This window comes from Mesoplodon densirostris, chromosome 7 (genome assembly GCF_025265405.1).
Source record: "Mesoplodon densirostris isolate mMesDen1 chromosome 7, mMesDen1 primary haplotype, whole genome shotgun sequence".
Taxonomy (NCBI): domain Eukaryota; kingdom Metazoa; phylum Chordata; class Mammalia; order Artiodactyla; family Ziphiidae; genus Mesoplodon; species Mesoplodon densirostris.
This window is the reverse complement of record NC_082667.1, coordinates 1028006-1298187: the sequence shown is the minus strand read 5'-3', so window position 1 is coordinate 1298187 and position 270182 is coordinate 1028006. Positions and strand designations below refer to the sequence as shown.

The 270182-nt window shown below is 60.4% G+C and overlaps 16 protein-coding genes, 1 long non-coding RNA gene and 2 other non-coding genes across 39 annotated transcripts in view; 8 read left to right on the top strand and 11 right to left on the bottom strand.

Annotated features, from left to right (window-relative positions):
• Window positions 1-23751, bottom strand: part of MUC2 (mucin 2, oligomeric mucus/gel-forming) — a 34994-nt gene extending 11243 nt beyond the window's left edge. Inside the window, 39 exon segments of the mRNA XM_060103702.1 lie at window positions 1-122; window positions 407-733; window positions 1124-1264; window positions 1440-1549; window positions 1643-3115; window positions 6188-6606; window positions 6685-7436; window positions 8322-8698; window positions 10517-10997; window positions 11529-11555; window positions 11924-12109; window positions 12488-12531; window positions 12884-13031; window positions 13518-13649; window positions 13799-13955; window positions 14380-14619; window positions 14750-14929; window positions 15015-15125; window positions 15443-15581; window positions 15874-16005; window positions 16402-16513; window positions 16632-16684; window positions 16811-17066; window positions 17454-17580; window positions 17841-17935; window positions 18404-18568; window positions 18663-18800; window positions 18944-19013; window positions 19102-19212; window positions 19301-19439; window positions 19580-19697; window positions 20185-20310; window positions 20499-20709; window positions 20866-20975; window positions 21061-21151; window positions 21482-21596; window positions 22404-22766; window positions 22876-22931; window positions 23668-23751. The exon segment at window positions 1-122 is cut by the window's left edge and continues 90 nt beyond it. Of these exon segments, the coding sequence (XP_059959685.1) occupies window positions 1-122; window positions 407-733; window positions 1124-1264; window positions 1440-1549; window positions 1643-3115; window positions 6188-6606; window positions 6685-7436; window positions 8322-8698; window positions 10517-10997; window positions 11529-11555; window positions 11924-12109; window positions 12488-12531; window positions 12884-13031; window positions 13518-13649; window positions 13799-13955; window positions 14380-14619; window positions 14750-14929; window positions 15015-15125; window positions 15443-15581; window positions 15874-16005; window positions 16402-16513; window positions 16632-16684; window positions 16811-17066; window positions 17454-17580; window positions 17841-17935; window positions 18404-18568; window positions 18663-18800; window positions 18944-19013; window positions 19102-19212; window positions 19301-19439; window positions 19580-19697; window positions 20185-20310; window positions 20499-20709; window positions 20866-20975; window positions 21061-21151; window positions 21482-21596; window positions 22404-22766; window positions 22876-22931; window positions 23668-23751 (8238 nt within the window).
• A 21353-nt stretch (window positions 23752-45104) lies between these two features.
• Window positions 45105-76620, top strand: MUC6 (mucin 6, oligomeric mucus/gel-forming). Its single transcript, XM_060103697.1, has 48 exons — window positions 45105-45156; window positions 46376-46466; window positions 47007-47073; window positions 47230-47310; window positions 47354-47559; window positions 47949-48144; window positions 48438-48541; window positions 50225-50353; window positions 51098-51222; window positions 51725-51821; window positions 52078-52157; window positions 55316-55378; window positions 55787-56027; window positions 56097-56223; window positions 56525-56615; window positions 56696-56805; window positions 56982-57189; window positions 57363-57485; window positions 57873-57993; window positions 58101-58239; window positions 58328-58432; window positions 58577-58649; window positions 58736-58873; window positions 59156-59317; window positions 59396-59490; window positions 59586-59718; window positions 59801-60050; window positions 60129-60181; window positions 60273-60382; window positions 60848-60999; window positions 61146-61287; window positions 61384-61494; window positions 61823-62008; window positions 62090-62329; window positions 62455-62611; window positions 62796-62939; window positions 63153-63215; window positions 63446-63567; window positions 63751-63810; window positions 63893-63976; window positions 64336-64406; window positions 64502-64729; window positions 67088-67761; window positions 69196-69408; window positions 70243-70842; window positions 73520-73924; window positions 76014-76116; window positions 76443-76620. The coding sequence occupies exons 1-48, from the start codon at window positions 45105-45107 to the stop codon at window positions 76618-76620; spliced, it is 7503 nt and encodes a 2500-aa protein (XP_059959680.1).
• Window positions 76621-79097: 2477 nt separating this feature from the next.
• On the bottom strand, window positions 79098-144354 carry AP2A2 (adaptor related protein complex 2 subunit alpha 2). Of its 2 annotated transcripts, none has more exons than XM_060103218.1 (22): window positions 144141-144354; window positions 117673-117741; window positions 108424-108566; window positions 106844-107037; window positions 103312-103441; window positions 100178-100279; window positions 96477-96585; window positions 95016-95166; window positions 93973-94141; window positions 92692-92829; window positions 91603-91785; window positions 90926-91023; window positions 90304-90535; window positions 90020-90193; window positions 87098-87258; window positions 84167-84249; window positions 82579-82668; window positions 81785-81908; window positions 80718-80834; window positions 80560-80629; window positions 80282-80416; window positions 79098-79520 (listed from the first exon to the last, which is right to left on the bottom strand). In XM_060103218.1, exons 1-22 carry the CDS (start codon window positions 144205-144207, stop codon window positions 79443-79445), a joined length of 2817 nt encoding a protein of 938 aa, XP_059959201.1. In that variant the 5' UTR covers window positions 144208-144354; the 3' UTR covers window positions 79098-79442. The 2 variants fall into 2 exon arrangements, with proteins under 2 accessions (XP_059959201.1, XP_059959202.1); XM_060103219.1 differs by having other exon boundaries at window positions 95016-95163.
• TRNAK-CUU (transfer RNA lysine (anticodon CUU)) lies at window positions 134039-134111 on the top strand. Its single transcript has one exon. It is a non-coding gene; the product is annotated as a tRNA-Lys (tRNA).
• Window positions 144355-152853: 8499 nt separating the features above from the next.
• CHID1 (chitinase domain containing 1) lies at window positions 152854-171714 on the top strand. Its single transcript, XM_060103537.1, has 13 exons — window positions 152854-152948; window positions 155533-155686; window positions 156204-156353; window positions 156613-156745; window positions 157301-157345; window positions 158135-158241; window positions 158652-158713; window positions 161596-161688; window positions 166592-166693; window positions 167224-167379; window positions 171090-171170; window positions 171341-171383; window positions 171540-171714. Exons 2-13 carry the CDS (start codon window positions 155576-155578, stop codon window positions 171636-171638), a joined length of 1182 nt encoding a protein of 393 aa, XP_059959520.1. The 5' UTR covers window positions 152854-152948; window positions 155533-155575; the 3' UTR covers window positions 171639-171714.
• Window positions 171715-174253: 2539 nt separating this feature from the next.
• Window positions 174254-197032, bottom strand: TSPAN4 (tetraspanin 4). 8 transcript variants are annotated; one of them, XM_060104519.1, is made up of 10 exons: window positions 193911-194235; window positions 189992-190057; window positions 189443-189538; window positions 186027-186106; window positions 178240-178431; window positions 176891-176965; window positions 175914-176015; window positions 175685-175816; window positions 175530-175613; window positions 174254-174738 (listed from the first exon to the last, which is right to left on the bottom strand). In XM_060104519.1, the coding sequence occupies exons 4-10, from the start codon at window positions 186087-186089 to the stop codon at window positions 174670-174672; spliced, it is 717 nt and encodes a 238-aa protein (XP_059960502.1). In that variant the 5' UTR covers window positions 186090-186106; window positions 189443-189538; window positions 189992-190057; window positions 193911-194235; the 3' UTR covers window positions 174254-174669. The 8 variants fall into 8 exon arrangements, 5 of the variants coding, with proteins under 5 accessions (XP_059960502.1, XP_059960500.1, XP_059960501.1 ...); XM_060104517.1 differs by lacking the exon at window positions 189992-190057; XM_060104518.1 differs by lacking the exons at window positions 189992-190057; window positions 193911-194235 and adding an exon at window positions 191858-192186.
• Window positions 194501-195895, top strand: POLR2L (RNA polymerase II, I and III subunit L). Its single transcript, XM_060104529.1, has 2 exons — window positions 194501-194659; window positions 195699-195895. Exons 1-2 carry the CDS (start codon window positions 194565-194567, stop codon window positions 195805-195807), a joined length of 204 nt encoding a protein of 67 aa, XP_059960512.1. The 5' UTR covers window positions 194501-194564; the 3' UTR covers window positions 195808-195895.
• Window positions 197033-197123: 91 nt separating the features above from the next.
• CD151 (CD151 molecule (Raph blood group)) lies at window positions 197124-201930 on the bottom strand. 6 transcript variants are annotated; one of them, XM_060104527.1, is made up of 9 exons: window positions 201807-201930; window positions 200774-200842; window positions 199832-199945; window positions 199549-199740; window positions 199048-199122; window positions 198448-198552; window positions 198187-198345; window positions 197967-198053; window positions 197124-197882 (listed from the first exon to the last, which is right to left on the bottom strand). In XM_060104527.1, exons 3-9 carry the CDS (start codon window positions 199913-199915, stop codon window positions 197823-197825), a joined length of 762 nt encoding a protein of 253 aa, XP_059960510.1. In that variant the 5' UTR covers window positions 199916-199945; window positions 200774-200842; window positions 201807-201930; the 3' UTR covers window positions 197124-197822. The 6 variants fall into 6 exon arrangements, with proteins under 6 accessions (XP_059960510.1, XP_059960511.1, XP_059960509.1 ...); XM_060104528.1 differs by having other exon boundaries at window positions 199832-199941; window positions 201807-201903; XM_060104526.1 differs by lacking the exon at window positions 201807-201930 and adding an exon at window positions 201456-201631 and having other exon boundaries at window positions 199832-199941.
• Window positions 201931-202810: 880 nt separating this feature from the next.
• Window positions 202811-206140, bottom strand: CRACR2B (calcium release activated channel regulator 2B). The gene is made up of 9 exons (XM_060104530.1): window positions 205976-206140; window positions 205786-205897; window positions 205184-205358; window positions 204569-204715; window positions 204350-204440; window positions 204117-204209; window positions 203741-203907; window positions 203478-203549; window positions 202811-203250 (listed from the first exon to the last, which is right to left on the bottom strand). The coding sequence occupies exons 1-9, from the start codon at window positions 206138-206140 to the stop codon at window positions 203058-203060; spliced, it is 1215 nt and encodes a 404-aa protein (XP_059960513.1). The 3' UTR covers window positions 202811-203057.
• A 2957-nt stretch (window positions 206141-209097) lies between these two features.
• Window positions 209098-214158, bottom strand: PNPLA2 (patatin like phospholipase domain containing 2). Its single transcript, XM_060104505.1, has 9 exons — window positions 213838-214158; window positions 211817-212049; window positions 211669-211734; window positions 211100-211309; window positions 210793-210853; window positions 210505-210681; window positions 210259-210391; window positions 209936-210058; window positions 209098-209840 (listed from the first exon to the last, which is right to left on the bottom strand). The coding sequence occupies exons 1-9, from the start codon at window positions 214022-214024 to the stop codon at window positions 209573-209575; spliced, it is 1458 nt and encodes a 485-aa protein (XP_059960488.1). The 5' UTR covers window positions 214025-214158; the 3' UTR covers window positions 209098-209572.
• A 3238-nt stretch (window positions 214159-217396) lies between these two features.
• RPLP2 (ribosomal protein lateral stalk subunit P2) lies at window positions 217397-219325 on the bottom strand. The gene is made up of 5 exons (XM_060103987.1): window positions 219215-219325; window positions 218902-219025; window positions 218348-218396; window positions 217614-217712; window positions 217397-217509 (listed from the first exon to the last, which is right to left on the bottom strand). Exons 2-5 carry the CDS (start codon window positions 219022-219024, stop codon window positions 217433-217435), a joined length of 348 nt encoding a protein of 115 aa, XP_059959970.1. The 5' UTR covers window position 219025; window positions 219215-219325; the 3' UTR covers window positions 217397-217432.
• On the bottom strand, window positions 218183-218317 carry LOC132494514 (small nucleolar RNA SNORA52). The gene has a single exon (XR_009533092.1). It is a non-coding gene; the product is annotated as a small nucleolar RNA SNORA52 (small nucleolar RNA).
• A 2337-nt stretch (window positions 219326-221662) lies between the features above and the next one.
• Window positions 221663-227751, top strand: PIDD1 (p53-induced death domain protein 1). Of its 6 annotated transcripts, none has more exons than XM_060103330.1 (16): window positions 221663-221761; window positions 222422-222801; window positions 223238-223651; window positions 223997-224206; window positions 224292-224346; window positions 224519-224720; window positions 224798-224923; window positions 225350-225529; window positions 225608-225755; window positions 225871-226006; window positions 226088-226238; window positions 226331-226406; window positions 226532-226650; window positions 226729-226842; window positions 226952-227151; window positions 227365-227751. In XM_060103330.1, the coding sequence occupies exons 1-16, from the start codon at window positions 221724-221726 to the stop codon at window positions 227621-227623; spliced, it is 2808 nt and encodes a 935-aa protein (XP_059959313.1). In that variant the 5' UTR covers window positions 221663-221723; the 3' UTR covers window positions 227624-227751. The 6 variants fall into 6 exon arrangements, with proteins under 6 accessions (XP_059959313.1, XP_059959310.1, XP_059959309.1 ...); XM_060103327.1 differs by having other exon boundaries at window positions 226331-226454; XM_060103326.1 differs by having other exon boundaries at window positions 225353-225529; window positions 225871-226238; window positions 226331-226454.
• A 317-nt stretch (window positions 227752-228068) lies between these two features.
• On the bottom strand, window positions 228069-228951 carry PANO1 (proapoptotic nucleolar protein 1). Its single transcript, XM_060103680.1, has 2 exons — window positions 228879-228951; window positions 228069-228730 (listed from the first exon to the last, which is right to left on the bottom strand). The coding sequence occupies exons 1-2, from the start codon at window positions 228949-228951 to the stop codon at window positions 228069-228071; spliced, it is 735 nt and encodes a 244-aa protein (XP_059959663.1).
• On the top strand, window positions 228291-236552 carry SLC25A22 (solute carrier family 25 member 22). 2 transcript variants are annotated; one of them, XM_060103332.1, is made up of 11 exons: window positions 228295-228389; window positions 230211-230381; window positions 231413-231558; window positions 231655-231780; window positions 231988-232043; window positions 232778-232868; window positions 234049-234167; window positions 234285-234459; window positions 234542-234696; window positions 234789-234864; window positions 234942-236552. In XM_060103332.1, the coding sequence occupies exons 3-11, from the start codon at window positions 231539-231541 to the stop codon at window positions 235090-235092; spliced, it is 969 nt and encodes a 322-aa protein (XP_059959315.1). In that variant the 5' UTR covers window positions 228295-228389; window positions 230211-230381; window positions 231413-231538; the 3' UTR covers window positions 235093-236552. The 2 variants fall into 2 exon arrangements, with proteins under 2 accessions (XP_059959314.1, XP_059959315.1); XM_060103331.1 differs by lacking the exon at window positions 230211-230381 and having other exon boundaries at window positions 228291-228389.
• Window positions 236553-236926: 374 nt separating this feature from the next.
• CEND1 (cell cycle exit and neuronal differentiation 1) lies at window positions 236927-240021 on the top strand. Of its 2 annotated transcripts, none has more exons than XM_060105320.1 (2): window positions 236927-237004; window positions 238404-240021. In XM_060105320.1, exon 2 carries the CDS (start codon window positions 238501-238503, stop codon window positions 238939-238941), a length of 441 nt encoding a protein of 146 aa, XP_059961303.1. In that variant the 5' UTR covers window positions 236927-237004; window positions 238404-238500; the 3' UTR covers window positions 238942-240021. The 2 variants fall into 2 exon arrangements, with proteins under 2 accessions (XP_059961303.1, XP_059961302.1); XM_060105319.1 differs by having other exon boundaries at window positions 236927-237027.
• Window positions 240022-243180: 3159 nt separating this feature from the next.
• On the bottom strand, window positions 243181-245174 carry LOC132494379 (uncharacterized). The gene is made up of 3 exons (XR_009533060.1): window positions 245093-245174; window positions 243445-243563; window positions 243181-243306 (listed from the first exon to the last, which is right to left on the bottom strand). It is a non-coding gene; the product is annotated as an uncharacterized LOC132494379 (long non-coding RNA).
• A 1120-nt stretch (window positions 245175-246294) lies between these two features.
• GATD1 (glutamine amidotransferase class 1 domain containing 1) lies at window positions 246295-253048 on the top strand. Its single transcript, XM_060105032.1, has 8 exons — window positions 246295-246404; window positions 247943-248019; window positions 248474-248579; window positions 248947-249054; window positions 250182-250276; window positions 250988-251081; window positions 251249-251360; window positions 251443-253048. The coding sequence occupies exons 1-8, from the start codon at window positions 246341-246343 to the stop codon at window positions 251447-251449; spliced, it is 663 nt and encodes a 220-aa protein (XP_059961015.1). The 5' UTR covers window positions 246295-246340; the 3' UTR covers window positions 251450-253048.
• A 1403-nt stretch (window positions 253049-254451) lies between these two features.
• Window positions 254452-263670, bottom strand: TALDO1 (transaldolase 1). The gene is made up of 8 exons (XM_060104800.1): window positions 263528-263670; window positions 259448-259571; window positions 257657-257764; window positions 257297-257428; window positions 255381-255556; window positions 255097-255294; window positions 254745-254890; window positions 254452-254654 (listed from the first exon to the last, which is right to left on the bottom strand). Exons 1-8 carry the CDS (start codon window positions 263622-263624, stop codon window positions 254622-254624), a joined length of 1014 nt encoding a protein of 337 aa, XP_059960783.1. The 5' UTR covers window positions 263625-263670; the 3' UTR covers window positions 254452-254621.
• Window positions 263671-270182: the final 6512 nt, after the last annotated feature.

The following is a 270182-nucleotide window of genomic DNA, read 5'->3' as shown; positions in this document are numbered from 1 at the left end:
TGGGCTGGGAGTTGGGGAGGGTATGGATGGGCAGGACCAGTTGAAGATCTCTAGGGTGCACTCCAGCGAGCAGTTCACGTAATAGCAGGTGTCTCCATGTGTGCTGTTGTACACCAGCTCACCTGCAAGGGGAAAGACCCAGTCCTTACCCTGTCCACACAGGGCTGGCCACCAGAGTACCCAGGCAGGTCCCCACAGAGGCCACGAGAGAGAAATCCACACCACCCTCACTTACCCCTGATTTGTGGTGGCAGCACATGGGGCTGGCCATGGAGACATCCACCCGTGCTGGCATCCAGCTTCCCAAGCAAGCCCCCAGTTTAGACCTTCAACTGACCCCTAGGCACTGGGAAAGCAAAGTCCCGCCAGCCTGCATTGCCTGAATCAGAATGAAAAGCTTGGGTACCTGGGGCATAGTACGTGTCATTGAAATAGCAGCATGTCCTGTGGGTGGAGGTGATAACTGAGACGATGCTCGTGGTGATGTTGGGTGAGGTTAATTGGATCACCGTGGGGGTGGTCACACTGGAGGTCAAGGTGCTGGTGGTCTGTGGCGTGGGTGGCATGGTCGACGAGTGTCCTATTGGTGTGGAAGTTCCCTTGGAAGTCATTGACACAGTCGCAGGAGTGGGTGTGGGTGTGGAAGGGGGGCCTGTGGTGGATGAAGGGGGCCCAGTCGTGGTTCCATGGGTGGGAGTGGTCTTCGAGGAGGTGGGACCCGAGGTTGGCGAGCCTGTAAGAATGGAGGGTGCAGTGAGGGCTGAGGGCGTCCACCCATCATAGATGCACAGGCGGCCTGGCGGCAAGCACGTGTGGGCAGCTCACTCGAGGTACGTGGTACCTGGCGTGGGAGGCCCCACATCCATTTCCCCAGCCCTCAGTCTCAGGGTTGGGCTGAGTGTCAGGGCCCACAGTCTATGGTGTATGTAACAGGGAGGCCACGGGGGTGAGGCACCAGCTCCAGGCAGCACCAGAGCCACAGGACACTGGTCCATCAAGAGAGGCTGACCAGCTGTCCTCCAAAGCCCCAGAGGGGAAGTGCAGCTGGAAGAGGGGGGACAGAGGGAGGGTCTCCCAGGGCACCTGACTGGCAGCCTCTACTCCCCCATGAGGCCACACATGCCTCGGTGGTCTCCCAGCAGGATGGCTTTGCCCATGTAGCCCATCTTACAGCCATGGGCTGAGGGATGCGGGACACAGGCAGCCATGCCCAAGGAGAGACGTACTGTGGGGTCAGCAGCTCCCTGAACGCTCAGCAGTGGGACTTGGGGGGCAGGAGAGGTAGGCGAGCCCTCCTGGAGCCTTCTTGGGGACCGGTCTCACTGGGTAGGGCGGGGGGCACCTGTCTCAAGTCCCAAGAGCTGTAAAGCTCCCCTGGAGTGAGAAGGAACCATAAGCGCATCACCAATAACCACGCAAGTTCCATGGTCTCTGTGTACCTGGAGGGGTGGTGCCAGGTGTAGGTGGAGAGGGCGTGGTTCCTCCTGTTGTAGTGATGGCTGGTTCTGTCAACGCTGGGGTCTGTGGTGTGCTGTATGTCTCCACAATTGTTGGGGCGGTGGTCACAAGCGTGGTAGATTCCGTGGAAGAGGGATAGGTGGACTGGGAGGTTGGAGGGGAGGACGTAGGAAGAGATTCTGATGTGCTGCTGGTAGTGCTAATATTGGGAGGTGGGGTTGGAGTCTCTGTGGATGTGGCAGTGGTCGGGGAGGGGGTTTCTGTGGTGGTGGATGCTGGAGTTGGGGTCTCTGTTATGGTGGGTGTAGGTGTTGGAGTCTCTGTGGAGGCGGTGCTAATGGTGAGGGTCGGAGTTGGAGTCACTGTGGAGCTGGTGGTCAGTGGTGGTGTTGGGGTCACTGTGGTGGTGGTTATTGGTGTTGGAGTCTCTGTGGTTGTGATAGTGGTGGGGATTGTCTCTGTGGTGGTGGGTGTTGTGGTTGGGGTCTCTGTAGTGGTCGGAGTGGGAGTCTCTGTTGTGGTTGTGGTGGGGGTCGGAGTTGGAGTTCCAGTTGAAGTGGTGGTGGGTGTTGTGCCTGGGGTCTCTGTAGTGGTTGGAGTTGGAGTCTCTGTTGAGGTGGTGCCAGGGGTCAGAGGTGGAGTCCCAGTTGAAGTGGTGGTGAGTGTTGTGCCTGGGGTCTCTGTAGTGGTCGGAGTTGGAATCTCTCTTGTGGTTGTGCTGGCGGTCGGAGTTGGAGTCCCAGTTGGAGTGGTGGTGGGTGTTGTGGTTGGGGTCTCTGGAGTGGTCGGAGTTGGAGTCTCTGTTGTAGTTGAGGTGGGGGTCGGAGTTGGAGTTCCAGTTGAAATGGTGGTAGTTGTTGTGGTTGGGGTCTCTGTAGTGGTCGGAGTTGGAGTCTCTGTTGTGGTTGTGGTGGGTGTTGGAGTTGGAGTGCCAGTTGAAGTGGAGGTGGGTGTTGGGGTTTGGAACTCTGCTGAAGTGGTGGCAGGGGTCGTGGTTGGAGTCTCTGTTGAGGTCGTGGTCGGTGGTGGAGTTGGGGTCACTGTGGTGGTGTGTGTTGGTATTGGGGTCTCTGTGGTTGTCGGTGTGGTAGTGGTGCGGGTTGTGGTCTCTGTGGTGGTGGGGGTTGTGGTTGGAGTCTCTGTTGAAGTAGCAGTATGGGTCGTTGTTGGGATCTCTGTGGTGGTGGTCGAAGTTCTGGGGACACAATTAAATGGAATCGCACAGCAGTAGACTTTGATCTCATAGTTGAGACAGTAACTTTGGGGGATGGCTCCCCCTGGCTTCTGGTCTTGGTTTTTACACATGAGCCCAACAGAGGTGTTACACACCACATTTTGTCCAAGCTCTTGGAGGGGAACGTCGGGATACATGGTGGCTCTGCAGGAGATGTTGCTTACCCTGCCCAAATTACAGAAGTTCTCAAGGGATTCAACGTCTCCACCTTCTCTGGAAAAGTTTGGTATTCCAGAATCCGCCCAACCAGTCCATTGGCACTCTGGCAAACACTCAGTGGATGTTGGCACTGTGGAGGTTGTCAGTGGGGTGGTGGGAAGAGTGGTGGTGGGTGGGGTGGTGGGTGGGATGGTGGTGGCTGTTGTCGTTGGGGTCTCTGTAGTGGTTGGAGTTGGAGTCCTTGTTGTGGTTGTGGTGGGGGTCAGAGTTGCAGTTCCAGTTGAAGCGGTGGTGGGTGTTGTGGTTGGGGTCTCTGTAGTGGTCAGAGCCGGAGTCTCTGTTGTAGTTGTGGTGGGGGTTGGAGTTGCAGTCCCAGTTGAAGTGGTGGTGGGTGTTGTGGTTGGAGTCTCTGTAGTGGTCAGAGTAGGAGTCTCTGTTAAGGTGGTGCTGGGGGTCAGAGTTGGAGTCCCAGTTGAAGTGGTGGTGAGTGTTGTGCCTGGGGTCTCTGTAGTGGTTGGAGTAGGAGTCCCTGTTGTGGTGGTGGTGGGTGTTGTGGTTGGGGTCTCTGTAGTGGTTGGAGTCTCTGTTGTGGTTGTGCTAGCGGTTGGAGTTGGAGTCCCAGTTGAAGTGGTGGTGGGTGTTGTGCTTGGGGTCTCTGTCATGGTCAGAGTTGGAGTCTCTGTTGCGGTGGTGGTGGGGGTCGGAGTTGGAGTTCCACTTGAAGTGGTAGTGGGGGTTGTGGTTGGGGTCTCTGTAGTGGTTGCAGTCTCTGTTGTGGTTGTGCTGGCGGTCCAAGGTGGAGTCCCAGTTGAAGTGGTGGTGGGTGTTGTGGTTGGGGTCTCTGTAGTGGTTGGAGTCTCTGTTGTGGTTGTGCTGGTGGTCGGAGTTGGAGTCCCAGTTGAAGTGGTGGTGGGTGTTGTGGTTGGGGTCTCTGGAGTGGTCGGAGTTGGAGTCCCTGTTGTGGTGGTGGTGGGTGTCGGAGTTGGAGTCCCAGTTGAAATGGTGGTGGGTGTTGTAGTTAGGGTCTCTGTAGTGGCTGGAGTTGGAGTCCCTGTTGTGGTGGTGGTGGGTGTCGGAGTTGGAGTCCCAGTTGAAATGGTGGTGGGTGTTGTAGTTAGGGTCTCTGTAGTGGCTGGAGTTGGAGTCCCTGTTGTGGTGGTGGTGGCTGTTGTTGTTGGGGTCTCTGTAGTGGTCGGAGTTGGAGTCTCTGTTGCGGTTGTGGTGGGGGTCAGAGTTGGAGTCCCCCTTGAAGTGGTGGTAGGGGTTGTGGTTGGGGTCTCTGTAGTGGTTGGAGTCTCTGTTGTGGTTGTGCTGGCGGTCCAAGGTGGAGTTCCAGTTGAAGCGGTGGTGGGCATTGTGTTTGCGGTCTCTGGGGTGGTTGGAGTTGGAGTCTCTGTTGTAGTTGAGGTGGGGGTCGGAGTTGGACTCCCAGTTGAAGTGGTGGTGGGTGTTGTGCCTGGGGTCTCTGTAGTGGTTGGAGTAGGAGTCCCTGTTGTGGTGGTGGTGGGTGTTGTGGTTGGGGTTTCTGTAGTGGTTGCAGTCTCTGTTGTGGTTGTGCTGGCGGTCCAAGGTGGTGTCCCAGTTGAAATGGTGGTGGGTGTTGTGGTTGGGGTCTCTGTAGTGGTTGGAGTCTCTGTTGTGGTTGTGCTGGTGGTCGGAGGTGGCGTCCCAGTTGAAATGGTGGTGGGTGCTGTGGTTGGGGTCTCTGTAGTGGTTGGAGTCTCTGTTGTGGTTGTGCTGGTGGTCGGAGGTGGAGTTCCAGTTGAAGGGGTGGTGGGTGTTGTGCTTGGGGTCTCTGCAGTGGTCGGAGTAGGAGTCTCTGTTGAGGTGGTGCTGGGAGTCAGAGTTGGAGTCCCAGTTGAAGGGCTGGTGGGTGTTGTGGTTGGGGTCTCTGTAGTGCTTGGAGTCTCTGTTGTGGTTGCGCTGGCGGTTGGAGTTGGAGTCCCAGTTGAAGTGGTGGTGGGTGTTGTGCTTGGGGTCTCTGCAGTGCTTGGAGTCTCTGTTGTGGTTGTGCTAGCGGTTGGAGTTGGAGTCCCAGTTGAAGTGGTGGTGGGTGTTGTGCTTGGGGTCTCTGTCGTGGTCAGAGTTGGAGTCTCTGTTGCGGTGGTGGTGGCTGTTGTCGTTGGGGTCTCTGTAGTGGTCGGAGTTGGAGTCTCTGTTGCGGTTGTGGTGGGGGTCAGAGTTGGAGTCCCCCTTGAAGTGGTGGTAGGGGTTGTGGTTGGGGTCTCTGTAGTGGTTGGAGTCTCTGTTGTGGTTGTGCTGGCAGTCCAAGGTGGAGTTCCAGTTGAAGCGGTGGTGGGTGTTGTGGTTGCGGTCTCTGGGGTGGTGGGAGTAGGAGTCTCTGTTGTAGTTGTGCTGGCAGTCCAAGGTGGAGTCCCAGTTGAAGTGGTGGTGGGCGTTGTGGTTGCAGTCTCTGGGGTGGTGGGAGTTGGAGTCTCTGTTGTAGTTGTGGTGGGGGTCGGAGTTGGAGTCCCAGTTGAAATGGTGGTGAGTGTTGTGGTTGGGGTCTCTGTAGTGGTCGGAGTAGGAGTCTCTGTTGAGGTGGTGCTGGGGGTCAGAGGTGGAGTCCCAGTTGAAGTGGTGGTGGGTGTTGTGGTTGGGGTCTCTGTAGTGGTTGGAGTCTCTGTTGTGGTTGTGCTGGTGGTCGGAGGTGGAGTTCCAGCTGAAGTGGTGGTGGGTGTTGTGGTTGGGGTCTCTGCAGTGGTCCGAGTAGGAGTCTCTGTTGTAGTTGTGGTGGGGGTCGGAGTTGGAGTCCCACTTGAAATGGTGGTGAGTGTTGTGGTTGGGGTCTCTGCAGTGGTCGGAGTAGGAGTCTCTGTTGAGGTGGTGCTGGGAGTCAGAGCTGGAGTCCCAGTTGAAGTGGTGGTGGGTGTTGTGGTTGGGGTCTCTGTAGTGGTTGGAGTCTCTGTTGTGGTTGTGCTGGTGGTCGGAGGTGGAGTCCCAGTTGAAGTGGTGGTGGGTGTTGTGGTTGGGGTCTCTGGGGTGGTGGGAGTTGGAGTCTCTGTTGTAGTTGTGGTGGGTGTCGGAGGTGGAGTCCCAGTTGAAGTGGTGGTGGGTGTTGTGGTTGGGGTCTCTGGGGTGGTGGGAGTTGGAGTCTCTGTTGTAGTTGTGGTGGGGGTCGGAGTTGGAGTCCCAGTTGAAGGGGTGGTGGGTGCTGTTGTTGGGGTCTCTGGGGTGGTTGGAGTTGGAGTCTCTGTTGTAGTTGTGGTGGGTGTCGGAGTTGGAGTCCCAGTTGAAGGGGTGGTGGGTGCTGTGGTTGGGGTCTCTGCAGTGGTCGGAGTAGGAGTCTCTGTTGAGGTGGTGCTGGGAGTCAGAGTTGGAGTCCCAGTTGAAGTGGTGGTGGGTGTTGTGGTTGGGGTCTCTGTAGTGGTTGGAGTCTCTGTTGTGGTTGTGCTGGTGGTTGGAGGTGGAGTCCCAGTTGAAGTGGTGGTGGGTGTTGTGGTTGGGGTCTCTGGGGTGGTGGGAGTTGGAGTCTCTGTTGTAGTTGTGGTGGGTGTCGGAGGTGGAGTCCCAGTTGAAGTGGTGGTGGGTGTTGTGGTTGGGGTCTCTGGGGTGGTGGGAGTTGGAGTCTCTGTTGTAGTTGTGGTGGGGGTCGGAGTTGGAGTCCCAGTTGAAGGGGTGGTGGGTGCTGTGGTTGGGGTCTCTGCAGTGGTCGGAGTAGGAGTCTCTGTTGAGGTGGTGCTGGGAGTCAGAGTTGGAGTCCCAGTTGAAGTGGTGGTGGGTGTTGTGGTTGGGGTCTCTGTAGTGGTTGGAGTCTCTGTTGAGGTGGTGCTGGGAGTCAGAGTTGGAGTCCCAGTTGAAGTGGTGGTGGGTGTTGTGGTTGGGGTCTCTGCAGTGGTCGGAGTAGGAGTCTCTGTTGTAGTTGTGGTGGGGGTCGGAGTTGGAGTCCCAGTTGAAATGGTGGTGGGTGTTGTGGTTGGGGTCTCTGCAGTGGTCGGAGTAGGAGTCTCTGTTGAGGTGGTGCTGGGAGTCAGAGCTGGAGTCCCAGTTGAAGTGGTGGTGGGTGTTGTGGTTTGGGTCTCTGTAGTGGTTGGAGTCTCTGTTGTGGTTGTGCTGGTGGTTGGAGGTGGAGTTCCAGCTGAAGTGGTGGTGGGTGTTGTGGTTGGGGTCTCTGCAGTGGTCCGAGTAGGAGTCTCTGTTGTAGTTGTGGTGGGGGTCGGAGTTGGAGTCCCAGTTGAAATGGTGGTGGGTGCTGTGGTTGGGGTCCCTGGGGTGGTTGGAGTTGGAGTCTCTGTTGTAGTTGTGGTGGGTGTCGGAGTTGGAGTCCCAGTTGAAGGGGTGGTGGGTGCTGTGGTTGGGGTCTCTGCAGTGGTCGGAGTAGGAGTCTCTGTTGAGGTGGTGCTGGGAGTCAGAGTTGGAGTCCCAGTTGAAGTGGTGGTGGGTGTTGTGGTTGGGGTCTCTGTAGTGGTTGGAGTCTCTGTTGTGGTTGTGCTGGTGGTTGGAGGTGGAGTCCCAGTTGAAGTGGTGGTGGGTGTTGTGGTTGGGGTCTCTGGGGTGGTGGGAGTTGGAGTCTCTGTTGTAGTTGTGGTGGGTGTCGGAGGTGGAGTCCCAGTTGAAGTGGTGGTGGGTGTTGTGGTTGGGGTCTCTGGGGTGGTGGGAGTTGGAGTCTCTGTTGTAGTTGTGGTGGGGGTCGGAGTTGGAGTCCCAGTTGAAGGGGTGGTGGGTGCTGTGGTTGGGGTCTCTGCAGTGGTCGGAGTAGGAGTCTCTGTTGAGGTGGTGCTGGGAGTCAGAGTTGGAGTCCCAGTTGAAGTGGTGGTGGGTGTTGTGGTTGGGGTCTCTGTAGTGGTTGGAGTCTCTGTTGAGGTGGTGCTGGGAGTCAGAGTTGGAGTCCCAGTTGAAGTGGTGGTGGGTGTTGTGGTTGGGGTCTCTGCAGTGGTCGGAGTAGGAGTCTCTGTTGTAGTTGTGGTGGGGGTCGGAGTTGGAGTCCCAGTTGAAATGGTGGTGGGTGTTGTGGTTGGGGTCTCTGCAGTGGTCGGAGTAGGAGTCTCTGTTGAGGTGGTGCTGGGAGTCAGAGCTGGAGTCCCAGTTGAAGTGGTGGTGGGTGTTGTGGTTGGGGTCTCTGTAGTGGTTGGAGTCTCTGTTGTGGTTGTGCTGGTGGTTGGAGGTGGAGTTCCAGCTGAAGTGGTGGTGGGTGTTGTGGTTGGGGTCTCTGCAGTGGTCCGAGTAGGAGTCTCTGTTGTAGTTGTGGTGGGGGTCGGAGTTGGAGTCCCAGTTGAAATGGTGGTGGGTGCTGTGGTTGGGGTCCCTGGGGTGGTTGGAGTTGGAGTCTCTGTTGTAGTTGTGGTGGGTGTCGGAGTTGGAGTCCCAGTTGAAGGGGTGGTGGGTGCTGTGGTTGGGGTCTCTGCAGTGGTCGGAGTAGGAGTCTCTGTTGAGGTGGTGCTGGGAGTCAGAGTTGGAGTCCCAGTTGAAGTGGTGGTGGGTGTTGTGGTTGGGGTCTCTGTAGTGGTTGGAGTCTCTGTTGTGGTTGTGCTGGTGGTTGGAGGTGGAGTCCCAGTTGAAGTGGTGGTGGGTGTTGTGGTTGGGGTCTCTGGGGTGGTGGGAGTTGGAGTCTCTGTTGTAGTTGTGGTGGGTGTCGGAGGTGGAGTCCCAGTTGAAGTGGTGGTGGGTGTTGTGGTTGGGGTCTCTGGGGTGGTGGGAGTTGGAGTCTCTGTTGTAGTTGTGGTGGGGGTCGGAGTTGGAGTCCCAGTTGAAGGGGTGGTGGGTGCTGTGGTTGGGGTCTCTGCAGTGGTCGGAGTAGGAGTCTCTGTTGAGGTGGTGCTGGGAGTCAGAGTTGGAGTCCCAGTTGAAGTGGTGGTGGGTGTTGTGGTTGGGGTCTCTGTAGTGGTTGGAGTCTCTGTTGAGGTGGTGCTGGGAGTCAGAGTTGGAGTCCCAGTTGAAGTGGTGGTGGGTGTTGTGGTTGGGGTCTCTGCAGTGGTCGGAGTAGGAGTCTCTGTTGTAGTTGTGGTGGGGGTCGGAGTTGGAGTCCCAGTTGAAATGGTGGTGGGTGTTGTGGTTGGGGTCTCTGCAGTGGTCGGAGTAGGAGTCTCTGTTGAGGTGGTGCTGGGAGTCAGAGCTGGAGTCCCAGTTGAAGTGGTGGTGGGTGTTGTGGTTGGGGTCTCTGTAGTGGTTGGAGTCTCTGTTGTGGTTGTGCTGGTGGTTGGAGGTGGAGTTCCAGCTGAAGTGGTGGTGGGTGTTGTGGTTGGGGTCTCTGCAGTGGTCCGAGTAGGAGTCTCTGTTGTAGTTGTGGTGGGGGTCGGAGTTGGAGTCCCAGTTGAAATGGTGGTGGGTGTTGTGGTTGGGGTCTCTGGGGTGGTTGGAGTTGGAGTCTCTGTTGTAGTTGTGGTGGGTGTCGGAGTTGGAGTCCCAGTTGAAGGGGTGGTGGGTGCTGTGGTTGGGGTCTCTGCAGTGGTCGGAGTAGGAGTCTCTGTTGAGGTGGTGCTGGGAGTCAGAGTTGGAGTCCCAGTTGAAGTGGTGGTGGGTGTTGTGGTTGGGGTCTCTGTAGTGGTTGGAGTCTCTGTTGAGGTGGTGCTGGGAGTCAGAGCTGGAGTCCCAGTTGAAGTGGTGGTGGGTGTTGTGGTTGGGGTCTCTGCAGTGGTCGGAGTAGGAGTCTCTGTTGTAGTTGTGGTGGGGGTCGGAGTTGGAGTCCCAGTTGAAATGGTGGTGGGTGTTGTGGTTGGGGTCTCTGGGGTGGTGGGAGTTGGAGTCTCTGTTGTAGTTGTGGTGGGGGTCGGAGGTGGAGTCCCAGTTGAAGTGGTGGCGGGTGCTGTGGTTGGGGTCTCTGGGGTGGTTGGAGTTGGAGTCTCTGTTGTAGTTGTGGTGGGTGTCGGAGTTGGAGTCCCAGCTGAAGGGGTGGTGGGTGTTGTGCTTGGGGTCTCTGCAGTGGTCGGAGTAGGAGTCTCTGTTGAGGTGGTGCTGGGAGTCAGAGTTGGAGTCCCAGTTGAAGTGGTGGTGGGTGTTGTGGTTGGGGTCTCTGCAGTGGTTGGAGTCTCTGTTGTGGTTGTGCTGGTGGTCGGAGGTGGAGTCCCAGTTGAAGTGGTGGTGGGTGTTGTGGTTGGGGTCTCTGGGGTGGTGGGAGTTGGAGTCTCTGTTGTGGTTGTGCTGGTGGTCGGAGGTGGAGTCCCAGTTGAAGGGGTGGTGGGTGTTGTGGTTGGGGTCTCTGCAGTGGTCGGAGTAGGAGTCTCTGTTGTAGTTGTGGTGGGGGTCGGAGTTGGAGTCCCAGTTGAAATGGTGGTGGGTGTTGTGGTTGGGGTCTCTGCAGTGGTCGGAGTAGGAGTCTCTGTTGAGGTGGTGCTGGGAGTCAGAGCTGGAGTCCCAGTTGAAGTGGTGGTGGGTGCTGTGGTTGGGGTCTCTGTAGTGGTTGGAGTCTCTGTTGTGGTTGTGCTGGTGGTTGGAGGTGGAGTTCCAGCTGAAGTGGTGGTGGGTGTTGTGGTTGGGGTCTCTGTAGTGGTTGGAGTCTCTGTTGTGGTTGTGCTGGTGGTCGGAGGTGGAGTTCCAGCTGAAGTGGTGGTGGGTGTTGTGGTTGGGGTCTCTGTAGTGGGTGGAGTCTCTGTTGTGGTTGTGCTGGTGGTCGGAGGTGGAGTTCCAGTTGAAGTGGTGGTGGGTGTTGTGGTTGGGGTCTCTGGGGTGGTGGGAGTTGGAGTCTCTGTTGTGGTTGTCCTGGTGGTCGGAGTTGGAGTCACAGTTGACGTGGTGGTGGGAGGCGTGGTGGTGGGGGTGGGGGTGGTGGGGGTGGGTGGGGTGGGGGTTGACGGGGTGGTAGTGGGGGGAGTTGGGGGTGGCGGGGTGGGAGTGGTGGTTGATGGGGTGGTGGTGGGGATCGTTATCGGGGTCGTGGGACACTCATCCATCAGCAGGCAACAATAGACTCGTATCTCATAATCATAGCAGAGTCCAAAAGGTCCGTTTCGAAACTGGTCTTCGTTCTTGCAGATGAACCCGAAGGAGACATTGCACTGAGCCTCCTGGCCCAGCTTTTCCCAGCTGAGGTGGGGCTCTATGGCCACCCTGCACTCGATATCCTTGGGGGCCCTGCAGACACGGTTGAATGTCTCTCGGTCTCCACCATCACTGCCGATTCTGGGATGGTCATCGTTGATCCACTCGGACCAGAAGCAGCATAGCCCTAGGCGAGCAAGACCCAGCGCTGGTCAGCCAGGCTGGGGCGCGCCTTTCGGGAGATCAGTGGGACTCAGAGAACTGAGATCCCTGTGAGCTGCTGTCCCCATCATCACCAAAGGGCCCAGTGTTGGCTCTGAGACTCTAAGCTGAGCCCTAACTTCCACCCTCCGCTTCTCCCCTCCTTCTGCAGCTAAACACCCAAGACCCCCATATGCCATGCCAGTGACAGACCCAGGCCTCAGAGCGCCAGCCTAGCACCCTTTCCTCATATACTTTCAAATCCTTATGCCCAACAAATAAATAAGGAAAGGGCCACCCAGGCCAGTGAAGAAGCACGCCGGCAGGGACTTGGTCTGGACTCTTGACCAATGTTTTCACCCTAAACTGGTCAAGTCCCCTGCACGAGTCCCTGGGCTCAGCAAATCGGGAATCAAGTCACCAAAATACACCATCTTCAGTCCCTGAGCCAGTGGTCCCGCCCACCCAGCCCAGCCCCGTGTCTGGGTCTCGAGGGAGGCGCCCAGCAGCGTTCTGCAGCTCCCCGCCCTGTATCACTGGGAACGCCATCAATGTGACTTACTCGGAGTTTTTGAAGAGGAAGATGGCACTGCGGTAAAATGGGGGAAAAAAGAGAATGTCATTCTATAGCTTTCACGTTTTTCAAACCTTTTAATTTTACCAGTTTCTTTTCCCGGTTGCTGTCATACGCCTGGAGGCTCGTTCAGCAGTAGCTGCAATTTCAGCCTGAGCAGACGCACAGGGACTTGAGGGTGTCTCTCTGCCTCCTCTAACCCTTAGGGGTAGTTTCCTGCGGGTCTGGGGAGATGGCCCCGAGTCACCATCACTGCAATCTGGGCTCAGGGATGTGGTCAAGATGCTGGGAGGCAGGGGACACTCCCTGAGTTGAGAGGCATGTCAGCATCACCCCCATCTACCTAGAAAGGCCGCCCTGCTGGGATCAGGGGAAGACCTTACCTGTACTGGTGCTCGTGGTGGTGGAGGGGGTGATGGGGGTGACAGAGGTGGTGGTGGCGGGTGTTGAGGGGGACGATGGTAGTGGGGTGTGCGGGCAGATGTCGAAGCGCTTCTCCACCATCCCGTTGGGGCCACAGATCTCCCAGTAGCAGAAGGAGCTGTCCTGCTTAGAGGTGACAATCTTCCCTGGGGGGAGGCCGACGTCAACAGGTCAGGAACGAGACAGAGACTCACAAGGCCCTCCTCAGCCTGTCCCAATAAGGGGAAGACTGGTTTCCCCCACCTCCAACCAATGGCAAACCAGCGCCCGTCAGGACCCCATTCCCAGAATCCTAAGGGGTGCCCATCAGAACACAGAAGCTACATCACAGACGGGGCGCCTGCTCCCCATCAGGAGAAATACAAAGATTTCAGGTGAGCCCTAGGGGCTGCTGCAAATCAGAGGCTCATCTGAGCTGGGAGGGCCCCAGGGAAGCCACACAGAAGAAAAGGGGGAGGGGGCGGGGGGAGGGGGAGAAGGAGCTCACCACAGCCCAGGAGGACAGTCAGGGGCGGGCAGCTTACCTTCTTCTGGCTGGCAGACAACTTGCGAGGAGTTGTTACACACACTGAAAAGCAAGGGCAAGGCTGCAGGCCCAAGGAAACGCTGGCCTCTCCCAGCCGGCCTCTGCCCTCCAGCCCGCGCCTCTGCTACCCGCCCAAAGCCTCTGGGCGCTACCCCGAAGGCTGGGCCCAGGAGCCCCCGCCTGGGTTCCCACTGTGGGCAGAGAGGGGACGAGGCGAGGGCAGCAGAAGGAAGGAGGTCCCACTTCTCCCCTTGCCCTGGGTCCTGTGTGCGTGCGGCCATGTGTCCACATGTGTGTACGTGAACACCGTGTGCCAGTGTGTGTGCGTGGATGTGGGTGCGTGTGTACGTGTGTGCTGATCTCCCCCGGGCCCCTGCGATGTGAGCTTAGATACCAAGAGTGGCAAATCTGGTCCGTGGGCACAGACTGTCCAGGTCGGTAGTGAGTGTCCTTGACGTAGCAACCACATTTGTCCTGTGTGACACACGTCTTCAGGTCCTCGTTGTAGATGGGACTTTCCTTAGGGCACCGTGGGTAGCAGCCTGGTGGGCACAGGGTGCTGGGCTTGGACCGGCACGGAGGACCCCACATCCACCAGACCCTACCCATCCTCCCCACCCTGGCAGGTCCTCTTCTCCGGATGTCCTCTGGGAAGGCGGGGGCCTGGACACCCCTCCTTCCTTTGGCCCTGTGGCCAAAGGGACAGCCAGACCCCGCCCAGCCTCCTGGGGGCCCCGCCCACTGCCCCCTCCTCGGGTCTCGTGCGTGTCCTCGGCTCACAGACACTGCAGAGGACGCCCTAGCGCCCACCTCGCCCTCTTCTGATCCTTCCCCACAGCCGCTTCGCTCCTGACCGCACATGGTCTCCTGACCTGACGTGGCGTGTTAAGCTGCCCCTTTCCTGCCTCTCTCCTCTAGGGCGGGGTCTCGGCTCAGGCTCCAAGCCCCCTGTCTGGTGAACAAGCTGCAGCGCAGCGAGCCTGGCCCACCCTGGAGCGCAGGGTCCCGGGCCCCACGGGGCGCCTCACCCTCCAGGTAGGACACGGAGATGTTGGAGTGAAGGCCGCTGATGGTCCTGCACGTCTCGAAGCTGCGGTTCCCGCAGGGTTCGTAATGCCACTGGCACTCGTTCGGGGGGTTGTAGTAGTCACAGAATATGGCTGGGGGAGGGGGCATGGGGGTCAGGCTCGGGGAGGGCCGGGGCCGGGCGGGGGAGGCAGGGAGGGGGCCACAAGCACCCCAGACCCCGGTGCAGCAGCCTCCAGCCCGCCACACTGGCACCCCAGGTCCAGGACAGGCGGGCACTCACGGCACAGCTCAGGCGTCCTCCAGAACACGCAGGCCCCCTCTTTGGTGCACTCCTGGGCGTAGGAGGCCACGGCAGAGCAGAAACACTCACAGTCCCCGCCCGTGTCGCAGGAGCACGAGTCGTGGACACAGGCATCGTAGAAGGGCTTGGGGTCCACCTAGGGGAGGAGCCTCCATGAGCCCACCGTCCACACCGCCCTCATGCGGACAGGCCTTCCCCTGTGGCCCAGGAAGCTCAGGACCCCAAGGACGACTCTGCGCCCGGGACAGGGTGTGGTCACCCAGCCCTCGGCCCCCAGGGCTCCAGTGGGGCTGGCAGGGGAGGTCCCGCGACGGCTGCCCCCCACCACCGCTGCCGGGAGCTAAGGGCCACCTGGGCCTTAGGGGGTGTGTCCTCTCTCCTCCCTGGAAGGTACAGAGGCGGGGGGTCCACCCAGTGGTCTCATAGGGAAGGCTGGACCTCTGGTCACGTGTCCAAAGGACACAGAAGATGCAGCTGAAGCTGGAGAACAGATGGCACAAGGGGATGCAGCCGGGAGACTGCCCCGCCCTCGGCCCTGCCTGCGCCCACTCCCCGCCCACCTTGCTGTGGCAGACCGCGAAGACCCGGCTCTTGATGATGCTGCACTGCTTCTCGGCCCAGGAGCGGCGGTGCGGCCTCTCGGTGCACGGCTCGGGGGTGGTGCTCACGTCCGGACAGCTGGGGGCCTCCTTCCAGCTGTTCCCGAAGTCCAGCTCGCTGTCCACCACCATGTGGTCCCGAGTGGTGAAGTCGTTGCTGGATCGCTGGTCAAAGTTCCCACACAGGCCACACACAGTGCCCTACAGAGACAAGCCGGCCAGGGGCTTTGCAGGAGGGCTCGCAGGAGGGAGGGGCTGGCCGCTCATGAGCCTGGGGGACCCAGGTGGGTCCACGGGCATGGACCGGCTGACAGGCAAGGCAGCTGCGCACCTTGTAGGAGGGGGCAAGCTTGACGAAGATGGTGGTCCTCTTGTCCCAGATGACGATGATGCCGATGCTGGCCTCCACCACCAGGTACTGGCCCACTTCCCTCGTGGTGTAGTCCACAGCGTGGCCCACGTCGCGCTGTATCACCAGGCGGTGCTTGTCCTCCAGCTTTAGCTCCGTCCTCTGTACCCAGGGGAGAGGCTCCGTCACTGGCCGGGTCTGAGGGTCCCCAAGGGACCTTGTGTGCCCAGGGGCAGGCAGCACTCACCCCCATGAAGATCTTGATGGCCTTGGAGCAGGTGACGCCCGTGGTGCCACAGGGGACCTTCTCGGTGACGATGCTGAAGGAGCCCAGTGAGGAGTTCTGGCCACAGTAGTCCTGGGGGCCCACGGGCACGTGAGCCAGGCCGGCCCGGCCGTGAGGATCCTGGGCACCCCACCCCAGCTGGGCCTGGTCAAGCCTCAGCCCCTCATCTGTTGAGAGGGGCCTTAACCCCCCAAACACACATGCCCCTGTGCACCCCACACCCCCGAAACCCACGGGAGGGTCATGGAATGGGAGGGCCAAGGAAGGGCTCCCCTCCCACCCCAGACCCCCTCCACTCAGAGCCTCCTAACTGGTCTGGGAGCAGCCCTGGGCCGGCAGGGCAGGGACCACGAAGCAGAGGCAGACTCTGGCCGTGCCCTCGGCCTCACCTGAACGGCCACGTAGGAGCAGTGTCCATCGAAGTCATAGTACTTCCCATCGAAGGTGATGTAGTGGCTGTTCCCGTAGATGGCACAGGTACCGTAGCACACGGACTGGGTGCATGCCCAGCGCCCTTTCTGGCAGATGCTGAGGAGAGCGAGATGGGGGGCCTGGAGGGGCTGCAGGGGCCCAGGTCCCCCACCCCTGCTCAGCGTGTACCCTGGCGCTGTGCGGAAAGGCCCACAGCAACTCACAGAGCACACCTCCAGGCCGTCCTATCCCAGCGCCCACCCAGGCCAGGGCCCTGCCAGCCAGGTGGGAGGCCACGTGGCCCTGCAGACCCCGGCCGGCCCCGTGGAGGAGACCCCCATGGAGGAGGCCTGTGGTCCAGGGCCGGCTCCCCACGGAGCGCTTGGGGGTCGGAGGCCAGGGTGCTTACCAGGTGTTGCAGTCCACCCTGATCTTTTCCCCGGGGGAGTACAGGTCCTTGTTGTGCACACATGGGCACGCCTCCTCCACCACGCAGCCACCCCGGCCATCGTCAATCAGCCCCTCGGGGCACACGCAGCCACTGGGGCACTCCGTCTGGTACTGACGGGCGGTTGGAGAGCGGGGTTCGGGGATCAGGTGCCGGGCCCAGGGCAGCTGGCCCCTCTTCTGATGTTGCAGACACCCCTCATGCCCCGCCCCCCCACCCTCTGACGCTTGACGTCTCTCCCTGGTCCAGCCTCCGGAGCCCTGCCCTCGGGCTCACCACTGGGCTGGGAGATGGGGGAGAGCAGCCTGCCAGGGGCCCCTACACTGGTCCCTGTGCCCTCAGCGGGCTGGGTGGGGACCCACAGGCGGCCACCTCGCCCGAGGAACGGGGAGGGCCAGCGAAGCGCATGTGTCCAGAGGACCTAGGGCCCAGAGCCACAGAACCGACAGAACGGGAGCCTGCCTGCACTCCCGTCCACAGCGCCCCAACCCAGCACGCACGTAGCCGGCAGCCAGCGTCTGGCAGCTGACAGGCCTGGGGTTCCAGATGGCCAGCGCCGTCAAGTTGTTGCAGTCGACGTGGATCTTCGGGGCCGTACAGCCTGCGGGACGGAAGGGGCCGCCTCAGCTCCGGTGAAGTTGGGTGGGGGGCTCGTGCAGGCAGCGGAGGGGGAGCAGGTTGGGGGGCGGCAGGCCGTGCACAGGGCAGCAGCCACTTACGCTGGCCGAGCAGCTTGATGTGCCAGCAGTGCAGCCTTCCGTTCTGGCAAACGCTGTGAGGGAGAGGTGGGGGGTGAATGGGGCCCTCCGGGGGGCGGCCCCAGTGGCCCTGTGGGCCTGGGCGCGGCGTGGGCCCCCCAGCAGAGCTGGCCCCCCCTCCCCGGCCCCAGGTCACACACCATCGCTCCTCCTGCTTCAGGATGACCTGCCCCGCCTCCAGGTAGAGGCCCTGGTGGTAGCAGGAGCACTTGGCCAGGGGCACGCAGTGGCCCTTCTCGTCCAGGAAGGTGTGGTCGGGGCAGCCGCAGCCGTCCACGGGCGCGAAGCCCTTGATACAGTGGGTGTCAGACTCGGACAGCGAGCGGCAGGTCGGCTGGCAGGTGGTCAGGTTGTACAGGAAGACCTGCGACCTGGGGCAGGAGCCCACGTCCTTGTCTGCAGAGGGGAGGGGCCGGCCTGAGGGGCGGGAGGACGGCCCCCAACTCCCTTCCCCGAAAGCCAGCCCCGAGCCCCACCTCTGGCCAGGACACCCACCCAGCCAAGGGACCAACGAGGGCAGTCACCCCGGGACCACCCTGGCCACACAGGTGCCCCAGCCCCACGCACCTCCCCTTCTGAGCTAAGGCATCGTGGCCACAGTTCCAGGCCCCCCGCCCCTGCGAGCAGAGTGGCCCAGGGCTGGTTTCCTGCTGCTTCCTGGCCAAGGAAGCTGGGAGTGATGTCGCCCCCCTGCACCCTCAACCCTCGACGGCCAGGGCAAGCTGCCACCTGGGACAGCAGCGACCTGAAGGCCGGCCCAGGCCCAGGACACCTGGCACTCACTGCAGACGCGCTCCCGCCAGCCCCACAGCATGACGCCCTTGATGGCGCAGGCGCGGGCGTAGGAGGACAGGGCCGCGCACATGCAGTCCTCCGTGCTCTGGCAGTTGCATGTGTCGTACTTGCACCTCTGTGGGCGCAAACAGGGTAGTGAACGGGGAGAGCTGGCTGGGGGACATCACGCCCGTGTGAGCACTCAGACACGCGGCACTTACGCACGTGAACACACACACCCGGCTATACACGTGCTGTGCACACACACCCAGCTATACACATGTGCTGTGCTCACACACACCCAGCTATACACATGTGCTGTGCACACACACGCAGCGGTTTCCCACAGGAGCCTCGCAGGCAGCAGGGAGGGAGTGCCTGGGTGGGCCCACCCACCTTGTAATAGTCGGCTGGGTCCACGGCAGAGTGGCACCTGCTGAACGGGGTCTCTGTCTTCTTCAGCAGGGAGCACCAGTGCTCAGCGTAGTTGGCTGGAGAGCGTTTAGCCCCTCAGTGGGGATGGCCCCTCCAACAAGTCCCCCAGGTCAGGCTGCCCAGCCGCCCAGGCTGGAGCAGACACTGTCCCCTCGGTGGACCGAACCCAGGCCCCTCCCTTCAGGGCAGGTCAGCACAGGACTGTGCCCCTTTGTAAGGCAAGGGTTCCCACCCCTCTCCTCTCTCCACCTCGTGGACATGGCAGGTGACCTGGCAGGTGTTAGGGTGTCCTGTCAAGGCACCAGGCCAGCCCCCGGACGAGGGTCACCAGCCTGCGATTAGTAGCCCTGGCCCCTCTGCCACGTCACTGGGCAGGCTGCCACCGTGGGCCACCATAAACCAGCCGCAAGGCAGACAGCAGCAGGTGGACGGCTGGCTCTGTTGTCTCCGCGCTACACCCGCCCGCCACGTCCCACCAGGAGCCCTGTCCGCGCAGGGCCACCTCCCCAGCGGCCGAGCCTCACCGCTCTCGATGTTGAGGGAGCAGGGGTCATCCAGCCAGTCCAGCTTGTCGTGGCAGCTCAACTGGGCCTTCCAGGTGTTGGCGAAGCCGGCGCCTGTGGCCTCCACCAGCCCACCAGCCGTCTTGAAGTCGTCACCTTCAAGGCCGTTGAAGTTCCCGCAGAGGCCTGAGGGGCCAGGACAGGGTGGGGAAGGGTCGGGGGTCAGAGTGCGCAGGCCCGAGGGTGGCCTGCGTGGGGAGAGCTGGGCGGGGCCGCTCACCCTGCACCTGCCCCTGGGCAGCATGTTCCAGCGTCAGGAAGAGCTGCATGACTGGCACCAGCTGGACCTGCAGCCTGAGGCCGAAGGCGGTGGTCACGACGAGGTGGTGGGAGGACAGTTGAAAGATGGAGAAGCTCGCTGCAAGGCAGAGGAGGGGGAGGGCCGTGGAGGGCTCGTGGGGAGGGCCGCCCTCCTTCCCCGTCCCCCTCCCCCGTCCCCCTCCCCCCTCCTCCCCCCGCCCTGCCCCCTCCCCGGCATGGGCGCCCTGGAACTGGACTCACCCGTCACGTGGGGCAGCTTCACCTGCAGCTCATTCAGCAGGACGCTGCCGTCCAACCTGAAGGCCACCACCTGTGGGCAAGGCCAAGTGTACACGGGGGCTGAGAAGGGCCTTGGGGCCCCCGGGGTTGCTGGGAGGGCAGGGGGCAGGGGCACCCACGTTCTTCTTGTTGTCAACCAGCAGCACCACTGTCTTCAGGCAGGTCTGCTTGCCGGTGGAGCCGCAGGGGGTCAGCTCGCCCAGGATGGCATAGGAGTCGTTGTGGGTGACCTGCAGGGAGGGCAGAGGGCGTTGCAGCCACACAGCGTGTGGGGCGGGGGTCCAGCTCCACCCACATGCCCAGCCGGGTGCCGGCCACCTTGGTCAGCATGTAGTAGCAGTCCCCGTGGAACGTGTACTTCCTCCCGTCGAAGGTGGTGATATGGGCACCGCCCTCCAGGGCACAGGTCTTGGGGCACTGCAGGTCCTGGCACACCCAGCGGCTGGCGTTGCAAACACTGTTGGGCAACAGGGCCAGGGTCAGGTTCGACTGCCACCCCAACCCGCTGGGACCCTCAGCCCACCTGGACCCCCCTCCCGCTGGGACCCTCAGCCCACCTGGACCCCAGCCCATTGGGACCCCAGCCCCGGGACCCACCACTGCTCGCAGTTGTTGGTGATCTGTTGGCCAGGTGCATACAGGTGTCCGTGCAGCTTGCAGTGACACTGGTTCACAGGAATGCAGCCGCCACCCTTGATGTCATCGTACACAGTGCCTGGGACAGCGTGGGACATGTTCCGTTCAGCCGGCCCGAACAGTGCCAGAGTGCCTCCGGCGGGGCTGCCGTTCCCAGGGCCACAGCCAGGGGCTGGCCTCCCTGAAGGGGCGCTGCCAGCCAGGCCTCCCAGCCACAGACACCTATGGTCCTTTGGGGGACAACTGTGGTCCCCACACTGTATCTGAGGGACCTGCTTCCAGGCTCAGAGCCACGGGCCAGGCAGGAGGACGTCTATCCACGGGGTGATGAGCAGGAAGGTGACACTGCTGTGTGTATGTTGGGGGGTCTTCAGCCCTTGTATTCCTTCTACCTGGATCTTGTCCCCTGATGTCCCTGCAGGGCCCCGAGCTGTCACTCTCCCTCAGCCCGGCTGAGAGCCGAGGCCCAGGCAGCGAGGCGGCCGTCCCACCACGCACAGGCAGCGGGTGGTGCTTCAGGGCAGCGCACTCCACCCTGGCTGCCTGCCTGCGTCCTCAGCACTCACCTTCTGGGCAGAAACAGCCGTCCATGCGATGTTCCTCACACAGGCTGCTGACCTCCAGGTGTGAGCAGGTGTCCATGCAGGGCGAGCCGCTCTCCAGGTAAACCATGGTCCCAGGGCAGCTCTTAGCTAGACAGGCAAAGGCAGGCCCCTGAGCCGAGGGGCAGAGCGCAGCGGGCGCCACGAAGGGTCTGTGCCGACCTCGCGCCCCGGCTGAGGTGGGCACAGCGTGGCTCCCAGTCCAGGGCACAAAGGGCACCGCGCTCCCCGTAGATAATGCCCCACGCGCCCCCGGCTCCTGGCAGCACGGTGCTTACGGCAGAGCGAGGCGGTCCTCCAGTTCCGAGGCCTGCCACCTGCGTGGGAGCATTGGCGGGAGAACTCGGCGATGGTGCTGCAGACGCAGGAGGTGCCATGCGGGCACTGGCAACGGTCCTGCATGCAGGCCTGCACGTGCAGCTCCAGAGGCACCAGGTCCCGGCAGTCCTCGAAGGCCGCGTCTGTCAGCAGCCTCTCGCACTCGGCGCGCTGGCGGGCAGTGGGTGGGGCTGCTCACCGTCTCCTCCCCTCCGCGCCACCAGGGTGGGGTCGGGGTCCCCAACAGAGACCAGCGGGCACAGCTCTGGGGGGAGGTGCAGGCTCTGCTCCCACAGCCCCCTCCCCACCGAATGGCCAGCGACTCACATGCTCAGAGCAGGACTCGGGGGTCGGCACCTCCTGGGGGCCATCGCACACCTCCTCAGGCTTGTTGATCTTCTGCATGTTCCCAAACTCGATGGGACTGAAGAGCACGCCTGGGGTGGGGGGCACAGCCGTTCAGCGGGACCAGGCGGGGAGCCTGCCCACAGCCCAGCCACCAAGGCCCGAGGAGGCCCTCACCATCGGAGAGGAACTCAGAGTAGGTCTGCAGACCATTGTAGTCACCGCAGAGGCCACACGTGTGGTTCCGGAACTTACTGTCCAGCTCCAGCTATCCGGGGAAGGGGGACAAGCGAGCAGGCCGTGGGGCGGCCAGGTCAGCCTTAGAACCCTGTCTGAACGGGTCTCAGCCGTGGTGGGAGAGCTGGGGTTAGCTGGGGGGAGGGGGGGGGGGAGCCCTGGCCGCGCTGAGGACCAGGAGGGCTTTGGGAAAGGGGCAGGGCCAGCCCACCACCCTGGACCAGAGGGTCCCCTCACGGGGTGGACCGCCTGATCCCCCGCTCCACCTCCAACCTCTCTGCCCGCCCAAAGGCCACACAGCGCCCCAGCCCGCCCGGACCCCCTCTTGGCCCCCCCGGGGTCCCCGAGGCCCGTGACACACCATGACCGAGTCTTCCCGGTTCCACATGAGCGTGAGGCCCGCACGGGAATAGACCTTGGTGTAGGCGTCAGTCTTCTCGATGAGCAGCCCCGGGCTGTAGTGCGGGCTGCTGACCCTGCGGGATGGGCACCAGGGTCACGCCGGCCCACGCAGCACCCACGTGGCAGAGGGGCTGAGGCTGTGGGCGTGGGTGGGGTGGCCAGCTCCCTTCCGGGAGCCACAAACAGCGTGGCCACCCTCTGGGGGCACTCGAGCCGTGGCCGAGCCCCTGTCCACCTGCCTGGCTAGGTCCTCCGGGCCAAGCCACACCCGCCTGCCCAACGCCCTCTCCACACCCCCTCCCTGGGCTCTGCTCTGGGCAGGACCCCCAGGGAGCCCGTAAAAGCCCTGGGAGGAGGGAGGACCAGGCTGGAGAAGCCCCACCCACCCCATCGCCCAGGGCAGGCGCTGTGCCCACCCCACACTGCCCCTGTGGGCCCTGTTCCCACCCCCTACTCTGAACCTGGGCTTCGGGGAATCAAAATCCCTTGCAGCAGGGGAAGGGCAAACCCTGCAGGTGGGGACCCGCCTGCACCCCACCCCCTGCCCGCCCGGGGCAGGAATGAGCTCAGAGCCCCACCGTTCCTGAGACAACGCGGGACAGCGTGAGGGGGAGGAGGAACGGGCCTCCCGTGGGCTCCTGTAACCCTGGCCTGGGCTGCCAGGCCACCCTGACCAGCACGGTCCAGCCCAGAGCCTGGTGGGCTGCCAGCAGCGGGGCTGGAGGAGACTCGCTGGTTTAATAAAGCTCCCTCCCCAACACTCTCCTTCTTAGCCGGCGGGGCAGTGGGGGGAGGTGGGGGGGAAAGGAGGGCAAATGGGGGCACCAGCCGGGTCGCACTTGCTCACGGGACGTGGGAAGGGACACTGCCTGACCACTCACACGGCGCCATTCACCACAACAAGCTGGCTGGTGAGGTAGATGGCATCACCCTTGATGGTCAGCAGGATGTACTCGACCTGGGGGTGGCCCCCACTGCGGCCGGGGCCTCGTTTCAGGTGCACAGCAAACTCCTGGTAGGTGTCCCGGCAGTCAGAGGCGAAGTTGTAGTCGCACAGCCCGGGGAAGCGGAAGATGTCTCCGTCGAAGGTCTTGTAGTGGGAGTCACCCCATGTGCTGCAGACACTGTGGCCGTGGTTCCGGGTCCTGCCTTCTGGGGAGCAGCGGGTGGGCGCGTGAGCAGCCCACGTCGCCAGGAAGCCTGTCCGTCCGAGGCTCCGGCCTGGCAGCGGCCCTCTGAGGACCCTCCAGAGGCGCCCCGCAGCAGCTCAGAGCCCGTCGGGGTCTCGGCCCAGGCCCCACGGAGGGTCGCCCTGCGGGGGGGGCTCTGCTGGACACTGGCCACCCCACCCACGCGGTCTCAGCCCCCTGAAAGGGCGTCTCCAGCTGCCGCGCCCTCCCACCCTGACCCTGCAGGGGATGCGGCCGTGTGCTGAGCGGGGAGCAGGGCCAGAGGGGCTGTCGGGATCCCTGGAGCCCTGTCAGCCTGGCCCACTCCCCACCCCGGTCTCCACCACACTCCGTCCATCGACACCCCAGCCAGCACCCCAGCCCCGCCCCAGCCGCCCCTCACCCCGCAGAAGGTCTGTGCCAGACCCCTCAGAGGGAGCCTGCGGCATGTTCATTCATATGGGGCCAGCTCCCCCGTCCCCCAGCCCCGCCACCGCCCTGTCCCCAGATGCCCTGCTGGGACAGAGATGTCCCCACCCTACGTCTGCATGGTCTTCTCTGGCTGAAGCCACCCCTTGAGCAGAGACCCAAACAGCTGGCTCTGCTGAAGGGCCCAGCTTGGTCTTGACCCCCAGTCCTGGTATCAGGATCCCTGATACCGGGACTGGGGGCCTCCCCTGGCCTGGCCCCTCCTGGCAGGCCCCTGCCTCCCCCAGGCCCAGACAGCCACCCAGACCGGTGCTTCCCCCTGGGACTGTCCTCTGGATACACACTCTGGCCAGGCGATCACCTTCAGAAGCATGTGGGAACCCAAGACCCCCTCCCTCCCTCCCTCCCTCCCTTCCTTCCTTCCTTCCATCCCTCCACCCAGAGTCAGCAGGCGTGGGGGTGCAGGAGGCCTGGCCCAGGCTGAGGGAGACACCTCTACCCCAGGCAGGACCATGTACCCTGGGCCGCCCAGCCTTCCTGCCCGCACCCTCTCACCTCTCTGGAGCTCTGAGCCCCTGACCCAGGTCAGAGTCAGGCAGAGGGCCACCAGGAGGGCTAGTGGCAGCCCCATGGTGGCCAGAAGCGTGGTGTGGGAGAGCGACCGGGGCAGGGGTCTAGGCCTTATATGGCCCCGCGGAGCCGTCAGAGGGTGGGGAGGGCAAGGGAGGGTTGAGGGGTGGGTGGGGCACCTGCCAGATTGTCAGGAAAGCAGCTGCGGGGGCTCCGAGGGCCCTGGTGGGGAAATATTGATTCAGGTTATCTGAGGTTTATTTTTTATTGCTCCCGGGGTAGAGCTGGCTCTGCCCAGGATGCGGCAGCCCCAATTACCCGATTCCAACACACACCCAAGGCGGACCTCTGTCCGTCCCAGCCACTAGCAGTACCAGGCCCGGGGCAGGGATGACCTGGTCCCCCATTTTTTTTATGTGGGATCTAATTTTGTTTGTTTGTTTGTTTGTTTGGCTGCGTTGGGTCTTTGTTGCTACATGCGGGCTTTCTCTAATTGCGGCGAGCGGGGTCTACTCTTGGTTGCAGCGTGGGGTTTCTCATTGTGGTGGCCTCTCTTGTTGCGGAGCACGGGCTGTAGGCACGCGGGCTTCAGTAGTTGTGGCATGCAGGCTCAGTAGTTGTGGCGTGCGAGCTTCAGTAGTTGTGGCTCACGGGCTCTAGAGCACAGGCTCAGTAGTTGTGGCACGCGGGTTTAGTTGCTCCGCGGCATGTGGGATCTTCCTGGACCAGGGCTCGAACCTGTGTCCCCTGTATTGGCAGGCGGATTCTCAAACACTGCGCCACCAGGGCCGTCCGGAAGCACGTCCTGGTAGCCAGCAGGCTCCCCGAGGCCCCCACCCCACCCATCCAGCATCTCTGGTACGGCGAATGTCAAACGGGGTGCCTCCCAAGGGGCCCCAGTGGACCACTGCCAGGTGTGGGCTCCCACTCTGGGGGCCTGTCAGAGACCTCCTGGACCTCAGCCTCCCCAGCCAGGGGCCTGAGCTCCGGGTCAGGGTAAGGGGGCCCCTGCCCTCCCTGAGCCCCGCTGCCGAGACAGAGAGAGCATGGGCTCCTGTGGTGTCCAGGGCGTGCCCCATTTTGGCACCAATTCCTTTCTGTAGCTCGTTGAGCTCGGTCGGGGCCCCCGGCTCCGGTCCCCCCTCTCATCCCCTCCCTTCCCAGGCCAAGCCAGCCTCTGGACTTACATGTAATTGGAACTTGGGGAGCCCAGCCAGGGGATGCTTTAACAGCATCACATCCTCTGGGACACAGGGCACCTGGCTCGAGGCTGAGAGTGGCCGTCCCCAAGGGGAGTGGGGCCGGGGCTAGACACGGACACGGCCTGGCAGGCACAGGCCCAGCCCTGAAGCCTCTCCAGGATTGGGGGGAGAACCAGGGAGGAGGGTGGGGCAGCCACACAGGTGCTCCTGGGCCTCTGGTGGGAAGAGGGTCCTGCCCCAGAGAGGAGCTATGGCCTCCAGGGCACCTCAGACCCTCCAAGTGAGCCCGAGCATGTCTGGAAACGCCTTGAGGACGTGGCATCTGAGCTGCGCTGGCCCCAAACATTAGCAACCTCTGGGTGGGCACCCACGTCGCTGGTGGGTAAACCGAGGTCGGGCCTCCCCTCCCTGCGTTCCTCCGTTCTGAAAACAAACGTGCATCTTGAATTCAGCTTTTGACTTTCGCCAGCACAATTGTGGACAACAGCTCTGATGGTCGGGGGGGCCTCGGTCTCCAACCTCGGGGTCCCTGAGTTTCAGGGGCGAGTGGGAGAGGTTCATCCCAACTGTTACCCTGGACAAGGGGGCTGCCCAGTGGTGGGGGCCATGGGACCCTGAGCCCTGCTTCCCTGAGTCCATCGCCCCTGCAGAGGCAGTGACCAGAACCGGGGCCTTGGCCTGGCACCTCACGGGGACCCTTCCTCTGCAAACAGGCCCTCCACACCACAGCAAGAGCATCCAGGGCCACGAGCTCTGCCCACAGCACCTGACGATTCCCAGGGTCCCCGCGGAGCCAAGACATCAAAGGACAGGGACCCCCAGTGTCAGAGAGAGCGTATGGGAGCCATGGTCCCCAGACCTGACCCTCCTGGAGCCTGAGGTAAAGCCCCTCGTCCTGTCCTGCTGTGCTGCCAGCCCCAGGCCCAGGGGCCCAGGGACCCACGCACGTGGGGGACAGCGTTTGGCTCAAGCCAGGAGGATCAGGGATCAGGAAGCCAGAGCAGCTGAACCAGCAGGCCCATTGTGCCACTTCCCCGTGGGGCTTGCATGGGCTGGCACCACACCCTGGGGAAACCCAAAGACAGGGCCCCCTCGGCGGCCCCCAGGGGCAGTGATTTTCCATGCCAGGCTCCCTCTGCCCTGGTGGGAATCAGAGATTCCTGGCCAGAGACAGGATGCGCAGCACAGCCCCGAGTCTGAGAAAGTGGGGTCCCCCTTGGTCTGAGAAGGTGGGGTTGGGTCCCCCCTGGGTCTGAGAAGGTGGGGTCGGGTCCTCCCTGGGTCTGAGAAGGTCAGCCCCATGGACCCTCTGGGTGGGGAAGCAGGTGTCCCAAGGCCCACACCCCTCTTGGCACAGACGCAGGTTCTCGGGTGGGACCCCTGAGCAGTGCCATCAGGCATGCAGACTGGGGTGGACGCAGAGAGGGCAGGATGGACGGGGCTGGTGGGAGGAGGTGGGGAGGGCTTGGGGCCCCCATGGGACCTCTGGTCAGTCTCCTGACCACTGGGCAAACTCAGTCATGGCGGGTCCCTAACGGGTAAGTCCCTGGAAAGTACCTGAACAGGACACCTGGGTGCTTAGACATGTCCATCCACCCATCACTTTAACTCCTGTGGATGCAGGAAGAGGCCCCTCGGCCTGTGACGCTCCACTCAGTGCGCTGGAGCTCCGTTCCCGCCCTACTGGGACCCCCACCCTTCGCTGAGGCAGAGTTGAGGAAACTGCCCAGTGTCCCTCTGTGACGAGGCTGTGATGCCCAAAGGCCCTCAGGACACCACTCTGGCCAGCCACAGGCAGGGGCTGCTGAGGGAGCTGACTGCCTGCCCACCAGTCAGGTGGACACCCCCAGGGCACAGACCCCCCACACACACACGCACACCGGTCTGGGCAGCCCCGGGCCTCCTCCCGCCAGGCCCCACACCCAGCAGTGTTTACCCCAACAGGACACTGTTCCCAGGACTACAGTCTCAGGAATCACAGTCTTGACCCCAGGGAGGAGGCCACAGAGACGTCACGAAACGCAGCCTAAAACAACTGTCCACTGCGGTCTGTCCACAAACCCTGCCTCATCAGGAAGTGGGAGGGTGGGGAACGGGGGCAGGGGGAGAGGGCGACTCATCAGGGAGTGGGAGGGAGGAAGGATGGAGGGGGTCTATAAAAGAACAAGGATCTATATGTGTAGACCCTCCTCAGACCCTGGGCCCAACCCCGGGCCCTCGGCTCCGGTGGTCCGGCCTTGGTGGGCAGATGGAGGGTGTGCCCAGGGAAGCCGTGGGTTCCTAGCCCTCTGGACACCCAAGGGAGCCCACAGCCCCAGCCAGCCACCAGAGTTCCCGGTAGGTAAGTGTCTGAGGACTCGGAGGCAGGCAAACAAAACCCCAGCCATGCCCACCCCCTCCCCATGTGCTCCCTGACACATTGGAAAGGGTAACTCAGACCTGGCCAGAGGATCCGAAAGAGCTGGGGGTGTGCAGAGCCGGGCCTCACACCACCTCCCCTGGCCTGCAAGCGTTTACCATAGGACATTACCTATTTGCCCCTGCCATGCTTGAAGAGTAGGCGGGTTAACACACAAAGGTGTTTGTTCCCCTGCAAGTGGGGCAGGGCCAGGCCAGCAGGCTCTGTTCCTCATCCCAGGCTCCACTGAGCAGGCAGGCACGGGCCCGGCCTCCTTGGGGGTAAAGGGCCACTGCACCTCAGGAGACCAGTCACCTTCCAGCAGCCATCCCCTCCTCAAGACCTGGTCCTTACACTGACCATTGTCCTCACCAACCTGGCTGCACTGTGTGACCACTGCTGGCCTTCAGGCTGTGAGCACATTGAGGGCAGCAGCCTATGTGGGCTCCTCTGTGGGCTAGCGTCACAGTAGACACTCAATAACTTTGCTTCTGGGTGGGTAGGTAGGTGGCTAGATGGATGGGTGGCTAGATGGGTGAATGAGTGGACGCATAGGTGGGTAAATGGATGGATGGATAGATGGATGGATGGATGAGTGGATGGGTGCATGGCTGGATGGACTGCTAGATGGATGGGTGAATGAGTGGACAAACAAACGAAATCTCTAGGAGGGGTGGGGTTCACCTTTTGTAGTAGCTCCACAGGGCTCCCACCTCCTGAGGGCTCATTGTGTTTGGGCAATGGCCAGGTACTCAATCACCTCCCCTTATCATTAAAGTCCTCCACAACCTTGGGAGGCAGGTGCTCACACTACTTCATTCTAGAGACAAGGAAACCAATGATCGGAGAAGGTGAAAGAGCCCCCTGAGCTCGCCCAGCCAGAGGCCACTCACAGTGGTCCTCTCTGCCCCCAGCCGACACTGTCCACCACTTGGCAATTGTGTGACCATTTTTCAAGAAGGTTGACTGTTGCTCTTTGCAGAAACCAGTATGAGTAACAGAAAATCAGGTTCCTGGGTGGTGTCATAGCCCCAGGGGAGGAATCAGCTTCTCCTGCCTTCCTGGAGTGGTGCCCCAAGGATAGAGCACCTCCCCCCTCCTTTTCCTGCATCCCCCCCCACCCCCCACCCCACCCCCGGCCAGTGAAGCTGATTCATCCATTTGCAATACAGTTAGATTGCTTTGTCACATTTCTGCATGCCATCCTGGGATCCCCCAACCTCCTAATTAGCTCTTGTATTTTGCATGCATTAAGGTTCACTATTTGTGCTGCAACGTTCTATGGGTTTTGACAAATACATAGTGTCATGCACCCCCATTATGTATCAAATCTCCCTTCACCTCCTCAACCCTCCCCACCAAAACCCCTGCAAGCACTGATCTTTTTCACCATCGCTATAGTTTTGGCGTGAATATATTTTTAGGATTAATTTTAGATCTCTAACGGCTAAAATAATTCTAGAACGTCATGCAGCCATGATAAGTTATGGCTATGATATTCTGTTGCAAGAAGGAAAACACTTAGGATTCACTGGTCTGGAAAACTCAGGACAAAGTTTTGTCTAACAGAACCAATCTGAAATATTTTTTCCAAGTTTTACAGAGGTGAAATTGATATACAATAAAGTGTTGATTTGATCAGTTTTGACATAAATACACACCTGAAGCCATCGCCACCATCAGGACGGTCAATGTATGTACAGCAGTCACCCAGGAAATCTCATACCCCTTCCGCACAAACTGCTTCCTGGCCCCAGGGGTTAGCTTGCATTTTCTAGACTTTTATGTAAATAGATCCACACACAGGCACTGTTTTTTGGTTCGGCTTCTTTCACTCAGCATAATTTTTTTTTTTCCAAAAAAAGGTGACTTTTATTTTGGAGAGATTATAGAAGCAGACAACCCTTAGGGAAGCACCACTTCCAAATCAGTGGAGCAAAAGCCTTTGAAACCCTGGCCTATTTTCCAGATATATCCATATCTTTTGACTGTTATAAATTCTGAGGTCTCTTCTGTACTTTTGTCTAAACTTTGAATTATTTTCCCTCTTATTTCCACTCATTGGGTCAGCCCGTATTCCTCACACACGTTGGTGGGGAAGAGAAAGCTTACTTTGTGGGGATCTGCTTTCTGGACATGGGTGGTCAGTTTCTCAGGGGATCATCGACTGTTGGGTTTTTTTTCCTATTTTTTGGCCGCGCTGCACGGCTTGCTGGATTTTAGTTGCCCGACCAGGAATCAAACCCGGGCCCCCTGCAGTTGAAGCCCGGAGTCCTAACCACTGGCCCCCCAGGGAAGTCCCCATCAACTGGTCTTTATTCTGATTTTCCAGCTTCTGGTCTCTGGCTACTTCCTCTGTTTGCTAGCTCTTCACAGAATCAGCATAATTATTTTGAGATGCATCCACAGTGTTGCTTGCATGAATGGTTCATTCCTTTTTATCACTGAGTGGCTTTCTTTTGGGTGGAAATAACAGTGTTCATTTCTTCAGCTGCTGATGGCCTTTGGGCTGTTTCCAGTTTGGGACCATCACAGATCACACTGCCATGAGCGTGTGCACAGGTGTCTTTGCACTGACCTGGGAGCGGAGGGTCTGGACCACACAGCATGTGCATGTTCCAATTTCTCTGAAACGGCCAGGCTGTTTCCAGAGGGGTTGTGCATCACATTCCCTCATCGGTGGATGAGACCTCCCCGACCCCGTCCCAGCCATGCCTTTGGCCTTTTCCATTTGGGCTGTTCTAATAGGTGCATGGTGGTATCTCATCCTGGTTCGAATTTGCATTTCTATTCACTAATGAAGTTGAGAACATTTCCGTGTGCTTATCTGCCACCTACCTATCTTCTTTGGTAAAGTGTCTGCTCAAATCTTTTGCCAATTATTTATTGGGTTATTTGGGTGGATTTTTTTAACTGAGTTCTAAGAGTGGTTTATCTATTCGAGATACCAGTTCGGTATTAGAGAAACTCTTTGCAAATATTCTTCCTCTCTGTGGCTTGTTTTGTTCAGTCTCTTAACAGTGTCTTTGGAAGAGTAGAAGGTTTTCATTTTGATGAGGCCCAGTTCATCCATTTACTCTTTTATGGATGGTGCCTTCGGGATGATACGGTATAGGTAAGAAAGCTTTGCCCAGCCCAAGGTCACAAATATTTTCTCCTGCCTTTTCCTCTAGAAGTATTATACCTTTAGGTTTTACACAATGCATTTTGAGATTATTTTTGCATATGGTGTGAGGCATGGCCTGAAGTTTCCTTTCCTTTCCCAATTGTTCCATCTCCTTCTGGACAAGGCTATCCTTGCTTCCCTGTGTTGCTCCTGTGTAAAAATTTAGTTTTTTATACGTGTGAATTTATTTCTGGACTCTCTCTTCTGTCACATTGATCTATTTGTCTATCTTTGTGCTAATACCACACTGTTCTGATCACTGTGGCTTTGCAATAATTCTAATATCACCTAATGCTCACCCTCCAATTTTGTTTTTCTTTTCCAGAATTGTGGGTTTTGTTTTGTTTTGTTTTGTTTGGCTATTCTCTGTCCTCCACATTTCCATCTGGATTTTGAAATCAGTTTGTCAGTTTCTACCAAGAAAAAGCCTGCTAGTAGTTTGACTGAGATTGCATTGAATATATAGACCAGTTTGGGAAGAATTAAATCTTAGCAATACTGGGTCCTCCAACCCATGAACAGGGTATATGTCTCCATTTATTTAGATCTTTAATTTCTCTCAGCAATGTTTTATAGTTTTCGATGTACGGGTCTTTCATTTCTTTTGTCATATTTTTGTCTAAGTATTTCATGTTTTTTATCGTATGGTAAATGGTCTTTTTATGTCAATCTCTGATTGTTCCTAATATATAAAAATACAGTTGATTTTTGTGGTACCTACAACCTTGATAAACTCACCCACTAATTATAGTAGCTTTTTTGTATATTTCAGGTTTTCTACATAGAAGATCATGTTACCTGTAACTAAACTTCTTCCTTTCCAGTCTAGTTCTTTTTTTTTTCTTTCTTTCTCTTCCTGGTGGTACTGGCAATGATTCCCAGCACGATGTTGATTAGAAGTGATAAGAGCAGATATCCTGATCTTGTCCCTGATTCCAGGGAAAAGCATTCAGTCTGTAAGTATGACTCCAGCTGTAGGCTTTTTGTAGATGCTCTTTATCAGGTTGAGGAAGTTCTCTTCTGTTTTTAGTTTGCTGACGGATTTTATCTGGAAGTGGTGTTGAAATCTGTTAAATGCCTTTTTCTGCATCTATTGAGATGATCCTATAATTTTTCTTCTTTAGTCGGCTAATATTGTGAATTATAGTGATTCATGAATGTTAAACCCACCCTGTATTCCTTGAAAAAAAAAATTTTGTCATGATTTTCATATGTTGCTGGATTTGATTTGCTAAAATTTTGTTTAGACTTTTTGCATCTATGTTCATGGGGGAGATGCTCTACAGTTTTTTTCCCCCTTGGGGTGTTTTTGTGTGGTTTTGGCATCAGGGTAATACTGGCCTCACAGAAAGAGTTGAAAATATTCCTTCTGGGGCTTCCCTGGTGGTGCAGTGATTAAGAATCCACCTGCCAATGCAGGGGACACGGGTTTGATCCCTGGTTCAGGGAGATTCCACATGCTGCGGAGCAACTAAGCCCGTGTGCCACAACTACTGAGCCTGTGCTCTAGAGCCCGTGAGCCACAACTACTGAAGTCTGTGCGCCTAGAGCCCGTGCTCCACAAGAGAGGCCACCGCAATGAGAAGCCCGCGCACCGCAAGGAAGAGTAGCCCCCACTCACCACAACTAGAGAAAGCCCACATGCAGCAGTGAAGACCCAACACAGCCATAAATAAATAAATAAATAAATAAATAAATTTTTTAAGAAAGAAAATATTTCTTCTTTTTCAGTCTTTCTGGAAGAGTCTGTGCCGAGTTGGTATTATTTCTTCCTTAAATGCTTGTTGGAATTCACCACTGAAGCAGTCTGGGCCTGGAGCTTTCTCTGTGGGGAGGCTTTTCGTTTTGTTTTGTTTTCTATTTCTTGACTATATAAGACTATTCAGTTATTTCTTCTTTTTGAGTGAATTATGTCTTTCAAGGAATTTGTCCATTTCACCCAAGTTGCTAAATTTATTGGCAGAAAATTGTTCATAATATTTCCTTATTATCCTTTTAATATCTATAGAACCTGTGGTGATGTCACCACTCTGATTCCTAATACTGGTAATTTGTGTCTTCTTTCTTTTTTTTCCATCAGTCCAACTAGAAGTTTATCTATTTTATTGACCTTCTCAAAGACCAAACTTTTGGGTTCCTTGCTTTTTTTTTTTTTTGCGGTACGCGGGCCTCTCACTGTTGTGGCCTCTCCCGTTGCGGAGCACAGGCTCCGGACGCGCAGGCTCAGTGGCCATGGCTCACGGGCCCAGCCACTCTTCGGCATGTGGGATCCTCCCGGACCGGGGCACGAACCCGTGTCCCCTGCATCGTCAGGCGGACTCTCAACCACTGCGCCACCAGGGAAGCCCAGTTCCTTGCTTTTTTCTCTAGTACTTTGTTTTCTGCTTCATCTTACTAATGATACTCCTTTCTTCCACTTACTTTGGATTTACTTTGCTCTTTTTCTTTTCTCATTTCTGAAGCTGGACTCTGAGGCACTGATGTGCCACCTTTCTTTCCTCTTTTCCATTGCAGCTGCTTCATGCCTGACAGGTCCCCCGAACACTGCCTTCACGGTATCCCCTCCTCCCTGGGGCTCTGTCTCTAGGGTGCCCATCTGCCCTCCAGTCTCCTTCCTGACTTTGGACCCTGGACTGACCTCGGAAATCCAGCCGGTACCAATTACTGTCCCATCAGAAAAGGAAACCACAGAAGGTATTTCAAACAGACAGGATTCAGCACAGAGCCAGTTACGTTGGCAAGTGCTGGAGGTTGTGAGGACAAAAGGAGGCCCTGAGGGAGTGGCAGGAAGTGGCTTCCACCCCCAGGGCTGGGGGGAGCAGAGAGGAGGAACCTCCTGGGGCTAGGACGCAGCTGGTGGTGGGACCACCCAAAAGCTACCCTCTGGGTTGGCAGGGGCTCCAAAAGAAGCCAGAAAGGGGACTGGAATGCTTCCTGCCTCTCCCCTCCCCACCCGCCAACAGTGCCTTCCAGGGAGCCAGCCAGCCAGGGAGTCTGGAAACACAACTTGCAAAGTCCCAGCCACAGGTATAAATCAGCCTTCACTCACAGCACAGCACCTCAAATCCAGCGTGTTCAAACCATAAACACAGGATAGATGATAGATACATAGATATATAGATGATAGATAGATAGGTGATAAATAATAATAATAGCTAGATAGGTGACAGACGATAGATAGATGATAGATAGATATAGGTAGATAGAAAGGTGATAGATAATAGATAATTATAGTAATAATAATAGAGAGGTGATAGATAACAGACGATAGACACATGGGTGATAGATGAGGGCCTGCAAACAGGACACCTCACGAGCAATGACCACACCCAAAGCCCAGATCTTGGTTCTCAACACCATCCTCCAATAAAAGGAACCTGGGTTCCTTGGAGAAGTAGCTGAGCTTCTGGGCAAGAACACTGAGATGACCTGGAGCAGCATTTTGTGACGTCAGAAAATAAGCGTCCCCCCTAGGCGCCCACCATCAGGAACCAAGGCCTGCTGTCCCGCCACCGGGCCTGGACGGATGAAGGGCCGTGAGGCTGGACCCCAGGACAGCCCACAGCCATTACAAATCAAGTTCTCAGCGAATATCTAATGTTTGATTTCATTTCCCCGATATACTGTTGGGAGAACGAGGCCATAAAACAATCTAAGGTGACAGCCAGGGCAAGAGGGGAGCGCGCAGCGGGCCAGGGCATGAGGAGACCCACCAACACCCTTGAAGGCTCACCACACCCAGCGAGGGTGTGGCCAGCTCCGCAGACCCGCCATGTTCCTCAAGGACGAAGGTCCCCGTCAGCCCGCACACCAGCTGCCCCTGGGCCAGGTGGTGGGTGCCCCTTGCTGAGGAGCCCTGTGGCCTCCAGCTTGTGGGGGTGTCCGTGGGCGGCTAGCATTCCCTCTTCATCCACCGCTCACCGCAAGGGAAACACAGGCAGGCGCGGGAACCCTTGTCTCCGGGGACAGGGGGCTCAGGGCTCTGAGGCAGGGGTGGGGGAGCCGGGGTGTGGCCCCTCTGTAGGGGCCACATTGGGACCCCCAGGCCGCTGACCGTTCAGAGAAGTTAATGTTATTTAGTAAAGAGAACTGGGTACAAATTGTCCCCAAGATGTTCAGACATAGAAACGTCTCCAGGAGCTGCACGGAAGAGCTGGGAGGGAGGCCATCGGGGCCAGGACGGCGGTCTGCGTGGCCAGCTCCTGGGCTGATGGAGCAGGGCCGGCACTCAGAAAGGAGCAGTGTGTCTGGCGTCTCTCCAAACCCCTGCCACGTGGGTGTGGACAGGGTGACGTCACACCACTCATAGAGACGCCAAGGCCAGGCTCGCCCAAGGCCATAAACGCCTGCTTCCTGGCCCTCGGGGACCTCCTGATGCAATCACACAGAACAATAAAGATAGGACACCGGAAAGACAGGAGAACGGTCATTCCCCGGGGCCCACATCCAGCATCCCGCCCCCCGGCGCTGGGGGCTGGGGCCCTCCCTGACAGGACAGGGAGGCCTGGGCCTGAATCCCAGCTGCTCTCTAGGCCTCGGTTCTGAGACTCAAGACACCTGGGCCCCGGGGGAAGGTCTGGGGACCCTTCTAGGGGCAGGAGACCCCGGGACACCCCATCCTGGCAGGACCCCTGGGCCTCTGAGCAGACAGGCACCAAGGACAGGGCTCCCCAGGGAAGGGGAGGCAGCAGGGAGGGTGCGGAGCATCTGGCAGGTGGCAAAGGGGCCTGGTCTGAACCCTGGGGCCCGCCAAGAAGGGACCTCAAGCTAGAGGCCAGGGCAGCACACCCACCAGGCTGCCCATTGTCCAGAAAACAGACAAGAACAAGTGCAGACGAGAATGTGGAGAAACCAGAACCCCGTGGGCTGTTGGTGGGAATGTAAACCGGTGCAGCTGCTGTGGGAATGGTATGGAGGGTCCTCAAAAAATTTCAAACAGATCTACCATTTGATCCGGCAATCCCACGTCTGGGTATGTCCCCAGAAGAAGTGAAAGCAGGGACTCAGATACTTGCACACCCGTGTTCACAGCAGCTAAAACATGGAAGCAACCCAAGTGTCCACTGACGGATGAATGGGTACACGAAAGAAGGAAATTCTGACACGTACTATAAATGTGGATGAATCTTGGGGACATTACACTCCGTGAAATAAGCCAGAAACAAAAGGACAAATCCTGTTTGATTCCACCCACATGAGGTCCCTGGAGGAGTCACATCCATAGAGACAGAAAGTAGACGGTGGGGCCGGGGCTGGGCGAGGGGAGAGGGTGAGTGTTTCACGGGGACGGAGCATCAGTTTGGGAGGATGAAGACGTTCTGGAGGTGGATGGGGGTGATGGTCACACAACAATGCGAATGTGCTTCATGCCCCTGAGCTGTGCACTTAGACGTGGCTAAAACTGTAAAGTTTATGTTACGTGTACTTTACCAAAATAAAAAAATAGTTTTTTCAAAAGAGAGAGAAAATGTATTTGAAGTAATAAATAAATAAATGCAGGTCAGGGAAGCAGCCCCCAGCTGGGACCCCTCAGGGAGGGGCGGGTCTATCGTGGGGTGCTCTGGGTGGGTCAGCAGCTCTGCATGGGGGCAACATTGCCACCCCCCAAGGTCAGAGACCCCCCTAAGAAGGAGCACGCATTGTGGTTGGCAAGAAGGGGTCCCCAGCAGGACAGGACGAACTCCTGCACCTGAGGATCCCTTTACACCTTAAAAAGCCTTGAGAGCCCCCAAAGAGCTTTGGTTTATGAGGGTGATATCTCTTGATGTTTGCCATGTTAGGCAATAAAACTGAGAAAATGTTTAAATGTTTATTCCAGTTAAAAATAAAGACAGGGCTTTATATAAATACACTACATGCTAACATAAATAACATTTTTACCCCCCAAAACTATATTTTCAAAAAAAAAAACTCAGTAAGAAGAGTGGCATGAAGACACGTTTCTGCAAATCTCCCTGACGTCAGGCTTCTCAGCGGCAGCTGGATGTCGTCACCACATCTGTCTCCCGTCAGGTGGGAAATGTCGTCTTGGTCGAAGCATCCGGAGAAAGTCCGGCCTCGCCCAGACTTGCAGCTGGAAAGGCAGGAGCACATGAACAGCCTTTTGGGATCCTCGCGGACTTTCTCCTCCGCTCCAACACCAAACCCCAGCACGTGGCGTCTCTCGGGGCGACTGCAGTCTGGACCGGGAGCCCACCCCGTGCACGGCTCACTGGGGCACCTGGGACCCTCGGTCCATCTCGCTCCGTGGACGGGTCTCTGGCCGCCGTGATGCTGTAACATGGCGCATCGGTCGTTTGGAAAACGCTGGTTCAGAGTCTCCCATTCCGTGTCCACGTGGAACTCACACCAACATCACATGCTCGGAGAAAAGCCTTCAGGTCGGGAAGCTGTCTCGCTGATGCTGGCAGGTTCCAAAATTCTCATTCCCACTAGAGAGCTCGAGTTTACCGTAGCAACGAAGACTGTCCACTGTTTTTCTCATTTTGGAGAAAACATCTGCCAAGAACCCCGGTGTGAACGACGGCCCGTCGGTCAGTGGTTCTCACCCCTCGCGCGTCGCCCGAGCCCAGCACAGCGGGACGCTCGCGCCACCCGACTCCTCACGCGCCAGGGCCCAGACTGAGGTCAGTTAAATTTGGAGCGTTTGCTGAAAGCGCTCTTTCCCCGGGAGAGTGTGTGGGGAAGATGGGGGGGGGGCCCTGCCCCGTGGCCACCCCGGGATCCTTGCTGAGCCAACAGCTTCACCCACTGGGGCTTTTGCACCATCTGTGCCACGGGAGCCCAGTGAAAACGGCAGCTCACCTGGTCTTGTTATGAAAATAGTTTAGAGCTCTCAGCCTCCCCCCAAAAAATGTCTCGGGGACCGTGCTGGGGAGTGGCTGAGATGATGCATCACCTGATAATATTATTAGAATCCCCCAGATGAACACTGATGCCTGGGTGGGGACCCTGTCCAGGGGCGGTCAGCAAGGAGCTGGAAGAAACACTATAACCTCCCCCAAGGTGGCCCCTTTCCAAACTAAAATATGAAAGTGATCATTTTTGCCTCAACTGACCCCACCTTCCTCAATCCAAGACGAGGCCAGGCCGTGGAAGGGATGGACCCCAGGCCCTGATCCCAGCTCAGGGCTGGCCGAGTGGACGCACGCAGGCCCTGCCTCTTCTGGGCCTGTTTGCCTGCCTGGTCACTGGTGGCCTCTCCAGGCCTGTGCCCCACTGTTGGGTGGGGGGGGCCTGTGCCTGCAGCCCCAGGGCCCCCAGGGGAGCCCCAGCCACCTGCCGGCCCCCTCCCCAGGCCCACAGAGGAGTCTGCCAGGGCTTGGGCAGGCAGGCAATGCCACCCACACTCTCAAGGAACAAACAAAGGTGGCTGTTCCTGGGAAGGGCTGACAGCTGGGGGCCAGGCTGGGGGCAAAGTCCGCCAGGGAGGGTCAGCAGTCCACGCCGAAGCCCCCGCCCCGCCTGTTTATGGTCAGGTCCTGTTGGGGCACAGGTCCAGCGCCAGCACCCTCCCTCCTCCCAGCATCTTCCGGAAGCCAGCCGGGGATCCCGGGGACCAGGAGGCCCCGGCCAGGAGGACACCCACTTCTCACTTCCCAGAGATGGAGGAAACAGCCAGCTGTCCCCCCAGTCCAGCTCACAGAATCGGGGGCAGTGTCACGGAGAGCAGAGGACAGGCGCTCCCACGGTCCAGGCTGCCCTCCACCCCGGGTGGATGCACGTGGTCACATACTTGGGGTGCAGCCGCAGTGGGGACCCACCTGCCTCCCCTGAGCCTCCATGTGTTAAATCAGCTGAGGCTAGGGAAGAGGTGGATGGGGGAGGGTCCAGAGAATTGTGGGATCAGCCCAGAGGGCCGGTGGGGGGGGGGATTTAGGGAGGGAGGTTAGGGTGGGGCTGGGGGTTAAGGGGTACAGCTTTGGGCACAGGGCTGGGTCTGAGGGCTACAGTGTTAGAGCCAAGGGGACCTGGGGTGGGAATTTAGGGCAGGTGTAGCAGGGGTGACACCTGAAGGGGGTGGAATTAGGAACAGGAACCCGGGACCACCGTCACCCACTAAACGACGGGACGCACTGCTCTGGGAAGCAGTGAGGGCAGCAGGGTGGGACCCAGGCGCCCACCCCTGCGGCAGGGCCTCCACTGGTCAGCTGGGGGGACCTCCTTGTCCCTGCGTCCTGCGCGAGGGCAGGGGAACACCAGCCACATCCCGCTGACCCCTCCCTTCAGCCAGGGCCCAGGCGGCCACCAGGAGACCAGAGCTGCCCTCAGGCCCACAGCCACCAGGTGGGGGCCACCAGGCATCTCCTTAACAGCTGGGTGGGTCCTTGGTGCCTAGGCAGCCCCTCTTGGCTCTGCCCCAGGGTGGGCCTGAGATGCAGAGCCTGGTGGCCCCACTTCTCCAGCCACAGGTAAGATCACCGGGGAAATCATTTCCTCCAGGCCCATCTATGGGCTGGGTCGGGGGGACGATGACCACACCCACTCCCAAACCACCCCCCCCAAGCCCCTGCAAGAGGCTCAACCAGGCAGCCTGCAGGGGCACCAAACAGCTGGGGTAAGGTGGGAGGGGGAGGGGGAGAGAGGAGCTCCGCCCAGGCGCCCCGGGTTGGGAGTGAATGTCCGGGGGGATTCTGGAACCACAGGTCCTCGCTGGCCCTCAGGGCCAGCCCACTGTTGGCTCCCGGGCCTCCCACCCTCAGCATGCTCTGCATCTAGCTGGCACTCAATAAAAGCCTGAGGTTTTGGACGGCGGAGAGCGGTTCCATTGCACACTGTGGCACTTCCGGGCCCCCGTGTGGGCCGCCACTTCGTGCCCCCACCTGTGCCCTCTGGCCAGCGAGTGGCCCTGGCGGGGGGCAGGCAAGCTGCAGGGAGGGAACAGGGTCCTGGGGGGGAATCCCTGCAGACTCAGGCGGAAACTTAGTCTGGGGTGCAGCGGCGGGGGCTGCTGCCAGCCTGGGGGTCTGCAGGGACCTGGCGGTGGATGGGGGTCAGCTCTGAAACCACACACCACCCTGGGGGGCCATGAGCAGCAGGGGCGGGGAACCGGCTTCCTGTGTCTGCGGTCTGGTCGGCAGCTGCCCCTTCTGCACGTTCAGAAGCAAGGGGGGCTCGGCACAGCCATGGGGAACTTGGGACCCCCCTGGAGCCCGACACAGGGCCCGCCAGGCCCGGAGGTCCCAGGAGCCGGGCGGGCCCTTGCCCCCCACCCCCGGTGCCACCTCGTCTGCCCATCTCAGTGCTTCATCTGGGCACTGGGCGCTCTGCGGCCACACGTGCAGGGAGCTCGCTCCCCTCCCAGTCCCGGGTGTGCAGGAAGGGTCTCAGCATCCGGGAAGGCACACACCTCGGCCAGCGCGACCGGCCCACGGAAGGTTCCGGAGGCAGGAGGCACGCGGGACGCCGATGTGCACTAGCGCCCCGCACATCTTCCGGGAGGAGAGCTGCGCGTGCGCCCTCGTGTGCCGGAGCGTGGGCGGGCCCGAGCGTGTGGGGGTGTGGCTGTGAGTGAGCGGGCCACGCCCACTCGGACGGACCTTCGTGGGCGTGGCTTGAGTGGACCACGGCCACTCGGAGGTCCCTTGCGTCTGCTTCTGGGCCTCAGCGGCCCTGGAACGGAGTGGGGTGCGGTCGGTCAGAGGGCGTCCCGCGGTCACCTGACCCCATCTGTCTCTGTCCCGCAGCCCCTGTGACAAGTGGGTGCCGTCTGCTGCCAGGTCTGCGTCCTGCATGCGGGGCAGGCACACAGGCTGGGCCGGAGGGAGTCGGCCCCTCCGCTTCCTCCTGCCCGACCTTGGCCTCTCTCATCTGCACAGTGATGGTCAGGAAGCATCAGTCACTCTAAGCATTACACCCGGTGGGGACCCTTCCCCCAGCTGGGCAGCCCTGCTCGTCCTGGCCCTGAGCCCTCCCTGCCCGGCCCTGCCCCACAGAGGGCCGCCCATCTCTGACCCTGTGCTTGGGGAACTGGGCGGCAGTGAGCAGGTGCAGGGGAAACTCCTGACGTTCGGCCAGATGAGCACACGGAAGGCCATTGGGCATCCTGGCGGCCTCCTTCCTCCAGAGAGGAGCCCTACTCCCCCCAGAGGCCCTGGGGCTCTGCCTACAGCCCCCTGGGGATAGTCAGGGCTCTGAGGCCTCAGCCCACACCCTAGAAGGCCCTTCATGACCAGGCTACCTGGGGCCCACCTGGCCTGAGCCCCTCCCTGGGAAGCCAGGGGGCAGGTTGAAGGCAGAAGGGCCACGCTGGTGGCCAGCCCCTGGGGCAGGGGACGCGGGAGGGTTCAGACGTGCCCAGAACGAGGGCCCCAGCTCTGGGCGTGGGAAGAGGCGGGACCCTGCCTGGAATCGGCCACAGCGCCACCCCCGCCCGTGGGCTGTGAAGCTTGGATGACTGGAATCTGCCCCTCCTTCCCTCAGAAAGGGGGCCTGTCCTCCCCAGGCGTGGCCACGTCTGGCTTCGGCACAGCGACCGTACAGAGAGCCTCTGGTGTCCCAACTTCCTGTGGTGGGGAGTGCAGCTGTGAGTGGTGACCCCCCAGGAGGGGCCAGAGCCCCACACGGCAGGCCCAGAGCTGGACCTGGAGCAAGGCCTAGTGACGCAGTGCCAGGGGAGCAGGGACATTCCTTGTGCGCAGGCCTCGAGGAAGCGGATGTGGCCTCTGCACTAGCCGATTACAGAGCTGGCCAGGGGTAGAGTCAACAGAAACCTCTCAAGGAGCAGCTGGGGGGAACTGCCCTACCTGTCACCTGTGGGCCAGAGTCACTCCGGGGGCAGCGGCACGGGAACGGGGCCCAGTGGGCAGGGCCGGACTCCAGGTACCCCCACCAGCCACAAACACTCAAAGGGCAGAGCCCGGCACAGGGCTGTAAGCGTGGACGGCAGTAGCAGCCATTGCCAGGTTTCTTGTTTTTATTGCTGGGAAGCCTACCTTTGTTCTACAAGCCGTGTGTGCCCAGTGAGGCTAGGCCAGAGGGCTGGGGGTTGACTCAGGCCAGCAAGGCCCAGGCCTGGAGACACCGCATTCATCTCAGTGATAGCCAGGAGGAGGTGAGGGGAGACTCCTACCCTGCGTGGTCCCACAGCGGGTGGGGAGGCCTGAGGGAGAGAGGTCCAGCTCAGAGGGTGTATCCATGGCCCTCTGGAGGCCCCACAGCAACGTCGGGCAGGACCCCCTTGAGATGGGCACCTCCTTTGGGAGAGTGGTCCAGGATGTCTGCAGGATGCAGGGTATGGGCAGGGCCTTGGGAACAACGGGTCTGCCCCACCCCCTCCCCACAGAGATGGACAAGGTGCACAAGGTAGCCCCTCAAACAGTCTCCAAAGGAGAGAGGAGTCCCTGTACGTGGCCTCCTGTGGAAATGCACAAATTTCCAGATCGAAGTCCTGACCCCCAGCACCTCAGAACGGGACCTGACGTGGAGGTAGGGTCCTTGCAGATGTAATTGCTTAAGATGAGGTCACATTGGAACAGGTGGGCCCTAGTCTATCCAAGTGGTGTCCTTATAAAAAGAGTGAACATTTTAGTCAGACACGCACACAGGGAGAAGGGCACATGAAGAAGCAGGCAGAGATGGGGGTGATGTGTCCACAGACCATGGAACCCCAAAAGTGGCCAGGAAGCAGCGGCAGCAAGAGGAGGGTTGTGGACCAGATGCCCCTCCCAGCCTCAGGGGAGCCAAATCTGTTGACACCGGATCTCAGACTTCAGCCTCCAGAACCGGGAGACAATAAATTCCAGGCAGGCATTCAAGGCACCCTGGAAAAGTAAAACAGGCGTCACGACAGTGCTGCCCAATGTCTCACACACAGAAAACAGCCAGGAGGAGACACAGCAAAGGACTAATGGCTAACAGGGTGTGGGTTTGGGCAGAGGGACTCTGCGGGCCAGTGCTTATCTTCTGGCTATTTTTCTGCATTTGCCCACATTCTGTTAGTGACTATGAACCACATTATAAGGTTTTTAGATTCCATCTCATCAAGTTCTTCCAGCTCCAACTTCCAAAAAGAGTAACACAGGCTGGATTCACTCCCACCTGAAACAACTAAAAGATGGGACAAAATATGTGAAACAACAGTGGTCAAGATGCTGGACATCAGGCAATGAAGAACAGGGATCCCAGGGGACATGGGGCATGTACCGGGGGGCCCTACATTTTCCCGGGTCACTGCCCTGAGATCTTCCAGGACAAGGTGCAGGGAGGGGGCCAGGAGGAGCTCAGCTGAGGCCCCTGGACACCAAGGTAGCTGGAGTTCAGGGGATGCCGGAGAGGACAGGGCCACAGAGAGTGAGCCCTGGGTGGGCAGAAGCTGCCCGAGCCCCATGGGGCAGGACACACAAGGGAGGATATACCCGGGCTGGGAGGAGCCACTTGCAAGGACCGGAGAGAGCAGTGGCCAGGGCTCCCATAGGCAGGGAGCAACCCCCCCCACCACAACCAGACAATGCTGGAAAACCTCAGGATCACAGTGCAGCAGGTAGATACTCCCCAGCCCTGCCTGGACAGAGCACTGCCCCAACCCCATCTGATGGTTCACAAAAGTAAGACCTGAAAGACCAAACTGCATCCACGTACCTTAACCGTGTCCCAGAACAAAGCTCAAGAAGACAATAATATCCAGCCCCCACAAGGTAAAATTCACAGTGTCTGGCATCCAATCAAAAAGTACCAGGAAGGCAGAGAAAAAGGACAATTCAACCCGCAATCAGGAGAAAAATCAGTCATTCGAAACCAGCCTAAATCTGACATGGATGTTAGAATGAGCAGACAAAGACATTAAAACAGTTATTATAACTGTATTCCCTGTGTTGAAAAAGCCATAGAAAAGACTGACCATGTTAAGCAGAGACCAGGAAGATATATAGATAGATGGATGGATAGATAGATGGATGGATAGATAGATGGATGGATGGATAGATAGATGGATAGATGGATAGATGGATGGATGGATGGATAGATGGATGGATGGATAGATGGATGGATAGATAGATGGATGGATAGATAGATGGATGGATAGATAGATGGATAGATAGAGATATATTTTAAAGATCCAAATTACAGTTCTAGGGATGAAAACCATGACCACGTATAAGATAAAAAATGCACTGCAGGGGTTAATATCCAATTAGACCTGACAGAAGAAAAGATTAGTGAACATGAAGACACAGCAATAGAAACTACCCAAAATGAAACACAGAAAGACAAAAGAGTCCAAAAACAAACAGCTCATGAGTGAACAGTGGGGCAACTTTAAGCAATTTAATTTACATGTAACTGGTTCCGCAAAGGAGAGAGAGACAGAAAACAGACTGAAGAAATAATGGCCAAAATTTATTCAAAATAATGAAAACCAGAAACCCACAGATGTGAGATGCTCAACACCCCCCAAGTACAAGAAACATGAAGAAAACTACATGAGACAAATCATCAAATTGCTCAAAACCAGTGATGAAAAGAGAATCTTAAAAGAATCCAGCAGGGGGAGCACACAGAAGATGACTACAGAAACCAGCAGAGAAAAGGACAAAGAAGCGACCATCCTGAAAAGTATCTTCCAAAAACAGAGGCAAAGTGACAGTGTTCTCAGATGTGCCACCATCGCACAGGAGAGGATCAGGCAGAAGGAAACAACACCCAATGGTTGCGTGGGTTCACACAGAAATGGAAGCAGCTGGAATGGCAATTACACAGGTAAATATATAGGATTTTTTGTTTATTTTATTTAAATCTCTTTAAAAGATAACCAACTAAACAAAAGTAATAACCACGTAGCTAGTGAGGGTCTATAACACGTGGAAGTAAAGTGCACACAGAGCACAGGAGGAGGGAGAAGGGGGCACAGCACTGCGGGTTCTCATCCCACATGCTGTGTCTCTAAAGGTGGGATCTGACAAGTTAAGGCAAACACTATAACCTTGAAGTCGACAAAAATAACAAGACAAAGGATTCCAGCAAAGAAGGCAGCAAAGGAGGTAAACTGAATTGTGAAAAACTACTCAGTGGATCCAAAACAAGGCAGAAGAGATGGAAGAAATAGAAAACAAACAGCAAGATGGTGGGTTTTAACTGAACTGTGTCAATAATTGTATTCAGGGTAGCCTCTGAAACCCCAGTAAGAAGGTATGGGTTGTCAGGTTGCATAAAAAGAGCAAGGCTCCTCTATTAGCTGCTCACTAGTCATTCAAAGTAAGAGGATAAGAAAAAGACATGCAAACAGATGGGAGGAAAATGGAGCGGCAATGGTAACATCAGACAAAGTAGATCTCAGAGCAAAGGGTATCACCAGGGATAATGGAGGTCACTTCATGATAAAATCTGATTTCTTAGATGCAACACTGGAAAAGCACAATCTGTAGAAGAAAACTTGGTAAATTGGGTTTGTCAAGATTAACAATGTCTGATCTTTGAAAGATACTATTCAGGATAAAAAGACAAGCCACAGACTAGGAGAAAAATCTTTGCAAAGCCTCTATCCAGAATAGATAAAGAACCCTCAAAGCTGAATAACAAGTAAATAATCCAATTTTTCTAATGTGGAAAGATTTGAAGGACACGTGACCAAAGGAGACATATGGACGGCGAGTAAGCACGTGTATGTGAGACACCACTATCTGTAAGAATGGCTAAAATTTGAAAGACTGAGGATGTCACGTGCTGACGAGAATGTGGAGGAACCAGAAATCTCATCCGTGGCTGGTAGGGATGCAGATGGCGGGGATGCAGGTGGTGGGATCACCCTGAAAGACAGTTTGGCTTAAAAACTCCAACAGATGCCAAACGTGCAAACCAGCCATGCCACCCCCGGGGGTTTACCCGAGAGAAACAGGAGCATATGCCCAAGCGAGACCAGACACACCTGTTCCAGCAGCTCTATTTGTAATGGCCCCAAACTGGAAACATCCCAGTGGCCACCAGTGTGGGGCAGAGAAGCAGTCTGGCTCACACAAACCACTAAGTACTGCTCAGTGATAAAATGGAGCCAACGATTGGATCAAACTACAACATGGATGAATCTCAAAATAATTTCACCCAAAAAGCTGAGTGAAAGAAGCCAGACCAAAAAGGTACATATTGTATGATTCTATTTACATAAAATTCTAGAAAATGCAAACAAATCTGCAGTGACAAAGAGTAGGTCCACAGCTGCTGCGGGTTTCGGACGGGTCGTTCCCAAAGGGGCACTGGACACTTCTGGGGATGGAGGAGGTGACTGCTGTCCTGGTGGTGGTGATGTTTTCATGGGTGTGTGTTGGGTCGAAGCTGATCAGACGGAACTCTTCAAGGACAGGCAGACTCATTTTATTGTGCTTGGCAAATATCATGCTTTTTTTTTTTTTTTTAAACAAACTGAAGGTTTGAGGCAACCCTGCACCAAGCAAGCCTATTGGCGCCATTTCTCCAACAGCATTTGCTCACTTTGTTTCTCCATGTCACATCCTGCAGTATTCTCGCAGTATTTCAATCTTTTTCATTATATTTGTTGTGGTGACCTGTAATTAATGATTTTTGCTAAGGGATCCGATGATGGTTAGCATTTTTTATCAACAAAACATTTTTTCATTAAGGTATGTGTAATGTGTGTGTGTTAGAAATCATGCTGTTGCACACTTAATAAACTCCAGTGGACCATCCCTAAACTCTAAGATCACAGGGTCACAGGGACCCAGCACCAAGCCTGGAGCAGACAGGGCAGCAGCTGGGAGGGGGGTGTCGTGCCTCCGCAGCTGGCTTGGGACTGGGGCCCCAGCAGCCCCTGAGCCCTCCTGCACCTGCCTCGCATCTGAAACTGTGGAGTGAGGCCACGGAGGCCACGGCTTGTATACAGCAGGTGCTAGTGCCCCGAGCCAGGCTCCCAGGTTAACCGGCCCCCCAGGTCCCAGGGCCAGGCCAAGGGGCTGCCTTCCCTGCCGCCCAGGCTTGGCCCTCCAGTCCCGCAAGCTCTGGAGCCCCTGGCAACTGCCTCCGTGCCCACAGCCCAGCGGCCACTCGCTGTCTGAGGCCTGCAGGTACCTGCATGACACCTCCCCCAGGTGACCAGAGTGACACCATGGCCGCTGGACAGCAAGTCTGGGCCCCAGGGCTCCCCTGGGCCAGTGCCTAGCATGAGTGGCCCCAGACGTCCACCTGGTCCCGTATGGCACGTGCTGAATCCCCGTGACCAGCCAGGCAGACTGGCCACTGTAAGCCTGGGAGCCTGGCCCTGGGACCCTCCCCACCCGGCCCTGTCTGCCCTCCCTGCTTCCTGCTGGGTACCTGGATCGCTGCCCCACCACTTTGTGCAGGACCCCCACCCTGCCGTTCATCTGCAGTTTACCCATTTCTCCCAGCTCACGCTAGGCCCAGAACTCCCTCTGGCCTGGCCCCAGCCCCCTCACCAGTGTCCCCACAACTAAGCAGGCACTTCCAGCCTCGTCAGGGCCTCTCCCCACCCCAGCTCCAACCCCAGACCTTGAGAGTCTGGCTGCCCCTCCTCTAGCCCACCTCCTCCAGGAAGCCTTCCCGGGCTGCTCAGGGCCCTCCCAGCTCTGAACTGTGTCTGCCCTCAGAGACCACTTGACTTGTGCTTCTGGGGTTCCTACCGGGCCCTCCAACCTGACAGCCCCCCACAACCTGGTACCACCTGTTTGGGGTTGCATGTTTGTGTTTCCCCAAAATTCATACGTTGAAGCCCTGACCCCAGGGTGATGGAATCGGGCCTTTGGGAGGTGAAGAGGTCGTGAGCGTGGGGCCCCATGATGGCATCAGTGCCCTCCCCCCTCTTCCCACCAGGCCCAGGAGGAGCCCTCACCAAAGCCTGGCCCCGGGGGGACCCTGACCTCGGACCTCAGTGTCCAGGGACTGCGAGAAGCGGTGTGTGTGGGCGAGCCACCCGGTCCGGGGCTCTGCTCAGCAGCCCGACCTGGGCACCCTGCTGAGAACAACCCCCATGTGCTCCCCGCCGCCCTCCTGCCCCCCAATGGAGGGACGGATCATGTGCACCAACCGGCACCACCACCTGGCCACCAGCTCCCGGGTCACGGCCACCAGCAGAGAGCAAACACTCAGTTCCCGCCACGTCCGCACCTGGAGCCACAGCAGCCCGATAACCCCTGGCTCGGGGTGAGGCTCCCGGCCCGCTGCTCCTGACCAGCTTATCTGTTTGCTTTTCACCCAACATCCGCTGGCACTCAGCACAGCACCGGGCGGGGGGCCGGGGACATCCGCTCAGCCGGGCGGGGGGCCGGGAGCGTGCTCTGAGCCGGCCCACAGTTGAGGGGCAGCGGGGGCGGAAGGCTCTGGCCAGAAGCTGAAGGCATCATAGTCGCCTCCAGCACCTTGGAGGTGGAGACTTCGGGACCCTCAGCTCAGGGGTGGAGGCGGGTGGGTGGCAAGCCAGGCCCAGGAGAAACATGACTCGGAGCCCCTGAGGGGCAGCCCCAGGTCCCGAGTGGGGTGGGAGTGGGAGTGGGTGCTGGTCGGGAGGGGCCACGCCACCACGGTGGGGTCAGAGGTGCCCAGACTCAGAGTGGGGGGAGGATCGTTCAGAGCACGGGCCGGGGCCAGGGGGCACCCCGGGTGCTGCCCAAAGAGCTGGGCCGAGCACTGCCTCCTGGGAGCACGTCTCCCCGACCCCAGCTACGCTCCCCCCTGGTGGGAGGGGCAGGTGGCCAGGCCCCCATCCGGCCGGAGCTGCCTGGGCAGCAGGTGGGCATCCAGGCCCAGGCCTGCTTTTCCAGCCCACCGTGACTCAACCTGCCCCTCAGCCCCCTTGTGCTCCCCCTGTCAGGCCCCAGCACAGGGCCAGGCACCTAAAATATACACAAAAGACCAGAGGCCCTGGCCAGGAGAGGGGCAGAGGTGAGCCTGTCCAGGAGCACGGTTCCACCAAGCCTGTGGCAGTGACTCCCCCACCCCAGACCCCCTAACCTGTCCCAGGTCCAGTCCTGCCCCTCAGCCCCTCCTGCAGCCACAGCCATGACATTCTGTCCATCTGACAGCTACACGATGAGGCTGTGGGCAGCAGTCAGCACTGGGGCTGCCCTGCAGGGGCCCGAGTGGTGGGGGGCAGCACACACCCCAAATCCAGGCCCAGGAATTTGGGGTGAGAGCTGGGGCCCAGGGGTAGGCGCTGGGGCTGGCAGGGAAGCCCTGGGCCCCGGAGGAACGGCCTGCCCCAGCCCCTTGCAGCACCCTCCCTGGCTGCCCAGGCCCCTCGCCTGTGGCCCTGGCTCAGTGGCTTCACTTCTGCCCGGCAGGGTTGATCCCAGCAGCTTAGGATGGGGGGTCTGGAAGGGCCAACGAGAAGCAGGAGTTGGCCGGGGAGTGGACAAGAGGCCAGGGAGCTGCAGGTAGGGTGGCTGGGATGTGGCGGGGAGAGCCTGGGTTATCCTCTCAGCCCTCACGCGGCCGCTCCCAGCTGGCTCCAGGGTGGGGGTCTCGAGGAAGGGGCTGCAGGAAGCTGGAGGCGGCGCGTAGGGCCCTCTTCCTGGACCCCAGGCTCTGGGGCTGGGGGTAGGCTCAGGGCAGGCTTCGGCAAGGGCTCAGGCCCCCTCGGGCTCCCTGCCTCACGGCCCGGGCCACACAGGCAGAGGGGCGAGAGCAGACAATCACCCGTGTGACCGGGGTTCCGCTCCCTGAGGCTGGCCGTTGGGACCGCTCCTGTCGCCCAGCCTGCAGGGGACAATGGCCAACAACGGCCACACACATGCTTATCTCCCTGCCTCCGTTTGCTCAGCGCATTCCAGCACCCCCAGGTCAGCACACCACAATGCCATGCTCTGTGGTTTCCCGCCAAATCACCGCATAGAAAGGGAAAAGGGGCCTCAGCCCCGCCTTGCTGGGATGGAACAGGACCCGGGAGCCAGCAATGCTGAAAGGTCAGAGCTGTCCGCTAATTTCAGGGCCTGGGCCGCCTGCGGTGACAGATCCTGGACGGCACTGCACAACTTTCCCAGGAAACTCAAACCAAGTCACACGCACACGTACACGGGCCTCTGATCCAGGCCCTGGGGGCAGCCGATTGCAATCCGGTGATATCCCACACCAGCCAGAGCCACGCCTGCAACCCTCAGGCTGCTGGGAGGTGTCCCTGGACCCCAACGAGGGAGCCCCTTGCCTGCCACGAGCCCCGCCCCACCCAGGACACAGGAGTGTCCAGAGACCACAGTCTGCCCCACCTGTCCCCTGATGCGTCCTGAGGCATGGGCACGCTGCAGGTGCTGGGACACACGGAGAACAGGCGGACGGGCCCGTGGGGGGAGGACCTGCTGGGAGACACAACAGCACCCAACGTGCAGGGCGAAGTCTGAAGAAGGGGACAGGGGAGGCTGTCAGTGGGGAGGGGAGGAGCCAGGGGACATCTGGGGGCCGTGTGCGAGACGCCAAGGGCAGCCAACGCCAAGGCCCTGCGGTCGGGCGCCTGCTGGGCAGGGGCTAAAGCAGCTGGGGACCCGAAGGGTCAGGGCAGAGGGAGGGAACGGGGGCCATGAGAGAGAAAGGCTTGGGGCTTGATCCCACAGCCAGTCCCGGTGGCAGGGGACCTCTGGGGGACAGCCCCACCCGGCCCATTCTGGAGCCTCGAACTGCCCACCGTGGGCTGCACCCAGGCCCCGGGGATGGCTGTGTCTGGTGGGAGACGGCCCGGGTGGCCTGTCGGAGCCCCTGCTTCCCTGCTTGTCCCAAGGCCCGAGGGGCCGTCTCCCTGCAGCCCCCCAGTGTGCTCACACTCCCGGAGCCCTGGCCAGGGCTGAGGCCTGAGGGGAACGCCCACCCTCTTGCCCCTGAGAGCCCCCACCCACCAGCCTTCCCTGGCCCTCCGTCTGGAGCTGCATGAGTGCCCCTGTGAGCGGGAGCTCCCCGAGGGCAGGGGCAGCTCCCACGGAGGCTCCTCGGCAAAGCCCGGGCAGATGGCCACGTGAGCCCACTCATGCCCAGACCACAGGCCCCTTTCAGCACCATCCCTCCTGCAGGGACCCCGGCCGGGAGGGTCCGGGGTAGGGGCACCCAGGGGGGCCTCCCTGGGACCCCCTTTGCCCAGCCCTGCCTGGACCGGGAGCATTCCTAGGCCTGGGGTTCTCCAAACGGGGTGCCAAGAGCATCGTGGAGAAATGACAGAGAACAGGGTCCCCAGAGCATCCCACCTGCCTGCCCGCGCACCAGGGCTGAGGCACCTGCAGGCCAGCAGCTCGCCGAGAGCGGCTTCCTGTTAAAACAACTTTCTATTAAAACTAAAATTTATTTAAGGTAAACACACAGCATCTTCTGCATCTGTGAGCCGGGAGGGGGTGGCACCGCAGAGGTGGGTGGTCTGTGAGGTATGGGGAGGCCCCAGACACAGTCTCTGTGGAAGGAGCCCAGGTCCATGTGGGGCAGAACCGCCTCAAGAAGGCAGAAGCCCCCTGTGCCGAGTCCCCCGGGCTCCTACTCAGGGCCAGGATGCCCTGGAGAGGTCGGACCCACCCTGCTCCCTGACTGCGAGACAGTCCCGTGGAGAATTCGAAACACCTGTGCCCCGACCGTTGCCTCACCCTGACCCTGACCTGACCCCTCGCATTGCGGGCGTGTGAGCTGCCCATGGACAAGTGCCCACCGGCCCCACCAGCATCCTGCTCCCCAGGGTGCCTCCCCCAGGAGCCATGTCCTTCTGTCGTTCTCCCAGGGGGGTGTGGGCACAGCCCCTGCTTCTCTGCCTGAACGGGCCGGGCACCCTGAGGCTGGCACAGGAGATGCCGCCCGAAGGCCGCCTCACTCCTGCTGTGCCTGAAGCAAGCAGCTCAGAGTCATGTGGGTTCAGACAACCTTTAATTAGGGGGCCCCGGGGTCCAGCAGGACCACTCTGCCCCTCCCACGACCGAAAGTCCCAGGGGGCCAGCTGAGAAGGGGATCTCCAGCAATGAGCTGGCCAGCCAAGGCCATGCACCCCAGGGATGTGGTGTCAGCCGCACAAGCTCCTCAGGCCTCCAGGGAGGCATTCATCTGAGCCCCAAGGCCAGCGGCCCATGCATGAGAGCCCTCCAGCCTGGACCCCACCCCGAGGGGCAGTCTGGATTGGCTTGCCCTCTGGAGAGTCCCTGCCACTGGGCAGTCTTTCCTCTCAGGGTGGGGGTGGGGCTCAGTGTGCTGGCACCTTGTAGGGGTCCTGGGTCCAGGTGAAGATGAAGCGCCTCCCAGAAGCTCTCTGTGTAGCACCTTAGAGGGGGTGCCCAGGCCTCTCTCCCCACATGTCCTGGACAAGCCCCCTCTCAGTCCCCAGGTGCCCACACTGACTCCCTGGACTGACCCCCAGGGAGACCCCTGGCAATTGAGGTTTACCCCTCGCCTCGAGTAAACACCGGAGATGTGTGCAGGGCCCCGGAGGGTGTGTGCCAGCCCCCTGCTCAGAGGTGAGTAACAACGGGGCCGCTGCCCACTGAAGAATTTTCCAAAGGTCTGATCCTGATAAAGCAGCGCCCCAGATCCTGTTTGGCCACCACTGGACTGGCTGGCCGTGGCAATTACCGGACAGGAGCGTGGGACACAAGCAGGTGGGGCGGGGCAGGGCCCTTGGCCCCTATATAAGGCGTCGGGGCAGGCCACTCAGGCTGCACAGGTGCAGCGAGCCTGCCCAGTGTCCCGCGTGGGGGGTGTCGGGTCCGGCAGTGGCCGCTCTCCTCTCCGCGCCATGCTCGGGCCCCGGCTGCTGCTGCTCCTCTCCTGCGGGGGTGCCCTGCTCAGCGCCGGTGAGTGGGGGGGGCCTGCAGGCCATGCACCAGGGTTGGCCAGACACCCTCAGAGGGCCCCTGCGCGTGGGAAGTTCTCCCAGGCCTTCTCGCCTCTGCGGCTTGGCCGTGGGGACGCTGATGAATGGGAATGGGAGGGGAAGCCAGGCCCAGGAGGCTTCTCCTCGCTCCGTGGCTGCCCCACACTTGCCGAGGCCCAGGTCTCCGCCGGCAGCCTCGGAGCCTGGCCCAGTCCATGGGAATCAGAGGGGACGGACAGCCTCCTCCACAGTAGTGGGTGCAGCAGACATGGGCGTGCGAGGCAGGGACAGTGCTGGGGCCTCAGCGCTCCGAGCCTGGCCCTGTCGCTCTCCCCACTGGGCCCTGGGTCCCGAGATGCCTCTGGGGGTCCCCAAGGGGCAGCCAGGGGGCGTGAAGTGGTCCTTGTGGGCCTTGAAGTCAAAAGACTCAGGGAGAGACCCCGGCTGCACCGGGTCCCGGCTGCACACAGACGCACCACGAAGTGGGCTCTGGGCCTCCGTCTCCAGGTCTGTACAGGTACAGGCGATACCTCCCTTTTGTGTGGCTGCCATGAGGATTGAAGACCTGGGAGGCTGGATCGGGCCGCCCCGCCCGAGTGCCCCCAGCCTCACACATCGGGCTGTTGGGACGGGGGTCCCCTTCCTCTTCCCCCAGGTCCCTTCGGCCAACCACCCCAGGCACGGCAGATGCCGCAGGCCTAGGAGGCTCTCACCCCGGCCCCGCCCCCCAGGAGGTGTTGGCCCCAAGGGGTGCCCCGATGGCCCGGGGGAAGCCCCTTCCTGCTGACTGCAGGCACCCGCCCCAGAGCCCCAGTCTCCGAGCCAGCGGGACTCCTCCTGCCTGCCTCCTAGGTCCTTGCCCCGCTGCCTGCTCCTTGGCGGCCCCAGAGCCCCTCCAGCCTCAGCTAGGAGCCGTGGAGAAGCGCCAGGCCTGCCGTCTGGCCATGGCCCAGGCGCTGGGGACAGGCTGGGGGCTCCGAGTAGAGCAGGCCTCCCCTGGGCCCGTTCCACCCCTTGCCTCCCACAAAGCCCCTTCCCCACCCCCCAGGCCCCAGGTTTCCCACCAGGGGTGGCTCTGAGCACTCAGGACCCCTGCCCATCCGAGGCCGCCTCCCTGGGCCCATCCCTCACCCTGGGGACCCCCAGACCTGGACCCAGAACCAGGGCGAGGAGGGAGGTGTTCGGGAGCCAGGTGGGGCGGGGTGTAGGCCAGCAGGTGTAGTGAGGGGCATGGCTTTGGGGAGCTATGGGGGTCCAGGCTGTGAACGCTGCATGGGGCAGGGGCGGGGCCTCCACGTTTCAGCAAACACTCTTTGAGCACCGATTCCGTGCTGGCATCGGGGGGAGCGAGAGGCAGGCCCTGCCCTCCTGGACCACAGGCCTCAAAGCACGAGTTCACACATCAGGATCTCGGGGGCTGGGGATTCAAGGACAGAGGCCCCTGAGCCGGGCCAGGGTTGACCCAGAACGGGCAGGGCAGGCAGGGCTGCCACGCGTGCAGAAGGAACAAACAGCGTGTGCTCCAGCCACCACAGGGCCCGTCCAGGGGCTGAGAAAGGCCAGGGGCGGTGGACCGGCCCGCGCTGCAGGACCCGCGGGTCCCAGCCAGGGAGCTGAGCGTGGTGGGAAGCTCAGACAGTCCTAGGTGAGCAGCAGTGACGCTGCTGGGGGGCTGTCATTCAGACAGGGGGGCCACAGGGCCGGGCGGGGACTGGGCAGATCTGAGAGCCGGAGCGCAGAGGGCTCGGGAGGCTGGTGCTGGGTGACGAGGCACGGGAGGAGCCGCTGCAAGTGGGCACCTGGGAGTGACCCTCGGGGGCACGGTGGGCGCGACTCTAGGCATCGTGGGGGCCAGTGGTGAGCTGAGAGGAGGGGCCCCAGGCATGGACGGGCGTGGTGGGCACTGCAGAGGAAGGCGGCCAGGTGTCACCTCCCGCCCGGCCTGGGGACCCTGTGCCGTCGGGCAGGCACCCCTGCTCCCTGGCGTCACCCAGAGAAACAACACCGGCAGCGACCAGCCCCATGACTCGGGAAGTCAGTGTCACCCAGGAAGGCACAGACCCCGGGGAAAAGGGGGTGCAGTGGGGAGCAGCAGGGACGGGACCCCTGGGGGCCGCATTCAGCGGATGACCCTGCCGCCCGCCGGCGCTGGGCCTCATCTCCCACGGGGCCCACGGGGCCGCAGGGAGGACTGCAGCAGGGCAGGGAGGGGGGAGGCGAGGCTGGGCCCGTGCCTCCTGCCCCGACAGTCGCCGTGAGCAGCGTCATTGGGCATTTCTCCGGCAACGTGCCGGGAGGTTGACAGGAAGGAAGGAAGCAAAGAAACAGCCACTTTTAGGGCCCAGAAGGGGGAGGAGTCCTCCGTGGGCCTCAGCCTCACTCAGCCTCTGAGCTGGCGGCAGAGCGCGCACGGACCCCAGAGGGAGTGGACCCGAGGTGGGCTGGGCTGGGAACTCGGCGGGTGTAGCCGGATAGCGGCACGCCGCCGGCCAAGTCACCCACAGACGCCCAGGCACCCCTGCCCAGCTCTCCCTGACCCTCCCGCCGCTTGCAGACCACCGAGCCCCTCAGGGCTCCTCACCCCCACCTGCAGCTACTACCCACCATGAGGCCCACACGGGAGCCCCCTGGGAGCCAGCGCAGCCGGGAGTCCCTTTACCACACGCCACCTGCGTGCGCAGCACCCGGGCTTCTCTGGGGAGCGAGCCAGTGCCTGGAGCCCGGCGGGCAGACCTGCAGGTGCCGCGGGCCAGACGACGCCACGGACAGCCGGGGCCCAGCTCGCCCAGCCCTGAGCCCCACTCTCGGGACCCCATCTCCCCAGGGACCTCCCGGCTCCCAGCGCCTGCGGCCGCCCCCTCCTCACCCTCTGGCCCCACTCACTGCCCTTCCACGTGTGCGTGTGCCTGGGGGTGGGGCCTCATCCCCACTGTGTCCCCAGCCCCAGCAGGTGACAGCTCAGAGAGGTCCCTCTGAGGCAACCAAAGGAAGGGACGGCAGAGCTTGTGCAGCCCAGGAGCAGCCCTGCTGGCACTCCCTGCCGTGCCCCGGGCCCGGCTCACCCCAAACACGCTGCCGGCCACAGCGCTCGAGCAGAGCTGGGCAGCCCCACACTGACCGCGGGCCCTGTCCACACAGGTCTGGACGACAGCTCCTTGGTGCCCCCAGGCCTCGGGAGGCTGAAGGACTCCCCGCAGACAGGTGAGGGTCATGGCAGCCCCCTGTCCCTGTGTCCACCGGCCACGGCCCTGCTACAGGGTAACCGTGTCTGGGGTTTCCACGAGGGGCTCCAGCTACGGAAGAGCCTCAGACCACCCTCACTTGAGGGAGACAAACCCCTGCTGCCCCTGCTGGATGTGGGCTAAGCTGCAGCTTCATGTCCTACAGACCCCAGGGCTGATGGTGCCACAGACCTCAACCACAACAGAGGCCTGTGCTCCCGTAGGCAGGGGATGGGTGTGGGTTGCAGGGCCCTTCTCCCGCCCACCCCAGGAGGGCCTGGAAATTGGGCGGCCTCTTGTCTCCCAGTGTGGGCTCCCCGGGGCCCCAGACCCGCCCCACCAGCCGGGAGGACACAGGGCTCCGAGACTCCGCCCGCTCTCTCCGCAGCTCCAGACAGGGGCTGGTGCTCTACGTGGGGGGCCGGCCACTTCTCCACCTTCGATGGCCACGTGTATGATTTCTCGGGGACCTGCAACTACATCTTTGCGGCCATGTGCAAGGATGCCTCGTCCACCTTCAGCGTGCAGCTACGGCGAGGACCGAGCGGGAACATCTCCCGAGTCATCGTGGAGCTGGGGACCTCTGTGGTCACTGTGCAGAAGGCGGTCATCTCCATCAAGGATGTGGGGTAGGCTGCAGAGCCGGGCCGGGCGGCTGGGGGCCCGAGGGACAGCCGCTGACGGCTGTCACCCTGCAGGGTCATCAGCCTGCCCTACACCAGCAATGGGCTCCAGATCACACCCTTCGGCCAGAGCGTGCGGCTGGTGGCCAAGCAGCTGGAGCTGGAGCTGGTGGTCATATGGGGTCCGGGCGCCCACCTCATGGTGAGGACGCGGCAGGGGTCGGGGGACTGGGTAGCGGAGCTGCCCTCCTGGGGATGGGGGCCCTGACCCCGGCCAGGAGCCTGGGCTTTTTGTTGGCTCAGTTCCCTCCATCGAGCAAGAATGGAGGTCCCCTGGGAGGAGCTGGGTGGGCAGACCCTGGGGTGGCATGGTGCCAGGACCCTCCCCATGAGGGGTGCTCTGGGCCCCTGGAGCAGGCGTGAGCAGCTTCTGAGGGGTCCTGGGGCCCTGGGAGTCCTGTGCGCCTCCCCGCCCACCCGACGGCGGTGCCTGACCCCTCCAGGTCCTGGTGGAGAAGAAGCACATGGGCAAGATGTGTGGGCTGTGTGGGAACTTTGACGGCAAGAAGGCCAATGAGTTTCTGAGCAAGGATGGTAGGTGGGGGGAAGTGGTGGGGAGACCCCTCTGTGGCCCAGCAACCATGGTGCTGACCCGGCCCCACCCCTCACCCCAGGCCAACTCCTGGAACCCCCTAAGTACGCCGCCCTCCAGAAGCTGGATGACCCCAACGAGATCTGTGCCTATGAGGCCATCCCCAGCCCCCGGGTCCCGCAGGCAGAGAACGTACGTGAGGCGGTCAGGCTCCCCAGGGCCAAGGGGGGAGCCCTTCAGCCAGGATGGGGCCTGCTCACGGGATCTGGCAGGGTCCCAAGGCCAACGACGCCCCCAGACTTCCAAGTCACATGCGTGGTGTGGGATGTGGCCTTGACCCCTATGACCCTGAGTGTCCCTGTGCCCAGGCCGAGACCTGCATCCAGCTGCTGACCCTGGTATCCCCCGAGTGCAACGTGCCCAAGGAGCCCTTCCTGCTAAGCTGCCAGGCGGACATGGCCACGTGTGCCCAGCCCGGCCGGCACCACTGCAGCTGCGCCACGCTATCCGAGTACTCGCGCCAGTGCAGCATGGCCGGCCAGCCCGTCAACAGCTGGCGGGGCCCTGGCCTCTGTTGTGAGTCCTGGGGAGGGTCAGGGCCCCAGACACGATGCCCCCAATCCCCCCCTTGTCTGTGAGACAGAGGAGACCCAGATGGAGGAGGGGCTGGCCTAAGTCCTCGGCCAGGGTGGGGTGGGTGGCCAGGCCCTGGGCGCCCGACTCCTCTCACGAAGGCCACGGGCCCGCAGCTGTGGGCCAGTGCCCAGCCAACCAGGTATACCGGGAGTGCGGCGAGACCTGCGTGCGGACCTGCTCCAACCCGCAGCACAGCTGCTCCAGCTTCTGCACATTTGGCTGCTTCTGCCCGGAAGGTGAGGACAGCTGCTCTCCCAGGACCGCTGAACAGGAGCCCGGAGACAGGGCATCCGCTCTGTCCACACCCATGCTCGGAACCCCCAGACACTCCGCTGGGACTTGGCCCAGGGAGGGCTCTGCCTTCACTGTGCTCACAGACACCCCGGGCCATGGCCGCAGTGGGCAGAGGCGGGCTTTAAGCTGGACAGGGCCCACTGCCCAGCGAGGAGCGGCACCTAGCACGAGGGGGCTGCAGGCTGCGAGGCAGGCGGGGCTGAAGGTGGAGGCTCTCCTGGGGCACCCCCCCCAGCTCCCCCGCGGGACAGGGTGGAGGAGGGGCTGCCCAGCAGGAGGGCGGGAGGGGGTCTCCTTGCCAGCAGCCCCAGGAAGCCCCTCTCCCGCAGGTATGGTTCTGGACGACATCTCCAAAAACCACAGCTGCGTGCCTGTCCCCCAGTGCCCCTGCATGCTCAGCGGGGTGGTCTACGCCCCTGGGGAGGTCACGACAGCCGCCTGCCAGACCTGGTGAGTGCAGAGCAGCAGGAGAGGCTTGCAGGCAGGCTGGGGACAGGGACGGGGATGCGGCAGCCTCAGCCCTGGGGGCCAGCTGGGTCATGCCTCCTCACCCACAGCCAGTGCTCTGGGGGCCACTGGGAGTGCGTGGAGCAGCCCTGCCCCAGGCGCTGTGCCCTGGAGGGCGGCTCCTTCGTCACCACATTCGACGCCAGGCCCTACCGCTTCCACGGCACCTGTACCTACATCCTCCTCCAGGTAGGACACAGCCTCTGCCTGGGGGCCCGCCACGGGGGGTCGCCGTGACACCCTGGGCCCCCCTGTGCTGAGCCGCCCCTCCTCCCAGAGCCCCCAGCTCCCCGACGGGGGCTCGCTCATGGCCGTGTACGACAAGTCTGGGTACTCGCACTCGGAGACATCGCTGGTCGCTGTCATCTACATGTCCAGCCAGGTGAGGCCACCCCGCCTGCCACCTGCACCCACCCGGGGCCCCAAGCAGATGCGTCCCAGCTCCCCCTCCACCCTGCCTGGCCCGCAGGAGGCGGAGGCCGCCACAACTCCCGGCCCCCCCGTAACTCAGCCACCCTCCCCGCAGGACAAAATTGTGATTTCTCAGGACGAGGTGATCACCAACGACGGGGACACCAAGTGGCTGCCGTATAAGACTCGTACGTCCTCAGCCCCCACCCAGCACCCAGGGCCTCACGAGCCGGGTCCCAAAGCAGGCCTCCTGCTGAGGCCCCTATCCCCTCAGGCAACATCACGGTCTTCAGGCAGACATCCACCCACATCCAGATGGTCACCACCTTCGGGCTGGAGCTCGTGATCCAGCTGTGGCCGTTGTTCCAGGTGTACGTCACTGTCGGGCCCCAGTTCAGAGGCCAGACCAGAGGTGAGTCCCTCCCCTGGCTGCCCCGTTCCCACCCAGCTCGGCCACTCCAGAAGAGGAGAGGCCCAACAGAGCCCTGCACTGACCCAGGGTGTCGGGCACTCACGGCCCAGGCCGGCTCCACCTGGCCGGCTGGTCCTCCCAGGGGCGTAGCCAGCCATGGCCTCTCGCCCTGGGCGTGGTTAGGGGAGAAGATGGGCTTTGGGGGGGGGGGGCGGGGCCTTTGGGGAGGGCGGGGCAGGACAGGGGCATGGGCCAGTCCACCCTCACGTCCGGCCGGCCCAGGGCTCTGCGGCAACTTCAACGGGGACACGACGGACGACTTCACGACCAGCATGGGCATCACCGAGGGCACCGCCTCACTCTTCGTGGACTCCTGGCGGGCAGGGAACTGCCCAGCCGCGCTCGAGCGTGAGACCGACCCCTGCTCCATGAGCCAGCTCAACAGTGAGTGCTGTCCGGGAGGGCTGAGGGGTGGGCGGGAGACCCCGGTGGACAGCTGACCCACGCCGGTCTGCCCCCCAGAGGTGTGCGCGGAGACCCACTGCGCGGTGCTGGTGAAGAAGAGCACAGTGTTCGAGAAGTGCCATGCCGCCGTGGACCCCAAGCCCTTCTACAAGGTGGGCGGCCCCGTGGGGAGCAGGGGCGGGGGGCGTGGCGTGGGGGGCACCCTCAGGGTCCTGGGTGGGCACCCACGGCCCCTGTCTGCCCGCAGAGGTGCGTGTACCAGGCCTGCAACTACGAGGAGACCTTCCCGCACATCTGCGCCGCCCTGGGCGACTACGCCCTCGCATGCACCTCGCGGGGCATCCTGCTCCAGGGCTGGAGGGGCAGCGTGGACAATTGCAGTGCGTACGGGCCAGCAGGGCTGGCGGGGCTGGTGCCACCCACTGCACCCCCCCACCGGGCCTGACTCCGGGTCCCCCGCAGGCACCCCTTGCACAGGCAACCAGACGTTCAGCTACGACAGCCAGGCCTGTGGCCGCACGTGCCTGTCTCTGTCTGACCACGAGGTCGAGTGCCACCCCAGCGCCGTGCCCGTGGACGGCTGCAACTGCCCCGAGGGCACCTACCTGAACCACAGGGCTGAGTGTGTGCATAAGGCCCAGTGTCCCTGCCTCCTGGACAGCTCCAAGTTCATCCTGGCCAACCAGTCCACCATGGTCAATGGTGTCATCTGGTGAGCGAGGGGTCCAGAGGGCGGCCGCCCGGCCTGCAGCCCAGCCCAGGTGGCGCTCACCGGGCCTCTCTCCTGCAGCTACTGCGTCAACGGGCGGCTGAGCTGCCCAGCACAGCCTCAGATGCTCTTGGGTACGTAGCTGCAGCCGAGGCTGGCGGAGCTGGACTGTGGGTGCCTTGGCCCCTCTGGGCCCACCTCACCCCATACCCCTTGTCTCTGCAGCAACCTGCTCAGCCCCCAAGACGTTCCAGTCCTGCAGCCAGTCCTCGGAGGACAAGTTCGGGGCAGCCTGCGCTCCCACCTGTCAGATGCTGGCCACCGGCACCCCCTGTGTAAGACCAGGTGGAGCGAGGGGCGAGAGCGCTCCTCGGAGGGCAGGTTCCACTGCCTGGGGATGCCGGGGACACCCTGGGTTAGACATGCCCACGGTGGATGCCCCAACATCTTCTCCTTGGCCCCCAAGAAGATTCCCACAGACCCCTCATGAAAGGCGGGCCATGCTCCATCCCCACCATCCTATGATGCACGTAACCGGTGGCGTGGCTGCCGGTGTGCTCCTTTGTGGGCTCCCTGAGGACCGTGGGCCCTGCCAGCTTGGGGTGGAGGTACACCAGCCCAGACATGACGCAGAGGTGATGCCCCTCAGAGAGGGGCAGCTGTGCTAAGGGAAGGCCCAGAGCAGGATGGACGCAGGGAGCAGGTCTGTGGAGAATGCTGGCGAGTCTCAGAAGGTCCCAGGGCTGCGGCGGCAGCAAGCAGGGCCACCCTCCAGGGGCCACTGACCCTCCTCCCTGCAGGTGCCCACCAAGTGTGAGCCTGGCTGTGTCTGTGCCAAGGGGCTCTACGAGAACGCCAGCGGGCAGTGCGTGCCCCCCGAGGAGTGCCCGTGCGAGTTTGCAGGCGTCTCCTATCCCCAGGGCGCCGAGCTCCACACGGACTGCAAGAGCTGGTGAGCCACAGCCCTACCCGCAGACCCTCGTGGCCCAACTGTCCTTGAGCCCTTGGGGCAGGCAAGGGCCCCTACCAACCCACGAGGTCAGGGTCCTGCGGGGGGGTGTGCCCCAGTCACCCCAGAATGCCCTGCTCCTCCCACAGCATCTGCTCTAGAGGGACGTGGACATGCCAACAGAGTGCCCACTGCCCATCCACCTGCACCCTCTACGGGGAGGGCCACGTGGTCACCTTCGATGGGCAGCGCTTCGTGTTTGATGGCAACTGCGAGTACATCCTGGCCACAGTGAGTGCTGGCCTGGGCCACAGGGGGGCACAGGGGGGCCATGGGGGGCCCGGGGGGGCACAGGGCCGGCTCCTCCTCAGCGCCGTCTCCCCACAGGACAGCTGCGGTGCCAGCGACTCGCAGCCCACCTTCAAGGTCCTTACAGAGAATGTCGTGTGTGGGAGGTCGGGCGTCACCTGCTCGCGGGCCATCAAGGTCTTCCTGGGGGTGAGCAGGCGGGTGGCCTTCCCAACCTCCCCCTGGGGCCCTCACGGCCCTGTGCCCTGGCCTCCACGTCCACATCACGGGGAGCAGTGTCCCCGGAATTGGACAACCGTACAGCAGGCAGGGGTTCTCCCACAAGCCTGACCCTCAGCCCTCGGCACAGTTTCCAGCATGTTCTGGAACCTTCTGCAAACAGAAGGCTCTAGAGGGCAGACCCCCCAGGCCCGGGCTGGCCCTGCCATGGAGAGCTCAGGCCGGGAGGCAGAGCCCAGCGGCATTTAGTGGCCACCCAGGACGTGGGCAGGCATCCTGTGACAGCCACACCCCACAGGGCCTGTCCATCATGCTGGCGGACAGGAACTACACGGTCAGCGGGGAGGACCGCGGCGTGCACTTCCGGGTCAAGGCCAGCTCCCTGCACCTGGTGCTGGAAGCCACCATCAGCAGCACGTACAACCTGACCCTCATCTGGAACAAGCACATGACTGTCTTCATCAAGATCGCCCGTGCCTCCCAGGTACCGCCACCCCTGCCCCACAGCCCCAGGGAGTGGTGAGTCCCTGCCTGCCTGCCGGCCGCCTGACACCAGCCCCCGCAGGACCCCCTCTGCGGCTTGTGCGGCAACTACAATGGGAACATGAAGGACGACTTCCAGACACGCAGCAAGTACTTGGCGTCCAGCGAGCTGGAGTTCGTGAACTCCTGGAAGGAGAGCCCGCTGTGCGGGGACACCTCCTTCACGCTGGACCCCTGCAGCCTCAACACCTTCCGTCGCTCCTGGGCTGAGCGCAAGTGCAGCATCATCAACAGCCAGACCTTCGCCGCCTGCCACGGCCAGGTGCCCCCGCAAGTGCCCTGTCCTGCCCTGGCCAGCACCCCGGGGCTCCGCGGCCAAGCCGTCAGGGGAGGGGTAGCCGGGAGGAGCCTGGCCCCCGCCCTGACGCTGAGGGTCGGCCCCCACAGGTGTACCGCCTGCCTTACTATGAGGCCTGCGTGCACGACACGTGTGGGTGTGACAGCGGCGGGGACTGCGAGTGCCTGTGTGACGCTGTGGCCGCCTACGCCAAGGCCTGCCTGGACAAGGGCGTGTGCGTGGACTGGCGGTCCCCAGACTTCTGCCGTGAGTCCCGCTCCTGCCCAAAGGCCTCCGCGGGGCCACAGGCGGAACGTCCGGCTGCAGCGCTTCTCCCGGGCAGGGGGCGGGGGGCGGGCAGCACCCCCAGGGAGGCAGAGGCACCCTGAACCTGCTGGCAGGTGCGGGCTCCCGGGCCAACTCTGCCGCCTGATGGTGCCCTTCCCCGCAGCCGTCTACTGCGACTTCTACAACACCCACACGCAGGCAGGCGGCGGCAAGTACCAGTACGCCCGGGAGGCCAACTGCACATGGCATTACCAGCCGTGCCTCTGCCCCGCGTGGCCGCAGAGCATCCCAGGCACCAACATCGAAGGTACTGGGCGCAGAGGAGACAGGAGGAGGGGCAGGCCTGGAGGGATTGGCGGGTGGGACGTGGGGGTGTGTCTGACAGTGGGGACCCAGGCGGGCACCTGTGCCTGGGGATCGGGGGAGAGGTCAGGAGAGGGTGGGGGGGACCAGGCCTGGGGAAGAGGGGCTTCTGGCTCTGGACACTGAGGTCTGGCTGTTCTCTGCACGCCCCCCTCAGGCTGCTACAACTGCTCCCAGAACGAGTACTTCGACCACGACAAGGGGATGTGCTTGCCATGCAGTAAGCTCAGTCCACTGCCCGAGAGGCCCCCCGCGCCCCCCAGAGCTCGCAGCTCCTGCCCAAACCTCTGGCCAGCCCCCCAGCACCCCCACTCCCCAGGGGCGCAGCCAGAGACACAGGGAAAGGGACTGGCCCTAGCCTCCCCTCCCCTCCCCAAACACACACTCACCCAGCCTGCGGCCACAGGGCACACCCAGGCCCTGCCAGCCTGCTGGGGTGTGTGGGTGAAGAGCAGGGACCTCCTGGGAGTTCAGCAGCAGGCGGCCTGGTGGGCACTGGACACTACTTGCAGCTACCCTTGGGCAGCACCCCAGCTGGCCCCTCCACTCCCTGCCGGGCCATCAATGCAGAGGTCGGGGGGCGGAGAGAAGACGGGGAGGGGAGAGAAGATGGGGAGATACGGCACTTCTGCGGTAGCTCCATGCCCCATGTCCTATGCCTCACACCCTGGGGACACAGCCGAAGGCTCTGAAGGGCCCAGGCAGGCGGAGACGGGGTGGGCAGGCAGCACCCCCGACCACCCCTCCTCTTGCAGCGTCGTCACCCACCGTGCCGCTGCCCACAGCAGGTGACTGCACACACGCAAGGTGCCAAGGTGACGCAGGCTCTCTCTCAGGCCTCTTCCCCAGCTCCACCAGCCAGGCTGCAGCCAGCCCAGCCTGTGTCTGTCCGCCCAGCGGCAGCAGCCAGGCTTGCGGGTGTGGGCGGGGCAGGGTGTAGCTGGGCTGGCCCTGGGCTGCTCGGCACCGTGGGGGCAGCAGGTGCTGACCAGGATGTCAGACGGGAGGGGCTCGGCAGGCCCCACTGGGCCCTGCTGCCTGGCCACCGAGCACAGCAGGGCCAAAGGACACATGCCCTGCCGGGAGCCCCCACTGCCCTGAGGGCTGCCGCCCAGCCCGCGTGGCTTGGGGGCCCAGCAGGGAAGTGAAGGGTGAGCCAGAGCAGCTCCCTACCCCGCAAAAACGGCATGTGTGCCACACTCAGGCTCGCATCCCACGGAAACCAGGCCCACCACAGCCACGGCCAGTACTACAGTGACCCCCAACACCACTGGGCTGAGCTCCACCACACCCTCACCAAGCTCCCCGGCCACACCTGAGGCCCCGACCCGGACACCCAGCCTTCCGGCTACGCCAACGGCCACAGCTACAGCCCCCACCACCCAGACACAACCAACAGTCCCCTCAGGAGGTAAGGCCCCCGGGCCAGGGCCCCGGGGTGGGTGAGGAAGCGCCCGTGGCAGTGCGGACGGGGCTGAAGGGGATGTCGGGCGCTGTTCCCTGCAGATTCGCCTCGAACCACCTCCAACGTCACCACACGGGCCACATCGGCGCCAGCCACCACGGCCACTCGAAGGCCGAGAGCCACGGCACCCACCGTGACCCAGGCCACAATGAAGCCCACAGGATCCTCCCGCAACACAGCCACGCGGTCCACAGCTCGGTCCACGGCACGAACCACAGCAGCTCTGCCAACCCCAGCAACATCAGGGACCTCCACAGTGTCCCCTGCAAGTAAGCATGCCCACACTGCCTGTCCCCACAGAGGGGCCTCAGCGGGGCAGCCCCAGTGCCCAGCCCAAGCTGTGTGGGGCCACATGGAAGAGAGCAGCCTTGGGCCACCTCCGCGAGCACACAGGACCGGCCCAGGCCCGAGGCGGGCAGCACCTGCCTGGCTCACCACGCTCCTCTCTGCACATCTCCCCGCCATGGTACCCAAGCGCCCATCCACCACGGCCACCCCCACCAAGGGAATCCACAGGCCCTAGGGGATGCCAGGGCTACAAAAGGCCCCTGACCCACGTGCAGGCCCCAACCCTGGGGCAGGGCCACAAACCTCTGATTCCCCTGACAGCAGGCGAGAAGAGAAGCCCTTTCCCAAGGCCAGCGGCAGGGGAGCCATGCAGGGATAGCCGAGCCCACCCGAACAACAGCCACTCTGAGAGTCACACTGAGGGGACAGAGCCGTGCAGGGCTGCCGGGGAGGGACCCCAAAACCCACTGCAAGCAGCTAAGATGCAACAAGGGTCCACAGAGAAGGCCGCAGCGGGGCTTGGGAGAGGCATGAGATAGTCATTCAGAAAACTCCTGGACACACCACCAGGGACACACAAAAGCCACATGTGAGGAGAACTATGTGGAACGTGTGGGTGATGAACGGGTCACAACACAAGGGAGGGTAACGAGGAGGAGTGAACTGACCACCACTGTTTTCTACAGCGTTCTCAACACACCGTTGGACCCCTGAAACCCCCGTCACCCAGGAGACACAGCAGACGGACACCCCACGACCACCGGAGAGCACCACAGGCCACAGCACAATGCACACCAGTCCACTGTCAAGAGCCACTACTGCTAGGGCCGAGGGGAACACCAGTCACACCACACACTCTGCATCCAACCCCCTACCACACACCGCCACGGCCACACGCACCACGCCACACACCCCTTTCACCACTCACTCCACCCCCACCCTTTCTGTCCCCACTACAACCCACACAACAGGTACGTCCACGGGAAGACCTTTCTGGACCACCACCACCTACCCCACCCCATCACACCCAGAGACCTTTCCCATCCACGTGTCAACATCTGCCACCTCCTCGGTAGCTCCAACCTCTCACCGAGTCATCACGCCAACAGAGTCCCATGCTACCTCCTCCACCCCAAAGCCAACTGGCATCCCACCCACATCGACACACATCCCTGTCACAGAAACAGAGCCTACACCCACAGCCCCACCACTGATGAAGACCACAACAGGGACCACCACACCCAGAACCCCGCCACTGACAAAGACCACAACACGGACCGCCACACCCACAGCCCCGCCACTGACAAAGACCACAACAGGGACCACCACACCCAGAACCCCGCCACTGACAAAGACCACAACAGAGACCACCACACCCACAACCCTGCCACTGACAAAGACCACAACAGGGACCGTCGCACCTACTGACCCGCCACTGACAAAGACCACGACAGGGACCGCCACACCCACAGCCCCGCCACTGACCAAGACCATAACAGGGACTGCCACACCCACAGCCCTGCCACTGACCAAGACCACAACAGGGACCTCCACACCCACAGCCCCGCCACTGACAAAGACCACAACAGGGACCACCACACCCACAGCCCCGCCACTGACCAAGACCACAACAGGGACCTCCACACCCACAGCCCCGCCACTGACCAAGATCACAACAGGGACTGCCGCACCTACTGACCCGCCACTGACAAAGACCACAACAGGGACCACGCAAGCCCAGAAGTCGGTCAGCACAGCTGCAACCTCCACTGCCCTGGTATCAAACTCTACTTCAAATGCCCTCCATGTAACCACGTCCCCACCATTCACCACCTTCTCCCTTAAATCCACCAGTAGAGGCACAGGAACACCCGTGACACACACTGCCACGGCCACCCACACTGGGCCACACACCCCTTTCACCACTCACTCCACCGCCATCCTTTCTGTCCCTACCATCTCCCACATGACAGCTCCATCCACGGGAACACCCTTCCACACAACTACCCCCTACCCCATCACATCACATCCAAAGACCCTTCCCATCCATATGTCAACATCTGCCACTTCCTCGGTGACTCCAACCTTTAACCGAGTCATCACCCCAACAAGGTCCCACACTACCTCCACCACCCCAAAGCCAAGTGGCACCCCACCCATGTCAACACACATCCCTGTCACAGAAACAGAGCCTATACCCACAGCCCCACCACTGACGAAGACCACAACAGGGACCACCACACCCAGAACCCCACTGCTAACAAAGACCACAAGAGAGACGGCCACACCCACAGCCCCGCCACTGACAAAGACCACAACAGGGACCTCCACACCCACAGCCCCACCACTGACAAAGACCACAACAGGGACCTCCACACCCACAGCCCTGCCACTGACCAAGACCACAACAGGGACCTCCACACCCACAGCCCCGCCACTGACCAAGACCACAACAGGGACCTCCACACCCACAGCCCTGCCACTGACCAAGACCACAACAGGGACCTCCACACCCACAGCCCCGCCACTGACAAAGACCACAACAGGGACCTCCACACCCACAGTCCCGCCACTGACAAAGACCACAACAGGGACCGCCACACCCACAACCCGGCCACTGACAAAGACCACAACAGGGACCTCCACACCCACAGCCCCGCCACTGACCAAGACCACAATAGGGACCGCCACACCCACAGCCCTGCCACTGACCAAGACCACAACAGGGACCACCACACCCACAGTCCCGCCACTGACAAAGACCACAACAGGGACCGCCACACCCTCAGCCCCACCACTGACAAAGTCCACAACAGGGACCACCACACCCAGAACCCCGCCACTGACAAAAATCACAACGGAAACCACCACAACCAGAACATCACCACTGACACAGAGCGCAAGAGGGACCATCACACCCACAGCCCCGCCACTGACAAAGACCACAACAGGGACCGCCACACCCACAACCCCGCCACTGACAAAGACCACAACATGGACCTCCACACCCACAGCCCCGCCACTGACAAAGACCACAACATGGACCTCCACACCCACAGCCCCGCCACTGACAAATACCACAACAGGGACCTCCACACCCACAGCCCCGCCACTGACCAAGACCACAATAGGGACCGCCACACCCACAGCCCTGCCACTGACCAAGACCACAATAGGGACCGCCACACCCACAGCCCTGCCACTGACCAAGACCACAACAGGGACCACCACACCCACAGTCCCGCCACTGACAAAGACCACAACAGGGACCGCCACAACCTCAGCCCCACCACTGACAAAATCCACAACAGGGACCACCACACCCACAACCCCGCCACTGACCAAGACCACAACAGGGACCTCCACACCCACAGCCCCGCCACTGACAAAGACCACAACAGGGACCACCACACCCACAGCCCCGCCACTGACAAAGTCCACAACAGGGACCACCACACCCAGAACCCCGCCACTGACCAAGACCACAACAGGGACCTCCACACCCACAGCCCTGCCACTGACAAAGACCACAACAGGGACCGCCACACCCACAGCCCCGCGACTGACAAAGACCACAATAGGGACCGCCACACCCACAGCCCCGCCACTGACAAAGACCACAACAGGGACCGCCACACCCACAGCCCCGCCACTGACAAAGACCACAACAGGGACCTCCACACCCACAGCCCCGCGACTGACAAAGACCACAATAGGGACCACCACACCCACAGCCCCGCCACTGACAAAGACCACAACAGGGACCTCCACACCCACAGCCCCGCCACTGACAAAGACCACAACATGGACCACCACACCCACAACCCTGCCACTGACAAAGACCACAAGAGGGACCGCCACACCCACAGCCCCGCCACTGACAGGGACCACCACACCCAGAACATCACCACTGACAAAGACCACAACAGGGACCGCCACACCCACAGCCCCGCCACTGACAAAGACCACAATAGGGACCACCACACCCAGAACATCACCACTGACAAAGACCACAACAGGGACCTCCACACCCACAGCCCCGCCACTGACCAAGACCACAACAGGGACCGCCACACCCACAGCCCCGCCACTGACCAAGACCACAACAAGGACCTCCACACCCACAGCCCCGCCACTGACAAAGTCCACAACAGGGACCACCACACCCAGAACCCCGCCACTGACAAAAACCACAACGGAAACCATCACACCCAGAACATCACCACTGACAAAGACCACAACAGGGACCGCCACACCCACAGCCCCGCCACTGACAGGGACCACCACACCCAGAACATCACCACTGACAAAGACCACAACAGGGACCGCCACACCCACAGCCCCGCCACTGACAAAGACCACAACAGGGACCTCCACACCCACAGCCCCGCCACTGACAAAGACCACAACAGGGACCTCCACACCCACAGCCCCGCCACTGACAAAGAGCACAACAGGGACCTCCACACCCACAGCCCTGCCACTGACCAAGACCACAACAGGGACCTCCACACCCACAGCCCCGCCATTGACCAAGACCACAACAGGGACCTCCACACCCACAGCCCTGCCACTGACCAAGACCACAACAGGGACCACCACACCCAGAACCCCGCCACTGACCAAGACCACAACAGGGACCACGCGAGCCCAGAACTCGGTCAGCACAGCCGCAACCTCCACTGCCCTGGTATCAAACTCTACTTCAAATGCCCTCCATGTAACCACGTCCCCACCATTCACCACCCTCTCCCTTAAATCCACCAGTAGAGGCACAGGAACACCCGTGACACTCACTGCCACGGCCACCCACACTGGGCCACACACCCCTTTCACCACTCACTCCACCGCCATCCTTTCTGTCCCCACCATCTCCCACACGACAGAATCATCCACAGGAACACCCTTCCAGACCACTACCACCTATCCCATCACATCACATCCAAAGACCCTTCCCATCCATATGTCAACATCTGCCACTTCCTTGGTGACCCCAACCTTTAACCGAGTCATCACCCCAACAAGGTCCTACACTACCTCCACCACCCCAAAGCCAAGTGGCACCCCACCCATGTCAACACACATCCCTGTCACAGAAACAGAGCCTATACCCACAGCCCCACCACTGACGAAGACCACAACAGGGACCACCACACCCAGAATCCCGCCACTGACAAAGACCACAAGAGAGACCGCCACACCCACAGCCCCGCCACTGACAAAGACCACAACATGGACCACCACACCCACAACCCCACCACTGACAAAGACCACAACAGGGACCGCCACACCCACAGCCCCGCCACTGACCAAGACCACAACAGGGACCTCCACACCCACAGCCCCGCCACTGACAAAGACCACAACAGGGACCTCCACACCCACAGCCCCGCGACTGACAAAGACCACAATAGGGACCACCACACCCACAGCCCCGCCACTGACAAAGACCACAACAGGGACCTCCACACCCACAGCCCCGCCACTGACAAAGACCACAACATGGACCACCACACCCACAACCCTGCCACTGACAAAGACCACAACAGGGACCGCCACACCCACAGCCCCGCCACTGACAGGGACCACCACACCCAGAACATCACCACTGACAAAGACCACAACAGGGACCGCCACACCCACAGCCCCGCCACTGACAAAGACCACAATAGGGACCACCACACCCACAGCGCCGCGACTGACAAAGACCACAATAGGGACCGCCACACCCACAGCCCTGCCACTGACAAAGACCACAACAGGGACCGCCACACCCACAGCACCGCGACTGACAAAGACCACAATAGGGACCGCCACACCCACAGCCCCGCCACTGACAAAGACCACAACAGGGACCACCACACCCACAACCCCGCCACTGACAAAGACCACAACAGGGACCGCCACACCCACAGCCCCACCAATGACAACGACCACGACAGGGACTTCCACACCCCCAGCCCCACCACTGACAAGGACCACAACAGGGACCGCCACAACCACGGCCCCGCCACTGACCAAGACCACAACATGGACCGCCACACCCAGATCCCCGCCACTGACAAAGACCACAAGAGAGACCGCCACACCCACAGCCCCGCCACTGACCCAGACCACAACAGGGACCTCCACACCCACAGCCCCGCCACTGACAAAGACCACAACAGGGACCGCCACACCCAGAGCCCCGCCACTGACAAAGACCACAATAGGGACCTCCACACCCAGAACCCCGCCACTGACCAAGACCACAACAAGGACCGCCACACCCTCAGCCCCACCACTGACCAAGACCACAACAGGGACCGCCACACCCACAGCCCCGCCACTGACCAAGACCACAACAAGGACCTCCACACCCACAGCCCCACCACTGACCAAGACCACAACAGGGACCGCCACACCCACAGCCCCGCCACTGACCAAGACCACAACAAGGACCTCCACACCCACAGCCCCGCCACTGACAAAGTCCACAACAGGGACCACCACACCCAGAACCCCGCCACTGACAAAAACCACAACGGAAACCATCACACCCAGAACATCACCACTGACAAAGACCACAACAGGGACCGCCACACCCACAGCCCCGCCACTGACAGGGACCACCACACCCAGAACATCACCACTGACAAAGACCACAATAGGGACCTCCACACCCAGAACCCCGCCACTGACCAAGACCACAACAAGGACCGCCACACCCTCAGCCCCACCACTGACCAAGACCACAACAGGGACCGCCACACCCACAGCCCCGCCACTGACCAAGACCACAACAAGGACCTCCACACCCACAGCCCCACCACTGACCAAGACCACAACAGGGACCGCCACACCCACAGCCCCGCCACTGACCAAGACCACAACAAGGACCTCCACACCCACAGCCCCGCCACTGACAAAGTCCACAACAGGGACCACCACACCCAGAACCCCGCCACTGACAAAAACCACAACGGAAACCATCACACCCAGAACATCACCACTGACAAAGACCACAACAGGGACCGCCACACCCACAGCCCCGCCACTGACAGGGACCACCACACCCAGAACATCACCACTGACAAAGACCACAACAGGGACCGCCACACCCACAGCCCCGCCACTGACAAAGACCACAACAGGGACCTCCACACCCACAGCCCCGCCACTGACAAAGACCACAACAGGGACCTCCACACCCACAGCCCCGCCACTGACAAAGACCACAACAGGGACCTCCACACCCACAGCCCTGCCACTGACCAAGACCACAACAGGGACCTCCACACCCACAGCCCCGCCATTGACCAAGACCACAACAGGGACCTCCACACCCACAGCCCTGCCACTGACCAAGACCACAACAGGGACCACCACACCCAGAACCCCGCCACTGACAAAAACCACAACGGAAACCATCACACCCAGAACATCACCACTGACAAAGACCACAACAGGGACCGCCACACCCACAGCCCCGCCACTGACAGGGACCACCACACCCAGAACATCACCACTGACAAAGACCACAACAGGGACCGCCACACCCACAGCCCCGCCACTGACAAAGACCACAACAGGGACCTCCACACCCACAGCCCCGCCACTGACAAAGACCACAACAGGGACCTCCACACCCACAGCCCTGCCACTGACCAAGACCACAACAGGGACCACCACACCCAGAACCCCGCCACTGACCAAGACCACAACAGGGACCACGCGAGCCCAGAACTCGGTCAGCACAGCCGCAACCTCCACTGCCCTGGTATCAAACTCTACTTCAAATGCCCTCCATGTAACCACGTCCCCACCATTCACCACCCTCTCCCTTAAATCCACCAGTAGAGGCACAGGAACACCCGTGACACACACTGCCACGGCCACCCACACTGGGCCACACACCCCTTTCACCACTCACTCCACCGCCATCCTTTCTGTCCCCACCATCTCCCACACGACAGAATCATCCACAGGAACACCCTTCCAGACCACTACCACCTATCCCATCACATCACATCCAAAGACCCTTCCCATCCATATGTCAACATCTGCCACTTCTTTGGTGACTCCAACCTTTAACCGAGTCATCACCCAAACAGAGTCCCATGCTACCTCCTCCACCCCAAAGCCAAATGGCACCCCATCCATATCAACACACATCCCTGTCACAGAAACAGAGCCTACACCCACAGCCCCACCACTGACGAAGACCACAACAGGGACCACCACACCCAGAACCCCGCCACTGACCAAGACCACAACAGAGACCACCACACCCACAACCCTGCCACTGACAAAAACCACAACAGGAACCACCACACCCAGAACACCACCACTGACACAGAGCACAAGAGGGACCATCACACCCACAGCCCCGCCATTGACAAAGACCACAACAGGGACCACCCGAGCCCAGAACTCAGTCAGCACAGTACTACCACAAAGCTCTAGCTTTAGCTCTACATTATCTTCTCCAACTCCTCTAAACCCAAGCCAAAGTCCTTTCACCACCTCTGTTTCTGTATCGAACCTTCCACATTACCCCTCGTCTTCATCCAGCACCTCCACTCTCTCCTCCCTGCCCACTACTTCCTCTCTTCCTTCTCACGTGTCCTCACACACCACTCCTCCTTTTATATCATCTTCCCCGTCACCTTCAGCAGTTTCCACTTCACAGAGCATCCCAACCATTAGTTCAGCTCCGCACAGCCCTTCCCCCTCTGCACCTGTGACCATATCACATACAGCCTCCCTGTCTACCAGCCCCTTTTCCCCAGCCACCATCATGCCCGTCAGGTCCTCCCTCTCACCCTCATCCTCTCCTACCCTGTCCCCTCTCCCCACTTCCAGTACCATAGTCCTATCTACATCCCGGACCACAGCCAGTAACCCCACCTCCTCAGCTCTGTCCTCTCGGTCCACTACCTCACAGTCCACCTCTCTCACAACCCGAGTCCCCACGCAGGGCCTCCTGTCTTCTACCCTGGGAGTGACAGCCATCCCAAATTCTCCAGCCACCAACCTCACCACCAGACAGCCAAGTACCACCAGGCTGCCGGCCACCGTATTCCTGACCAGCTCCATCACTGCGCATGGAATCTCCTCCTTTCCCACTGCCGGGTCCTTTTCCACCAGGGGCCAATCCATCTCCTCTCTTGTCACATCTCTACCCAGCTCTCCAGGTAAGTGACATCTCTGCAGCCACCTCATGACCTGTGGTGCACGCTTCTTCTCAGCCTTGTCTCTCCACTCTGGACAACACTCTGGGTCACTCCCATGGGATCTCCACCTTTTCTTGTCCCCTCATATTTCCTGATGACCCTATGGGCACTGCCTCTCGGCCTCTGCTCCCACCTCTGCTGCGCCCCATCATGACCTGCACACAGCCCCCGAGGCTGGCCCGGCCCTTGCAGCAGGTGTGTCTCCTTCCCTCCCCCTAAAGCCTTCACTTCCCTTGCCTGGGGATGGCCAGGCAGCACAGGGCACTGAGCAGACTCGGGGTCATGTGCAGCCTGGGGGAGCCGCAGCTTGGCCTCTGACCAGCCCTGGAGTGCCATTCCAGGTCTCTGAGCTTTGGTGCTTCAGCTGTGTCCTGGGGGTGTCTAGAAGGACAGGGCCTCCACCAGCAGGCGGTGGCCAAGTCACGTCTCCCCCAACCCCCTCTCCAGCCTGTCCTCTGCTGTATGTTGCTTACATGTTCTTGGGGCCTCTCCTCAGCCTTCCTTGGCCAGGTCCCAGATCCTTTCTCCCCTCTTCTCAGGGCACAGCTCCAGTGAATTCCAGTCTGGCCTAAATGGGCGCCTGGCCTCTCCCAGGTGGCCCCCTTCCCCACCTCAGGACCTGACTGTCCTGCACCTGCCTCCCTCAGCCCCCCGCCCCTCCACGTCCCTGCTGCAGTCCTGGCCTCCCTTTGAGGTGACCCCCTCTGCAGCCTTCCACGGCGACCCTCTGCAGAGCTCAGGAAGACCCTGAGTTTCAACTCTCGCACCCCTCCCCCTGGTTGCAGAAAGCAGGCACGCGCCTCACCCCGGGTGGCCGTCGGGGCCGGGGAGCCTGCACTCCAGGGCGGGCGCCCACCCAGGCCCCAGTGCTGCAGCTGCCTCCAGCTCTGCTCGGCCTTCCCGCCCCAGGCCTGCCTAAGCCCACCCTGTCCTCCGGGGACACGCCCTCCCCTGCACGGCACCCGTCCCCGGGAGCGGGCTCCGCTCTCACACCCCCAGCCTTCCCCCAGCAGGACGGTCCACCACTGCAGGATGGTACTGAAAAAAAGTGTTTTCTCTTGTGGGACAAGGACTGGGTGGAGGCTGCCCATAAAGAGGGGACCCAGGACGTGGGGCGAGGGAGCAGGAGATCAGGAGGGGAGGACAGCTGTGGGCAGTGGGAGCCACAGGGAAGTACCCAGAGCCCCATCCCCGCCAGGCCTCTTGTCCCACCTCCAGTGGAAAAGCAGGGCAGGCAGGGCTCGAGGCCACAGGGAGACCTTGGAAGGGGGCAGGTGGGAAGGCAGGAGAGACTGTCCAGTCTTTGCTTTTTCACTCAAGTCCCACACTGGCAGTTTCTAACGGCAACACTGCTCTGCCAGCTGTCAGGGCACCCACTACAGACTGTCCACTGGGACAGATGCAGGACAGAGCTCACAGCCAGGTCCACACCCCTGCAGGGAGCTCTTGTGATACCAAACGTCCCCTCAGGGGATGCTGATATCCTACCCCATCCCTACCGCAGGTACTGAGCCCAGCAGACCAGAAACACCTCTGCCCACAGGTTGGTGTCAGGCCAGGAGGGGAGGTGGAGAGGGAGGCTGGGGCCAGAGCTGGGAATCTGCCTCATCCTCTGAGAAAACCCTTGACCCTGGGGGACTCCCAGTGTAGCCAACTTTCAGGAAGAAAACACACAGTGAGAGACTTGATATCAGGTTTTGTTCCCATGCAAAGCCATGAGGTCTGAGCTCAGTGGGGCTCGGACAAGGGGAGATGGCCTGGGGCAGGGGCCCGAGTGCAGGGTGGGGGCCCAGGGAAGATGCCACCGTGGGCACGAAAGTGCTGGCGGGTGCCCACACGGCCACATCCAGATCATCTAAGCTGTCACTCCCTTGGTGGAGCCGGCACTATCCACCGTGACACAGGAAAAGAGATTTAAAAACCCGAGGCCCAGAGCCACGTATGTCAGTTCCTGCCCTTGAGAGGGCCAGGTGCGGAGCCCCCAGAGGCCACACCTGTCCTCCAGCCCCGCCGCGGGGCCGCCGTCTGATGCCTGCCTCTCGGCTCCCAGGGACCTGCAGAGTGAGGGAGTTTGAGGAAGAGGTCACTTACCAGGGGTGCACGGCCAACGTGACGGTGACCCGCTGCGAGGGCGTCTGCGCCTCCTCAGCCAGGTGAGCTGTCGGCCCCGTGCGGTCCTTGTCCAGGTCCTGGACTTGGAACCCGCCCTGCTCGACAGAGGCGCTCCCAGCGGGGGCTGGGGAACATACACAGAGAGCTCCCGGTCCAGGCAGCGTGCTGCCCCATCGGGTGGCCCCGGCCCGCACCCACCTCCGCCACACCTGCCGGGCGCCGGGGAGGTCAGCGACGCGAGGCCAGCCCCTCCCCGAAGGCGCAGCCTGGGACCCTGACGTCCACCTCTCCGAGCGACCAGGGAGGGGCAGGAGCGCTCCTGAGGCAGCGGCCCTGACCCGCGCTCCCCGCCGCCGCTCCTCCACAGCTTCAACACTGACACCATGCAAGTGGACACCAACTGTAGCTGCTGCCGCCCCCTCAGCTCCCATAAGAAGCGGCTCGTGCTGCCCTGCCCGGACCCCAGGGTGAGGGGACAGCAGCTGATGCTCACGCTGCAGGTATTCAGCAGCTGCACGTGCCGCTCCCAGCGCTGCGGAGACTAGAGACCCGGCCCCGGGAGTGAGGATCGAGCCGCGCCCCCGACACCCGCTCACCCCGACGCACTGTGCCCAGCAGCCCCTCTCCTAGGCACAGGGCGTGGCCTCAAAGAACCCTCAGATGCAGCTCACCCGGGCATCTGAAGAGAAAGGGGCTGCAGGCGGGGGTCCTGCCGACCCTGACCAAACCCAGCAGGCTGCACTGGACTGCCAGCCTCGGGATTGCACAGGGCACTACCCACCGCTCATCCACACAGCCTCCCAGCCTTTGAAGGCAGCCTTCCAGTCCTGCTGGGACCAGAACCCCGCCCCCGGTGGCAGGAGGGAGGAAGGCTGCTGCAGAGGGGGTTCCTGGGGAGACAGGGGCCACCCAAGCAGAGAAGGCTGGGGGAGAGGCTCGGGTCACAGCGAGAAGAGGGGCCCTGCAGTCGGGGAAGGGGAGGGAGAGGCCAGCGTCACCGCCTGCCACCAACAAAGCTCACCCTGGGGAGGGGGCACCGGTGCTGTGCACCATGAGCGCACTGTGAACAGACAACAAATAAACAGGCACCGGCCAAGGCACAAAGGCCCCTGAGCTCTGCTCCTGCTGTCTCCCGCGCCCCTCGGGCATGCGTGAGTCCCCAGACCCGCGTCCGGCTCATGGGGTCGGTCCCACACAAGTATGGGCCAAGAAGGGACGCCACTGCGGGCCCCCAGCCTTCCCTTCCCCTCCCCTGCAGGCCCCCTCACCCTTCCCAGCTCAGGACTACTCTCCTGTGAGGCCCTCCGTCCCGTGGGACCCTGTACCCTGCCTGTGGCTGGGGCCACCCCGCCTGAGCTCAGCAGGCTCACTCCCCAAGAAGGAACCCCTGGGCCCACTTGTCCCCTAGACCCAGGCCTCCAGAAGGCAGGCCCCCAACACACACCACGGAGTGGGGGGAGCCAAGGCCAGGCTGCAGGCCCCACCACGATGAGTCCCACAGGCTCAGCCCACGTCCTGAACCCAAGTGCAGAGCAAAAGGTACGTCACCTCGACACACCTCAGCTTCCACCCCCGTGACTGGGGAACAGGTTCCGGACAACGGGCCCGCGTCATCGGTTCTCAGCGCCCCACGCAGCCCCACAGGACAGGACCTTGAGCCGTATGCCAGGTGCCTTTCCCTCCAAAGACCACACACGTTCCAATCGCCACCCCAGCATTTGTTCTTCTTTGCTGATGGATGCTCACCCAGAATGGTGGGTACAGGGAGGGCGTCGGCTGACGTAAGAAACCAGCCCCGAGCTGGCTGTCCAAACACTGGAGCCCAAGCACCGCGTGCCGTCCAGCACCTTGAACAAAAGCACGACGGCCACGTCGTCCATCTGCAGTGCACAGCAGTGCCACCAGCGGCCATGCTGCCACACACGCAAAGCCTCAGCCTCCCCAACTGCGCGCCGCAGGGGCTGCACCGGGTGGTGGGTGTGGGAACCTTGAGTGGGGTGTCCGCAGGGTGGGGGGCCCCAGTACCCACATGGCGACTCCCAGAAGCTGCCTCCCCGCAACCCGCACCACGGCACAGGGCCACTGTGTTCCCCTGCCCCACGTGGTTCTCCCCATCGTACGGCAGGGAACCCGGTCCCTGCTGGAAAACCAGGGTAACCAACAAGGGCCCCAGCCGTTCCTGGGCCCCTCAGTGCCGAAAGCAGACGTGTCTGTCGAGGACAAACCTGCAGCCTGTGCCTGCCGCCCACCTGGCACATCTGCCGCTAACAGGACACAGGCCTTGCCTCGGCATCTCGAGGCGCAGGGGACGGCACATGAGAGCCGCACGCACGGAGGGGTTGGGGGGACAGGTGCCAGCTCATCCCCACTCTGCTCTCTGCTTCCTGACCACTCGCAGGCCTCCCTCCTCCCACTGCACAGGCCAAGGTCCACAGCACCCTGCCCTGCAATCATGACCCCGGCACATTTAGGCCGCTGCACAGGGAAGAGACCAGCTCACCTTCCAGAAATCTTCTCTGTTGGCCCACAACAAACCCTGCCATCACAATCAGGAACCAGTCCTGGGCCACTGTGGTGACAGTGCACTCATTTGAAACCCAAAGATGTATGAGGTTAGGTACACACCCTCCAGAGCCACCAGGAAACCCATCCCCCAAGCACTGCACACATAAGGTCTCAGTCAGATGGCTTTACAAATCTCGCTTTAAGAACACAGTGCTGGGAAAAAGGAAAATAGAATTAAATCTAGCCAGGATACATGTTTTTGTTGATCGTCATTGAAAACACAACCCTGTCTAACTTCTAGATTCAGAATCCGGCCCCAGCAAGCCCCCAGGCACTGTGCTCTCACCCTGGCCGAGGTCGGCGCTTGGGCCCCATGTGGACATACCCATCAGCCCTTGGGCCACCTCCCCGTCTCCCATCCAAGTAACCAAGATCTATTCCCGTGGCAGACAGAATGTCGCCTCTCCTCTCAGAGCATCAGAGATGAACTATCAATAAAACAGCACTGGCATCTTGATAAAATTTCAAAAAACTTTCCATTTTCATTCAAACTGCTAAATTCCCTTTAATTTGTAGACTTAACCACAGAACTGTCTTGATTTCTATAAGAGTTGATCCCGGGATCCACGCCCCTCTCCTCCTGACTTGGCAGGACGGCTGGGTCCAGGCTGAGCCTTTTCTTCCTCAGCGGCACACAGGCTCCCCATCCATCCCCACAAGGGACGAGGCCAGAGAAGCAGGGCTGGGAGGCGCCCGGGGCTGCGACACTAGACCGGGCATGGACTTGCAGCATGGCAACGCAGACGACAGTGGAGATGAAGAAAGACGCAGACACAGGAGCCTGACCCTCTGTCCTTGTCGATTAAAACTGTTCCGAAAGCAATTCACACAATCTCTGAGAGACGGTTTCTCTACTCGTCCGCAGCGTGAGTCGGTACATCTGAAACAGAGGACACAGCAGGTCAGTGGCGGTGCCAGGGCAGATACTGCGGGGCCAGCCCCGCCCAGCGGCCCCTCAAGGCCCGCTGCTCAGCCCTTCCCTGGAGGTACCACTGTTGACAGACTCAAGCATCGAACACGCTCTCAGTGGCAAAAATAAAAGTTTGACAATAGCAAGTGCTCGTGTGCATGTGGACCAGCTGGAACCTTCACGCGCAGCTGGTGGGCTGTCAGGGCAGCAACACTGACCGTGCCCAGACCCCATGAGCCGGCAGTCCCACCCTCAGTGTTCCCGTGAAATGAAAACACGTCCACACAAAGGCATGTCCAGATGTCTGCAGCAGCCCTATTCAATGCCTCCTGAAACAGGGGCAGCCTGATGTGCATCGACAGGAGGGCTGGGCAAACCAGCGTGGCACCTCCCCGCAAAGGAGGGCCACGTGCTCCATGAGGACCACTGTGGACACGGCAGCAACACGGTGACTGCTGGAGCCCGAGGCCAGGCGGGCCCCATGCTGGGCCACACGGCGCTACCTCCTAGGGAGGCCGGGGCTGATGCGGACGTGCCAGAGAACTTCCTGTTGCGATGGAAATGCTACACGCACCAACGAGTGGTGGTGGTTACACAGGTGTACACATCTGTCGAAACATATCAAACCACCACATCTGGGATCTATCTGCATATCTCACTGTGTGTGAATTACACCACAGTAAAAAAAAAAAAAAGTAAGCGTATTCAGCGATTCCCTCAAGGGGCTTGACCTGGGCTTGCAAATTCGGCTCCAAACGCAGTAAGCATCCAATCTGGGTGGTTTTGGTGTGTATGATACCGGCTCCCACAAAGTTTGCAGGATTAGGATCGACTTCCTCTAGGAGCGCAGAACCAAAGCCAATAATCTGTGGGAAGAACCGGGAGAAACAGGACCCCTTGCATCGGTGCCAGCAGAGGTGGAGGGTTCTCCGAGGGGAGAAGCCGCCAGCCTCCTCCGAGGGCTCCGGTCGTGTCCCGACCCTGGGAACATCCACAGCAAGACCTTTACCTTGGCTTTGGTGATCTCTGTGTCCATTGGATGCTTCGCCTTGAAGATATTCTGCACTTCCTGCTGGGGACTGTGGGAAACAGAGGCCAGCACGAGTGCCATCAGCTGAGCCAGAGCCAAGGCCTCCTGCCCACCCAGGGGGACAGGGCGCCACTCACTTGCTCAGCTGCTTCCAGCGCTGGAAGAAATCCTGAGAAGCCATTTCCGTGGGCTGGAAAAACTTGTTGAGCGTGATAGGCAGCTTCACAGACACATTCTGAAAGGTTCCCCCGTACCTGTGAGCAACACAGAGGCACGCTGGCAAGAGTCCACGTCCCGAGTGTGCCACCTCCAGGGCACAGAGGGGCCGCGTGCAAAAGGCGGGGCGGAGAGATCTGGAAGGGCAGCCCGGGGCTCCAGGGAGGCTGGTCCACCTACAGCGCACCGTCATCGATGGCCGAGGACGTCGGGGAACATGCCCCCGCCACCCCCGGCCGAGGCTGCCGGGCTGGTCGCACCGCTGGGGACAGGCGCCACCTCTTCCCATTCCCCAGCAGTCCATGTCCTACAACTTCACGTTTAAATTGTGTGGGTTTTTTCTTTTTTCCATGAAAAGACTAAAAGAAAACGGTGTGCCTACGGAATGAAACAAAAATTCTGCACGTCTATTTCCCTAAATTTTACAAAGTACACCATCTGCAGGTCTCTGTATACTCCATATTTGGAAAGGTGCTTTTTCAAAATTTAACCTCACGAATACCCAACAGGGAAGGCTGGTATGAACACTCTACCGCAGTCACTGAAAGATGGCAGGAACGAGCCGAGAAGCAACATAGACACGTCACAAAAAAGAGTCAAACCGGCGCGTACGCTCAGAGTACAACACGTGGGCGCTCACACACCAGCCGAGGCCCTGGCGGGCCCGGCACCCTGCAGCCGGCCTCCAGAGCAGCAGGCTGGGCAGCGCCCGCAGCGGGACAAGCCCAGGGTCTCTCGCCCGGAAAGCTCCGGGCCTTGGGAGGAAGGCCCCGCCCACCCGGCGTCCCAGACCCCGGGCACCCTTTCCCTCCCCCACTTCCCACACCCTCTGTAGCAGATGCCGGAGTGTGCACGGCAGGTCACCCCTCAGTCCTCAGCACACCCTCTGAAGGAAGGACGCAGAGGGCCCACGTCACAGCTGCGTGCCGGCCCAGCCTGACACCCCCGCGCCCAGCAAGAGCGGCTGCTGCCTGGCCGGGGCTCCCACCTGAACTGGATGTTGAGGACGGGCGCCTCGGTGAAGTCGGACACGCACTCTATGTTGACGGCCTGCTGCACCTGCGCGCCCCCGTCCACGGTGGGGTCCACAGGCTTGGTCTGCAGGCTCAGATGTGCATGTGTCAAGGAAGCTGTGGCGATGCTGGGAACGTGGGCTGAGCCCAGTGAGCCCCGAGGTCAGAGAGGCTCCAGAAGGGGCCCGGCACGAGTCGGAGCTCACATCCTGACCTCGGACGAAACCTGCCATACGTGTGTTTTTAATGACTATCCTTAAACATTTAGCTTTAACGGTCCACGTTTAAAACGTGTTTATCTTAAAATAAAAATAGATCTGGCCTGTAGTAAGGAGGTTCCTGCTTCACACGGCTTTTCCAGGGAAGGCAGCATCCTTGGTGGTCAAGCTGGGCCTCCTTCTCCCTCACTTTACCCGGGCGGCCCATCCTCATGGGAACAAGACACCTGGATGGCAAGGCTGACGGGCTGGAGAAGCTCACGTCCCAGTTCTGCCGTTTCTATGGGACTGTCTCCGGTCGCAGCTCGTCCCGGGGGGCCCATCACTCGCTCTGCCTGGGCAGCAGCTCCCTGGGAGACTCCCCAAGGAGACCAGAGCCCCAGCGGATATGGAGGCCGGAACAGGCCTGCATGTCTTCACCAGCGTTGAGACGAGCAACCTGAGTGTGGGAAGGTACCCCGAGGCTGCAGTAACAGCACCTGGAAACGTCCTCCTCGTCTGTCCTCCACCCGCCTCTGCCAGGGGCCTAGGGGCACCGGAACCAAGGATATTGGCCTGGAGGTCATCCGAGCAGATGAGCGTCGGAGTGAAGCTCAGGAACTGCGTGGACGTCTTATTACCGTAGAATATGAACATCCGGCCTAGAAGGAAGCAAAGTAGCTTGTTCCCACAACACACCACAGCCTCCTGAGCTGCACGGAGGAAACCTGAGCCCCCGGCCCACACAAGTGACGCCCCGAGCCCTTGGCCGCAGCACTTGGGGGGCTCGGAGCCAGCACACCAGAAACCGCCACACAGACCTCTGTGAACGTCTTTACGCCCTCAGAATTCAGAATGGAACGTGAACTTCAAACCTCCTGAAGAGGACGCACAGGTGGGCATGCCTCCCCCACAGCCTAAGAAACACCACGGCTCCCGCGCGACGCCACTGTGGCCCAGAGTCTAACCCCTTCATCCAATGAGAAACGAACACCTCCGTCCGTCCTCAGTGAGAAGGAGTCTGAGGGGTCCTGCGGGGCAGACGTACTGCCTTCCCACCCTCCACTCGTTTCCGCAGACAAGTCTCCACGATGGTGCCAAGAGGGAGGCGGGGCCAGCAGCCCACAGGGCCCCTCGGCAGCAGCCCCAGTAGTCAGTGGGCATAATTTTGGGGGGCTGGGGGGAACAGAAAGCTTTTCAAAAATGTGGTAAAACATACAGTATATACCCTGCAATTTACCGTCTCAGCCATCTCTAGATGCACAGGGCGGGGCACGAAGCACATTCACATGGTCGTGTTACCTTCCCCACCATCATCCTCAGAACGTTCTGTCTTCCCAAATGGACACTCTGTCCCCATGAAACACTCACCCTCTCCCCTCCCCCAGCCCTGGACCCCACCGTCTACTTTTCTGTCTCTGTGGATGTGACTCCTCCAGGGACCTCATGTGGGTGGAATCAGACAGGATTTGTCCTTCTGTGACTGTATTATTTCACTGAGCGTAATGTCCTCAGGGTTCACCCTGTGTAGCCTGTGTCACAAGTTCCTTCCTTTTTAAGGCTGAGTAATGTTCCACTGTGTGTTTAAACCACATTTTGTGTATCCACTCAAATGGATGGACACTTGGGTTGCCTCCACCTTTTGGTGACTGTGAACGTGGGCGTGTGAGTACCTGTTCCAGTCCCTGCTTTCCTTTCAATTCTTTTCAATCCCAGAAGTGGGATTGCTAGGTCATATATATGGGAAATGTTCTATTTTCAGTTTTTTAAGAAACCCCCAGACTGTTTGCCACAGAAGCAAACACACCCCCGCCCCCAGCGCACAAGCTTCCAATTTCTCTACGTCCTCGCCAACCCTTGTTTTGTTTTTTATCACAGCCGTGCTGATGCGTGTGAGGTGGTACCTCGATGGGTCTGATTGCATTTCTCAGACTATTAGTGACGCTGGGCACCTTTTCATGCTCTTTTGGACATCTGAATGTCTTCCTTAGGAAATGTCTGAGACTTCTGCCCATTTTTTAACTGGGTTGTTTTTCTCTTGTTGATTTGGAGTCCTCTGTATATTCTAGAAACTAGACCCTTCTGAGATATGTGATTTGGAAATACTTTCTCCTCATAACTTCTAAGAGAAGTTTTCATTAAGTAAAGTAAAACACGTACCTAAATTCTGCCGAAACTCAGACTTCAGTCCAATCTGAAGAAGCTGGTTTTCAAACAACACACCATTATTTTTACAGACAAACCTGGGGGACAAGGGACAGCATGTGAGTCACTCAAAGCCAGCCACCCACCGAAAATACCAAGATCAGTTTTGAAAAAGGGTTTAAAGAACACGGAGACCAGAAAAACCTCTCTGGGACATGAGAGAAGGGAAAAGCAGCAAATATTCCAACGAACACCATTAAAAGCGCCCGCCAGAGATGGGAGGTAAGCTGAGAGGGTGACACGGCACAACCAAGGAATGACCACAGGAGCAGGTCGTCTGCTTTCCATGAAGGTGCTGCTCAACCATGAACAGCTCCCACTGACTCAGGACACGGGCGCCACAGCAAAAGCACACACGTTTGTTCAGGTCAGCCCACAGGCTCGGTCACCTGACACGCGGCGCTGGCCTCCAAACGGCCTCCACCGGGGCTGTCCGCAAGCCACGCCCACACCCAGGCGGCCCTCCCTGCCCCTCCTGTCCTTTCTCCTCTCTCCCCTGCTCTCCCTTCCCCTGGTGCTGGGAAAACTGGACAGCTGCACGGAAAAGCATGAAACTAGAACACCTCACACTACATACAAAAATAAACTCAAACTGGATTAAAGACCTAAATGTAAGACCTGAACCATAAAACTCCTAGAAGAGAACACAGGCAGAACACTCTCTGACATAAACCGTAGCAAATGTTTTCTTGGATGTGCTCCTAAGGCAAAGGAAACAAATGCAAAGATAAACGAGATCTAATGAAACTTAAAAGCTTTTGCACAGCAAAGGAAAATCATCAACAAAACAAAAACACAACCTACCGAATGGGAGAAAATAGTTGCACATGGTAAGACCAATAAGAGATTAATTTCCAAAACATATAAACAGCTCATACAACCCAATATCGAAAAACCAAATGACCCAATTAAAAAACGGGCAGAAGGGCCTCCCTGGTGGCGCAAGTGGTTGAGAGTCCGCCTGCCGATGCAGGGGATACGGGTTCGTGCCCCGGTCTGGGAGGATCCCATATGCCGCGGAGCGGCTGGGCCCGTGAGCCATGGCCGCTGAGCCTGCGCGTCCGGAGCCTGCGCGTCCGGAGCCTGTGCTCCGCAACGGGGGAGGCCACAACAGTGAGAGGCCCGCATACCGCAAAAAAAATAAAAAATAAAAAAAATAAAAAATAAAAAACGGGCAGAAGACCTGAAGAGACATTTTTCCAAAGAAGACATACAGATGCCAACAGGCCCATGGAATGACTCTCAACATCACTGATCATCAGGGAAACGGGGGTCAAAACCACAAAGAGACAACACCTCACGCCTGTCAGAACAGCCGTCATCACAAAGACCACATACAACAAACGCTGACGAGAACGCGGAGAAAAGGGAGCCCCTGCACGCTGCTGGTGGGGATGTACATTGGTGCTAACACTGGAAAACAGTATGGAGGTTCCTCAAACAACTAAAAATACAGCTACCACACGATCCAGCAATTCCAGTCCTGGGTATATTCAAGGAGAATGAAAACACTAATTTGAAAAGATACACGCACCCCAATATTCACAGCAGCATTATTTACAAAAGTGAAGATATGGAAGCAACCTAAGTGTCCGTCAGCGTATGAGTGGATAAAGATGTGGTATAATATACGATGGAATACACACACACACACACACACACACACACACACATACTCGGCCAATACAAAAATGAAATTCTGTCATTTGCAACATGAATGGACTTGAAGGGCGTCAGGCGAAGTGCAATAAGTCAGACAGAGAAAGACAAATACTGTGTGCTGCCATTCACATGCGGAATCTGAAAAATGAATGAATATAACAAAACAGAAACAGACTCACAGATACAGAGAACACACTAGTGGTTACCAGCAGGGAGAAGGAAGGGGGGAGAGGGAAGACAGGGTACAGGAGTAAGAGGTACAAACTGCTACGCATAGATAGATAACCACAAGGATATATCGTACAGCACAGGGAAATACAGCCACTATTTTGTAATAACTTTAAACGGAATATAACCTAAAAAAGTTGAGTCCCTACGTTGTACACCTGACACTAATATGATGTTGTAAACCAACTAACTATACCTCAGTTTAAAAAAAAGAGAGTCTGTTTTCAGCCAGAGACGGACAACTAGTGGCACAGCAAACCTGCCTTTCCCCAGTCGTTTCCGACAAGCAACAGGAGATAACCAATCAGCGCACGGGGTGAACAGAGAGAGACTGGAGAGACTAGAAAACCACAAGAACTCTTCCGTGGTCACAGAGACCAAGGACAAGCAGCCGCTCCTTGGAGACAACAGAACTCACACCCGCCCTCCTCTCGGAGGGGGAGCCCCCCACCTCCTGGCTGGATCTAGATCAGCAGAGACAGAGGGACAGACAGCAAGCAGGGAAAAGGGACAGGATCCGCGCAGCAAAGCGCGGGGAAGAGCAGCCTGGGATTTCGCCTTGAAAGTGGGGGAACGGGGCCAAGTCGACCGCACGCAGGACTCTGCTGGCCCATAGCAGGGGTGTGAACATCGGGACACCAGTCAGACAGAGGTGACAAGGACGGAACAGGTCAGCGGAGGAGCAGGAAGCGGGCCTTGGAAGCAGACCCCACAGGACAAAGCAGTGACTGTGAACTGAAGAGCGTTTCTTCAAAAAAAAGATAGGCTCCTGGAGGGCAGACACGGGGCGTGATTAGAGAGCCCAGGGGCACAGCACGGAGAGCAGAGTACAAGCGTCCTGCAGGGCAGGCGCAGCCCACGGGACCAGACAGCACGCAGGGCGCCCACCACTCCCTCACCTGCCCAGAGCCTGAGCCTCCTCCCTCCCTGGGTGCCCAGGGTGCAGGCCTGGCCGGGCGGGGGGAGCCCATCCTCGGGACGCAGGAGGCAGACTACCTGGCGAAGTTGTCCTCGGAGCCGGGAGCCAGGGGAGCAACCGTGGAGGGTGAGTCTGAGAAAACATCCACGAGCAGCCCGCCGGAGGAGGGTGGAGGTCCCGTGGGGACGGGGGGCGCAGCCCCCAGCCCCAGGAGGTCTGCTGACGGAGAAGGCGTGGACTGGAAGACAGGGAAGGAGAAGGTCAGCGCAGACCCTTCTGGGCACCACGCCAGGCAAGCACAAGGGCCTGAACCCCACCCACACCCCGAAAAGAAGGGTCTGGTTTCAGAGAGAAGACTGTGCACGTCACTGTCAACCACCTAAAAAAGTCTGGAAAGATGAAAGAAGTAAAAGCAAGTAGCTTATTAGGGTGCATCCCTAATCATTTCTATGTTCTATTTCGTTACAGAGAAAAAGCAGACAAAATGCCTGCAGAACAGGGTTTTTTTTTTAAATATTGTTTTTTTCGTTGTTTTGTTTTGTCTTTTTTTTAATTTTTATTGAAGTATAGTTGATTTACAATGTTGAGCCTAAATAGCTGCTTTTTACTGCGCACTCACTCGTCTTTCCAGGAACGCAGCCACGCTGGCAGCCACGCCGAGAGCCAAAGGAGGCCAACGCCCCTTCTTTCTCAGGAGTGTGGATGCACCCACCACCCTGGGCACTGGCCAGTCCACCCTCAGGCCATGCTGAGGACGTACACGTGGGAATCATTACGTTAGCATAAATAACTACTTATTTCCCTTTTATATTTAGAGCACTGCACGGAATTTCTAAAAAATTACACGTGTAGGCAGAGGATTTTCTGTATGGATTCCCCGCTGAGACAAGAGGCGCTACAGAACACGTGTCCCGTCCCGCAGGGAGGACGTGGGCCTGAGCCGGCTGAGAGCTCCGCTCCGCGTGCCGGGCCCTCCTTCCTGGGGCTCCAGGGCAGGCAGCGTGCCAGGCCCACCCTGCGGCCGGAAGCGGCCCGGAAGCGGGCAGCTCCAGGTGAAAGGGGCTCCTGGGTAGAGCCGACAGGCCAGGCCGGGCTCCCCAGGAGAAGGGGAGGGGTCCCCAGAGGAGGTGTCGAGCTTCCTCAGAAGCTTCTGCGCTGCCGGGGGTAGTCGATGAAACGGCCACGGGGGCTCTTGGCCCTGCACCTGGGACGACACTCCCGCACACACAGCCCCTCACAATAGCCTCCTGCCAGCGAGGCCATCTTCGGGAGCTTGGCCACCCAAGGTTAGGAGCTGCTCCCAGGGGGCCCCAAGCCTGCTGTGGGTGACGTGAGAGAGGCCTCTGTCTGGGCCACAGAACCCACAGCCTGACGAGGTCACTGCACCTCTGCCACCTACTGCACAATGTCTCCACTGGTTCCCAAAGAACAGTGAAAACGCTTTTTAAAGTGGGAAAACTCTTCTGTCCCATTAAGTCAAACACAGACAGACAAAAGCAAGGCTGCTCTTTCGGGAGGCCCCGCTAAGACGCCTGCTCCCTCCCCAGGGCTCTACCCTGCAGCACTGGGACCCCCCACCGCTTTGCCGCCTCCCCCTCTTCTCAGGACTTGGGGAGACCCTCCCCCAGGAGCCGGCCTGGCACCCAGCTCTGCACAGGTGACACCTGCTCAAAGCGCTGAACACCATAGGGCGCAGGGCGGCTCTGGGCTCCTCCGCCAACCCAAAGCCCCAGGACGACTGGCAGCCTCCAGACACCCACCCTCAAGGCGCACAGACAAGCACCCCGAAGCCACAGCTGAGCTGAGCTCCCAGGAAGGCCACAAAGAAAATCACCTCCTGGCATGACCTGAAACCCTAAATAAAAGTCATTCTGGCCAATATCACACAAAGTAAAAGGCATCACAGGTTTTCTTGTAAAATCCAGACATCTCAACGCCACTTTGAGGCGGGGCCTCCCTTCTGAGTTTGAAGACAGGAGAAAGAAGACACCAGAAGAATCCCAGCCAGGAGCGACCCCAGCCTCTTTTCTGTCCTGCTGCTTCTGCCTCAACTCCCCAGTCCCATCAAGGCCTTACCCCTGCCCCAGCTCCATGAGCCGTGAGGACAAACGGGAACTCACATCCACAGGGCCACGAAGGGCGCCCCTGGAGAGAAGGCATCAGGGCTCAGGTGAGAGGTCCTGACTGTGACGGGGCCCCAAGTCAAGGGCCAGGCCAGGTCTGAGCACAGGCCTCACGGTGGGCCCGAGGCCCCGGGGCACACAAGGAGATATGGAGCCAGGCAAGTGGCCCCCGAAGGAGCACCAGGACTCGGATATGAGCACGCTCTGGATGAGCAAACCACCCGGGCCCCGGGCTGTCCACACGCGGGCACGCGCCACTGGTGGGGCCCGCCCTCACAGAGGCCGCCGGACAGGGTAAGCAGCACCGTCCACGGCGCTGGACCGGCGTCCTGGAGGGGAGACACAGCTCTCCCGGCTGCCTCCCGACGGGCCAAGCATAAAGCCCAAGGTCCTCGGGAGCCGCTCGCAGGGCCGCGGGGGCTGCTGCCCAGCAGGGCTAACGCACCTGCTCCCTGGGCTCCCTCCAGTGAGCCGAGAAAGGAAACACAACTCTCAAAACGGCATTTTCCCCGACGAACGTCAAAGGACATGTTCTCAGGGCATCGTGCGTGAACAGGATGCTCGCTCTAATGCGCTCACTAGTGAAAAACCTCTGAGGACAGCAGGAGGCAGGTCTGCTGGAAAGCAGCGAGGGGCGCAGGACTATACGGCAGTCGTGCAAGAGACGGGTGACCACGTCTTCTAAATCCAAAGCCGAGGGGAGACGTGGGAGCTGACCACGGACCCCAGACAACCATCCGACAGACACAGTCTGGCTGACAGACACAGGCGTCTGGGTCAGCCTGCCCCCCAACGACAACAGTCCAGGGTCACGGATCTCGGGGAGCAGGTGCCCCAGGAGCTCACGCAGGGTACGGCCCTCAGGAGGGGACCCACCGCAGCGCTGGTGCTGGCCGGGGCGGGCTCGGGGCCCCCGTTGACGTCGGCGCTCTTCTCCCGCTTGGCCTCCTCCAGGTCGGTCACCGTGCTGGGGCCCTTCTTCTTCTTGAGCTTGGCCAGGATAGAAGACTCACGTTCTGGAAACGGAGGCATCTCCTCCAGGACCGTCGCCTGGGGGGAAAGGAGCCCTAGGTCAGTGCAGCACAAAGCCCCATGGCCTCCGGCCCCCAGAAAGGGCAGCCAAGGCGAGGCGGGGAGGGGAACAGAGCAGCGTGGCGCACCAGGATGTCGGTGCTGGCGACAGTGCTGAGCCGCAGGTACTCGACGGCGCGCTGCTGCAGCTCCACATCAGCGTTCTTCAGCTGGCTGTCACTGCGCAGCACGTCCTGGATGGTGCCCTTCACCTCCGGGAAGAGGTTCACGAACTTGATGTAAGTGGACAGGAGGAGCGCCCTGGTGGGGACGCTGCACAGGTGGAACTTGGAGTGCAGCAGGTGGAACTGGGTCAGGGGGCTGGGGGGGCACACATGGGGCACAGCGTCACCTCCACGCCTCACGCCCTGCCTGGCCCACCCCGCCTGAGCCTGACTCCCGTGTGTCCCCGCAGGACGGGGAGTGAGCGTGGAGTGATGCGGGGAGATGAGCCCACACTCAGCCAGAACCTGCGCGTTCCAGCTCCAGGCCGAGTCCAGGCTCCCTCTGAACAGTGCTGGCCATCGGCCACGCCTCCTTTCCCCCCAGAATCCCCATGTTCTGTACAGTCAACCAGAGTGGACATGCCCTCGCCACGGGCTGTCCTGGGGAGCTCGGGACATCAGCTGGCCTCTACTAGGCCATCGGGTGAGAACCAGTGGGCACAGGCCCGGCACTGGACGTGGGACTCCCAGCCCCCGGGTGACTCACCTGGATCTCGGGTCTCCTGCTATCAAGTTCCCAAACTCCCCTAGGATGTAGCCACCGACTTTGACCAGGTTCTCATGGCACGCTGGGGCCTGCAGCGCCTACGGAAGAGCACGCGCGGTGAGCCTGGTGCCCAGGCAGAGAAGGCACCAGTAGCGCTCGGCCTCCGGAGAAAGCCACCGAGCCGCGTGACGAGCCGGGAGAGTGGACTCAGGCTGCCTTCCCGGGGAGCCTGCTCTGCACGCGGCCGCAGCCCCCAGCCTCCTGAGCCCCTCCCGAACGCACGCCCCGCCCCATCCTCTCTCCTGGCCACTTCGGCAGAGGGATCGGTAGCAGGGGAGCCCCACGGGCAGGGCCACGGCCGATCCCACCCCTGGAATGAGAGCTCCTCCCAAAAACTGCCGCTTGGGCCCTGGGCAGGGGTGGGGGCACACGGCCCTCACCGACGGAGACCGCGAACCCACCGTGGCGGCCCCACGCTTGCTCTCGGACACACAGAGGCCAGCCCGAGGCCCCAGCCCAGGCAGCTTGCTCAGGAGGCCGCTCGCTGACTGAGAGCCTCCCGCCCGGGGTCGCCGTGTTGAAATCACGGAGAGAGGGCAGTGAGACTCCAACAGAGGCAGGAGCAGTGCCGGAGCCTGGCCTGCGGGAAGGCTGGCAGGGGCGGGGCGGGGCCACACCTCAAACACCGTCTTGGCGGCGTAGCCCTGCACGTCGTCCCGGTTGATGACGATCTGGATGACGCGGTACCACACCTCCTCGCTCACGTAGTCTCCGGCGATGCGGATCAGGTTCAGGATGGTGTCCACGTACCACGTGTAGTCCACGGCATACTTCTCCGCCAGGATGGCGACCTTCAGCACCTGCAGGGCACGGCCACTCAGGGAGGGCCTCAGAAGGGCCTGAACCCACGCCAAAGCGACCCCCACTTCTCAAAGGAGCCCGTAAGTCTAAGGTTCCAGGAACAGACGTGGAAGGACGTGTCGAGGGAGAACAGGTGAGACGGGCACAGCTGTGGGAGGCACAGCGCGCCCCGCCCGCCCCGCCCACCCGGCCCGCAGCCCAGGCAGCCCTGCTGGCAAAGCGCCGCCCGCGCTTGCTGGGCCTCCTGCTCCAACAGCCCTTCTCGCCAGCTCCCCAGGGCACCTGCTCTGGGCTGTGGAAAGCAGGCCATTCACCTCCCCCGGGTACAGCCTCCTCCTGCACCGAGCCTGCCCTGAGCAGCATCGGCTGCAAACCTGGAGCCCGGCCCCCCGCGCTGCCGCCCTCACGCCCACCTTCCCCAGCATGACCTCCTGACCGTGCCCCAGAGCCCCCGTCCACCTGCTCTGCACACCCTCTGGCCTCCAAGTCGACCCTCCGTAACGACCCCAGAGCACCGTTCCAGAACACCCACCTCGTCACCACCCTCGAATTCGAGTCCTCCAAGCCCAGGGCTGGCCCCAAAGCTGGGCGCTGGGGGCCCCTCACTGCCACGCCGGCCTGTGTCCCCGCCGCGCCCACCCCCCACGCACGCCCTGCTCCCTCCTTGCTGAGCACCTGCCTCCCAGGACCTCGGCACAGAAGGGGGAGGGGGAGGAGGGGAGGGCCTCTGCAAAGTGATTCTGAAAGACTGGAAGGCTCCACAGAAAATGCTGATAAAAAAGCTAAAGCAAAGGACTCTTTCATCCAGTATGTAGTAGATTCTCAACAAAGGCTGTAAGGAAGTACTTCAGCTGAGACACACAAGCATCAGTGCGGGTGACGACACAGAGGCCGCCAGAACTCACAATCTCTTCTCGGATAGAGTAGTCGGCCGTCTCCAAGTAGCTCAGCATCTCGGCCACGATCTGCTGGGCGTTGCTGCGGTCGCACATGGCATAGAGGAGGTCCACGGCCCGCTGCCGCACGCTCACGTCCCGTTCCGTCTGGGGAACGAGCACAGAGCCAACAGCCACATGAAAGGAGCCTGGGCAGGGGACGGTGGCAGTCCGCTGTGACACATGCCCTCCCACGGTCCCGAGCTGGGTGGCTCAGGCACCACCACCTCCCCGCCGTCCCAATGCTCACTCGGAGCTCTCCCCACTCAGCACCCAAATCCAGGAGCCCAAGAACCCCTCACTTGCCACCCCACTGCCCCCCTCACTCCGGCACTCACACCCCGCGGCTCTGGACCAGCCAAGATCACGATCATGCTCCATCCCCAGGGAGTGGGTCAGAGGCCGCCTGCTGTGTGGTCACAGACCGCCCGCGTCGCCTGAGAGCCTGTCCCTGTGCTGGCTCCCAGCCCCACCCCAGACCCGCAGAAACAAGAGCACAGCTGCTCCCCAGCACAGGACAGCATGAGAGGCGCTGCCATGGGCCCAGCCACAGGCACGGCAAGAGCAAGTCTTTCTGATCCAGGCAGTGACTGAAAGAGATGCCAAAACCACCCAGGAGGAATTCGAAACACCAGAAAGCGAAATTCCAAACCTTTGTACGGCCTCTTGTTCAAAACACACACCAAAAATGTCTATTAAATACACGCAAACCCAAAGGAACAGGGTCAGACGTGTTCTCAGCAGTAAGCCCAGGACCAAGACAGTGGGTTCTGTAGCTTCCCCTCCTGCCTTCAGTTTTCTAACATGTAGGAACGCAGTGGATGTGGCTGTGTCTGACCCTGAGGAACCAACCCTCATTAGAGCAGAAGACCTCCGCTTGGCTCTTCCAGCTCTGGAATTTCAATTCCCTGAAACAAGCAAATATTCTTCTGCAAGGAGTGAGTTTTCTCGGAGACATGGACAAAGTAATGCATCCTTCTACCAAAAAGAACAGTTTCTGTTGATCCCAATTTTTATTGCGACTCTGCTCACGCGCCAGGCCCAGCGGGAGATGCCCCGTGTGGTCATGGTCTCTTGCGGGCAGAGCGCAGAACCGCCCAGGGACGCACGCAGCCCGCCAGATCGCCCGGGGCCTGAGCGCACGGCCCCAAGTGACCGCGGGACCCCACCGGTAGCTCACGAGTGACAGCATGAGTGACACAGGGACAAGGCGCCCCCGTGGCCAGGCAGCCCCCAGAAGAGCACACTTGCCTTCAGGGCATTGATGACCGTCTCGATGTGTGTCTTCACAGCCTCATGGGAGAACTCGGAGCTGGCCAGCGTGCACATGCTCTCCAGGGCCAGGTAGCGCAGGTTGGTCTCCCGGTGCTGCAGGAACTGGCCCAGCTGGTTACAGGCGCGGACCAGCAGGTTCGGCTCGCTGTGCGGACAGGAGGGGTGGGTGGGCAGGGGTCCCCCACTCAGCCTAGGCCGTGCCACGTTCACGGCCACCACGGCCTCCCGGGACGCAAGACCTGACGCTCACCCTAGTTGGTACCACACGAGGACCTGAGCCTTGTGTCCCCCAGAACACTTCTGAGTGCATGTGCAGAACCCCTGACTCCAGAGGGTCGAGGGCAGCTGAGACCCCGAGCCTCCACGCCAAGCTGGGGGGGCGGGGGCGGCAGAGGGACCCGGCTTTCACCAAGCCTCAGCCAGGGGTGGGCTCTCAACCACAGAACCCTCTTGGCCGACAGCCGGACGAAAGCTGCGACACCGAGAGACAGATGCACAGACAAAGATGATATAACAGAGGTTACTGGCTATTTAAGTACCGACTACATGAAACTCGGCGTAAGTCTCTGCTCGCTCTTTACTCTGCCCTCTGAACGGTTAACAAGGAAAGGAGGCCGCTCCGAGAGGGAGAGTCTTGTCACTGGTGCTCAACCCTGTGGACTGCAGAGCTCAGGCAACTGCACCCGGCGGAAGCGCTGCAGGAAGGCGGGGCCACAGGAGCACCCCCCACCCCCTCCCCTCCCCGTGCCACCTCCCCACGCTTTCCCACCACAGCCTCGGACCAACAAAGCCTACAGGACACACGTGCTCACGCCGCACTCCCAGGTGGCCCTGAGAGCAGCGGGTCGGGCAGGACGCCCAAGAGAAGCAGGGCAGCCGTGTGGGGGAAGCGAGACCACGGCAGTCACGCTCACGGCGTGCAGGGTCTGGAGCCAGAGTGCGCGCGGGGCAGCTCCCAGCACCGCGCCCTCAGGCCCGCCAGGGAGGGTGGCGCCGGGGACCAGGCCGCGGGGGCCCACCTGTCGTGGTGGATGATGAGGCTGATGGCCTCGAAGAGCACGGCGTTCTTGGCGTTGGAGTGCTGCACCTTCTTGGACTTGGGCGGCTCCTGGGCTTTGTTCAGAATCGTCTCCAGGCACTCGGTCAGGCGGCCTCGCACTGCAGGGTCTTCTGGGCAAGACAGACAGACGTTGGCCTGGCTCCCCTTGGCCCGCACGGCCGCCCCACCTGAGTCTTGGTACCCCTCATCTCACAACCCCAAAACGAAGGGCGAGGACCCCTACTAAAACCGTGTGGCTGCTTAAAATAAGAGGATTTGACAGCCAAGGTAAGTACACATACATTTTAACACAAATAACATAGCCAAGTTTTTGCTGAAACAGAGATTACATAAGTCAAGGAAAATAAAATCTCAGAGACGTGGACAAAACACATGATGTGAAAGTTTGAGGGAAGCGGGGGGCAAAAGGTTTTTTCCTCTACCTGCTGTTACCAATAGAAATAGAGAAAACACTCTGAAGAGCAATAAAATGAGAAAGAAAAATTTTAAGTTCTAGTCAAACCAGAAGAAAAGAAATAATGGACCAAAAAAAGACTAAGAAAGCAATACAACTACCAGAACTCCAGAAACTGTGGCAGCGCATCTAAGGCACCTGCCCCACCACCAGCTGCTCAGGGAGGGCGGGCCCTGGGCACCTGAGCAGACGGAGGGCAGGGCCCCCAAAGCCGCCCTGGGGTTGGGGGCAGGGGCCTGAAAGGAGGAGGAGGGTGATGAGATTCACCCCCATCGGGGGTCGGAGTCACCCCAGGTCTCGGAATAAAGGAGGCAGAGGTCAGTTCCACGGAGAGAACTACTGCCGCAGGGGAGATGGGGGCGGCCGGTGGGCGGGAGTGGGAGGCAACGGCGGGGTCCCGCTCCCACGCGAGGGCTCTGCCGCAGGGCATGCGGCTCACGCTTTAGTATAGAACAGACTCAGAATGGAAAGTTACTGGAATTTAACCAAGACATACCTTGTACAAACACAAATGAAGATCAAAATGTAAAGGTTACAACAACAAAACCATCTTTGTAGAGGCGATTTGGAAGTATTGAACACAAATTCTCTTGTGCATTCTTCAACCAGGAAATTCTCTTTCTAGATACCTACCATACTAGTCAAATGTAACGTTTTAGAATAAAACACGAACATAACATCCGTGATGTGTACTTTAAGGTCACACAGATTGTTAACAACTTAGGATGTCAGGTTTCAAACAGTTCCCAGAATTCTTCATAAAAGCAGAGATCACCCCGAGCCGTACCAAAATTGTGATTTCTCTACCAGCTGCTGGGGAAAGCCAAGAGCCATGGCAGCATCACAGAAAGACCCAGAGGACAAGAGCCAGCACCGGAGAGGACTTTACAGACAGCAAGCAAGAGACCTGACCCTAAAACGCTGCAGTAAACCCCTGCGGGGAGGCCTCTGCTGCGCGGCCGTCACCTGGGGGCGGGTAGCACTGCAGCAGCCTCAGGAGTTTGACTGACAGCCAGGGAGCCGGGACGAAGTAGTACGTGTAATCCTGGAGATCGGTGGAGGCCGACGTCACGATCTGCAAAACAGCACAGGGGGATGAGACACCGCGGGCAGGTGTGCTGAGAGCGTCTGAAGGGCAGGAGCACCGCCGCCGCGATGACGCCCCTCCCCCGCGGGACACAAACCCTGGGCACCCGACCCTGGAGAGCGCAACAGCGCCGCCGCCCTCGGTACAGAGTTCTCGGAGCCTAGACTGGGAAAGTGCATTAAACGCAGAAGGGAGGCCTTCGGTCCCCGGCCCTGCACCCACACTGGCCCTGCACCCACAACGCCCCGAGCACAGGCCCCACCGTGAGCTGCCCAGGCCCGAGAGCAAGCAGCCTCCCATCACGCTGCCACCCGCCTATCCCAGGCAGTCTGGGCAGGACGGACACCCCCTCAGCCTCCCGAACACGGGACTGTCCCTTAAGGCGGCACACGCCCCCCAACACGCAGCCCAGCACCTCCCCACGTCCTGCGTCTGGGAGCTCGGAGCGGCTACTGTCACAAAGCTCGCAGCGGCGAGCGACACTAGGTCGTGAGTGACCTGGGACGCGGCCACTCCTGCAGTGGGTGAACTCCAAGCCGTGTAAAGCACTGACGGGACCAGCAGAAGCGGGTGTGAGCGCACCAAGTGGAAGAAGGACCGCGCCACCGCGTGGACACAGCCGGCCAACAAAGGCTGCCTTTCGAACACGTCTCATGCAGCTAATGCCACACTTCGAGACAAACTTTCAGCTTTAAATGCACACAGTGAAACAAATACAGAAACAAAAGCATTGAAGAATTCATCTCAAGGGTTCGGAAAAAGACTAGCAAATTAACCCAAAGAAAGTAGAGAAAACAATAAACATATAAGCAGAAAGTAATAAGGTAGAAAAATCAAAATAGGACCAACAAAGTCAAAAGAAATTCTTACACACCTGATGAGATTAATCAAGCAAAAAATGAAAAGGGCAAATATCCAGCGTCAAAATGGAGAAGGGAGACCTCACTATGAAGCCGACACACAGAATAACTTCCGGCCAATATGTCTGAATGTTTACACAAGTTAGCAAATGTCAAGAATTGAATTTGAATTGAATGCATAATTAGAAGTTGTCTCACAAAGAAAACCCTTAATTCAAATGGCTTCACCAGTTAATCAATGATAAAAATGTTAGCAAAGATATAGAAAGGAATTTCCTTAATGTGGCAAAGAGAAGGAACACTGACAAAACCAGCCTACGTCGTCGTACTTAACAGTGAAACATCGTAGACCTTTCCTTCGAGAGTAGAAACAAGACACCAATTATCTCTCATATTCAACACTGCCAGTGGAGGTCCGGATTGGAGCCATAAAGCACAAACTATAAACAAACATGGACTGGGAAATGAAAAAAACTGTCATTGTCCACAGACCACAGACCACATGACGGAATACAAAGAAGACCCAAAGCAATCCACGTATAAATTACCAAAATTAATAGGTGAGTTTGGCAAAATTGCCAACATCAAGAGCAATATACAAAAAACAACTGTGCAAACCAGCATACACTATTGTATAATAACATTTTTAGGGTACCACTGAGAATAGCATTTTTTAAATAAAGTATATAAAGACAAGTCAGATAAAAAATAAAAGAACCGGGCTTCCCTGGTGGCGCAGTGGTTGAGAATCTGCCTGCCAATGCAGGGGACACGGGTTCGAGCCCTGGTCTGGGAAGATCCCACATGCCGTGGAGCAACTAAGCCCGTGAGCCACAATTACTGAGCCTGCGCGTCTGGAGCCTGTGCTCCGCAACAAGAGAGGCCGCGATGGTGAGAGGCCCGTGCACCGCGATGAAGAGTGGACCCCGCTTGCCACAACTAGAGAAAGCCCTCCCACAGAACCAAAGACCCAACACAGCCATAAATAAATAAAATTTTAAAAATAAATAAATAAAAGAACCTCTACTCGAGAAGTTGAAACATTTTTGACAGAAATTAAAGACTAAGTAAATGGAGAGAAACACCATGGTCATAGATTGAACATCTCAATACTACATAGATGTGAATTCTCCCAAAACTGACCTACAGATTAAAGGCAGCCCCAGTAGAATTCTGTTGAGTGGGGGAACACTGGCCCCACTAGACATCAAATTAACCCAAAGTCACACCACTGGTGCGAAGATGTACAGAGAAACCAACAGAGTGCAGCACAGACCCGGCCGCTGGTGTGGGACCAAGGGGCAGCGCAGAGCCTGCGGGGAGGAAGCAGCACTACACAGAGACACCTGTCCCAGGTGGATCATCAACCCGCACGCGAGCCCTCAGAATAGGGAACAACTTCAGACATTTAAGGACACGAAGGCATTAACCATACAGGAAAGGATTAGTAAGTCTGACTATATTAAAATGTGGGATTTCTGATCATAGAAGACTTCTTAAGAGACTGAAATGGCAACTTACAGAGCAGGACAAGATTTTTAAACACAGAGTAGGCTGAACCATACAAAGCTGGCATTTTTGTAGATCAATAATGGTTAAAAGTTGGCAATTTTGTTTGGTTCAACCCAATCTAACCAACAAAGTGCTCATATCTAAAATATATAAAGGGGACTTCCCTGGCGGTCCAGTGGATAAGACTCCTCACTTCCAGTGCTTCCACTGCAGGGGGCCCGGGTTCCATCCCTGGTCGGGAACTAAGATCCCACACGCCACATGGCGTGGCCAAAAAAATAAATAAATATAAATGTAAAAATAAATACAAGGGGCTTCCCTGGTGGCGCAGTGGTTGAGAGTCCGCCTGCCGATGCAGGGGACACGGGCTTGTGCCCCGGTCCAGGAAGATCCCACATGCCGCGGAGCGGCTGGGCCTGTGAGCCATGGCCGCTGAGCCTGCGCGTCCAGAGCCTGTGCTCCGCAACGGGAGAGGCCACAGCAGTGAGAGGCCCGCGTACCGCAAATAAATAAATAAATAAATACAAAATTAAGGTAGATTAACAAAATAAAATAAGAACTTCTACAAAACAACAAAAAAGACAACGCCATGAGAAGATGGGTGAAAGACTGAACAGGCTCTTCACAAAAGAAGGTATTCAAAAAGCTAGTAGACGTGCAATGCTGCCCCAGCTCGCAGATAATCAGGAAAGCGTAGACCAGATCACAACACGAGGTGGCCCCCGGCACTGGGCAGGGGGCAGGCCCATCACAGTCACCTCCAGGGGGACGGCTAAGTGCTGGACAAGATGAGGCACAGGCGGGTGGGGCACAGACGCTGCACGGCAGCAGGGATCAACCATCGGCACTCGAAACAATTCGCCAACTTCACATGTCGAGCAAAGCAAGCCAACCACAAAACAACATATGCTGTGTGATCTTGTCACACAAAATTTAAAGTGCAGAGCTGAATGCAGTTAGAGGACGCTCCCTCCCTGTAGCGGGGCCAGGGGCTGAGCTGCTCTGCTCTGTGCACTTTGCCGCGCGAACAGGGCATTTCTGACAAAAAGGTCGAAAGAAAAGCCAATCAGCTATGAACCAAGACACGTTTCCACCCCTGAACTTACAAACTGACACAAACATTTTGCATTCCAAAAAGTACATACATTAATTAAAGAAAATAATTAAGACCAAAACCCACCGAGTTCCGCTCCCCTCGACGGACTTACTCTGCTTAACCTGGAGACGGCCAGAGACACAGAGGTTTTAAACTCTTCCGGGTTCTTCTGTGCTAAGGTGGTGATGAGGCTGGCGGCGGCAGTCACCACGCCCTGAGAGGAGACACACACACATTTAGACACCAAAGCTCCTGACGACGCCCTCTCATTTTAAACTCCTTTTCTAAACAGAACTTTAAACTCAGAAGAACAAAGGCAGAGGCAGCCCAGGGCCACCTCGGGCCCACTCTGAATAGCTCTCAATGTGCTTAGAAAGCAAGGTGCACACATAGGTTGTTTTCCTGTTCTAGTGTCTCTCTGAAAACTGGGAAATCCAGCACCCCTCTAGCCCAGACCCTGCCTCAGTGAAGGCCAGCGTGGGGCCCCAAGCTCCACCCGCCCATCGCCTGCCTCTGCACTCGCTGCCCCGATCTAAATCATTCCGGGTGGACACATCGTGTTCAGACTCACATGAATCTTTACAACCCAAAACTGAGATCATGTAAAACAGCAACTGAAAAGCCCATTCTTCCCCATTTTGAAGAGTGGTCCAAGCCGTGTCTCTGCCTTCTGTCCTGGAAGCACCACCGGGCCTGGGTGAGACCCGACCCTCCCCACGGAGCCCCGCGGAACCCTGGCCTCAGCACACGGGGACCTTCCACGCAGCCCAAGGGAGTCTACTGTTGTCCTGGGACACTAGTATTTACTCCCAGTAACTCACGTCTCCTGGAGGGAGACACGGGTTAGGTAGAGAAGGTCTCTTGCAAATATAAGAAAAGACAAAACGAATGACACCCATTGACAATAACGGGTGTAAAGATGCAAACAAAGCTCCCTCGAATCATCACATGATCCCTCCAGTCCCTCCCCCACCCCCTCCTGAGCAGGTGGGAGAAGGTGGCAGAGTTTCTGCAGCCGAGGCGGGGTCAGGTCCAGCACCACGGCGACCTCATCAGAAGCCACCACTGTGCTATTCTTTCGTCTTTCTGATGGAAACGCGAAAGCCACGCTAAAGAAACGGATCTAACTGGCCTCACTGTCCACATCTCAGTGGGCAATAAGGACCAAACACAGAGCTTTAACAAACAGGCATTTGCAACACGCAGATTCCGCAGGGCAGAGTCTCTTTCACCGTGGCTTCTGAGTGTTTGGGACACAGCCTGCTTCCCCAGGAAGGTTCACCTGCGGGATGAATCAGGCAACCTTCTGACCGAAGTCAGTTGGGGCTGGTTGGCTCCCGAGGTGCAGTTTCTCACCTTTCCTGCACGCCCGCAGGGTCTCTGCAGGAAGGCGGTGTGAGGACAGGGCTGGGGGCCCACGCAGCCATGGCTCTGCCGGCCCCCAGTCCCCCACCCCCGACCTGGGCCACCTCCTCTCCCCCCTCGGGACACTGCTCGGGCCGCGCATGACTAAGGGAGGGCCAGGCCTGGCGCACAGCTCTGCACATCACAGCCCCCCCCCCGCCTCTTCCGCTGCTCTCGGAAGGGCTTGCTCCCTCTGGGTGGGCGAGTGACGCTCTTCCTGAGGTTTCCTGACCTTGAGACCAAAGAAGCCAAATCTCACGCCTTTGGTGGCAAAGTCAGGAGGTGTGCGACACAGAAGCCACAGCCCCGCGGAGGACAGAGAGCAGGTGCAGAGAGCAGCAGAGATGAAGGGAGAGCTGGCTGGTGGGCGTGGCCTCGCCCTGGGCTGGCTGAGACATCCCCCAACCTCGCCCAACGCAAGCCGGGCTCCTGTGGCCCAGAACCACAAAGGCGCCAAGCAGCGCACCCGGCAACAGAGCCGGGTACGTGAAAATACAAAAGCAAACCAAACAGCCGGGCACAGAAGCATCAAAGGAGGAGAGCCTCCTGGCCGGCGAGAGACACGGCTCCGCCACCCTGGAAAGCGCTCGGTGTGGACGTCGCTGGCCTTGGGCCTCGGCACCTGTCGGCGTGTGGCTGCAGAAAGCTCCCCCGACAAGGCAGGAGTGATGACAACTCCTGGTAAAATGCCACGAACCGTAACCACTGGGCCACGTCCCCGCCACAGCTGGGCTCTGGACGGCCCTGCCCTGGCCCTGCCTTGCCGTCGGCTCCGGGTTCAAGACCGGACCTGTGTGAAGCCATCCAACCTCTCTGAGCCTCAGTTTCCTCGTCTGCAAAACTGGAAAATGCCCCACGGCCTCCAGCCTGGCCTCCTGACTCCACGGCAGGGCCTGAGCCCGAAGAGGTGGAGCATGGCCCAGCACGCGAGGCCCGCATGTGAACGCTGAGGCCCGAGGCCCCCGCCCCCGCAGCTCGGCCTGCAGACGCCCCCTCCCCTCCGAGGAAAGGCTGCCCTGTGCAGACTCGAACGTTCCTGGTAAGCGTGGGAAACGACGGAGGGACAGCTCGCCGGGCAGTCCAACAGGCAAGCCGCCCAACCACCAGCTCTCATCTCTGAGTCTACATATGCCAATGGGTTACTTTTCATTTAATCTTTAAGGGAAATTTCTCTTCTGGGAAACAATGGAGTAACCAGCTAATGTGCTAACACCTATCAGCTCAGCAGGAAATTCTCTGTGGAACCTCGATTCTCTCGTTTGTACAACGGGATTCCGGCAGGACAAGGCCACTCTGTCCAGCGTCATTTCCTACTCGGCCCCGCCTCCCGGTGTCAGAGTGGACAAGGGTCCGTGACTCACGGCCAACCACAGCCACCGAATCGCTCCACATCTCCCTGCCCTGGCCTGCAACACAGGGAGGGCTCGGGCCTGGCTCGTGCACCAGTTATGTGCATTAGACAGCCTGCACGCCAGAGCCTGGGGGGCTACAGGACAGCCCTCTGACAGCCTTAAACAGGGTGCAGACAGGCACGCCTTGTGAAGCCCTCAGTGGATGCGGTGTTTCCAGAAGACGCCGGGCTGTGCCTTGTTCGTCCCTGCAGCCGGCAAGCTGGAGACCCTCCAACGCCTGGTGACAGGGTGAGCCAGAGACCCGGTCTAGTCCACCCTGTCCCCAGGGCAGGGGCTCCCGGCCCCTAACCGCAGGCGCTCCCAGGCTCGATGGACGGGTCGTGGATGTCACCCCAAGCATCCCGGAAGTCACACGCAGCTGCTCACACCGCGCTGGCCCAAAAGAGGCTGCTCCACGGGAGGGGCTGCACACTGGCCCAGAGGCACCTACCAAATGCTGGTCATTGAGGAGGTGCACCACGCGGGACGTCCAGTCGCCCATGGGGACAAGGTCGGGAGATGTCCTGTACAAGCGCAGCAGGCACAGAGCGGCACTCTGCTTCACGCTGTCCATGGTGTCTCTGAAAGACAGACAGCTGTCACTCCTGGGCACAGCCGGCGAGCCCAGCCCAGAGCCCACGGACAACACCCCCGAGTCACCACGGGAGCAGAGGTGCACCCGTGCGGGGACTGGAGGGACACTCAGGATAAGGCTGCTTCAAGCTCTCCACACAACAAGCTCAGGCCCACCTCTCGTGATGGGTCTTGGTGGGGACCACGCCTGCACAGTGACAGACAGCCGTCCGCTCGAGGGGCCGCCTCCACGGACATGGCCCCGAACATGGTGGACGGAAGGGGTCCTGCCCCCGTTAACCTGCTCCTTGGCGAAGCAGCAATTCCCAAGCGCCGTGCACAACCTCAGCTACGCAGGCTGACAGCTAACGTTCCAAGAACTGACAACTGAATTACAGTATTTTTTTTCATTTCTTTTCTATTTTTTATTTTTGGCCGTGTTGGGTCTTTGTTGCTGTGCGCAGGCTTTCTCTGGTTTCGGAGAGCGGGGGCTACTCTTCGTTGCGGTGTACCGACTTCTTATTGCGGTGGCTTCTCTTGTTGCGGAGCACAGGCTCTAGGCGTGCGGGCTCAGTAGTTGTGGCTCGTGGGTTCTAGAGCGCAGGCTCAGTAGTTGTGGCGCACGGGCTTAGTTGCTCCGTGGCACGTGGGAGCTTCCCAGACCGGGGCTTGAACCTGTGTTCCCTGCATTGACAGGCGGATTCTTAACCACTGCACCACCAGGGAAGTCCCCAATTACAGTATTTTTTAAGCTCACTTAATAACACACAGTCCAAAGGGGAGAGTATCAGAGAGCCTTGCACGACCATGGCGCTCCACGTCCACCTAGAGATCTCCTCCCCTACACACCGGGCGGGCGCCCGGGGAATGACCGCAGCTACGCCGGGCAAGGGGCGTCTGGAGGGTTCCTGTCCTGGTTTTCGTGCTGACCGAGGACAGAGACGGTCCCAATTCTGTTTACCCCTCCTCCTCCCAGGCCCCAGCCAAACGCTGCCATGCAGCCGGGCAAGCAGCAGGCCCACCGAGGAGCGTTCCAGAGGAGGCCATCAAAATACGTCTGAGAAGAACATGTCCACACCCCCTCAGTGCTGATAGAAGCAGTGGAGCTCCTGTTCCATGGAGGGAAGAGCGGGGTTGGGGCTGTCGTTACCATTTCCCTCCTTTTAGCTTTTTTATTCCTAAATAACTCCCAACGGATATGACAAACCCCTGAACTGCCCCCCATTCCATGCCAAAGAAAAATTACTTCAGTAAAAATTTCTCTCTTGGTTGTAAACCCTCTGGGGAGCAGGGGCAGACGCCTGTCCCTCTCTCTGGCCCCGCGCCGCGTGCACCAGGAGCGGCGGGCAGCAGCAACCTCCGGGCCTCGCGGCCTCCTGGGCGTCTGCCGTCTGCGCCCACACACTGCGGCTGAAAGAAGCCGGCCGGTTTCTACCGCGGGGCCTATCAGCTGGCGGCCCACCCTACCTGTACAGCCGCTCCTGGTGGGAACACCAGAGGACGGTGCGAAGCAAGGAGACCGCTGCCCCCTGAGCTTCAACTCTGTCTCCAGTCGAGGCCCAGAGCTCAGTCCCGGCCTGGAGGGCGCCCCATCGTCTCTCCCTCCCCGGCCTCCCGGCTCTGCCCCGCTGCCCTCAGCCTTGCAGCTCCACGCCCAGGCACCTCCGTCCCCACAACTCCACTTTGAGTCTATTTGGTCGCTGGATTTCAAGCGTTGGTCACTTGTTTCAAGGAGGGCTCGCAGGTCCACACAACCTGAGCGTCTGGGGGGAGAGCAGCTGCCTGTGATGCTGACACTGAGAGAACGAGGCCGGCTCCCCGCACACCCCTCAGTGATCTTCCTGCTGCAGGCTCTCTTCTCCACCTTGGGTTCCGCCCCTCCAGGCTGTGTCTCAGCACACACTCTTCTGTGTCCTTTCAACCCACAGTGCAACCCACCCTATACTTCAGGGAAGTGTTGTGGAATTATCCGAACACTTTCAGAGATGACCTCTATTTTACATTTCACTCATCCAACAGGTATTTATTTACCGAGCGCTTACTATATACCAGGCATTGTTCAAAATGCTAGAAAGAAGGCAACAGTCACAGTGAGCAAAAGCTCTGATCCCAAGGAGCTTGCTTCTGAAAGCAGAGACCGGCAACCCACAGCCGGGTTAACTGTGCACCGGGCAGGGGCGGGGCGGGAGGAGGGGGTCAGGACCCTGCGGCACAGCTGCCGCCTGACTGGCTCCAACCTCCAGCCCCACCTGCCCCTCAGGCCCACTCTGATCATACCACGTCTTTCTCCCACCTCGGGGCACCCCGTGTTCTCTGCGTCTTCTGGTTCACAGGCGTGTGACAGTGTCGCCTTGGTTCTCCACGAGCTTCCAATCAGCTCCGCCAACCCTCCCCCGTGCTTGCGCTACTGTGGGTCCACCACCTCCGAGCTCTCACATTCGGGAACGCTTTTTCCATCAGGCGGTTCCGTGGCCTGTCTTCCAGCCTGGCTCCCCCGTCTACCTCTGGTGGGACACCCCGGTGGCACTCCTCCAGGCCTGCAGCCACACCCCCAACACTCCCCGGGCCTGTGGCCACGCAGCCACTGCCCTGCTTCCTGCTCACGGCCAGCGCGCTCCGTCTGGCACAGATGCCACCTTGGGCTGATCGTTCTCTGTGCACCGCTGGCCTCCACCCGTGAGATGCCAGGAAAACACCCTTTGTGGTGACAACCAAACATGCCGGGGCAACACCACTCATTGGGAACCAGGCGTCTACACCCACGTGCTCTGGTGAGGTGTGGGCGTGCTTCCCGACAGCCTCCCGGCCTCTCCACTGTGCTGCCCGAGGGTCGCCCCCACTTCCCCGTGGCCCCATTCCCCCGTGGCCCGAGGAGCTGGAGTTGCCGAGTCCTGCTCCACCTACTCGCTGGTTGTCCCACAGAACCCAGTCCCGAGTCCTGACGAGCCCCTTGGGCTGGGATCCTATTCAGCCAGGTGTGCTGCCCGGGTGTGGGCTCTGGGTCACCTTCCCAAGGCGCAGAGCGTCCTGGAACAGGAGGGGGGCCCGCCTCCGCCATGCCCCGTGGCCCAGCCCGGCACAGCACTGTTGGAAACTCCTTTCCAGACCTGCCTGCTCAGCCCCACTCAGCTTCCCTCCAGATTAGAGAGGGTGGGGGTGTGGGGTGCTGGGAACTCTCAGGATTGGGGTGTGTGAATGCTTCTGGGAAAGGGCAAGAAGGGGCCCCGTGCCCGCAGGACGGCCGCGCTCCCTCTGCCTGGATGGAAGATTCACCTGGCCTCCCCGTCTCCCCACCACATAAGACGTGACACGGGGAGGTTAGCTCACTCCATAAATCCTTCAGCAGTCACACAGTTGATCTATTTAACGTAAGAGATGGCCACACCCTCAGCAGGGCACCGGACACATACCCGGCTACGAGGATTTTAGGGACCTCCCCCGCGAACGCCTCGGCCATCTCCCGGCTGCCCACGTTGGCGATGCAGTGCAGGGCCAGGCCCGTGAAGGTGGGGTTGCGGCTGCCCAGGTCGTTCTTGACGGCATTGTTGATCAGGCGGATCAGCTCCGAGTTGGAGTTCACCAGCACCGAGATGAACAGGTAGCCCTGCGTTCCAGAGGGGCGAGAGAGCACAACGCTCGTGACAGCCCGAGCACCTCAAACACCAGGCAGACGTGCTCGGCCTTCAGCAAGCCCCAGCACCATCTCAGTCTGCTCGGGGTGCTGCGCCCGTCAGGCCACGGAGGACCCAGCTGCCTTCTGCTGAAAATGCCAGTTCTGTCCCCGGATTCCACCACGAATGATTCTGTGGGACGAACCTATAAGAGGCGCTGTCCCCACAGGCATCAGACACCTTGGTGCCCCCCATCCCACTCACTCATCCATGGGGACCTGTGCTCACCACGGCCTGAACAGGATGGAAAGGCCTGCCTCAGCTGCAACGGGGACACTATGGTGATTTCCAGCAACCTGGCTGACTGCCGTTCTCCCCTCTCTCCATTTTGTCTCTGGGCCCCAGCTTCCGCTTACCAGCAGGCCAAATTCCAGCCCCTTGTCACCCCCACTGTCCACGTCCTCCCCACGCAGGGACACGCTGACCTCTCAGCCCCCATCGGTCTCAGGAGGAGCTCGCCTCCTTCTCTGGGTTCCAGCCGCTCCACCCTTCTGCATATGCGCCTTGACTGGGTGCTGCTGCTCTGTCTGCCGTGGCCCCCGGTGCACCCCTTGGCCTCAGTCTCAGCTCAGGACGCCCCCCCTGGAAGCCCTCCCTATTAGCCACCCGCTTCTCAGGGTCCAGAGGGTTCTACACGCCTCTTTCACTGGGCACTGCCCACAGCTCTATTCTCTGTGTACAGGGCTGTCTGATGCCGTCTCTCCCCTGGAACAGAGCAGGGCCCACATCTGCTTATGGTCATATGTCCCCAGGACACTGCTGGGTCCGTGGCAGACACTCGATAAATTCCTGTTGAGTAAATACCAATACTTAACAGAACTCCTGGGGCATCTAGGGTATTTTTTCACTTTCTGTAAGTTAAATTTTTGGACAAGAGGAAAATGTTACTTTGTAACACTCAAGAAAACATACAAATAATGTTACTCCAAGAGAATGCAGGGTTACAATTACAAAGCCTGGGGTGGGCAGGGCCCAGGCACTGGGCCAGCTGGGAGCAAGGCGAGGACCGCCACCTGCCCTCAGCTCTTAAACCACGTGGGTGTGGGGCCTGGTTCAGAAACAGGCAGTGGCCGGAGGGGCCACTGGGTGAACTCATCTGTGACATGCATCAGCAAGGCACTGAGGGGAAGGAAACGCTCTTCCCTGCCCTCTAAGGCGGACCCATGGGAAACGGCACCCCTCGCGTCAAACGGGGGTTTGGTGCAGCTCCCGCCCGAACCCACGGGAAATCCCCAGACCAGATGGAAGGTGCAGAGAAAGAGCAAGACACTAAATGGCCACCTGATGAGAAGAAACCCCCCCCGCCCCTGCGCACTCACGATCTGCTTCTCGGTGTATCTGTTGGAGCTGAGCAGGTTCACGGCCTCCATGTGCCCGAAGTCAATGTCGTGGCCCAGCAGGAAGATGAAAAGCAGCTTGCACACATACTTCTTCTTGCTGTAGCCGTCCAGGGCCTTGTCACCTGCAGAAAGGAGGCAGGGGCAGGGCAGAAACAAGACAGCGGGACGTGAGGGGCCAGCCTCCAGGAGGCCAGGGTCGTGAGTGCGTGGTGTTGCTAAACCAGGCACTGCACGTCGGAATCCTAATGTCTGGCTTCCCTGACAAAACAGAAGCCAGAACCCCTGCCTGGCAGCCGGAGTGCGGCCTTCCCAGCACAGCCCCGGGGCCTTACTCCCACCGTCCACAACCTTGCCAGGGCCGCCCTGTCTTAACCAGCAACTTAATCTTTTAAACATGTTTACTATTTTAGGCAGGTGAACGCATTCTAAATAATCTTTCATTACACCCAGTTTTAGAACAAATCACCCACCCTAAAAGTCACACACAAAAGGACCAGAAGGGCTTCTGTGTCTTCACCCTAATCACAGCGTGACTACGCCTCTCACAGGAGATCAGAGCGAGGCACCTTCATGACGTGCCGCTGGCAGAGTATAAGATGCCATTTTAAAAAGGACCACTAAACGCTGCCATTTTAAATACCAGAGGTTCTTATTTCCCCTAAGAAGTGTAAAACGTTCCTTAGCAGATTACAAAGATGACAACCAGAAAGGCTGGCCGTCTTCCGAGCTAGGCATCACAGTGATGCCACTGCCACACTGTCAAGGGCCGGACACGCGAACCAGAAAGACAATGACAGCAATGCTCCTCATGGTAAGGGGTCAGGTCACTCGTGCTCCAGGGACAAGCACTGGCTGACCTCAGAGCACTGTCTAGAAGAAAGACCCACCCCACCAAGATTTCCCAGGGTGACACTGGATCACAGTGGATCACGAGTCAGCCAGCCAGCTGACACTGGGGAGCTCTGAGAAACCCTCCCTCCTTCTGAGCAGCAAACTGGCATATGATTTAACGAGCAAACAACATAATGTCAGATCAGGTCTGGCTCCCACCCCCACCCCCACTCGCTCATCTGTCCGCTGCACCCGAGGAGCCCAGCTCTGTCACTTCCTGGCTGGGACCCGTCCCCGTGGGAGAGCATCTGCAGACGCAGGACACGCAGCCCACGGCAAGCAGCAGCCCCCATCTCCTACCCACCCGGCCACCCCTCAAGAACCAGCCTGAATTCCATCACCTCTGGAAGCTTCCTTTGACAAGCAAGCCAAAAGTGCCGCCCCCTCCTCTCACCCCCTGGAGAGTGGTCCCTGCCACTCAGAGCCCAGGGAACGGCCGGCCAGCCTGTGTGCTGGATGCGGCCTGGAGGCCCGAGGGGCTCTTTCTCTGCTGCCTCAGGACATGGACCCAGGGTCCCTCCCACAGCCCTGCCCGACGCTGGGAGACTTACAGACGCACACACTTGAAGGCCAAGCGCACAAGAAGGTGAGGGCCACAGCGCAGGCAAGAACAGTCAAGGGTCTCGGCCCCGGTGCTGCCGTGACACAGGATAAGAGCCAGTGTCTCTAGGGAAACGCGTCTGAGCCCTGGTGACCGAATCCTTCTGGAGGACTTTTAACTGTGATCCTTTTTCACCCTTTCTCTCTCTGAGACTGGCGTTCAACCCTGACCCTAACCCTCAACGAGTACCTTCTTATGTTCAAAGAAGTAAAAAGACTAAGATCCCGAGGATGGACAAGGAGGGCGCCCCTGTCATTTTCTGGAGCTCAGTTAAAGCACCCCGTGGGCTGTGAGATGCTTCAGAACTGCTGGCACCAGGGTATTAACTCTTCCCTCCCCAGCATCCCCACAGACCTGGGGTGTCTTCTTCATTCTCCATAGCACTTAACTGAATTCAACTGTTAAAAAAGGTAAATACAGGGCTTCCCTGGTGGCGCAGTGGTTGAGAGTCCGCCTGCCGATGCAGGGGACGCGGGTTCGTGCCCTGGTCCAGGAGGATCCTGCATGCCGCGGAGCGGCTGGGCCCGTGAGCCATGGCCGCTGAGCCTGCGCGTCCGGAGCCTGTGCTCCGCAACGGGAGAGGCCACAGCAGTGAGAGGCCCGCCTACCGCAAAAAAAAAAAAAAAAAAAAAAAAGAAAATGCAAATTAAAACCACAGTAAGGTGTCACTGCACACCCACTAGAAACACCAAGATTTAAAAGATTAGGGGCTTCCCTGGTGGCGCAGTGGTTGAGAGTCCGCCTGCCAATGCAGGACACACGGGTTCGAGCCCTGGTCTGGGAAGATCCCACATGCCACGGAGCGGCTGGCCCCGTGAGCCACAATTACTGAGCCTGCGCGTCTGGAGCCTGTGCTCCACAACAAGAGAGGCCGTGATAGTGAGAGGCCCACGCACCGCGATGAGGAGTGGCCCCCACTTGCCACAACTAGAGAAAGCCCTCGCACAGAAACGAAGACCCAACACAGCCATAAATAAATAAATAAAATTAAAAAAAAAAAAAGATTAACCACACCACATGCTGGTAAGAATGTGGAGGGACTGGGAACTCACACACAGCTGGCGGGGGCACAAAATGATGCAGCCACTCTGGAAAACGTGTGGCAGGTTCTTAAAAGGTTAAACATCCACCTTCCACGCGGCCCAGCCACTCCATCCCCAGGTACCTTCCCAGTGGGAACGACACCAGGCGTCCACACAAGTCCCGCACGCCAGGACTCACAGCAGCTCCACGCCTAGCCGACAGCACAGGAACAAACCCAGACGCCCACCCTGGTGAGCCAGCACACCACGAGGCAACCCACCCCGACGTGGGCAGACCCCAAACACAAACGTAAGTCACAGCAAGCAGACACCAGAGGCCTCAGGCTGCCCGGTTCCGTTCATGTGAAGTTTCTAGGAAGAGCAGAAGTGCGGTGACAGAAGGAAGACCAGGGGCTGCTGGGGGCTGGGAAGGGTGTTAGGTGCAAAGGGACACGAGGGAACATTTTGCGGGGTGGGAATGTTCTCTGTTTTGTCTGTGGGGGTGGGTGCACGAACACATGCTTTTTTACCAAAATTCAAAGTGCACGCTTAAAACGAGTGAACTTTATTGTGAGCAGACTGCATCTCAGAAAACCAATTTTTAAAAATTACTCTGTCAAAATATCCCAGGAAAAAAAGAAAAGCAAAAGATGAAAGAACACGGGCAAGGGGCTTCCCTGGTGGCGCAGTGGTTAACAATCCGCCTGCCAATGAAGGAGACACGGGTTTGAGCCCTGGTCTGGGAGGATCCCACATGCCGCGAAGCAGCTGGGCCCGTGCGCCACAACTACCGAGCCTGCGCTCTAGAGCCCGCGAGGTACAACTACTGAGCCCATGAGCCACAACGACTGAAGCCCACATGCCTAGAGCCCGTGCTCCGCAACAAGAGGAGCCACCGCAATGAGAAGCCCACGCACTGCGGCCAAGAGTGGCCCCCACTTGCCACAACTAAAGAAAGCCTGTGCGCAGCAACAAGGACCCAACGCAGCCAAAACTAAATAAATAAAATAAATAAATTTATTAAAAAAAAAAAAAAGAACATGGGCAAAATGACGGCAAGTGGTGAAGCCAGGTGACGGCCGCCAGGCGGGGAAGGGAACAGCGCCCCCCCCATACATATACGTTCGCGTTCCCTCGATAAAATGGGGTGGCTTTTTCAAGTCTTTCTCTACCTGTAAAAACATACATCCTTTACGGAAACACTTTTTATTCATCTTTCTACCCCTGGCACCTGGGACTGAGTGAGCGCCCAGCAGTGAATGAGCAAATGAGCGTTGTTACCTGGTAAACCTCCGAAGGTCACCAACCAGAAGACATTCTCCCACCTCTGGGCAGGACAACACAACAGCTGTTTCCTAGAGGTTCCAAGGTTGAGGGCAGGCCCACTACAGCCCTAATGACCTCCCACTCGGTGGCTTCCACAAGCAGGCTGGTGGGTGTGCAGGGCAGGGCAGGGTGGGCGCCCCACCCACAAGGGGCTCTGGGCCTGCCCAGGGAGACGAGCTTAGGCTAGAAGGTGGCGCCATGTCCTCCCTCAGCGGTCGACAGCGCACGTGAGGGCATGGCCCAGCTCTGTCAAGGGCAAGGCTTTCACACGGGCGCTGCCCTGAGGCCCCGGACCTGTCCCAGCGTCACCACCTCTATGTGTCTGCCACCAAGGACTCCACCAGATGCCATGGCCACCGGCAGCCTGTGCACCCACCTGCACGCCCACCTCACCTTTCCTCCATCTGCGTCCGGGACCATTTGTCTCTGGTCTGAAGCACATCCTTTAGACTCTCCTTCAGCACAGGCCTTCTGATGGGAAACTCTCCGTTTTTGTCTGGCAAAGGTCTTTTTTACCTTCAATCTTTTTTTTTTTTTTTTTTTTTTTTTTTTGCGGTACGCGGGCCTCTCACCGCTGGGGCCCCTCCCGCTGCGGAACAGGGGCTCCGGACGCGCAGGCTCAGCGGCCATGGCTCACGGGCCCAGCCGCTCTGCGGCATGTGGGATCTTCCCGGACCGGGGCACGAACCCGCATCCGCTGCATCGGCAGGTGGACTCTCAACCACTGTGCCACCAGGGAAGCCCCTTAGCTTCATTCTTAAAGGACACTGTTAGCCAGCTGCTACTGTCCAGCACTTTGGGACCATCCTCCGCTCCGCTGCCCCTCGTCCCCGTGACAAGTCGGCTTCCACGAGGACCCTGTGAAGACGGCCCCTCTCTTCCCCCTCTGGCAACTTCAAAGATTTCCTGTCTTGGGTTTCTACATTTTCACAATAGTGTGTCTAGGTGTAGATTTCATCTTATTTATTTATTGTAACTGTGTTTATTGAGTCTGAGGTTTAGTGCATTTCATGAATTCTGGAAAGTTCTGTCACACCAGCTCCCCTTTCCTCCCAGGAGGTCACTTAACCCTGCAGGCCTTTGAACCACATGCCTGTGTCTCTCACCCACTCTGCTGCTTTGCATTCAGGACAGGCTGTTTCCTTACCCATCTTTCAGAACATGCCTGTGGTTATATCCACCCGAGTTATTCATTTTAGTTCTGCACCTTTCGGTTCTAGAATTTCCATTTGGTCTTATTTCAAAATCTGCTATGTCACTTTTTATACTTCCCAAGCTTCCCACTGAAATTTTCAAGTTCATCTTTTATTTCTTTAAAAACAGTAAACCTAGTTCTTCGTTGTAATCTGAATCTGGTCTCAGAGGCCTTTGTGATTCTGTTTCGGTTTTCTCTGCTGGTTCTTGCTGTGCAGTCTTGATTCTTTGTGTGCCTGATTATCTGTGACTAGGTGATGGACAACATCCTTGAGAAGTTACCTGTAGGAATCACTCCGCCTGTGATGGTAACCTCTTCCTCCAGAGGACTGCGTGTGAAGTCCCGCTGCAGGTCTGGGGCAGGACGGGCTCACTCCCAGGTCACTCCTGCCCTAAGGGCAACCGCCTTTAGGGCCTCAATTTAAAATGGAAGAAGGCCTCACATTGTGGGCTCTGGGATGACCCTCCTCCTAGACCCCAGCTGCTCAACCTCAGCCCTGGGCCTCCTCAGGCCAGGTGGTTCTGGGGGGCTGTCCTCTGTGCAGTGGGGTGTCCGGCGGCCTCCCTGGCCTCCACCCACTAGATGGCAGTAGCACGCCCATCCCCAGTCCCAATGGCCTTTGTCCCGTGGGGGCAAAATCACCCTGATTGACAACCGCCCCTCTCGACACTGAAGGTCACCCAAATCAGGCTCTGTTTCAGGGCTGCTCCTCTGGGGTCAGCAAACTCCCTCCCGGCACAGAGGGATGAGCGCTCTGCTTGCTTTCGTGGGCCAGGAGTTCTCTTCTCTTCTTGCTCTATGATGCTCTCAAGATTTTTTTAATACTGTGTCTCTTTTTCAGCCGCTTCCAGTGGAAGAGCGGTTGAGGTGTGCACTAGCCGATGCGGCAGCTTCGGCTGCATGGTGCTACTGAGTACTTGGCCTGCAACGGTCGGAACTGAATGTGTTCCACGCGGGACGTTCCGAAGACTGGGCGTGAAAAACATATAAAATATCTCAGTAACCTTTTCTACTGATTACATGCTGCAATGATAATATTTTAGGTACGCTGGATTAAATACAATGTATTAAATTTAAGTTCATCTGCTTCTTCTTACTCTTTTTTCTTATGTGGCTCTACCAGCAAACTGAGAAGAGTCCGCACGTGCCTGTGTTCCCAGTGGACAAGGTGCAAGTGCAGCCCCCAGAGCACATACTTCTGAGATCAAGGAGTAGGTGTTCCCTTGTCTGCTGCCACTCAGGGCACACACGCTCCATAAATGCCAACTGGTTCACAGAGAAGAGCGAGCCTCCTTCCCTACCCAGAAGGGCTCAGCTGAGACAGGCTCAGGGGCAGAAGAAACTACAGAAGTCTTGTTTGTCCCCAAACACTTGAAGACACTTTGAAGGTTCACCCTCTTCTAACCACATGGTGAACATCTCTTAGGCACTGCGTTCCTCCCCAGGAATGCGCCTGTGTTTCCACACATACGCACACAGTTGCAGCAGCAGACATCATCCGCCCCTTCGATGAAGGCCTGGAGGTGCCAGGAGTGGGTCAGCTCTGTCGGGGTCAGGATCTGCCTTCCTCGGCTTACGAGCCATGGCCAAGCGACGTCCCCAGCCCGTGCCAGACCCTCTACCGGACGGTCTGCACTCCGAAGCTCCCTCAGGGGCTAGTGGCAGCGCTGACTAGACCAACACCTCTATCTGCGGGCTCCTCTGCCCCCAGCCAGCCTGCTTCCTGTTGAGATCCCGCGCTGTCACTTTCTAGTCGATCTTCTGTCCTCCAACCCCATCACAGGGTCTGCTTCACAGAGAACCCAGCCTGAGGCCATCAGCACCCCCTGTGAAGGCGCAGGAGGGTAAGTCACTCCACAGGGGGCAACCCAGCTAGTAACTGGCTATCAGGGCAAGTGCGAGCTGGGGGCGGTCAGGCAGCCGAGCTGTCACCACCACATTATACACGCCCTTTTAGGAAGTAGTGCACATTCCAGACCCCTCACCAGAGAAGACATACAGGTGGCAAATGAACACATGAAAGGATGCTCCACATCACATGTCATCAGGGAAATGCGTATTATAAAATAGCAACGAGGGGCTTCCCTGGTGGCGCAGTGGTTGAGAGTCCGCCTGCTGATGCAGGGGACACGGGTTCGTGCCCCGGTCCGGGAAGATCCCACATGCCGCGGAGCGGCTGGGCCCATGAGCCATGGCCGCTGAGCCTGCGCGTCCGGAGCCTGTGCTCTGCAACGGGAGAGGCCACAACAGTGAGAGGCCCGCGTAGCGCAAAAAAAAAAAAAAAGCAATGAGATACCTCTACACACTATCGCAGCAGCTCAAATCCAGACACTGACAACACCAAACGCAGTGAGGACGTGGAGCAACAGGAACTCTCATCCGGCACCGGTGGGGATGTGAATGGTGCAGCCACTGTGGGGGACAGCTGGGCGGTTTCTTACAAAATTACACATACCCTCACCATGTGATCAGCAATCATGCTCCTTGGTATCTACCCAAAGGAGCTGAAAACTTATGTCCACACTAAAACCTGCACACTGATGTTTTTAGCAATTTTATTCATAATTGCCAAAACTCGAAAACAACCAAGACGTCCTTCAATAGGTGGATGCATAAAGAAACTGCTACATTGGACAGTGGCATATTATCCACTAAAAAGAAATGAGCTGTCAGGCCACTAAAAGACATGAAGGAACCTTAAATGTGTATAACTAAGTGAAAGAAGGCAATGGGGAAAGGCCATATAACCATATGCTTCTAACTCTATGACATTCTGGAAAAGGCAAAAGTACCAAGACAGTAAAGAGATTAGTGGTTACCAGGGGTCGAAGGGAGGGAGAGATGAATAAGGAGAGCAAAGAGGAATCTTAAGGCAGTGACGGTGCTCTGTGTGAGACTATAATCCTGGGCACTGTCAGCATACATTTGTCCACACCCACAGAATGTACAACGAGAATGAACCCTAATGTGAAGTATCAATTTGGGGTGATGACGACGTGCCCATGTAGGTTCACTGTGACCAATGAACTGCTCTGGTAGGGAAGCAGATAATGGGGAGGCTGTGCATGTGTGGGGACAGGGCGGGTACAAGAAATCTCTGTACCTTCCTTTCAATTTTGCTGGGAACCTAAAACTGCTCTACAAAAAATTAAGTCTAAATTAAAAAAAATTTTTTAAGCAATGAAAGTTATAGACCACCCCTCACATACACACACACACACACGCACACACACACACACACACAAATACATATAACCAAACCATTTCACATACAATTTCAGAGTTTCACAGACCTTCTTAGCGGATCCCTGGGCCTGGTTAACAGTAAAGCATAATACCTTCCAAGGGCTCAGCAGGGGATATATGTTAGTAACAACTCAAATTCCATGAGTGTTCGCATCATCTCATCACACAGGACGTCCATTCTCAAACCCTGAAAAAGCTCCCACCCCAAGAAATCCTGTCTTCTGCTGCCCCCCGTTCCCTGGGTCTCGGTCCTGGCCCCCTCCTCTACTCATTTTTTCTGGGCGATTTCAGCCACTCCCGTGGCTAACATCTGCTCAGACTTGAACGAGGTCTCAAATCTGTCAAACTCAACTGAAAAATTAAGACTTAAGGGATTAACCAGTCTTTCATAAACATGTCCCAAGACTGAAAATCTACACTTGACAATTCCTCACAATGAGGATGCTCAGGGGAGGTGTCCGCCCCAAAATCTGGCTCGCAGAGAGGCTGTCTCCCTGAGTGGATTAGACAACGTGGTGCATCATTCACTAACGCAGAGGAAGACACGTCCACGTTGGAAGAGCTCAGATGACCGTGCAAGCCTTCGACGCAGAGCAGTTCCCCACCCGAGACGCACACTCTGCATCGGGTCCACTGGCTCACGTGCTCCTGCACCCTGTGGAGCAGAGTCCGGGGCCAGGGGGAGACAGTTGCTCTAGACAAGCGTCCTTCCAGCTCCAGGAAAAGGCTGGCCCCAGGAGGGGACCCGCTCTCTGATCAATTCTACACAAACCATCAAACGACTCCAGAATAACCACTGGCTTGACTTTAAACACCAACAAAGCCAGGACAGTAACTGTACTGAGACCTTAACTTTGGTTTGAAGCGAAAAAAAATAAAGATGAGATAAAGTCCCTACTTTATAAAATTTACAAAAGAACATTTCATGACAAAGATTAAACACTTACCTTTAAATTTTGATCTAATGTTTGCCAGCTCTTTGTTTATTCTCTTTATTTCTGCTTCTTTACTTTTGCCTGAAAAAAGAGAACACAAATGCATCTTGCTTTAACTGATCTCTAAACAAACACCCACTCCCTGACAAAACTGACACATCAGAATTAAATGCAGAATCACGGCTCTTAGGAGCCCAAGGAAAGAAGCAACCAGCCTCCACCTGAAGCCAGGCAGGAGGTGGGTGAGGCAGAAGCCGGGCTCCGATGCAGTCTGGTGCGGCCCCTCCCCATCAGGACCGGCAAGTCCACGAAGACCCCAGGAGAGAGGGGAGTCGCCACCCCACAGCACATGTTTAGCTCTGCCTTTTCGCCACCGTCCTGGACCTGGAAACTCTCAAAGCAGTGCTAGCTATCATCAGCAGCTAATAGTTTACTCCTAAAATTGACTTTTACTGCCACAGATAATTTTTAAAATTATAAAGATTTAACTACTGTAGGCTTCGAAATTTTTTTCTTTATGAAATTCACCAACCTACAAAATCTGATAGGTCCACTTTCATAATATTCAATGAAGTCTGGGAATCATCCAATATACTAAAAAAGGATGGAAGGTACATTAAATAAATACATGACAGTCACACTTCCCCTAGATCCTGCATCTAGTGCTAAATCGGCCTTCCTTCAACAAGTGTCGGCATGTGTGTTCAGCTTCAGTCCACCTTGACTAGGTGTGGAAACAGGCCTAGAGAGCAGAGATGATTTTTCCAGGGCCACACATCTTAACAAGTACTGTAAAAATATAAGCTGCTCATCACACAGGGCAGGTGAGTTGTAAGTTCACACTTGTGTAAATTTCCATCGCTTCTGGAAAGCAGGAATTAGGTTCACTATTAAAGGCCCTCCCCAGGCTAGTCCCTGGCTCGGTGACTCTATTCCCAGGGGAAGGAAGGGCTGCCACAGCAACTGCCCACATTGGAGCACTGCCAGGCTGGGGCCTCACAGGTGCCCACACGCTGGGCTCGCCAGGCCGTCCTGCAGACTCGCTGCCCACCCGCCCAGCCTCCATCACTCCCGCTCTCGGAGCTTATCTCACCTCGCAGTGAGGCAGCCTCCCACTCCCCAGGGCACTCCCACAACACCAGTTATCTTTCATGACTAACTCGCCAATAAGCAGGGTTTAACATCTGCCCAAGTGTAACGGAACCCTCCTTTGAGCCACTCCTACCCTAGAAAGCCCCTGGCCCAGACAGGGCACAGAGGCAGGCTACCCCCCAGGTGCTGTTCAAGGTGCCAGGACTTAGGTTAAAACAACACATCCTGCCCTCGGGAGCTGCCATTCCAAGTGGGGGGGAGGGGGGGCTGCAGATCTTTAACAAAACAAGCCCGGCAGGCGGCTCTGGGGAACCAGGGGGGCAGCCGGGAGGGGACCCTGACCCTCCTTCTCAGCCCTGAGTGCACTGCAGGGAGGCGGCTCCCAGCTGCGCCAGCTTCCTCATCTGGAAGAGGTGCCCCGAGAACCCAAAGGGGGCACCGTGTAGAGCAGCGGGTCTGATGCCCCGGGGCGGCGGGTTAAGGGCAAATTTTTCCTTAAGTTTTCCTGAAAAAGTAACACCTTTCCTGACCTGACTGAAAGGGCCACGAAAACAAGGTCATGGGCACCTTCTGCCCACAGCCTGGCTTGAGTGTGGACGGAGCACGGCGCACAGGAGGGCCCACGTGTGTGTGCGCAAGTGTGCGTGCCTGCGTGTACACATTTGTGTGCGCGTGTGCTTCTCACAAGGGTGCAGGAACCTGTGTGTCTGTGCTGCTCTCCGGTACTCGCACTCAGCTCTACCTGCCCAAGCCCAAGGGAAACAGAGACCCCTGCGTGGCAGGAACTTGTGTTGTGCAGAGTCAAGACGGGTCAGATCCAGAGCAGAAATCATAAAAAGATTAGGAGGTACTGGATGGGGGCATCATGCTAAACAAACTACGGGGATCTATAGCTATTACCCCAGACTGGTAAATCACAAAATAAAACCAAAAGCATGTAGTTTGGAGTTTAGGGGTAACCAGCAGAAGAAAAAGAAGCGAATGGATAAGCTGCACTCCCTCCGGGCAACAAGACCAGGGCTGGGGCAAGAAGCTAGGGCTTTCCAGCCAAAGCTGTTTTAAAATCAGCCAATTTACAGCAAACACACACACATTTGTTTCAATCAGGGGAGGTCAGGCTCCCCCAGAGGAGAGGCACAGGGGTCCAAGGACAAAAGCAAACTCTGATTAACTCTGCAACCAAGGGGAAATTACTCCGCATCTCTGAGCACAGTTCCCTCAAAAGGGAAATGACTAAAAGCCACAAGACCTCACAGCAATACAGCTGGGCAAGGGGAAGTAGAAGGGAGAGCCCCAAACAGACCCGGGGGACTACACGGGGCGGAGCGTGAGCACCGGGGGCTGGCACAGTGACGAGGGACAGGGAGGGCCACAGAGGCCAGTGGACAGGGCCCAGGAAAGCCCGGAAGCACTGCCTGGTGAAGACGGTGGAGGAGGGAGTCTGTGCGACAGGAAAGCCACCTTGGACCTTGCCCCCCAACCCTGCCACAGCCCAGAGGACGAACTCCACGTAAGACAAGCAAGTTACACTCCATACAGAGACGACAAGGAAGAGGAGAAAGAGTAAAACAACACCCAGCAGACAGGCAGCGCACAGACCAGAGCAACACTGGAGCCTCTATCTCCAAACAAGCTGGAAAACAGTAAGAAAAACAGGGAAGACACTTAAAAATCATAGAAAAACTCAGACATTAGTTAAGAGAAATCAGGTAAATTAGAAATTTAAAAAATCATTTCAAAAATGAAGAATAAGAGGGACTTCCCTGGTGGTCCAGTGGTTAGGACTCTGCGCTCTCACTACTAAGGGCCCAGGTTCAATCCCTGGTCGGAGAATTAAGATCCCACAAGTTGCGTGGCACATCCAAAAAAAAAAAAAAAAAAATGAGGAATAAGAAACAGAAGGAGGGCTCCCCTGGTGGCTCAGTCGTTAAGAATCTGCCTGCCAATGCAGGGGACACGGGTTCAAGCCCTGGTCCGGGAAGATCCCACATGCCGCAAAGCAACTAAGCCCATGCACCACAACTACTGAGCCTGTGCTCTAGAGCCTGCGAGCCACAACTACTGAGCCCGCGTGCCACAACTACTGAGCCCGTGTGCCACAACTACTGAAGCCCACGTGCCTAGAGCCTGTGCTCCACAACAAGAGAAGCCACTGCAATGAGAAGCCCGCACACAAGAGCAGCCCCTGCTCGCCGCAACTAGAGAAAAAGCCCGCGCGCAGCAACGAAGACCCAATGCAGCCAAAAATAAATAAATTTTTAAAATAAATAAGTTAAGAAACAGAAGGAACAGAAGAACAAATAAACACAACAGAGGTCTAGAGAGAAACAGAAGATGAAAAGAAACAAAATTATTTAAAGCAAAAAGAAATGAATAAAGAGATAAAGGATACAGGAGAAAGCAGCAAATACTGAAAATGGACAAAGATGCAGCGTATGGACAGTAGGAGTCCCTGAGGAAGACAGCCAACTGAGCAGTGGAACGGCCTAAAGTGCGCCATTTGAAAAAGCTTTCCTGAAATTAAACAAAGTAAATAAAAGATTTAAAACCACATAAAAAACCACACCGCATACCTGGGAATACCAACCCCAAATAACACACACCAAAACATATTCTAATAAAACTACTGGACTTTAAAGAAAAAAAAAAATCCTGGGAATTCCCTGGCAGTCCAGTGGTTAGGACCCTGCACTCTCACTGCCAAGGTCCAGGTTCAATCCCTGGACGGGGATCTAAGATCCCACAAGCCACACGGCACAGCCAAAAAAAAAGAAGAAGAAAAAAACCTTTTGAACATCTGGGAAAAAAAGCAGCTGATACAAGGAAGAAAATCAGATTTCCTCAGACCTCAGACTCGTGCAGGCTCAGGTGTGGGCTGGACACCTGGTCCACTGACTGGACTATGCCTGAGTGCCCTCATCACACAAGGGAGACAAGACCTCGGGGGCCAAGGACACAAGCCCACAAACGCTGGTCCTTGCTGGCTGGTGGTGTTGCTTCCACCCTACGGGGCAAGGCTGTGCCTGAGCGGCAGCCCTGGGAACACCCTTGGGAATTGCTCCGGTTCCCACACTCCTGTCCAAGGTGAGGCTTTAAAGAAAGTCGAGCATGGCCATAGGGGACTGACACCACACACAGATCAACGCGTTCAAATCAAACTTATGCCCAAAATTTACCGAACTGCCATCCTCCTCCAGGTGGTGAGGACACCTGGGAGAAACCCATGCGCTGGGGCCCTGGGGGCCTTCCCCACCCCCAGTTCATGCTCACTCAAGCTGCACTTCCCTCCCGACAGAAGCCCAGCCACCCCACACTGCTGGCAGCAGATCTAGCAATAAGTCCCATCTTTCTAGATGAAGAATCAGCTCTGGGAGAACGGGAGAGGTCACTGCCCTACGCTGACTTCTGAAGCCCATTCTAACAGGGTAAAGCATCAGCCAGAGTAGCTGGGACGCGGTGACAAGCCTCGCCAGGCCTGTAGCTTGATCTCTGTTTCACAGTGCAGAGGTTCTGGTCTCTGCCACCCTGTGCTGTCTCCACCTAAAACGCAGCAGGTCTGTTGGCCACAGAAAATACCAAGCTTCTAACAGGCAATTCCCACAGTGGATGTCGGCGCTCTGGTAGCTAATGAGTAACCTAGACTGTCCCACAACCACTGCCCAAAAACAAGCTACAATTTGCGTCCAGTAAATAGCAAAGAACGCACTCTAGGGGAACAAGCTTTGAAAACAGCCCTTGGATTTCTAGAATTACCGCCCCTGGTCATTCTTCCGGAATAACATGCTGGTTGATGATTTCTTCTTGCCTACAGGCTGAGCTCATCAACTGACAGTGCTAGGATTCTGGGAACAGCCTGATTCCAGACAAAGAACACAGGGGCCTATCACAGCTTATTATAACTAACACACCAAACCGCCAAAATCGCACGGCAGGAAGCCTGAAATTTACAATAAAATTTGGTTGAAATAAAGTTTAGTCTCTATATAAAATGATTTCACTGAGTAAGCCAAAAGCCCAAAATTGAGCAAACAAAAGCCTTTTTTTTTTTTTTTGCAGTATGCGGGCCTCTCACTGTTGTGGCCTCTACCATTGCAGAGCACAGGCTCTGGACGCACAGGCTCAGTGGCCATGGCCCACGGGCCCAGCTGCTCCGCGGCATGTGGGATCTTCCCGGACCGGGACACGAACCCGCGTCCCCTGCACCGGCAGGCGGACTCTCAACCACTGCGCCACCAGGGAAGCCCACAAAAGCCTATTTTTGAAGGACGGTATCACTGTTAAAATGATACTGAAGGCGGTCAGCACAGCAGGAAGCAGAGCGACCTCTGGAAGCAAGCCTGCCCTGGAATGCCACTCCATGTCCCCAGGCCAGCAACCTAACCTCGCTGAGCCTCAGTTCTCCTTCTTCACATGAGGCACCACAAAGTGCTGTGATGAGGGCTGCACAGACGACCATCAAAAAGCACACACAGGGGCTTCCCTGGTGGTGCAGTGGTTGAGAGGCCGCCTGCCAATGCAGGGGACACGGGTTTGTGCCCCGGTCCGGGAAGATCCCACATGCCGCGGAGCGGCTGGGCCCGTGAGCCATGGCCGCTGAGCCTGTGCGTCCGGAGCCTGTGCTCCGCAACGGGAGAGGCCACAACAGTGAGAGGCCCACGTACTGCAAAAAAAAAAAAAAAGCACACACAGAGCAGCCTGCCCACGGGAGGCTGTCATGAACATCATCAGGACTATTCTCTATGTTTTCTCTTTATTTGTGCACAGGAAGGATGGGCCTCCGAACAGAAAGCCTCAACAACAGCAGACTGGAACAAAAGATTTCAAAGAAGAAAAAGTTGCTATGCCACAGAAGATAAAACCACGTTTGACCCTGACAAATGTTAACAGGTATATCTTATTTTAACGGTTTTAGTGTGATATAATTCACGTATCAAACAATTCACTCATTTAAAGCATGTAACTCAATGACTTTGAGTATATTCAGAGTTCTGTATCCATCACCACTATCTAATTCTGGAAAATTTTCATCTCCCCCAAAAGAAACATCACACCCAACAGCAGTCATTCACCAACACCTCCCTCCTCAGCCCCTAATCTCCTTTCCAAGTCCACAGACTTACCTCCTCTAAACATTTCATATAAATACAATCTTTATATGTTCTTTTGTGATTGGCTTCTTTCACCACTTACAAAAGATAGCACGATTGTTTTTTTTTAATATTTATTTATTTATTTGGCTGCACGGGGTCTTAGTTGCGGCATTTGGGATCTTCGTTGCCATGTGTGGGATCTTTAGTTGTGGCATGCAGGATCATCAGTTGCGGCATGTGGGATCTAGTTCCCTGATCAGGGATCGAGCCCGGGCCCCCTGCATTGGGAGCTCAGAGTCTTAACCACTGGACCACCAGGGAAATCCCACTGATTGTTTTCAAGGTAGCATGAATCAGTACCTCATCCCTTTTCTCTGTTGAATAATATCCCATTATATGGATACACCATATGTTGTTATCTGTTCATCACTTGATGAACTGGGGGCTTGTTACCACTTCTTGGCTTTTATGAATAATGTTGCTATGAACATTCATGTACGAGTTTCTGTGTGAACGTACAGTTTCAGTGCTCTCGAGTGGACACCTAGGAGCAGAAGAAGTGCTGGGTCGTATGACAGTTCTATGCTTAACACTGTGAGGAACTGACAAGATGTTTTCCCAAAAGGCAGCACCATTTACATCACCACTATAAAAGAGCAGGGGTTCCAATTTCTCCACTTACTATTGTCCATCACTTTTATTCTAGCCATCCTAGTTAGTGTGTGTGAAGTGGTCTGTCACTGTGGGTTGTTTGGTTTGTTTTTTTTTTTTTTTTTTTGACTGCACCACACAGCTTGCAGGGATCTTAGTTCCCTGACCAGGGATCGAACCCGGGCCCTTAGCAGTGAAAGTGCAGAGTCCTAACCACTGGACCACCAGGGAAGTCCCTGGTGTGTTGTGATTTTATTTTCACTTATTTTTTTTAATCTCCCTTGTGTTTTCTTCTTTGACCCACTGGTTATTTAGGAGGGTGTTTGATTTCCATATTTGTGAATTTCCCAAATTTCCTCCTGTTATACGGATTTCTAACTTCATTCCATTGTGGTAGGCGAACACACTTCATATGATTTCAATCTTTTTAAATTTACTGAGGCTTTTTTCTTATGGCTTAACATACAGTCTATTCTGAAGAATATTCCATATGCACTTGAGAAAAACGTGTATATTCTGCACTTGTTGGGTGAAGCAGTCTATAGATGTCTGTTAGGTCTAGTTGACTTAGTGTTGTTCAAGTCTTCTATTCATTGCTGATTTTCTGTCTACTTGTATCTCTTACTGAAAGCAGGGTATTGAAGTCTCCAATTATTATTGTTGAAGTGTCTATTTCTCCGTTCAATTCTTCATGTATTTTTTTAAATTTATTTTTTTTTATTTATTTATTTTTGGCTGCATTGGGGTCTTCGTCGCTGTGCACGGGCTTTCTCTAGTTGCAGCGAGCGGGGACTACTCTTCATTTCGGTGCACGGGCTTCTCACTGCGGTGGCTTCTCTTCTTGCAGAGCGTGGGCTCCAGGCACGTGGGCTTCAGTAGTTGCGGCACACGGGCTCAGCAGTTGTGGCTTGCGGGCTCTAGAGCGCAGGCTCAGTAGTTGTGGCACACGGGCTTAGTTGCTCCGCAGCATGTGGGATCTTCTTGGACCAGGGTTTGAACCTGTGTCCCCTGCATTGGCGGGTGGATTCTTAACCACTGTGCCACCAGGGAAGTCCCTCTTCATGTATTTTGCTTCATGTATTTTGAGCTCTGTTATTAGGTATGAATATGTTCAGAATTGGGAATTCCCTGGTAGTCCAGTGGTTAGGACTCGGCGCTTTCACTGTCATGGGCCCGGATTCAATCCCTGGTCGGGAAACTAAGATCCCACAAGCCTTGAGGCTCGGGCAAAAGAAAAAAAAAAAAAAGAAAGAAATGAAAGAATTGATATCTTCTTGAGGGCCTGACGCTTTACCACAGTGAAATGTTCTATAACTCTAATAACAACTTTTGTCTTAAAGTCTATTTTGTCTGATACTAGTATAGTCACTCCGCCTCTCTTCTGGTTACTATTTGCAAGGCACATCATTTTTCTTCCTTTCACTAGTATCTTTTGTTTGTATCTTTTAATCTATAGTGTCTTTCGAAGAAAGCATTTAGTTGGATCATGGTTTTTTTTAACCCATTCTGCCAATCCTGCCTTTTAATTTGAGGTTTTAATTGATTTACATTTAAGATAGTTTCTGATAAGGTAGGGCTTACATCTGCCATTTTGCTGTTTTCTATATGTCTTCTGTCATGTTCCTGCATTCTTCCATCATTGTCTTCTTTTGCATTAAGAACTATCTTTCAGTGCACCATTTCAATTCACTTGTTTCTTTTATTTTTCTTTTTAGTTACTTTCCTAGTAATTGCCTGGGGATTATAATCAACACTTAACTTAAAACAATCTAGCTTGATACAAACTTAATTTTAGGGAATTCCCTGGCAGTCCAGTGGTTAGGACTTGGTGCCTTCACTGCCATGGCCTGGGTTCAATCCCTGGTCAGGGAACTAACATCCTGCAAGCCGTGTGGTGCGCCCAAAAAGAAAAAAAATTTTTTGCCTTTGTCTTTCAACAGTTTGACTATGATGTGTCTAAGTATTGATCTCCTTGAGTGTATCCTATTTGGAAGTCATCTAGGATATGTAGCTTAATGTTTGTCACCAAATCTGGGGAGTTTATGTCTTCAAATATTCTTTCTGCATCTTTCTCCTTCTTCTTTCTTTTTTTTTTTTTTTTTTTTTTTTTTTTGCGGTATGCGGGCCTCTCACTGTTGTGGCCTCCCCCGTTGCGGAGCACAGGCTCCGGACGCGCAGGCTCCGGACGCGCAGGCTCAGCGGCCATGGCTCACGGGCCCAGCCGCTCCGCGGCATATGGGATCCTCCCAGACCGGGGCACGAACCCGTATCCCCTGCATCGGCAGGCGGACTCTCAACCACTTGCGCCACCAGGGAGGCCCTCCTTCTTCTTTCTTTATGGGACTCCAGTTACGGGTTTATCAGTATACTTGATGGTGTTCCACAGGTCTCCGAGGCTCTGTTCATTTTTCTTCATTCTTTTTACTTTCTGTTCCTCAGATTGGATCTGTACTTACCTTAATAAAGATCTTAATTTAATTATATTAACAAACCTATTCCCAAATTCACTGATTTCTTTCTTCTATCAGTTCAACTCTACTGCTGAGCCCCTCTAGTGAATTTTTCATTTTTTCATAGTTATTGTATTTTCAACTCCAGAATTTCTATTTGGTGGTTTTTTTTAAATAATTTCTACCTTTTTATTGATAGCTTCTACTTGGTGAGATATTCTCATACATTAATTATTTAGACATAGTTTCTTTTAGTTCTTAGAACATATTTATAGTAGCCAATTTAAAGTCCTTGTCTAGTATTATTAAGTCCAACATCTGGACCCTTTCAAGGATAGTTTCTATTGACTACTTTTTTCCTGTGTATAGATCATATTTTCCTGTTCCTTTGTGCATCTCATAAGTTCTTACTGAAAACTAGTATTTCAGGTAAATACACTGTGGCAACCCTGGAATTCAGACTGTCCCCTTTCCCAGGGACTGGTATTGCTATAGTTATTTGTTTAGTGACTTTACTAAACTAGTTCTGTAAAGTCTACAATTCCCTATAGTTTACAGTTACTATAAGTCTTTGCTCACTTAGCTTAGTGGTCAGTTAATGACTGGTCAGGAATTTCTTTAAATGTGTTGAACTAATAAGTGTCCCAGACACTGCCCAGAAACTGTGCGAGTGCTGAGGCACACCTTCGGTACTCAGGGAGCTATAACTCTGCCTTTGCCTTCACTTCTTATTTGTGGAGGGACTCAAGATTAGACAGAGGTGAGAGACTAGGGCCCTCTCAAGTCTTTCCTAGGCATATACACAGTCCTGCCTCTGTGCAGCCTTCGCGATCCACAGGAATCTATCAGAGCTTTTCAAAGCCCCCTAATAGCATGTCATTCTTCGTACCTTTCTTCTAAGATTTTGACCAGACTCTTGTTTGCCCCCAACTGTGATATTAACTGCCACTGATCGTCTGCCACAAAGACACTAAGGGTAGGGCTCTTCCCAGTGAGTGAGATCAAATAATGACAGCTCTGCAAATGGGGCTTTTCCAGAAAGCTGCAAGGCCAGTCAAAGAGTAACAACACTCTGAGAAGAGGACTTTTGAGGGGCTCCAAATCTCATCTGTCCCTTCCAATGGCTGCAAGGCTGCTGGTTTTCAATGCTACCACAGACCATGGGAGAGGAGAATGACAGTAGGTCAAGTTGGAGGTTCAGCAGTTTTTCTTGAATAAATCTTCCTGAGATTATGTCAATTTCTGGTTCATTTCCAGAGTTCCAACGAAGTTTATTTTGACCATTTTTACCAGTGTTTTCACTGCTTTTATGGAGGAGTAGATTTACAGAGATCCTCACTCCACCATTCTTACTAAATGGCGTTTCTGCTATACAGTCAAAGCTACTATGAGTACTTTACCCATTCACCCCTCCTGTCAATTCTGATTTCTGTATCTCCAAAATCCACCCCTACCTTTCCACTCCTACTGCCTTGACTCAGACCCTTGCTATCTCCTGTAGACCAGAGCAATCAATCTTTTCCTAACTGGCTTTCCTGCCTTTAAACCTAGTCTAAAATCCATCCTTCGCATTCAAAATTACTATTCTACTAATAAAAAAATAAATTGTATAGTGTCACTCTCCTGTTTAAGATATGTCCATGGCCCACGTCCCACAGAGGAAGTTCCCCAGGATCTGGCTATGGCCTGCTCCTCCCACCTTGTCCTCCTGCCACACCCCGCGACCCACCAGGCACTACTCATTCCAGGAACCACCCACAACTCCTTGAATGTGTCCCACTGCCACTCATGTCACGCTGCAGTGTGATGCTTGGTGCGCCCCCCTTTCATGGATCATCCCCCTATGCCCTGTCAGCTCGGCAAGGCCTGACCCAGGCGTTACCCCATGTTACCATGCCTGACCACCCTCTCCTGACCATCTGCAGCTCGTCCTGCTGAGCTGACCATCCCTCATTTTCACCATTCATCTCACACACTTACCACTCTGCATTACAAGGGCTTGAGCTACTCTGCAGAGAGAGATCATGTCTCATTATCTTCAGTGTTTAGCATGTGAGAAGACAGCCACGACCTTTACAATGCTCTACACAGGCCCTGTGACCCCTGTCTCCCCACCTTCAGTACCCCCACCTAACCTTCTACCTAACCTCCTTCTTGGCTCCCTATTGCAGACACACGGCCTCCTACTATTTCCTCCACACACTGGTTATCTCTCCCCCCAAAATGAAGGCCTTTGTACCTGCTGTTCCCTCTATCTAAGATGTACCCCCCCCCCCAATTTCTACATGACCCAGTGCCTGCAAGTCTTTTGCTCAGCTGTTACCTTTAAAGCAAGACCAATCCTGGTCACCCTATTTGAAGTTGAAAACCCACAGCCCCATGTTCCCCATCACCTTCTCTCCTTAATTTTTCTCTCTTGTACTTATTGTCTTCTAACATACGATACGATTTTCTTTTTATTTTCTATCTCCATCCACTAGAATGTAAGCTCCATAGGAGTAGGTAGTTCTGTGTGTTTTATTCACCACTATAGTCCCTGGCATTTAATAGGTGCTCAATAGATACCTGGTGAGGAATGCACACCCAGTGTAGAGTGTGTGCTCAATGACAGCACCAGACATCTGAGTACTTGTGCTAAAAACTGCCCCAAGAGCTTTTAAGCAGTTGAGCTAGGAAACAACTAATATTTACTGAGCACCAGAATTGCCACCAATGTGGGTGATGTTTTCATCTCCAACAGAAAACTCTCTCTTGAGGCCCTCCCTCTCCCTCACATCCATCCATCAGGGAGTCTTGTCCATTTTTCCTCCAGAAAAATATACTATTCTCACCATCTCCCCTGCCACCAACATCTCTTGTATGGACTGTAACAACTTCCACCTTCCACTCTGGCCTCCTCCAATCTATTTCCTCACAGAAGCCAGGGTGATCTTCATGTATAGGTATACCTGTCACTCACCTGATTCTCTTCAGCAGCCTCCTCCAGGACACCTAAGAGGAACTCAGATTTCCCGCCAGGGAAGGGCCTCCAAGGCCCAGCAATCTGGCTCCTTTCTGCTCCTCTCCCTCTCACTCATGATGCTCCAGCTGCACTTGGCTTTCAGGTCCTGAAGCAGAACTAGCCCTAGACTACCCCAAGCCCTTTGCCCCTCAGGACCCAGCTCACATACTGCATCCTCAGAGAGGCCCTTTATGAATACCCTACCTAAGGTAGTCTCCCTTTCATCCTCCACCATGGTAAAGTATATTCTAAAAATATTTCTGTTTTTAAAAGTTTCAGTTCAGGGTTTAAATTAACTCTTTGGAAAAGTTAGGTATCCAAACTCTCCTGGATTGACTCATCATTACCCACAATAGAATCCACTGACCTCACCACAAAAAACAATTTCCATTTACTATATTCCACTACCGGGAAGAAACTGCCTCATTAACACAGACCGTGTCTATGAAACAAAATCCTATGAGACGCCTATCTCCCCTGCTTTGATTTCTGGGCCTCAGAGCCTTATAAACTGAACCATAAGAAGTAGGTGTGCAGAAGTACAGCCTGCAGTGTTCTGTTAGCGGAGAACAAGGCCCACCCTGCTTGCCTTCCTCAAGTAAGAAGTAAGTGCCACAGAGTCACATGTTCTCTTTAAAGTTCTGCTTAGAAACTCGTGCCAAACAAGCTGCATAGTGAGAACCACCCACCCAAATTAATTTAATAATAAAAGGTATTATTGCTCCACTTAGGAAGTAGAAGGTAAAAGTGCAGAAAGTCAAACTATTCTCTCCCAAGACCTTCCCTCAAGGAGTGGTTAATCCAAAGTAGTATAAATCCAAAGGTTATGAAGGTCTGCATGGCTGTGTGTGTGTGTGTATATGTGTGTGTGTGTGTGTGTGTGTGTGATATAAAATTAGTCAAAAACTTATTTAAAAGGAGAAAACTGTATGACAAGAGTGCAAGAGCAGTCACCCCAACAGCTGTGGACACTGGAAGGAAATGGCCAAGTGGTTAACTGACTCAGCCTGACAGAGCAAACAGGGACCCAGCCACCCGCAAGAGGGAGAACCAGTAAAAAGCGAACCTTGTCTGTCACAGAACCTGACGCTGGGTGCCTCAGGAGGTGGCTATCAGGAAGACGAGCTGGAAGTCTACGTAAGGAGCCGCAGGCCCCTCCACCAGACCCCAGAGCCAGGCCACCTGGACCCCTAATCCCAGCCGAAGACAACAGGCCTACTCTCTGGAAAAGCAGGGACACCGGCGCTCTAGGACTGGTGACACCACCACGTGCTAGGGTGAGGCTCCACACTCAGAAAAACACAAGTGAGCAACAGACTCCCTGAATGGTGAGACACCCACACCCAGACAACGGCAGCCAGACTCCCCACACTCACTTACCCCACCGAGCAGAAGAGGAGCCTGGAACTTCTTCTGAAGAACACGTCTGACACACAGCTTCCCTCCATGAAACAGAGACCCCTCACCCATCACCACACAGTGAGGCCTCCACCAAAGCCCTACCCATGCTGGCTGACACTGGTCCACGTGAGTGGACAGACACTGACCACCAGGCATCCAGGATGGTCTCACAGCATGAGCCAGAGACCAAAACAAACCTACAGAAAAAGAATTCAGAGTAAAGAGGCTATGTAGAGAAGGAAACTCCAAAACAATCACTATTCTTACATAAATAAAAGAAAATACAGCTTTAAGAACCAGATGCCACCAAAAAAGGAGCACTCAGACAATAATAAAGCCCTCAGGGGGGCAGAGAGGGATAAATTAGGAGTTTGGGATTAACATATACACACTACTATATACAAAATAGATAACCAACAAGGACCTACTGCATAGCACAGGGAACTTTACTCAATATTTTGCAATAACCCATAAGAAAAAGAATCTTTTAAAAAATAGATATATATGTATGTATAATTAAATCACTTTGCTGTACACCTGAAACTAACACAACATTGTAAATCAACTACACTTCAATTTAAAAAAAAAAGAGAGGGAAAGCCCTCAAAATGTGGAGAAAAGGGGGACTTCCCTGGCGGTCCGGTGGTTAAAACTCCACACTTCCAATGCAGGGAGCACAGGTTCAATACCTGGTCCCCCGGTCGAGGAATTAAGATCCCACATGCCACACGTGGGGGCCAAAAAAAAAAAAATGGAGCAAAGGGAACCCTCTTCCACTGCTGATGGGAATGTAAATGGGTGCAGCCACTATAGAGAACTGCTATCACATGACCCAGCAATCGTACTCCTGGGCATATACCCAGAGAAAACTCTAATTCAAAAAGACACATGTGGGGCTTCCCTGGTGGCGCAGTGGTTGAGAGTCCGCCTGCCGATGCAGGGGACACGGGTTTGTGCCCCGGTCCGGGAAGATCCCACATGCTGCGGAGCGGTTGGGCCCGTGAGCCATGGCTGCTGAGCCTGTGCGTCCGGAGCCTGTGCTCCGCAACGGGAGAGGCCACAACAGTGAGAGGCCCGCGTACCACAAAAAAAAAAAAAAAAAAAAAGAAAAGACACATGCATCCCAATGTTCACAGCAGCTCTGTTTACAATAGCCAAGACATGGAAATAACCTAAGTGTCCATCGACAGAGGTATGGGTATACATATGGTACATATATACAATGGAATAGTACTCAGCCATGAAAAAGAGTGAAATAATGCCATTTGCAACAACATGGACAGACTTAGAGATGATCATACTAAGTGAAGTAAGTCAGACAGAGAAAGACAAATATCACATGGTATCACTTATATGTGGAATCTAAAATATGATACAAATGAACTTATTTACAAAAAAAAAAAAACAGACTCACAGACATAGAGAAGAGACTTACAATTACCAAAGGGGAAGGGCAGGAAGTGGGGCGGATAAATTAGGAGTCTGGGATTAGCAGATACAAACTACTGTATACAAAATAGATAAGCAACAAGGTCCTACTGTATAGCACAGGGAACTATATTCAATATCTTGTAATAACCCATGATAGAGAAAAATATGAAAAAGAATATATATGTATAACTGAATCACTTTGCTGTACACCAGAAACTAGTACAACATGGTAAATCAACTATAGTTCAATAAAAAAAAGAAAGCCCTCAAATTGTAAAAGTGATAGGAGAAAGAAAAATTCAAAAGGGCTAGAGTCACAGAAAACAGAATACCACAAAGACAAAGAAATGGAAGATGAGAGATAAAACAGTAAGAAAATGTAAGCCAAGAGGTCCACATTTCAACTATTATTAGAGGATTATTGAAAAAGGAGAAAGTGAAAAGAAATTATCAAAGAAATAAAACAAAAACATTTCCCCAAACCCGAACGACATGAATTTCCAGAATGAGTAAATCCACTGAATGCCACACCTGGACACAGCATGTGAACATTTCAAACCACTAGGAACTAAGAGTAGAGCCATGCCTTCAAAACTGAGGAAAAGGGCTTCCCTGGTGGCGCAGTGGTTGAGAGTCCACCTGCCGATGCAGGGGACGCGGGTTCGTGCCCTGGTCCAGGAAGATCCCACATGCCGCGGAGCGGCTGGGCCCGTGAGCCATGGCCGCTAAGCCTGCGCGTCCGGAGCCTGTGCTCCGGACAGTAAGAGGCCGCGTACCGCAAAAAAAAAAAAAAAAAACTGAGGAAAAGTTATTTCCAGTCTAGAATTCTACCCAAGCCAAATTCTTAATTAAGTATGAAGGTAAAAAATGCTTTTGTTTTTTTCAAAAATGCAAAACCTCAAAACCATTTTACCTCCTATGCACTGTGTCACGTGCACAAAAGATGTGCACCGCCAAATCGAGTGCAAACCAGCACAAGCCCAGAGGACAGACAGGCAGACTTCAAAAAACAGGAGTTCAGCCAGAGACAAAACCCTCAGGACTATGTGAAGGGAAGTCCCTGGAGGACGGTGTGCGCAACAACGACCTGTCCAGAAGACAACAGAACTGACCACTCAGGAAGGGTGTTCCCGCCAGGGGAAGGAGGTGCTGAGAGGCCACCTGCTGTGTCCAGTCACATTAAGGAGGATCTTACAGTCGTGTCCGAAAGCTTGGGGCTGAAGAGCAATGGGTGCGTTAAAAGGTAAGCAAAGTCAGGGACTTCCCTGGTGGTCCAGTGGTTAGGACTCTGTGTTCTTACTGCAGAGGGCCTGGGTTCAATCCCTGGTTGGGGAACTAAGATCCCATAAGCCGCGTGGCCCAGCCAAAAAAGAAAAAAAGGGCAAGAGCTAACGCCAAATTAAGAGTTGACCCATTAGATAAAGAAGATGGTGTGTATACATACACACAATGGAATACTACTCAGCTATAAAAAAGAATGAAATAATGTCATTTGCAGCAACATGAATGCAACTAGAGATTATCATACTAAGTGAAATAAAAAGAGAAAGACAGGGGCTTCCCTGGTAGCGCAGTGGTTGAGAGGCCGCCTGCCGATGCAGGGGACGCGGGTTCGTGCCCTGGTCCGGGAAGATCCCACATGCCGCGGAACGGCTGGGCCCGTGAGCCATGGCCGCCGAGCCTGCGCGTCTGGAGCCTGTGCTCTGCAACAGGAGAGGCCACAACAGTGAGAGGCCTGCGTACCACAAAAAAAAAAAAAAAGAGAAAGACAAATACTGAATAATATCACTTATATTTGGAACCTAAAATACGACACAAATGAATTTATTTATGAAACAGAGTCACAAAAAGAACAGACTTGTGGTTGCCAAGGGGCAGGGGGTTGGGCAGGGATGGATTGGGAGTTTGGGATTAGCAGATACAAACTATTATAGAAAAATGAATAAACACCAAGGGCCTACTGTAGAGCCCAGGGAACTATATTCAATATCCTGTAATAAACCATAATGGAAAAGAATATGAAAAAGAATATATATGTATAACAGAATCACTTTGCTGTATAGCAGAAATTAACACAACATTGTAAATCAAATATAGTTCAATTAAAGAAAGAGTCAAACCATTATTCTCAGCTAAAAAGAATATTTTCAGACATTAATTAAATGTTACAGATTAGTTAGATAAAATATTGTGACCTACTAGAGAATGGGAAAAGGAAAGCTTAGGTAAGTTAAATCCTCATCTTCCACAGTAAGAAGTTAATAAATAATGACTAAACGGGGAAAAACACCCATGAATGGTATGTAATTTAGAATAATCACATTTTTTAAAGTAAATATTAGAAGAGATGGATAAAAATGAAAATAACTGACTCTGAGGTTAGGAATGGGGGAATGAGGTGAGGGTCAAGTGTTTTATAATTAACTTCTTAAACTACATTCTTGATTTTCATTTTTTCATTTTTTTAAACATTTAATTGAGGACAAGAAAATAGCAAAAATGAATATAATTTGGAAGACCTATCCAAGCACTTACTGTAACCCTAGCCCTCTCCCTGCCATTCCAAGATGAACGACCCCCAAACCCGCTAGCCCTGATCTTGGCTCCTCAGAAGATCTGGCCCCACCAGGGCCACCGCTCCAACCGTCACCCTCCCCACGCTCCACTGCAGGGACCCCACGGGCCCGTCCTTTCAGCTCACTACATCAGAAAAGCAAACTCTGAACCCCACTGCCCCGCCCCCAGGACTTACGACCCACTCTCTCTCTGTTCCTCTCCCCGTCCTCACCCCCTTACCAGCCTCAATCCCATCACATAAACCAAGCCCCGACCCTTCTTCTCCATCTAAGCACTTGCTGGCCAAACCCTTCCCTGCTGAATCCAATTCATGGTCAACTGGCAGGTGAGCCTGGAGATCTGAGCGTGCCTGGTGACACACCCCCAGCTCTGCTGGGCTGGCCTCACATGTGAAGCCCAGGGAGGCCCTGCCAGTTCTTCCCAGGGGCCCCCTCACAGCTTCTCCTCCAACACCTCCTCCCTCCCCCATCACTGGTGGCTGGGGCGCCTGTTCCTTCACCAGCACCACCTCCCCCGGCACCTCTGCCCCTCCACTTTCCCCCTGGCCCTTGTCATTCCCATCAGCCAACAAACACGGTCTACCTCCCACCTCCTAGCAGGTCCTCATCTTTCTCACCTGGTTCAGAGCCTCCTAACCGGTCTCCCCTGCTCTTCTCAACCCAGCAGTCAGGAGTTCTCCCCAGAGGTAAGTCCAGCCTCTGCTCACCCTGCATTGGTTCGGCCTGTCACACAGGGTGAAAGCCAGAGTTCTCCTAACCGGCTCCGAGATCCCCACCATGCACCTCTCCCCGTCCCCTGGCTCCGAAGTCCAGCCCCTGTGGCCTCCCCACCTGCCTACCAGCACTCCAGGGACACCTGACCCCCAGCTTCCCTATCTGAATTGCAACCCCTTTTTATTTTTCCCTTTATTTCCCCCTTAATACAGTACGTGATGCACTGTACATTATACTTATTTATGTCTACCTCACTAGAACGTACGCCACATGAGAGCACTCTTATCTGTTTTTTTGCTCACTGTGTAAAATAGGAACCCAGTAATTTGCTGAGCAAATGAATTAATCTTAAAAAAGCGTTCCTGACCCCACTGTGATAGGAAGAATGCCCCCCCAAAGACACCCACACCCCAATACTAGGATCCCGTGAGTTACCTTCCAGGGCAAAAGGAACTCTGCAGATGTCACCAAGACTGGGGAATGACCCAGGTCATGCAAGCAGCCCAGTCTAATCACAAGAGCCCTCCGACCTCCGAGTGGAGGCTCTCCCTGCCTGGAGGGAGAGGTCAGGGAGATCCAAATCCGGACAGGGACTCCCCCGAGGGGTCTGGGGAAGGACCGCGAGAGAAGGAATGTGGGGACTGAGTGGAAGCAGCGTCACCCACAGAGTCTCCAGAAGGGGCCCTGGCTTCTGCCTGGGAGACAGGCAGAGCACCCTGCTGCCAGGCCATGCCCACTTGTGATCCGCAGAACACGAGGCGTTACAGGAGTGCTGTTCAACGCTGCTAAAAGCGTGCTCCTGTGTCAGGGCAGCAACAGGGGCCAACCTGCCCTCTACCCTCTGCGTCACCACTTCTTTACAGCAAAGCTCCGAGAGAGATGAGACTCTCGTTTCCCAATTCTTCTCTTGTAAACCACCCCGTCGGGCTCAGCCCTGCTCAGTCCTCTCCTGTGACCCACCTGACCAGCCCTCCTCACTGGCCCAGGCTGCCCAGCTGCTTCGGGCTGGCACATCAGGAGCTCTGGCCGTCCGCCTGGAGAGCTGGCCCAGCACTGTGGTTCAGAGGAAAGACCTGGAGCCCAGCAGCTTGGGTCTGGGTCCTCGCTCAACCACTCCAGAGACAGGGCCTTGGGCTCCTGGGCCTCGGCTCCTCCTCCATTAAACAGGAAGGACCTTAGTGCCTGCTATACAGTATCACCATGAAGATCAGATGTGTAAACAAAGATAAAGTGCTTGTGATGATTTCCACCCCCTCCGTCAGTTTCCCAGTCTCCTGGTATCAAAAGCCACTTATAAACAATGCAGCCAAGGTCTGGGCTAGTCTTACCTCTAGCCCAGACCTTGCCTCTGAACTCCAGTCTTGGCTGTCTAACTCCCCAAAACCTACCGGCCAGCAACAGGGATAGGATTTACCCTCCCACCGTAGGCAACTAAAAACCTGAACAAAATTAGATGAAACAATAGTTTTCAGACACTGGACAACAGACTATGGAAAACAGTGGTCACTGAGAGTCAGGAAACAAACAAGAGGGGCCTTACGACTGCCCGGCTCACTGCCTAGGGACAGGGGACCCAAATGGAGCCCAGAGGTGTCAGTGAAGTGAGGAGATGGGCACAGGAGGCTAGAATGCACAATCTTGTGAGAGCGGACAGACAAAGTAAACGAGAAAAACCCATCTTGTCGTTTATTCTGTCTGTCTACTCTCACAAGAATTGAAGTTTCTGAAAGTACAGGGATTTTGTCCGTTTGGTTAAGCACTGAATCCCCGGTGCCTAGAATAATGCCCACACACAATGGGCACCCAAAAGGTTTCTCAAATGAATGAATGAATTAAATAATTATGTCAAAAAATAGAATCCAGAAAAATAAAGGAATAAATTTTGAAATACACACCTTCAAAACACCCTTCACTCTTGGGGTTGTATCAAAATTATAGCAAAACAACAAGAACATAATGTGAAAAACAATGTTTCCTTGGCTACTTATAAAGGAGATTTATATTAGATCTACAGCAAATGCTACATCAGAGAATGCACATCAGACAGACATCAGCTCCAACAAAAGCGCATCTCCTCCCTCTGTGACCAGCTTTCCCGCAAGACAGTTCAGGAAGCCATGGACGCAAGGGACCTACAGCCCCACCGCATGGACGACAGCCTCAGAAAAGCCAAGCCTTGGGAACTGAACGGCTCAGCACCAACGGACCCGCAGACAATCACCCTCCCACCTCCCTCTTCCTCCACGTTCTCAGTGCTGGGAAAGCTGGCTGCGCTACTCCAGGCAAGGACGACTCGAACTGTAGTAAAGTAATGAGGCGACGGAAGTTTGAACCCCGGGAATGAACTGAACAGAAGCTGCAAGCTAACTGACAGAAGTCCCTGAGACTGTGAGAAATGTGCTCCTGGGAAGGAGGGCTTATGCAGACTACTTGGCCCAAGTCAGCACGCGCTCCATCCCAGGAGACTCTCGCTGTCACAGGCACAGTGAGGTTCAAAAGAAGGTTTTGGTCTGGTTGTACAGTACAAGACTCCCTCCCCCCCCAAAAAAAAGCTACTGAACTGTATTTTTTAATAGCAATAAATGCAGTCCAAAAGTATTCCAAAATACTCATTTTTTTGTTCTATTTTTCCTACTGTGCTTTAAAAAACTATTCAGCATCAACATAGTGCCCTTTTTCAATGCTGTTCAAAGTGCAATAGAAACACATAACTGCCCTCTCAACCCCATCACACAAAGGAAGGCCGGCCACAGAAAAAGCAAAACACAAATCCCCACAGCACTGCCCGCCCTAAGGAGCTCAAGGTGCTCTAAGTACACTAAATAACTAATCTTCACGACACCCTTCTGTTGCCATCAGAAAGGATTTTAAAAGAAAAAAAAAAAAAAAAAAAAAAACAGACCTTGCAATGCAAAATACAAGCCAAGCAACCCAATTTGGATTCTGGTCTCCACACTTTTAAGCAATCCTGTAGATGGGGGTAGGTGGAGAGAACCGCACATGGGAAACATCCCGAATACAAAGAGAGGGCTGAACGCAAAACCACTGCAAGTCTCACTGGGGTTTTTTTGTTTGTCTGTTTGTTTGCTTTGGCCACGCTGCATGGCTTGCAGGATCTTAGTTCCCTGACCAGGGATCAAACCTGGGCCCTCGGCAGTGACAGCACTGGACCCCCAGGGAATTCCCTCACTGGGCTTAAATGTCAGGCAAAATGAAGACTCCAGGCTGTCTAGGGCCACAATTTGCAAAGGTGAGAAAGAAAAAGGGAGAGAATCAGGATCTGACCCAAACCACTGGCCAGAAGTTTCTGCCTTAATGAACACATGCAGCAGTCAGCCAGCCACTCCCTGTTTCCTGAGGTACCAGGAGGCTAAGGGAGCTGCACGGGGACAGAACCGCGCCAGGGAAGAGGGTGTCAGCCTCCCTGCAAAGGGGTTCCTCTCTTTCTTGGGCACAGGGCAGCTGCAGGCACATCACTGCCCTCCTTAAATCCGTAGCACCCCGACTCACACAAACTGCAAGGGCCAGACCATGGGCCCACCCCACAGCTGGGTGTCTCCCGCCTCCCCGCTGGCGGCTCCCACAGAAGCCTCGGTGGCCCCGCCTCCTTCGCTCTCATCTAGGTGGTTGCGAGCCCTGGCCCTCCTCCGATGCCGACAGTGCTGCGCAGAGGCTGTGCCCGGTGGGCAGTGACAGCGCCTGTGGCTAGGCTGGGCCTCGCCTCTCCCCTGCTGGCACCCCACAGCGCCATCCCCATACCCTTCTAGGTCCTCTTCCCAAGTCGGTCTCCAAGGCACCGTTTTAAAACAGGGCCACTTCCTCCTTATGTGGTCTTTATTCGACGCACCTTGGCCGAACCCTTACAGCCCTCTTTCCAGCACAGAGGGCGAGAGCTGATCTCTTCCCACAGCCTCAGCTCCCACCTCCACGAGGGAATGCCCACTGGAACCTATCCTGCAATTCTCCTCCTAATAAAATGACACGTTTCAACTGTGTCAACCTTCATACCAAAGTCAGGAAGATTCTGGAGAGGGAAAAACGCTAAAATCAGTAAATACAGTTTTGTAATCCAACATCTTAGGCGTCCCGTGGCCTAGTGGAAACTGCTCGTTTCTGTTTTCCAGTGAGTACCATCCCGTTTACCGCGCGGAGCTGGCAGTGAAGTCACTGAACTTACTCCGCACTGCAGCCGCCAGAGGCTGACAGAAGCCATTGACATTCTAGCTCCCAATGCAGCGTCCGTGTCCAACGCCAGTGCTGACCAGAGGGAGGGGCAGGACGGGAGGGGTGCATGCCTGTCACAGGAGTCCTGAGCACAGGAGGTGCTCGATACACACGGACATGCTGGTGGGAACTCACCTCCCACCCTGTCTGTCTCTCTGTCTGCAAGCACCTCAGGAGACCAGGGCTGCGTGCTCCATTTCTCAGAACCCCAGCAGCATTTCCACAACAAGCCCAGATGCCACCCATTATCCAAAACCTGAGGCCCACCTTGTCCCAGAACTCAGAACCGCTCAGCCTTTCGGAGGAAGCACAGCATGTGACCGTGGGCCCCCAGGGCGTCCCGGAGGCCAGCTCACAGGGAAAGGACCACACAGCTTCGTGGCAGCACAGCGCCAGACAAGTCTGCCACAGACTCACAAAAAGACTTTCCATCCTTGGCGGCTTAGAAGTTTTGAAATCTGAGCTCTGGGAGGCCGGCCTTGTGCCCAAGAACCTGCAAGTGACATTCAAGGAACACAGAGCCCCTCCTGCTCAGAGCTCCCGCCAGAGCCCTGCTCTCTGGTCACAGTAACGCAAGACGTCTTTTCCCACGGCACTCCTGAATCTTACCCTCAGGTCTATTAGATTTTTTTAAAGCCCAGAAATGCCTTTTAATCCCACAAAGACAGCCTTTCCAATAATTCCGCCACTACAAAATCCTGACACGTGTCGGTGCCAAAAAAAACAGAGCAAAAATCATTTTAAGAGGAAAGAAAAGTAATGCTGAGTATGTAGCACGAGAACACTTATCACCAGGACATTTCAACGTCTCGTAAGAGAAGCAGAGTAACCCCCCCACCCCTTCAGAAGAGCCAGAAGGGAAACACAGGGAAGAATACACAGGTATTTCCTAGAAGCAGCAACCACCAGCCTTAGCAGAAACATTCAACCAGACCAAAGCCTTCCTTCCTCCTCCAGCCTGGTGGTCCGTCCCTCCCAGGGGCCTCGTCACATACTTCCTAAATCGGTTTCTAAGGAATGTAAATTATGCAGAAGAGTGCAAAAGAAAATATGCAAGAAGAGCAATTTTTTTCAAAAAGTCAGCATTTTTTAAATGTACAGACAAGAATAAAATGAACCTTAATTTTTTTTTTTTTTTTTTTTGGCTGCATTGGGTCTTCGTTGCCGTGCGTGGGCTTTCTCTAGTTGCGGTGAGCGGAGGCTACTCTTTGTTGCGATGCGCGGGCTTCTCACTGTGGTGGCTGCTCTTGTTGTGGAGCACGGGCTCTAGGCGCATGGGCTTCAGTAGTTGCAGCACACGGGCTCAGTAGTTGTGGCTCACGGGCTTAGTTGCTCTGCGGCATGTGAGATCTTCCCGGACCAGGGCTCGAACCCGTGTCCCCTGCATTGGCAGGCGGATTCTTAACCACTGTGCCACCAGGGAAGTCCCCAAGTTAATTTTTGGGGCACTGAATTGGTTCTCTACCTGAGTCACAAAGCTCCACGGAACACGAGGACATGGGCACCTCTCAAATCCTGGAGCACAATCACTGCTACCAGCGCAAAGAGGCGCAGCACTCCAAGCCCGTCCATGGCAGCGGATCCCAAAGTGAGGCACAGCCTGAGGCAGAGCTCGCTCCTAAGTGGGGCGTTTAAGAGCCTGCGTTGTACAGAAAGGGAAAAGGGAGCTGCGGTTGTAGAGCTGCAACGCTTCAGTGATACTTCAGCTCCAAACCCACCCGTCCGTGTCAGTGGAGGAGACCAAGCTCCATGGCCGTGGCCCCGGCTGCCCTCTCCCCACAGAGCCCGGCCACCTGGCTCACCCTCACAACAGGGAAGCAGAGCCGGCCGGGCAGGGGCAGCAGGGACCCCTCTCCCCGCTACTAAGGGTTCGGCTCGCAGCAGCTCCCACCAGGGCTCGCTGTCCGACCCCACCTCCAGCCAGACCTGCTCCTCCTCCCCGCCGTGGGCACGCCCGGCGGCCTCGGCCCGCGATGCCCTTCAGCCAGAGCAGGCCCCAGCTGGGCGCTGTCTCCTCATCCACTGGGTGTCGTCTCACACCACACTGCCAGCCGGGGGGAATGATGTGGTGGGCCAGACAGACGCGGCCCCCACCCCGTGGGGCTTCCACTGCGGGGAGGGGGGGAACGGGCCACGGGGCCATGAGCTGCTGACGCTGCTCTGAGGGGAGAGGACAGCGCCACGGCCGATAAGGGGGTAACAGGACGGCGAGGAAAGCTGGCTCTGAGGAGGGGCCGTGTTACACACTGCCCCCCACACACACCCTCCGAAGGATTAGGCGCATCTTCTTGCAGAAGCTCCGTCAAGGAAGACACTGTCTTATTCACGGGTCTACACCAGGGGCTCAGGCTGGGCGTGGGGGGGCAGGGGTTGTGCCCTGCAGGGTCACAGCTGGAAACATTTTTGGTTGTCACAACTGAAGCATTTAGGCGGTAGAGACCAGGGATGCTGCAGAGCACAGGACAGCACCGCACAACAAGTGATCAGCCCCAAATGCCACCGTGCAGGGTGGAGGAAGTCTGTCTACACTCAGTCAACAGCCAAGTCTCCGCTATGTGGCAGACCCAGCACAGAACACATCTAGTTCGTAGAGGATCACTTGTGCAAGAAAGTGGGTTTCAGGCTCAGTGACCTGCCCAATGCAATTTTCTTCCAAAATGGAAGGACAGATGTGATGGCTAATTTAAGGTGGCTAAGCTTTGGCCCAAGGGGTCTCCTGAAGCAGCAGCACTCCCACACTTAGCTGTCCAAGACGCAGTACGATTACGAATATTACTGTCTATGAAATCACGTTACACAGCAAAGAAAGAGAGAAAGGATACTGCCCAACTTGTAAAAGCATAGACCTCAGGGTGTGTTTCCACACCGATTTCTTGCAGAGAAAGGGAAGGGACAGAAAATCTAACCTTCCACAGTCTGGGTCCTCCATCCCCGTCTAAGGAGGTGACGGGACCAAGGGAGGGTTCAGGACAACAGCATTTACCAGTATATGAAGTCACAAGCATTCTTTAAAATATAGCGAAACCTCAGGTGTTGAAATCCACAAACGTCTGGTGGATAACAAACAAGAAATAAAACCAGACAGGAAACTGGCTTTGTGTCTATTTTTTTAATTAGATAAAGGGGACAGCTACCTGAAAAGCAACAGGAGTTTCTGCGCACCAAAGTCAAATGTATCAGTGGACCAACAGTGCACCCACCGGCCTGCCGGCCGTTGCACTTTTTGGGGTGGATTTTTCCACTCCGAGGGGACACATGTCGCTAAGAACCCTGTCCCTGATGGAAGACAGCGGGCAGAGCAGCAGCTCCCCTAAGCCATCCCAACCCCCCACCGCCCGGTGTCCAGATTCCCTCGGGAACGAGTCATTTTAATCAGGGCCTAATAAGCCGCCAGAACCCAGGTCAAGGAGCTGCTTCCCCGGCAAGACGCGGGTTTCGCTAGTCCCACTCCCAGGGAAAAGCCACGCTGTTTTGGAAAACGCTGGGTTAAATGCTCCATTGCTAGAAAGACGGGCCGACTGCTCGAGATGACATCATGCTGGGGAGGGGCGCCTTCGCCAGAAGCCCCTCAGCGGTGCCACAGACCCGGCGCGGCTGCGGAACGCCGCCCTCACCCCCGCACCCCTGACCCCGCACCCCTGACCCCGCACCCACGACAAGTCCTCACCTCGCTCCCCACCAGCCCCCGCCCGCCAGGTCCGCGCCCCGGACCCCAGCCCCCAATCCCCGGACCCCCGCCCGCTAGGTCCTCGCCCCGGACCCCAGCCCCCGAAGGCCCCCGCCGGCCAGCCCTTCACCCCGGCCTGCGCCCCCACCCCACGCAGGCCGGGTCCAGCTCCCGGCCACTCACAGTTGCGGATGTCCGAGATGAAGACCGCCAGACCCCGCATCCCGTCCCCCTTCGACACGGCCGGCATCTTCGGGCCCGGGGAGCGGCCTGGGCTGGCGGGCCCGGAGCAGGAGCGGGCCGCGGGCCGCGGGAGCGGGAGCGGGAGCGGGAGCGAGAGCGAGAGCGGGGAGGAGCCGCCTCAGCCAAGCCGCCCCAGGCTGCAGCGCCGCTTTCGGGGCCGCCGCCGCGTGCGCGCACGCACGCACGCTCGCAGCCGCACGCACGCGCACGGTCGCTCGCGCGGCCACAGACGGCAGCCGGGGCGCGGGGGCGAGCACGTCGGTGGAGGGCCCGTAAAGGCAGGCGCGGGGCGGCCCGGAAGACCAACGCAGCGAGCGGGACTGCGCTGGGAGTTGCGGGTTCTCTTGCCCGGGGCCACCGACGCCCCGACCCCGCCCACCAGGCTCCACCGAGCCGGATCCCCAGTACCCTGACTCCCACCAGAGACCCCAGCGCCCGACCCCTGCCCGGGACGCACCGCCGCCCTGACCCCACCGCCCCGACCCTCCCCCCAGACCTGTCACCGCCCTGCCCAGCCGAGGTCCTGGGGCAGCAAGCTGTCGGCCTTGGGGGACCAGTCTCCATCAGAGCTCTGGGGGCCTGCTGCACATCACCTGGGCTGTCCAGAGCCAGCCCCTTTCTTTACAGAGGGCGAGCGGAGAAAACTCTCCACAGCCATCCCTTGACAGCACCAGGTGACCAGGGCCCAGTCTTGAATCCGATTTCTCACTGACCAACCACACCCTTTGCCACTGTTGGCACCACGAACCTCTGCAGCCTGGGGAGGTAGAGGTGAGGACGGCCACTGCGGCCCACCTGCAACGCACTGCAGGGCCCTAGGCAGGCACAGAATCCAGGGAGTTTGGAGAGCAAGGGGCCCTGCCGAGCTCTCCTTCATGAAGTAGAATGCCTTTGAAGAGGATCCTTTCTCAACTGGGATCACCCAGGCCCTGTACCTTGAACCAGCCCAGACCCACCCTGGCTCACTTCCTCAGTTCCCGCTGAGAGGACAGGCCCGGGTGGACCCTGGCCAGGAGGACGAAGCACCCAGGCTCTGGTCCTTTGGGACCCCTGGGGGGAGCCAGAAGCCATGGAGACCCGAATCCTTATAAGGCAGCAATTTCACCACCTTCCAAGACCTTCCAAAGGGCTGGCCAGCAGAGGGCTTCCTGAGGGAGAGACCCCTAGGGCCTGCATCCCCAGGCCGGGAGATTATCCTACCACAGCCAGGCCAGGGGACTCAGAGGAGGAGACTGTGACCCGCCCCTGGCAGCCACTCACAGGGCGGGGCAATGCAGAGAGGCTGCAGGGGCTCATGCAGGGCATGGACAGAGGGCAAGCTCAGCCCAGGGTGGAGGCGCCTCTGGGAGGAGGGGCTTGGAGATGGGCAGGCATCCCGCCTCCTCTCACTGCTGACCCTGAGCTTCCCAAGCCTCCTGGGATTGCTTCCCACCAGCGTGTGTGTATGTTGTGGGGTGGTCCCAGGGCCTGATGAGAAACAGCTGGCTGTACGAAAGCCCCCAGCCTCCTGCCTCCTGCCCCGCCTTCACTGCCCTGCAGATCACTTAGTCGTCAGGCTTCGGGCCTGAGTCGATGCGGCCCTCCCTGAGCACGGTCACTCCTCAGCGAGGGACAGGTCACTTTCGGCAGCATGCAGTGCTTCGTTTCTTGGGTTGGGTGAACTGGACATGTGTCCCATTGTAGCCATTGCTGGTTCCCAGGTTCTCCTTCCGTATCTAGTGGGAGGGGAGGGCCCCAACACTTGTATCGTAAAGGAGAAGAAATGAAAGCCAGGGAGCCCAGAGCCCAGGGCCGTGGTGTCCAGGGGGCTCCTGTGGCGTTAGCTGGCTGTGTCTCCACTTGTACCTGGGCCTGTCAGTTTTATGAGTGACCCAGTTTCCTTCCCATAATCTCTGGAGTGCGTTGCAGATAATAACCTTCCAGAAAATTGGGGTTGGCCGCCTGGTCCAGGCGTGGCTAGAGGCCCTGAGCAGCCATGCGTGTTCAGGGACAGGATGTGGCGTCCTGGGCCCCCAGGAGCTACCTGTGCTGACCAGGAATGATATGCCAATGATATGGACTCTGTGATGGGTGGGGACTTCGAAGGAAGCCCAACCACCTGGCGGACAGGGACAGGCTCAAGCCCCTGCCCGCTCACCTTAGGGATGTGGGAACCTGCCTATGACAGCGGGTCTCCTCTCTCGCAGCCATAAAACTGAGCCCAGAGCCACACACGGCAGATTCGGATTGTTACAAAAGAGACACAGATGGCTCAGTGGTTGAGAGTCCGCCTGCCAATGCAGGGGACACGGGTTCGAGCCCTGGTCTGGGAAGATCCCACATGGTGCGGAGCAACTAAGCCCATGCGCCACAACTACTGAGCCTGTGTGCTGCAACTACTGAAGCCCATGCGCCTAGAGCCCGTGCTCCACAACAAGAGAAGCCACCGCAATGAGAAGCCCGCACACTGGAACAAAGACCCAACACAGCCAAAAATAAATAAATAAATTAATTAATTTAAAAAAAAAAAAAGAGAGAGAGACACAGAAGGTGAATCTATGGCCTCCCCGGCTGCCCTCAGTAAAAGCTGGCACGCTGGTGGGGCCCAGAGAAGGGGGGTAGGGGGAATATGGCAGACCAGGGGACCCCAACCCCTACTTTCCAGTAGCCCCCTTCACAGCCCCTTTCCCCTCTCTGGGCAAAGTTGTCCCCATACTTGAAGACCATGTCATGACATCCCTTGAAGGGGTTACTTTGTAAGAGAAAAGTCAGTTCCCCTCAAAGCTCCCTGGCCCGGCTCCATCCCTTACGACCTGGGAGAGTCAAGTCCCAACACAAAGTCAGACACGGGGACTTCCCTGGTGGCACCATGGTTAAGAATCTGCCTGCCAATGCAGGTGACATGGGTTCAAGCCCTGGTCTGGGAAGATCCTACATGCCACAGAGCAACTAAGCCCGTGTGCCACAACTACTGAGCCCATGTGCCACAACTACTGAGCCTACGTGCCACAACTACTGAAGCCTCCATGCCTAAAGCCCGTGCTCCGCAACAAGAGAAGCCACCGCAATGAGAAGCCCACACACTGCAACAAAGAGTAGCCCCCGCGCACAGCAATGAAGACCCAACGCAGCCAAAAATACATACATACATACATACATACATACATGCATAAATTTATTAAAATAAAAAAATATCAGACCCGGATTGGAAAGGCTTAGCTGCCAGGAGAACTGCAGGAAGTTGAGTCTCTGTTGACCGAACTCTGCAGAATGTGTGTAGGATGGATTCTGAGAGAGTGGCCCAGTCCCACAGGGCACCCAGCCATCTGGATCAGCTGAGTCTGCCTGGGCAGCCGACTGCCTGGAAGCTGGACTCAGTGGCCCTGGGTTAAAACAAGGTTGAGATGCCAGAAATTCCTGCATATGATGTAGAGAAAGGAATTCAGAGATGTATTATCTCCCAGTTCTGGAGCCTGGAATTTTTTTATCAAGGTGTCCGCAGGGCTGGTTCCTTCTGAGGCTGCGACTGAGGATCTGACCCAGACCTCTGTCCTCGGCTTGTAGACGGCCGTCTTTGCCCTGTGTCTCTTCACACCATCTTCCCTCGATGCATGTCTCTCTCTGTGTCCAAATTTCCCCTTTTAACAAAGACACCAGTCATGTTGGACCCAGGGCCCATCTTACCCAGCACGAACTCATCTGAATTAATTACCTCTGCAATGACCCCAAATAAGGTCCCATTCTGAGGAGTTCAACATGTGAACTTTCAGGGGACACAATTCAACCCAAAACACACGTTTGGCGACATGATTTTGAATCCTGCCCCTCCTTTTCCATCCTACCTACTTGGAGCTCGGTTCTGATGGCTGGAGCTCCACTGTGGACCACACCCTGCACTGCGCAAGCTCGCAAGCTGCCCGTGTTTGTGCCACTGTGGCTGGGGGCTCTGCTACACCTGCCGAACCTAGATACTAATTAACACCTATTCCCATGCCCGACGGTTCTGTGTCATTGGGGTTTCTGGTGCTCTAGGGGCCTAGGACATGTCAGGATGCCCCCCACCATCCTGTCCTGTGGCTTGTCATCAAGACCACTTCACGTCCATTCCCCTTGGGCTTGAAGGGGCCTTACAAGCACTGTCAATCATCAGCCTCAGGAGCAACGCAGCTGATGACGCCAACCAGGGGAGGGGTGGAGCGTCCCCCCAGGATGCTGCCAGTTCAGGCATCCTGTTCACCCCCAGAGCAGGGAACCAGGACCTCCAGTCTCCCTAAGGTACCTGTTGAAAAATACACCCCTTTACCTTAAAGGCCGGCTCAGCCATGCTGGTAGCCAGCCAGCCGTCCATTACTGAATGGGCCTCATATTGTGGGGTGTTTTGTGGCATCTCAGGCCGACATTCACCTACTGCAGCTCCTTCCTCTAAGGGCCCAGCCAGGGTGGGCTGATGGAATATAAGCCAATTTTAAGATTAGCCTGAGAAAAACAGCCTTAGGAAAGAAAACATACCTAAAAATATCAGTTCAGGACTTTCAGCACCACTATAGCAGTTTCCTGCAGCTGCTATAACAGATAACCACAGCTGATGATTTAGGAACAGCAGAAATGGATTCTCTCACGGTTCTAGAGGCCGGAAGTCCAAGATCAACATGTGTGCAGGGTTGGTTCCCCTGGAGGCTCTGAGGGGGACTCCATTTCCCACCTCATCTAGCTTCTGGTGGCTGCGGGACCCCTCAGCCCGTGGCCTTCTCCCCTGCGCCTGTATCTTGGACCTTCCTCTCTCTCCTCTTATAAGGATCCCAGTCACTGGACTGAGGTCTCACCCTAAATCCAAGATGAACTCCTCCCGAGATCCTAAGTCACATCTGCAGAGACTCTATTTCCAAAGAAGGTCACCGTCACAGGTGCTGTGGTAGGGACGTGGACAACCTTCCAGGGTCCACCGCTCCACATGCCCCATGACAGCCACCAAGAAACGCTGCCCATTTGGCTTCGTCGACACACGTACCACCCCTCCCCTTCATTATGGGGTATTTTCACGTGGGTTGTGGGATGGCGAGAAGCATTAAAACCCATGACTGACACCACAGAGCACGCAACCCTGTGCACGGCCACTTGCCCATCGCAGAAGTCTACCTCGGGGCTTAGCATCTGCCCGGCCACTGACTGGACAGCTACATGCCAGACAGCACACGATGCCCAAGTCACAGCAGTCACCCCGGTCCCGGCCAGATGGGCTGGTGGGGGTGGGACACAGCAGATCTGCTGTGCTGGCTCTGGAGCCATATCTGGAAGCTTCCGCTGCACATGACTCGCCGTGCTCCCTCTCCCTTCTTGCTCTGGACTTTGCTTATTCCAGCACCCAGGGAGGGTGTCTCCATCCACGAGCTGGAGGAGGGCTCGGCAGCAGGAAATCCTTGCATGTGTCCCTCTTCCTGGCCTCAAAGCTGAATGTTTCTAGGCCCAGTAGTGATAGGACAGTGATAGTGGCTTGGGCCCTGCCCTTGGCGTGACCCCTGGCCAAGCCTTCCCCATTAAAATAGGACAAGGCACGGGTGGCCCCTGCCAGGAAAACAACTTACCTTGTGCTGACTTGGCAAATAAAGAGAGGCTCAGGGCTGCCCACGGGGCCAGGGACCCCACCCTCGCCCTACCCAAGAGCACTGGCCACCCCAGGGAAGACACAAGCCCGACCCCAGGAGCCCCACGGCCACCGGGCACCCCCAGCAACAAGGTATGAGTGCTCTTGGGGTGTCGACCAGGTACTGGGCTCCCCATAATAAGACAGAGATGCCCTCCAGGCCCTCCTGGAGAGGCAGCCTCAGACTGGGGATCCTCGGCTGGCCGCATGCCCCCAAGGCGGGGTGCTCTGGCCCTGCACGTGTCCCCAGAACATGGGGGAGGGGCCCAGTGGCAGCAGGAGAGCTTGCCTCTGAAGGCCCTCTTGCTCCACGGGGCCTGTATCTGCCCTTGCATGTCCTCTGGTGCCCACTGAAACAGGCGGGGGGCAAGGAGGAGGATAGAGCAAGGGTGGGCAGACCTGGGCTCGCAGCTCAGAGCCTGCACCTGGCAGGGCAGGCTGCTCCTCAGGCTGCCAGGGCCTGAGGAAGGGCCAGGGATGGGGGCTGAGGGTTAGGGTTTCGGGTCTGAGCAAGGAGTTTATACTCAGATTTACATTAAATTTAAATAATTAGGATTCGATTTATTAAAGTTATAATTTCAAAATCTAATTTTTTAACCTGCTAAGTTCCGTTTTACAAGCCCATATTCCCTTCATAAGCCTAGCAGATTTTATGGTTGTTTTTAAGGGGCCTCTGAATAATATTTTGTGCCATCGACAAACTCAAGCATTTTCAGCATTTCAAACTGAATTTATAAATTAAGTATCTTTCACTTCCATTTATGTACTCTGGTTTGTCTGAAATGACAACAAAATCTCGGGTGCTTCAAGAACTCATGCACTCAATAGATTAAATATTTAAAATGGTGAACCCCAAGTTGTCTCAAATGTTCCAGGAACATGCACTACCAAATGTGTTCAAGTCTCACTTCATCTGTAAATGCTAACACTTTGGTTCAGATTCTCTTAAAACTTCCTATGCCTCATTCTAAATCTTCCTGTGGCTGGACCCATTTAAATAAGTCAGCTTTCAATCTAGGTGCTGGGGCCCCTTGGCACCAGCTCTGCCAGCTGGGAGGCTGACAGCTTTGTGCTCACAACTCCGAAGACCCCCAAACCCTGCCCGGTGGGGGCTCTGAAGAGGGGGGCTGGCGCCAGTTTCCCTGTCCCTCCTGCCTCCCTGCTCTCGGGGTCTGCCATGCTGGACCAGAGTGAACCCTGAATGGATTTTGCAATTCTTTATTTTTTTTAATTTTTATTTATTTATTTATTTTTGACTGCCCTGAGTCTTCATAGCTGCACCTGGGCTTTCTCCAGTTGCGGCGAGTGAAGGCTACTGTTCGTTGAGGTGCACGGGCTTCTCATTGCAATGCCTTCTCTTGTTGCGGAGCACAGGCTCTGGGCGCGCGGGCTTCAGTAGTTGTGGCACATGGGCTTAGTTGCTCTGTGGCATGTGGGATCTTCCCGGACCAGAGCTCGAACCCGTGTCCCCTGCATTGGCAGGTGGATTCTTAACCACTGGACCACCAGGGAAGTCCAACTTTGCAGTTCTTTAGCTCCAAATATCTCTGCTCTCAAGGGATCCTAAGGCGACTAAATGTCTTCCTCACTAAGAGAACTTTGCCCTTGCTGGGATATCCTTGGCATTCCTAGGGCTGCATTCAGCATTGCTTCCTGGGGCCCTCTCCAGAGCTCTGCCTGACCTGGGGTCACTACCCACAGGTCAGGCCTCAGGGCTGAGCTGGGTGCCAGGAACGCAGAGATGCCCAGTGACACTTGACGGTTGGTACGTGACATGCCTCATCACACCCACCAGCCCCCAGCCCCTGGGAAGACCGTGGGAGTTGTCTGGCAGAAATAGGAGGAAGAGAAAGAAGGAAACCTGAGTAGGAAGAAAGAAAACGAAGTTCAGTTCAGGGAGTGGCCTCTTGAGCAGCAGAAATGGGGAAACAGCCGTGCAGCAGGTCCCAGGGCTGGCCGAGCAGGGACGGGCCATGCGGTTTTCTGCAGGAAACTGCTGGGAACAGCTAGGGATGGGTGGAGAATCTGTCAGCATGGATCAGGTGTAAAATGCCTTGTGATTAAAACCGTTGGCCACTGTGCCCTCAATCCGTCCCAGAGGCGCACTGACTCCCCTTGCTGGGGCTGAAAGGTTGGGGGGGGGGCGGTTACTGTTAGCCTCTGGAGGGTTCCAGCTTTGTGGGATTTGCATGTGAGAAGTGCCACAGTTCCTGGAGGCGAGGACAGGGAGAGCACTGACTCTAGAATATGTGGGATTTACGATGTTCAGGGGCCATCCAGAGGGCCTGGAGCACATGTCCCTGCTCCAGACAGCGTTGTGGGCACCACTGGCCCCTGGATGGTGACCAAAACCAAGGAGTGAGAAGAGCTCACCCGGGGAGACATGGGGGCTGACGGAAGAGGGCTAGGCTAGCGAGCGGCCACCAGGCGGTAGGAGGAAAGCCTGGAGAGGCGATTCCCGCGTTCAAGAGAGAACGTGGAATTCCGGATGTCGAACCTGCGCGGCACCTGCGGCCCTGGAACCCACGGCGCGCCCTGGTGGTCACCCACGTGGTCGGAACGCGGACGTCGCACCGGGAGCCCAGCCCTCCACCGAGCGTGCGCTGCCGGGGCAAGGGGACAGCGCGCTCCCCCGAACCCAGACCACTGGGCCACCTGTCGAGCGAGGGCGTTAGGTTCCCGAGAGAGTCCGGGTCCCGCGGAAGGCCGGGGTCGGCACGCGAGACCGTCTCTCGGTCCTCCCATCGCCCAAGTCTGGACCCCACCCGCCTCGGGCGGGTCCCCTCCTCTCCGCCCGCTTCCCCGCCCTGCCCAGCCCGGTCCACCCCGCCCCTTAGCCTCCTCCGCCCACATCATCAGCCCCGCCCTGTCCACCAGGCTCCGCCCCGCCCCGTTTCCGCCCCTCGACCTCGCTCCGCCCCCACCCCCGCCCCTCTGCCCTGGCCCCGCCCTCCCTGTCCAGGCTCCTCCCCTCGGCTCGCCCCCACCCTCCCACTCGGCCCCGCCCCCAGCGTGCCTTGCGTGGCGGCGGCCCGGAAGCTGGCGTGGCGCGGCGGCGGCGGCGTGCGGGCTTTCTGAGGCGGGACTTCCGACGGGGTTCGCGAGCGTCCGGTCTCCGGGATATGAAGGTGAGCGCCGCGGCGGCGGCTGGGCAGGGTGGCGTCCGCATTCCGCGTTCCGGCGTGTGCTTCCCCGCCTCCTACGGCCTCCGTTCCCCTCCGCGGAGCGAGCGCGCGGGGGGTGCGTGTGAGAGCAGGAGGCGCGGCACGAGGGAGAACGGGTGTGACGGCGGTGTGGACGAGAGGGAGTGGTGTGGGCGGGTGTGAGGGAGTGTGAGAGTGGGTGTGACAGCGGGTGTGGACGAGAGTGGGTGCGAGAGCAGGTGTGGATGAGAGGCGGTGTGTGAGTGGGTGTGACAGCGGGTGTGGACGAAAGGGGATGTGAGAGCGGGTGTGAGTGAGTGCGTCTGAGAGCGGGTGTGGATGAAGGACGCGCGGCGGGAGCTTGCGGGCGCGAGCGGCAGCACGTGGCTTGGCCGGCGTGGGGCCGGGACCCGGGGCGCGATGGGCCGCGCCGGGCTGGCTCCTTCTTGACCTCGACCCGCTAGTATCCTCCGCTCCCCCTGCGCATGGCAGGCTGCCTCGGGCTTCCTCCGCTGAGGGAACAAGACGGTGGCCCACAGTGTGGACAGAACCCGAGGTTAACGTCCTCCGGGGCTGGGGTCTTCCTGCTCTTACGCCCCCTTCACTTCCAAGTGCACTCGGCCCTCCCCGCAGGAGCACAGCTAGCTCCAAACTTTGTGCTCACAGGCAAGAATCTGTGACGGACCTTACCCGCGCTGTGGGGACGGCAGTATTCTGTTCACGGGACATTCGGCTCGGGGTCCTGCCAGGTGTTGGTGATGGTCGCTCAGGGCACGGTGGTCAGCATTTCTCAAATTGCATGTCATTGAGCAGAGACAGGTTTGATGGATTAAAACCAGTATCTTAAGAATGAAGTGGAGGGCTTCCCTGGTGGCACAGTGGTTAAGAATCCGCGTGCCAACGCAGGGAACACGGTTTCGAGCCCTGGTCCGGGAAGATCCCACATGCTGCAGAGCAGCTGGGCCCGTGCACCACAGCTACCGAGCCCGCGTGCCACAACTACTGAGCCTGCATGCCACAACTACTGAAGCCTGTGAGCCTAGAGCCCGTGCTCCACAACAAGAGAAGCCACCGCAATGAGAAACCCACGCATCGCGACAAAGAGCAACCCCCAGTCGCCGCAACTAGAGAAAGCCTGCGCACAGCAACGAAGACCCAACACAGCCATAAATAAATAAATAAATTTATAATAAATAAATAAACAGGACCCTACTGTGCGTGTGCACTTTGTGACGTTTGTACTAGGGGGTCATGAGCACCGTGGTGCCCTCTATATTCTGGCATCTGGGTGTGCAGGGTATTGAACACCGCTGCAGTGAGCATCTTCGAGCATTTTCAACGTAAGCGGGATGTCCCCCAAAGTGGGATTTTTGAAAAAGAAACACGTGTTGGAAAGTATAATATTTGTGACCAGGTTGTCACCCGAAAAGGTCTGATCAACTTGGATTCTCAGGAACGGCTCTGAGAGTGATGCTGCTGCAGGTCCTCAGGTCACATCATGCTCTCAGTCCTTGCCAGTGCCTGGGGGCGGGGGTGGGGGACCAAAACGCACAGCTCACTGTCTTATCTCAGCGTCCCGTTCCTTTGGTTGCTGGTGATGGTGGGGGTGGGGTCTGTGTGTTATGGGGGGGTGTCTGTATTATGGCGTGTCTCTGTGTTACACCTTTTCACGTCCTTTCTGTATTTTATAGTGGGCATTTTTTTATTAGAGTGTCTTATTTTCAGTTTGTAAGAGTTCTTTGCGTGTTGTGTGTAGATAAGGGATAGAAATTCATTGTCAAGTATGTTCCAAGTGTTTTCTTGTTTTGCATATCATTTCTTTAAATTTGCTTTTCGTTGGGACTTCCCCGGTGGTCCAGTGGGTAAGACTCCGTTCTCCCTATGCCGCGGCCCGGGTACGATGGCTGGTCAGGGAACTAGATCCCACATGCCTCAACTAAGAAGTCCGCATGCTGCAGCTTAAAGGTCCCACATGCCACGACGAAGATCCCGCGTGCTGCAACTAAGACCGTGCACAGCCTAAATAAATAAATATATATTTTTAAAGCAAATAAATAAATTTGCTTTTTGTTTCCTAAGTGAAAGCCTCACGTTTTTACATAGTAAACTCTATTGATGTTTCTTATCATAACCTTTACTGTTGCTGATTTAGGTGGAAAAGCCTCCCCCCTCCAGCCCCTGTCCCTGAGTTTACGTACACAGGCACCCATATTTTTTTCTAGTCCTTTCCATGGCTCTGTTATTTTACACTTCAGCCAGTAGCTCGTAGCCAGAATATTTTGGGGTTTGAGGGTGGAGAGCCAGTCTTTTCCTAGTTGGCTGGCTGTGGTTAGGGCGGCCACGAGCCAGTGGGGCAGGGCTCACCGGCCTGCAGCAAGGAAGGCCCTTCCTGGGTGTCTGAGTGATGCCAGGGCCCAGCGGTGCTGACAGCTGGACTCTGGCCATTGGGGCTTGCTCAGTGCCCAGCTTAGTGCTGGGAGGCCCCAGGCACTGTTAGGACCATTGCTGCAGTAGGCAGAGGGGACACCCTTCCTGCTGGGGGTCTCCATGGGCTCTGCTCTCTCTGCAGCCCCCTGGACCCCAAGGTTGGACCCTGCTGTGACACGCCCACCATGCGGGTGCTCCTCGGCACACTCTGGCTTGCCCTGGCTTGCGGCTCTGTTCACGCCACCCTGTCAAAGTCAGATGCCAAAAAGGCTGCCTCGAAGACGCTGCTGGAGAAGGTAAGGGCAGTCTGGAGATGGGCCAAAGGGCTGAGCCATCGCGTCTCCTTGCCTGCTGGGGCTGTGAGCCGAGAGCTTGGCCTCTGGGCAGCCTGTGCTGTGCTGCCCCAGGGCTCTGGCTGGCTGGCCTCGGCGGGAGCAGCTTCTGGTGCTGGGGCCCAAGGGTGCGCCTGCCCCCGCTGGGCTGACCTGTGATGTGCCACGTTTCCGCCCTCACCCTGCCTTCTGTTTCTTTCGACCCCTGCACTCTCCACTGCTTCACTGAGCAAATCAGGCAAGAGCCACGCCGGGTTTGGCTGTGTCTTTGTGCCTTTTTTCTGAGGCAGCCCTGGGGAGGCAGAGTGAGTCTTCGGGGCCTGTCAGCTCCTCAAGGCAGGCCTTTCCCTGCGGTCTCCTGCTCAGCAGCTCCGTGTAGATCCTGGGACACACCCCTGCTGAACAAGAGGACCGCTGCTGTCCCTGGGCTTCTTCCTGGGGACGAACCCTCACAGCTTCCTCCCTATTCCTTCTGTTTCAGACTCAGTTTTCAGGCAAGCCCGTCCACGAGCGGGGTCTGGTGGTGACAGACCTCAGAGCCGAGGATGTGGTTCTCGAGCATCGCAGCTACTGCTCAGCGAAGGCCCACAAAAGGCACTTTGCTGGGGACATCCTGGGCTATGTCACGCCAGTAAGCCAGGCCCTGGGGTGGGCAGGGAGGTCCCAAGGGCAAGGTGGCTGCTCGGGTCTGTCTGCGTTCTCACCTCCCCTGGCCGCTGCCGCCATGGGGGTGTGGCGGGAGCCATGCCTCCCAGAGAAGTGGCCAGGATCGTGCCAAGCGTCCCGTTCCCCATGGCGCGGGCAGCTTTGCAGTGCCCCCATCCCAACGTGGCTCTCAGGCCCTCTGCCCCAGCTGCAAGCAGGCTCACCCATTCTCCGTCCTCTGCCAGTGGAACAGACACGGCTACGATGTCGCCAAGATCTTCGGGGGCAAGTTCACCCACATCGCGCCTGTGTGGCTGCAGCTGAAGAGGCACGGCCGCGAGATGTTTGAGGTCACGGGCCTTGACGACGTGGACCAAGGTGCTCGCCTCGCTGCTCGTCTGCGCTCGCCCCAGGGGTCTGGGAGGGTGTGAGTGTGTGCCAGCGTGATGACTACCTGGCATCGACCCGCGTCCCTGTTGCCCTTGGGGGTTTGTAGACAGTGTCCAGGGAGGAGGCGTCCAAGACAGTGTCCAGGAGGGGGCGAAGCCTGGCTATCCTGACAGCCGTGTTTTGCACCTGTGTTTGCCCAGATGTCCTCCCTTTTGGGTTCAGAGAGAGGAGGTGTTAGCTGGTGGTGGGGTTTCCAGAGCTGGGAGGGCAGTGTGTTGGAGGACACGGCCAGGCAGCATCAGTGCCTGGCCTCTGGATGCCCCTCAGCTCTGAGAGATGGTCCCAGGTGCCTCGGAGTCATCGCCCCTGGAGCAGCCACTTGCCCCTGGCCCTGACTGTCCTGCAGGGGGAGGAGGGGCAGTGCAGGGCCCACAGACTCTTCCCTGCCCCTCTCCCTTTGTTCTCCTCCTGGCGGGTAGGTCAAGTCTTCATGTGGGCAGGGGGCTGTGTCCCCACATTGACTGGCTTCTCCACGTCCCACAGGGTGGATGCGGGCAGTCAGGAAGCAGGCCAAGGGCCTACGTGTGGGTGAGTCCAGTGGGCCTGCAGGGTCAGGGTTGTGGGCCCTTAGGCCATACACCACGGGTGGAGGTCCTGGAGCTCCCTGTGGGTGGGTGAGTGGCCCCAGGGTCTTCACGCCTGCCTGGTAACCCAGGCTATGCTGCGTAGCGCGTCGGTCACTCTCCCAACAGCTCAGAAATGAGGCCGCCCCAGCCCAGCACTCACAGCCCTCAGTCCAGCCAGAGCCCTGTGGCCCTCCCGCCCACCCAGCTCAGTCCACCAAGGCCAGCCCGCCTTCACCTGTGGTCTTGCCCTCCCATCGCTTCATTCACCCACGAGTGTTTATCGAGGGCCCTGGGGGCTGCGCCCAAGGGTGACGCTCACCCTGCCCTGCCCGTCCTGGAGCTCATGGCTGGCGAGGGAGGGACCCATTGCAAAGTGCAGTGGGGTTGGGGAGGGAGGCTTGGGGGTCTAGGGGCACGTCACAGTTGAGCAGGAGGAACGGGGGTGTGGGGCTGGGAGGGGACCTGCAGCTGGGCCAACGGGGAGCCGGCAGAGGCTGGTCCAGCCGGAGGCAGGCGGGAGGCGGCGGACGGGCCAGCATCCGGGCACTCGGGGGCCTGGTGTGTCGGGAGGAGAGGGTGCGCATCTCCGTCCTTCCCCAGCGCCCCCTGGTGCCCCGCCCTCGCCCAGCCACCTTGCACTGGGATGACCTCACTGGGTGCCTGGCTATGGTCACTCTGCTCTGGAAGCCAAGGGCCAGCCTGTGGGCAGGGCCGGCACAGAGGGTCACAGTCTCTGCGGGTCTGTCCCCAGTGCCTCGGCTCCGGTTCGAGGACTGGACGTACGAGGACTTTCAGAATGTCCTGGACAGCGAGGACGAGATAGAGGAGCTCAGCAGGACCGTCGTCCAGGTGGCCAAGGTGACGCCCGGTGCCTGTGCAGCCACCACCGGCTGCCTTGGGCTCCCTCTGGCCACCATGCGTCTCGGGGGCAGGGGCTTCCCTTGGGCAATGCCCAGCTGCCGGCTCCGCTCCCGGGAGGGGACCCCTCCTGGTAGCTGGTGCTGGGCTGCAGGGAGGGGAGAACCCCTCAGGACCCTGGGGTCAGGTTTTGGGGGACACCAGTGGACGGGGTGCACGAGAGCCCCAGCTCCTCTGCTAATGGCTCCTGCGGGGACCCCCACACCGCCTCCTTCAGAGAGGGGCTTCCAGGCCTGCAGCCTGGCCCTCGGGCTGAGGCCTGGTTGGGCGGGAGGAAGCGGGGCTGGCTCTGCGCCTCCCTCCCACCCCCTCCTCCTGGGACCCTCCTCACCAGCCCCTGTTGCTCTCAGAGCCAGCACTTCGACGGCCTGGTGGTGGAGGTCTGGAACCAGCTGCTGATCCAGAAGCACGCGTGAGTGGGCTGTGGGCGGCGTGCGGGCCCCCAGGTGTCAGGAAGAGGCTGGAGGAAGGACGTGGGGGGACCTCGTGTGGGAGGAGGGCCTGCTTCCCACAGTCTGCCCCTGGGGGTGGGGATGGCACCCCGAGAAAGTCGGACAGTGGCTCCAAGAGGCCCGGGAGCAGCTGCGGGCAGGTGGCCAGCTGAGACGCCTACATGGTTGGCCTGGTGGAGCCTCCAGGGGACTTTGAGAAGAGGCGGCCGTGCAGGGCCGGGGCCCTTGGAGCAGGTGGCCACAGAGTCCTCTGGGAAAGGGATCTGCCGCCTAGGCCCACAGGCTCTGCACCAGCCGGCCTGGGAGGGTGCCGCATGGTCCCCTCGAAGCAGCATCCACCCTGCGCATGAGGCTCACGGCCAGTGACCTGGCAGGGCGGGATGGGGGTAGGTCCCCTGCAGGAGCCGCTGCCCCTGGTTCTGTCAGGGCCATGGGGTCAGCCCCACAGGTGGCGGAGGAGAGAGTGAGTTCCGCCCGGGGCGGCCTGCATGCTAGGTGCCGCCCAGCGGCTGGTGCCAGGGCAGGACAGGCTGCAGCCGGTTCCGGAACTGGCTGTCCGCTTCCTTTCCTGCACCTGAGCCCCCACTTCTCCACGTGTGCCAGACCCTGGGGGGAGCCCTGGGCACGGCTCCTCTTCTACCCTCCCGCAGCTGCAGGCGGCGCTCTGCCTGCTTGAAGACAGCGTCCGTGGGGTCCCCTGCCTCTCAATGCAGGGGGAGGCGCATTGTCGAGGGGTCTGTGCGGGGGGACAGGCCTCCTACCCGAGGCCCAGAGGAAGTTGCGCCTGGAGCCAGGCGTGCCGGGGGCTCTCTGCCTGGGTGGGCGTAGGGAGACTCCACTATTGGCCTTGGGAACGGCGGTGGCCTGGGCCCAGGCCCCCAGCCACAGTGCCTGCTTCTCGGTGCTCAGACCCCTGCCCCAGTGGGTGCCTCTGAAAGGCTCCCTCTCTGTCCACTTCTGCCCCGGGAGGGCCCCAAGGCTGGAGCTCAGGAGGAGGATGGGTGGAGACAGCCAGGTTGAGAGCATGGAGGATACCCACGTCTGTCGGGAGCCGACGCAGCACCTGCACGTCGGGGGCCCTGGCTTTTGGCCGAGAGACGATCCCCCCACCCCCCCGGCTCTGCCTCCGTCCTTGCTGGGTGGTGACACTGCTGAGGAGACCTTATGGCACCTTCTGAGAAGGGGGTGCAGCTGGGCAAGGGGGTGCCGGAGCGCCTCCATACCCTGGGGGCTCCTGGCGGGTGGGGGGCAGGGGGCCCGGAGGAGGGTGGAGGCTGGCCAGCCTGGTCAATGGCTTTGGACACTGCTGCCTGGGAGCTGCTTCCGAGGACAGGCCTGGCCATGGCGGGCATGACAGGGACGTCCATGGTCCTGTGCCCACCTGTCACCCTCTTCAGGCTTCTGTTTCCTACCCAAAGTGCCAGGTCACCCTGGAAAGGCCTCTTTGGTGTGATGCGAGGCAGTGGCCCCTTGTCCACGTGCCACCCTGGGCTGCAGGTCCCCCAGGCCCTTCCGTGAAAGCCTCCTGGGGAGGAGTGTGCGGGGCTGCCCGGCCCTGGCGAGAGGCCCGTCTCCTGCGTTCACACCCAGCGAGCGAGCGAGCAGGCGGGCGGGCGGCCGAGGGGAAGCCCCAGGGACTCTGTCCCAGCAGACTGCCCCGGTCCCCGCCGATCAGGTGCTTCCCCCAGGCCATGAGGCCACCTCCCCCTTCTCACAGAGGGGGAATCCCCTGGGTGGTCCCAGAAGCCGGGAAGGCACCCAACAGTGACAGGTGCTGACAGCTTCTGGCCTCAGGGAGGTGCCAGCCCCTTCCAGCCCGTGTGCTCCCCCGAGGGCGCCCCTGACCACCTACAGTCAAAGCCAGAGCGGAGTGACCTTGGCCCGGGATTGCTCCCACTGAGCAGGGGCCACCTGGGAGGCTCTGAGAGGCTGCCACAGTCCAGTGGTCAGTGCACACCAGGCCCCATGGCAGCCTTGGCAGGATGACCGGCAGCTGTGCTTGCCCCACCCCCCTTGCTTTTTGCAGACTTGTTCTGGGGCTGCGGGCTGGAGCAGCCCCTCTGACCTTCCTGCACTTGGTAGTTGGGCGGGGGCGGGGGGGCACTTGCTGCCCGTTCTCCAGACGGAGGTGGCTCCTGAGGGGCTGCACAAAGGACCCAGGTCGGTCACTGGCCCCACAGCCTCTCAGGCACGGTGACGGTGGTCTCCGGGACTGGGGTGTCCTGGCGAGTGCTCCCAGGCTGTGCCAGAGCCACTGCCCCGCCGGACATGCTGCCCGCCAGCTCTGAGATACTGCCACCTCCCACACGCCTGGGTCCAGGCGACCCCGTGACGCTGCTGTCTCCCCTGCCCCCTGCCTGGTGGCCCGCTGCCCTGGGGTGGGAGGTCAGGGCCCCCTCGTCACAAGGCCTCATCAGTGGAGCCGCCCCCAAGTCCTCATCTCAAGGCACCTCCCGGGTGCAGCAGGGCCCTCAGCACGGCCTGAGGCGTTTCGTGGCCCAGGCTGACCTGGCCACCAGCAGGCCAGCATGCCAAGTCCATATGGGTCCTTCCTCCCTGCCCGGCTGTGTATCTGGGAGGGTTCAGAGGTGATGGGGCGCCACACCGACCCCCCTCTGCTCTCCACCCTGCTCTTGTGGGGAGGGAGGGGCCTTGAGTGTGAGGAAGGATGGAGGCTGGGCAGGCAGTTTAGGTGGAGGGCGATCCCCGCGGTGTCTGCCAGGCCCCCTGGTGCATCCACCCTGGAGCCCGTACCTCCAAGGCAGAACGTGGCTGTGAGGGGCGTCTGCCCACAGCGGGGGTCTTGGCCCAGCTGCTCCTGACCTGTCCTGTTTCTTTGCAGGGGCCTCATTCACCTGCTCACCCACGTGGCCGAGGCACTGCACCAGGCCCGGCTGCTAGCCTTCTTGGTCATCCCGCCCGCTGTCGCCCCTGGGTAAGTGCCATGCTTGCTTGGCCAGGGGAGGCCCTTCCTGGTCACTGCCCAGCCCCGTCCACGTACATACTGGCCACCGCATGTGTCGACGGGGATCCTCATCAGCACACACGGACACCTCAGTGGCCTCAGCATGCCCTCATGCGTCAACGGGTCAAGGCTGCGTCCTTACACCTGAGCACTTGAAACCGTGTTGTTTAGACTTGCTCCGCGCTCCCGCTGGTCCCTGGCGAGGCCCCGGGCACCGCGGTGCAGGGCCTGTGCCCCTTTAGGCCCCAGGAGGTCAGGGCTCCCGCCACTGAGCCTAGCTGCTCATGTCCTGCCTTGAGATGAGGACTTGGGGGCGGCTCCACTGATGAGGCCTTGTGACGAGGGGGCCCTGACCTCCCAGCCCCATCTCACAGCCACCCCCAGCCCTGCACACACCGGGACACAGAGCCCGGTGAGGCAGCTCTTCCAGAACCCCCGGGACAGGGAGGTGCGGGGCCCGAGTGCCAAGTCAGGTGGCCTGACTCCCACGCCCAGCCTGTGCTGGGCGCGGAGGAGGCCAGATCACAAAGTGAGGACGGAGGGCAGCCCGGAGCCAAGTGGCGGGTTGATGGCGCACAGAGGCCCAGGGCTGCTGCCTGCGCTCTGCCTGGTCTCCGCTGGCTCCCAGGGCAGCCTGGGCCTCAGTGCACTGCTCTGGAAGGACCGCTGTCCATGCATCTTGTCACCCTTGGCTGTCGGTTCGCTCTGCAGCGCGGGCCAGTTAACAGAAGCAGGTGGGCAGCTCTGGGACCCGAGCTATCTGGCGACCCTGACGCTCACAGGCCGATAGCCCCACACAGAGGAGCCTGCGGGCGCTCTGAGGCCAAGGCCACGGCCACCACAGCAGGCACCTGCCACTCCCAGGTTGGCTGCCCACCCTTTGCTTGGCGCTCGCGCCCCCGGAGCCCCCACGCGTCACCAGAGGCCTGGGTGGTGGTCCCACCCAAGCCCAAGGGCCTCAGCCTCCCTCGCGACTCTTCTCCCCACCTTTCCAGGGCCCTCAGCCTCGTGTGTGCTCCTGTGTGCAACACACGCGTGTGATAGGCCGGCGGCAGCAGGGGCCACCAGTCCTCCTAGGATGGGGGGCCCCATTCTGGAAGAGCCGGGGGTGGCAGACACAGAGCCTGTGGGCTCGGCTGCAAATGTGGGCACCCGTTTCCGGGGTCTCCTGGTTTCTGTGATGGTTCGGGGTGGGGTGCTGTGGCCGGTGGAGCCCCGGTTGCCCTTTGTGGTCAGGGGCCATCGGCAGAGACAAGCTCCTCGGAAGCTGGGGCAGCCCTTCAGGCTCGGCTGGGGAGAGGTTGGTTGCCTGGCCGGGGGTGGGACCCCGGGGGCCTTGCTTGCAGCCCCTCCCTGCTGACACCCTTCCACTCCCCAGAGCCTCGGGCCTTGCAGCTTCTGACGGGTGCAGAGAGCAGACTCCCAGCCCACGTGCTGGAGAGTGTGTGTGTGTGTTGAGGGGAGTGACTGGGCTGGACGCCCATGGAGGGGCTGGTCTCTGGGCTTGGCCTGGAAGGGCGGGAGGGCTTGGGACAGGGTGGGGAGCAGCTTTCCGCCTGGTGCCCTCTCTGCCCAGGAGTCCGGCCTGAGCTCCTGTCCCCTAGGCAGGAAGTAGATGGTGTGAGCCAGGGCCGCTCTCTCACCCTGCGGTGACCAGGGGAGGAAGTGCCCTCCACCTGGCAGCCGAGGAGGTGACCGGAGGGAGGAGACTGTGGCCAGGGCTGGAGGCATGGGTCCTGGGCACTGCCACTGAGCTGTGGCCCAGTCTGGCCTGCCCCTGCTGGCAGCCAGGGGTGTGTTTGGGGGGGCACAGGCCTGGGCTGCACCCCCGCGGCTGGCGAGCAAGCCCTGCTCTCTCCAGAGGCTCTGGCGGCCTCGGAGTTTGTCTCATCGTTGACTTCTGTTTTGCCATGCTTCTGGATAGCAGCCCCAGCAGAGGAGCTAGGGAGCCGTAAACAGTCTTTCTGGGGTTTTCTGCAGCATCAGTCGCCTCACAAAGGCTGCGCTGCCCCCCACAGGAACAGCCGCCCCAGGAGGGGCTGTGTGTGTGGCGCCAGGGCCGGCGTGCCTTTGCTGCTGTGCGCCTTGGTCTGGGGCCTCCCTCCAGGGGCTGCTGGCACAGCCGCCATCCTGACCTGGAGCCCTGCTCCCGAGGTCGCGCCTCGGCCCCCGTTGACGTTCCAGCACCAGTCAGCTGGTTTAATCAGAGCCCTGGGCCGTCCTCGCTCTGGAGGGGGCTCTGAGTTAGTTCTCGCCCCGGCTTCTCAGGCTGTATCTTCTGAGGATCCAGCACTCCCGGAACCCTCAGGAAAGTACTGGCCTCGGGCGTGGAGGGCTGGCTTCCTTCCCAGGACCTGCCCTGCGGTGAGCTCGCATCCTCACGGGCAGGTGCCCACCTTGACGGGTGCTGCAGCCACCCCCGTGGCTTCCCGTGGTTTCGGGCAGGCCGTCTCCCCACAGTCAGGAAGGGGATGGGTGGGGGTCCTTCTCTGGGCGAGCCTCCTCGTGTCTGGGGGGAAACTGTCTGGAGCAGCGATCCCCAGCCTTCTTGGCACCAGGGACAGGTCTTGTGGAAGACAGTTTTTGCACGGGCAGGTGGCTCAGGCAGTAGTGGGAGCGACGGGGAGCGGCGGACGAAGCTCCGCTCGCTCGCCCACTGCCCGCCTCCTGCTGTGTGGCCCGATCCTGACAGGCCGCGGACCAGTGGCGGTCTGAGGACCGGGGGTTGAGGACCGCTGGTCTAGAGGCCACACCGCGTCCATTGTCCGTGGCCATGTGGAGAGGGGAGGCCAGGCCACACGACGTCTACCAGGGCCACCTCATCTTGCGATGCCCCGAGGAGACGCGGGCGCTGCCCCAGCACCACCTCTGGCAGCTTCAGGGTCTCGGGGGGAAGGATCCCGTGGGGCAGGCCGGCCTTCTGGAGGGGAGGGGTGCCTGCAGTCAGACGGGTAGTGACTCAGTGAGAAGCACCTGGCAGCCCCGGGCGCCCAGACACGAGGTGTGGCCAGAGGCCATGAGGTGGTCAGAGCCTTGGGAAGCAGAGGGGCTGGTGGGCCAGGGCGGCCCCTGCAGCCCTTTGGGACGTGCACTTGATGTCGGCAGGAGCAGCGGCCCCCGGCATGGTGGGCGCAGGCCACACAGAGCAGCGCCTGCCTCTGACGGGGCTGCAGCTGAAACCAGCGAAGGCGGCCGCTCGGGGAGTCACGCGGGATGGGAACCTGCACCAGTCTCCTCCCTGAGCAGCGGACTTCCTGGAACAGTGTGACTGGGAGGAGGGGGGGCTTGGGAAGCATCCTCCGTGACCCCCGTGGCCGTTGTTGAGAGTGTTTGTCTAAGAAATAGTCGGCCAGTGAAAGTGAGGCTGTTTGCTGTGCTGATTGGGTTTGAGCAGAAGGGTTTCTTCTTACGGGGTGAATGAAGCCAGCAGGGCAACAGGCCTCCTGGTGCCCCCCCCCCACCCAGAGTTCGTTGCCCCCTGCCCCTCGCCGGCCTCCCCTTCACACCTGGTACCAGCGCTTTCAGGACCCCTGGGGGTGGGATCCCCTCTCCCAGTTGAGCAGGGAATGTCTCCTGGAAGGCCCCGGTGCTGCAGTGACCAGGACATGAGACACGGGGGCATACTCCCTGCTGGGCCACTGCACTGCTCAGCTCGCGACCCTGCCTCCCCTTGTGAACCATTGAATCAAGAAACGGTAGGGCTGGGTGTCCATGGGTTCCTGAGCGAACGTCCACCGGGGGACGGGTGAGCTTTTGAATTGTGGAAACATCTTCCTGGAGCTGATGGCATCCGCTCTTTCTGGGGTGCCCCAGGCCCTCCTCACACAGGCCCGTCTCTAGCTCTGGGGCTGAGCTGGGAGGAGAACGCCGTCTGCCGGCCTGGCGTCTTCTAGCTGACTTTAGAGGGCCGGTCTGGGGTGTGGCCACAGGGAGCGTGGCTGGCACCACCCGGTGAAGCATCTGCTCCCCAGGTGTGTCCCCGAGCTCCCTGCCACGGCAGGTGCCCGTCACTGAGTGTTGCTTCATCCCACTCAGGGGCGGGCTTTGGGGTCCTGGGGTCGCTGGCTGGTGCTGCTGGTGCTCAGGCCCCACGGGTGCCTCGTGTCTCTGGGGGGCCTGGGCCTGGCCTCCTGGCTGCTCCCTCCAGAGGTGGCGGCCGGGGCAGGCTTTGCTCAGCTGGAGTGGGGCAGCCTTCAGATGGGTTATCTCAGGGCTGCCTGGACCCCGTGGAACCGGTGACCATGGCTGAGGTCCACACAGTGGGCTGCCCCTGCCCCTGTCCAGGGATTGGAGGTGCTGGCTGAGAAGAGGGATTCTCTCTGCTCACATTGTTGGGGTGAGCAGAGGGCCCTGCCACCCTGGGACAAGGCTGCAGTCCTAGGGGCTGCTGCAGGCAGAGCGGGTGGGCTAGCGGACCAGGTGTGTCCAGCAGACAGGCCACCTGGGCTCCCGCCTGTCCCAGGCCTGAGGCCTTGGGAGGGAGGGCGCTCTGCTCATGGCACCGTGCTCGCAGCTGAGATGAAGCGGGGCTGGCCTGGGGCACCTGTGCCCACGTAGGGATGGGCCCTCCCGGAGCTGGGCTAATCGGGGTCTCCAGTGCACTGGGCAGGAGGGGAGCCGGGTCTCTGCTGGACCTCCAGCAGCAGGCACTGCCCGTCAGGACCCAGCTGCGGGCCATCCCCTGTACCCGAGCGCTGGGTCACTCTCCAGGGAAAGTGACCTGTGGTGTCTCCTGGCGTGGAGGAGGAAGGGGCGTGAGCTGGGAGCCCGCACGGCCGGCTTGCCGTGCCCTCTGCTGAGCCCAGGTGTCACCTGGGGCGGGGCTGGAGGGGCTGTGCGAGCTGGGTGTGGTGACCACGCCGTCTCACTGCAGGACCAACAAGCTGGGCATGTTCACACACAAGGAGCTTGAGCAGCTGGCCCCCGTGCTGGATGGCTTCAGCCTCATGACCTATGACTACTCCACAGCGCAGCAGTGAGTGGGGGCACCCCGGGGCCCCGTGCGCTCTGGCTTGGCACAGAGATGCTCCCCCGACCAGGGGCCTGGATGCTCAGGCGAGGTCCAGCTTGCCACGAGCCTGCTCAGGGCCACGCTTTGTCAGCTCTCGGTTCCAGGCACATGAAGGGCCCGGTCTCTTCTTCCCAAAGCCCGCAACTGGCCTTGCATTGGGTGACCTTCTCCTTTTGGGGGTCACATGACAGGGCAGCGGGCACCCCCATGGGATGCCATTCCGGGGTGTCCACCCACGCCTGTGTGAGCCTGGCCCCCACATGGTGGCTGCACTGCTGGGCCTGCCTTGCTGCCCAGGAGGAGGTGCTCCCGCGGCCGGGAGCATCATGCTGCAGCCTCCGTCCATCTCGGGCCTTCACCTGAGCCTCTCGGCTGGCTGCAGGGGCCCGCCTGCCTGCTGCCGTCCTTCCCACTCCGCGTGTGGGCCCCACCCCAACCTGGGGCGCCCTGAGGCCTCTGTCTGCCGCTGAACACACTTCTCCTTGGCCCTGTAGGGCCGGCCCCAGCGCACCGCTGTCCTGGGTGCGAGCCTGCGTCCAGGTCCTGGACCCCAAGTCCAAGTGGCGGAGCAAGATCCTGCTGGGACTCAACTTCTACGGCATGGACTACTCAGCCTCCAAGGACATCCGCGAGCCTGTCATCGGGGCCAGGTGAGCCGGCGGCTGCCCCATGCCAGGTGGCTTCCTGTGCCGTCTGCCACGGTGCCCTCGTGTCAGGAGGTGTGCGTCTCCCAGAAGTGGGGGGGTGCGGCGAGGAGGAGGCCTGGCAGGGTCTGACCACGTACCAGGTGCCTGCAGGGTGCTGTCCCAGTGCCCTCTCTTCCCCGGGGTCGGCGGGGGTGTGGCCCCCATCTGGCCCGAGCAGCATGCGGCCCCCCGGCCTCCTCTCCTTCAGCCTGAAGGACGCCCTTTGTGTTGCTTGCTATGCATTTATACCAGTGTTGAATCCTCTTCTGTTTTATCTTGCCGGGTTTGGGGGAGATGTTTGTGCTGGATGTGGGGTTCTGGGTTGCCAGCTTGTTCCAGGACCTTGACGGTGTTGCTTTGCCATCTTCCGGTGCATTCTGTCCCACGAGCCACTCATCACCTGGTTTCTCCACACGTATCACCACCAAGCACCACTGCGCTGTGATTGCCAGGCGCCTCCACGTAGGCTTCTTTACATTTTTTCCACCTGGTTTTTGTTGAGTTTTTTAGATTTGTGCATTTATTCTTTTCATCATATTTGGGAAGGTTATAGTCTATTTTTTCTAGTATTTTTCTTGTCCTTCCCTTTCTCTCCTCTTCTTCCGGGCCCATGCGTACTCGTGTGTTAGGCCAGTCTATTTGTCCCCCCATCCGCTGACACTCGTTTTATTTTTTTGGCCTCTGTTTTCTTCTGTTCAGTTTTCCTTGCCCGAGTGCCCCCACCCCACCGCTTCCTCCTCCCTCCCAGGGCCCTGGCCGGCCATCTGCCGCCTGCTGCCCGCACCCTGGGTGAGCCTTGGTCAGGGGATGGGGCCCCCAGCTGGCCCCTGGGGTTGCACTTGACCTCCTTTGTCCACAGCCTGATTTCTTCCAGCCCTTCCCCGGCGTGCAGGGCAGGGTTGACCTCTGGGCTCAGGGCCTTGGGGCTCTGGGGGTCATGGGGAGAGGCCTCTCCCAGGGTTGGTCAGCAGCCCTCCCCCTCCCAGGGCCAGATAGTTCGGATCTGGGGAACCAGATGGGCAGGCTTAGTGAGGCCGCCTGCAGATGGATGCTGTTCCGTGGGAGAGGGGAGGGCTGCCTCTGCAGGGGGTGAGCGTATTCACCCAGGTCCGGCCCCCCAGAAACACAGCTCACCAGGATGCGCCCCTCAGCCGGTCTCCACCCCGGAACTCACTACAACAGCCTCTGTTCCCTGAGCAGATGACAGGCCAGGTGTGAGGGGCAGGTGAGCCCCATGGCCGCCGGAGTCTCTGCATCTCTTCCGCTGACAGAAGCCCAGGCCAGCCTGGCCCAGGATTATCTGCTCTCCCGTCTCAGCCACTCCAGCGCTGAGACCCTGGCCTTCTGTGGCAGGTGTCCCCGGTCCCCTCAGGCAGTGGGGGATTAGCGGCCTCACCATCTGCTCCTGCACACGGAGCCAGGACCCTGAGGCAGGGGCGGGAGGCCAGCTCTGTCAGGCCGGGGGTTGGCCTTCTGGCCTCCATCAGCCAGGCCCGCATTCTGTGCCTGCCACAGCGGGAGGGGGCGGAGGGCAGGCTGTTTGTGCACATTCTGGGTTCTCCACTGACCCCCCCCCAGCCTCTGTTGGCCTTCCCTGGGTGACACGCAGACCCCATCATGACCACGGCCAGGCTCCTGTGTGCGTGGCCTCGTCACTCCCCAACTTTGAGGAGTCTGGGCGGCTGTGAAACACCCCGGGAGGGCCCAGGGCTCCCCTGCCTGCAGGCTCATGTCACCCCACGTGCAGTTCTGGGTGCTGATCCATGGGTCCCCACGGCTGCCGAGCCCCCATTCTGGGAGGCCCTCCCACTGCCCTGGTGGCCAGGGTGCCCGGCTAGCCCCGTGAGTGCTCTCAAGCCAAGTGGGCACCCATACTCCTGCATCTTTGGGACCTACAGCCCCACCCCGCCTGGCCTCTCCTGCCCCTGCCTCCCAGGGACCTCAAGGAGAGCCAGCCCCAGCAGAACACGGCCAGACGGGTCCCCAAGGGTGGGCCATGTCTGGCAGACCCCCTGCCCCTGCTCAGAGGCCTCTTGGGCCAGGCCACCAGAGGCCAAGGGCACAGAGGCTCGGGGAAGCTCTCCCTGTGTGGCCGTCCTGCGCCGGGGTCTCACTCTGCCTAGGGGCGACTGGTGGCACCTGGTCCCAGGGCTGCCTGAGTGGGGGCGTGGGGTTCACACCCCACTCTGCTGCTCCGCGTCCCCGGGGCTGCACCCAGGCGGGTGTGAGTGCCTGTGTGGCCCCAGCCCTGGCACCGCCAAGCCTCGGCCTTCAGAGGGGAGGGACCAGGTGCTCTCAGGGGTCTGGCTGAACCCCGACAGAGACCCCAGCCTCAGCCAGCCCCGCAGCCTCACCACCTCCAGCAGGTAGCAGATTTTGAGGGGAAGCCCCGGAGGAGGAGTGCACACAGCCAGAGCTCCCCAGACGTGAGGGCCCAGAGCCACCTGCCCGCCAGCATCTGCCCTGAGACTCGGGGGCTCAGGGACAGGCTGGGTCAGGATGCCTCACCCTTCCCCCCACATCCCATCCCCGCACATCCCACATTTGTCTCAGCCACGTAGCTGACGTTGGATCAAAAGCTGCAGATGACATCAAGCATCCCAAGAGCGTTGCGCTAATTAAGTATAACGCAATAATTTTGGGCGCTTCGAGCTGGTTGATGGGGGTCGTGGCTGTTCGTGGCCCAGGCCCCGTGGGAGCAAATCCAGACGTCCCCTGGACGGCCACCACCTCATTTCCCACTGCTCTGTCCAGCCCCGACCCGCTGCCGATGTGCAAGGTGCAGCCTGGAGCATCGCAGCCCCCTCCCTGGGCCCAGGCTGCAGGTCTCCGGCCTGTCTGGGCATCGGCTGCATGCCAGAAGACACAGGGTGAGGTGGAGACCCCAGTTGTCTTGGCCATGTGGCACCTTGGGTACCGGCCTGTCCTCTGTGTGTCCTCTGTTGGGTGGGGAGGGGTTCTCAACCCCTGCTCCTGGCAGTGAGGCGGGGCCTCTCATGGGCTTGGGGCAGCTGTGTCCACAGCAAGGAGGCAGGCTGAGGACAACTTGGCCTCTGAAAGGGCCCGGAAACCACTGCCGTGGACTGTTGTTCCCGAGGTGGGGGGACGTGGTGGGGGGTGCCAAGGCCGCCCCCGTTCTCGTTCATCCTCAGGCGTGCGGCTGGCCCCAAACCTCCCCCACAACTGCAGCACCCCAGGCTGACCCCGGGAGCGCCTGCCCGCACCACTGGCCCAGCATGCGCTGCGCCCACAGCGCGGGGCCCGCGCTCCACCCGCACGCAGCGCCGCCAGCTCAGGGTGCGGCATGAGCTTTGAAGCACGGCCACGGCCTCTGCTCACATCTCAGCAGCCTCTCGGGGTCTCTGTCCTCCCCCTACCTCCAGTGAGGACCTGGCCGCCGCAGCCCTGGCCCTGACCCTGAACCGAGTGTTCCAGACCCTGTCCCATGGTCCTGCTTCCTATCTTTTCTTCATGTCTGGGCCACACGCGTGGCCTTCCCACCTGACCCGGTGTGCTGCAGGCACTCCGCAGACCATCGGGATGGGATGACACCCCGCATCCTGCTGCCCTCGGGTGGCCTCACCCCTTCCGTGACGGCAGAGGCCACCTCCACCCCGTCCGGGTGCTCGGGTGGGCAGGGGAGGGCCCCCGCACCCACGCCCAGCCTCCCCCAGGTACATCCAGACGCTGAAGGACCACCGGCCCCAGATGGTGTGGGACAGCCAGGCCGCAGAGCACTTCTTCGAGTACAAGAAGTGAGTGTCCGGGGGCGGCCCCAAGTGACGCGGGCCTCGAGCTCGGCCTCTGCCCCTGAGGGCCGGCCTGGCCCGAGGAGGGGCACCTGAGGCCTTGGCTGGGGGGTGGGGGGAGGAGCAGAGGCGAGTGGGAGTCGGGCCGGCGGACTGAGGGTTGTGCTGTCTTGCAGAAGCCGTGGTGGGAGGCACGTCGTCTTCTACCCGACGCTGAAGGTGCGCGTGGGCCCTGACGCTGGGTGTGGGGGCAGCAGACACAAGCCCTTCCCCAGCAACCCTGGCCCTCAGCTCGGCTGTGGTGGGCAGGGGTCGGCAGGTGGCCCACGGGGGGGTCAGGCGGGCAGGGCGGGGCCGACACTCCCGCTGCTTCAGTCCTTGCAGGTGCGGCTGGAGCTGGCCAGGGAGCTGGGCGTCGGGCTGTCCATCTGGGAGCTGGGCCAGGGCCTGGACTACTTCTACGACCTGCTGTAAGCCTGGCCTGGAGCCGGCCTGAGCTTTTGCAAGAGACGGAGGGAGTGACGGGCAAAATACAGACTCTTCCATTTCCCGTGCTGTGTGCGCTGCGGCCTTGGGCGGGGGCAGGGCGGCCTGGGACCCCGGGCTCCTCATCAGTGACGGGGACGGGCAGTCCGGGGGGTGGGGGACAACGGGCCCTGAGGATGCAGGCCCCTCTGGCCCAGCCCAGGCTGGCTGCCCGCTGGTGGCCGGTGACGGCGGGACCCACAGTCCCCACCCCGCAGGCTGGCAGGGAGTGCTGCACGGCCTGCAGATCACTGTGGGTCTGGAGGCTCCGGGACAGCCCCAGGCTCCCCGACACTTGAACGCTCCGGTGGGCGTCACCCCAGGGCCGTGCAGAGGGGCCCCGGCCTCCCCCTGCAGGTGCTGGCTCAGCCTACCTGCCTGGGAGCCCGATGGGCACCACACAGCGAGGGTGGGGGCGCCACGGCGGAGACCGGGGCTCCGAGAGGCTGGCCGCGCCCCACAGTGGTGCCGCGGGCTGTGTGGTCACTGTGGAACGACAGTTCACCACAGGCCCACTGCCCGCTGGGAACGGCCACGCTCCCAGGAGGGAGCAGTGGGAGAAGCCCTGGGTTGCCAGGAGTTGAAGGACAGTAGACCCCCAGCCCTCGCCCCCTCGGTGGGCCCGCTGGCCCCAAGCAGGTGAATCCACCTGTGATGGTGCTGCTTGCTGAACCCGCTGGTCAGACGCTGTGCGTGAGCCCAGGGTGCAGCGGCTGTGGGACGTGACTGGGGGAGGGTCCTAAGGGAAACGTATCTGTCCTCGGGGTCAGGGCCTGGCTGGGCCCTCGGCACCTGTCCCAAGGAAGAACCCTACTGCTCCTGGTGGGGCTGGAGTTCTGGCCTTGTGGCCCGCCAGCGGAAACTAGGCTGGCTGGCGGCAGCCCACCTGGACACCCCACTTCTACCAGCATGGGCTTCAGGCGGGCACTTGGGATGGTAGGTCAGATGCCCCCCCCACCTGCCTGTGCCAGCCTGTCTCCCCAAGGCCCTCAGTCCCACGCTGCCCGCCGCACCCCTGGCTGTGATCCCAAGGGTGGGACTGTAGGCCGGTCCCCATGGCTTCAAAGGCCTGGTCGGGAGGGGAGCAAGGAGGCCGTGGCACCAGGAATGGGCGCTGGGCTGTGGTGCGGGGCGGCCTGCAGGAGCTGGGCCGTGAGGGGGCAGGGCCAGCTGTGGGCCCACAGCGTGCTCGGTGTCTGTGGACATGGAGCCAGCTGGGTGACCGGATGCCGGGTGCCTGGGAGGCTCCTCAGCCTAGGCTTGGACGACAGGGAAACCAGCGAAGGGGGAGGGGCCCTGGGAACCTGACGGAGGCGCAGGCCAGCACATGGCAGCAGGCAGGGCTGGCCCCGGGTGAAACAGGCCCCGCGTGTCCCAGTGGGACCTCAGTGGAGCTGGGGCTGCCAAGGCAGCTTGGGGGCCACGAGAGAAGCTGAGTCGGGGCTGGGCGTGAGGGTCTGGTGCCCGCAAGTCTGCGCGTGAGGCGCGCGGGGGTGACCAAGCAGAGGCGAGCAGCAGCTTTCACTGAGCAGAGCTGGAGAGGTGCGAACGGGGACCCGGGCAGAGGGCAGAGGGCGCTGGCAGGGCTGGGGGCACAGCTTGGCTGGACTGTGCTTCCTTCCTGCTTGTTTGCTGTGGTGCCTGAGGACAGTTTGGTTTTGGTGTGTGAACCGCTAACTCTGTTACTTCTGCTGGAACGGTCCCCGGCGTTCTGGTGGCTTCCATGGAGTGAGGACAGGGGAGGCTGGTAGGGCGTGGGGTGGGGGTCCAAGGGCCAGGAGGGGCCGGGCACCCTGGTGGTCTGGGTTGTGCCGGGGTCAGTGCCTGGCTAGGCATCACCAGGCAGGTCTGCCACACAGCAAGGATGCAGAGTGGGTGGGGCTGCAGGGCCGGCAGGAGTACGGGCTGGAAACAGTATGGGGTGCCATTTGGGGGGTCAGATGCCCCACAGCTAGTGAGGCCCTTGGGAGGGGAGCATCCCCCAGCCTGGACCCCCAGACCCACCACCCTCCTCACTCCCCATCAGTTCTGTCCTCCGGAAGCCCCGCCCCACCTATGAGGTGGTTTGACGCAGTTTGACCATTTCTCTGATTCTGGGTCTTGTGACAACTACTTCGCTGACAACAGCCTACTTACTTGCAAAATCTAAGTGATACTTAAGGGACAAAGTTCCCAGGAATGAAACAGGAATAGGAAGAGAACAGGAAAGATGCAGCTGAGCTCCATTTTGGGAGGACACCCCTGGGGGAGGGGGAGGCCCTGAGACTGGATGGGGGCCACCCCACGTTGGGAGAGGGGTGTCCGCAACACGGGCCGTGGGTGGGTCAGTGAGGCTCAGGGCTGTTCTCTGCCATGGCTCGGAGCCAGCCTCAGTGAGGTTCTCTTGCCATCCTCTGTGGGCACAGGGGCCGTTTGCCTGGTCAGGGAGCTCCCCCCGCTGGGCCCACGCACATCCTGGAGCCTCACTCCGGGCACCAGGCCGGTATCGGTGGGCGGAGGATCCACGGCCACACACGGCCTGTCTGGTGTGGACTCCCCGGGATCAGGGCAGCGAGAGACACGGCTCGGGGGCTGCTGCCCGCACACTTTATTAAGACACACGCAGAGCCGGCCCCGGCCCCGCTGTGGAATGTGGGTGGACGGGGCTGCAGACCCGCCTCGAGCACCAGGACCAGTGGTCAGTCCCTCACCTCCCACCCCAGCCCCCTGCCCTGCACAGGGCTGCGGGGGGAAAACACTGCTCTGGAGGATACCTGGATGTAAGAAGCGCCAGAAGCCCCTCCCGACTCCAGCCCCGGCCGCGCGGCCGGCGCTCACAGGCCTGGCTGGGAGCCCTGCGGGCTCTGGCTGCCTGCTCCTCCCGCCCCCATGCCTGGGCTGGTGAGGGGTCCTGTAGTGGGAGACGCAGGTGGGGACATGGTCATCTCCCCAGGGGCGACGTCCTTCGGCAGCGAAGCAGGGGTGGCGGGCAGCTGACAGCCTACGCGCAGTAGGTGTCAGCCTTCACCACCTGGCAGTACATTGTCATGGCAAAGGTCAGGCCCAAGATCTGTGGGGAGAGGCGGGGGCTGAGCAGGGCTGCTCCAGGGACGACAGCCCACTGCAGGCACCCTGACCCCACACCACAGCTTCCCAGGTGGCCTGGAGCCCCCTTCCCTGGGGAAGCCTTGGGCAGGGCCTGCCCCCCACGGGCCCACAGGCCCCTTGGGCTCAGCCCCAGACCCGCCTTCCCTTTGGGTTGGGTTTGGCCACCCTGGGCTCCACTGGTGGTCTCAGGGCCTACGGGTTCCAGGCTAGGCCCCCAGCAGCTGCCCTCTGCCCCTTTGTCAAACTGCCATCACCCCTCAGGGAGTGTCTATCTGGGACCCCTGTCTGCACCCCAGAAACGGGGGCTGCTCTCACACTGCTTGACCTCGAGCTCCCCCAGGGTCCTGGCACTTGGGTCTGGCATGGGGGTTGGGGAGCAGAGGCACGCTAGCTGGACTTCACACCAGGGCCTGGGCTGCCCACTTCACTCTGCACGGGGCAGTCCTGTGACCACCGCCCACCACAGCCACTGGGTAGGGCCTGCAGGCATGGGGCTGGCATGTGGGCCCTCAGCAAAGGTGTCCAGTCTGTGCTTCCGTCCACGCAGAGATGGTAGGGCCCTCTGCTCAGGAGTCCAGGGCGGCCTGTCCTCTGAGGCATCCAAGGTCACTTCCCCGTGGACATCGTCCCTGACTATACCCTGTGAGCCCCACCTCTGCCTGGAGACCCACACTCCTCTGCTGCTTTGTTCCTTGGGCTCAGGGCCTTCACACAGGTGCTGGGGGGCCAGGGCCAGGGTGGGTCCCCGCGCACCTGAACCAGTGCTGTGCACAGCCCGAAGATGCCCACGGCCAGCAGGTTCTCCTGGAGCCACACCTTCACCGTCTCGTAACACGGCTGCAGGAAGAGCAGGCGTCACGGGGGCTGCGAGGCCGGCCCTCCACCCCCAGTCCCGGGGCCGGGCTCACCGCCTTCCACCAGGTGCCGGGCGCGTGCAAGCCGCAGCTCTCGCTGAACTCCAGGCAGCAGGAGTCAGGCACGCGCGTGGCATTGTAGACCTCGAACCAGTCGGTGTAGTTGGAAACCCCGCAGCAGCGGAACTGCGGGAGAGGTGGGCTGGGACTGTGCGCCTGAGGGGGACACGTCCCGCCCCAGCCACGCCCCCCGCCTACATGCCCCAGCCACGCCCCTACTCACGTCTGTCTGGATGATGCTCCAGGCGTTGGTGAGGCCCACGTTGCCCGGGGTGCCATACAGGTGCAGGCCCTTCTTCAGGTCCCGCTGTGCATACCTGTCGATCTGCAGGACAGCAGGGCCACCCTGTGGCCAGCTCCACCTACCTCGTCCAGACCCCGCCCGCCCCGGCCCACTGTGCCTTCTGTTCCCCTCCCTGCGGTGACCTCCCAGAAGCCCCCACCAGGCTCTGGCCTTTGCCCCAAGGTCTCCCTGGGCCTCCCGTGGTGCCGAGCATGGGGTCCAAGTCAGACATGTCAGTTAATGTACAGATGGAGATGGACGGGCACAGAAACCCTCGCGGCTGTGTCTGCACACACCAGTTACAACCCACACAGCTCCGTGCTGCCGGCCGAGAGGGCCCAGATCTTGGTTCCTAAGAGCATTCGTTCTCCAATAAAGGAACCAGGCTCCCTGGAGAAACGGCGGATTCCAGGGCTGGGGCGGGGAACCCCCAAGGTGGGCCTGGAGCGTCTTCTAGCACCAGAAAGGAGGGAGGTGCTCTGAGGGGCACGTAAGGGACGCGGGAGCCGACTGAGAGCTCCAGCCGCCAAAGTCAAATCGGATGAGCAAAAAATAACAGTCTTGGAGTATAACCCAGAGAATAAAACACACGTAAATGAGCCCTCACTTGTGTAAATGAACAACTGTAGGGGAGTGGGGGATGGGAGCGTTTTCCCCTCCAGCTGACACGCAGCAGGGGACCCAGCCCGGGCCACCTGGGAGCTCAGAAACCTTGCGGAGCCTCCAGGCCCGGCCTCCTGGGGCTGCAGTTAGAAGCAAACCCACGGCCCGGGTCCCAGTGTCTGTCCACACAGAGCTGGGGGTCCCTGGCGTGGGTTCTCAGCCCCTCCTGCCTCCTTGCCGCCCAAAGCACCTGGCCCTCGCCGGTGGGGAGGGTGGAGCACCCACACCCACACCCGAAGCGGGGGCAGCGGTACCTTGTCAGTGTAGGCGAAGAAGAGGATGGCGAGGGAGGTCTCCAGCAGGAACACCAGCAGCAGCATCACGAAGAACTGAGGGGGAGGAGGCCAGCCTCAGGGAGCCGGCCCCCACCGGCCCCCAGGGCGCGGGGCTGCAAGCCTCCGACAGGCGCCCCCAGCCAGGTCTGCAGCCTGGGGGCCACCAGGCCCCTCATGGCTGCCCCGCCTCCCTCGGAACCCTCCCGTCTCCATCCCAGGGCCCGTCGTCTCTCGCTCGACCTCTGAGCACAAGCCTCACGCCTTTAAGCACACGCGTGTGGCCCGCGCCTGTGTCCTTGTGATGGGCAGCCAGGTGGAGGGAGGCCCCATCCAGGGAGTGGGTCCAACTGCGGTAACCCCCAGCCCCCAGGTCACGTTCCCAAGGGCAGCGCCCAATCAGGACCAAGCTGGAGAAGCCACCACCCCTGACTGCTCAGACCGTTCACAGGGTGGCAGACTCCACTCGGGCACCCCCAGAGGCACAGCCCTGGCGCCACGACCGGGCTGAGCAGTGGAGCCTGCCAGCACCTCCTTTCCCGCCACGTTGCTCCCCCTGAAAGGAGGGCGGGGGGCAGGGCCAGAGCCAGGGTAAGTGGGGCACACCACTCTTTGAAGCCCCACTGGCCCCATGGGGCCCCTGGACAGAGTGGGGAGAAGGCACAGGGCCAGGGGAGTGGGCCCGGTCCTTTCCTGGGGTGCCCGATCTTGTCCCCCCTCAACCTGGGCCCACGCTGCCCCAGGAGGCACCAGCCTCCGAACTCCAAGTTACCCCCTGGGAAAGGCCAGGGTCGAAGCCCCACCCGCGCCCCAGCTTCCTCCTTCGTCCAAGAGGCCGAAGCCACACCCTACCCGCTGCTCCAAGGGGTCCAAGCCCCGACGGGAACATCTGGAACGTGCTGGACACTTGCGGAAGCTGCACAGATGGGGGACGCGCCCTCTGAGAGACCCTCTGGAGGCCCCACCCGTGACAAAAGCCCCATTTGAAGCAGGTGATTTAGGACCTGGGTGGCAGCCAGAGGCCTCTGTGCAGGGCACACTAATAAGTAGGGAGCCCAGCCCAGGGACCGTTTTCCTCCATTATCTGCGATTAACGTTCCCGCCTCTAAATCCATCTCCAAAGCTGAGGGTCCTGGGGGGCCAAGAGGGCTAGGACAGGAGCTGGAGAGGGAGTCGTGGGAGAGGGGACCTTGGAGGAAACAGGCCCAGTATCGGCTGGAGGGGCCCTGCCCGGCACACGTGTGGGTGTCTGTGTCCGTCAGGGGAGGCCTCCCCTGAGCACCGGCCCCAACACCGCGTCCCGCCCAGCGTGCCCCTCCCCCCGGACTCACAGTGAGCAGAAGGCATTTGTTCTCCTTGATGGCCCCGATGCAGCCCACAAAGCCGATGGCCATCACGAGGGTGCCGGTGACGATAAGCAGGTTGGCGGCCGACAGGGACGGGAAGGAGGACGACAGGGTGGCAAAGTTGCCCTGCGTGGCCGCCAGCCAGATGCCGACGCCGAGGACACCGCAGCCTCCCAGCTGGGCCCGGGACAGGGCGGGAGGGACAGGGGAGCAGGAGGTGAGCAGCCCGCCAGATCCCTGTGGCCGAGCCCGGCACCCTCGCTGCCCTGCTGACCTGCCAGTCTCGTCCTGTCACGGGGGCTGGATCCCCCCCACACGCCCTGGGCCCCAGCTCTTCCCTAGGAGGTGCAGTCCCTGGAGCCCATGCCGGCCCACTCCCTGGCCCCCTCCCCGGCCCCCTCCCCGCGACCACTGGAGCTTTTATTGAACTCCGTAATTGCTCATTATTACAAAAATCGATTGAAACAGGAGGAAGAGGCAGAGAAGGGCAGGCGGTGATGAATCCGGGGACGGCTCTTGGCCTCGGGGGGCAGGGGCGAGCCAGCGCGGCCGCCGAGGGCACTGTGGCTCCAGCCCCCGGGACTCTTGAGCCTCTGGGCCGTCTCCAGATGAAACGGGAGCATGTGTCCAGGGCCGGACTGTGGGCGGGCAGCCCCCACACATGGCTGACCAGCCCCTGGACCTACAGCAACCTGGGCTTTGGGAGACCACCTGGGGACTGATGCCTACCGGCTGGCAGCCCTGCCCCACTCAGAACTGGGCGGCACATGGGGCCCCACACCCCCCGGGCCCAGGAGCCTCCTCGACATCCGGCCTTGACCCTGGCAGGGACCCCCCACCCCAGACTCAGGCCGGATGGGCCCTGAGACCCCTGCCTGAGGAGGCTTCCACCTCCCCTCGTGTACTCACTCACCCCGCCCCCAGCAGCAGGCAGCGCTGGCTACAGGGGTGGGGATGGGGGACGCTGCTCCGCTCTCACTAACCCACCGGGGAGCACACACCGTGCATGAAGCCGGGCCGGCAAGAGACTGCAATTATGGGGCGGGGGGCGGTGGTGCAGCTCCCAGCTCAAGAGCAGGAGCAGCCGCGGGGTCCCCGAGGGGTGGGCAGGTGCCAGGGGCTCTGGCCCAGGCCTCCTTCTGGCGTCTTAAGGTCCCTCTGGGCCTCGCCCGGGGCTGGCTGAGCGGGCCAGGAGAGCCCCCAGGCTGGAATGACAACCCCCCAGTGGGGGTCCGGTCAGCTTAGGGCAAACACAGGGCCCCTCTCTGACCCCCACCCCATCCCTCTTTGCACCTTCCACCAAAAACAAGAGCTTCTGTCTAAAACTTATAAACCACCCATTCTGGATGCTCCTGGCTGAGGGTGGGGCCTGGGTGTCAGCGTTAAGCATCCCAGACAGGACAGGGCTCTTGTGCCCTGGCCTGTTCATCCTGCCCATCTGAGCCCTCCTCGGGGCGGGGTGGGGGCTGCAGCTCTGGGCGTGTGCCGGGGGGGGGGGCGGGGGGGGCGGTGAGGGAGACCAGCAGCCGGGCTGGGGGCACTGGCAGCAGGTGACGGCCCAGAGGATCCAGCCTCACCGCAGAGCTGGGCTTGGGCACAGCCCCAGGTATGATGGGGTCTGCTGGCTGTACGGAGGTGTGTGTGCCCCCCACCTGTGGGATGGGGATGACCCCCGTGTGGCAGGCCCCAGCCAGCGGTGCGGGGACAGAGCTGTCCACGGTGCTGACCTCTGGCAAGGCCACCATGAGGGAGCAAGACTGGCCCCCAGCACCTCTGGTCACCCACACCTGCCCAGGGGGTGCCCTGATGGGACACAGAAGAGGCTGGGACGGGTGCTGACTCCTCAACCCTCCCACCCAGCCTGCAGGTGAGGAACGGGGAGCCAAGGGGCCGTCCCCGGCCTCAGGGGCTCTCCAAGGACGCCGCGGAAAGCTGGAGCTGGGAGCAGCCAGCGGGGCCCTTGCAGACCTGCGCAGGCAGAGGGCTCCCCTGGCCTCTGGCCGGGACTGGGGCAGGGGAGGGACCCTGGGGCAGAGGCCAGGGAGGGCGAGCATGGGGGCAGCCTCCCCTTGGAGGGAGCTGAAGTCGGGCCACTCTGGCTGCAGGAAACAGTGACCGGCCAGGCTGTCCTGGGCCCTCGCCCAGCCCACACTGTCCGTCCCCTGCAGAGCCCAGCAGCGCCCCCTCTGGGAGGGTTACGTCTCCGGGCTGAGCCCCCAGGCCAGGGCCCCGGCGGAGTGGGTGGGGCTGCCTCTGAGCGGAGAGGAGAGTTGTTATTTAAAACCAAACGGCTGCCCAGCTGGCTCTGCCTTCAAGGGCAGCGCGGATGGCTCTTGTCAGCAGGAAAATGAGCCCCTCCGAGCTCCCTGGCCCCGTGGGGACACGTGGAAGGGCACGGGGAGGACACCGCGGCAAAGTCGCTGTGGAGGCGGGGGGTGGGGGTGGCGTCCGGGTCGGGGGTATCCTGGAGGGGCTGGGCATTGCCCCCAGCCTTGGTGGAAACAAGATTTCTTCAATTAAGACTCCACAAAAGCATCCTCACCTCCAGCTCCGAGATGGCAGGAGAGACACCCGCCGGCTGTCACCCAGGTGCTGCCGTCACACGCACTGTGACGTGGACACACAGCCCACGTCCCTCACCATCACACAGTTTCACCCACAACATGCACACACGTCACCGACACACTGCCCCAAAGCCCCAGGCGCCCCCTTGTTCAGGCACAGTCACCAGAAACTCAGCACTAATGGGGTGCACGCACGTGGCTAATAAAACTACCTGTAATTTTGAAATCTGCGTAGGCAGCTTTTAAAACATTTTGGCAGGAAGATTACAGCCTCCGAGTACAGGAGAAGATGGGCCCTGTTAGACCCAGACAGGACATCAAACTCAGGACAAGTGGGGTTGAAGTCCCGGGAAGGCTGGGCACTCCAGGTCCCTCCCAGGACACGGTGGCTGGGACGTCAGCAGTGGGGCCAGGACTCCACCCCCACCCTCCCCGTGTCCCACGCTGCACCTCCCCAGCCCCGCTCATCACTGCCTGGGCCAGACAGAGGCCCAGGAGGGGCCCAGGAGCAGACCCCAACCCCACGACAGCCTGGGAGAGGAGCCCAGCCCACCCATCGGGGTCCCCCATCCCAGCCCTGCGGTCGCCGGGGCCTCCCTGTGCCCCTCGCACACACCTGGGGCGCACACCCTGCCCACCTGTCCCCACCGGAACCCAGCCCCTTGCCTGGCATGTTCTCCCCACTTCCTGCTGTCTCTTCTTGTCCACACGTTTTGGGGGCTGGCCTAGGTCTTGGCAGGTGGGGCCACTTGGTGAGGCCCACGTGGGGAGGGTGCCAGCCGGCCCTCCGCTGCTGCCCCTCCAGCCACATGGCGCAGGGTGGCAGATGGCCGGGCAGCTGGCCAGGTCCTTGGAACGGGGTGGAGGGCTGGGTGCCCATAGGGGTCAAGCCTGTGTCCAGGAGCCCCTCCCCCGGCAGCCTGCACCATCTTGGGGTGGGGGCCGGGCACGGTGGGGTGACACACCCCTCCCGGCCAAGAATAGCCACAGGAGACGGGGAGAACACATCGCTGTGAAGTTCAAGAATGGCAAAATGTATCCCCTGTGCCAGGAGTCAGGTCTACAGGGGCCCAAGGCAGGGGCTCAAGGACCATCCTGGCTGGATGTCGTTCCCCAGGTGACATCTCCTCAAGCTGTCCACTGAAATCTATGCAACTGAATGTAATTAGTTTCCTTAAGCTCCAGCAAGCCCCACATCCCCCAGGCTCCAGGATAAGGGGACCGGCTCCAGCCCATCAGGGAGGTGGCCTCACTGACTAGGGACCCCCTGAGGCTGGTGTCCAAGGAGAAGGAGCGGTGCCCTGCCAGGGCAGCCGGGGAGCAGACAGGGGGCAGGGTCTCGGATGGGGAGGTGGGGCCGGGCCCCCAGGCCTCTCCCCTGCCCCCTGCCCCGCTTAGTGGCTGAGGCCACACCTCTCTGCTCCAGACAGAACTCCCAGGGCCCCCGACCAGCTGCTGCCACCAACTTTCTAATGGGAGTGGGACGATTCAGAAATGGATGCTCATGCAGGACCGACATCTTGTGGCATCATGACCCCTGACCTGACCAGGACGGCCAAGGACCCCCACTTCAGGCTGCCCACCCACCCCGGCTCGGGGTCCCCAGGCAGCAGGACCCCCACTGCCCTGCCCGACCCTGTTGCAGGAAGAAACCGGAGCCAGAACACACAGATGCCCTCAGCACCTCCAGAAGACTGGGGCCAAGAGGAGTCACGGGGTCTGAGGTCTGCAGGCCCCCGGCCCTGCACCGTGACCTCCGGCAGGGCACCCTGCACGTGCCTGTTTCCCCGACTGCGGCGGGGCTGGGGGAGGTGTTCCCTCAGCCCTGCACAGCCCTTTGCCAGCATCTTCCACCAGTCTCAAGGCGTCTTGCCCAGAGGCCAGCGACAGCAGGCCAGGCCTCGGTCTGTAGCTCATCAAAGGGGAAAACCAAGGCCCCCCTGTGGTTCTGCTGGGGAAACTGAGGACCCCAGGAGGGCAGGACTTGCCCGGAAGCCTGGGCGGCAGGCAGGGCTCGACCCCCAGCCCAGCCACACAGACAGACCCTGGCCACACTGCAGGGGGAGGCAGAGCGGGGAGGGCCCAGACGCAAGACCAGGAGGCGCACCTGCCAGGGAAGCAGGGAGCCGGGCCCTCAGCTGGGCAGGTGCGGGCTGGGCTGCACGGCTGAGGCCTGGGTGCGGCCAGGGGAGCCCAGAAGCACCGTCCCCTTTCAGAGCCAGCCCAGCCTCTGCCCAGGACCGCCCCCAGGCCAACAAGACCACCCCTGGGGCCACAGAAACTGCCCCTGGGGGAGCCCTGAGCACCCACCCAGAGCTGGAGAGGGGGAGGGAGAGCACCCCAGGGGGCTTCTCAGCCCCCGCCCCTCCCCTCCCGGGCACCCCCCACCCCCACACACAGCTCTACTCACCAGGAGACACCCCTGACTCAGGGACCCTGGCCCTAAGCTGCCCACCACCTGTGCACGCCTGCAGGAGGGCAGGTGGAGGTCTGGGGGTCGGTGGGCACCGGGGCCTCTCCTCCCCTGGGCGCCCCCTGCTGCCCACCGGCACCTTGGGTCCCTGTCTCAGGACACCCGAGCTGCGATCCCTGGTGACAACGGGCAGGCATGTTTCCTCTCCCGAGATGGGCCAATGACCCACAGGCCACGCAGGACCAGGCAGATCCACCCCAGGACAGATGGGTGATGCTTTCCATCCCCACTGGTACCCAAGGCTGGAGGCCTCAACCCTGCCCTTCCAGTCCCCATCCAGAAGCCCCCAGGGAAAACCCCGCAAACAGGGCACACAGAGTCAATTAACTTCAGAGCCCGCCCCTCCCCCATCCTCAGCCGGGGGCAATGCCCCGCACTGGGGGCGGAGGGGGAGGGGCGGGCTGGCATTGCCGGAGGAGGCGAGCTTAGGCCCCGGAAGAGAGAACTGCCAGGCGTGCAGGTGCCCAATGGGGCCAGGTGTGGGTGACAGGGCCTTGTGGGGGGTCTGCCTATGGACAATGGGGTCTCTGAGGTGACTCCTGAAGAAAAGGGGTGCCCGGCAGGGGCTGGGGGGCAGGAGGAAGCCACGAGGAGGTCACTGCATCTTGACCTCCAAGCAGGTCCCGAGCCGGGATCCTCACTCCCACTTCCCCATAGCTCCTCCCAAGTGGGAAATGGGGGTGGGTGGAGAACCTACCCCTCCTGCGGGGACTCCGCACCCCCAGACAGCAAACGAGCCAGGCTCCCGGGGAAGGGGTGCTCTAGCCCCACCCCACCCACCTGCAGCCTCTGTCACCAGCAGCAAGGGCCTAGGTGACAGCTGCACAGGGCCCGGGGGATGGATGTCCCGCCAGCCCCCCGACCATGCTCACCACCCCCTGGCCTCGGCGTGTTTCCCGTGGGCCCCCTCTCTGACCCCCAGGCCTCGAACTCCGCTGGGCACCAAGGTGGGGTGTGGAGAAGCCAAGACAGCACACTGGCAGGGGCCCAGTTTGCTTGGCTGGGGAGTGTAATTGGATAATAAAAGGGAACTGGATTTTCTAGCCCAGGAGGGGATCCCAGGGGGTTCCTGAATTGTTCTTTCCTGGGCTGAGGACGTCACCCACGGCAGGAATCAGTGGAGTGTGTCCGCCCTGCAGCTGGTACAGAGGCTCCTTCAGGGTTCACAGGGCAGACACAGTTCGGCCTGGGGGCCCATTAGGGTGGGCTGCTCTCAGAGCACAGGCCCCCTCGAGGGGCCCCCTCTCCTCTTCCGGGCAAGCAGGTACCCGGGTCACTTGGGAGGTCAGGGAAGGGGAGAAGCAGGTCCTGCCCACCACCTGGGACCAGCCCCCACACCCACTGCCCATCCTCCAGTCAGTCCACCACCCTCACTGCTCACCACCATCACACCTACGGCTGCCAGCTCTGGTCACAGTCACCTGCAGCCTTCTCCTGTCACACTGCCTAAGGCACACTGACCCTGCCAGCAACTCACTGCTCACCACACTTGTGCCCACTGCATCTGGTCAGTGTCCCCCGCCAAGAGAACACAGTCACCTCCGCACATGCCTGGGCACAGCTCCAGCTGTAGCCACCTCTGCTGCTGGCTCCTGGCCTCTCGGGGGGCTCCTCCGCTCTAGGCCCGGGCCTTGACCCTCCCAGGAGCCCCTTGCATGCAGAGAACAACTCTTTGGGTGACTGCCTCGGGGGCGGGCAACTGGGGCAGGAGCCTCCCAGGCTGGCCACCCCTCCCAGCAACCCTCCCACTTCCCAGGCCAGGGTCCAGGAGAGAAAGGATGTGCAGAAATGCGCCCCGGTTTCTGAGCATTTCGCCTTAACTGGACCTCATGCAAATGAGCTCACAATTGACAGCCTCCTTCTGGGGTCCAGAGCCCAGGCAGGAGCGAAAGCCACGCCCCCTAATTCCCAGTTGTGGCAGAAGGGTGGGAGCAGAAAGTGACCTTGGCATCAGCTCTCCACCAACCCTCCCCCAGCCCAGCCAGTGGGGCCCAGGCCTGGCCAGGCGTTTTCCAGTTGGTCAGGTATGACACCTGCCACAGCCCAAGCCCAACACCTTCCCTGCCCTTTGGGTCTGGGTGGCAACTGTGTCCTCCAGTTTGGGGGGACAAGGGCCATGCTGTAGCACCAATACCTCTACCCTGGACACAGGCACCTCCTCTGAGCAAACCCAACCCACCTCAGCGAAAGTTATGGAAGCCCCGGTCTCCCGCCGACTCCTCATCCCGCCCAGGGTCTGGTCCAGCCGGAGGGCTCACCCACACACCCACCCTCTCCCTTCCCTGCTTCGGGAGGCTGGGGACCCCACCGCGCCCAGCCCCTCCCCAAGTGCGGTCCCTGGAGCCAGGAAGGCCGGTCTGCCGGGGAGGCGAGTGCAGAAAGGACATGGTCTGCGCCCACGAAGAGGGAGGGAAGGGGCGGGAGGGGAAGGCACCAGCGGCTCAGCGCACGGACAGGGACCCACACCCGGTAGAGGCCAGGCGCAGGGCCCCACGCCGACCTGCGGCAGGTGCGGGACACGGCCGGTCTCAGGAAGAGACAGAGAGGGGACAGGACGCGGGGCGGCCGCCCAGAGTGCAGAGGCCCGGCGGACCCCGGCGGCACCGGAAACCCTCCCCAGGGGCCGGTCCAGCCCTGGCCCCCGGCGACCCCGGGCACACCCCCCAGTCCGCGTCGCGGGTGTCTCCCCCCCATTCCAGCGCGAGCAGCGACCCCGGGGCCCCGCCGCCACTCACCCAGAAGAGCAGGTTGAAGGCGAACATGAGGTACTTGACGCCCTGCAGGCAGCCGCGCGCCATGCTGCAGCGCTTCAGCTCTAGGAGGAAGATGAAGGACAGGTCCAAGTAGAAGACCACGTACTTGTTGCCCTTGGGCGACGTGTAGCGCGCCTGGGCTGCCTTGGGGCCGGGGTTGGCGTGCAGGCCAAAGAAGGGGCCGCCGCGCGCGAAGCCCGGCTCCTTGCCCGGCGGCGACGGGCTGCGCCGGTACGTGGACTCGTCCGTGCTCGAGCGGCGCATCGCGCGGGGCCGCCGGGGCCGCCCCAGGTTCCGCGCCCCGGCCCGCGGTGGCACCGGGCGCGCCGCTCCGCTCGGACCCGCGGCGGGCCCGGGACTCCGGCCGGCCCGCCGCAGCCCCGGCCCCGGCCCCGGCCCCGCCCCGCGTTCGCCCGCCCGCCTGCCCGCCTGCCCGCCCGCCCGCCAATCCTCGCCGGCCCCGCCCCCGCGCGGACCTCCCCCTCCCCGCCTCGCCGCCCCGCCCCTCAGATCCGACCGCTCCGCCCCGCGCCGGCCAATCGCAGCCCCGGGACGGTGCCCCCGCGCCGCCCTCGGCCCTCGGCCCGCCCCGGCGCCCCTCGCTCTCCTCTCCCCTTCCCCACCCGGCCCAGGAAGCGCGGTAGGGAGCTGGGGGTGGGCGTCCAGGTAGCTCTCAGTCCCGGGTGCGACGGCCCGGGCCTTGCCCAGAAGCCGCTGCGCGCCGGGACCCCGCTGCCGGCCGGGCTCTGAGGCCTCCGACCGCAAGCGAAACGCAAAGCGCTATGCAAATGAAGGGTGGCCCAGTTGCTGTCCGGTGGCGACTAGCGGCATCTCCGGCCCCGGCCCCTGGCCCAGATCGAAGTAGCGCGGGGAGTGCAGCTGGAACCCACCGGGGGTGCACACTCTCCAGCGGCCCACCCTGGGCTGAGCGAGCACTGCGCGGGGACCCCAAAGCTCCCGCAGCTCACATAGGACAGGGGTCAGCCTGGGGGATCCAACCTGGGGGCCGGTCCTGGGAGAGGGAGCAGAGTTGCGGTTTGAAGGACAAGCCCCTCAGAGGGGCCAGGGCGAGGGAGAACAAGCGGGGAGGGTGCTCTGGGGCACCCTGGGTGCCCAGAGGGTGGGTCACTCTGCAAGGCACGAGGGGAGGTTTTCAGACTTAAAGGGAGGGACCGGACACACAGGAGTGCAGGAGTCATCACTGGGCACCCAGAGACAGGCCGCATGCAAGGCTGGTGGCCCACTCCAGGCCGAGAGCTCACGCAAGCCCCCCATCCTCCTGCCATGGTCCCATCTCCCTGGGCAGGGAGCAGCCCTGGCCTCACCGGCATGTGACATGTGCCCGTGACACATGTCACACAGGACCCTTCTCTGGTTTGACGCGCTGTTGCCACTGTCTTGAAATTCTCCATGATTTTTTTTTTTTTGCGGTACGCGGGCCTCTTACTGTTGTGGCCTCTCCCGTTGCGGAGCACAGGCTCCGGACGCGCAGGCTCAGCGGCCATGGCTCATGGGCCCAGCCGCTCCGCGGCATGTGGGATCCTCCTGGACCGGGGCACGAACCCGCGTCCCCTGCATTGGCAGGCGGACCCTCAACCACTGCGCCACCAGGGAAGCCCTCTCCGTGATTTGTGACCAAGAGGCCCTGAACTTCATTTGGCACCAGGCCCTCCCAGACACATCCACACAAGCCAGGTGACAGGGACACATGATGCTCCAAGGCCCCTTGCACCAGCGGTGTGGTGTGCACACGTGCTGCCGTGCAGACAGACACGCACCAGGAGCAGCCTAGAAGTCACAGGTGGGGAGACTCCCCTCAGCTGTGCCTCCACAGCCCACGCATTGGTGGGGGCCCTGGGGTGTGTGGGGAGGACCTCAGCATGGGGCCCAGATGCCTCCTCCCCATCTGCCCTGGGCCTCTCAGCTCAGCAGGGGAGCCAGGCTTGGGGGAGAGTGGCCACAGGCCTGGATGCACCCCGCACCCTGGACTGGGTCTTCCCAGTCACTGAGGCCGCCCACCGGTGGCGTCCACACCATCGGATGGTCCCAAAAACTGAAGTCCAAAGAGGGAAGGACTCGCCCAAGGTCAGCAGAACTCAGATGGGAGAAGAGAGGAAAAGAAGTCGGGGAATAAGAAGGAGGAGGAAGGTGGGGGCGGGGGGGAGGCCCGTCAGTGACAAAGTGACAGACTGAGAGAGTGAGGGGTGCCTGAGGTAGCACGTCTGGGGGACGTCTGCTGGGCTGGGGGCCCAGTGAGGTCTGGCAGCCCTGCGGGGCCCTGAGGACCACTGCACCAGCCCTGCGCTGCCCCGGCAGGCTCTGAGGAGAACTGCAGCTCAAGCCCCCAGGGCGGTGTCCTTGCAAGGTCCTCCCTGAGCCCAGCTGGCCCTGGTAGGGAGTGGGGACAGGAGAGCCCCAGCATCCCTGCCCTGCCCACATGCCAGCCAGCCTGGGGCTTCCCACAGTCCATCCACCCTGTCCTCCGCCAAGGATTCTTTGGCGTGTCTGGACCCCTGGAAAGGGATACAACGGTGACCACGCACCAGGGGCCCAGTGGAGAAGTGAGCCTTGCAGGGCCCCCATCTGGGCCCTGTAGAGACCACTGGCCGCAGCTCTGCCCAGAGAGCAAGTGGCAGCCGGTGACCCTGGAGATCCTGGTGAAATCCGGCAGCCCCTTGCTAACTTTCCCTTGGCCCAGCTCAGCCAGCCCCACACGCCCAAGCCAGGGATGGACACTCAGGGCCCCGAGAGTCGCAACGCGTGAGAGGGCCTGCGCTCAGCATGCACACTGGACACAGGAGGGCTGAGGAGGGCTGAAGGACATGTCTGTCTCCCCAGCCTGGTCCCAGGGCAGGGCCTCTGAGGACAAGGGTGGGGTCCTCCCCCCGTTGCCCGTCCTCCGCTTCATCACACTGCAGCTCAGGGCGGGGGTGGAAGGCTGGCCTGGGTTCCCACGATGGGGCCCAGCACCCAGGCTGCCCTCTCCCCAATCTCACTCAGCCAACACCATGCCAACGCCCCCAGAACTCCTGCCAAGCCCTCTCCTGTTTCTAAAACCTGCACCCATCACCCCAGGTGAGCCTGTGAGTCTGAGCTGAGATTAAACCAGAAAACCACCAAGGATGCCAGGGACAATGGCAGTGAGGACGTGAGCACATCAAGGCCACCAAGTGGGGCGCCTCCCGGCCAGCCCCAGGGACCCCGTCCTCCAAGTCCAGCCGTTCCTCCAGCAGTGGGACCCCGGTGAGACATGCTGAGAGGGTGACAGCTGGCTGGCTCAGCCTCGGTCTGTCCCGGGACCAGGAGAGTATCCAGCCAGCAAGGCCCTTGGGCCAGGCGTGGGGGAGACCAGGAGGCCACCCAGCGCTGCCCCCACCGCCCCACGGGCCTCAACATACCTGGGCTTGCGGCAGGGAAGAAGGCAGGCGGTGCCTGGCACCCCTGAAGGCCGGCCAGGCGGCAGGTGAGCAGTCAGCAAGGCCAAAGCCGGAGCTCTGTGGAAGGAAGACGGGCAGAATGGAGGCTGTGCTGCACCTCATTCCCAGCTTCTGTGGGGCTCTCCACTTAGGACCGGGTCCCTGCAGGGGCAGCTGGGGGCTGGGTGGTGGTGCACTCAGACTCAGGGCACCAGAGCACCAACCAGCGGCCCAGACCAGTGGGCTGCACCCCCACCCTCTGGTCACTCAGCCTTCTGAGATGCCCTGGCAGACACAAGAGTACCCACATGCGGACGTGCACAGAGAGAAGACACACGTTTAGAGATGGGGACACACACACGGACTGAGGGCCGTCCAGCCCCCAGCGGTCCTGGAGCCCTGAGACCAGCCGGCATTGTCCACTCATCCCAAGGTGCCCTGCACCCCACTCCCTCCTGGGTCCCCAGCAGACAGATGCCATGTGCCACCAGCCTCACGTTTTCCCCAGGGAGCCAGCAGGCGATGACTCACACGGGGCCCATGAATCCGCCGCTGGCGCTCGAAGGGGGGTTCTGTCCTCCTACCAGCCAGGCATTGCTGTTGGGGGGGGGCTCAAGCTCACACACCCCGCCCGTCACACCTCACCCCTCAGACCAGAGGCTCCTTGCAGCCTGGGGGTGGGGCAGGTGTCTTTCCAGTGGCCCAGGGGCAGGAGGGGACAGCCACACTGGCACATGCCCACCCCCTCACAGCCATGCCCTCGTGGGCAGCCCACTGCCAGCCGGTCCACTCAAACCCACATGTGGGGCAGACATGAAGCCACTGAGCAGGTGGAGGCCCAGGCAACCTGAGACCTGTCCATTTAGGGGGACGAACGGCACCCACCACGGTGGGGCGAGGAGGCACGTGGGCCCAGGGCCCGGGACCACCCACCCCCAGCAACCGCTGTGCCCGGGGAAGACGCGTCCGTGGAGGGGTTTCAGGTCCAGTGACACATCGAGGGCAATGAGTGGGAGGGACGCGCCCCTCCCATGTTCTTTGATGAACCCCCTGCCCAGGAGCTGAGGGGCCCAAAGCCCATAGCCACACCGCAGAAGCAAAAGACCATGCATCGCAGCCCACCACCCCTCCAGGCCTAAGGCTACGTCTGCACACCCCGCTCCCCCAGACCCGGGCATCGGGGGGACGGGCCTCCCCGTCAGGCCCTACTGGGCAGCTCCGCCAGCACCCGTCACGGCCGCCCACCCTCCTGGCCCCCACCCCAAAGGCACCCCTGGCCCCTCCATGAATAACTTCCCCACCTTCTGGCCCCCACAATGCCACTCCACGAGTCCGGGGTCCCCAGCCCCATCTTGGGCAGCCCAGGCACAAGCCTGCGCTCAGGGTATGGGTGCAGGGCCCGACAGCACCGGGCTGGCCCTCTCCCTCACCCAGGCCCAGCCTCCTCCTCCAGGAAGCCTCCTTGCCCCACTCCCCGCTCTGGGCTTCCTTTGAGCACAGGTTCCGACATGACTGCGTCCCCCGGAATGGCACGTGCAGCTGGCAATTGGGATGGGGCGGAATGAGAACCCCGTGACAGACCCTCCCGCAGCCTGCCAGCCCTAGGCTGGGCCTTCTGAATTCTCCGGGGCCCCAGGGCGGGGGCAGGTGGGGACTCTGGGGGAGCGTGAGCCACACGGAGGTCGTGGGTGCCTACCTGGCCAGACCAAGGTCTAACTCAGAGAAGGACCTCCCCGAACGCCGAGACAGAGCTTGCCCCGGAGGCCTTGGAGGCCTTGGAGGCCTGGGGTGGACGGGCAGCTCCCAGTGGCGTGGCCGCCCCGAGCCTCAGCCGTGGAGCAGCAGCAGGGCCGGGCCCGGAGCACACAGCCCAGAGGGCAGCACAGGCCGAGCGGTGTCGGCCTCCCTGCTGCCACCCCGACCCCCGCAGGCCCCAGAGCCCACCCAGGCCCGCACACCCTCCCCCCTCCCCCCACCCAAGCTGCAGCCCCTGGGGCTGGGAGACACCCCCTCCAGGGGAGGGGTCCCCGAGGAAGAGGCCACCGAGGGGTCCCTGGGCTTTCCCTGGGCCCACCGAGGCCAACCCCAAGCTCAGGACCCTCCCCTGCCAGCCAGCTGCTCCCACCCCCCACCAGGCCCCGGGAGCACCCTTCTCCGGTGCCCACAGTGTACGTGCCCCACCTCAGCGCTGACACCCCACCCGCCCCCTCCTGCGTGGTGCCCTCGGGGAGCCCCATGTGGGGCCAGGCTGGCAGACAATCACATGATCACGTTCCCAAAGGCCATGGGCCCAGCCTGTCCACAGGGTCATTAGGCTGGGCCAGCTCAGCCTCAAGCACGCCTGCAAATACCACCACTCTCGAATACCACCCCGGGGGCTGGGGCCCAGAGGGTTACCGTAGGTGCTGCAGGCGGGCGACCCCGTCGGACCCTGGGGAAGCGTCCGAGCACCCGCTCACCCCGCCGCGTGAGCACGAGTCTACCCAAAGCAGCCGGGGCTCCGGGCTGAGCCTGGGACCCCCAGGCCCACACAGCCAGTATGGGGACCCTCCAGCTGGGCAGCGTCTGGTTCCACCCACGGTTCACAGATGGGGAAGCGGAGGCTGTGATCCAGGACCAGGGGGCAGGGTCAGCTGACTCCCGGCCTGTTTCCAGGACAACACTCAGGGCCAGAGGCTGTCGGCAGCTAAAACTTCAATCGCTGATTTCCCCTTGTCCCCTGCCTGCCCTGAAGTGACCCTCCTCTAGCAGGAAACAGGGCTCTTGGGTTCCAAACCACATGTGAGCACAGCCCTCCCTCCCTGTGTCCCCGCCCCTGGGGGCAGGACACCCCATTCTCGGAAAACCAGTGCCTCTCTCTCCCTGCCCCACCTCCGGCCCTTCCCAGAGGTCTGGGCCACATCTGTGCTCACAGCCCACTGCCCCTGCAGGCAGGCCTGGCCCCGCTTCCCCGACCCTGTGTGTTGGGCTCCCGGGGCACCCTCCTGCCCCTGCCCACCCTGAGGAGAGCCAGGCCCGCGCCCCAGCCTGCCCCCCACCACACACACACAAGGGGGCCAGCTGAGCAGGGGGTTAGGGCTGACCTCTGAGGCTCCCCTGGGTCCTCAGGTCTAGCCTGGCCAGGCCTGAGCCAGGGCAGAGTGGAGACGGAGGGTCAAGTGCCCCAAGGGGCCTCTGTGCACATGTGTGTAGGGGGCCTGCACACAGGCAGCCACACTGCTCCCCACGGCCTCTCCTGGGAAATCAGGGAGCTGGAGGGTGGAGACTCCCCCCAATCTACACACAGCTCTCAGAATTCCAGGAATGTCAACTTGGCTCTCGGGCCCCTCAGTCTCTGGGAGTAAACAACTTCTAGGGCCAGAGCAGGGTGAGGCGGACCATGGGCCCCTCCTCCAGGAAGCCTTCTGCCCACACCCGCTCCCGTTCCGAAGAGCTACCCAGATGGCATCCCAGATCCCTCCCCTGTTTCCCTCACCTCCACAGGTGCGGCAGCCTCTACAGCTGAGCCCAGCTCCAACCCCAGGCCACTGTGACTCAAGGCCCCTGCCCGCGGCGGGGACAGGATGTGTCCCGTCAGCCTGGGAAGTGGGGGCATTGGGCAGGGAGGTGGCCTCTGCTCGTGGCTCCGCACGTGGCAGGGTGGGGGATGGCAAACGTCACTGGGGAGGCTGTCAGGGCCCAGACTTCAGGCGGGCAGAAGCTCTGATCAACCTCTCCAGGACCCTGGGGACCCCCATCTCCCTGCCCCTCAACTAAATCCAGACTCCGTCACCCACCCTGAGAGGACTGTCAGGCCCCACCCACCCCAACCAGAAATCCAGATGCCCCAGACCAGCAAATGTGCCCAAACTCTGCATAGGTGCCTAAGTTACAGGGGCCACTGTGAGACACATCCACCTTCCTCAGCCCAAAGCTCACCTCCTCCAGGGAGACTTCCCTGCTTCTCACGGCACACAGCCACAGCATCAGGGGGCTCACCCCAGGCCATCTCCAGAGACACAGCCTCCCCTCCCTTTAAATCCTTCATGGCCCCTGCTCCATCACCTCCAGCTCCGACACCTACTCTGTCCCACAGGTACAGCCTCCAGGCCTCAGCCCATGGGTCCCCTTTGCCGGTATCTGTCCTGCTCCATCACACATACTCGGGATCCCTTGTCAAGGCTCAGCTCAAAGGACACCACTTCCACGACGACCCCCTGACCACCCTCCTGGTCCTCAGAGATCCGACGCTCCCAGATCGCAGGCGCCCGACTCATCAGAGCCTGGCCTGGGACGGGTGCAGCCAGCCCCATCCCGCACCCCCTCGCAGCCCCTCCCCCGGGAAGAAGGCAGGAGGGACAGGGGCGAAGCCAACCGAAGCGGCGCTGGGGGTTAGAGCGGCCGGCTGAGCCCGCCACCCGCCGGGTCACTCGCACCGCGCCCTCCCGCCGTCAGGGATACAGGCAACTACCGGGCCGGGACCGTTACTGTGCGGGCGATCGGGCTGGGCGGCGACTTCGAGGGTCCTCCAAACTCAGCGCAAAGACCCCCGGGTGTCCACGGGCAGCGGCTCCAGGTGGAGAGACCCTCCCCCCTTCCTGGTCCCCACTGGCCGCCGGTCAGCCGCTCTCCTCGCCCGCAGCGGGGTCGCCGCACCCCGGCCCGGCCCGCAACTTGTTGCTGAGACTCGGCTCGGGCTCTGCGCTCGGGGCCTGAAATTCGCGCCGGCTCGGCTTGGGCCTGGCCCGGCTCGGGCGCGCGGGCAGCGGGACCCGGACTGCATCCCCGCCGGGGGCGCTATACCTGCGGGCAGTCAGCTCGTCGCGCAGCTGTCAGTCATGCGGACACGAGAAACGCGAACGCCGCCGCCGGGCCCTTACGGCCCCGCCCGGACGCCGTAGGCCGGGATGTACCAAAGTGGCAGGCGGGGGGGTGCCGCCTGCTCCTGCCGCGGCCGCACGGGCCTCGGAAACTCGTCGCGGAGGGAAGCGGACGCCAACGGCACCAGGGCGGGCGGACGGCCGGGCACCCCCCGCGCCATGGGCGCGCCCGGGGCGGGGCCGGAGCCGAGGGCGGAAGCGCCGCAGGATCGAGGACTTTGGCAGCTGGCTGCTCCGGTGCCGCCATGATCATCCCTGTGCGCTGCTTCACGTGCGGCAAGATCGTCGGCAACAAGTGGGAGGCCTACCTGGGGCTGCTGCAGGCCGAGTACACCGAGGGGTGAGGCGCCGGGCCGGCCTGGGAGGGCCTCCAGCGTGGTCGGCAAGCGCTCCCCGGGCCGCCAGCCTGCGGGGCAGGGGGGACGGGTCCCGGCCCGCGGGGTCGGTGTGTCGGACCGGTGTCGGGGGGTCCCAGTCTGCAGAGCGGGGGCGGGGGCTACTCACATCAGATTCCAGGTGACCCTGGGCGGGGGAGCTTTCAGTCTCGGAGTCTTTTCCACCCCTGTTCTCCGGACCTGCTCTCAGGAAAGCGTCCCCCACCGCCCCCTTAGTTTGGGGAGGGGAGGGAGTCGGGCGTCAAGCTGCTGCCGTCTGGGGACTCCTAGGTATCCTGGCGAGTCCCGCCGCCTCCACGGCAAATCAGCCCTCAGCCGCCTCTGTCCACCTGCTCCCTAACTTCTTCTCTCCGCTGTTAGGCCCACCCCCGTGTCCTGCAAACTCACTGGCTTTTTTAGGACATAGAACAAGCTTCCTGACCCCATAGGCCTCATCATCAGGCTATTGTGGGGGTCCCTCTTCAGTGCTTACTTACCCCTTAGCACTGCAGTTACCACCGTGCCTGTCTGGGTCTCTGCCCTGGATTAGAGTCTGACCTTGGGCCCCTGTGTGCACAGCCCCATCCTCATCACATTTGAATCTCTGGGTCCCGGGGTGTGCCAGGGAGGCGTACGCTCTTACTGCAAGTGTGTCGGATGAATGGGGAAGCGATGGATGGCCTTAGTATTTGCGCCAGGTTCCGAGGAGGCTGCTGAAATGACCAGAGTGCAAGTGAATGCTGGCAGCCTGCACGGGACCCCTCCCCAGGATGCCCCAAGCAGGGGCCACCCGACCTGGCCTCCCCTTTCCCAAGCTACCGCGCTGTTTGCACACCAGAGGCCTTGAGGGTGAAGGGTGGCGTCTCTGGGAAATGAGAGAGGTGTCTCCCTCCCCGACACGGGGAGCAGAGCCCATGGCAGCTGAGCGGGACTTGCTCCATCCGGGGCAAGGGCCTCCATCTGCCAGGACGAACGGGCTGCAGCCAGCTTTCTCCTCGTCCTCAGGGACGCCCTGGATGCGCTGGGCCTGAAGCGCTACTGCTGCCGCCGCATGCTGCTGGCCCACGTGGACCTGATCGAGAAGCTGCTCAACTACGCGCCCCTGGAGAAGTGACCCCTGCCCGGCAAGGACCCGTGGCCCTGTCGGCATGGGTCTCCCTCTCTGGAAAGAACCATCCAGTAAATGTTTTTGAGGACCACAAGGAGGTCCTGACAGTTGGCCTGGCTCTGTGGGACTCCCCGCTGCCTGCTCCTATGTCCTGCCTCGAGCATGAGGCCCCTTGGGGGTGGGTGCGGCCCTCACCGCCTGGGAGGAGGGAGGGCCATCCCCAGGGAAGTGCTCAGCTCCACACAAGGCACAGATGTCGGGAGTGCTTGGGTTGGGGGCACGGGGGCGCTGGCGTCCCCACAGCGGTGTTCCGGGCGCCCTTTAGGCTGAGGACAGAGGACCTCGCCTCCTCCTCCTCCTCGGTGTCTAAAGAACCTCGAGGTTTTCTGAGCCCTGAGTAGAGTGCCCGCTGTGGTTACAGATGCCCCTCTTGACGGTACTGCTGCCAGCAGCTTCCAGGCTGCACCCAACGCCAGCAGCCCGCTCCCCTCCACAGACAGCCCTGAGATCCCCACAGCGGGTGGGAGGGGCCCTGCTGGCTGGCTGGGCTGGACAGGCTCTTGGTGCCCCAGGCACTGACGTGCCACCCTGTGAACCAGCAGGAGAGCTGCCTCTCGGGGGCCTCTGTCCTGTTGCAGCTCAGGCTGAGGCTCAAAATGGGAAGCTACCACCTTGGTGGGGGTCAGGCAGGCCCTGGTGCCCTGCAGCGGGCAGCGGGCAGAGGGCAGGGCCGTGCAGTTAGGGAGGGGGGCACCTTCCTCAGGGCTGGCCCAGCTGCCCGGATGCCTGAAATGGGGTCCCCTGAATGCGGGTGTGGGGACCATGGGAGGGAGATGGGGTCTGCGTAGCGGTGTGAGGAGCTGGGCAGCCCCTGGGCGACAGGGCACGATGGCCACGCCCTGTCTGCCCCTCCAGGCCCAGCGCCCCTTCCAGCCCCGGCTCCCACTGCCAGCACACGTCCTGCCAGATACGCCCCGGACTCGCTCCTGAGACACCAGCCCCAGCACCTTCTCCCGTTCCTGATTCCTGCGCCGTGGCCAGAAGGGCCCCTGGAAACCACGAGCGGTCCCGGCTACTCCCCCAGGACTAGCCCCACTTCCTCTGGGGCTCTGGCCACACCACCAGCTTTGCATCAGAGAACGGCTGAGGTGCTGCACCAAGGCCTGTCCCCAGCCACCTCTCCCTTGAGTCCCCTTGGCCCACAGCTGGCCCCCTGTCCTCCTCTGTTGTGGCCCTGGGTTGGGGGGATCGGTCCACTCTGCTGGACGTGACGGCCCTGGGGACCAGGACTGTCTGTATCACCGACGTAGTAAGCTCAGCCCTCCGTTCCACAGACGTTTATTGAGCACCTACCACACAGCAGGAGCGGCCTAGGCATCGTCAGGCGGCAGTGAAGAGACCCCGCAGGACGCCTGCCTCCAGGGGACAGGTGACAACAATGAAGTAGTGATGCAAAGCCTCTGGGAGGTGGTGAGGGCAGCGGGGACACGGCAGGGGGAGCGGCGGACGCTTGGCCCCGGAGAACTCTTGCTTGGTTTTCCCCAGGGGCTGGAGGCGGCTTGCTTAAGGAGAAGCCCCCAGTACCCGAGGGGCCTGAGGGCAGGCGCACGAGGCTCCTCACCTGCTGCCGCCCGGCTCCCCACTGGGCCAGCCCATTGCTGCCCACCTCAGCCCCTCTGACTGAACCCAGGCCTCAGGGAGCAACCCGAGGCCACGACCCGGGCCCCCACCCACCCAGCCCAGCAGGCAGGCAGGCAGGCAGGCGGGGCCGACCCCAGGCCTTGGGACTTTGGTGTGCAGCTAAAGGCACTTGAAGCTGCCTCCGGGGTTTGGGGGTCCCCAGAGGTCACAGTGATGGCACGGTGCGGCGGGGGTAGGGGGGGCCAGGCACGAGAACACCAGGGGGAGACCCTGGCAGGCAAGGGGCGGGGCCACGTCCTGGACCGCAGCTCCTTGGCCGTCAGTAGTCAACACGTGGCAAGAAGCTGCAGGGCACACGGAGGGCCGGCCCGCGGGCAGGGTCAGTAGTGCTCCAGCTTCAGGCTCTTGTACAGGCAGCACGTGAAGATCATGCCAAACACCTGAGCATGGGGCCAGCATGAGTGGACGTGGCCGCCAGCACCTCGCATCCCAGCACCCGCTGGCCCGCCCTGCCGTGCCCGCACCTGCACACAGGCGATGCCGAGGCCCACGGCCCCGATGATCCTCAGGTGCTCCTGGATGAAGGTCTCCAGCTTGGTGATGCAGCCGCCCTGCGGGAGCGGGGCAGGGGGTGTGTGCTGAAGGCAGCAAGTCGTCTGGCCCCCTCGGGTATCGGGCCACACCAGCCCCCAGCATCCCGGGCACCAGGGCCCTGGGCGTCTCAGCAGGCCCCCGCCGGCCTACCTCCACCTTATAGATGTTGGAGGCGTGGTCGCGCTGCCCGCAGCCGGCCACCACGGTCTTGCAGCAGCTGTCAGGGACCACGCGGCCGCCTGCCTCACCCGAGCGGATCCACTCGCTGTCCCGCCAGTCCTGCGAGTTGTTGCTGCCACAGCAGTGGAACTGCAGCGAGGACACGGCCCAGGCTGAGCCCCGACTGCCCACCCCTGCGGCTGGGGCTCCCGCACAGGCCTGGGGAGGTGCCTCCCTGCGCCACCCACCCACCTCCTGCTGCAGCTTGTCCACAGCGCTGGTCAGGCCCTCGTGGCCCAGCTGATGGTACCGCTTGGTCATGGTGTCCTTCAGGTTCTCCTTGAGCTCTGCGTTCAGCTGGGGTGAGGGGGTGACGGCTTCAGCCACAAAATCTAAGACTCTCCAAGTTGGGGCAGGATGGGAGTGGGCACAGACGGGAGAGAGGCGCAGGGTCAGGGCTGGGTCAGACGCATGGCTCAGGTGGCCATGGGGAGGGTCGCGGGCAGGGAGGGCGCTCTAGATCCCGTGGATACCTGCCTCCCCCGCCAGGGCCCCCAAACAGGCAGCTTGGGTGCTGCGGGCAGGCTGTCCAACCTCGTGATCCACCCTCCCTCCAAGACCCAGTCCCCACCTCTAGGGCCTGATGCCATGATGCTCAGCGCTGGAGCCTGTGGGGTCCTGTGTGCATGTGCGTGCCCTGCCTGTGCATGTGCGTCCCGGTGTGGGGGTGTCTGTGTCCCCATGTGTGTGTACACATCACCTGCGTGTGCGCATCCATCTCACTGCGCGTGCGTGTCCCCGTGTGTGCCCGTGCACGTCCACGTCGCCACACGGCCTGTCTGAGCCCCTTACCTGCTGATAGTAGACGTAGGCCAGGACTCCCGCAATGATCTCCAGCAGGAAGATGACGAGGAGCAGGGTGAAGTACTGGGGGGAGGTGCCGGGGCCCCGTGAGATGGGGCGGGACACGGACACCCCCAGTCCGTGAGGACGCCCCGGGCCCAGGCACAACAGAGCACAGCCACTGCCCTCAGCTCCCAAGCGGCCACGCGGTGAGGGCTCCAGGCAGCAGGTGAGGGCTGGGGGGCCGCCAGGACCCCCGATGCTCACTCCCAGGTGTCTTCCCTCTGCTGGCCCAGCTGGGATGTGGGGACTCACAGGACTGGGCACGTGGGAAGGGACGCCCCCCAGCTGAGCACAGCAGAGTCTATCCTGTGGTGTCCCACTCGACCCCCATCAGTCCCTTCTAACTCCCTCAGGGACCCAGAGCCAGCCCCTGGCAGCCTGGCAGGGAGCCCTGGCAGGTACCCGCAGCCCCACCCCCGCCCCCAGTGCCATCCACATCCTGCTGACCAGACGCAGCAGGTCCCTCCGCTCCTTGAAGGTGGCGCAGCAGCCCAGGGCCCCAGTCACCATGACGACAACGCCCGCCACCACCAGGATGTAGGCTGTGGCCAGGTAGGTGCCTGAGGCCAGCAGGCTGATGTAGTCGCTCTTGAGGGCCAGTGTCCAGATGCCCACGGCCATGACGGCCAGACCAGCCAGCTGTGGGCAGTGCACACCGGTCACCACACCTGGCCCCAGGTCTGAGCCCCAGGCCAGGCTCCTTTCGAGGCTGGGGAAGGGGGTGCCTCACCCAGAAGCAGCAGTTGAAGGTGAAGAGCAGGTACTTGAGGCAGATGGTGCCACATGTCGCAGTCTTCTCGCCGAACTCGCCCATCCTGCGGCAGGGAGGCGGGGGAGGGCCTGCCTGGGAGGATGGCCAGACACCAGTGGGGACAGAAGGAGGGGACACAGATGTCCAGACCAGCCCCAGGTTGGGGCCAAGCCAACTGCCTGCCCGGGTGAAGGCTCTGGGAAAATGTCCGTGGCAACCAGGACACTTCCTGCGAAGGCCGCTCAGGAGCCTCCACCCCCACTGCAGCGAGGGCAGATGGGGTGCCCACAGCCTAGCTGAAGGCCGGGGGGCCAGGCTTCCCTGACCAGAGCCCAGGGCACGGTGAGGGGGTTCCTGGAGGACCCCCAACCATCACGGGCTGACTCACCCCTCTGGCAGCCAGGGTAGGAAGCCCCAGCAGGCACCTCGGGGTGAGCTCATGCAGGCTCCCCACCCCGTCCCAAGCATTCCCCGGGCCCCACGTCACAGGTTGGCGGGAACCCACCGGCTGCTGGGGGAGAGGAGGCTGCTCAAAGACCGACCTGCCCCTCGCTAGCCTAGTTCCATGGCCTTAGGAAAGCCCCTCAGGGCTCTGTGAAAGGACAGGCCTGCCTTCCTCCCAGCGGGGGCAAGTGGAGCTGGCAGACACACACCCGCCCAGACCTGGGGGGTTCTTCCTGTGCTGGTCCTCATTACTGGAATGGGGACAGCCACACCGACCCCAGGGAGAAGTGGAGCTACCAGCTGTGCTCCTCCCCAGAGGTACCCCAGGGCCACCCCACCCACTCTGTTCTGGGGTGTCCGCACTGGGCAGAGAGTGGCTGTGGGACGCACATGGCAGCTGAGTGCCTGGGGCCATGTTTCCAGACAGACACAGCACCGCCCAGAGCCGAGTTTCTATCCACCCCGCCCAGCACTCACCTGGCTGGTGGGGATGTTCCTCTCGCCTGTAAGGCAGGCGGACGGAAGTTCCCGCCCAAGGAGCCTCCGCTAGAAGGGCAGGGACAGGTCACAGGTCTGGCTCAACCTGGATGGTCAGGATCCCGCCACCCCTCTTTCTGGCCGACCCAGGCACTGGAGCCGAGCTGGCCTTCCAGAGCAGGCAGCATCCACCCCCTGCCCGTGGCTGAGCGGGGAGCGGCCAGGCCCGGTATTTCGGCCTGGGCCAGGGCGGGGCAGGGCAGAGGACATTTCTGGACAGTCCGATCCTGGGAGGCACCGCACGCCTTCTCCAGGCCCCCACTCTGAGCCTTGGCACCAGGCCTGTCACTGCCCCTTCCCCCACCAAGCAGCAGTAGCTGCAGCTTGGAAAGAAAAAGAGGCGCAGACCGCTAGCACAGCCGGGGTGTGGAAGCCCCAGGTGCCGCAGACCTGGGCCTGCCCTGGGGTCCCAGGCCTCCCGGGGAGGCTGCTTCCAGACACAGATCCGGCCCCCACGGCCCGCCCGCGGGCGACCGGCTGAGGAGGGGCCCCTCTTTCCGGGAGTGCCTGGCGGAGATGATCCCCAAGGGAAAGGGCCGGCCAGAAATAGCTCCCGCGGCCCGGGACAGAGCCGCCCCACCCACGTCCCCCGCAGCCCAACCGGCCCTTCGGCGCCCCGCACCGCAAGGTGGGGGACCACGACTCGGCTCCAGCCAGGCCGGGTGAGGAATTCGCGATGAAGTCACCGCCGCCGCCTCCCCCACGCCCGGGCGAGGCGAACGGCCCGCCCACTCGCACCGGGCGGAGGGGAGGGCACTGGTGTCTGCGCACAGTGAGCGGGGTGCTCGGGAGGAGCCCCTGGCCGGAAGGGGCCGCCAGGCCCGCCCTGAGACCCGGGAGGCGCCTCGCCCTCGCCGCCCGGCGGACCCTCTGCCCGCCCGGCCTCCGGGCGCCCGTCTCCCTCCGGAAGCGGCCTGCAGGGCCGCCAGGCGCGCGGCTTCTCCCGGCCGGCCGAGCCGGGCGGTGCACTCACCGGCCACGCGTCCGAGTCGGGCCGGCGGCGGTGGCGGCGGCGCAGGCGGCGGCGGCTCGGAGCGCGGAGTATGCGCGGCTGACCGGAGGCTTGCGAGCGAGAAGCGCCGGGCCGCTCAGGTCCCCGCCCCGGGCCCGGAGGCCCCGCCCACGGCCGCGACGTGGGGCAGGTCCGAACAGCGCTCGGCGCGAGCGGGCGGAACACCGGCGGGGGCGGGCCGCGGGGGTCCACCCGAGGCGGCGGGGGCCGGGCGGGCTCCGGCCCGGGGGTGCCCACAGCCCCGCCGGCCCATGCCCTCAGGAGGAGCTCCGCTGGGGGCGGGGCGGGAGGCTGCACGAGTCGACGGAACAGATGCGGGCCTGGGGGGAGTCTCTGGACTTGCGGTCAGATGCAGACAGGAGCCTCTCCGGGCGCCGTTGGGAGGACGGCCTGGAGGGGAGGCCTGGGGTCAGTGTGAGAGAGTCCAGTTTGGAGGGCGTCGCCTGGGAGTGGTGGGGGGAGGTGAAGGAGAGAAGGCAGTGGCTGCCGACCCGCTGCGCTGGGGAGCTGAGAGCGGGAGTAGAAGGGGAAGGGGAGTCCCAGGCGGGCCCTGAGGCGGCACAGTCGCTGGGAGCGGCTCTCCGTGGACAGTGGGCAGCACTCATCCCCAGCTCCCTGCCCGAGGCTCGCGCTGGCAGGGCGGAGGGGCACGAGGGACAGGTCAAGCCTACCCCCGGCGCCTCCACTCAGGACTCCAGTGGGCTGAGCTAGCCCACCCAGGACTGTGTGAGGACTGGCATGGGGAGGGGGTGGCTGACTGAGGCTGGGGGTGGGCAGGGAACCCCGCCCGCTGCTTCCTGGGAGTCAGTGGCCTCAGTCCCTTGGTTCCTACAGCTTTGACGGATAGTGAGGGCTTGGGGATATGACCGGGGACACGCATGGACGATGGAAATCTCATGCGTGTACCTCTCAAATGTTGTGGCTCACACACACACAGGAGGCCGAGGAGGTCGAAGTCAGTGGACTTTATTTGGAAGAGGGGATTTTCTGCTGGTTTTGATGGGATGGGGGTAGGGTGAGGACCGGCAGGGAGGCACGGTGAGACCCTGACCACCCAGGATTAGTTCCTTCACGTCTGCAAGTCAGGCAGGCCAGGAAGCCTACTGGGTAGAACCCACATCCTGGATGGGCAGCCCCCAGCCACGAGGAGTCGCGTTCAAGGGGCAGCTTCTCCGAGTAACCAAGTAACGCCCAGTGAGTCACTCGGGCTGGTCAACGGGCACTGGGAAGCTGGCTAGAGCCGCGTCTTGGGGGGCGAGCCCAGCTACTACAACAGCAGGAGCAGCAGCAGCAGCAGCAGGTGGGCCCCAGCAGGGGGGCCGTGGTCAGAGCCTTCCTGCGGCCACTGCCCAGCCGCTCGGCCTCACAGACGTCCCTCTCGTCTCGTAGCCGCGTGTTCAGCTCCCTGGGGAACAGGAGTCCAAGGGCTCTGAGAGGTCTCAAGAGGCAGCATTCCTAGCTGGGGAATGCAGGCACGGGCTCTGGCGCTCCCTCAGACCAGAAGAGAGGTGTCTGTCTGGGGCTGCAGCATGAGGGATGGAGGGCAGACACAAGGAAGGACTTCCTCGCAGTGGGATGGGGCAGTGAGAGGGACTGGGAGCTAGGAGCTGTGCTGACCCCTTCCTGACGCACCTGAGCAGTTCCAGTTGCCGCAGGAGGCTGAGCTTCTCCTTCTGCATGTTCCTCGAGACCGCGACCACGTCTCTGAAAGACGGAGGTGGTGATTTGGGTGCAGGAAGGCTCCTCAGGGTGCCCCACGACCCCCTGGAGGACCCTGCCCCACGGAGACCCTGGAGGCGGGGCTGGGACGGGGTGGGATGGAAGCCCTGAGCTCCAAGCGCGACCCTTCTTGGGGTCCGCCCCTGAGGGCCCGCCCCAGGCCCGTCCCCCGGCACCGTTGGGTTTGCTCCCGACGGCCCAGCAAGTCGCTCTCCAGTCTGCGGAGCTGCTCTTGCACCCCTTCCAGTTGCGCCCGCAGCGCCTCGTTGGCCAGCCACAGCTGGGCGTTCTGCGCCTGCGCCTCCAGCTGCTCGGTGGTCCGGGCCTGCAGCTGCTGTTCCAACTGGGGTGTGGGGGGATCGAGGCTGGAGAGAACCCCCCCACATCCCCGGGATGCTGCGTTTGCCCCTGACTCCCAACAATTCCGGGGCTGGGAACATAGGCCCAAGGGCCTCAAGGACGCCGGGGAGTAGCATGGGGGACGGTGAGGATGGGGCCTGGGCTGGACCGCTGTGCACGCCTCCCGGCCGGGACCGCCGGACAGCCGCTCACCTCCCGCTGCCGCAGCCCCGCGCGTTCCAGCTCCTGCTCGCGACTCTGCAGCTCCAGCTCTAGGCGGCCTCTCCGCTCCTCCCGGGGGACGTCCTAGGAGGGGCGGGGACACCTGAGCCCCTGCGAGCGGCGGAGCAGCAGGGGGGCGGGTGGGACCACTTCGGAGAAGGCGGGGCCGGGGAGACCCGCGCGTCCGGGGTTGGGCTGGGCGCGGGGCGGCGCTGCGGGCTCACCTGACTCCGCAGGCGCCGGCGCTGCTCACGAAGCTGCTGCTCCATATCTTCGTACAGACATCGCACCGCCCTCTCGTGCTCGCTCTCCCGCCTTCGGGAAACCGGGGGTGAGACAGCTGCTTAGAACCTGCCAGCAGTACAGCCCTCGGCCCCGCCTCTACCACCTCGCAGAGCCCCTCCACCTGGCCCTCAGGCCGCCCCCAGCCCCCCAGCCCTCACCGCCGCAGCGCCTGCTCCAGGCCCTCCCGCTCTCGGGCCACTTCCTCCAGGCAGGCCGACGCCCGCATCAGAACGTCCTCGAAGGAGCCCAGCAGTTCGGGTCGCTCACGCTGCAGCTGGGTCCAGAGCGTCCGAATTGCCCGCTGCCTGGGGGTGGGGGTGGGGGTGGGCGTGGGGGTGGGGGGTGGGAGGGCAGAGGCTGAAGCTGAAGCGGGGACTCCCCACCCCACCCTGTAGGGTAAGAAGCCCCCAGAGGCCCCCGTAGTCTTGCACAAGCAGGGCATCCTTGTCCTGGGTGCTTTCACCCCTGCGGAGGTCTGTGCCTGTGCGGGGCTTGTGTGGCCAGGAGGTGTGTGTGCATGGGGTTGTGTCCTTGTGTACACAGGGCTGTGCCTGTGCTGGGCGCAGCCCTGGCTGCTGCCTCCTGAAATGCAAATTCTGTGGGAAATCACGCCCGGCACGGCACGCAGCAGTTGCAGCTGAGAGGGAAGGACCGGCCCAGACCCGGCCTAGGGACCCTGCCTGGGAACAGACACGCAGGCGACGCGGACAGGCAGCATGCAGGTGGACAGAGAGCAGATGAGGGTGATGGGAGCCGGGCCAGCACCGACTCACTCGCCCAGGACCCGGGCTACCCCCAGCTGCACCAACGCAGAGCAGAATCTCTCCTCGTCCTCCTCCTCCAGGGAGCCCCTGGAGCCTCGCACACCCGACCAGCCCGCCTCGAAGGTTTCCTCTGGAGCCCGGGAGGTCAGAGCACCCGGGGCAGGCTCCACCCCAACCAACTTCCCTGCGGGCATGGGAGGGAGAGATCACCGGGCTGTGGGTTACCACCCGCAGCCCAGCCCACCCCCGCCCCCCCGCATATCCTGCCCTTTTTCTGAGCCCAGTTTCCTGTTTTTCTTCCTTATTCTGGTCCGATTCTTGTCCTGGGAATGGGAGGTGATAGCTGGGCTCAGGCCAAAATGAAGCATGCCTGGCTCCCAGCCCCACCTGGGTTTGGCTCAGGGAGCAGGTCCTCTCCACATATGCCACAGCATCTGGGGGGCTTCCCGTGGTGCCTGAGTGTACAGACACCAGCCTGTGCTCCGGAGGGAGGCCATGGAGAAGCACGGGCTGCCACCCATGTGGGCTGTGGGCCCCAGAGAGTCCCACATGTGCCAGCGGAGGGTGTCTGAGCAGCGGGGTCGGGGGTGGGGCTCAGGGGCCGGGCTCACCCAGGCCAAGGCAGAACTCCCTAGCGGTGAGGAAGCCGGTGTGCGCCTGGTCCAGACTTTCGAACACAGCTTCCAGCTGTTCGGGCGTGAGGGGCAGGTCGCTCTGCAGGCCCTGGCCGGGCAAGGATGGCAAGGCTGAGTAGCCAAGGTCAGCCCTTGGGTGGGAGGCCTCTTGGGGCTGGGGGCTCACCTGCAGGTCATGCCGGGTGATGAAGCCCTTGGCCTCCTTGTCGCACAGCAGAAACAGCTCCTGGGCCTGCTCCAGTGTTGCTGCCAGTGGCCCTGGGGCGCGCCCCTCGTCCCACCCCTCCTCCTCCTGGGCCTCCCCAGCCCCAGGCTTCCCGGGGCTGGCCATGGCGGGGGTCTCAGCCTTGGGCGCTGTGAAGCCAAGGAGAAGTCAGGGCCTGAGCAGAGCTGAGAAATGAGGGGAGAGGAGAAGCGAAGGCAGAGAGGGTGAGGGGCAAGGGTGGCTGAGGGCTAAGCTGGAGCGGTGGGGAGCAGAGGCGCCTCCCTGGCCCCATGGGAAGGTGGAGGCCCAGAGAGGAGGGGCAGCTGGGGGAGGTGTGGCCCAGTTGCAGGTGGTGGGGCTGGTGCGAGGTGGCATGGGTGGAGCCTGCAGGCTCAGGGTCACGCAGAGAGCCAGCCGGTGCAGGAGAGGATGTGCTGGGGGGAGGGGGCGGGGGGGCAGCTATAGATCTTGTGATGGAAAATGAGGAGGTGGGGGCTTGGGTGAGAGAATGATCAGCCGCAGAGAAGCTGAACAGGTCCTGGAGTCGGGGCCTGGAGACCGGGCGCACCGGGCTGGGCCAGTGGGAGTATCAACCAATCCCGGCTAAGTCCTTAGCCTCTGAGTCTGGGCCTCTGGGCCCCGCTTCCAGCCAGCTGGCAGGCGGGTGAGCGCCTCCCGCCCTGCCTGCAGCCCCGCCCACCGGCACCAGGCCCCAAGCGGTGCAGGTGCAGGGTCCAGCCTGGGCCACGATGCCTTCTGTGGCCCTTGTCAGGAACAAGCTCAGAGTCTAGCTTAACAGGCTCTCCTGCTGGCATTATGCTCTCCACCAGACTGGCCTCCCTCCCCATGGGGGCGCCCCGCCCCTTAATCAGACCACCTGTCATTCCCACGACACCTGGACCCCAGAGTTCCCAAAGCTAACCCCCAGAGTGGCGACAGCCCCCCGCCTGGGACCCTGTGGTCCTCGCCCCCCAGTCCAGTACTGTGATTCTCTCTCCCCACCCATTCCTGGGGGATGCGGGAGGCGACCTCCAAAGAGGGCAGGTCTGAGAAAGGCCGAGAGGAGGGGACACAGGGGCGGAGACATCTCCGCCTCATGCCGTCGCCTTCCCTGGGCAGGCTCCACGGGACCCGGGGGGGGGGGGGCCATCCCAGCCGGAAGCTGCACTGTGGCCGGGCCGGGGAGAGGGGGGAAGGGCTGCCTGAGCCCCCGCACCCTGAGGCCTAGCCCACCCTGCCCCCGCCAGTGCGTGCCCCAAGGGGCCCCGGAGTCCCTGACCACGACACGCGGGGATCGGCGCGCCTGGCGGTGAGGGGGGGTGCGGGGCCAATGCGGGCGGGGGGACGGGCCGGGTGGCTACCTGCGAGCTTCGCCACCGCACCTGCTGCACACCAGGCTGTTCTCCTGCGGGCACCGGGACCCCGGCAGCGACGGCCCGGGCGGAGCCGCCGCCGCGTCCCCACTGCCGCATCCCCGCTGTGTCCCCGCCTCTCGGCATTGCCCCGGTGGCCCAGCGCTCGCCTCATAGCCCGACCCCCCTGCATACGGCCCGACCCCCGAGTGTCTGTCCCGGCAGAGTCTGAGCCCATAGTGGGGGGATGACCCTGGGGACCCTTCCTGCACAGGGCCAAAGTTGGGGGGCAGTCCTGAGGATCCCGATTTAAGGCGCCAAAGTGTGTGCACGAAAAAGGCAGGAAATAGACCAAAATATTTTCAACGGTTTTCTCTAGAAGAGGGGTGACTTTCCTTTCTTCCCTATACTTCTCCAATTTTTTTTTCCATTTTTAAACAATAAACGCGTACTATACAAGAAAATGTTACTTAAACCAGCGGCATAGATGCCTGTGCGTGTGGGGGTGAGTGGCTGGGGGAGAGCAGAGGGAGGTCCTCGTCTCAGCAGGCGCCCCAAGCACTCCTTTGGGGGCATAGCCCTGACTCAGGTTCCTGTTGGGGGAGGGCTGCCAGAAGGTTCTGGGTGGGGCCTGTGTGTGACCTTCCTGCGGGGGGGTGGGGTGGGAGAAAATCCCATCATCTTCCTAGGGGTCCTCCTCCCCGGCCCCAGCCTGGCACCCACCTGGAGGGGCTGGCCTCGCAGAGCTGTCCAGGCAGCGCTGGGGGGCCGGAGGCCTCGGCCTCTTCAGGGGCCTGGGATCCTGCTGAACTAGAACAGGTTGGGCCTATAGGACAGGACCTTGAGACCAAGGGGGGGTGGCCCCTGGCACAGGTGCACGGGGACCTGCTGAGCCGGCTCTCCCAGTCCTGCAGTCCCACTACCGACCGTTATTGTTGGCTGGGGGCTACTGCCGCTGTCCCGCGCCTCGAGGGAAAAGGGCAGAAGGGCAGGTGCCAGCTGAACCCGGCAGGACTAAGCGCTCTGGACCTCCAGCCAAGTGCCCAGCTCTGCTCAGGCGCCCATCACCCCATGGGCCCTTGTGATCCCCAAGGAGGCTGGTTACATCCCCTCAGACTGCCCAGGCAGGGCAGAGAAGGCCTTCAGGAAACCACGTCTCCCCCAGAACAAGATCCAGCCTCCTTTGGCGCAGACCTCGCCCCGCCCAACATTCCAGATCCCTCCTGTATAACGGCAGGAGACTGGGGACACAGTGGGGGGGGGGCAGGGGGACAGGGGAACGAGGTGTGTGCACCTCGCAGTGAGGCTCGTGGTGACAAGGGCAAGACCCGCACCACCCACAGAGCCTTGGGCCAAACACCCCCAGTGGAGCAGGCTCCCAGAGCTCAGTTTGGGAAATCAGCGCCACGCCCCCAGGGCACCATGAAGCAGAGGTGAGGACACCACCTTGGTAAGAAACTGAACAGTTCTGTTTTATCTTGCAAGGATCTTGGTCCCCAATACTTCCACTGGCCCTTAGAAAGCTGTGCCCAAGAGTCCCAGCCAGAGGAGTCAGCTGAAGACTAGGAAGCCCGCAGTGCTTTGAGGGGGGAGCCCCAGGCCCGGCTGGCAGGGCCGGAGTGCCAGGCTCGAGGAGAGCGGGAGCCCAGGAAGTACTGGCCTGAGGCTGGACACTGGGGGGGTCAGCTGGGGGCGGCGGGGGTGGAGGGCATCACATACGAGTGAAGGAGGTAAGGCTGAGCGGTGGCATTTATTACATGTGCTTTGGCAAAAATAAATAATTCACACACATTCTTCAGCCAAACGAGAAAAATGTGGAGGGAGGAACAGGTGCAAAGTTCTCGGGAGTAATACTGCACTGGCGGGTGTGGCTGGCGGGCAGGGGCCGCAGGTGCAGGAGCCCCCAGCCCCAGGGCGGGGCCTGGAAGGGGAGGTTAAGGCACAGACAGGGGGCCCTCGGCGAGGGGAGGGCTACTCCACTCCCCTCCCTCCTCAGTGCAGCGAGTTAGTGGTTGGTTGACAGCAAAGCCCCCTCGGGCAGCGTGAGGGACCCCCATCTCCTCTCTCTGCAGGGGGAACGGAGAGGCCGAAGAGGGGGAGCTCAGCTGGCCCCGGGGCCCCGCCTCACGGGGCAGGGAAGCTGGGGGGCCCGGCCCTCGGCACCGGGGGCGGGGAAGGCCGGAGCGGGCGGCTCTCAGCAAGGGGGCTAGCCTGGCGGGTGCTGCGGGGGCGCGGCGGCCACCCCGGCCGCGCCGGCCGGGGTGCGCATGCGCAGGGCGTCCTGCGGGAAGGCCACGTTGGCGCAGAAGAGGCCCAGCAGCAGCTGCCGCTGGCACTCCTCCCACTTCGCCAGCACGTCCCCCAGCGACAGGCTGTTGCGCATCCAGCTGGGCAGCGCCTCACTGTAGACGGCACAGGACAGCGGCACGGAGGGCAGCGACCGGGTGCGGCGCAGCTCCACCTGCTCCGACAGCCTGCGGGCGGGGAAAGGACCGAGGGAGGGAGGGAGGGCTTTCGTGGGGGCCCCTGAGGCTGCAGGCCGGGGTGGACATGGCAGCGAGGAGCTCACCTGGAGGTCAGGTGGCTGCCCAGCTTCCTCTTGGCGCGCATCACCAGGTACTGGCAGATGCTGCCCGTCTGCTCCTTCATCCAGCGGATGTCCTCGGGAACATCGGGCAGCCACTCCAGCAGGCTGGGGCGGGGCACAAGGCATGGCCTCAGGGGCTGTGGCCCAAACCTCACACCCACCCCACCCCACCTCCGTCTGTGCCTGGGACCCCGACATGGCATCTCTGCAACCCCTTAAACCGGCCGCCTTTCTCTTCCCTCGAGTGCCCACCACCCGGGAGTGATCCAGAGTTCGTCCCTGCACCCCTTCCCCCTGCCCCGCACCGGATGGTAAAGGACACGGCGCTCTCCAGCGGCAGAGTGTAGGGCACCATCATGGCCGTGGCCAGACGCACGGGCAGCATGTTGGAGAGCGTGGTCAGCAGGTCCGTGGGTTCCATGCAGGCGTCCAGCAGGGCTGTGGGTGCAGGAGGGAGGTTGGTGCGAGGTCGGTAGGGGAGGGAGGTGGAGCCCAGGACCCCTCTGCCCCCCGTCCCCCCAGGTCCCCCGTCTCCCGCCAACCCCACATACCCTCGTTGAGCCTCGAGGGCAGGTGTTCCAGGATGTGATCCTCCCCAGGTGGCTGCAAGTGGTCCTTCACTCCGGTCCTCTCCGTGGCCACCTCGGCCTCCTGTGCGTCCTCATCCTCGGGGGCAGGAGGGCGGGCGGGAGGCAGCGCCAGCAAGGGGTTGGGCCGGTTCAGGAGGCCTGGTGCGGGGGGAGGGGGACCCGATAGGCGATCAGCACGGCTGAGGCCGGCTGGCCCACAGAGGACGGCCACGCAGAGCCCACCCGGCTGCCCAGGCAGCCCCCACGCACCGTTCCGCCGCAGGAAGCGCAGGCCATCCCTGTAGCCCTGCTTGCACATCTCTCGAAGCACCTGAGGCAGGGGGATGCATAAACTGGGGCAGGGGAGCCAGAGGTGCCCGATAGAGTCCCCAGTGTCCCTGAACCACCACCCCACCCCGCCCCACTGCAAGCTAACTTGGATTCAGGACCAGATCCAGCTTGGACAGAGGCTGGATGGGTTGCCCCAGTGGAGAGGTTGTGCGGGCCGTAGCCAGGAGAGGCCCCTGGGGAGCTGTCCCCAGTGACCCTGGTGCCCAGCAGGGAGGTCTGGTCTCACCAGGGGCTCGGGCGGGAACAGGGCCTTGGAGAGACGGTAGAGGTTGCGCAGGTTGAACTGGATGCTGGTGTTGGTGACGCGGAGCTCGTGGATGTTGGTGGAGCTGTCCTGTGGGCAGATGTCACTCTCGCCCGAGAACGGGGACACTGTGATGGTGTTCTTGAGCTCGTAGAGCGGCAGGTTGTCTGAGATGCCGCCATCCACGTAGCGCTGTGGCAGGGACACGGGGTCACACGAGGACAGGCCTGCAGGGCGAGTTGAGCTGCCCCCCAGCCACCTCAGGCCCCCCCCAGTGGCTATTTCATTTGGGTGTTTCACCCACTGGGCACGGGCCACTGAGCAGATGGCCAGACAGTGGGGGGGGGGGGGGGGCGGGGAACAGCCACAGGAAAGGTGCATCTGCGCAGGGCTGGCCTGGCTCTTGAGTAACTCCGGGGGAAGTGAGGCAACGGGCAGTGGCAGGAGTGAGGGGCCGGGGTGGGGAGGCACAGATAGCTTCCTCCCCGCCTCCCTGTCCCACAGAGAAGCCGACTCTTGTCACCCAGGACTGGTGCCCAGGAGATACTCACTACCCCCTGGAGGGAAGGAGGAATGAGGCCACAGTACACAGGGATGAAAGTGCTGCAGACGTTGGCCTGTGGAGCAGGGACAGAGGGGGACAGTGAGCAGGGGCCTTGGGGTTCCCACTGAACCCCCGATGTGGCCCCCGGGGCCCACCTGGATGAGCTCCTCCTTGGAGTTGAAGTGGGTTATAATGACGTTCTCGCCATCGGAGACGCGGGTCAGGGAGATGCCCAGGCGGCCACTGGCGCGCTCGTGGCCATCAGCAGGCAGGACCTTCAGCAGGCAGCCCCGGATGATCTTCACCAGGTTGAAGGAGGGGTGCAGTGGGCCCAAGAACCGCTTCCGGGCCTCCTTCGACACCTCAATGATGTTGGCACCAGCCTCACCTGGAGCAGCAGGGGCGAGGGTCAGGGGCCAGCACTCCTGGGCTTTGCACACTCCCCAGAGCTCCAGACCCAGGGTCCATGGCACAGACTCTCGGCACCCCTTTCTAGCCTAGAGGAGTCTCAGTGTCCACCGTGGAGCCTGGCCCACAGCTGGGGCTTCTGTCACCTGCTCCTGGGGAGAGAGGGGCTCCCGGGAGGGCAGACAGCTGGGGCCACGACTTACCCTCTGCCCAGTATTTCCCAACTGCCTGCCCTGATCTGTGAGTCACTGGGCCTGGCGTGACATGGCACCCAGCCCCCACCCCGGGGAAGGGTAGAAGGCAGAGGCTCAACTCTGACCAGGCTCAGCCTTCACCCACTTGGCCAGATCCAGATGCACCGACCCCAGTGCAGCCCAGGGGTCCCACAGGCCCAGGGGCCTGAGGTTGGACGTAGCGGGGCCGCATCACTCCTGGGGAAGCACACTCGCATACCACTGCAGCCGAGAGCAAGCAACCCCCCGACATTCCTCTTGGGGGCCCAGTGGGCACTGGCCTAGGACAAAGCCAGGGTGGGAGCAGGCCCAGGGATAGTCAGGGAGCAGCAAGGCCTCAGGGAGGAGCTGAGGACCATCCCCCAGGTCAGGAGGGGGGCAGCGTGGAGCCAACACCTGCCAAGTTGTGGGGACTCCAGCTGCCCGAGACCACTCCCACCCGTGAGAAAGAAGATTCTTGGGAGTGGGGTGGGGGAGGCGCCATGGGACCATGTCCTCAGCGAGGTACCACGGACCTGAGACCAGCATTGCGGTCTGAGAAGCACTTGCCTGAAAGCCTCCATGAGTAGGAGGGCCAGGGCCACAGTGGTGAATTCCCAGGTCCCAAGAATGTAGAGCTGTGCTCCTTCCACCCCACCCTCCTCAGGGGAAAGGCCACGGGCAGGGTGCAGAGGAGAACACTGGACAGGCTTCTGATGGTCAGGGCATTCCAGAAGCTAATGACCCCTCTGTTACTTTGGCTGCCCTAGTCGGCTGGGGGCCGGGCATCATTCCCAGGACTCCTGGAGGACTCCGTGTGCTGTAAACATCACTCGCGCTGGCCGCCGGAAGTGTGTGGGTGGAGGAAGCCGACTCCGGGGCTGCAGAGTCCTAAAGCACCTCTCACCCCACGGAGTGGGCAAAAACGTCTGGCTGCAGTCCACAGAGGGCCCCAGGCCCACAGTGGGCCGTGCGCCAGGAAGGCGAGGGCGGCAGAGAGCTTGCTCTGGCCGGGCCCAGGCCTGACCTGCCGGCTCCTCCTCTAGGGGCCCTCGGGAGGCACCAGGCCACAGTGCCCGGACGCGCTCCCCAGAAGCCAACCCTTTCCCAGCCCCGGGGCCATGGCAGTCCGGAATGCCATAGCCCCAGGAGACAGTGACCGCTGCCACCCGGGCGGATGCCCGGGGCAGGAGGACGGCCTAGGCCCCTCCCCCGACTCTCGCGGTCCCGCCCACGAACTACTTTCTCTTTCCAACGAAATAGCTCGTGCTGCACCTGCCCGCCCCCCAACCTTTGCGCCCGAGGGGCGGGCCCTAGGCGGCAGCCTCCGCTCAGAGGCGCGCAGGGCCCTACCCCAATCCCCGGGCACCCTCGGAGCAAAACAAGGCAGGCCCCGCCCCTTGTCGGCGTCCGGGATTGGAGCCTCGGTCGGGGTCCCGGGCAGAGACCCCAAGGCCCCCACGGCCCCCGCGGCCCGGCCCGCTGCTCTGCGCTGACAGAGCGGGGCGCTCCGCGCTCACGAGGAGCACACGCCAGCCGCCGCCGGCCCCGCTCACCCAGGCAGGCCCCGGTGACCAGCGCCGTGGCCGTGAGCGCCCCGGCCGAGGCGCCGTAGATGTGCGTGGCGTTGGCCACCAGGAAGGACGCGTGCTCGCGGAGGCAAGAGGCCACGCCGACGTGGTAGACACCGAGGAAGCCGCAGCCTGCGAACGAGATGTTCCATGTCGTCTCCCTGGGGAACATCGCGGCGGCCCGCCGGGCTCCCGGGCTCCGCGGGCAGCCGGCCTCGCTGTGCGCCGCGCGCTCGCCGATCGCTCTGGAGCCGGGGCCAGAGCCGGCCGGCCGGCCCCGCAGTCGCTGTGGCTCGGGGTCTCAGCCGGCGGAGTTGAAGAAGCTGCCGGGGGAGGAGGCGGAGGCGGTGATTTTAGCGGGGGGCGGGGCGGAGCCGGCAGGCGCGGCCCAATTGGGGCGCGCGGGGAACGGCCGCGCCCTCGGGGCGGGCCCTGGAGCCCCGTCCAGGGCCCCGAGGCCCCACCCAGGCCGAAGCCCGTCCCGGAGACCACGCCCCTCTCCGGAAGCCCGTCTGTACCCAGAGATCCCGCCCGGAGCCCCGGCTCAGGCTCTGAGACCCCGTCCCCGCCCCCACCCCTCGCCGCCCGCTGTCCAGGCCACTGGGCCCTGAGACGCGACACCTGCGGCCCCACCAAAGACACTGGCCAGGCCCGGACGAGAGTCCACATCCTCGACCTCCCGCTGCCTCCCCACCTCCCCACCCCGCCGTCGTCGACGGCGGGAGGGGACACCAAGTGGCCCAGAGGTGTGGGGATGGTCGAACTCAGGTCCGGGACGACCGCAGTCTGAGCTGGATACCCACGAGGGGAGGGCCCTGCTGTCTGGGCAGCATCCGCCCCCTCCCTCGGGGGTCGGCCTACAACACCAGCCCGGGACACTGCGGAGCTTGCCGAGGGTCAGGGACCCGAAGGACCCACCGACTCATCCACAGACTTACTTACCCGCAAACATAATACAGGGCACACGCGAATCACACACAGACAACTTCTAGAGATAACACCGGCGTGGTAGACCCACACCGGACATCCCGACCCAGCCCTGCCCGCCACGCGCCCAGCTCCACCTTGGCACTAACCTGGGTTCGACCTGCGTCCTGCCCCAGCTCCTCAGGCTGTGGGGTCTACGTGGGTATGACTCAAGCCCTGTCCCGCCTCACTAATTGCCCCAACAGGTGGAGCACTCCTGGTGATGTCACCCTCCCGCCCCTCTTCCGCATTTTTCTCCTGGACTGTAGGGCAGGCCTAGCCTGGCTTGGATCCAGGGGCTAGCCCTGCACCTCACCCCACCTCCCAAACAAGGGGCTTGTCTGTGCTGGGCAGTGGGTAGCCAGTGTGCATCCGTCTCCTCAGGAACACTAGCTCCTCTGGCTGGAGCTTGACTCAGAACCCAGCTTGGGGCTGCACCGCCCCCCGGCCACAAGGCCCAGGTGGAGAAGCCAGAGCAGGGCCTCCCCAGGACAGGGCCATCTGGCGTCATGCCACCCAGTCCTCAACCTCTGTGCTCCAAGCCACCCATGCTTAGCACCATGTGCGCCTGGCATGGGGACCAGCACGGGTCTCCGTGAGCAGTGAGCAAAGTCAACACAAACCCTGCCCCACTTGGGGGAGGGGGTGGGAGAGATGGTTTCTATTAAGTTCAGATAAGGACTGAGAAGGGCCAAGAGGTGTGCGGACACTATTAACATGGGAAAGCGAAGGGCCGTTCGAAGGCCCTGGGTTGGGGAATTAGGAGAGGGGAGCCCAGGTCTGGGTGCTGTGGGTGCTGGGAATGGGGAAGGCAGGGGAATGAGAGAATCTGACTTAGAACCCCAAATGCTTGGGTGGGATGGAGGCACAGTGCAGAGGATGTGGCCCCATAAGGGTAACTGAGTCCTTGGGGATGCTGCTGGATGCAGCAGGGGACAAGGGGTGTGACACAGTGGGGATGGAACAGACCCCCAGGGCCAGCCTGCAAAGTTCAGGGGTTCACCAGGGTGCCACCAAGGAGGACCAGGACGGTGCAAGCTGAGCCAGGAAACTAAGCAGGCCATCCCTGCAACCTGCTCCAAGGAGAGGCCAGAGCCCATGCCCTCCCCGTTTCCAAGGGACTGTGGGGCTTGGACGGTGGCGCTATCCCAGTGCGGAGAGACCTCTGCTCCCATTTCCACACCCGGGCTGACTTGTTTTCGGTACATATCCCTCCCACCAGGTCCCAGGAGCTCTGCAGCCAGGAACAGGGTGGCCCTTCCTAGAATCCTGGCTGGGGGTGGGAGTGGACCTGCCCCCCTCCCAGTCTGCACAGAGAAGCCCTGGTGTCTGATGCCACAGGCAAGTGTCATGCCCCCACTCCCATGGTGTCCTCTGGCCCATAGGGCCCTTCTCTTCAGCCTCCAAGGCTGGGATTGTGAACTCTGTCCCTGGACCCTGCGTCACTCTTCTGGGGAGCCGTCTCTACCCTAACCTTGGACCATGGCCCCTTGCCACCTGTGTCTCTGGGTACCCACAGCCCTACCTTTCATCCCACTGTTACTTTCCCCTTGCAGCCCACACTGCTTGGACCCCTCATCCCCCCTTAGCCCCATGTCCCACACCCCCTCCCCCGAGGCCCTGTTCCAATCCCCACTCCTCTGGGTAGCGAAAAGGCCATCAGTCCTCTCCCTCCACCCATGAACACCCCTGCCCTGGGGCCTCTTCCTGAGGGCGGGCCCCCCATGCACCCAGCCCTGCTGTCTCATGCTACTCATTACTCTTCTCCAGAACTACAAGCCCATAAAGGCAAGTCCTTTACACAGGCCCACCATGTGGTGGGCACATGGCAGGTACCCACCACACCACAGCCTTCAGAAAGCAAAGCTGAGAACCTACTGGGTGGCCTGTCACTGGTGGGTGACTGCCAATAGCTGCAGGGCCAGGGTGGTGCCTGGATGGGCAGTGGGAGGGCCTCTCCCCTCTGCCCCACATTCTAGGCCAGAGCCTGGCAGAAAGGGCATGGGCAGGCCCGACACAAAAAGACACAGCAAGCACGCAGCCCAACACTGCTGCCCACAAACCACTTCTGAATCTGCCCAGCAAAGGTACTGGCCCACCAGACAGCTGGGGACACAGGCTCAGAAGAGGTAAGTCCAAGTTGCTCAGGGGATTAGGTGGAGCTGGGGCACTGACCCCCCCAGTGACATCTGGAGACCACACACCCACCACCACATCTCTTGTGCATAACTGAGGGCTCTCCCAGCCTTGCGGGAGCTGCTGACAACTGGCCTGACCCACCTTGCAGAGCAGAGACCACCCACCCCTGCTTTTCAAGTGTTCATGGGTGTCCCCCTGAAGGCCTCATTTCCTAGGAAGGCCCTGGCAGTCCACAGGAGCCAGGACCATGCCCAAGAAGGGGGCTCAAGGCTTGGCCACACTCAAGACCCACAGAAAGTGCCCCCCGTCCAGGCACTCCACTCCTGGCTCTTCAGGCAACCCGCTCCACCTCATCGCACAAGAGCCTTGGTTCATCCCGGGATGAGACTAGGATGCAGAGACCACACTCTGACAAAGGGCTCACAGACAGCTCAAGAAATACGTCAACAGGGTTTTATTTACAGGGGAGTGGGCTCTAGTCAAACAAGCCGAACCCCATGTCGTCATCTGACTCTTCCGACTCCTCCTTCTTCTCCTCCTTCTTCTCCTCTGCTGCAGGGAGAAAGAGCGTGGTGAGAAATGCCTGCGGTGCAGGCCACACTCCCAGCAGAGACCCCAGTGTGTCTGCAGAGAGAGCTGCCTGAGCCTCCACTTACCTGCGGCTGGGGCAGAACCCGCAGCAGGAGCTGCAGCTCCTGGGGCCGCAGAGACGGCCACAGCCCCGCCAGCAGGCACGCTGGCCAGCTTGCCAATACCTACAGAAAACAGAAAGGGGAGGTGAGACCACAGCAGGAGCCCGGCCTCAACGTTACTCAAGAGTAACGAGACACTTAGCCCAACGTATTAGGATCCACGTCATAGGTTCCTGTTCTCCCACACAGGAGGGTCTGTTGTCACTCCCAGAAACTGGCTTCTAGGAATCCCTCCAGCAGGGCTACAAGACCACAGCGCCCTGCCCTGGAGGTAAGCTAGACAAACATGTTTACCATCAGGCCCCAGTGTCCAGCAGCGAGCTCAGAGACCAGGCTGTCTGCTGAGCTGGCTTTGCCCCGTCACGGACCCAAGGACAGAAACAGCTCCCCAAGAGCTCAACTTCCAGACAAGTCCCACCTACTCCAGTCTGACAGCACAGGGCAGGGGCCTGTGGTCAGCCCTAGCACCCCAAGAAGGGGATGGAGAGACTTGCTTACAAATGCCCAGTGAGAGCACGGGCGTGCTGTCCCGGGGCTGTCTAGAAGTGCCCGCGGCATGAGCCCACTGAAACCCCGCTCACTCCTCTGGGTAAGACTTCTAGGGTGCTCTGGTCCACAAGCGAAACCTGGCAGGTCACAGGCTGACCGGCAGGAATTAGAATGGACCGTGAAAACGAAAGCCCCGGACACAACCTCACCCTGGGCAATGACGTCCTCGATGTTCTTTCCGTTCAGCTCACTGATGACCTAAAAGACAGGAGTGGCCTAGTTTACGAGAGAGGCCTACCATCACACCCCTGCCCCCAGCACAGCCGTCACGACCGACTCACGACAGGTGAACTGAGACGCCCTACATGTAAAAACTAACACCAAACCTTACCTCTTGAGAAAGGATGCAAAATATCTCACTTTACACTCAATACGTGTCAAAGTAAGTTTCACCAAGTTGGGTGAAAGAAAATAAGATCAAGATGAACGTCACCGCTTTTATTAAAAAAAAAAATTACTAAGAAACCTTCAGTTACACGTGACTTGTGTTTCTACTAAGCCACGCTGAGATTTGGCTTCACTCCCAATTTTTCTTCCTACGGGCTGTACCAGTACATCAGGGCAACCCCAAAACCATATGGGCTGGCAGAAATCGGCGGGAACCTACACTTCCCCAAAGGGAAACGCCGGGTCGGGTAACGGAGGGGTCCCCCTGTGCGGAGTAGAGCAGACCGGGGGCTTCGGGCCCCAGCGAGGCGGCTACCTTGTTGAGCCGGTCGTCGTCCGCCTCGATGCCCACGCTGTCCAAGATCTTCTTGATGTCCTTGGCGTTGGGAGAGGAATTGCCCCCGAGGGCGGCCAGCAGGTAGGAGGCGACGTAGCGCATCCTGCGGCGCGAGGAGAGGGCGGCGGAGTTACGGGGAGGCCTCCCACCCCCACCCCGGCCCGTGGGCGGCCACGCGTGGCTCGGCCCGGGGACCCCGCAGAGGCTCGGCTCGCGCCCTGCCCCGCCCGCCCTCCCTCCCTCCGCGGCACTCCCGGCCCGGCCCGCGCCCCGGCCTGCCCGCCCCACTAACTTGGCGGCGGCAAAGAAGCCTCGCGCGTGCGACTTCTGCGGCGTTAGGGACGGAAAGGAAGGCGCCGGTGCGGGGGGCGGGGGTAATTCGCTACCCAGAAGCCTCCGGAACCTGCGCGCAGCGCCCCTTGAGGGCGCCTCCTAGTGATGTCACACGGTGCCTAGCCCAGGAAGACGCAGGTGACGCCATTATCCCGTCTTGTCCCACAGCCACCACCAAAAAGGCGGAAGGCAGTTCCGGGCCGCCTTCTTGTATAAGTGGGGTGAGTGCCCCTCGAGATCCCTGGGGGAAGCGGGGTAGAGCGAGACGCGAGTCCGAATGCAGCGTTTTTCCCTTTAGGGCTCCCAGGATGCCACGCGGCGCCTACAGCTCCCACCATGCAGCGCAGCCTTCACGCCCAGGACGCATCTCTGCGGGAGAGGCTGACGCGGCCGGCGAACTACAAGTCCCATGGTGCATGGAGACCGGAAGCGCGGGTACGCTGCTGCCTGCGCGGGCCGCACGTGGCCCGGGCGCTATTGCACTGGTCCAGCCCGCTGCCCTTCCGGGTCTCAGGTGGTTCCCAGCCGTGGGAACAGTAGGTCGCTGTCCGGCCCGCCTAGTGGGGTGGACGAGCTGCTCCGCGCGCTCACACCGCCGAATCGAGCCGCTGCTCCCCCCCAGCGCCTTGGTGGGGGCTCCGGCCGAAGCTGGGAGGCCCTGTCACCGCCGCCCCGAGGAGCGGGAGCCAGGAGTGCCGAAGCCCGCGTGACTGCCCCCCCACCCCCCGCCCTGGCCTTGTCGGCTCGGGACAGATCTCAGGGTCCACGCGGACGTAGCACACGTAACTCATTCACTCTCCGTGTCAGGAACCCTGCTGCAGGCTGGCGTCGGTCCTGAGGGAACAGGCCCGGTTCTGCCTCCGCAGAACTCAGGTTCTAGTGCGCGGACACACAAAGTAAATAAACGAGGCAGTCCCAGGCTGACACTGCCACGGAGCTGAAGGATGAGAAGGAGCCGGCCCTGCGAAGATGTGGGGCGAGCATCAGGCCCCGGGGGTCAGATGCAAAGGCCCAACTAAGGTGGCCAGAGATGGGTTCAGAGGCAGCAGCCAGCCCATGCGGGCTCGGACAGCAGGTGAACCCACGTGTTATTGCCAAGCACTGGTTTGTTAACGTAAGCCACACGGTACCCTTATCGTATAGATGAGGTCAGGCGTAGAAAGGTTTTCTTGCTCGGTCACACAGCTGCGGTAAAGTGGGGAAACCATTTGGGAAGATGGGACTTTACTGCAATCACACAAGAAAGTGTTGTGATTGTTTTTATTTAAATTTTTTAATGGTAAAATAATACATAACGTAAAACTTACCATTTTAATTATGCAATTTAGGGGCACTAGGTGCATTGACATTGTTGTGCAATCATCACCCCCATCTAGCTCCAGAACTTCTCAAACTGAGCTCTATACACATTAAACAATAGCTCCCCATTCCCCTCCCCCAGCCCCTGGCCCCCACCATTTAACATTTCGTTTCTATGTATTTGACTGCTCTAGGGACTCTACAGAAGTGGAGTCATACAGCCTTTATCCTTTTGTGTCTGGCTTGTTTCTTTTAGAGTAATGTTCTCAAGGTTCATCCACATTATAACGTCAGAATTTCATTTCTTTTTAAGGCTGAATAATGTTCCTGTGATTGTTTTTTTGTTTGTTTTAAATTTTTCTGGCAGCTATCTGGAAACTGAAGGCGGGATAGGAGCTGGGGAGAATGGAGGCCTGGTGGGAACTGCCCATCCGGGTGGGAGGGATGGCGGTAGCTGGTGAGGGTGGAGGAAAGAGAGTGCACACGGTATCATTTGGGGCAGAACAGGCAGAAGCAGATGTGTTCGTGTGTCCGTTTATAGGCACCGACTGTGCGGGGTGAGGAAGCAGGAGTGGGGAAGTTTCGCGAGAGTCAGACAGACCTGGTTTGAGGTCCTTGGCTTTGGCGCTCACCAACTAGTGGCCTTGGGCAACATCTGATCTCTCGGAGCCGCCTTTTCCTTCCTTGTGAGATGCGGAAAGATAGGAGGCAGCATGTGAGGAAGCCCACTGCTGGAGGCATGTGACCCACAGTGATCACCGTAAAAGTAGGGCCATTGGAGCTGGGGCCCAGCCTCTGCAGGGCTTGAGAGGAGGCCTTTGGGGCTGTCTAGGGACATTCTCAGAGCTGTCCTCTGCAGGAGGTGGGTGTGGGGCAGCAGCTTTGACCAGCACCCGATACCCCCTTCAGCCAGAGATCGCACTAGCTCATTTCAGCGTGGGGCCGGGAATGCACAGCCCTAGAGCTGAGCGGGCCCAGGGCCTGAGAACCTCTGAAAGGTTGGGTTTGGTGGCGCGCAACGCGGGCCCTCCCGCGGAAGGCTGGACGGCAGAGGCACGCAGGCCTACAGGAAGCTGAGTGCAGCAGGGCGGCGACCGGCGGAGGGCGGGGCGGGAGGGACACTGAGATCCTGGCCTGCGGACCCTCGCCGGACATGAGGCGAGCTTCCGATGCGGCGGGACCCGGAAACGCGCCGCCGGGAGCGCAGGTGACGCAAGGGCCGCGGGCGCGCCGTGGGGAGGGCGGCGCGGGTAGGGCGCTCTCTCCCGCCCGGGACCCGCCCCGAGAGGTGGGGGCCGCGACTGCGCGGTGCACCGACCTCCTCTGCGGACCGAGGTGCGACCTGGAAGTGGCGGGGAGCCCACCTCCAGGCGCCAGGAAGTGGGGTCCGGTCCTTAGGAACCCCCTCACGCTCACTGCTCTGACATACGCGGGCACGATCACCCGGCTCTTGCCTGGAACACCGGCCCCACGTGGTCGATGAGAGCCAGGACCTCTGGTCAAAGCCGAGGAATGTGAAGGTTGGAGGTGGGGCTGGACCCAGAGTGGGTGGGGGGTGGAATAGGACTTGACACCTCTAGGAGTCTCTTGTCAAGTTTCCAGATTTGGGACATGAAGCCTCACTTTTCCCCTCTCCCCCAAGCACGTCCCCAGGCCCCTCTGCACACAGAGGTCTCCCTGCCTGCTGCCTTCCCAGCCCTGGGGAGTCCTATTCCCCAGCCCCATTTCAGCGATTATCTGTCCAGCCTAGGCTTTGGGCTCTGGACCAGCTGGCCTGGCTCAAGAGCTCCCCCCAGCCAGAGTCACCCTTCCTCTGACTAGAGGACGCCCAGCCTCCTCCTACCCACTCCTCCCCCTGACTCTGCAGCCTCCCTGGGCCCTGCCTGAGCAGGCCTGCCTGGCGAGCTGGGACATGTCTGGCCCCCGAGGACAGCCGGTGGGCGATGGCTGCGGTGGCGGAGGGGCTGGAGCCCGAGACAGTGGCTGTAGAAGATGCTGCAAGAGATGCTACAGATGCTGTGGATGCAGGGCTGGGGGTACCCCCTCTCCTGGTTGGGAACCGACTGAGCCTGGACCTATACCCCAGGGGCTGCCACCGGCTGCTGCACCTGTGTGCCCAGCAGGTCCGTCAGCTGCTGGAGGTGGAGTTCCTGCAGCTGAGTGGCCACGAGGACGCTCAGCTGCTGCAGGCCACCCTGGCCCGTCTGCCCTGGAGCCTGCCACGCCTCCGCTCCCTGGTCCTCAAAGGTGAGCCCCACCTGGTCCCAGCCTCATCGCTAGCTCCTGCCTCTGCTTCTTGGTCCTGAAAGGCAAACCCCGGTCCCAGCCTCATCACTGTTCTCTGCACAGCGCTACCCAACCCCTTTTCCCCCAAGGGGAAGCTGGCTGAGCCTGGGCTCCAGGACCTGGCAGCTGCCGGAGGGGTCTCCAGCAGACCCCAGTGTGGGTATTTTTCCTGGGGTGGGTCACAGGTGATGACTGTCAGCTGAGAAGAGCCTGCGTTGTCTGTCGCTGCCTCCTTCATCTGCTGGTGACTCTCCAGTATCTGTATCCACCTCTCGCTGTCTAAGTGGGGTTGGGGTGGAGGTCTGTGTTTCCATGCACCTATTTCCCTGGCTGGCAGGGCTGAGGTGGGACCTGGGACTCTGGCTCTGAGAGCCACGTCTGCCTTTCCCCCACCCAGGTGGGCAACATCGGGACGCTCTGGGTGCCTGCCTCCGGGGCTCCCTCGCCACGCTGCCCGCCAGCCTGAGTGGCCTCACCCACTTGGCCCACCTGGACCTGAGCTTCAACAGCCTGGAGACGTTGCCAGCCTGTGTCCCGCAGCTGCGTGGCCTGAGTGCCCTTCTGCTCTCTCATAACTGCCTCTCAGAGCTGCCTGAGGCCCTAGGGGCCCTCCCCGCCCTCACCTTCCTCGCTGCCACCCACAACCGCCTGCAAACGCTGCCCACAGCACTGGGGTCCTTGTCCAGCCTGCAGCGCCTCGATCTCTCTGAGAACCTGCTGGATGCTCTGCCCCCTGAGATCGGAGGCCTGAGCAGCCTGACCGAGCTCAACCTGGCCTCCAACCGGCTGCAGGGCCTCCCTGCCTCCCTTGGTGAGTCGCAGCCTTGGCTCCCTGGGCCTGACGGGCCTGACGGCCTGTCGGCCACTGCCCAGCCTGCCCTATCCCTCAGCCCCCTCTCCTCTGCAGGGCCTTGCGCTCACAGGCTGGCCCACCTTGAGCCTTCGGCCTCCTCGGCAGCCCTTGTTTGACCCCCACTTCCCTGGCTGTTGAGGCTCCCTGTGCAGGCCTGCCCGAGCTCTCTCGTCCAGCCAAAGGGCGGAGACTGAAAGGGCTTCTCTGGGAGGCCCCAGCGTGAGCGGCCTGGCCTGGCCTGGCGCTGCAGGGCTGGGGTGGCCCTGTGCGGCCTCCGCGGGTCCTAAGCTGGCGCCCCTGCAGCGGGCCTGCGGTCCCTACGGTTCCTCGTTCTGCACAGCAACCTTCTGGCTTCGGTGCCTGATGGCCTGGCCCGCCTCCCGCTGCTCGCCCGGCTCGACCTGAGGGACAACCAGCTCCGGGACGTGCCCCCCGAGCTACTAGATGCCCCCTTCGTGCGCCTGCAAGGAAACCCCCTGGGTGGGCCTAGCCCCGACCCCCACAGTCCTCCAGGTAGGCTCGCTGGTGGGGACGGGGGCAGACCACAGACAGGATGCAGGTGTCACCACCATCCTAACAGCCCACTGTCCTTCCACAGGGACACCCGTGGTCCCAGAAATGCCCAGACTGTTGCTGACTTCAGATCTGGACAGGTATGGTGTGGAGGAGGGGCTGGGCTGCAAAAGCGTCTGTCCACCCTGTCACCCTGTCCACTCTGTACACCTGCCCGTGCCTTGGGGGTCTCCTAGAGTTGCCCAGGGTGCCAGACTCAGACATATGGGACCCTGCTGCGTCTGACCCGACGTCCCCCCTGTCTTCCCTCAGCTTCACCGTGACCCCCCTAGGCTGCTCCGTGACCCTGGCCTGCGGTGTCCGCCTGCAGTTCCCTGTGGGAGCCACTGCTACCCCTGTTACCATCCGCTATCGACTGTGGCTGCCAGAGCCACGCCTCGTCCCCCTGGGTCCCCATGACTCTCTGCTCAGTGGTGTCCTGGAGCTGCAGCCCCATGGGGTGGCCTTCCAGAAGGCACGGCCAGGGTGGGTCGGGGCAGGTGAGGAGGGCCCAGCCGTGGCCCTGGCACTCACAGCACCCTTGCCTGGCAGGAGGTGGGCCTGTGGCTGCTCTTTGTGCCCCCACGGGCCCGGCGTTGCCGTGAGGTGGTGGTCAGGACCCTGAGTGACAATAGCTGGAGTGACCTGGAGACCCACCTGGAGGAAGAAGCGCCCAAGGTGAGGGCTGTCCAGGCCCATCTGGGAGGGGAGCATCTCTGCCCTCGCCCAAATGTCCCTGACTGTGTTCCTCTGCCCCACCCCGTGCCCGGCGAAGCCCCTGACCCTGTCCCTCTGCCCACCCCCCCGTGCCCAGCGAAGCCCCGACCCTGTCCCTCTGCCCCCCCCGTGCCCGGCGAAGCCCCTGACCCTGTCCCTCTGCCCCCCCGTGCCCGGTGAAGCCCCTGACCCTGTCCCTCTGTCCCCCCCCGTGCCCGGCGAAGCCCCGACCCTGTCCCTCTGCCCACCCCCCCGTGCCCGGCGAAGCCCCGACCCTGTCCCTCTGTCCCCCCCCGTGCCCGGCGAAGCCCCGACCCTGTCCCTCTGTCCCCCCCCCCGTGCCCGGCGAAGCCCCTGACCCTGTCCCTCTGCCCCCCCAACACCCAGCAGCTCTGGGCTCGCTGCCAGGTGCCTCACTTCTCCTGGTTCCTTGTGGTTTCGCGCCCTGTATCTGACGCCTGCCTGGTGCCACCAGAGGGGACATTGCTGTGCTCCTCAGGACATCCTGGGGTCAAGGTCACATTCCCCCCTGGGGCCACTGAGGAGCCCCGTCATGTCCGCATGCAGGTATGGGCAGGGCAGCTGCCATGGGTGGCGGGTGGTACCTGGACACAGAGGTGATCGCTCGGGTGCCCTCTGCTCCAGGTGGTGCACGTGGGCAGCAGAGAACTGCCAGCCCTGCTGGGAGAGCCTGAGGCGGCCGCCAGCCCCATGCTCTACCTCTCCCAGAACGGCCCCCCGAGCTTCCTTCGGCCAGTCACCGTGCAGCTGCCTCTGCCCCCCGGCGTCACAGGTGAGAGGCGGCCGTGTGGCCTCCTGGACCTGTAGCCACGGGGTGGGGGGTGACAGTGCTCAAAAGGGGGGCCCCGGGCAGGGAGGCCTCAGCCTGTGCCCCCTGCCACCCACAGGCCTGAGTGTGGACCGCTCGCACCTGCACCTGCTGTACCGGGCTCTTCCCGCGGCCACCTGGGATGACATCACGGCGCAGGTCGCGCTGGAGCTCACCCACCTGTATGCTCGCTTCCAGGTCACACGCTTCTCGTGGTCAGTGCCCCCTCCCTCCGCCTCCTCGGTCCCCCACCCCCGCCCTGGCCTGTGCACCCCGCTCACGCCCAGCCTTCCCAGGTACTGGCTCTGGTACACCACCAAGACCTGCGTGGGGGGCCTGGCGCGGAAGGCCTGGGAGCGGCTGCGGCTGCACCGCGTGCGCCTCATCGCGCTGCAGAGGCGCCGGGACCCCGAGCAGGTCCTGCTGCAGTGCCTGCCCCGCAACAAGGTGGGGCGGGGGCAGAGGGCTGGGAGGGTGGGGTGGGGGCCGGGGGGCCAGGGCAGGGCACTGGGCTCCCAGCCAGTGGGTCGCCCCCGCAGGTGGACAGCACCCTGCGGCGGCTGCTGGAGCGGTACCGCGGCCCGGAGCCCTCAGACACCGTGGAGATGTTTGAGGGTGAGAAATTCTTCGCTGCCTTCGAGAGGGGCATCAACGTGGATGCTGGTAGGCCCCCTGCGCCCGGAGAAGGGACCCTGGGGTCTGCCCCCGCAGTCCCTGCTGAGCCCACCCCCTGCCCCCAGACCGTCCAGACTGTGTGGAGGGCAGGGTGTGCTTCATCTTCTACTCACACCTGAAGAACCTGAAGGAGGTGTATGTGACCACAACCCTGGACCGGCGGGCTCAGGCCGTGAGGGGCCAGGTGGGCCAACGGGGTAGGGCACCCCGGGCTGCCTGGGCCGAGGCCGGAGCGCTGAAGGCCACCTCATCCCACCCACAGGTGTCCTTCTACCGGGGAGAGGTGCCAGAGGAGGTGCCTGAGGAGGCGGAGGCTGCTCGGCAGAAGAGAGGTGCAGACGCCCCGTGGATGGCCACTCTGCCCATCAAGCTGCCGGTGCGGCCTGGCGGGGGGAGCGTGTGTAAAGGGGGAAGGCGGTGGCCAGGGGTATGGGCTGGAGCCAGGGGCGGGGCCAGGGCTCACTGCCACTGCGTCCTCCCCACAGAGACTGCGGGGATCCGAGGGCCCAGGGCAGGGGGCTGGCCTCTCCCTGGCACCTCTGAACCTGGGCGACGCCGAGACTGGGTTCCTGACACAGAGCAACCTGCTAAATGTGGCCGGGCGCCTGGGCCCTGACTGGCCAGCCGTGGCCCTGCACCTGGGTTTGCCCTACCGTGAGTTGCAGCGCATCCGGCATGAGTTCCGGTGAGTTCTTTTGAGCCTCCCTTCCCACTGCTGGCCTGCCTACTGGAGGCTGGCTACAGTTCTGTCCAGGGGAGGTGGGGGCAGGGAGGGTCTGGCCACCCCTGGCCCTGGCCCAGGGAAGAAGGACCCCATCTTGGGAGGGTGATCAAGACCCTGGGTGTGGCGGGGGGTCCTGGGCTGGGCCCCTCCCTCACCATTCCCCTGTCCCCCCAGGGATGACCTGGATGGGCAGATCCGCCATATGCTCTTCTCCTGGGCTGAGCGCCAGGCTGGGCAGCCAGGAGCTGTGGGGCTCCTCGTGGAGGCCCTGGAGCAGAGTGACCGGCGGGACGTGGCCGAAGAGGTGCGGGCTGTCTTGGAGCTTGGCCGCCGCAAGTACCAGGAGGGCATCCAGCGCACAAGCCTGGCCCCCGGGGACCTGGGCCCACCTGGCTCTTCAGCATCACAACCCCCCGGGCCTGCCCAGGCCTAGAACCTACCGACTTTGGGCTGGTCCCTGACATCCTCTGGCCAATGGTTAGAGGCTCCCACTTTCAAACCTGCCCTGGGTATGGGGACAGTGACCCTCTCCTCCTCGTATAACAAACGTGCACCATCCTGGCTGCCGTCTCAGAGCTCAGTTTCTTTGCTGGGTGGAGAGGCAGGTGGAAGGCACGGGGAGGCCAGATCAGAGGCCTGGCCCCTGCTGCGAGGGGGTCTGTGCAAAGGCTTCCCCACAGCCCCCGCTCCTGCCTGTCTCCGGCCCAGCGCCTCCTCTTGTCCTGATCTCTGGGAGAGAGGGGGCCCCAGCTACAAGGTAACAGCCGCACCGCCGATGGATACAAATTCACCCTGTGCGGGATTGCACATCTGCCCTTTGGGGGAGGTGAGGGGCAGGTGCTTCGGCAGTTCAGTCCCCTCCCAGCACCGCTCCTCCCCTAGGATACCTCGTCCCAGCGCACCTTGCCATCCCCTGGCCCGACGGGAGTAGTCCCTGGTCCCCGGCCCATGCACGGGCGCGAGGCCGGACACGCAGGGAAGACCCTTTGGGACCTAGGGTGAGGGCTTGGTGCTGGGCTGTGGCCCGCCGGGCGCAGTGGCCGCGGCGGCCAGGAGAGGGAGCCGGAGGCCGCGAGCGGGCCGAGGACCGGGGGCGGAGCGCGCGCGGCGCCGAGCGGACGCGCCCCCGCGTTTAGGTGAAGCCGGGCGCGCGGCGCGGCGGGGAGGCGAGAGCGGCGGCGGCGGCGGCAGAGTGCGCGGTGAGTGCCCGCGGGGCGGCTCCCATCCGCGGCGCCCACCCGAGTGCAGCCCGGCTGCGGGGGAGAGGGGCACCACGACGGCTGTGGGAGGTGACATCTGCCCGGACGAGGCGGCTCCTGCGGGGCCCGCGCCGGCGGATGCTGCGACCCGCTGCGGCTGGAGTGTGGGAGGCCGTGCTCGGCCCCGGGCGGTGCCGGGCGCGCTCCCCGCGCACACGTGTCCCCGCGGGGTAGGAGATGGGGGCCGGTGGCCAAGGAGCAGAAGCCCGGCCGTAGGGAGGGACACACGTGGGTCCCTGCTGGACGTATGTGGACACGTGCTTGGCTGGAGTCGCCATCGCCTGGAGGGGGACAGCGTGGCCGTCCGGACCCCCCTCCAGCGAGACGGGGAGTTGAGCCGGCCTCCAAGCGGAGCCCTGAACTCCCACCCCGCGCCTCCTTTGTCACCGGCTTGGCGCCCCTCCAGACGGCTGGACAGAAAGCGCCTACCCGGGGGGAAGGCGCTGGGGGAGATTGAATGGGGAGCAAATGGCCAGTACCAGACTCTGAGCCTCACCCCCATTGCCTTTTTGGGGGGTGGGGGAGCTCAACGGCTTCATTTGTGGGAGATTTTACCGCTGGGGGGCCTGGAAGCAGCAGCATCGTCCTGTGGGTGGTCTCTGTGAGCTGCGGTGTCCACAGCCTTGCCTGCAATCCCAGTTTACCAGGCTGCGGGGAACCGGAGGGGGTACAGGGAGGGCTGACAGCCCTGGGGCCTCAGGCCTGGCTGGGGCTGCCAGGTTTCTATGGCAACATGGGGGCGCAAGGGGAGGGCCCTCCAAGCTGTCTCATGAGCAGGGTGTGGGAACACTGAGTGAGGACAGAAAAAGGAGCGTTCAGGGTCCGGAGGACCCCTTGCCCATCGTCTCCCGGCAGAGCCCCCTGCCCCCACTGTTCGCAGTTCTGCAACCGTCTTCCCCATTCCAGCCGGCAGAGTGTGATGTGGGACCCCAGGGCTGCCTGTCTTCTTGGGACAGCTGCTCCCCTCCCCACCTTGGATAGTCTGTCTGACTTCCGGGGCCCCCATCATCCAGATGTCCCTTACCCCAGACGGGAGGCGGAGCTCACTCAGTCCCCATAGAGCAGGATGTGGACCTTGCCCCCAAGGGTCTGGGACAGCGGAGAGAGGCGGCTGCGGCCAGTCTACACCTGGAGGGTGGGGGTGGGTGGGGGTGGGAAGAGAGGGTCAGGTTGAAGTGCAGAGGTCAGACTCCTCTGCAGGCTGGAGCACGGAGAAGCAGGTCCTGGCACTGAGGCCCTGGGCGAGGGGGGGGTGTGCAGCTTGGCAGGGCAGAGGGCTCTGGGAGTGCTGGTTCCCATGCCCTCTGGACCTGCCAGGTGAACAGCCCTATGGGTGGCAACCAGTAGCCTCTGAGGTCCAGCCACCCCCACCCTGGCCTTTCCAGCCTTTCTTTCTCTGCTCCAGCGTGAGTTTTCCCTGAAGTTCACCTTTCCCCAAAAGACCCACAAGTCCCACAGGCACGAGTGGACACAGACCCATCTCCACCCCATGGCACCAGATTTCCCATGCCTGGGCACAGAGAGAGCCCTATCCTTGGGGTCCCAGGGCCCTAGGCAGATCCAGCCTGCAGGCTACAGACAGAAACCCATGGGGCAGCTGGGGGCACGGTGGTCAGGGGCTGGGGACCCTGTGAACCGGTTGCGTGGCTTGGCTGGGTCAGCCCGAGTCTGACCCACTGCCCCACGGGCTGGAGGGGGCTCCGAGGCCAGTCCCTGCCTCCGAGAAGCTGTCACACCCCCTTCTCATCCCTTCTCCCACAGGGGCAGGGAGCCTCATCCCGCCCAAAGTGAAAGAGAAAGTCACCACCCCCCTCAGGCCCGCCCCGCCCCGCAGCCAATCCCCGCAGCCAGCACCGCCCTCGGCCGCTGGATCTCCTCCACCCGCCCGCGGGCTGTAGTCGCGGAGGAGGAGCCGGTCCGGTGCACCTTGGGGTGAGCGGGACCGCGGCGGGGGGCGGAGGGGCTGATGAGGAGGCAGGGGACATCCCGGCCCAGGAAAGCTGAGGTGAAGGTCACCAGTTCTCGGGGGGACGACAGGTGTGAGCCAGCCGTGTGACCCTGGGTGGCAGCGCTTCGGGTGGGAGCCTGTGACAGCTGGTCTCTGAGGGGGCCAGAGTGGGGGTGAGGACCCCACAGCCCAGTTTTTATGGCTGTGCCCCCCATGGGAGGCCCCCGAGGCTGGCTCTGGCTCCCCAACCCTGCCCCTAGAGAGAGGGGCCTCTTGTCTCTGCACCCCTGGAGTAGCTGGGGGACTAGCCCCAGAGAGCCTCGGAAGGTCAGCCATCCCCCTCCCAGAGGTCCCGGTCGCTGGGTTCCTCCGTGTGTGGGGGTGTGTTGGGTGTGAGTCTGGGGGTGAAATTCCTGGGAGGGTGGGCACAGGGCTGGCTGGGGCTGCGTTGGCGCTTCTCCGGTCACCAGGGGAGCGGGTGGCCTGGGGTCCAGCGTGGGGTTGCTACGGGAGTCGGGGCAGCATCTACTGGGCAGCTGTGAGCTGAGCCCCAGTGTGGATCCTGGGGCACTCTCACCCCCCTCCTGAAGAGGGCAGGTGCCCGCTGCCTCTGCTCAGGGATGGGGGCCGTCAGAGCCCAGTCCAGGGGCGGAGGTGCCCTGACCGGCGTGTTGGCCCCATCCCCTGCTGCTCTCTCCCCAGAGGCGCCTGGCCCTTTAAAGGGCTCCGCGCACGTGAGCGAGCGAGGCCAGCTGGGAGGACGCAGCCAGAGGGGGCGCCTTGAGGGGAAGCTGGACGGCCCAGGGATGGGGCTAAGGGGCAGCGCTTCACCGCACACTGCGCGCCCAGGACGTGCGGAGGGCCCCAGCCTGGGAGGGGGCGCTAGGGGGAGGGGCTCGGTGCCCCTTCAGGAGACCTGGGAGGGAGGCTGGGGGGGGGCTTACTCCTTGGTGTGCCTCTGAGTGGTGGGTCTGCCCCCCCCCCCCCCCCCGCTGATCCCAGTCCCCTCTTCTAGGACAGAAGTGTTGGTTTTCAAACTCCCCTGGAAGTAGAGAACCGCTCCTCCCCCTCCTCCAGCACCACCTCCGCTGTCTGGTATCCACCTCTGCCGCTCCTACATACCTGAGTGCTCCCGAGTTAAATGGCTGATAAGCAGATCAGGTCAGAACCCCACCCAGCCTCACCCCTGCCCTGCCCTGCCCTGCCCTCCGACCTATGGCTGAGGAGGTCGTCCTGACTCTCCCTCTGCCCACACAGTCTGCCAGCCAAGCTCATCAATGGCGGCATCGCTGGGCTGATCGGGGTCACCTGCGTGTTCCCCATCGACCTGGCCAAGACGAGGCTGCAGAACCAGCAGAATGGCCAGCGCCTGTACACCAGCATGTGAGCCTGCCGGGCGGGGAGTAGCGGGCGTGGAGCCATGGGTGTGGGGCAGACTTCTGCACTCTGCTCCTGGGTCCCCCCCATCCTGTTAAACCAAAGGGGAAACTGAGGGGGCCAGACCTGGGGGAGCTCCTCCCTGAGTCAGGGCTGGGGCCGTTGCTGGATGCCAGGCTGATCCCCTGCTCGCTCCCACCCCCTGGGCTGTAGGTCTGACTGCCTCATCAAGACCATCCGCTCAGAGGGCTACTTCGGGATGTACCGCGGTGAGGCTGGGCATGGGGCAGGCCTGGGTAGCACCCTCCTGCAGCCCCAGAGGGGTCCTACCATAGCAGCGGGGAGGCAGGTGGGAAGCCAGGGCGGGGCAGCGTACCTGTGCCGGGTGTGACAGTGTGGACCTGGCCCGTGGGTGCTGGGGGGACAGGGGGTGGGACCTCTGGGGCACGGCAGTTCTCGGCCCCGTCCCCCACTCACTACCAGTGCGCAGCGTGGCAGGACACTGTCTCCACCACGGTGGCCGCAGCCCCCTCCCCTGCCTCCCGGGACGGGTGGGACCCTGTCTGTGCCAGGAGGTTGGGAGGGACGGGGTCGTTACTGCAAAGCAGCTTAGGAGACAATCTCCAAGCCTGGATTTGCCCAGATGCTGTGCAGCCCTGCGTCCTCGCCGCTGAGAGGGGCTCGCCACTGCCTCCCCAGCTCTGACCCGCGCCAGGCCGGACGTGGCCTTACCCAGAGCCCCAACACGAGCACGTCTGTAGCCCAGGGGAGGTGTCCCTCAGGGAGGCCGCCCACTGGACTGGGAGGGTTATGTGGGAGGCTGAGCAGAGTGCCTGGAGAAGGCACTGCCTGGCCCGCTGGTTCCCGCCCCTGCCAGGCACAAATGTGGGCGAGAGGGCAGGACGCAGCCCAGGAGTGACGGCGGGGTGGGAGGCAAGTGCTGGCGGAGAGCCTCCCCAGCCCAGGCCACTGACCTGTCTGTGCTCCCCGGTGTGCCACACAGGAGCCGCCGTGAACCTGACCCTTGTCACCCCCGAGAAGGCCATCAAGCTGGCAGCCAATGACTTCTTCCGATATCAGCTCTCCAAGGACGGGTGAGGGGCTCGGCTGGCTGCTGGGGGCCAGGGTCGTGAGGGGGAGGGGTCTGTGCTTCCAGACAAAGGATGAAGGCTCCGTCTTCCTGGGGGCCCTTCACCTGACGTTGCAGGGCCCCGTCCTCCCTTCCTCCCCCTCCTCCCCTTCCCCCTCCCCTCCTCCCCCTCCCCTCCTCCCCTCCTCCCCTCCCCCCTCCTCTCTCTCCTCCCCCTGCTCCTTCCCTAACTCCTCCCCCTCCCCTCCTCCCCTCCTCCTCCCCCTCCCCTCCTCCCCCTCCCCTCCTCCCCTCCCCTCCTCCCCCTCCTCCCCCTCCCCTCCTCCCCTCCCCTCCTCCCCCTTCTCCCCCTCCCCTCCTCCCCTCCCCTCCTCCCCCTCCCCTCCTCCCCCCTCCCCCTCCCCTCCTCCCCTCCTCTCTCTCCTCCCCTCCTCCCCCTCCCCTCCTCCCCTCCCCTCCTCCCCCTCCCCTCCTCCCCTCCCCTCCTCCCCTCCCCTCCTCCCCTCCTCCCCCTCCCCTCCTCCCCCTCCCCTCCTCCCCCTCCTCCCCCTCCCCCTCCTCCCCCTCCCCTCCTCCCCCTCCTCCCCCTCCCCTCCTCCCCCTCCCCTCCTCCCCTCTGCTCCTCCCCCTCCCCTCCTCCCCTCCCCTCCTCCCCTCCTCCCCCTCCCCTCCTCCCCCTCCCCTCCTCCCCCTCCTCCCCCTCCTCCCCCTCCCCTCCTCCCCTCCCCTCCTCCCCCTCTCCTCCTCCCCTTCCCCCTCCTCCCCCAGAGGAGGTCAGTGGTGCTGAGTCAGTGGGGCCCAGGCCCCAGGGGTCCTGGGCCCCCAGCCACTGCCTGCTGCCCCTTGTAGGTTGGGATCTGGGGGGCACTGACCAGTTTTTCCCATCACCCGAGGGTGGGGCTGAAATGGCAGTAGCACCTTGGAGCACTTGAACTGCCCCCCACTCCATTTCTCTTTGCTCAACAACGGCCCCTTGGCCCTTCCCTGGCCCTGCCAGGAGCCATCTGTCAATTGGGCTCAGCGCCTGTTGCTGGAGAGCCTGAAGGGTGTCTGAGGCTGCAGGGGTCTGTACCCCACAGGGCTGTCTCCACCTCCACCCCTCCCATGCCCCCTCACTCCTGGGCGCACTGGGAGGCCCCCAGGGCCTCTGACTCTTCCTTGCAGCCCCACTCTCTTTACTACAGGCAGAAGTTGACCCTGTTCAAGGAGATGCTGGCGGGCTGTGGGGCTGGCACCTGCCAGGTGATCGTGACCACCCCCATGGAGATGCTGAAGATCCAGCTCCAGGACGCGGGCCGCATTGGTGAGGGCGCGGGGCGGCAGGGCAGCTGGGCGGGGGAACTAGCCAGGCCCCTGCCGTGCCACCACCTCGTGCCTCGTGCTGAGAGGGAGACCAGTAGGCCGTCCCCTTTCTCCCCAGCCGCCCAGAGGAAGACCCTATCTGGCCAGGCCCAGCTTTCCGGCCGGTGGGGTGCCCAGCCCTCCGTGGAGGCTCCAGCTGCACCCCGGCCCACAGCCACTCAGCTGACCCGGGACCTGCTGCGGAGCCGCGGCATCGCCGGCCTCTACAAGGGACTGGGGGCCACGCTGCTCAGGTAGGGGGGCAGGGCGGTTTGGGGGCAGCCCACCCACCTGCCCCCCACCTCCCAGCCAGTCACCACCGCCCTCCCTCCGCAGGGACGTCCCCTTCTCCATCGTCTACTTCCCCCTCTTTGCCAACCTGAACCAGCTGGGCCGGCCGGCATCTGGGGAGAAGTCTCCTTTCTACGTGTCCTTCCTGGCCGGCTGTGTGGCTGGGAGCACGGCTGCCGTGGCTGTCAACCCCTGTGACGGTCAGTGCCCAGGCCTGGGCCCGGGTCGGGGACGGGGCTGAGGAGTGGGGTCGGCGGTGAGGGGCCCACACTGACCCGCACGCCCCCTGCAGTGGTGAAGACCCGGCTCCAGACGCTCCAGCGCGGCATCAACGAGGACACCTACTCGGGGTTCCTGGACTGCGCCAGGTGGGCGAGCCCCGGCGGGTGTGGAGCTGGGGTGGGGTGGCCCCAGCCCTGCGGCTCTGACCCCCCTCCCCCCACAGGAAGATCTTGCGGAACGAGGGCCCCACAGCCTTCCTGAAGGGCGCTTACTGCCGCGCCCTGGTCATCGCCCCGCTGTTCGGCATTGCTCAGGTGGTCTACTTCCTGGGCATCGCCGAGACCCTGCTGGGGCTGCCACGAGTCCAGCCCTGAGCCCGGCAGCCATCCCACGCCCTCCAGCTGAGCGGGACCAGAGTGGGGCCAGAGCCAGGCAACGCACCCGGATGATGCGAGAGAGTCTCTCCCCACATGGATGTGGGTGGCGGTGGGGGGAGTGGAAGGGGTGCAGGGTCCACACGGCGTGCACACGTGGGCCTGGTGGGGTCCTGCCTGCACGACCGCTGGGATCAATGTCTTATGTAGAAAACTCAGAAATCTTTACATTCCTGGAGCCAGCCCTGCCCACCTTTGCCCCCGCCTGAACACCCCCAGGGACAGAGCTGGTCTCTGGACTGGGGACCCCCAGGCCTGGGCTGGGCAAGCTGGACCCTCCCCTCCAGTCTACCAGCTCCCGTCCCCGAGGCTTGGCCCCTAGTCCACAGAGGGGACCCTGCACAAACCTATTTATTAACTTGCTGAGCACAAGTGGCTCTGTCCATTCCTCCGTCTGTCCGTCCAGCCTCCCCTGCTGCTGTTCTCGCCTTGGCCAGCCTTGCGGGAGGATTGGGCTCTCCTGCCCCCCATATTGAGCCAGGAATCCTAGGCTGGGGGTCACCCTGCGTTCTGACTCCCAGGACAGGTTCCCCGCACCCACTGTGAGACCCAGTCTCCCTCCTGGTAGGCCTCTCGGCCTCCAGCCCAGGCTGGGGACCCAGAGCGTGTGAAGTCGGGGCACATGTACGAATGTTGTGGGGAGTAGCTGGTGGCAGCCCTTTGCTGGCCTGGCCCCTCAGGGATGGGGCTGCTGGGGGTCCTGCCACCCTTTCCCACGTGGCCAGGCGCACGCGTGTGTGCACGTGTGCTGTGTGTGCCCTAGACTCCCCACTGCCCCCGTCCAGAAATTCATTTCTCCGGCCTACCCCCTCCTGCTGCACCTTTAGTAGACCCCTCTTCTGAGACCACCACCCTGGTGCAGGATTGGCCATAGGGGAGGGCAGGCACGAGCACCAATCTGGAGCCTGGGAGCGTCTGTTCCTCTTGCAGGGGTGCCAGGAGCTGCCCCTCCAGTCTTCCCAGGGCCCACCCCGCTCTCTGGGCCTCTGCATACGGCCACCCCCGCAATTAGTAAAGCTCCGCCCTCCCAGCGGCCTCCCCCCCCCCCCCCCGCCCACTGATGTTGTGAATTTAGGCAGAGGCTCACCCTGCCCTGCCCTGTCCCCAGCCACGTGATCGTGTTGGTGATTGATCTGATGTGCCGGTGCTGTGTTCCCCCACTCCCCGGGCCCCCTCCCTGGAGGCCCCTTCCCAGTGACACTACCTGGGGCTCAGGCCTGGGCCCTCCAGTTCACGGTTGTTCCTGGGAGCTGCCCTCTCCCGTCACATCTGTACCTTGGAAGCTGCTGCTGCTGCTGCTTACAGAATTATATTTTTTTTCTTTCAAATTCAAGAGTTTTAAGAAATTGTAACTTTTTGTGTCTTGTCATGTAAGAAGATAAATAAATATTCTAAGTAGATGCCTCTTCTCTGAGACTCTGGTAGGGGTGAGGAGGGGAAGGGCGCCCTCCTCTTCTGGTAACTGGCTCCCCTCAGCCGGCAGTCCTGGGTCCGTCTGCCCCCCCACTGATGGGCACACTGGCTGGAGGGGGTCCTGGGCGGAGTGGCCTCCTGACTCCCTCACAGTCTGGGATGGGGTTGCGGAAAAGCCAGCCTCGGCCCCTCACCTCCCTGACTCTAAGCTGCCCTTGGGATTAAAAGCAGAGCTGGGTTTGGGGGCCCCAGAGGTGTCAGCCAGCTCGGGGCGCTGTGGTGGCCGAGAGCAGGTGGGCGGAGCCAGCGCTGATGCGGTCCCCGCCCCCCTTCCTGCGCCGGAAGCAGTGCATTGTGGGAAACTCCCAGTCCTTGATCCGCGGCCGCCGCCCGCCGCCCGCCGCCCGCCGTGGTCCCGCGAAGAGCACGCTGCGCCGAGGTGGGAGCGCCGGGAGCAGCAGCGTAAGGCGGCGGGGACTCCGCGGCCTGGGGCCTGGGGTCTGGGGCGGGGTGGGGGCGTTGGGCCCCGCAGGAAGAAGCAGCGGTTCTCCGCTATGAAGGTCACCGGGGGCCCTCCGGGGCCCTTGCTCTCTTGGGCACAGCGGCCAGGAGGGGGAGGGGTAGCCGGGTGACGTTACTATGAGCCAGAAATAACCAAGGGTCTGGGGGAGGTGGAGAGTGGACCCCCTGCCCTTTGCAAACTTGATGCCCAGCAGCTGGGTGCCCCTCCAGAATGGCAGGGGTGAGGGGCTGCTGGGGTTCCCCGGGAAGTAGGCCAGCAGCTGGGCCTCTCATCAGGACACCCCCATCACGCCGTGACCTTCAGGCGACCTTCACTGTGGTTAGTGTGCATTGCCAGGGCGGGGACCTGGGGCCGCCACCCCCCACGCAGGCTCCCTCTCCCTGAGGGTGGAGGTGGGAGTTCTCACCCTCCTGGAGAAGCGGCAGACCGCCGGTGTCCGGGTGTCCAGGGAGGGAAGACTCAGGCCCAGAGTGGCGAGGCCCCCAGTCCCCCTTCCCTCCCTAGACATTTAAGCTCTGGGCCAGGCCTTCCCTACAGCGCAGAGCCCCCATCCTCTGCCTGGCCCAGATTTGGGGATGCTGAGGCTGATGACAGGGCGCCTGCCAACCCCAGACTCACACCAGGGATTTCCTCCACTCCCAGAGGCAGGTGTGGCCTCAGGGTCACAGAGGACTCCCTGCTCTTAGGCCGGAGCAGGCAAGGCCAGTCATGGGGGCGGGTGCCCGGCGCTGGGGGGAGTAGATGGCTGGCTGGGAGGCACAGGCCTGTCACGGCCACCCTGGCTTCTCCAGCCTTCTGAGAAGACACCTTGGTTTTGTCACATCCAGGTCCTGGTGGCCTGGGGCCCATTCCTACCCTACCAAGGCCCGAGAGCCCAGACTCTGGGTTCCCGCCCTGCCCTGCCTACCCCGCAGCCCGCCCAGCCCTGAGAAGGGTATGCAGTCAGTTCTGCCCACGGGGCCGCTGTCCACCTCCCCTGACCGCACACCCTTCTCAGGGCTGGGTGGGCTCTCTTCCCCACCCTGGGTCAGCGTGATGGACACGGCACACGTGTGGGCAAGACCATGTCACAGATGAGGAAGCTGAAGCCTCTGGCTGGTCTCATCCTGACACCCCAGCCCAAAGTGGGCCCACAGCCCCTGCTTGTGTGCTTGGAGGGGCTTCTCAGAAGGTGCGTGAAGCCGGAAGGAGGCTGAGCCCTGGAAGAAGAGGGTCCAGAGAACTGAGCAGGGTCTCTATAGGGACAAGGAGGTGGGAGCTGGACAGGACGCCAAGTCTCTTGTCCCAGCCTCGTTGGGTCTCCCCCATCCCCCAGGCTCATAGGATGCCCAGGGGTGAGCTGTCCTGAGCTGCTGCGGTCTAGACACCTACCTGTCCACGCACGCCACGTGCAGCCCGCCAGCACACCCACCATGGAGTCCAGAGGGAAGTCGACCAGCAGCCCCAAGGCCGACACCAAGGCTGCTGCTGAGGCCCGAGCACCCACCGCTGTGGACGGGAAAGCCCCCTCGGCTAAGCCAGGGAAGAAGGAGGCCCAAGTGGAGAAGCAGGAGCCTCCAGCGGCCCCCACCCTGCCACCTGCCAAGAAGACCCCGGCCAAGGCAGACCCTGCCCTCCTCAACAACCACAGCAACCTGAAGCCGGCCCCCGCAGCCCCCAGCAGCCCCGATGCAGCCCCCGAGCCCAAGGGCCCTGGGGATGGGGCTGAGGAGGGCGAGGCCCCCAACGGGGGCCCAGAGGGCCAAGGCCCCTGCCCTTTCGAGAACTTGACCCCCGTGCTTGTGGCTGGGGGCATGGCTGTGGCAGCTGCAGCCCTGATTCTTGGTGTGGCCTTCCTGGTCCGAAAAAAATGATGGCTGGTGCCCAGGTGGGGGCACAGCCACTTCCTGTACAGACCTCGGGAATCTAGTGCATGCCAAGTTCACACACAGCTGTCTATACATACGTAATACATATACTTGTGTACCCCCCCATATACACGCAGAGGAAGAGAGAGAGGGACAGGCCCCCTGCCAGCAGTGGAAACCAAGCCCCCTCGGTCGGTCAGTCCCCAGCACTTTCCCCTCTGAGCCTGGGGGCAGAAGGAGCCCAGACTCTGTGGCTTACAGAGCAGCACGGGTGGAGCCCTGACATGGGGCGGAGGCTCAGCCTGGACCAGAGCACCTGGGGGCGGAGGAAGGAGTGGGCTGAGTGTGTCCGCCGCCTGTCCCAAGGGCCCCAGTGGTTCTGTGGGCTTCCTGGCAGCAACTTCCTGATGAGCCCCCAGGCTGGGTGCCCCCAGGGCTGTGCAGGGGTCTGGGATGGGTTCTGACCTGGGTCCAGCCCATGTGGGGACATTAAAGGGTGCGGCTGTTTCACTCTCCCCATTTCTGCTCTTTGCTTGCAGCTTGGGGTGGGGCGTTCATCTGGGTGGGCTGATTCCGGGGGGGCTGACCTCAGGCAGGCGGCCACACGGGCGGAGTTTCCGAGCCACTTGCCCGGTCGCCTGAGTGCTGGCTGGGTGGACAGACAGCCCGAAGGCTGGTGTCGGGAGGGGCTCCGCAAGTTTACCTTCTAGCTGGGCCCCCACATTTCCTGCCCTGACCCCCATCCCACCATGCGGCAGTTGTCCTGTGGGCAGCTGAGAGCCTGGCAGGGAGGCAGCTGTGCCGGCCTAGGCCCCCCCAGACGGCACCTCCTGCCTCACCCAGCGTCCTTGGAGTCTAACAAGCGTATACATGCAATAACACAGGTAGAGTAGAACCGCTTGGTGGGTGACCATCACCCACGTCCGCTGCCTCATTGCGCCTGCAGGGAGACCATGCTTTGCTGGGCCCGTGGCACGGTGGCAGTGGGCACTGTGGGAGCCCGATGTGCCCTTGCCTGGCCAGCTGGCCACTGGAACCCCGGGCCTGAGTGGAGGCCGAGTCTGAAATAAACTCTAATTATCTAAAGGCTGGGCTGGCGTCCTCACCTGCACGCGGCCGGGCCAGGCTGGGGCTGCCTGTCTGGGTGTGTGGGGTGTCATGTGTCCACACCGAGGGCCTTCCAGGGAGGGGCAGGGACCCCCAGGCGCCCCTCACCAGCCCTTCCTGCCACCTCCGTGCCCTTGGTCCTGGTGGGCTCTACCCACAGCCCCGCCCGGGGCCTAGCCCCTCCCAGACAGCCAAAGCCAGGCCTTCCTGCAGACCCTGACCCTAGATGGACACCCAGGGGCTGCAGGACCCACCCCCAGGCCCAGGCTGCCGGCCACAGCCTGGGGTCGAGCTGTACTGGAGCCACGTTGGCAGGGGAAGGGGGACCTTGGCCCTCAGTCGTCCTCTCCAGCTGGGGACTCTTTCTTGACCCCTCTCTGCAGTGAGCTCGCCACTCCGGGGGGGTGGGGAGGTCACTGCAGGCAGGGGTGTCCCTCCTCTCATTCCCTTCCACCCGCAGCTCCCTGCCCACCCTGGCCAGGTGTCCAACTGGGGGAGTCGCGCGGGCGTGGGCTCGTGGGGAGGAAGGCCCCCTGGGCTCCAGAAATGCTCTGCAGGCTTTGTCACCCTGGGCCCCAGGGACTTCCTCAAGTTGGTTGGGGGCATGTCTCTCCCTTCTTTTCCAGGTACTCATCCCCCATTGGTGCACCCATACCTCAGGCCCAGAGAAGTCCAGAGCCCTTCCTTGGGGTGAACACACTCCAAACAGACCCGACACCCTTGCCCTGAGCCATCTGGCCTGAGCTTGGCCACAAAGAGCAGGTGGACAGTTCCCACACCCACAGCCTCCAACCCACCTGCCCCATGGGCGCCGGGGCTGTCGTTGCCTACCTTCTGCAGCCAGCCAGCCCCCTCTCCCCTTCTCTCTGTTCTGCTTGCACCTTAAATGCAAACAAATGAAAATCCTTCTGCCATTTTAGGGGACTTGGGGCAGGACGGAGGTGACTGTGAAGGTGAGCTCGGTCACCTTCAGCTGGACACGCAGGGCTTGGTCCTCCCGATGCGGTGATGTTCTCCCCGTGTTGCCGCCCCATTTTACTTCTCGATTCTCTATTAAAGGATGTTTAGGTTGTTTCAGAATTTTGCAACTTTAGACAGAGCAGTAATGGAAATCCTTGTCCTGCTCCAGTGCCCTGTGTCTCTGGGCATCCTGCATGCACATCTGGCCTTTATTTTATTGTGGTAAAATGTACATTATATAAAATTTACCATTTTATCTTGAACTTTTCGATGCACAGGGCTTTGGCATTCATCACATCCACCCGCCTCTGGAAATCATTCATCTTCCCAAACTGACAATCTGTCCCCATCAAACCCTCACTCCCCATTCCCTCCCCCCACCCCCCACCCCGGCCCTCACCATCTACTTTCTGTCTTTATGAATGACGACTCTGGGGACATCATGGGAGTGGAATCAGACAGGATTTGTCCTTCTGTGTCTGGCTTATTCACTGAGCATAATGTCCCTGCTTCATCCATGCTGTAGCCCGCGTCAGGATCTCCTTCCTTTTAAGGCTGACCATCCCATCATATGTGTGGACCACCTTTTGTGTGTCCATCATTCGTTGATGGTCACTGGGCTGCCTCTTCCTGTAAGGCTGCTGTGAACACGGGTGTGTGCACACCTGAGGCCCTCCCTGCAGTTCTCCTGGGACTCGCCCAGAGGTGGGCCACACTGTGTATGCACCTTAAACTCGGCTGCCCTGTCTCGTGCCCGTGGGTCGGCCACGAGAGCAGAGCTCCCCTCCCTTGGTGACACAGGAGCAGGTGAAGCACTCAAGGTTTAAAAGCCCATCTGGGGACTTCCCTGGTGGTGCAGTGGTTAAGTATCTGCCTGCCAGTGCAGGGGACGCGGGTTCGCGCCCTGGTCCGGGGAAGATCCCACATGCTGTGGAGCAACTAAGCCCGTGAGCCACAACTACTGAGCCCGCGTGCCACAACTACTGAAGCCCATGCGCCTAGAGCCCACGCTCTGCGACACAAGAAGCCACCGCAGTGAGAAGCCCGTGCACCAAAACGAAGAGTAGCCCCCACTCGCCGCAACTAGAGAAAGTCCGCGCGCAGCAACAGAGACCCAACACAGCCAAAAATAAATAAATAAAATAAATAAATAAATAATAAAGTCCGTCTGAACGGGGGAAGCTGGCCACTTCTGGTTGTTTCTGTTTGCACTGATCCAACTGCTACTTTTCACCAGGTTCTTGGCCATCTGGACCTTGCCTTTTCTGATTTTTTTTTTTAAGATTTTTATTTTATTTATTTATTTTTGGCTGCACTGGGTCTTGGTTGCTGCTTGCGGGCTTTCTCTAGTTGCGGCGAGCAGGGGCTATTCTTCGTTGTGGTGCGCGGGCTTCTCATTGCAGTGGTTTCTCTTTGTTGTGGAGCACGGGCTTAGTTGCTCTGCGACATGTGGGATCTTCCTGGACCAGGCCTCGAACCCGTGTCCCCTGCATTGGCAGGCGGATTCTTAACCACTGCACCACCAGGGAAGTCCTCTTTATGTGTTTTATATTCCAAGCCTTCATCAAATGGCACTTATCTGCATTCAGTGGCTGGCTTACACCTCACTCTGTTTCCTGCATCTAGAAGTTCCAAAATCTCAGTTTATCACACGGAACTGTTGCTCCCTTTACCATGCAAGCTTTTGGAATCTCGGTTACAAGGATGTTCTCCCTTGTTGTAGTCTAATACTCTTGGCATTTACTCACATTTAGGCCTTTAATGCATCTGGACCTTAGGTTTTGTGTGGAATAAGCTGGAGAGCTTGTGGTCTTTCTTTCTCACCAGCAGGTGTGATGGGCCAGCATCAGGTAGTGGACGGTCCCCCTAGCCCCATGGTGACTCTGTCTCCTGCTGTCACTTCCCACACAGCCAGGGCCTATCCTGAGCCTGGGTCTGCCTGCACCTGCCACAAGGCCACACTGTAGTTTTGTGGTATCACTTTGTAACCATCTCCTGTTTCTTCTGAGGCTCAGCTTCTCGTTCATAGCATCTCTAAGCTTGAGGAATGTAGGCATGCTTCCAAAATGAGAAAAAAACAAAACAAACAAACAAAAACAACCTCTTGGGGATGCCCAGGCTAAATTACTTCTATTACAGAACTACTTTTATTTATTTATTTGTTTGTTTGTTTGGCTGCATCGGGTCTTAGTTGCAGCGTTCGGGCTCCAGACGGCGCGGGCTTGGTAGTCGCGGCATGCGGGCTTAGTTGCCCCGCGGCATGTGGGATCTTAGTTCCCTGACTAGGGATCGAACCCGAATCCCCTGCATTGGAAGGCAGATGCTTAACCACTGGACCACCAGGGAAGTCCCAGAACTACGTTTAAGGTCTAAACAAAATACCAGCTATAAAAAGTATTCAGTGTGTAAAGAGTACACACTGTAAATCCCACTCGAACTTACAAGGACACCTGAAAACCAGGAGAACTCAGATGGCAGCAGCGTCTCCAGGGACGGAGGCCCCAGTGGGCTGGGCACTGAGGGAGGGGCTGCCAGGATAAGCTGTGTCACACATGAGGTCACTGTATAGGGATGCAAAAGGTGTAGGGGTCCAGTTTGCTTTCCTCTCTAGCACCCTCTCCTCTCCCGAGCGTAACTTCCCTTTGGGGACCCCACCCTGGCACGCCTCCTCGGTGTGCCCGGGGGTGGGGATGCCAGTGCCTCAGGATCCTGCCCTCTGCAGACATGGGAATGGCGAGGTAGGGGCCTCTGGAAATGCTCTTCCTCCAGCAGGGCAGAACAACCGAGGCCTGGGGAGGGCGGAGGTGCGGGCGGCTCACTGCTGCGCACCCTCCCCCTGGCTGCTGCATAGGGCCTCTCTGATTCCTGGGCCTTCAGTGCACCCCTCGCCCCGAGGCTCCCTGACCTCAGGGAGGTCCCAGGGCCGGGCAGGCAGAGGCTCCCTGCGCCCCAGTGACTGGTCCCGCTGTGCCTGGGCTTCCTGTCTGGTGCCTTCGGCCCCTGGAGCCGGTGCTGGCTGTCCGAGGGCCGCTGAGCAGAGCGAAAGCCGCCCCACCTCCACATGCCCCACCCCGCCCCCGGCCCTGGCATCAGGCACATGTCCCGGCAAGAGAGAAGTGCACGCTTCCCTGTGTGTTGCAGAGAGGGCTGAGGGAACGTCCCTGGGATCCACCCTGGCACGTGGGAACAAAGCCTGGGTGTAAGTCAGCCCTCCCTCCAGCCCAGTGGTACCCGGAGGTGTGTTTGAGGGGAACCCCATTCAGACCCTCCTCTGGATCCTCCCAGGTGACCGCTGCTCCCTGTCCTGATGTCCTGGGCATTGGGATGGGCCAGCTTGAGACAGAACCCACCTCCCTGTCACATCACCCCACTCCAGGCCACAGATCGCCACTACCTGTCCAACTGCCTGATGTCCTCCAGCCAGGCCCTGGCAGCCTGGGGTCAGACAGTGGAACCAGCCGATCTGTCCTCTCAACAGTACTGCTGAAGCCCCACCCGAGGCAGAGGGACCCTGTGCCCAGCCCGCTGCCCTGGCCTCAGCCGCCCCAGGCTTTAGGGGCTGGTGCAGGGTCTGCAAAACCCACAGGTGCTTGAGGTCTAAGTCTCTGGATCCCACCCTGCCCAGCCTCGGCCAAAAGAGAACCCGGAACTGAGGGGCCTTAGCCCTGCTGGGAAGAGGGATGCATCCTGGGCCTGGGACATGGGCCACTCTGCCCGCTGCCTGGGTAGCTGGCCTGCCCGTGACACACCCACCCTGAGAGAGCCCCAATCCCAAGTCCTTATATGGGAGGCCCACTGGGCAGTCAGGCTGAGCTAACAAAGGGGCACTCAGGGCAGTCCTTGCATGGGGTGTTCTCAGAACGGGAGAACTGAGTAGACAGTGCCTTAGTGCCCATGGGCTTTGACGGATGGTTAGGAGTTTGACGGGCAGAGAGGCACTCCAGCATTCCAGAGGTAGGAATAGGAAGTGCAAAGGCCCCCAGGGAAAGGCTCAGGCGTGCTCTGAAAAGAGGAAGTTGCCAGGGGAGCAAAAGCAGGGGTGACCTGAAGCACTGGTCAGCAAGCCCCCCAGGAATGGCCCCCCACTCACCCGGCCTTGGCTTCCAGGGTGAGCAAGTTCCAGAGACAGGAATGAAACGCTGGTGCAGGACAACAGGACCTGTGATCCCCACGTACCTTGTGCCTCAGGGTCCCAAACAAGTGCAAGAGCCCAGGTTCAAGAGTGTCCCAACCCCCAACAGCAGAGCCCCTGTGCCCAGCCCCCAGGCCTCCCCCACCTTCACCTGCCCCACCCGGGCTCTCGCTATCGGACAAGGAGGTACCTGAATAGTGTGTAGATGATGCCGGGGGGAGGTGGGTGAGCCTACACCTCAGGTGTGACCCAGGGCAAGTGCTGTGGGATGAGGCTCAGCAGGACGGGTGGGGGCTCTGAAGGGGGAGCCCCAACCTCTCAGGTCTAGATCTTTCCCAGGAGACAGTCACCAGGCCTGGGCTGCTGGCTGCAGATCTGTCTGGTCCCCAGGCCCTCCTGCATCTGCTCCGAGAGGAGGAGTCACCTGCCAGTCCCTCCCCTGCAGCAGCCGCCATCACCCCCAGGTGTGCAGGGCCACCTGGCCCAGATGTGGGCCCTGAGGCCGGGCCTGAGTAACAGGCCCCACCTCAACCGCAGGGGGTGGGGTGTGAGGGACAGGGGCCGCCCCCTGGGATGGGAACCCACTCAGGAAGGGGCAGCGAGACTGCAAGCCCACCTGGGGGGCACCCCAGTCACCATGACAGGTCATCTTGTGTGTGTCCTCCCCACTGGACACGGGGGCAGACATGGAGAGGCAGGCCACTGCCAGACCCAGAATGAGGCTTCTGGCTTGTGAGGCCCTATGCCACCACCGCTGCCTCTGTGCAGGATGCCCCTCCCAACTCCACATGCCACGTGGGACCCGTACCCTCACAGGCTGGCGCGCGGCCCTGGACTGGGCTTGGGAAGGGGAATGAACCGTGCTCCTGACCGCGGGCAGGAGTCGGGCCAGGGGTCTGCTCAGGGCTGCTGAGGGATCTGGCCCGAGAAGACCCTCGGAGGCCTCTCCTGCGGCCCCGCGCCCAAGCTCAGACCTCTCTGCGGGCCCGCCGGGGCCACGAGGCGGACAGAGTCGGAGGAGTGGCCCCGGCGGACCTTGACCTGAACTCCGACCCGGACCAGGGCTGGGAGGGAGAGGCGGGGCGGGACGCGGAATGGCGCATGCGCCCGGCGCGGCTCAGCCCAGCCCCCAGGCCGCCGCGGCCCTTGACCTTGCCCCTGGCACGCTGCGCGCACGCGCAGGCCGCACAGGCCGTAGCTGGGCCCATGGCGTCCGAGCGGCTCCCGAGCCGGCCAGCCTGCCTCCTCGTGGCCAGCGGCGCCGCCGAAGGTGAGGCTCGAGAGGGCAGGGCGGGGCCGGGGTACGTCCGCCGCGAGTGCTTCCGCCCGGGCCGGGGTTCTGTGGAGACGAGAACCGGGGATGGCGGCCCGCCGCGGGTCTGGTCCGTACGCCGGGCCGCCGCTCTGGGGGAGCCGGGGAGGCGGGGCGGCGAGGGCAGTGGTGTCTCCTCCCCGCACCCTCCCCGCTGTCCGCCGGCCCGGCACACGGCCCGGAGGACGAGGGTGGGGAAGGGACGAGTCTGGTGGGCTCGCGGGCGCCGTGGCTGGTGGGGCCCGGTTCTCGGCCAAGGCCTCCGGGTGCTCAGGGTCAGCAGGGGAGGAACGAGCCGGTGAGGGTGGCTGGCGCACTTCCTGGGTCCTCCCCTTGCTGCCTCCATCGCAGAGAAGTGATGAGCCCAAGGTCGAATGGCGGGGAGGTGGAGAACCAGGGTTGGGACCCAGGGTCCGACTCTGGAGTCTGTCCCCGTCTTGACTTCTGTAGCTGCCCGAGTGGGCGAGGGAGTGAGGACCGCGGGTCATGGGGTCACAGTGTGCCGAGCCCCAGGGCCCCTGAGCTGTCCCCAGAATGAGGGGTGGAGGAACTGAGGGACGCCCCCCGTCCCCGCATGGGGAGTTCAAGGGTGAGCCATCCGAGAGTGGGGTTCAGCCCTGAAGACGTAGGTGGTCGGAGCGGGGTAGGGGTGAGGAGGGGTCGCACTGGCTTGGCTGTGCCACGGGGAAGGGATGCTGAAGACATGGGGTGGGGGCACAGCTCTGACAAGGCTCCTGCGCTCTGTGGGCAGGACGAGCAGGACGAGCGGGCCCTCCAGAGTCCCTTCAGGAGACCCTGGGGCGGAGCAGGTGGGGGTGGGAGGGCTGGAGGAACTGGGGAGACCGTCTTTGCCCCATTTGTGGACTCTTTACGATAAATGTGTATTAATTTGTAAGAGTGAATAAAGGTGAAGGCGACGTTTCGGGATTGGGTCCCTCGATTAAATAAAGGTGGAGGGATGCAGATCAAGTCCCTTTAGAAGCAGGCGTTTCTGGTGGGGGGCCTCAGCTCCCAGCAGCCGGGAGCCTTCGGACTGGGCATGCGCAGAAGAGGCTGCACGCAGCCTCGGGGCCGGGGCGGTAGGCAGGATCCGGGAGCTCGGTGAGGAAAGGAGCCAGCGTCCCCCGGCCTGTGCAGAGGAGACCAGACGCACCGCGCTTCCTGCTGACACCTGCTGCGGCCCCACCTCCACGGCCCCAGGCCTCGCTCACTGCGCTCCTCTGTGGCTGCATTCGGGGGTGGGGCTGGTGCTCAGCCCTGTGGTTCGGTGCGTAGACAGGGTGAGTGTCAGGGAACCTCATGCGTGGGTTTGCCTTCTGGAAAGACCTGTAGTGTCAGGCTGGGGAGACAACCCCCTCGGGGGGCCGGGGGGCTAGGGCTGCTACCCCAGCCATGGGAGGGGTGGGCCCCAGGGTGAGATGGGGTTAGGGGCTGCTGCCCAGGGTGGTCCGGGGCCGGGAGGAGCCCTGCACCCACCAGGCCGCATCTCCTTGCAGGCGTGTCGGCCCAGTCCTTCCTCCACTGCTTCACACTGGCCAGCGCGGCCTTCAATCTGCAGGTGGCCACCCCCGGGGTAAGTCCAATCACCCTTTTCTCCAGGACAGTGCTCCACCCCCTGGGAGGAGCCGGGAGCCAGATGGGGCTGAGGGCCCAGGACCCTGGTGGCACCAGCTAGTTCCGTTCCCCATTTTCTGAGACCTTTGGTCACGTGTGAGTGAGGGTGGCACAGACCTACCATCGGGAGGACTTCTCGGCCCTCGATGGTGTGGAACTCAGGGTCACGGAAGTGACCCATCAGGTGTTTCTCACTGCACTAAGGGTCACCCCTGAGGTGGGTGGGACACTTGCTTCCACTTTATAGACAGGAGACTGAGGCCACTCAGGGGCAGGAGGGGGTTGGGTGTGGTGAGGCTTGCCGAGGGGCTGGGCGGTCGGGTGCCTTTGTCCCGAGGGACTGCTGTCAGTCCCAGCCCTTGTCAGCATTTTCTTGAGTCAATAGCGGGGCGTCTCATGCTGGGCTCCTGCAGGGGAAGACCATGGACTTCGTCGACGTGAACGAGAGCAACGCGCGCTGGGTGCAGGACTTCCGCCTCAAGGCCTATGCCAGCCCCGCCAAGCTCGAGTCCATCGACGGTGCGGGGCCTAGGGGGTCTGGGTAGGGGGTGGTTCCAGCTGGGATCATGGCCCCAAAGTGCTTGCTCACTCTGTTCCTGGAGCATCCAGGGGCTTGTCACGAAGCACTGTGGCCATCCAGGGCCGTGTCCAGTCCTGCATCCTGTGGCCAGAGTTCTCCAGCTTGGTCTGGGGGAGGGAGTTGGCAGGCACACAGAGGTGGTTTGTGAGCCTCGGGAGCCTTAGCCCACGTGGGGATAAGTGACACAATCCTTGTGACACAGCGGCTGGCAGGAGCAGAGAGGAGCTGGGCTGGTGGCCGTGTAGGGCCTCGTCCCAGCTGGCGACCTCGCTGTCTGTGACTGACTGGGCTGTGGTCTCCCGCCAGGTGCCCGGTACCACGCCCTCCTGATTCCCAGCTGTCCTGGGGCCCTGGCTGACCTGGCCAGCAGCGGGTCCCTGGCTCGCATCCTGCAGCACTTCCGCTCCGAGAGCAGTAGGTGGCCCGTGGGACTGGGGTTGGGGTGTGTATGCAGATTCGTGGGAAATGGGGCTCCACCAACAGGGAGGAGAGACGGGGAGATGCCCAGTGAAGGGCGTGGGAGGTGATGGCCATGGACTGCGGGGTTCAGGTTTTGTTGCTGGAGATGCCCGGTCATTTCAGGAGCCAGATAGGGTAGGTGTGAAGAGCCATGATTCTGACCAGTGAGCGGACAAGTTTAGACGGCACGTGTACACACACACAGACACACACACACACACACACACACACACACTCTCTCTCTCTCTCTCTCTCTCTCTCTCTCTCTCTCTCTCGGGGCATTCCTTCCCCATTCCTCCTTCCCCGACTTTGTGCCCATCAGGCCGCTGCCCCTGGGGTCCCTCTGCCTGGCTCCCTCGGGGGCTCATGGCTGGGGATGCTTACCCCCCCAGATGGCAGGCAGGATGCTGGCTTTGTTCCCGGTGGGGTTTGGGCTCGGAGGCTGGTGGGGTTTGGGCTCGGAGGCCAGTGGGGTGGGGCGGCTGGGAGGACTTCTGCTCTGTGGAGACATGGCGCACTGCCCTGGCCTGGCATTGGCGGTGATGGGCAAGTCGCTGCGACGGGGATGGGACGCTCGTTAGGGCCCAACAGGCAAACCCAGGGGCTCCACACAGCGTCCTTTGTTGGTGGGAATGGGGCCTCCTGTCCCCAGGCAGCGATTGTCTGGGCCGCCTAGGCCGTGGGAACACACTCATGCCAGGCTGCCCTGAGAGGGAGGCTCGGAGCCAGGGGCCTGTGGGGCAAGAGGAGGGCCGGGGTGCCTCCCCCCGCTGCATTCGGAGGCGGGGGTCTCCCAGGCGGGCTGCCCCACGGTGCCTAGAGGCCAAGTTGGGGCCTGGAGCCAGGCGGGTGGTTCTGCGGGGCAGAGGGTGGCGGCGCTCCAGTGTGACAGGTGGGCCTGGCACCCGTCTTCCTCCTTGTTGTACCTGTTTCTTGGCCACGAGAACAACTTGAGGGGATTTGGGCTCTGAACAAATCCTAGTTCTGAGTTGTGTCTGGGGAGGGGAGCCAGGGAAGTGGGAGTGTTGGCAGGGGCCTGGGCGGCTTTCAGTGCCTCACTCTGGCCTTGGCCCTGCTTCCAGAGCCCATCTGTGCTGTGGGCCACGGCGTTGCCGCCCTCTGCTGTGCCACCAATGAGGACAGGTCCTGGGTGTTCCAAGGCTACAGCGTCACGGGGGTGAGTGCGCTGCAGGGGTGCTGGGCTGTGGGTGGGTATGGAAGATGTACACACACATCCGAGAGCAGGGGGACTGGCTGGGGGCCTGCTGGGGGGCCCAGGGTCCCCTCCGGTGGGGGCAGCAGTCGTTTGCCCAGATGGGGCCCTTGGTTACCAGCATGGGGCAGGGGTGGGGAGCAGGGGTCCTTCGGGGCCTTGTTTCGTGCCTGTTGAGTGTGTCACTCCTTTCGGGTCCAGGAAGTGATGCCGCCACTTGGGCAGAGGGCCTGGCTGGACATGGAGCCAGGGTCCGGGTCCTGGGGCAGGTCTGGGGGGATCTGCCGGGCGAGGACTGAGGCCTAGGTGCGGGGGCTGCACGGGGCTGGCCTGGCCGGTGGCTGGGAGAGGACAGGAGGAGAGGGGCAGGGGCTCTCCTCTGGGGGGGACCTCGGTCCCCACCCCTCGCGTGGCTCTGTGCTCGACCCCCAGCCCTTCTGCTCGTTGAAGGGCTCTGCCCTAAGGTCACCTGCCCGGCTCATTCTGGTCACCCGTGTGCCCCGATGCTGGGCGAGGCAGTGACAGGCAGCTCCCGCCCTGCGGTGGCCTTGTCACCTCAGGCCACCCCACGGCGGGAGAGCCTCAGCCCCGGCCCCTGCTGCGGGCCCCTCCACCCTCAGCAGCCCCCACGTGGCGGGCGTGGCCCCCTGAGCCTGGGTGCCCTTCCCCCCGCAGCCTTCCGTGTACGAGCTCGTCCGGGCGCCTGGCTTCGCCCACCTACCCCTGGTCGTGGAGGACTTCGTGAAGGACGCAGGGGCCTGCTTCAGTGGTGAGTGGGGGCCCTGGCCAGGCCCGCCCGCTGGGTCTGAGTGTCCAGAGGACCTCGGGGGCCAGCCCTTGACCACGAGTCCCCGGCCCGGGAGGGCAAGTGCGGGAGGGTCTCGGGAGCCGGCCCAGCACATGTCCTGAGGCTGGGCCCCCGGGGGTCTCCTGCAGCCAGCGAGCCTGACGCCGTGCACGTGGTGCTGGACCGCCACCTGGTTACTGGCCAGAACACCAGCTCCACCATCCCGGCCGTGCAGAGCCTGCTCTTCCTCTGCGGCAGCTGGTGAGGGGCCTGAGCCTGGGTGGCGGGTGGGACGCTGCCTTGTGACTGGCCCCTTTGCCTTGACCTGGCCCCCGTCCCGCAGGAAGTGAGGTGGCCCCGAACTGAGCCCGCCAGCAGATGCCACCACCTCCAGATGTCCCGGGTGTCCCCAGAGGCAGCTGGACTCTCAGGCTTCTGGGGACCCCGCCTCCACGACACCCTGGCCTGGCTTGCTGGGGGCTCCGAGAATCCTCCCTGAGGGGTGAAGGCTCTGGGGGAGGGGCTGAGCCCCCCACCCTGCAGAGTCTCCTCAGGGAGGGCTGGGGAGTGTGGGGGGCCCGCTGGCGGCCGGGTGGCCCTGGAGCATTCTGAGCACCCCGCAGGGGTCGGCTGTGGGGTCCGGGCTGGGGTCTTGGCTGCTCTGCCCGCCCGTTAACCCTGGTCGGGGGGCAGCGGCTGAGCCTTCCTGGAAGCTGGGTGGCTGCCGGCTGGGATCCCAGGGTCCCATTTCTGTGCTGAGGCTGAGGCTCCTCCCAGGCCTCCCTGCGGTCTCCCAGGCCTTTGGGCGTTGGGGGGGGGGCTGGGTGGGGAGGGGCCCGCTGGCTGCTGCTGAAGCACCTGCTCTCACTCTAATCCTTGCCTACTGCACGGTTTCAAACGTGATGGCGACCCCATGGGGTGGATGCTGCAGTGTCACCACGTCCCTTCTGATGTTGAGAGAAACACTTAATTGTGGATACAACACACGGCCCTGCCCAGGTGGCCGCGGGTCCTGACGGCCGAGCCTGGTTTTGCAGCTGCTCTGCCTGTTTCAAGGTGGATGTGACGGAGCCGAGTTCCAGTTGGAAGCAGGCCTTGAGTGTGCCTGGCTGGGCTGGGTTGGCGGGGGCGGCGGACAGGCCTGGGGGTGCCAGGTGGCTGTCCAGCCAGCCGAGTCCCAGTGCAGCCTGGTTGCTCTCCAGCTTCCGCAGGGCACCTGTCCTGGCCTGTGGCCCTTGGCTGGGGCCTCCTGGAGCTGCTCTGGCCCCGTGTGTGTCACCATCCTTGTCTCAGCCTGACTAGCTCTGCTGCATCCAACCCCTCAGAACAAAGGAGGAGGAAGCAGGGCGCCCCGAGTCGGAGGCGATGCTCCCACGTGCTCCTTTCTGTCCGGCATCTCCCGGTGTCAGGGCCCCTGCCACCTGCCGGCCTGCTTTGTGCACACGTGGGACCTGGGCAGCCCCATCGGTCATCCCGTGTTTGCAGTCGTCACATCACGGAGTCATGGACGTCTCTGGACAAAAAGTTTTTTTCAAATGATGACGCCTTCTGACTCTGCAGACCAAGACCCAGGCGGGTTCTGTGGGGGCCCCTCCGCAGCCCTGCTCCCTGGTGGCTGATGCTGTCTGAGTCTGCCCCACTGGCTGGTCCTGGGTATGCCAGGTCCAGGACACTGGGGTGGCTGCTCGGTGGGTGCAGGTGCCTGTGCCCCCGGGGGTTCCCCACATGCCCGGGGTGTTTAAAATAGACCGAGGCTTATCCAAGAGAAAGAAAGACCTACAACTCTACAAAAACAGTGCGTGAACATCTGTGGGGTTTTTCGTGATAAGTTGTAGCTTCCATAAAAGGAGCATTCTTACTACTGGACAATATTAATGTCCATGTGGTGGAGCCTTGGAAACATGCTCAGCAAAGGAAACCAGACAGATAATGAAAAATCCAAAAATTCAGAGTGGATTGGTGATTCATGGCTGGGAATGGGGGCAGACTGGGGGACAAGCATGTTCTAAGGTGCTGACTGCACAGGGTTGTACCTGTGAGCAGGTGGCCTTCATGTCTGTCACTGGCCTCCACCGTCTCCATCCTGGGGCCCCAGGCCAGGCAAGCTGGTGAACTGAGACCTCCACGTCCTCCTAGGACACAGCCCTTTGATCAGCTCATGGGGAGGGGGCTGCAGGAAGCTTTAGCCCCCTGACCCGACCTGACCAGGCAGCTGGGGGGCTGGGGGCGAGAAGCCCTGCCCACCTCAGCAGGTCCCTGTGCTGTGGCACCCACCCCCACCCAACCCAAGGCCGCCCCCTCAGCACCAGGATGGGTGGGGCAGCCTGGGCAGGCTAGGTGGCCCGAGGGGGTGTGACCCAGGGTGGCCCCTGTTCCCGAAGCCCTGCCTGCTCAGCACTGCCCCTGCGTTTGGGGAGGGTGGCAGCTCCAGAACCCAAAGTCCCAGCTACCTGCTCCAACCCCAGCAGATGGGGGTTCCAGGAGCCCCACTCACGTGCAGGGAGCCATGGGGAACAAGCCCAGCACAGGAGGGGCCCCCAGGGCAGGGGTGGGGGGCACAGGCGCTCCCCATTGACCCTCAGCCAGACCCAGGGCCGCGTCCCACAGGCCTGTCCTGACACCTGGCTCCACTGGCGCAGACCTGGAGGGCCAGCCGGGGCCCCTTCCACCCACCTCGTGCTCCCAGGTAGTCTCACCCAGACCCTGCATCCCCTCGTAGCCCAGCTTAGCTGTTCCAAGAACAGAGGCTGGTCCCAGGGAGAGGAAGGGGCTCCCCTGTGGACCACCCATCACCGCCCCCCACCAACCCCTTCCCAGTGCAGCATACCTGTTGCTTGAAAAATCCAGAGGGTGCAAGTAAAGTGTCTCTGAACAAGCTGTGCCCTACCTCTGCTCGGGGTTTGAGGTTTGGAAGCCCTGCTCAGCGCACACTACGCTGTCCCCACAAGGTGGCGCCGTCGCCCCACAGGAACCCAGGGCCTGTGGAAGGTCCCTGCTGTGCCTCTGCCCCAGGGCAGTGTGGAGAGGCTCAGAGGCACGGGGGGCCTTCCCGACAGCAGGAGGCTCTGACAGGGAGGCTCCTCTCTGCAGGCCCGGCCCCCGCACAGCTCCAGAGAGCCCCCGACACCCTCCCACCCAACTCCGCAAGCGCAGCCTACAAGCCCCGGGGCCGTTGGGCTCCAGACACAGAGGAAGTGCCCAGGCAGGTCCCTGTTTTCTGTGTCAAGGCTCCCAGAAGCAGGTGAGGGGCTGTCACCCCTGCCTGGAGGCCCCCAGGGGTCTCTTGACCCAACCCCGCCTCCACTGGGCCAGGCTGCAGCCAGCGGAGGGGAAAGGAGGCACACACGGGAACGAAAAGTGACACCTTTAATGCGCTGAGCAGAATTTTACATAAAATTGGAAATCTGTGATTCATCCCCGCTCCGATTAGTAAAAAAAATCCAAGATTCGTCGCAAGGCATGTGCAATTAGGCCCCAATTCAAAGTCGGCGGCGTATCTGCGGTCCAGCCTCAGGTGCCAAGCTATTTTCCGTTCTCCGCGCTGAACATTCGTTCCTAGAGATGGGCGGTGTGAGCCGGTGTGCTGTGTCGTCCCCCCCACCGCCCCCCGCAAGGCCCCTCCCGACCGTAACCCCGGGCTCTCACCATCAGCATCCGCTCCAGCTTCACAGCGTCCGCAGCGAACCTGCGGATCCCGTCTGAGAGCTTCTCCACGGCCATGCGGTCCTCGTTGTGCAGCCAGCGGAAGGCCTTCTCGTCCAGGTGGACCTTCTCCAGGTCACTGGCCTGGGCTAGGGAGGGCATGCGCCGGGGCCTTGGGCTCACAGCCGCCCTAAGGCCCCTGCCTGGCGCGGCCCCCACGGCAGGTGGGCTGGACAGCAGGTGAGTGCAGGCTCTAGGCTCTAGGAGGCCCTGCGGCTCTAGGCTCCACACCCTCAGGTGACAGAGGCACCGGTGTCCCCATGGGGGCCTTGAGCGGGGCGGGGGGGCTTCTTACCTGCCTTGACCGAGAGCGTGGGCGCCAGCTTGCTGTGGTCCTTGAGCAGCTCCCCCAGGAGCTGGGGTGAGATGGTAAGGAAGTCGCAGCCCGTCAGGGCCTTGATCTCGCCCGTGTTGCGGAAAGAGGCGCCCATGACGACGGTCTCGTAGCCGAACTTCTTGTAGTAGTTGTAGATCTTGGTGACGCTCTTCACTCCTGGGGGGACATGCCCGCAGCTGCCAGGCCGGCCGCCGGGAGCCGACAGCGCAGCCCTCCTCCGCCCTCCCTCCAGGGCTACTCACCGGGGTCCTCCAGGGGCTCAAAGGACTTCTTGTCCGTGTTGGCCACGTGCCAGTCGAGGATGCGGCCCACAAAGGGGGAGATGAGTGTCACCCCCGCCTCGGCGCAGGCCACGGCCTGGGCGAAGGAGAAGAGCAGCGTCATGTTGCAGTGGATGCCATGCTGCTCCTCCAGCTGCCTGCGGGTGGGGGAGGACGGCATGAGCAGCGGGGACCGTGAGAAGCGCTCACGATTCAGTAACTGAAAAGGCAGGAACAGGGTCGCCCCACCCTCGTTAAGAACAACTCTGGGGGCTTCCCTGGTGGCTCAGTGGTTAAGAATCTGCCTGCCAACGGAGGGGACACAGGTTCGAGCCCTGGTCCTGGAAGATCCCACATGCCGGGGAGCAACTAAGCCCACGTGCCCCAACTACTGAGCCCGCGTGCCACCACAACTACTGAAGCCCAAGAGCCTAGAGCCTGTGCTCGTCTACCAGAGAAGCCACCGCAATGAGAAGCCCACGCACCGCAAAAAAGAGTAGCCCCCACTTGCCGCCAGTAGAGAAAGCCCACACGCAACAAAGACCCAATTCAGCCAAAAATAAATAAAATAAATTTATTAAACAAAACAAAACAAACAACCCCCCAAAAAATTCTGGAGGAATTTCCCTGGTGGTCCAGTGGGTAAGACTCCACGCTCTCAATGCAGGGGGCCCAGGTTCGATCCCTGGTTGGGAAACTAGATCCTGCACGCATGCTTCAACTAAGAAGTCCACAGGCCTCAACAAAGACCCGGCATAGCCAAAAATAAATAGATATTTAAAAACAAAAATGTGTGGAGTTGAAATTAGTTTGTTTTACTAAAAAAACAAACAAACAAACTCTGTAACATTCACCAGGGCTCTCTCTGGCTAGTGAGTTGTGGGTGACCAGAACTTCCTTCATCAAACCAGCAATTGAAAACCGGGACAAAGGTGAGAGGTCCCTTGAGAGCCACAGACCCGGTCCCTCACCTCGTCACAGAATCAGCTCCGACCACAGTGCCATCCTGCCTTGGTCCCACCCGGAGCCCGCGGCCTCCCCGGCCCCCCCTCGCCCTTCTGTCACCCACGTGACATCCTGGGGTCGACCGTGAGAACAGGGCCCCGGCCCCACTCTGTAACATGCCGGGACGTGGACTGTGACAGCTGAGTCCCTGTCCCAACAGATAGTTTCAGAGGCACCTCTGCTGCCTGGCCGCAGGAAGGTGGTCAAGAAGTGCAGCTGAGGGGGGCACAGGGCAGCCTCAACGGCCGACACCACGACCACAGCACCAGCAACTCCGCCCTCCAGTGTGTGCCCACCAGAGATGGCACCAAAGCTCGAGCACACGTGCTCACAGCAGCACTACCCTCAACAGCGCCAAAGGCAGGACAACCACGCGTCCCTTGAAGGATGCACTCAGAAAATGCAGTGTATACACAGGAGCGAACGACAGCTTTAAGAGGAATGCAGCCCCAACACACGCATAGCACGTGTGAACCTTGAACACATGCCCAGCAAGGGAAGCCAGACACGAAGGCCACGTGCTGCACGATTCCATCACGCGGAAGAGTCCAGACAGGCGCGTCCAGAGGCAGAAGGTTGCAGGAGTGGAACAGATAACACAGGGCCCCTGCTGGTGCACAAGGGGCGCTCCCGGGACAGCCGTGCATAGCCCTGCGGGGGCGGGGTGGGGCGGGGGTGGGGTGGGGTGGGGTGGGGCAGGGCGCCAGAGCAGCTCCCTGTCTGCACCTGCTTCTACCTCCTCCGAACTGAGCACAGCTGCTGGGAAACAACTTACGTTCTGTACACGGAAGACAACGTGAGGACAACGTGTGGCATTGCACAGGGCCTGCTCCCCGAGGCCCACCCGGGACGGGCAGAGTCCCCACCAGCTCCCTCCTCACGGGGACACTTACTTTCCAGCCTGGATTCCTTCCCAGGTGGACGACAGCTTTATCAGAATCCGGTCCTTGCTGATCCCAGCCTCCTTGTACAGGTCGATGAGGTGCTGGGCGCGGGCCACCATAGCATCCTTATCGAAGGAGAGCCTGCGGGGGCAGGGCCGTGACAGGGGCGCCCAGCAGCCAGCCAGCGGGTGCGTGGCGTGCCCGGCTCAGAGCAGCTCAGCAGGGCTGACATTCAAGCGGGGGCCGGAGACGAGCAGCTCATCGGGATCAGCAGCCGTGGCAGCACGTGGGCACCACGTGGGGAACCACGGGCGGAAAAGCAGCTGCTGCCCTCAGCCCACGCCACCCGTGTCAGCCCTGTGTCCGTACCTTGCATCCACTTCCGTGGATACGCGGCCTGGAATTTTCTTTAGTATTTCTGCTCCAAACAGCACAAAAAGTTTATCAGTAGCATTTGTAATCTGTTCCTCTTGTGATCTGAAATTCCAGGGAAAAAATTAGGTTAGAAGCTTGTTAGATTTAAATGCACAGGATTCTACAAAACAAATTCTGTTATTCATTTCCCAAATTACTTTCCTTCCATCTTTTTTCTTAAAATAATTTTTTTAATTGTGGTAAAACACACATAGCATAAAACTTACCATCTTAACCTTTTTTTTTTTTTTTTTTTTTTTTTAACTTTGGCCATGCCACACAGCTTGCAGGATCTCAGTTCCCTGACCAGGCAGTGAGACTGCAGAGTCCTAACCACTAGGCCACCAGGAAACTCCCCCCATCTTAACCACTTTTTTTTTTTTAATGAGGTTTGTTTTTTTTAACTAATTAATTTATTTTTGGGCTGTTTTGGGTCTCCGTTGCTGTGCGCGGGCTCTCTCTAGTTGTGGCGAGCCAGGGCTGTTGGTTGCGGTGTGTGGGCTTCTCATTGCGGTGGCTTCTCTTGTTGCGGAGCATGGGCTCTAGGCGTGCGGGCTCAGTAGTTGTGGCTCGCGGGCTCTAGAGTGCAGGCTCAGTAGTTGTGGCACACAGGCTTAGTTGCTCCCCGGCATGTGGGATCTTCCAGGACCAGGGCTTGAACCCATGTCCCCTGCACTGCCAGGCGGATTCTCAACCACTGCGCCACCAGGGAAGCCCTATGTTAACCATTTTTAAGTGACTAGTTAGGAGCACTGAGTGCATTCACATTGTGGTGTGACCATCCCTGCCTTCCATCTCCACGTTTTCATCCTCCCACACTGAGCCCCTTCATCTTTGGGGACTTGAACAAAACAGTCTTTCCAATCTCTTTGAAGCTGCCTGGGCAGATGCGTAAGGTACATGATGCTGTTCCAAAACGGACCAGAAAGATCTCCAGCCCGCGTGTTACGGGCTGGACACGGGAGCAGGGCCAGTCTGGTGATCACTAAGGGCACCACCTTGTCACCAATTCCAGGAATACCAAGAAGGGACAGGGCAGCAGCCAGGATGGGGGGTGGGGCACGTGGTGGGGGCAGGGCGGCCCAGTGCATGGAGCAGCCGTCACACACACACACCTGCACACCGCCTGACCTCAGCACACAGGAGCGCCAGAAAGGGACAGGCCAGCCCAGCGTGGCTCCTCCCAGGGGTCACTGTTCCCTGCAGGCTCACTCTCAGCTGAGCAGTATCGCCCAGATGAAAATTTAAAATGACATCCAGCAAAAGCCAATCTACGGAGAGGAGAGCCAGCCTGTGGTCGCTGGCAGAGGCTCCAGGGAACCTTCTAGGAGGTGCAGGTGCTCCAGGACTGGGTTGTGACTGTGGCTGCACCACTGCATAAACTGACCAGAATGAATCAGACAGCGCACTTGATGAATCTCACTCCAGCAGAACTGCTAAAACCTAACAAAAAGCCAGAAAGCAGGTCCATGGTCCCCAGGGCTGGGGAGACTGACTGCAAAAGCGGGGAGGGACTTCTGGAGTGGGGTCTACATGTGCCTGCAAACAAAACTCAATGAACTGTATCTGCACAATGGGTATTGCCTACTACGTGTAAATAACATGTCGGCTATTTCTTTCCTGACAAAAAGAAACAGGAAAGCAGACAGCATTCCCTCCCTGAGTCTAAGACACCTGAGAACTAAACTCAGGGAGAGAAGGAAGTAACCAGACCAGCTGAGGGCTGCTGCCTGGACCCGCACTCACCCGCCCAGCCTCCGGCCGTGGGCGATGGCCTCCTCCACCAGCTCCTGGTAGGTGGGCATCTGCGCCGCGGCTAGGATCAGGGACGGGTTGGTGGTGGCATCCTGGGGCTTGTACTCATCGATGGCTAGGGAGATAATTGTGGAAAGCAGGGAAGTAAGTGGAGTGCTTGCAGCAACCAGAGCCAACCCCTGTAAGCCCTAAACATGTAAACAGAGTCAAGCATGTCTTGAGCCAGGGTGTGGCCGCACTTCACACGGAAGGCTGGCCAAGAGGCAGCTGCGTGCACAATGAGAAAGCAACAAAGACTAAAGCCAGGAAGCAGATGTGCCGAGGGCCCAGAGCAAGAAGGGAGGTGGCCGCCCGAAAGCGTCGGCACCCAGGTCTGTATTCGCCTTTAACACACTAGCACCTTCTTGGTAACCAGCCTAGGAAGTCCAAGGAGTCTTGCGGCTCAGGCTCACGGGGTAGCACAGAGCTCACGTTCACCAAACTCAGCTTCCAGGATTAGCTGGTTCAGTAAGTTGATTGGGCAAGTCAGTACTGTCAAAGTATCTTCTGATGACAAAACTAGAGATGGAGAACAGGAACAGGGAAGGGGGCGGCTCTCAGGGCCGAGGGAGGTCTCTGGGGCCGGAGAACAGCTGTGTCCTACCCGTCCCGGTGGCTACAAGAACCTATGCACTATAAACCGCCACAGGGGATGCCCCCTCCTCTGTGCAGGTGGAAACCGGTGGACACAGAGCCGGCCTGAAGCCTGTTCACGGTGTCATGCTAGTGCCAAGTTCCTGGTTCTGATGTCACCATGGCCACACAAAATGTCACCACTGGGGGACGATGGGTGAAGGATTCATGGGACTCTATGGGCTAATTTTGCAACTTCCTGAAAGTCTATAATTATTTCAAAATGACAAGTTACGAAAAAGTACTCTGGAGCAGAACTTACACAGATGTGTTAAAACCCAGAGTAATGCACTGAAAATGGTGCCTTTCATCATATAAAATTATACCTTGATAAAGCTGACTTTTAGCAAAATTAAAAACAAAACCAAGGGGGCTTCCCTGGTGGCACAGTGGTTAAGAATCTGCCTGCCAATGCAGGGGACACGGGTTCGAGCCCTGGTCTGGGAAGATCCCACATGCCACGGAGCAACTAAGCCCATGCGCCACAACTACGAGCCTGCGCTCTAGAGCTGGTGAGCCACAACTACTGAGCCCGTGTGCCACAACTACTGAAGCCTGCATGCCTAGAGCCCGTGCTCTGCAATAAGCCACCACGATGAGAAGCCTGCGCACCGCAACCAAGAGTAGCCCCCGCTTGCCACAACTAGAGAAAGCCTGCATGCAGCAACGAAGACCCAACGCAGCCAAAAATAAATAATTTTATTAATAAAAACAAAAAAACAAAACCAAGACCTATCTGGGGTCAACAGATGGACTTCAGACTCCACGGACCCTTAAACTGAACGCAAAACTGGGTGTGGGGGCTTCCCTGGTGGTGCAGTGGTTAAGAGTCCGCCTGCCGATGCAGGGGACACGGGTTCCTGCCCCGGTCCGGGAAGATCCCACATGCCACGGAGCGGCTAGGCCCGTGAGCCATGGCCGCTGAGCCTGCGCGTCCGGAGCCTGTGCTCCGCAACGGGAGAGGCCACAACAGTGAGAGGCCCGCGTATCGCAAAAAAAAAAAAAAAAAAAAAAACTGGGTGTGGGGCATCATTCTGGGAAGAGCATCCACAGCCTTGATAGCATCTTCAAAGAGGCCCACGACTCCCCGAAGGTAAGATCCTTCAATTCATAAAGTGACCACAAACCGAATTTACAGGGGCTTCCCTGGTGGTCCAGCGGTTAAGACTCTGTACTTCCAATGTAGGAGGCTGTGGGTTTGGTCCCTGGTCGGGGAACTAAGATCCCACATGCCAGGCGACACGGCCAAAAAATAAAAAACAAACAAACAAACAAAAAAACAAATTTACAACTATGTAAGATTTATGGATATACATTATCAACAAATGTTTTGTTTTTTTTTTTTTTTTTTGCTGTACGTGGGCCTCTCACTGTTGTGGCCCCTCCCGTTGCGGAGCACAGGCTCCGGACGCGCAGGCCCAGCGGCCATGGCTCACGGGCCCAGCCGCTCCGCGGCATATGGGATCCTCCCAGACCGGGGCACGAACCCGTATCCCCTGCATCGGCAGGCGGACTCTCAACCACTGCGCCACCAGGGAGGCCCCAACAAATGTATTTTTTAGTAAAGTTCTTAACATTCACTTCGAAATCTTTTTATTCCTAAATTTATTTATTTATTTATTTATTTTTGGCTGTGTTGGGTCTTTGTTGCGGTGTGCGGGCTTCTCATTGCAGTGGCTTCTCTTGTTGCACAGCACGGGCTCTAGGCACGTGGGCTCAGTAGTTGTGGTGTAGGGACTTAGTTGCTCCGCGGCACGTGGGACCAGGGCTCGAACCCATGTCCCCTGCATTGGCAGGTGGATTCTTAGCCACTGCACCACCAGGGAAGCCCTCCCTTAGAAAAGAAAGAGGGGGAAAAAAAGCAAGCATTCCTCAGGACCCCTCCCGCCTTGCTGGCCCTACACTGACAAAAGGTGTAACAAGACCAGCCATCCTGTGGCTGCTGCCTGGAGAGACCCGACAGGAAACAATACAGACCAGGGCTTTGTCAACTCACAAAGATGGGAAATATTCCATGCTAAGAAGGTGCAGAAACACGTGCAGCCACTTTTCCAACACCCTCTATCCTAGTGGTGTCATTGCCAGAGGCCTGGATCAGGGAGGGAGGGGGTAGAAAGAAGACCGTGGCCTCCCGGGTGAGCAGGAGCTGGAATCTCCAGGGCCCCCAGCTCTGACCAGGCGGGGACCTTCTGGCAGATGGTTTAAAGTACAGGTTGGACTCAAGCCCATCACTGTTTCCAGCTTTTATACTGAAGCAACTAAACATGCTTACTCACTCTCCTAGACTCTGCTAGATAAAGACTTACTCTTTCTTACCAAAGAGGAATTAAAGCCTGTTTCTCAACTCACCATGAGAAAGCAGAAAAGAGAGGAAGTCCCTTCCGTACTGGGTGCCCCACAGCACTCATACCCAGAGAATTTCATGATTTTCCTGAAAATCTTAATTGTTCACAGCCTAACAGAATGGAGGTTCACCTAGTCTGGGTTTCCACTGCAGAGGGAGGAAAAGCTAAGTCCCCCAGCTGCCTCCAAGGAACATGATTCAAAGCCAGGACAATCTGAATCTGGGACAAGCTTTGCTTTCCTCGGCGCACGGGGTTTTATCCCCGCAGCTCCTTGGCCCAACGTGGTGAACGTCTAACTGGCCCGCACGCGGCCGCAGGCACCAGCGTGCACAGCTGTCCCCTGGGCAGGGGTGGAAAGTGTGTGCAACACGAGGTTTCAAAAGCAGGTAGTGTCATTCGCAGTTTCTGGTCTTTCTGGGCCCAGAACTAACTCATGTTCCTGCTCAGCGGTCAACATTCGCGCAACAAAACTACCCCGTGTAACCACAAACGGTCCGCAGCTCCAAGGCAGACCTGGAGTCTCTCCCCAAATCAAAGCATTTGGATACTGTCCCCTGACGCACTGGCGGCTCACGGCGGGCTCCCGCGAGCTACCAGAAGCGCGGAGGGGACGGCGGCCCCGGGCCGAAGGCGGAAGGGGGCCGGGCACGGGCGCCGAGGGCGGGGAGCGAGGGAGAAGGGGGGCGGGAAACGCGGGGGCGGAGAGCGAAGAGGGGTCGGAGCACCGGGAACGGGGGGCCGGGGGCGGTGGGGAGAGCGAAGAGGGGGGCGGGGGGCGAAAGAGAAGGGGTACCGGGAATGGGGGGGGCGAAGGAGGGAGCCGGGGGTGAAGAGGGCGGGAGGCGAGGGAGAAGGGAGCGGAGGGACCGGGTAAGAGGCACCGAGGAGAACCGGGGCCGACTTCGCGGCCGGGGAGGCCTGGTGGCCCGGCCCGCCCCTCACTTGCACGCTCGCGCCCCCGGCACCTCGCCCCGCCTCCCCTCACTCCGGGGCCGGCCGGCGCTCGGCGCGCACGAAGCCTCTCTCTCGGAGCTCGGGGCCAGCGCAGCCTCACCGTGGAAGTCGCCCGTGTCGGCCACCACGGTGGTGAACTGCTTGAGCTGGTCCAGTGCGCTCTCCATCCTCTGCCGCTTCACCGGGGACCCGGACATGGCGAGCAGCGGCGGGAGCGGACGGCCCACAATGCCCCGCGGGCTCTCCCCGCGGGCGCGGCCAATCCGAGAGCGGCGCCGGAGGGCGGGCCTGCGCGCCTGCGCCCGGGCGAGGCCCCGCCCCCGAGACGGCGCCCCGCCCCCCGGAGCTGTACCAGACCTGTGCAGCTGAGGTCTCCCGGAAGATGCGCCTCTAGGGCGGTGCCCCCGGAGGGATACGCCCCCCGGGGTGATGTGTCCCCAGGGCGGCGGCCCCGGAGGGACGAGTCCCGCCGGGAGAAGCGTCCCGGGGCGGTGCCCTCAGAGCGTTGGTTTACCCCGGAGGGATGCGGCCCCCCGCAGCTGTGACCCCGGAGCGATGTCCCCTTCCAGTGATTCACCCCTCCAGTTATGCTCCCCTCGGAGCAGTGATACCCGGAGTGATGCGCCGCCTCCGGAGCGTTGCCCCCCCTGGAGCGAAGCACCCCCAGGGATGCTCCTCGCTCCCCCCTCCCCCGGGAGGAGTGAAGGCTGAGGGTTAAGCGGAGTCACAGGAGACGTAGACGCCCCAGACCCTGCATCTGGGCTGAGGCCTTCGGGGACCATGGAAAGGGCCGCTGGGTTTGGGGACCTGGGTCTGGGTTGCCCCCCCCTGTTTCCCAGCCCTCCTGAGGCCTGGGGCGCGCAGGGTGCACGTCCTCCCCTCAGGCTTGGCTTCTCCTCCAAGCCCTCCTAGGTCAAACTGGGCCTGGTGCCTGGAGAGGGGCTGGGAGAGGTGAGGTGGCCTGAAATCAGGGCCTGTGGTTTCATTTTCTCCTGCAGATCCAGAGCCCCAGGATGGGCCTTTGATTCTGGGAATCTGCCCCAGAGAAGTAGTACTAAGTTCAGAAGTGTGAAATAAAATTCACATTTTATGGCAAGACAAGAAAGATTTAAACATGAAAAATTTTCTCTGCCCTTTGGCCCCCTCTCTCTCCCCCCACTCTGCATTGTGTATCCGCATTATGCATGGACCATCCTCCCCCATAGGCAGAAATACCTGCTCAGGGACTTCCCTGGTGGCGCAGTGGTTAAGAATCTGCCTGCCAATGCAAGGGACATGGGTTCGAGCCCTGGTCTGGGAAGATCCCACATGCCGTGGAGCAGCTAAGCCTGTGCACCACAAATACTGAGCCTGCTCTCTAGAGCCCACGTGCCACAACTACTGAAGCCTGCGTGCCTAGAGTCCGTGCTCCACAACAAGAGAAGCTACCGCAATGAGAAGCCCGCGCACCACAACGAAGAGTAGCCCCTGCTCACCATAACTAGAGAAAGCCCGTGCGCAGCAACGAAGACCCAACGCAGCCAAAAAATTAATTAATTAATTAATTATTTTAAAAAAGAAATACCTGCTCAACCATAAAGAGCAGCATTCTCCTAGCATCAGCAAGACAACTCCTTAAAAGATAACATTTCCTCTTGACCTTGTAAGGGGCCACAATGACACTTAGGTCTGGATCGTGTAAACTATCAATAATACATCATTTAGTATACAGCCCTCTGTCTCAAAAAACTTGTAAAACTGTGCCTGGACTTCTAATGGGTGGAACAGTTCTTGGAGCTTTCTGAGGGACTATTCCTGAGGTTATAATCCTCAATTTGGCTCAAATAAAATTTTCCATTAGCTGATTAATTTTTCATCAACAGAAGGTGTCCCAAGAGAATTAAGTACGAAATCAGTCATAGGAAATGTAACTACTGGTTGTTATGAGATGGCTTGTCTTTCTTTCTTTGAATTGAGTTATTCGTATATTCTCGATTAAGTCTTTTGTCAGATGTGTATGTATGGCAGATATTTCCTCCAAGTCTGTGGTTTACCTTTTCATTTTCTTAACAGTGTCTTTGATGAGTTTTAATTTTGCTGAAGTTTAATATATCAATTTTTAATTTTATGGTTAGTGCTTTTTTTTTATTTTCTCTTTTTAAAAAAGTCTTTGTGTACTCCAAAGTGACAAAAATATGTTCCTATGGTTTCTTTTTTTAAGTAAATTTATTTATGTATTTATTTATGTATTTATTTATTTTTGGCTGTGTTGGGTCTTCGTTGCTGCGTGTGGGCTTTCCCTAGCTGCGGTGAGCGCGGGCTACTTTTCATTGCGGTGCACGGGCTTCTCATTGCAGTGGCTTCTCTTGTTGCGGAGCATGGGCTCTAGAAGCACAGGCTCAATAGTTGTGGCACACGGGCTTAGCTGCTCTGCGGCATGTGGGATCTTCCCGGACCAGGGCTCGAGTCCTTGTCCCCTGCATTGGCAGGCGGATTCTTAACCACTGCGCCACTAGGGAAGTCCCCCTATGGTTTCTTCTAGAGATGTTTCAGTTTTGGCTTTGATGTTAGGGTCTTTGATGAATCTCAAATTGGTTTTGTCTGTGTTATGAGGTAGATGTCAAGAGTCATTTTTCTCCACTTGTCTTATCACTCGTTGAAAGGACCTCCGTTTCTCCACTAAAATGCAAAAATGGGAAATACAATTCATAGAAGAAGAGATATTCTACTCATCAGAGAAATGCAAATCAAAACCACAGTGTGATGTCTCCATTCTCTCAGTCAAATAGTGAAAATTAAAAAAACTGACAATACCAAGTGCTGGTGAGGACGTGGCGCAACTGGAATGAACACACTGCTGTTGGGGATGCAAAATGGCACAAAAAGGACTGTTTGGAAACAATTGGGTGTTTTCTCATAAAGTTAAGCACGTACTGGGAATCCCCTGGCAGTCCAGTGGTTAGGACTCCGCGCTTCCCCTGAAGGGGGCCCGGGTTTGATCCCTGGTCCTGGTCAGGGAACTAGGATCCCACAAGCCTCGCGGTGAACCAGTCCTCTCACTCCTCAGAGAAAAACATTTGCACAAAGATTTGCACACAGATAATCACAGCAGCTTCACTGATTAAAGCTCTAAACTGGAAACAACCCAAATGTCCATCAGCAGAAGCTCCATGCCGGGGAGCTACCTGACCATGAAAAGTAATGGGCTAGTGACGCCTGCAGCAACTTAGAAAAATCCCACAAGTGTTCTGGTGAGTGAAAGGAGCCAGACACTAAAGATTCCATTTCTGTAAAGTTCAAGAACGGGCTAACTGCTCATGGTGATACCAGTCCTCACAGTGGCTGACTCAGGGGAGGCCAGAACAGAAGGAGAAAAAGCGTTACCCAGAAACCTGGGTCTGCTCGCCTGCTGAGCAGCAAAGCCAATCATCTGACACGGGGTTGTGGTGAAGGAAAGCACAGCGCTGATTGCAGGGCTAAGCGAGGAGAACGGGCAGCTCCTGCTCAAAGACCCCAACTCTCCGGAGGCTGGATCAGCGCGTGGACTTTCTTCTGATTGGTTGGTGATGAGGTAACGGTGACACTTCAGAAATCTCAGTCATCAACCTTCTGGTTCCAACCAGTCTGGGGTCTACAAGCTTGTGGTCTGCAAGTAAGTCACCATCCACCTGGGTTGCGGGTGTCTTAGTTCCTGAAGAACAACTCAAAGAATTCCATCAGATTGTTATGCAAATCCCTTGAGGAGGAACTAAGGTTCGGTTTTATCCTGAACTGACTGTTGTCTTTACTTTTCTTGTTTAGCTGCTTCTCCCTCACTTCCCTAATTAGTAACTGCCTGTCCCTGCTCTTTGAACTCAGGAAGGGCTTGGGAGGCTAGAGCCTTTTTCTACAAACAAGAAATGAGGGACACAGAGGGGCTTTTGTACCCGGGAGGGCCCCGCAGGGTCCTGCTTGGTTTCAGAAGGGGGACCAGGGAGTTTTCTGGGGTGGTGGGAGTGTTCTACAGTCAAGGTTTCAGAGTGATGCAGGACCACCAGCATCACCTCCCCCTGGGAACTTTCTGAAAAGTCTGTTTTCTGGCCGCCCACAAGGCCTTGCTGATTCTGGTGCAGGCCAGTGGTCACTCAGTGTAGACAAGGAACAAAACACAACAAAATATAGACCCTCGGAAACAACACCTGCCTGGCATCTACTGGTTCCCAGTACAAGACATCCTGGGGTGGAAGGTTGCAAGGATGTGGGGCAGAGTCTGCTAGGCAGTTGCCTGGTGGGGCATCTCTCCAGGGGTCCCTCTCTCTGCCTTTTCCCCACATGGGCCCCACCCAGGGGAGGGGGGAAAGGGGAGACTCCAGGAGAAGGAGTGGGCTTATTTGCCTGCAGGAGGCCCCACGCTGGCTGTGTTCCAGCGGGCACCCACCCCCTTGGCCTCAGCCAGGTCCTCAGCGAGATTCAGATCTCTGTGGGTTGAATCTCAGTTGATGGCGGCCCATTTCCCAGAGGCGCAGATGAGTAGCTGGGCCAGGCAGAGGGAGGGGGTCTGGCCAGGCAGGGGCTCCCGGGGTCATAGTCACTTCCAGGCGCTGCGGGACCTGGGCCAGGAGGGAGGTGTCGACGAAGCTGGCCCCTGACGCCATGATGACTCAGGGAACACCAGAAGTTCCTTCCAACCTTGTGATGAAATACAATTTATATTTTATGGCAGGACAAGAAACATTTCAAGATAAAACTATTCTCCACCGCTTGGGCCTCCTCCCTCCCCTTTAAGGCGTGTTGTGCATCTGCACTAACCAGACCTCCTTAGGAGACCACATTCCTTCTTAATCTGGTAAAGGGTCACCGATGACCCATTACTTGCTTTGTGCAGATCTGGGTTGTGTAAACTGCCAATACATCATGTAACCCTTTGTTTCAAAAACTTGAGCCAAAGTTTCAAGTTTCAAGAGGTCTAACTGTGCTTTGACCTCTAATGGGCGGAATAGTCCTCAGAGCTTTCTGAAAGACTGTGTCCTGGGTTATAATCCTCAGATTGGCTCAAAAACTTTCTTTTTCTATGTCATTCTTAGATTGACTATTGATTAATTTTTTCATTGACACTTACGTGGAGGGCTGTGATGTCCAGGGAACTGCACCCTGGCTGGTGTTTACCATGCACTGAATCAGAGAAGGTGGGATGCATCTGTCTGCAAACCTGAAACACCATCCACAGCTTCCCTCATCCTCCCATGATTACCGGCTTTGCCATTAAAACCCCCAAATCACCACCAACACTGCCAGTCACCGGGATGCGTCCCAGGGGCACTGGGAGCCTCGCTTCCCACGTATGTTGGGCTCGGGCTGCTCTGTGGATCTGAACTCTCGCTGGAAGGCCGGCAGTGCCAGGCCTGGACCGAGAGTGTGCCCCGCAGGAGGCCAGGAGCAAGGGGGTGGCTGTGAAGATGGTGAGGAGTGATGGCTGACGTCCCCCTCCACAGACTCCATGACCTTAGGGTGCTGGTGTGGCTCAGGAACGGGGCCTCTGGAGCCTGGAGAACCCACAGGTGCTGTATCACTACATGGACACTCTAACACAAACCCAGACGGTGGCTGCGTGGGGCCAGTGTCAGGTGTAAGTTTGGGGAGACAAGGTACAGCTAAAAAGCCTCAGGGTCACAGAAGGAGCGAGGTGTGGAGCGAGAGCGGGGGCTGGGGATAAGGGCCTCGGGAGGCCGGCTGGCCGGCTCTGACTGCTCCAGAGGGGCCCAGTGCCCGGCTCAGCTCCTTCCCAGGCGGTGGAAGGTAGGGAGAACCCCAAGGTGCTCTTGCATGGGCTGCAGGAAACCTCCCAGGAGCCATGGTGCCCCCCAGGGGTCCCCACCCAGGTGCCCACCCCACTGATCTCTGGGGACAGGCCAAGGGTCAGGCTGGGTCAGTGGGCAGGAGGCTGCCCTGGGGAGGTCCAGCCTCACTGTGGCCGTACGGGCCGGCGTATACAAGGAGGGTTCCAAGACTTCTGTTCCAGCAGCACCAGGACTGTCCTGTGGCCCAGCCAGTGCCATGGCACCATCCACTGGGAACCCGGTCAGATGCCTGGAGGCAAAGAGAGGGTGGCAGGGACAAGAGAAGTGGCTGCCTGGATGCCAGCTAGGAGCACATGGGGCAGAGGCCGTGGGCCTGTGAGTGGTGGGGGCATCAGGGAAGGCCCCCCTGAGAAGCTGGCCTTTGAGCAGATGCCAGGGTCTGGGGGAGAGCTGGGCAGGGCGCTGCGGACGGGACACAGCCAGTGCAATGGCCCTAGGCCAGAGTGGCCACCTGTCGTAAGAGCTGTACGAGGTTGCGGTCTGGAGGAGTGGGGGGATCCCAGCCCTCCCTGAAGACTTGTGTCAGGAGCCTGGAGGGCTGGAAGCAGAGGAGGGATAGGCCTCAGGTTTTAAAGGATCCCCTGGTGCTCTGTTGGAAGCAGACTTAGGGGCAAGGGTGGAAGCTGGAAGCCGTGACGGGCCACTGCTCTCCCTGGGGGCAGGGACAGGGACCAGAGGTTGGTCATGATGGAGTGGGTGCACGGTGGGGAGAGGATATGTTCTAGGCAACCACTGACTACCCGTTCGCCCTGGCCAGGCATGACAGTAACCACCTGCACAAGTTATCTTACAACAGGAAGTCCTAGTAAGGAATGCTGAACTAAGAAGCTACCACCCACCGGAAGACCTCAGGAAAGGTCAAAAGGAGAGAGGAGACTCCAGTCCACACGTCCTACCAGCCTCTCAGAATCCTCCTCGCTGGAATGTGTCTTGGCTGAG

Bases quoted from the DNA above. Each gene is read 5' to 3' on its own strand.
- MUC6 (XM_060103697.1), top strand. From the start codon at position 45,105: ATGTCACGTGCTGACGAGAATGTGGAGGAACCAGAAATCTCATCCGTG. The intron at 57,486-57,872 runs GTGAGGACAGCT...CCTCTCCCGCAG, and splicing joins TGGCTGCTTCTGCCCGGAAG to GTATGGTTCTGGACGACATC. The intron at 58,240-58,327 runs GTAGGACACAGC...CCCTCCTCCCAG, and splicing joins GTACCTACATCCTCCTCCAG to AGCCCCCAGCTCCCCGACGG.
- AP2A2 (XM_060103218.1), bottom strand. From the start codon at position 144,207: ATGCCGGCCGTGTCGAAGGGGGACGGGATGCGGGGTCTGGCGGTCTTC. The intron at 95,167-96,476 runs GTGACGGCCGCG...TGTCTTGCCCAG, and splicing joins GCAGTGCTACCCGCCCCCAG to AAGACCCTGCAGTGCGAGGC. The intron at 79,521-80,281 runs GTCAAGCCCCTT...CCTCTGTTTCAG, and splicing joins AGCCGAATTTGCAAGCCCAG to ATGTACCGACTCACGCTGCG.
- CHID1 (XM_060103537.1), top strand. From the start codon at position 155,576: ATGCGGGTGCTCCTCGGCACACTCTGGCTTGCCCTGGCTTGCGGCTCT. The intron at 157,346-158,134 runs GTGAGTCCAGTG...GTCTGTCCCCAG, and splicing joins GGCCAAGGGCCTACGTGTGG to TGCCTCGGCTCCGGTTCGAG. The intron at 161,689-166,591 runs GTAAGTGCCATG...GTCTCACTGCAG, and splicing joins CCGCCCGCTGTCGCCCCTGG to GACCAACAAGCTGGGCATGT.
- TSPAN4 (XM_060104519.1), bottom strand. From the start codon at position 186,089: ATGGCGCGCGGCTGCCTGCAGGGCGTCAAGTACCTCATGTTCGCCTTC. The intron at 176,016-176,890 runs GTACCGCTGCCC...GCTGTCCTGCAG, and splicing joins TCTTCGCCTACACTGACAAG to ATCGACAGGTATGCACAGCG. The intron at 174,739-175,529 runs GTGCGCGGGGAC...CTCTCCCCACAG, and splicing joins TGTGCACAGCACTGGTTCAG to ATCTTGGGCCTGACCTTTGC.
- POLR2L (XM_060104529.1), top strand. From the start codon at position 194,565: ATGATCATCCCTGTGCGCTGCTTCACGTGCGGCAAGATCGTCGGCAAC. The intron at 194,660-195,698 runs GTGAGGCGCCGG...CCTCGTCCTCAG, and splicing joins CAGGCCGAGTACACCGAGGG to GGACGCCCTGGATGCGCTGG.
- CD151 (XM_060104527.1), bottom strand. From the start codon at position 199,915: ATGGGCGAGTTCGGCGAGAAGACTGCGACATGTGGCACCATCTGCCTC. The intron at 199,741-199,831 runs GTGAGGCACCCC...CACTGCCCACAG, and splicing joins CCTTCAACTGCTGCTTCTGG to CTGGCTGGTCTGGCCGTCAT. The intron at 199,123-199,548 runs GTCAGCAGGATG...ACCTCCCCCCAG, and splicing joins GGAGGGACCTGCTGCGTCTG to TACTTCACCCTGCTCCTCGT.
- CRACR2B (XM_060104530.1), bottom strand. From the start codon at position 206,140: ATGGCCAGCCCCGGGAAGCCTGGGGCTGGGGAGGCCCAGGAGGAGGAG. The intron at 205,898-205,975 runs GTGAGCCCCCAG...TTGCCCGGCCAG, and splicing joins TCACCCGGCATGACCTGCAG to GGCCTGCAGAGCGACCTGCC. The intron at 203,550-203,740 runs GTGCCGGGGGAC...TCCGTCTTTCAG, and splicing joins CGTCGGGAGCAAACCCAACG to AGACGTGGTCGCGGTCTCGA.
- PNPLA2 (XM_060104505.1), bottom strand. From the start codon at position 214,024: ATGTTCCCCAGGGAGACGACATGGAACATCTCGTTCGCAGGCTGCGGC. The intron at 212,050-213,837 runs GTGAGCGGGGCC...CTGCTGCTCCAG, and splicing joins GGTCACCGGGGCCTGCCTGG to GTGAGGCTGGTGCCAACATC. The intron at 210,059-210,258 runs GTGCGGGGCAGG...GCCCCGCCCCAG, and splicing joins GCCGTGTCCTTTACCATCCG to CCTGCTGGAGTGGCTGCCCG.
- RPLP2 (XM_060103987.1), bottom strand. From the start codon at position 219,024: ATGCGCTACGTCGCCTCCTACCTGCTGGCCGCCCTCGGGGGCAATTCC. The intron at 218,397-218,901 runs GTAGCCGCCTCG...CCTGTCTTTTAG, and splicing joins ACGACGACCGGCTCAACAAG to GTCATCAGTGAGCTGAACGG. The intron at 217,713-218,347 runs GTGAGGTTGTGT...TGTTTTCTGTAG, and splicing joins CGAGGACGTCATTGCCCAGG to GTATTGGCAAGCTGGCCAGC.
- PIDD1 (XM_060103325.1), top strand. From the start codon at position 221,724: ATGCGGCGGGACCCGGAAACGCGCCGCCGGGAGCGCAG. The intron at 225,756-225,870 runs GTGAGAGGCGGC...TGCCACCCACAG, and splicing joins TCTGCCCCCCGGCGTCACAG to GCCTGAGTGTGGACCGCTCG. The intron at 226,843-226,951 runs GTGCGGCCTGGC...TCCTCCCCACAG, and splicing joins CTCTGCCCATCAAGCTGCCG to AGACTGCGGGGATCCGAGGG.
- PANO1 (XM_060103680.1), bottom strand. From the start codon at position 228,951: ATGGGGGTGAGGCTCAGAGTCTGGTACTGGCCATTTGCTCCCCATTCA. The intron at 228,731-228,878 runs GTAGGCGCTTTC...GTCCCCCTCCAG, and splicing joins CCCCAGCGCCTTCCCCCCGG to GCGATGGCGACTCCAGCCAA.
- SLC25A22 (XM_060103331.1), top strand. From the start codon at position 231,539: ATGGCTGATAAGCAGATCAG. The intron at 234,168-234,284 runs GTGAGGGCGCGG...CTTTCTCCCCAG, and splicing joins CCAGGACGCGGGCCGCATTG to CCGCCCAGAGGAAGACCCTA. The intron at 234,460-234,541 runs GTAGGGGGGCAG...CTCCCTCCGCAG, and splicing joins CTGGGGGCCACGCTGCTCAG to GGACGTCCCCTTCTCCATCG.
- CEND1 (XM_060105320.1), top strand. From the start codon at position 238,501: ATGGAGTCCAGAGGGAAGTCGACCAGCAGCCCCAAGGCCGACACCAAG.
- GATD1 (XM_060105032.1), top strand. From the start codon at position 246,341: ATGGCGTCCGAGCGGCTCCCGAGCCGGCCAGCCTGCCTCCTCGTGGCC. The intron at 246,405-247,942 runs GTGAGGCTCGAG...ATCTCCTTGCAG, and splicing joins GGCCAGCGGCGCCGCCGAAG to GCGTGTCGGCCCAGTCCTTC. The intron at 251,082-251,248 runs GTGAGTGGGGGC...GGTCTCCTGCAG, and splicing joins CGCAGGGGCCTGCTTCAGTG to CCAGCGAGCCTGACGCCGTG.
- TALDO1 (XM_060104800.1), bottom strand. From the start codon at position 263,624: ATGTCCGGGTCCCCGGTGAAGCGGCAGAGGATGGAGAGCGCACTGGAC. The intron at 257,765-259,447 runs GTGAGTGCGGGT...CTGGAATTTCAG, and splicing joins CACGGCCGGAGGCTGGGCGG to ATCACAAGAGGAACAGATTA. The intron at 254,891-255,096 runs GTAAGAAGCCCC...TGCCCTCCCTAG, and splicing joins CACGCTCTCGGTCAAGGCAG to CCCAGGCCAGTGACCTGGAG.